This window comes from Leptosomus discolor, chromosome 6, assembly GCF_034619465.1.
Source record: "Leptosomus discolor isolate bLepDis1 chromosome 6, bLepDis1.hap2, whole genome shotgun sequence".
NCBI classification, from domain to species: Eukaryota; Metazoa; Chordata; class Aves; order Leptosomiformes; family Leptosomidae; genus Leptosomus; species Leptosomus discolor.
Window position 1 is genome coordinate 18,745,135 of NC_141396.1, and position 288,358 is coordinate 19,033,492.

The 288,358-nt window shown below is 38.7% G+C and overlaps 4 protein-coding genes across 5 annotated transcripts; 2 read left to right on the forward strand and 2 right to left on the reverse strand.

Annotated features, from left to right (window-relative positions):
* Positions 1 to 17,854: 17,854 nt before the first annotated feature.
* On the forward strand, positions 17,855 to 23,458 carry SLC35G1 (solute carrier family 35 member G1). The gene is made up of 3 exons (XM_086467218.1): positions 17,855 to 18,062; positions 21,997 to 22,177; positions 22,699 to 23,458. The coding sequence occupies exons 1-3, from the start codon at positions 17,855 to 17,857 to the stop codon at positions 23,456 to 23,458; spliced, it is 1,149 nt and encodes a 382-aa protein (XP_086323344.1).
* Positions 23,459 to 74,018: 50,560 nt separating this feature from the next.
* Positions 74,019 to 208,349, forward strand: PLCE1 (phospholipase C epsilon 1). Of its 2 annotated transcripts, XM_086466398.1 has the most exons (32): positions 74,019 to 75,248; positions 119,767 to 120,055; positions 150,536 to 150,852; positions 165,885 to 166,030; positions 167,831 to 168,089; positions 168,781 to 168,989; positions 171,539 to 171,580; positions 173,266 to 173,932; positions 174,430 to 174,612; positions 175,480 to 175,597; positions 175,976 to 176,135; positions 181,543 to 181,665; positions 181,751 to 181,887; positions 183,797 to 184,035; positions 185,066 to 185,127; positions 185,252 to 185,417; positions 187,248 to 187,355; positions 187,796 to 187,912; positions 187,995 to 188,153; positions 189,149 to 189,272; positions 192,861 to 192,985; positions 193,700 to 193,817; positions 198,071 to 198,202; positions 199,353 to 199,643; positions 200,432 to 200,595; positions 201,497 to 201,758; positions 202,679 to 202,797; positions 203,974 to 204,102; positions 204,844 to 205,053; positions 206,851 to 207,012; positions 207,172 to 207,390; positions 208,170 to 208,349. In XM_086466398.1, exons 1-32 carry the CDS (start codon positions 74,061 to 74,063, stop codon positions 208,347 to 208,349), a joined length of 6,924 nt encoding a protein of 2,307 aa, XP_086322524.1. In that variant the 5' UTR covers positions 74,019 to 74,060. The 2 variants fall into 2 exon arrangements, with proteins under 2 accessions (XP_086322524.1, XP_009953148.1); XM_009954846.1 differs by lacking the exon at positions 171,539 to 171,580 and having other exon boundaries at positions 74,061 to 75,248.
* A 6,243-nt stretch (positions 208,350 to 214,592) lies between these two features.
* NOC3L (NOC3 like DNA replication regulator) lies at positions 214,593 to 231,979 on the reverse strand. The gene is made up of 21 exons (XM_086466629.1): positions 231,971 to 231,979; positions 229,986 to 230,193; positions 229,457 to 229,580; positions 227,263 to 227,420; positions 227,095 to 227,151; positions 225,939 to 226,069; positions 225,122 to 225,283; positions 224,245 to 224,338; positions 223,859 to 224,034; positions 223,516 to 223,644; positions 222,912 to 223,043; positions 222,495 to 222,575; positions 221,815 to 221,915; positions 221,278 to 221,350; positions 221,137 to 221,200; positions 220,978 to 221,049; positions 219,824 to 220,005; positions 219,459 to 219,587; positions 218,732 to 218,829; positions 216,834 to 216,918; positions 214,593 to 215,081 (listed from the first exon to the last, which is right to left on the reverse strand). Exons 1-21 carry the CDS (start codon positions 231,977 to 231,979, stop codon positions 214,950 to 214,952), a joined length of 2,397 nt encoding a protein of 798 aa, XP_086322755.1. The 3' UTR covers positions 214,593 to 214,949.
* Positions 231,980 to 232,512: 533 nt separating this feature from the next.
* TBC1D12 (TBC1 domain family member 12) lies at positions 232,513 to 278,281 on the reverse strand. Its single transcript, XM_086466516.1, has 14 exons — positions 277,446 to 278,281; positions 261,773 to 261,896; positions 254,567 to 254,623; positions 247,436 to 247,551; positions 245,377 to 245,459; positions 243,680 to 243,797; positions 243,226 to 243,332; positions 242,500 to 242,580; positions 239,625 to 239,719; positions 238,812 to 238,883; positions 236,737 to 236,865; positions 236,308 to 236,417; positions 234,296 to 234,554; positions 232,513 to 234,070 (listed from the first exon to the last, which is right to left on the reverse strand). The coding sequence occupies exons 1-14, from the start codon at positions 278,264 to 278,266 to the stop codon at positions 234,002 to 234,004; spliced, it is 2,241 nt and encodes a 746-aa protein (XP_086322642.1). The 5' UTR covers positions 278,267 to 278,281; the 3' UTR covers positions 232,513 to 234,001.
* Positions 278,282 to 288,358: the final 10,077 nt, after the last annotated feature.

Genomic DNA, 288,358 nt, shown 5'->3' on the forward strand with positions numbered 1-288,358 from the left:
ACATATAGTGTATATTTTAAGAAGCCAGTCCTAAACAGGATGCTTCTGTAATAGAGTTTTTTATATTAAATGTTATTTGAAAAGAAAAAAATCCCATGTGAACAATACTACTGTAGTAAGTTAATTTTTCTGATGCCTTTTTTTTCCATAGCTGCCTATGCTCTGATCAGTATTTGGCTTAATAACTGCCTATTCTGTAAGTATTTACAGTGTGACTAAAAATATTTTAAACCCTGTTTCACAGTTGAAACCTCCAATTTTTTTCTTTATAAATACATTTCCAAAAATCATCTTGGTAAGTCATCACTTGCTTGACATGTTTCCTTTACAAATTTTTACCTTTTTTATGAGCATGACTTCAAACCCCAGATGAACCCAGATAATCTTTCTTATTATTTCCCAATGTTGGCTGCACATCTGTGATTGCCAGTTCAGTTTGTCCATCTCTTCTTCAACCCATCTTGCATGGCAAAGGAATGAAATTTAAAGTCATGAACCAATCTCCAATCTCCCAGCAAATCCTGAAGTGTTTTCTACTTCATCTTATCTTTTGTTTCAGCCTTTTACTTAAGGTCCTATTGAATTATGTGCACTGATTTTGATCTGATTTCTCCCATTATACTTGCCTACATGCATTCTCTATCAAATTATAGAGATAATGGCTATGTATCCTTCTCATTATGAACATATTATGGAGATCTGGCTGAGTTTAAGTGGAGTTGGATAACCTTGCTAATCTGCTACCAACATTTATTTACAAACACTATACCCCAATATATTGCCTCACAATTGTACCTTGATAAGGTTATGTTTCATGGAATTATATTTCAGAGACAGCCAGCTACATGACCTATGCCATAGCAGTGCTATGATTGTTTTCCTGAGTTAACTTATTTTGAAATAATATAACAGACTTCTGGGAATTCACTGTTACTCCTGGGTTTGAAGGAAGAGTTTAAAAGCCTGCAAGGGTGTCAGTCACTAGAATTTTACGTTTGCAATACCTGTAAAACTAGCCATGGTACAATGGAGGGTGGTAAGGGATTAATCTGCTGAAGCATGCAACTGTATTTACAGTTTGGTTGTTTCAGGATATTTTACCTGTAGTCATACACTAATGATTTGGGAAGTTCTTAATGCCTATGTCATTTTTGGAAGGTCAACTAATCACTATAAAATGCTGAATCTAAATCTGTTCTCTTTTGAAAATCCCTTTCTCTAGTCAGTTTGTATCAGGTAGAGATTCACAGGGACCACAGCCGGTTTCTTATTGTGCAAGTATAGTATTTCATTGCACATAAGGAATCGGGGTATTTTTAGAACAGAACTCACAATCCTTAACATAGAAGAGCATAAAGGCTCATTATGTGGCTCCCTATGCTGTTTCTTCCTAATTTCAGAGACCAGGCATTTTGACAACTCCTCTGAGCATAAGGCCATATTCTGTCATGGTTCTTTGCTCAGTATTTTTTCTGGTAACAGTGGAAGTCCCAGACAAAAACTAAAATAGAACCTTTTATCATATATACATTGATGCTTTTTTTTAAAAACGTTGTTTAAAAATATCCATTTCTTTCAGCAAGGTCTATGTTACTTGTGGCTGACTGGTTGTCTTCTGCGGTTGTAATGGACTTTCTAAACTCCCTAGTTGTTTTGTTTATGACTGACAGAGTATGTAAAGTACTAATAGTATTACAGAAGACAGTATTGAAGGTTATTAATGGATACTGCTGATCCTTGATGCTGCTTAGTTATGTTAATGTCTAAGACAGAAAAAGCTGTTAATGGAATTGTATTGTATTCCTACAACTACTTCCTTATATTTTTAATGTAGCACAAATATAAAAGAATATACATTACTCTGGAAGGGATATATGAAATACATTCAGAATACCTGATACTATACCAAGTGTAACTTTTTTCTTTGTCTGTTGTAATGTCTAGGACTTGCAGATTTTTTGTTTCTAATTATTTTCCATTGAAAAAATATTCCAATATGCACTCTTCCTACTAAGAAGAAAACTCAGTAGGTAAAAATCTTGCTTTATAAGGTCACAAAACAAACAGAAATAGAAACAAATTGTATTACTGGTTTGGAGTTGCATTTTAATTATAACTTCTCTTAATTATCTTATTTTTATTTTTTAACTTTATTTGAAGGGGTGATAACAGCCATTGAAAGTACAGTTGAGGATGGGCAACAATTATTAGCGTAGTTAATAATATGTGTGATATGCTTTGATATGTTTTAGTGGGAAGCTAAATGTCTAACAAACAGCTGTATTTATGTATATGAGCATTACAATATATTGTGTTAGTATTCAATAGAAAATAAAGAATATTTAAGCCATAGAAGTAACAAACAGTCCTCAGACTGTTGATGAACACTATTGATAATAGCACCAAGAGAAAGCAGAGAAGTCAGCATGCCCAAAATGTTACAACGAGGGATAGAATATAAGCCCACAGCAAGGCTCAAGAATCCGTGAGTCTTCCCTTTCAAGGAAATTTTTTCCTTACCATGAAACACACAATGTTTTCCTCCTCAGCGGGGACCCCTGAAAAACCAGATGATCTCCCAGTTCTTGCAAAATATTATCGGGAGGCTTACAGACTTAATGCACTACATCAATGATCTCAATTTGTGGCAATTTTTTCCTTTCGACATCTGTTACATCAGTCTCAACAGTGGTGACACAAACAGAGCGGTAAGCAAGCTACTGCCCACCAAAAGGGCCAGGGCCCAGCCACGGCAGGACAGAAGTTAAGCCAGGTTCAGCAGATGGAAAATGCAAACTGAAACACTGAATTCACTCAGCTGCTAATGCCTCCTCCAATGCCTAGCAGGTTTTCTCTGATTTGTTAATATGTGCTGCAAACACTTGCAGCTACCTTTCATATGCCTTCTCCTCTCATACTTGCTCATCTGGAGACCTGAGCATGGTAGTAAAGCTGTGCTTTGGACTCCTATTGATTAGAATGGCTAAACATGTTTTTGTGGTCAGGAACTAACCGATAAATGTTGAGGTCTTGGGGAGTTTGATTCCTCAAGATTGAGCTGCGGTACACTGCCTGACTTACTGCTAATGGCAACTTTTCTGCATTACTGATGACTCTGAATTCTAATGGCTGGTGTTACAGGCATGTCTCTGTTTATAGTTCACTTAAACAAAGTGCTCAGAGGCCAACCTAACCCTATTCCTATTCAGGATTTTTCCTGAAATGAACTATAGCTACAAAGACCTCCAGTGTGCTATACAGAAGTGGTGTTGTATTTGTGCTTTGAGACTTTGAATTTCTCCAATTAGTTATGCTAGTGTAATACTTCTGTCTTCAAATTTGTTACAGTAGAAAGCAATTTGCCCCCAAATATGCATATTTATATTCATATAATTTTTTATTTATTCTCCAAATAAACTGAAGTGGATGATGGCAATAATTATGTTACTGTTCCAAATCTCCCTTTCATCAAATCAATTTATGAATTCTCAAAAGTTGTTTTCAACTCAGCCTTACTTTATACTTCATACTGAATTATCTCAATTGAAAAAGGACTTTCTGACCCATTCTCACTTCCTGTTCAAAGGCCAAGATAGCAACAGCAGTATGTTAGCAAGTTGTCAACCTGCCCAGATGGTGAATATCCAAGAATGCTGAAAGAGCTTCAGAATAAACAGGCTGATCTGCTAAGAATACACAGTTCTTCATTAAAAACCATTTATGTGCAAAAGAACTGGAAGTAACAGATATTGTGTCTATTTTTATAAAAAGTTCATGGGATAATCAGCAGAGTTTCAGTCCGGTAAGATCTACATTTACATCTGGTCAAATATCTGAAATGATAATCAGATATGGAACTGTAAAATTTCAGGAGAAAGTAGGTAACTAAACAAGCAAGACAGGCTGACTAGTGAAGTTCAGGGTCCAGAAATGCAAAGTATTATACATACGAAAGAGATGCTCACAAGGTTTAAATTTAGCAGTAAAGAAAGGCAACTGGACGTTGCTATGAACAACTCAGCAAGACACTGATCTCAATATACAGCTACAAGAAAAAGCAAATACTGTTACAACATGTGCAGGATGGTAGGGAGAATACAACAGTACTTGTTCTGGCAAATCGGTGCTGTTGCCTTAGCTGAGATACCGCATGCAGTACTAATGTAGCCATTGCAAAAAAACCACACTGAAGAATGATTAAGGACTCAGAAATGTGGAAAAACTCATTGAATGTGTGGAACAAGATGACACATGACTTCAGCAAACCGCAAGCCATAAACCAAATTACTTTTCCCCCCAAATTAAACTGTGGCATTCCTTGCAATAGGCAGCTGCTGAGGGCAAGAACATGGCATTCAGAAAACAGTCAAACATGGACAAATTACGTAAAAATCGTATTTCTCTTTTTGAGTACATAAAATAATTTCTGTTAGGTAAGAGGAGGTTCTTTGGAGTTCTGTCAGAAGCATCTGGCTGTAGCCATTTTGGACAAGAGGACAGCCAAGCATCTGGATAATGCATGTGCTCCAGCGTGGCATTTCCCATATTCAGTTCTGGAGACACATTGCTCAGAAATGAGCTCAACTTTGTTGCTGAGATTTACAAAATAAAGTATAAGATGTACATACTTATTAACTGAATTAACTGTTCAGAAGTATTTATAATACTGAGAACACAAACACTGAAAAAATCTGGAAGATACTGGCAATATATATTTCCAGAATGTCAACAATTAGAAATTTTTTGCAAACTACTTGCAAGTGCTTGAAAATGTAGTTGCACAACTTTGGCTAGCTTCAGCTGTCTAAGTCCTGACAGACATAGACTCCCTTGCGAAAAACAGAACTCAGTGTTTTTACAAGCTTACTGTTAAGAATTGAACTTTAGAGCTGTAGAAATACTAGTTGCAAAGTACCTTACGATTAACCAGGTAATAGTATTGTCCTGTGAGGGAGTAATTTCTAAAACACAAGAATAGATCAACAATTTTTGGAAAAAAACAACCAAACAAACAAAGAAATAGACAACCCCAAATTTCACAATTTCTAAATAACTCTGAAATTTGAAAACCCTATCCTGCTCCCTTTTGTCTTCCATACACAATAACATAATGATACTGCCCATTTAGGAAAAACACCATAAATATGTTGCTCCAGAGCACAAAACAAAGGAAGAAAAAGGACAAAGCTGGAACAGAAACAATAGTTTGTGGTCAGGAAATCTGTTTGGTTTTGGAAAGTTTAATTGCACCTGTGAATGTCTAAATATTCTGATATATAGAACATTACTGAAAAGAGATCCTTTTAATGTTTACATTTGAAGGATTATCTGCCTGGAGTATAAATTGCAAATACCAATAAAAATCCACTGCTTTTAAATAATCCATATGCACTGGCATTATTCCAGTCTTAACCCCTATCTCTAACTTTTTGTTAGCGTTAGATAACAATAACTCCTTCAAACTAAACTCTCTTCAAGGCTGAGGCCAAGAAAAAAAAAAAACAGGTACAGCAGCCACTACAAAAGCTTTGCCTTTCTATACAGGGTTCTGGAGTACATCAAACTGCAACAGCAGTACAATAATCATATTGTATTAGTTCAAATCAAATAGGAAATGAATGTTTGTTCCAGAATTACAACTCATTTCAGAATTTCTATGAAGTTATTTTAAGGCAGTGACACTATCAAAGGATCTAGGAATAAGAAAAAAGAAAGCTAATTTCAACTGCTTCTCAAAACATCCTGCTACTGGGGTGGTTGTGACTGTTGCCTAAAAGTATGCATAAACGTAACTAGGTGAAATTGCAAAGTAATCAGTCAATTCAATGACAGGAACTGTAAAGTGTACCTGGCAAGACTATTGCAAATGAACTATACCACGGTGGTATCACTGCATATAACCAGAGCTCTCAAGCCAGTAAATTGCGAAGTTCTGTTTCCCTGTCTGAGAGTACTTTGTAGCCCTCCCTTGTGCCCGCACAAGGAACAGTCAGCCCAGAAGCTGCCCTTGGAAGAAGAGAACAAGCTCCATGTGTGCCTCAACAGTGATAATTTCCTTGAAGTACAGCCACAGACCGGAGGCACTCCTCCCAGAGACAACGACAACTCAGCAGGGTCTTGAGGACACCAGCTCTTGCATTTCGGAACATTTCCAGTTTTGCTGGTATTTCAGAGAGTGTAATCAGCTTGCATGTGTCAAACCCAAGCTCACTTAGCATCCACTTGCTGGGGAGCCAGGAACAGATTGCAGAGATCAGCACACTCTGCAAAAGCTTGGTCAGCCCATTCCTGAGGGGCTGCCACACTGGCACTGTTAGCAGGATCTGAGTTAGCTGAGGTTACAGGGACATAAAAATAACCATTCAGAGTTAGACCAGGGTTCATGTGCTCCAACGTCCTGCCTACTTGGCCAGAAGCAATGCTTATAAAAGAAAAGAGTATGGGAAATACAGCATGATGATTTCCCAGGATACCCTCTCAGGCTCCAGCAAGGAAGGAAAGAAACCATGCTTCCTGCCTTACGGAAGGATTCTTGTGGACAGCCTAGAACCCATACATTCTCCATGCATAGCAGCAGCAGGGTTTGGTTTTTTTTTTCTGTAATGAGGAATGCTGTTCTGCATTGCAACTCCTGGAGCTAACGAGGGAGCACTGACTTAAAAAATAATGAAAACAAAAAAGACCCCACCTATACCTATGACTTTGACAAATGGAAAGGGTTTTAAAACCTGCATTGCAAGGTTTTCCTCCCATAACAACAGTTAGGGTTGCGTTTCAGATCATTCTGCTTTGAACATACTAGTACAAGCAAATTGAGAGGAGCAGACATTGCACTAGCACATCAGAACAAGACGAGAGGTGCACAGGCTCAATCATGTTAGTGTTTTATATAAATCAGATGTTTATATAAATACAGAACATAAATATGTTTTATATAAATAATATATCATTAATATATAAAAATATATATATATGACAGAGTCCCAGTAATCTAGTACTAATCCATCACCTGTGCCAAGGTTATGTACATTGTACGTAATTTTTGTTCTGGGGAAAAGTAGAAGCCAAAGAAGAATCTCCTCCAAGCAAGGCATGTAATCAAATGCTTCATAATTCATAGGAGTTGCAAGTAAGGAAGTTTCCCCCTTCCTGCCCTGCAGAGCAGCCCCAGGCAGAGAGCTTACAGAATAGGAAAGGTACTGTGACAGTGCCAAGAAATGCAGCTGATTGAAATAGTTCCCTCCCCTTCCACGAAGATAAACTATACATTCAGTCATTCCAATTGCAGTAAAAAATCAGTTAAGGTGACAGTGAAAAAATATAATTGAACAAATTATCTTCTTTCAACAGCCACAAATTCCATTATAGAACAGAGCAAAACAAGCAAAAATGATCAGTGACAACTGTGAGCAATTCTCACTTTCCTCCACTCCTCCTTGGGAGCTCTAATGCTCAATGGCACTCAAGCTGTATGACTATCTGATTTTCATACTGTACTGCCTGCCAGAAGAGAAATCTCTGGAAAATCACCACGACCTCTAAAGTGACATGTTTTTCCCTTTCTCTTTCTCTTCTCTTCTCTCTACAGTGCTGACTGCTATGAAGAAGGAAGAAACACTTTCCCTTGTCTACTACTAATTCTCTGAGTAATTTAGAAAGAGCATGTATTTCACGATTATATTACTTCTATTCAAATATGTTGCAGAATGGTAACTGACACCTGCTGCCTACTCCTGTTTTCTCTAGCTACAGTTCAAAGAATATCTGCCCTTCCCTCTTCCAAGACCTTTGGCTTTGGTAGCTGCACTGAACACGTTTATATAGTAATCTCTGTGATACATAAGTGGCAATTTGCGCTAAATAACAGGACAAGTTCCTAGGTGATCTCCGAGAACTCCCCCCAGGAAAAGTTAGGGAAAAAACCAAGTCAAGTTATCAAAATTGCCAAACACGATTTTTTGAAAGATCCAGAAATTGGGAAATAAATTTAACTGAAAAAAATATTGGGGGCTGAAATGCTGAAACATCAAATTTAGATGTCTTCAAAACAAAGCATTTTATTTTGGAAATATCTGAATTAAAGCAGCTACCAGAAAGAGATGCTTACCAGGAGAAGCACCTACCCAGGGCAATGCATACATAAAGTCTAGCATGCTCATTTCTCCTCTTCTATACATAAAATGCCATCAATGTTTGCGGGGGTTTGGGTTTTTTTCTGGATTCCTTGTTCATTTCCTCTTATTTCATTTTTGTTCACTGTGCATTTCTGTATGCACTGGATTATCTTACTCTTAATGAGCAAAGAGTTATTCAAAGGTGAACAGAGCTTTAGTTAGTTTTATAGCTAATCTCATAACAATCTGCATTCCTAGCAGTAGTACTGACACATCAGATTAGAAAGCACAGTAAGGGAAAGGGAACGTGCCAAGGCTGCAAGCTCTTCACTGTTTAAATGGTCCCAATAAACAACTGGAAAAGCAGTTATGAGAGTTACTGTGTTACAGTGAATCTGTGTTCCTCTAGTATTAAAAAAAAAATCACTTTCCTGGAAAATTTTGACATATACTAAGGACTCAGATAGCCTCAATCAACCAAATGAAACAATATGCCTGAATAAAACACCACCCACACTTCTTTTGCCAGAAAGATTTTTCCAAATTCAGACTTTCACATTGGTTGCTTTGCCAAGTTTATATTCAAAATATACATTCTCCTGAAGAAGTAGAAGTAATAGCCTTGACAATGTATGTTTTATCAAGCACTGCTAGTTTGAAACGTAGGAATTCTGTTCATTACCTTCACTGTGTCACAGTATAAACTAAGTCCATACACATACATGCATATGCACCTGAGATATACCCGAGACAGAGGCACATGGGGTGTATAACATGTATTTACCATTAAAAACTCTGTTCATTGAGATTAACTCAGTAAGTTTTCCCTTTTTAGCATGGTATACTTGTACATGATAACAACAATCTGTAAAACTTCATTGCAGTAAGACAGCAACTGCTGCTGTATCCTCTGAGTACTCGGGCAAATACCTGAGTGCCACCTGCCACCGGGCTTTACAAAACTCACAGTGGTTTGGCCTGTGGCAAATACATTTATGATCTAGCAAACCGGTACTACCATTCATTTTCTTGTCTACCAGTGAGCTACTGAAGTTCACTCTTGGTTTGCTTAGATGTTTATGTTCTTCAGTGGACACAAAATAATGAGAGAAAGAAAGAAGAAGAATCAGACAGCTTTTCTATTATGAGATTTAAAAAGATTTTTTGTCCAGGATGTATCAGAATAACAGCCTTTTCCACATGCTTAAGGAGAACCAAAAAATGACATAATATTTTTAATTTAAGGATCACTGTCTAGATATGCATAAATTCTTCTTCAGAAGCTTACATGAAATACAAGAAAGAAAGCACTAAACTTACAGTGTTCAGTGTACATGGAAAATTGTTTTTCATTTATCCTCCCATGAATACTAGCTACAGAGACTTGATTGCTTAGCAAGTAGTGTGTTAGGCCATCTGAGGGTAGAAGCAATGCTGCATGACCTTTATGTGACCAAAATCAGTTAAGCAGCATACCTTTAATACAGGATTGAAAGCATACTAACAAGTATAGAAGCAGAATTTGAATAATGTCCTGCTTATCCATTATTTTTCAGTTCTTCAGAAGTAAAAAATAAGCTTTCATTCTGGAAACCACAGAAGCTTTTTGTTGCCTATACTCCTTACTTCTACCTGAATGTGCTTGTCTCAATACTTTCAGTCTCCTGAATAGCAACTGCTAATAGTGCAATCTGAAAAACACAGTTAAAGAGCCCCAGGATGTCTCCATTATATTGACCATAATTGCAGGATTCCATTTTATTAGAGTGTTCCAGCCTATCTCTTATGATTATAGTACTATTCAGTACTGTTTATGCTTAGCCTGCGTCCAGGGCTAAACTGTAACAGTTGCTCTATCACCAGACAACCCCTTACCAGCCAGGGAGGGAAATCAGGAAAAGGAGAGGACACTCGTGGGTTGAAGTGAAAACAGATTTAATGAAATAGCACTAATACCAACAAAGGTATACAAAGTTATACTCAGCCAAATGAATATGCAGTGGCCACAATTGACAGGACAACTGTCGTCAGGGGAGAAGCCAGAGGAGGATCTGGAGGAACCCCAGCAGGAACCCCATAGGAGCTCGCCTTCCTCGATATTTGGCAACAGACGGAGTTCGGCTTTCTAGAAAGGGGAAAAGGATTCTAGCATATGAATTGGCTGGGCTCATAGAGAAGGCTTTAAACTAGGTTTGAAGGGGGACGGGGACAAAACAAGGCCCAGCGGTGATGAACCTAGGGGTGGCATGCAATGTTGGGGGTGAAATCAATAGCTCAGCTCAAGTGCCTCTACACCAATGCACACAGCATGGGCAACAAACAGGAGCACATTGTGCAGCAGGATAGCTATGACTTGGTCACCATCACAGAAACATGGTGGGCTGACTCATGACCGGAATGCTGCAATGGATGGCTATAAGCTTTTCAGAAGAGATAGGCAAGGTAGGAGAGATGGTGGGGTGGCTTTGTATGTTAGGGAGTGTTTCAATTGTGTAGAGATTAATGATTGTGAGGCCAAGGCCAAGTGTTTATGGGTAAGGATGAGGGGGAAGGCCAATGAGGCAGATATCCTGCTGGGAGTCTGTTATAGACCACCTAACCAGGAGGAAGAGGCAGATGAGGCATTCTACAAGCGGCTGGCAGAAGTCTCACAATCATTAGCCCTTGTCCTCGTGGGGGACTTCAACCTACCAGATGTCTCCTGGAAATACAACACAGCAGAGTGGAAACAGTCCAGGAGGTTCCTGGAGTGTTTGGAAGATAATTTCCTGACCCAGCTGGTAAGGGAGCCTGCCAGGGGAGGTGCTTTGCTTGACCTGCTGTTTACAAACAGAGGATGACTGGTGGGAAATGTGGTGGTTGGAGGCCGTCTTGGGCTTAGCGACCATGAAATGACAGAGTTCTCTATTCTTGGTCAAGTTAGGAGGAGAGTCCGCCAAACCACAACCACGGACTTCTGGAGGACTGACTTTGGGCTGTTCAGGACACTAGTCAAGAGAGTCCCTTGGGAGACAGTCCTGAAGGACAAGGGGGTCCAGGAAGGCTGGACATTCTTCAAGAAGGAAGTCCTAAAGGTGCAGGAGCAGGCTGTCCCTGTGTGCCGAAAGATGAACAGGCGGGGAAGACAACCAGCCTCGTTGAACAGGGAGCTATTGCTAGAACTTAGGGAAAAAAGGAGAGTTTACCACTCTTGGAAGAAAGGGCAGGTGACTCAAGAAGAGTATAGGGAGCTTGCTAGGTCATGCAGAGGGAAAATTAGAGAGGCAAAAGCCCAAATCAGGCTGGCCACTGTTGTGAAAGACAACAGAAAATGTTTCTACAAAGACATTAACAACAAAAAGAGATCTGAGGAGAATCTCCATCCTCTATTGGATGTGGAGGGGAACATTGTCACTAAGGATGAGGGAAAGGATGAGGTACTTAATGCCTTCTTTGCCTCAGTCTTTAATAGGCAGACAAGCAAAACGCAAGGTAATCAGCCCCCTGAGATAGAAGCTGGGGACTGAGAGCAGAATAAACGCCCCATAATCCAGGAGGAAGCAGTTAATGACCTGCTTTGCCACCTGGAGTTCCAGAAGTCTATGGGGCCAGATGGGATCCACCCGAGAGTACTGAGGGAGCTGGCGGAGGAGCTGGCCAAACCACTCTCCATCACTTATCAGAAGTCCTGGTCAACAGGAGAGGTCCCAGCTGACTGGAGGCTTGCCAATGTGATGCCCATCTACAAGAAGGGCCAGAAGGAGGATCCGGGGAACTACAGGCCCGTCAGCCTGACCTCGGTACTGGGGAAGGTTACAGAGCAGTTCATCTTGAGGGCGCTCACATGGCATGTGCAGGACAACCAGGGACTCAGGCCCAGCCAGCATGGGTTCATGAAGGGCAGCTCCTGCTTAACCAACCTGATCTCTTTCTATGACCAGGTGACCTGCCTAGTCAATGAGGGGAAAGCTGTGGATGTCATCTACCTGGACTTTAGTAAAGTCTTTGACACTGTCTCCCACAGCATTCTCCTAAGAAAGCTGGTGGTTCATGGCCTAGACAGGCGCACTCTAAGCTGGGTTAAAAACTGGCTGGATGGCCAAGCACAGGGAGTTGTGGTGAATGGAGTTAAATCCAGCTGGCAGCTGATCACAAGCGGTGTCCCTCAGGGCTCAGTATTGGGACCAGTCTTGTTTAACATCGTTATCAATGATCTGGATGAGTAGATTGAGCGCTCCCTCTGTAAGTTTGCAGATGACACTAAATTGGGTGAGAGTGCTGATCTGCTCAAGGGTAAGGAGGCTCTGCAGAGGGATTTGGACAGGCTGGATCAAAGGGCTGAGGCTAATTGTATGAGGTTCAACAAAGCCAAGTGCTGGGTCCTGCACTTGGGTCACAACAACTGCACGCAGCGCTACAGGCTTGGGGATGAGTGGCTGGAAAGCTGCCCGGCAGAAAAGGACCTGGGGGTACCTGTCAACAGCCGGCTGAACATGAGCCAGCAGTGTGCCCAGGTGGCCCAGAAGGCCAACAGTATCCTGGCCTGTATCAGCAATAGTGTGGCCAGCAGGAGTAGGGAAGTTATCGTGCCCCTGTACTCAGCACTGGTGAAGCCGCACCTCGAATACTGTGTGCAGTTTTGGGCCCCTCACTAAAAGAAAGACATTGAGGTGCTGGAGAAGGTCCAGAGGAGGGCAACGAGGCTGCTGAAGGGTCTGGAGAACAGGTCTGGTGAGGAGTGGCTGAAGGAACTGGTATTGTTTAGCCTGGAGAAGAGGAGGCTGAGGGGAGGCCTTATTACTCTCTACAACTACCTGAAAGGAGGTTGTAGTGAGGTGGGTGTCGGTCTCTTCTCCCAAGTAACAAGTGATAGGACAAGAGGAAATGGCCTCAACTTGTGCCAGGGGAGGTTTAGATTGGACATCAGGAAAAATTTCTTCACTGAAAGAGTGGTCAAACATTGGAACAGGCTGCCCAGGGAAGTGATGGAGTCACCATCCCTGGAGGCATTCAAAATGTGTTGATGTGGCACTTATAGATATGGTTTAGTGGGCATGGTGGTATATTAGGTCAATGGTTGGACTTAATGATCTTAGAGGTCTCTCCCAACCTAATGATTTGATTTGATTTGATTCGATTCGATTCTAATAAACATACTCTTTGACACAAGATTAAATGTTTTTACGAAGTTGTATATATTCATATGGCAGCAATTTGTGGCAAAAAGATGGCAAAACTGAGTATCATTCACCATCCACCTTAACAGGGAAGCAAAGCAATATGGGTCTCTTCTAGCACATGAGATGGTCATAAAAACCACTAAGACACGCACTGGAATTTTGATGGAGAAGCAACAGCTCATACAGACCATGTCTTCCCCGGGCTGCAAGACTACAAGCGCTCATTCATTTTTTTTTTTTTTTTTTTTTTTTTTTACTGAATGTGATTGAACACTGAAGCACATTGCCCAGGGAGGTGGTGCAGTAGTCTCAATCCTTGGAGATATTCAAAACCCCAAGGGACACAGTCCTGAACTCTAGCTGACCCTGCTTTGAGCAGGGGGTTTGAACTAACAACCTTTCAAGGCACCAGATGTGCCCATCAACCTCAGCTATTCTACGAATCCCAAACAACTCTGGGTTGACCAGAAGTTTCAATGAATGACCGGGACAATGAAACTCCTTGATGCTGCAATAATCATCTGCTTTATGGCATTCAGGTGCAGAGGTAAATGGTTATTACACTGCACTTAAGAGTTGGATCCATTTCAGAAGCTGATATAGCAATTCTTATGTACTTTTTGCTAAACCTTTTCAGAAGGAACAAACGCAAGTTTATTACTTACTGTGTCACGTCCTTTGCACTAGCCTATATTAGTTTTAATGAATTTATTGTTAGACTATTGAATTTGTTAAATCACAAATTAAGACCTTAACAGTGGTTTTACAGAATTAGCATTTTTACAGAATAAAACCCATCAATACAGATTGCTGTTGTGATTTAAATCTTCTACTATTTTTATAGCTTAAGCAGTACACAACTGTGCTGGCACAGCTATGTTAAGATCAAACTGGGGTGGATGTCACCAGGGTGTTCCACGTGCCGTACCCAGGAATCCAGCCTGCCCTCTCTTCTGCTGGTGCTCTGCAAAGCCCTTAGTGCTGCTCTTAGGCGAGGAAGGGCTAGTTCAGTTCCAGGGCTCCTAGGTTTAGTTCTCACTAAACCTCCAAGAGGCAGCAGTGTTTCAAAAAGCTTATTAGGATATCTCAGTGGTGAATATAAGAAATGTGATAATGGATGAAGTTCTTATAATCTCATAGAAAACTCCCACGGTTCTCCACAAAACTCATGTAATTGCTTTGTCATTTGTGCCTGTTAAGAGTTTCTGAAAAGCCACTCAGGAGTCAGACAGCACTTGCAGGCAGGGAAATGGAAACCGAACACCAAAGGATCCCTCACCAGGCACACAGACCCAGGGCAGTGACTCATTACAGTACTTTACTAAGTACCTGTCAGTCTGTATCTCAACCTGTAACCTGTGATGAAGCAATGGCTTGTTCCTGGCGTTTACAGTGACTGCCTAAATTCTGGATGAGGATGAGAATATTCCTCATTTGAAAAGAGCAACCCAAGAGAACTCTATGTGGAGAGTGGTGACTACACTGGAGAAGGTGGATCCCTCTCTGTGCTTACGATACTATGGAAACCGGATAAATGCCATTTTAGCTGGTGCTGCAGTTCAATTTCCAATAGTCAAGTTGCTCAAGTTCACTAAAGCTTTTTCTTACGCACTTTGCACTCAGTGAAGATACTATAGGAGGTCCTTACTGCTCTACTGTTGGTTGAAAGCTGGCAACATGCTGGAGAAAGGAACAGCTAGTTCTGAGCACAGTGTTACACAGACAAGGCTTAATCTGTACTTGAAAGCGCTGCATAAAACATTGACCTGTCACATTTATGCAGCTACTTAATTTTTCCAATCTAGGGCAGTGTGACTGTAAATTACATTTGCCTACCAGTTAGTTTGGGCAGCTGCAACTGCTCTGTCATTTTGGAAGTGCTCTCCTTACTCAGAGAAGACGGTTGTACTTTACAAGCAGAACTTGGAAGCTGTCAAGCTGAGACAAGCCTGGCAGTTGGACCAGGAGCAAACAGAACACTTTATGTATCTTGGCATAAACAAACACTGCCCTTAGATGTTCCCTTTCAAAGCCAGACATGGGGGGGCGCAGAGGGGGTTGTTGCAGAGTCTCTTTGAAACTCTCTACAGCACAGTATTTGCCCTCGTGGCACTTAAAAAAACCCACTTTGGGTCTCATAGTCGCAGTATTATAAAATAAATACATAATCTTCATATTTTAACAAAGTATACAAATGAATAGCCAGAAGTCATAAAAAGTCACAAAATTTTGTTCTGTGTCTGTACTATGGATTAAATGTTTTGGCTCTGGTTTTCTTCACCAAAGACTCAAGTTAGCCACCTGCTTCTGCTGTTGGTGTCGACAGAGGTAACACCCAGTGACTGCGAAGACGGGCCGTTTCGTGGGGGCGTGCGTGCTGCAAGCCCGCTTCACCCTCGCTGGCCAGGGGACGCGCTGGGTCTGCCTCTAGAGACCTGCGGGATTGCCGCCCCAGGACGGCTGTGAGAGGCAGGATCTTGTCTTCCACCAAACTTATCTGGGGAAGCACAGCTCTGTGTTTGCGATTCACAAAACAGTGACCTGTAAAAGCTGCTTTGGAGTACAGAGAGGCATAAGTTTCTCGGGAAAGCAGTGGGCTGCCAGGCTTATTTGCACCTCCCTCTCTAAATTAAACCAGACTCTGAGGGGTAGGGAAGTGCACCAGGAATATGTAACTTCTTAATTAAGCATGTCTGTCTGGGGAATTTTGCTGGCCTGATTCTCCCCTTTGTGGGACATGCAGCTGCCATTGCATCTCCACAGAGGAAAGATTTAGTAAAGCTTTCAATATAGACTTTGTAGATGCTGATAGGAACTCTAATAAAAGTAGTTTATATCTACTGCAGCAGCTATTTACTTATTTTCTTGGTTTATAGCAAGCAGTTTAGATAACATAAATATTTAGAAATAATTAATCCTGATTTCAACACAAACTTTTAAATTTATTTTCTCTTTTTTAATAATTCATATAAAACATCTAATTTTTAGTTCAGAATAATTTGTGAAATAATTCTGGTCGTATTAATCAAATGCTAGCTCCGAGATAATGAAATACTTATGGCCTCTGGTGGGTTAGCATGGACTATAAAATGTGCTAAATCAGGGACAAGGAAAGCTTGAAATAGCTTTTATGAGGTAGCTTGAGGGAAAGCTTGAAATAGTTTGTGTGAAATAACTTGTATTTAGCATTTAGTTAAATGCTAAAACTATAGATTACATTTCTCCTTGTTAAGAATAAAGAAATAAACACTGATTAATTTATGTGGCTACAAGATTAGTGTGAGTATAAATCTCTTCTCTGAATAGAAATTCCTCCCTGTTTTAATTATTGATAACAGCTCAACTTGTTCAAAAGGGAAGAATTTCAGCATTTGAAATTTATTCTCCTTCTTTTTCTCCACACTCTTTGATCGTTAAGGCAAAGGGGCTACTCTGTATCTCTTTGCACCAGCCCCCCCTTTCTGATTCCCCTGCCCAAAGACACAGGCAGCATTGTTTTTTTTTTAAGGAAAACATACCACGAGAAGGTGGTTAAATGATTTTTGTACCCTACTAACAATCCTGTAAGGCTTTTCATATGCACACAGAATGACTAAGTCCCCCAGCTGGTTCCCATCTTCATTTTGACCTCTGTGAATGCAGCTGGTGGAGGCAGCAGCTCTTCCACAGAGAGATGATACTGCTGCTGCTGCTGCTGCTGCTGCTCACTGACAGGGCAATTAAATGTTAGTGGGCCCACTGAAGTAAAGCCGAGCTATTTAAATCGGTGCGGAGATGGGACCAATAGGATTTCAAACTGTGACACCCAGAACACGCAGAAGCTGTAATAAAAGCTCAGTTATCTCGGCGCAGATCCTGCTCGCGAGCAGGCCGGTGGGCCGATACCGTGAGGTTCCCAGTCCCGTGCACAGTGACAGTTATATACTTTTATTTCAGGCGCTCAGATGACGCAACAACGCTCCTAAAATAATTACGCATCACCGTTTTCCACAGTTTTACTTCCTTGCAGGCACACCCCCTCACAACGCCGCCCAGAAGCAACCGCGGCCTGGGCCTCCCTGCGCCCGCACCCCCGGCGGCACCGCCGCGCCTGGCGGCCACGCGGCGGGGCCCAGCCCCGCTCCGCCCGCCGCGGCTCCGCGCCTCGGTCTGGCGAGAGGAGCTCCCCCTCCCGAGGCACCGTCGCCTCGCTCCTCCCCGCCGAGCCCCGGCGCGGCCCAGGCCCCTCGCCCGGGCAGAGCTCTCCGCCGCCCGCGCCGCGTCCCTCTCGGGGTGCCACGGCGGGCTGAGGGAACGCCGGGGAGGGACCGGCAGGGCGCTGCCTCCTGCCCCGGCAGGGGTGCTCGGCTCCCCCCGGGGCTTTCAGGCAGGTAGCTGCCGGGGCAGGGGGGCTGGCAACCCGGCTGGCCGGGCGGGTGGTTGAGCCACGACCTGGCATTGCCCCCCCGCCGCGGGTGTACGGCGCTGCGGGGCGGGCGGGGGGAGCCGGGCGGCGCTGGGCGGTGGCACCGCATGCGCAGGACGCCAGGTGCCTGCCGGCCGGCAGGGAGCCGGTAGCATCGCGGGCAGTCCGGCGTCCTCATGGTGCTGTGTCAGGGCAGCGAGGCCGCTGCTGTTCCGGCAGCGGGCGCGAACGAGCCGGAGGTGCCGCTGAGCCGGGAGGACGGTGCGGGTACGGGGCAGCCTTGCCTGTGCCCGGCGCCCGGCATGGAGGCGCCGGGCTCCGAAGAGCGCCGCGTTTGTGGCTGCTGCTCGGGCTTGTCCTGGCCGCGCTGCTGCAAGGCACCCGGTGAGGAGGGGGAGTCTAGCAAGCGGGGCAGGGGGGGCAGCGCCCTCCCGGCTGGGCTGCCCGCTCCCGGGGTGACATTGCCGGCGGGGCGGAGGAAGAGGAAGCGGCCCCGAGGGCACCGGGGATCGGGGCGCGGGGCGGGCTGGGGCGGCCGCAGGAAGCGCCCGGCACCTGCGCCGGCCCCGCGGGCTGCAGCCCGCCACCTCCGAGCCGTCCTGGCCGTGGCGACTCCGCACCTGCTGCCTGGCGGGGACACCGGCCCACCCGCGAGCCCCTTCGGCCTCGCTCTCTTCCCTCTCCTCCTCACCGGACGAGCCGGTCCCTGGCGAAGAAATGGAGTGGAGCGGCAGGCACCACCTCCGCCGCGGTGCTTGCCCGTCCGCTCGTACGCCGGGCTGGGCTCGGGCCGGGCCCCCGGTGCCCGGTGCTGCCTCCTACCCCGGGAGCGGGCAGAGCGCTCGGGGTCGCTCCGACCGCGCGCCCCCATCACCCAGGGTCGGGCTGCGGCTCGGCCGCTTCTGTGAGAGCTTCGGTAGCGATTATCCCTCGGGAAAACAGCGCTTCGTGGTGTTAAAGTTCTGAAGGAAGGCTTGGCAGGTTTGGGTAAATCGAGGTGCCTTCTGGCAGCGTGGACTTCTGCCACTGTAAATACGTTGAGAAGGAGCGCGAGTGCTGTTCAACAAGTCCATACAACTTGCAGCTATGGCTTCCTTGGTAATTCCTGTCCTGCTTTAGTATGAGTGTACTCTTTATTTTGTCTTAATCCCTGCTTCACTTCTCGGTCATTTTGACTCGTTAAAGCCACAAACTTACTGCAAAATACCCAACGTTTTGTAAGTTTAATGTGGCTTCCTTTTAAAACATAAATGCCACCTTAAAATGATCTTTGAAGTCGTTACTTGAAGTACTTTAGCATGTGTAATTTTTAAACAACTTCACTGAAAATGTGTATTTCATTGAATATGGACTATAATTTACTTTCCAGCAGAAGATGGATAAAATGGCAATCTTTGTTAGCTAGTGAACTGTGGAGAGGCCAGAAGAGACAGTGTACTTCAGCAGTGAAAGTCACATTAGTATCTCTTCTGAGGCAAAGCTTGGGGGGAAAATCAATGTTTGAAATCCTGAGAAACTTGCATTTATTCACCAAAAAAATTATTATTTTTTTTTAGTAGCGTGTCTAGCAAAATGTTAACTTTTGAATCATGCCTAGATCTTGTCTGCATGACCATAATTAGTTCATACGCAGGCTGTTGTGCTCCTGGTGCTTTCCTGAAGTCTGTGAGAAAGCTGTTCTGCTTCTTATGGTGTGAAGAATGGATCACCCTCTTCTGGCTTTCCTGGAGGTCTGGGAGAATCATCTTCTCACTGACCACCTTCCCCACAGCCAGTACTCTTCTGCCTCTGCTACTATGCTCAAGGTGCATGTATGTGAGAAGTGTGATTTTCTTCACTGTATGCATTTTGCAAGTATAAAAACTGTTTGCAAGAAGGCATGACATTAAAACACAAACAGAAAGGATTTACACAGAAAATGAGTGCAGCAGGAGGCATTTGACTAAGCCTTAAAATGGGAGTGGAAGATTATTTGAAAGCCTTACATGTGGGATGGCCAAGAAATAAAATTGGAAAACCAAATCTTAAATCTGTAGCCAGTCAGAAAAGAGGACTTGGATATTACTTGAAACTTATTTTCAGGCTGCTACACTTTTTTAAAAAAGCATGAGTGGTGTTGGGGTAGTGTTTGGAGGCTTAATATTTTGTGGGGTGGGAATGTTATCTTAACCTAACTTCTCCTTACACTGTATTTTGAAATAAGTACTCTATAGAACTGCAAGTCTTGGTTTTGGTGGAAGAAATTAAACCATTTTATTTTTAAAAGGAAATAAAACACTTTCTCATTGCACTGAGTACATGCTTTGGCAAGAGATGTTGATGGTTTAAATTCTAGTATTACTAGATACAGTTTCTGATAGGCTTGGTGCATTGGGTGGCTTACAAAAATGAATTCCTTCTGGTTTTCCTTTGTTCCTTCAAATCCAAAGCTTAGTTCTGGGTGTAGGATCCTTTCAGCTTACTTTGCTTTAGTCTGAATCGTTTTCCATTTCAACACTTCCATTATTTAGATTGGCTTAATTCTGTAGAAACGAGGCAAGCTATCATGCCTGAAATAGAAGTTAATAGTTCTGTTTGTGCTGTGTTCATCCGTAAGCCAGCCTGGGTTTGGATTTCCCATTTCAGTAATAGGCCAGTCTGATTCCTCTTGCTTTAAAATTAGAGACGTTGTTGATTTTGTAGTTCTTTTGCGTGACTATGTGGATTAGGACATTACGTAATTCATGAACATTTTTTAAATCCACTGTTTCATAGTCTGTAGATGTCCTGGTCCAGTGTTAATTGGCGGTAGTGTTTGTAGTCACTTTATGTAAGTGGCTGTTGCTAAATAGAAATATTTATGGTAGAAACTGTCATTCGTTTTCAGCTGTAGTGTGATTGGATTCCCTGAAAACCAAGCCTTCTACCTACTTTAAATTCTGGTTGCAGTTGTAAAGCCTGGTTCTCTAGAACAGTTGAACCAGAACCAATGCTATACGCAGTGTATAGCAGTCTCAGCTCTTAGGTTGTAAGATTCAGTTTCTCAGCCTTGACTGCTGATATCAAGGAGGATTAAAATGGTTTGTGACAAGTTTTGTTAATTTAAAAAAAACCCCACACACCCTAACCAAAACCAGAAACCCCTCAAAACCATATTTAGTTGCTAAGCAACTCACAGCAGTGCCCTGCTGATTGTGTTTTAGAGGATCTGTAAGGCTCAGGGCTCCCAAACAAACGTGAGATGAGGCACCCTTTTATCAAAACACTGCCTTCGGGACATGGAGTTCTTGCTCTTATCTTCAGAGGGTGTTGTAGAAGAAAAGGCAACTCCTGGTGTATTATGCAGACAAAGAAAAGAGATAGTGAAGTAACATCCCACTCAGATTTTTAAATGGGTTCTCTTTTTCCATGGTGTTCATCTGTAGGTTCAGTGGAAAGACTGTTCTTCTTATGCGGCAAAGCAACAAAAAAAAAAAGTCTGGTTTCTTTGGAAACAGTGTTGAGGTCAGCAGCTGTTCACCTTCTCTGGTTTTGGTTTGTTTTTTTTTTTTTTGAGGATGGAGAACATGAGTGGAGTAGAAGGTGATAAATAAGAATAAATGAAAGCAAAACTAAGGTCTTCATGGAATTGTGATAGATATCAGTACTTTAAGCAGGCCTATGATGTTTTAAAATTAGTCACATATTTTTTAAGCAGAAGAAATTTATTTGAAGTTTATTTGAAAAAATATTTGGGTTCTTAACAGCAACGTAAAAATGTTAGATAAAACTTCTGCAGGTCTAGTAAAAATTAACGTGGTTTAGCTACAAAATAAATGAGGTATAATGAAAGTGAGGTTTTGCACATAATTTTCACGTGTGTGTATTTGTGAGAAAGGAAATTAAATTGTTGCTTATGAACTTTAATGAACTTAATCAATAATCAGATGATTCCCAAGGTAATAAGTTTCAGTGTTTCAGAATCTAGCCATGGACCATTTTGCAGTCAGTGGTATTTATTGGTCCTTGGGCAGCAGTCAGAATCGCCCAAATAGTCTGATGCCTCTGAGAAGAAAAGCCTACTAACTCATGTAGATCTGTGAGAAGTTTTGTATCCAAGGTGTTGGAGTCCATATCTTATCTCCTGTTTTAAGAAAAAAAAGGAGACCCGTGGTGGTCAGTGAAACATATTTTCAAAGTAGGTCTGGTAAGTACATGTAATATTTGCATTTGCTTCTTTTGCTTCCTGTCCTCTACCACAAGAATAGCTGCAAATGTGTGGAGCTCTGCCATATGTAGAGCTGCCTGACCTGAGAAATCTTCTAGTATATCATTATTAACTGGAATTTGTCTGTTGCAGGGAGAAAGAAGAAAGCTGCGTGCCCAGGACTTGGTCTGTTTTATACTGTACTGTCTGCCTTCCTTTTCTCAGTGGCCTCTTTATTTCTTAAAAAAATAGAAGATGTACATTCAGTGGAAGTGAGTGCTTTTCGATGTGTTTTCCAAATGGCATTCGTTCTTCCTGGTTTAATATACTACAAGTAAGTGTAGCAAATGTTTAAATTTAAAGTTATTTCTTAAAAATAGATCTAGAATTATCACTCACTTAAAACAATACTGCAATCTGATTTAATTCAGACTTCAGTTACATAACTGCATTGTTTTGGATTGATTGATAGTTTCTTAAAACAATTCAGAAAACTGAAAATCTTTGACTCCCTGAATTGTAGAGGATTCTACAGAGATTATATCAAATGCATAGATCTTCCACAAAGTGATGTTCTTAAAAAATAGAAGGTAATTTGTAGATGCTCTGGGTTATTTTGCAAGCAAAAAATTAATAGCTAGAAGAAGAGGTTCTGGACTCTGAATGTGATTAGGGGTGGTGATGGGAATAAATTGGTCTGTGATCATACAGTTAAAAATATTTTGATAACTGAGATAAATCCCTCATCTAGAAAGGTGTGTACAATCTAGAAGGGTGTGTACATTTAAATGTGATTCAATGTTGCTTATGAAATAAGCAAGCCAGTGACATTAACATGACATTTCTGTTTTTCAGAACGGGGTTTTTGGGACCAAAAGGTAAAAGAATTTTTCTTTTCTTCCGAGGATTCCTTGGCTCTAGTGCAATGATTCTTCTCTACTACGCTTTCCAAGTCATGCCCCTAGCTGATGCCACTGTTATAACTTTTAGCAGTCCTGTTTTTACATCGTTGTTGGCATGGATCTTTCTGAAAGAGAAATACAGTATTTGGGATCTTCTGTTTACCCTCTTTGCAATCACTGGAGTGGTTCTTATTGCCAGACCACCGTTTCTGTTTGGGTCAAACGTTACGGGGATTGAAGGAAGTTACACGGATCACCTTAAAGGAACTATAGCAGCAATTACAAGCACAGTATCTGGAGCTTCGACTTTTGTTATACTGAGGAAGGTGGGAAAATCTGTGCATTATTTTTTGTCAATTTGGTATTATGCAGTCATTGGTTTAATTGGATGTGTTATAGCATTGTTTGTTATGAATGAATGGCGTTTACCATATTGTGGGAAAGATAGGGTTCTTCTAATATTAATAGGCTTGTTAGGGTTAGGGGGTCAGATATTTCTCACAAAAGCATTACAGATTGAGAAAGCTGGACCTGTAGCCATAATGAAAACAATGGATGTGGTGTTTGCTTTTATTTTGCAAATTCTTTTTCTCAATCATCTACCAACTTGGTGGACTGTAGGTGGCGCCCTTTGTGTGGTAGCTAGTAGTTCTGGAACTGCCATTCGTAAGTGGCGACAAAGCTTGAAAAAAGCTAAACAAAATGAAATCTAAGACACTAATTCGCTACAGAAACAAGCAATCTTGAAATATATATACAATATTTATTTTTATTTATTTTAAATATCTCATTTACCAAATTGTAGTACCAAATTATGTCCAATAAAAGAACTTGATTTTTTCTAAAAAACAAAATTGAAGGTGTTTTAACAACTGATTAGGTATGTGCTTTTCTTTCTCATATTTAGGCATGCAAATATGAGAAGTAGGAAGATATTTAAAAGTTGCTTGCTTCCTATCAAAACTGGACAATAGGCTTTTTGGCTTTTATTTTCCTAGAATTCCTGATTCTCCACTTCTTAGACCCTTTCTCTGTTCTTCTGAACAGTGGAAATCAGTCTCCCAGGTTTATTTAATACTATTCTGTGCTTGATTACCCGAAGGATTGCAGTACAAAAGTTAGAAGGGAATGAAGAGTTACAATCCTATAAACATTCAACTTTTATAGGACAAATAAAACTTGCACATTTACAAGCTTTCTAATTTTTTTTTTCCACAAAACAGATGCCAAATGGGGATTTATTTTTAATTTGGATTCTAAAAGAACAAAGGCTATTTCATCCTTCAAAGTAATGTCAAGAGAAAATTAACTTGTGAAAATTATCTATCAGCGTTGCTTTCTTTTAAAAAGAATTTTAAATGTTTGCACTTGCTTTACAAACATAATGAAACAACCTAATCTGTTTTTTTTACTGTGATTTTTCCCAATAAACATGTCTCTAATTGCCACAGTCTTGGTGATGAGAGACAACAGTTAATTGTATACCACTTGTAAATTAGCCATTTCTTGTGGTATGGAATGTTATGCTGTAGCTGCACTTTTCTTTATCCTATGCAAAAGATTATATTTTTTAGGTATTTAATATAGGTTATTTTGAATGCTGCTTATGACCCTTTTATTCAGATTCTTTTATACAAAAGTCCTTTATGAGACCAAGTTTAAGTCGTCTTGGCCTTCATGAAGTTAGGAGGATTTACCATAAAGCATTTGCCTATTTCCTAAGAATTTACAAGAGTGCAGAGTAATTAGTTTCACAGGAAATGCAGGTTGGCCAAGGTCAACAGAATCTACAGAACAAGTTTGAGGAGAGCTTGGTGGGAGGGTGGAGCAATGCGTATACATCTCATGACTTGGAGGCATCTGCATTACATCAGGCAGTGCTAGTGGGCAGCTTCAGCCCCGTTTTTCCAGCTGGCCTTTTTAAATCTTAGTCACTTCTCTTACACATCTAATTGCTTTTTTTTTGGCTTTATCTTAATAGCAACAAATACTAAGAAAAAAGGCTTGTGCTATGTTTCAGGAGGAATATATGTTTAGTATTAGGTAGGGAGATTTTCCTAAACGGAGTCTTAACGTACTTTTGGATCTTGTCTCAGTAGCGCTTAAAGAAAATTTTAACTTGGTTCTTTATTTGGTCCTTTGTATCATGAGGTGGTTTTCAGTTATTTACTCACACTAGTATTTTTCTAAAGGAGAATGCTGTGTTCCATAGACTTGATACATTTTTTTTCAAAATCACTGAAGGTGGCAGATGTTTTCTTATTTTGACTTACAGATGTTTAGTCACATACCTTTTCTTTTGCCACTAAGCATTGCATGCTGGCAGGTCAGATCTAGGGACTTGAGTCCCAAAGGACTGGAATGTTTATAGTGCTTTGGGATGCATCTGGATGTGAGGAACCATCTTTGTGCAAGAACCTGTATGTAAAGCAGCACCCTGAATCCATATACATTTATGGACATGAGCAGATTCCACTGGAGTAACAGAATCAGTTCCTGCTTATAGCTGCTCATTCTTTGCTTCTCCTGAAGGCTGAAGTTCAGCTGCCGCTGACAGGGTCAGGAGTAGTATGAAACTGCTTTCACATCTCTTTAAAGCCTAATGTAATGATAAAATTCCAGTTTGGCACCCATTTCACTTAATACTTGAAATTGTAAACTGGGATTGTTGCTTCTGTGGCTCAGCCATCACCACATTGAGCAACAGCTTTCAGGGGAGGGAAGGAAAACAGACTGCATTTTTTACTGCTTCACTTCGTGTTTAATATGCACGTATTTGAATTGACGCTTACAAGGTGTGGTTCCAAAACAGTTCATATTGATGAAAAGTTGGGTTGTCAGCTAGTTCTGCTCCCTCATGTCATCTCAATGCTCATGCTTATGTGGTTGTGTGGTGAGCTGGCCCTGGGAGCTGATCCAGCTACATAACTGTATAGTAAGGTTGTTGGAGAGGGCAAAACCAGAGTAGCCTGAACTTGATGACAGTGTGAAAACATTAGGAAGGGGAATTAGATAATAGTTTAAATTGCAGTGTATGGATGCTGCTTTGTCAGCACTGAATAAAAATAATGTGGAAGCTTATACTGAAAAATCTTTAGGTCATATAGTTGCGATGAATCTTGTTTACACTTGGTAGAGAAGAACAGACTACTGAAGAAAGGACTCTTTTCTTGCCCTTAACACATAAGTAAGTGTAAAAAATAAGCTGACCTGAAATCAACTATGTGATATATTGATTGGTAGTTTTTCTCTGAAGATCTTGCAGAAACTCTTTTGATGTGTTTCCATACCTGTAGTGCCCAAAAACCACAGATTTTTTTTTTTCCTCCAAATCTATAGGCGTTCCTTATGGTTCCATCTGCTTATTTCCTTTTGCTGTTCTTAAAGCTTCCTAAATATTTAAGTTCTTAAAATAATATTCTAAACAAGATCCTATGTTGGAGAACATTGTATTTTTTGGAACATTATTTTGATTTTGTTCCATCTTCTAGAGAATTGTTTAACTGGTGTGAGAATGAAGGACTTGACTAGGGCTTCTCTAGTCATAAATCATGACAACCTAGCTTCTGTAACTAGCTGTTCTAGATTATTTGGGGAATGGAAGACATTTAAGCTTTCAGTTTTTTCAACCACCTCAATTTTTTAGTTTTTCTTCCTCTCAAATGTGGGTTGAAAACCTCAGTTTTAGTTGGAAGCCTCAAAGAGAGTGAAATTATGCAAAAGTATGGATACCCTAAAATGTTGTCTTTTTTTTTAATTGAAAACATTTCTTAAAATTCCTGTTAAGAGGGTCAAACTTTTTTTCTTCCAGAGCTTAACAGTTTGAGAATCTGAAATGAAACTGGCTGAGCCTTGATTTTTTCAGATTCTTATTTTTCTTCTTCTTTCTTTTTTGGGATATTTACTTTCAAAATAATTTTTAGTGTTTTAATATAGCAAGTTTCTCAGGGTCAAATGTTATTTTTCTGAGCTTTGAGTCAGAAATATATTATTAATGTTCATCACCTGTAGTGTGCTGTTGTGATCTTTACAGTATTTTTAAGTTCGATAAATGTTGTTTTCTAATAAGAAGTCCTTCCTTTGAAATCTGGTGGAATATTGTTTCATTGCAATTGCTATGTTATAAAGTTAAGTTTCACTTGAATTTCATCATATTAATTCAATGTACCGATTTCAGTGGATCCTGAATAGAAAGCATAATAATTAATTATTGGTTGTTTTGCCCATAAACACAGGGTAAAAAGATTCAGTTGTTACTGATGCGTCACAAGCATGTTTCTTATGTTCTTTACTATGCAAAACACTGTAATCATCTGTTGTCTTCAGTGGGACTTTGTAGCCTTAAAGCCTTATGTACCCAGCTCTTCTACGAAAGCCAATGCCTGAAAAAGCTGTGAACTGTCACTGTGCAGGAGCCAATTTCTTTCAGGTTAAATTGTTTGTCAAAGCATGCTCTGAAAGCTCGCTAAATACATCTACACTAAGAATTTGACAAGCTCATTGTGTAGACAAGGGCAGTCTACATAATTAAAATGGATTTCCTGCATTTGCCTAACACCAGGCGTTAAGTAACCTCAGTGTAACAGTGTTGGTAAAGTAACCAGTTCAGTGTGTCATTTTTCTTCTGAAACCTGAAACTAGACTCTTTCTCAGTTTGAAAAACTGTGCTAAGATGGCTCTTCCTGTAATTGATAATGACAAGATGAATAGTGCTACCCTTGATCATCATTTAGTAGAAAATGCTTCCCCACCCACAGTGTTTTCTCTTCCTTGACCTCAAGAGCTGCCTGTTGGAAGAAAGTTAATTTCTAGAGAGGCAGCCTCTTTAAAAGTTAATTCCTTGATAACTAGCAGTAGTTAACCAGGAAAAGTCTGTTTTCCAGTTCTCTAGCCATGGTGACCACGGTAGGCTCATCTCTGGCATCAGTCCCATAAGGTAGTAGAAGCATGATCTCTGTTCCTGCATGGATTCAGGGTTGGCAGTCCTGACAGCAGGTGTGCAGCACTGACTTCAGCAGGACATTGCAGTTACTAGCAGAATGTTTTTGTGGTCATAACTGCCTGTCCATCCAAAGAAAAGTTGTGGCTTTATGTTCCTGCAGATGCAGGTAACTTCAGGGTGGAACATACACAGACTTCTATGGTGATGACACTTCTGTATATCAGAACGAGTAATTTCCTATATTATGTGAGTTATTGTTTGACAAAATGGGGTTAAAAATACCCTCAGGATTTTTACTATGTCCTATATATTGTTAAATATATGTTGAATTATATGTTTTATAGAAGTTAACTGGCTTTGTTATGTAGTAGTATATTTTTATAGACAATTCTTCTATATTGAAATGTTAAGAATATTTTCATAAGAGATTTATATTCATCATTGCTAATAAAATGAACCTGAAGAATTGATGTCTGGTTTTGCATTGATTAGTAGAACATTTGAATGTAGTGACTGTAAAAGTTTCATAAAAGAGTTGTTAATCAAACAGTCCGTGTTAAAGATGAACATATGCCTCAAATTCTGCTACTGTTAGTGTGCTGTGTCACTTTTTGTGCCTTGCAACAAGCTAGAGATGAAAAGAAGCTCCATCAGCTTCCATACAGCAGTTTCTTAAGTGGAAACACTGGCATTGACAGGTCAGTAAGTTAAATTTTCCTGTGTCCGAGTGGCAGTTTGTTTTTGTGGTTTATTTTGTTTGTTTGTTTTATGTACATCATGATTTGAATTCAAGTCTTGTCCCTTCTGTCACAGGTGATGCTTAATTTATTCCAGTGCTTCCCATTATCTATTATTTCAGTAATTAAATTAACTTTTCATGAAAGAGGAAAAAGCAGGGAAAAAAATCCTGTGCTTCCTCCTGCAGTGCTGTCTGGTTTTGTAAAAGCAGAAGATTACAGAACTGGGCAAAGGTATTAGCCTACTTGAGAGCTTTGTGCATGTAATGAATCTTTATTTCTGGGTGTGACTTAGCATTATAGAGGGAAAACTATAGATGAGGGAGGATGAGTTACATAGTGGGGAGTCACTAGCAGTGTTAGCCTGTCTATCCAGCACCCTCTTCTTCTTCACCTTATATGCTCAAAAATTAACTCATTGTAGGATGACTTGACACCACCTGTTTCTCAGGCGCTAAAGTACAGGAAAAGCGAAGGCCTTCAAAGAGAGCTTACTGTGCTAGGCATAGGCAGGAGAAGACTAATTGTGAAAGAATTTCTCTTGGCAGTTCTGTAGGTTCTTTGGAACAACTGTAAAAATATAGAAATTTAAGCTTTAAGGGAAGGGGAAAAAGAGCTTTTTGCATAGACGACATTAAAATCTTCCTTATTTACAAATGGATAGTGAAATAACACACAAAGAGATGAGGGCTATTACTAGATACTAAGACTCTTGAAAAAAAAAATCTAGAATTATGTCTACCCACTCAAAAAAAAGAAAAGGGGGGGATGAAAGGATTTCAAATGAAAAAGCATTCCCATTATCACTTGAAAAACAAACTTCACTGAAGTTGAAAAATACTTATGAGCAGTGCAAGTTATCCCCTTATTGAATTGACAACGAGTTCTTACAATCCTGAGCACGGAAAGCAGTGCATGAGATACGATATGCAGATGAACCTTCCTGATAGGTTTCATTTGATTCTTTTGATTCTTCAATTAACTTTGTCTTGAGCTTTATTTTCTGATGCTACTGAATGAAGTTCCTACATTATCCTGTCGATTAGCAGTAAATTCTGTAAAGGATAATGAACTACTTTGTCATCTGAGTTTATGTGCTGGGCAAATGGAAAATGAGAGGTTTGAGTTCTTTTCCTGCTGGTATTAATTGATTCTAGGGTCTGTGTGAAAGAGGTGGAAAGAAAACTCATGTTTTCTGGTCAGCAAGTATGAAGTTCAGTTTTCACTCTGTATTGTAACTGGTCTGTCAGTAGGTGGGGCTATTATTCTTAATTTATTCTTTAATGCATAAGAGTAAACTAAACCCTGTCAAAAATGCAAATCCACAGTTTTAGACAATAGAAGTTTCAATACAGTGTGATGTACACAATGTAAATATCTAAATAGGAATCCAAGTGCTATTGAAGCACTTAAATGACTATGCTGCTGAGCAGACCCCTGAGTAATCTCTTAAACTCTTTTCTCTGATGTTTCAAACTGCATCCTGCAACCGCTCTCAGAGCAAAACATTCTAGAGGGTACAGGAGGACTTTGGCAACACTCTCTGAAACTCTGGGGAGCGAGGGGAGAGTGGGCCTGCCACCTTCATATGAATCATGTAGTGGGTCTGCGTGGCAAGGTTTTGGTAGTGAGGGGCGCGGTTATAGGGAGGGCTTCTGAGAGAAGCTGCTAGAAGTTTCCCCTGTGTCTGATAGAGCCAATGCCAGCTGGCTTTAAGACGGACCCGTTGCTACCAATCAGCGGCGGTGGTAGCGCCTCTGTGATAACATGTTTAAGAAAGGGAAAAGTTGTTGCGCAGCAGTAATTGCAGTGAGAGAGAGGAGTGAGAATGTGTGAGAGAAACATCCTGCAGACACCAAGGTCAGTGCAGAAGGAGGGGGAGGAGATGCTCCAGGCGCCAGAGCAGCGATTCCCCTGGGGCCTGTGGTGAAGACCATGGTGAGGCAGGCTGTCCCCCTGCAGCCCATGGGTGGTGGAGCAGATGACTGCCTACACCCCGTGGAGGACCCCCACGCCGGAGTAGGTGGATACCTGAAGGAAGCTGTGACCCCGTGGGAAGCCTGCACCGGAGCAGGCTCCTGGCAGGACCTGTGGCCTGTGGAGAGAGAGAAGCCCACGCTGGAGCAGGTTTGCTGCCAGTGACCCCATGGGAGGGGGCCCATGCTGGAGGAGTCGGTTCCTGAAGGACTGCACACCATGAAGGAGACCCACGTTGGAGCAGTTCGTGAAGAACTGAACCTGTGGGAAGACTCACGCTGGAGAAGTCATAGAGGACTTTCTCCCGTGAGGGGGACCCCACATTGGAGCAGGGGAAATGTGTGAGGAGTCCTCCCCCTGAGGAGGAGGGAGCAGCAGAAACAACAGTGTGTTGAACTGATCGCAACCCCTGTTCTCTGTCCCTCTGTGCCACTCGGGGGAGAAGGGAGAGAAATCGGGAATAAAGTTAAGCCTGGGAAAGAAGGGAGGGGTGGGGGGAAGGTGTTTTAAGTTTTGGGTTTATTTCTCATTACTCCTTTCAGAGTTGATTGCTAATAAATTACATTTTTTTCCTGAAGTCAAGTCTGTTTTGCCCATGACAGTAAATGCTGAGTGATCTCCCTGTCTTTATCTTGACCCATGAGCCTGTTGTTATATTTTTCTCTCCCCTGTTCAGCTGAGGAGGGGGAGTGATAGAGCAGCTTTGGTGGGCACCTGGCATCCAGCCAGAGTCAAACCACCATAGTCGGTGAGTGGGGAGAGGATGTTGTAATTAGACATCTCATCAGTAATGTTGTTACTGGCTAAGATATGGTCTGTATATCTAGCATGTCCTAAGCATTCTTTTTTTTAAAAAAAAAAAAGTGGGGAGGGAGATGTCAAGAACGTTCTTGCTATTAAATTCTTTGGTATAATTTGTGATGAGTTAGGATGAATTTAGGCTACTAGTTCTAATTGTGCACAGAAATAGAGCACATAGGCTGTCTGAGCAGTTGATCAGCAGGATGTAACCATTGCCCCCTGTTTTTCTTCTGCTTGGGGGGGTTTACAAAAATATTTTCTGTTCCGCTCTGATTTTTATTTTGGGGCTGGGGTGAGACCCCTACATAGTTCTTGAGCAGGTTCTTGGTGCAGGTGCTGAGACAGGGAGGCCCTATACATTTTCTAGCACCTCATCTCCAGTGTCCTACTGCCATGTTTCCAATGCTAGGGTTTCCCAGTAACTGTTGCTCTGGTCACCACAGTGTAGGAGTATGGACAGGACCAGGTGGGCTGGAAGAGCCTCTTCAGTCAGACCAGCCAATTGAATGGGGTAGTCATGAAAGCTTTTGAGCATAGGCACACCACACTTGAAGCCTGGTAGAGTTGGGAATGTTGTTCCAACTTCAACTTAGTTTAAGGGAGGGATATACTAGAAAGTGAGGAGATGACATACTTAACTGCTACAGCAAGCTAGAAAAATTACTTGTCAACTCATTTTCCTTTGGAAGCTTGGCTGGAGGATTTTTGCTAGTGTTGGCTGGCACTGGTAGGTGTTCTTCTATTTAATAGGAAGGACTGGACAGCTTTTGGGAAGCTCAGCAGTGCTAAAGGAGAGAAAAACCTTTTTAATATTACTTGGAAAGGCTATGTGGCAAATCCATTTTATTTCACATAAACTGCACTGTGAATCAGATATTAATATTTACTTCTAATTTCCCATTTGTAATTTATTTCTTAAAACAAATATTCCTTTATGTTACCGTAAATACTGTTCAGTCACTATTGAGTTTTGGTCAGGAAGTGAAGGAAAAAGCTGTATGCTTTTAAAAAGTAATCCTGATTGTGTAATTTTTTCCACTTTACCAGGAATATTTCATGCTAACCAATGCCTTGTAATAGATGTGTGTTCAATTTCTTCATTAGACTCCACCTTTTCTATAATAAGGCCCTATGTTCTACTATTTGTGGTACTGTATGTAGGAAGTCCGTATGAAAACACTTAGCTGACGTTCTTTACTTTTGCCATACGGCAAAACATTTTCTTCATTATTAAAAATGGAGAGCGATAAAGAAACACTACAATCTGAAATCTCCTATGGGAGGACTACAAATAGCAAGGTAGCCTTTTCTACTCCAGAAGCCTGGATTGCTCATGTGATTCATCTCACTGTTCTGCTTTACTTGCCAGAAGCAAGTAGTTGTATTTCCCTTGCAGCTGGTTAGTTCTTAATCTGTAATAAAGGTGGCTAATTTCAATTTGTGATGTTATCAGCACAGTTAAGCTATGTTGTGTTTTCAGGGAAGGTGTGAAATATTTGTATTTTTTTTCAGATATACAAACCGTGAAATTTACAGATTAACCGTATTTCCTGCATCCAGAACTTGTAAATTTTAATGTAAATGTCTATCATAAGTCATCTTGACTCAGCTTTAGAGAACAACCTCCTGTATCTCTTGGGGCGGGAGGTGGGGCGGGAAAGGAAAAGTGTTGGGGAAAATCTTTGTTCTCTCACTTGCAAGTACTCTTGTAGCTGTAGCAAAACTGTCCCGATGAACCATGTCTGTGTGATTTGGTACAGATTTAAGGAAGAGAAGGAACAGTTTGTTCTCTGCTGATTATATAAGAATACCCTTGACAGTGTGTTGCTTGCTTCAGATTACAACTCATATCCCAGGGTTAGCATGGAAGAAATTACAAAAGCTAGTGTTAACCCAAGTTTTATTTCTTTAGTATGCCTTTATGAAACCTGGAAACCTTGGTTATGAGGTAGTGGATGCTACTTTACATTAGTCTGTAGTTCCCTAGATGTCAGAGTTTCGATCAACAAATTTTTGTACTGTTTTTCTCAAGAGGAATATACTTGCCAATTGTTCCAGCTCTTTAAAATTTCTAGAGGACTCTTTGGTCTTTCCAAGTTTTGTGATGTCCACAGATATTTTGTAGCATGTTTTTCTAATTTGCCTTTTGTCTCCTTTTATTGTGATACTTAGAGCTTCATTTAAGGACTGAAAACATTTATTTGCATTCTTTACTGACCGATTTTTGTGAGAAGACAGTTTTCCTGTTTCATGAGCACACTTATAAATATGTTCCAGGTAGGTAATTGAAAAAATGTTATTGACATGTCATTTCTCCCATTGAAATGTTTTTAGTACATTAGGAACTTATAGACAGAAACATGAAGGGTTATGCCGCACTTTTTAAAATTACAGCCTAGTTCTTTTTCTCTTAAGGTTAATAGATATTTTTAGGCCCCTAATTTTTGTATAAATCATACCATGCTTACGTACAATTTGCTGTAACGAACAGCAGCTGCCTTTGGTTTCTCAGTTGTGCTTAGGCTGTCATCTGTCAGATGTGGAAGTGAGGGTGGCTACTATGCTTGTAGAGTATTTGGTGTGCAGTGACAGCACACAAAAAAGGGAATACAGCACTACAGATTGGTTAGGACAATGCAAAACTCTCCTTATGCTGCATATACATCCATCTTACGTTCTCTGTCCCTTCAAAGGCTCCCATCGGTGGACCATTCACTGGAAAGCCAATGACATTTACAACACACTAGCAACTTAGAAACATGAAATCAGGAGGAGATACCAACACTGTACTATCTTCAGAAATCCTAGAAATTTATGTTTTGGACAAATGGTTTATCAAGTTCTTCCCATACCAGCCCTTTTCACAAGCAATTTGGTTCTTTAGCCTTACTGTCATAACCTGAATGGTAACTTTTCTACATGTGATCTTAGGTCATTAGTTTAGTATCTGGTGGTGCTTGTGTTTAGTTCTATTATTTACTTTTCTTAATTTCTTAACCTCTCAATTTTATTTTTACAACTTTTGTGATAGTTTCAGTTGTACTTATATCGGTATGTTACCACACTGAGTAATTTTTGGCTAGGTTGTTCAGGATTTTCAATATTATATGCCTTATAACCACACGTATTTATTTTCTTAGCCTTAGCATATGAATCCAAGTTGTAATTAGTGCCACAGTGTTAAAGTGTACCAGCATGTTTATAAAACACAGCATATGGATATTTTGATGAAAGGAAACTGGGAGATGCTGCTTTTATAAACCTGAAAGCTGCAGAGCAGATGTGGAAGGAATTACTGCAAAGAATCTCAACTGGCATAAAAACAGAAGCTGAAGTTTATTTTGTTTTTATTATAAAGGAAAGAGCACTTCACTAAGGTTCTGTTGTATTTCAAATTACCCAAAATTGAGTTGTTCAGGACTAGCTGTGAAACTGTGTGCACTGATGTGACACTTAATGGAACAAGGCAAATTTTTTTTGCTTTAAGTATTTAGTACTTGAACTTTACTTGTTGATTGTAAGTATGTATTTTTAGAATTTACAGTAAATTTAATAATGTTCCTTTTGGGGGGAGAAGGCTGTAAGAGATATTGTAAAGTTCATGTCCTTTTTTAAAATTAATGAGCAAAGAGCAGAACAGTGATTACCCTTTCTGCAGTCTGATTGTCTGGCTTCTTTCATGGAAAGTCCTGGTCATATATACTCATTTCTGAATAACTATTAAGATTAACCACAAGTATTCCCATACTTTCACATTTTCAACACCTAATCAGCCAGGCTGACTTTGTAGAAAACCATAGATTGTTATTTACTTACCTTTATAGATTTCAGTAAAGCGTTGAAGTGCCTACCAGGCTAAAATATGGGTGCTATTACAGTGCTAAAAGATTTTTCTCACTTTATTTTCCTTTTCAATTAGTTTCTTAGTGTAATGCTACATTGTAATTGCAGGAATTGCTATTCAGTGTGAAATACTATTCATGATCTTTCAGAATAATTTGGTCAGATAGTGGACTTTTTTTTCATAAACCTGTTTAGAGCAATATGCTCATTATTTTTCATTCTGTTATTAGCACTTCTAAAAAGAAAGATGATGAGGCAAACCCACATGCATCTTTTATGTCTCTAAGCATCAAAGAAATTACATTGAATTTATATATCAATCAAATGCTGCTCGTATAACTATAAGTTGCTATGACAAACAGCACATACACAAGCACAGTGACAGCAAAAGCCAATATATTAAAAGAAAGAACTACAAAGGAATTTAATCTAAAAAGTGGTTTGCTTTTAAATGTAAAATTAGAGAATGTAGTCTTCCATCATTGATGGAAAAGATGGATCCTTCAACACATTAACTGTCAGATGATTATTCTTGAGTTTTGGTTTTTGTTATATAGTTTTTGTTATATAGTATCAAATGTAAAAATGGTGGGCAAAGCAAGACTTCTTGTTATATGTGCAGAATTTGTGTGCACTAGCAACTACTAATCAAAGTTAGCAAAAAAAAAAATCGGTTACACATTGGAATATCTGAATAGTCCAGTTGTATGTTTTCTTTATAAAATTGATTTAATTTTATTTTTGCCAGATTCAATAAACTAACAGTTTAAATACATGTTGGAATCTAATTCAGTTCAATAGCTCTTAATGAGAAAAATATCACTGAAGAACTTGAAAAAAACACACGGGGGGCCAGGCTCTTTTAAACACTGTGTTGTATAACCAAAACCGCCTTGGTTTCCTGAACATTGTCTGAATTATGCTTTCTATTTGGAAACCGTCCATCTGCGATAGAAATGAGGGATCCCAAAATGCAAGAGCGATAAGGATGAAATTGCCTCTGTGTTACACGACATTAGAGTGAGGCTTCTAGCCTAAGTTAACTCCTCGTAAGATGTAGTTCACAAATTGCCCAACGAGGACTGAAGATTGATCTAGCCCTATGAATGGCACTCTCAATTCTCCTTTAAATTTAATCACCACCTACTCACCTTGTCAATGTACTTCCTTTTCCCTGTCTAAACAGTGTTTTGTTAACAATCATACAAATCTCTGTGTATTACCTCTTTTTCTAGTATATTAGTTCCCAAATCAGTTATTAAAATTCTGTGTGCTGATTTTTGAGTTCCCTTATTTTCAAACACACCCATTTCCCAAAAGCAAATGCATTTTTAGGAATCTTTCAGCCAATTAGTCTCAGTATTAGTAGTATTAGTAGCAGAGCAAAGTGCGTTACAGGTAAGGTCATTCCTCAAAATTTGTAAGATGTCTTCTTGCAAGCACTTGCATAAGGTAGGAAAATACAATAATACGAAAAAAGCACGAGGAAGACATTCAGAGTATGTGAGTTCTGAAATATATTTTTACTAGATTGAATAGCAAAAGGTCCTAGTTATTTTTATTTAAACTCTACCCTAATTCGTAAGAACGGTATAAAAGCTTTTATAACTCCTTTATCTTTAGACTTTGTCACATAAAATTTAATGTCTCAGCGTTACACTGTAAAAAAACACTACCTGAATGTCTGCTTCCAGGATGAGGCAAATTTTCAGTCAAGTTGTGTATGCCAACATAATACAGAACTTTCATCTGTTCTGCAGCCTTTATATGTTAGCAATTCCAGCAACTTGAATTTTTGTTGGAAAGCTGAAAGTAACTTAGATATGCTCGGGTTTTTTTACAAGGTTTGTAAGGTCCATTCTCAAGTAGTCTTGAAATAGTCAGGTAATACCCAGGTTTGTACTTTGAAACAGATGCCAGTTTCTGTAAAATGTACTTTTATTGTGATATTACTAATTTCAAGAAGGTTCTGTATTATACACATGGAAAAATCTCGTATTTTGATGCTAAGACTGCACAGCACTAGGAAGTAGGATTTGCTTATTTCAAGCATTAAAATTTTAATAACAGATTGATCTTAGTCTTGAGCTGATAATCTACAGGCATATCCTTTAAGAATATCTAGAGAAGCAGCAAAAACCTAAATGGCTGTGGACATTAAGCTTTGTGTATATGTGCAATAAATAGACAACAAATAAAATGTCTTTATTTGGCTATAGCAAGAAGACATGTTTTCTGTGGCACAAAAGACAAATTATACTAATATCAAATAGCAGAATTAAGTTCTAAAAGAAAAGCAGTCTATTGGAAAAAGGCAACAAAAGTCTTGGCAACTTTATGCAATTCCCTCCTCATATCCTCTGTGGTTTTAATAATTAAATCTCACGATGTGTGTGTGTATTGAATATCTGTGCAAAGGAATAATTTTTGCCAAACTTCACTGGAAAACACTACAAAATTTTGAGTTAAACTTTTTATGTAGAGAGTACTTTGAATCATCCAACGTGAAATGAACTATCTTAACATTAAGAAGATCAAAAATACTAACATACTTTGTAACTACATGTTTTCTAATACTATTGCCCACTGTGTTGGTGCCCAAATTTTTCAGCTGTTAAAAGAAAAATTAACAAATGTTTGAAATATCTTATGGCTTTAGCAGTTCTGGTCAGTTATCTAAACAAATTCTTGTGTTGGTTCTTGTATTTGGTCAAACGTATACTACAGCAGGTTGCCAGTAAAGGAACTGAATGTTAAATTGACCCTGTAGACTGGCTGTTGTTTAGACATGGACATTAAGGACAATACAGGTTTTATAATTTATTACATGAATAACTCATTGTCCTGTCTGTTTGTCTAAAGTGATGACAAAGCACAGGCAAGTCAGCTCATTTGTTCGTTTGTGAAGGAAGTGAATTCCCGAGTACAATAATAATTTGGTATTCAAACTAAAGGCAGAATTATGAGGCGACAGAAGAACAGTCTTTTGGTAAAGCATCCTTAGAAATGTCCATCAGGAGAAACAAGCCTAGAAATAAAAGTACTGTTCAACAGGATTAATCAGGTGCACCTGAACAGTTAATGGGATTATACAAAGATAGATCTATCTAATGAGCTTAGATAAATTGGGTGTTATTGGTTAGATGCTCAGGATAATATTCCATCCTGGTTGGACCATGTAATTTCATTCAAGAAACAACACATCATTATAAATGTATTAAAGACTTTACTGTGCATCTGAGGAACTTTAAATCTGAGATTATACAAGGAAAGTAGTAAAGCAGGCTTTGCAATACACTTTCATTATGGCTGTATAATTTGATTTGGAATGTCAGTGTTTACTACTTGCCACTTTAATATTGCTAATATTTATGTACTATTCTTGACCCCCAAATTCTCATAGATTAATCCATTAATAGATATATATTTTCTATCTCCTGTTTTTAGGGAGAATTAATAAAAATTATGGTGTAATATTCAATTTTATTCAATTTATTAACTTTATTCAATTACTAGTACTAATACTTTGCCTTCCATTACCTGAACTGTAATATGAAGTAAACAAAGAGTTATTCTTCCAGTGTTTTGAAGACCTGTATTCTAATATAGTCTCTAACTTTTAAAAAACTGTCATGAAATAATGATGTAGCAAAAGTCAATACTAAAAATATAACTAAGTTAGATGATGGGAATACAGTTGAGGCATAAAAGGCTTCCTTTAATTTGATCTGTATCAGGAGTTACTCCACTGAAATATGAAATTTGTCAGACTAAAACTTGTATGCCAAAAAAGCAATAATGCAATTATTCCATATTTATAATTAATTATCCTTATCAGAAATGTTCTATCTTAGAGATATTTGAAAATACTGTATGGGGGTTTTTAAAATTTACTCCAAAACCTTTTGTATCTCTTCCAAAGACTAATTGGAAGGTGACCTTATGAATGAAATTTATTTAATTATTTGGAAGTTGAGCAGCTGATGTCAATTCCAAAACTCTAAATTTAAGTGTTTCAGTTTATTAGTCTTTTTAGACAGTTACTTATTTTATCTAGTTTCTTTTTTTTATTCCTAATTGAAATGTCAGAAAAGAGCCTTTGAGTGTGCTCATCAGGCTTTCAGAATTGCCTCTGTGACCGCTGGTGTTTATAACAGTCAGATGGACAAAACAGACTTCACGTCATGTAAAGTGACAGTAAATCTTTAATATAGTTACAAAGCCCCTGGAATGTTCACAGAATAGCAGGCTTGATGAGAAACCTCTAGTCCAGAGTTAATAATTTAAAAACAATTTCTGAAATTCAAGTAGTTTATCTTCTGTAAGTTCATTATTTTGATTCAGTATAGAGATTGAGTTGGTTTTGATTATCTAGCAATTCAATGAAACAGTCTCAAAATCAGGCTTTTACTAAAATAATAGTTGTCTTAACTAAAACTGCCTTTTCAGAAAAACTCTTCTCATAGGGCAGAATCACCTTATGATTGAAATAAAATTGTGCTTTTATATATATTGAGCTGCCCTGACAGAGCAGTCACTACCCCGTGTCCATGGGCTGTACTCATGCAGAATGATAATTGGTCTAATGGAAGGGAGGACTTCATGGCGGATGAGGCCTCTGCGTTTCTGCACAAGAAAAATTGCTATCTGTTAGTGAATCAATGAAAATTTTGCTGTACTGAAACCAGAGTGCAGTTAAGAAAACACTCTCAGTCCTTATTTTCATGTGTTTCTAATTTTCTTTTAGAATTTCTGTTTGCATGTGCGCAAGCGTGCATGCTTTTCTTTAGCCCTAGCTGAAGGGTGAATTTTGGAGCAAAGCCCAAGGAAAAGCCTTTTGGCTATTTTTTTAAAATTAAAAGCATATTTTAAGTGTTTTATATAATTTGTTAAGTAAATTGTTTGAAAATACTGCTATAGAATACAAGATTAAAGACAAAATATTCCTTTATACATTATACTGCAGGGCTTAGGCAAGTGATGTATAGTTCAGACTGAGCTCAGAAAAAAAGCCAGGTACTCTGGAGTACTGATCCTACAGCTGTAGCTGCTTTTTCTTCCTGACGTTGGGAAAATCGCCCAAGTAAACTCACATTGCTTTAGCTTCCCCATCTGTATCATGTGAATAATACTTACCATCTTGCAGGAATGTGTGGAATTTAATATTTATGCATCGCTTTGAAGTTCATCTCCAAATCAGTTTTGTAACCCAAACTCCAAATTATATGGTCAGTAGAAGACTGTTAGCTGGTAAGTGCTGAAAGACACATCAATATTTTCTGAAAGTCCTATAAGTACTGTATGTAGGATCCTAGATTAGTGAAACTATACATCTGAATCTCCACTTTGAGCTTATATGTTCACTTTGTGTTGCTAGTGAATCTAGCAATATGGTAAATTTGAGCTGGATGTATGTCTTTCTGTGCCGTCAAGCCTGACGGAGTAGGGTACAGTGTGATAACAGTTAATTCTCATGAAAACACCGTGGACACTGATGTACGATGAGACAGAAAATTGAAGCATTCTCAAAGCACTTTCTGCTTGGCTGAGCCATTAAAAAGAAACAGTGACCCACAAGTCAAGTCCAGTGCAGCAAAAAGTAGTTTCTTCATCTGTACAGCGCGGAGGTCATCAAGCAGCTCAAAATTCACTTCTGCAAAACTTGGGCATGGGAGTGCCCTGCGGAGGAAGTTTGAGTCCTGGATGCTGATGAGTGACTGCAGACTTCTCCCACCTCAGGAACAAGTTAGTTTTGAAAGGAGGTCAGTGACTTTTGTTGAGGGGAGTTACTTCTGTTGTGCGCACAACCAGAAAGAGAGGTCCAAACCCGATACTCTCGCAGTAGCAGAGGGAAGCAGGTAACTGTTCTAACAGTCAGCTTTCCGTCGTGTCACCAAGGAAATGAGGTTCTTCCCAAATAAATCTGCTTGCAGCATTTCAGGGGGTCATGCACTGCTGTTGGATTGGAAAAAAGATGGCCTGTCTCAACCATAATTGTGATGCAATTTCATCTTTGATCTGCGTATAACTTCTGACTTGTTTTTAAAGGAGGAAATCACATTAAAAATATTAAGTAGCAACTTACTTTGTTAGATATATCTAGGCACATTATTCCTTTATATTTAAATTCTTCTCAGTCTGCAATGCTTTTCAGGGGTGCAATTTCTGAACTACCAGTTGCATAAACACATTTTAGGAAGAGAGCAGCTACATCAGCAGTCCTGCAACTTTGTAATCTTGGTCATTTCTTCTTTCCTACAGTATTCAGAGAAGTGAACGTCATCCCGGAGGAAACGAGCATCTAGTTATTTTGTAGAGAGCACCTGGCACCATTCTATCTGACATAACTTTTATATTGTTATAAATTTTTTTTGTATCATCCCTCATCGTAATGTTTGAAAATCTTACTGTTCTTAAATAATCTTCCAGTGTCCTGGTGAAACATGCAAGTCTTCAATTTACAGGTGAGGACCTGGATCTCAGGAAGAGATTCTTAATGCAAAAAATTGCTTGAGCATGCTATTGATCCCTGGTATGCTAAGCTATCCCATTGACATGTGCCTGCAGTTAGACAGATGCCTTGGTCTTTTGTTGAGTCAACGATATGGTGATTTCTCCAAATTTTCCATTCTGTAAAATGTATCACTTTCTTTTCAGTACAGGATACCTTTTATTGTTGGAATAACTGAAAAATATAATAAGCTGAAAAAAATAAATTGCAAACATGTTGTGAAGGAAAATTTATATATATTTTCCACTGGAATAATGTGATAATAACTTTCCTGCACTCCTTAAAACACTGGAAAAGCAGAGAGAAACTGGAAAAAGCTTCCATGGAAAGGTTCTTGTTGCCTGTGTGTTTAGAGCACCATTGTAGCACTAAAACCCTATTGCATGATTTGTTATGAAGTAGTTACTATGCCTCTGACACTAACAAAATGTGAAGTACACTAAAGTATTATTAACTGCATGCATTTTGGGTCAATATGCAGTATATGAATATATGGAAGTACTGAAAAATGTACAGATCAGACAGAACATGAATTGGAAAAGAAAAGCTTGACTACTCAAATTTTACCTTTTTGCAAAATATGGTGTTATGGCATTTTTTGGGGTACTATATGCAGTGAATGAAGTCTGGACCACGCTGGAGGCAAAGGGAATATTATATTTTCTGTAGGACCTGGATTTTATCCAATATGTACTGTTTTTCAGTACAGAATGATCAATCTTATGAGTTAATTAACTGAATTAGTTCAGACTGGCTATGTCTCATGTCTCCTAAGCAATAAATGATTTTGAGGTTATGCTGCTAAAAAGATCAAGGTGCTTTACCACAGTGGATGTATTTTCTCTCACTATTATAATCAAAACCTGTAAGAACCACTAAGAGTCAGAGTAGGTAATAAATGAAAAGTCAGGAAGTAGTAAGTGAATAAATATAAAATACATAACACTATATCTGACCTAATTTGTTTAACACCCACCCCCCCCCCAAAAAAAAAAAACCACCACCAAATATAAAGTTTTTGAAAATACGTAAGTTTTGTAGACTTTCGGTGTGAACTTCATTGACTTTTTTGGTACGTCGAATTGCTAATAGATTTTCTCCGCTGTGACTGCTAGCTTCAGGGCATCGATACTAGTGTATCGTCCTCGCAAGACAATTACCGCGATGAGGTGCGGAGCGTTCCCTGAGGTGACAGAGCAGTGTGGTGATAGATCTCGCTTTCAAGCGCTCGGATTTATTCCTCCCTTACACAACAGTACGATGAGCTCCTGACGTCGGAAGAGAATGAAGCAAATGAACCGTAAGTTTTACAGCCCTGCCCTGGGACACAACCCCCCGACACCCGAGCTGTGAGAATCGGTGCCCCCCCCCCCCCCCCCGCCCCCCGCATGTCCTAAATGAAACCGTGTTACCCACGGCCAGCTGCCGCCTGTCTCAGAAAGGAGAATGCTTCCTTCACGGCGAAAGTTTGCGAGGCTGGTTTTCTGCCCGCTGCGCTCCGCACGGAAAGTATCGCACGCAAAGATGCACAGCCCAGCTCGCCGCCGCCGCGTTCTCCCGTAGCGCCTCGGGAAACGGTGCCGTGCTCGTGCTCCCCCCCCGCCCGGCTTCCGCGGCCCCCGCTCTCCCCCCAGGGCCGGTGATGGCTGCCCGCGCCGCGCCTCTCCCGCCGTTCCCGGGCCCGGCCGCTGTGCCCACGGACGCCGCCGCCGCGGACGGGCGCGGAGCGGGGCGCGGGGGGCGCGCGCCGACATTCCGATGCGGTGAGGCAGCCGCGGCCCGGCCCGCGCTCGAAGGGGGGGAGGGGACACGGCGCCGTTACTCGGCGGGGCTGGGGCGCTCGGGCGGCGCCGCCCGTTTGCGGGAGGTAGGAGGAAGATGTTCCGCGGGTAACGCCAGCTGGCGGCTGCCCAGGGCCGAGGGCCGAGCGACCCGCGGCGGGGCGGGACCCGCGGCGCTTCGGGTCCCTCTGCGGGCGCCGCCTGGCCTTTCCTGAGCAGCCCCAGGCACGCTGGGGCGGGGGGAAGCGTTGGATTCGTGCCGCTCAGGGGCGCTGCTGCTGGCGGGGTCACCCGGCCAACTTGTGGGACGTGGAGTAGCTCAGGCGCCGCCCGGAGCTGCGAAGCCGCCTGCCCCGCCGCCGTGCCTGCGCCGGCGCGGAGCTGCCCGCGGCGGGCTCCCCCGCAGCCCGCCTGTCTCGTGCGCGGGGCGTGATCCGAGCGACCTGGCCCGGGGGCGGCCGCCCGGCGGGAGGATCCCGCTCCCCGCCGCCGAGGAGGGGCGGTCCCGGGGGAACCCGCCCCGGCTGCCCCGCGCCCTCGCTCCGCGGCTGAGTCAGCCGGCGGCGCTGCCCCGCGGCACCTCCCTCCCTCCCTCCCTCCCTCCTCCGGCCCGGGGGGGCGGTGCAAGGCCGCAGCCCCCGCCCCCGGCCCGCCGGGGTGGGAGCCTCGGTCGCTCTCGCTCTGCTGCCCCGGGCAGCGGTGGCCGCGGAGCGTTGGCGAGGCGGGGGCGGCCCCCTCCCGCAGACCGCTCCGCCGCCGCTGGAATCACCGGCCGGCCCGAGGAGGAGGAAGAAGAGGCCGGGGGGACGCTGAAAGGTGCGTCCCCTGCTCACCCCCGCCCGCTTTTACGGGCTCCTTCCCCGGCTCCCGAGGGAGGCTGATGCTTCCCCCAGGCGCTCCCTAGGGCAGGGCCCCGGTCCTCCGCGGCCCCGGCACCCCCGGCGGGGGGCGCGGAGGGAGGGCTGCCTGCTCTGGCCGTGCCCGCGGGCGGGGGGGCTTCGCTTTCGGCCATGTTCCGCAGCGCCGGGCCGCCTGCGGCAGGACCCCCTGCTGCCTGCGCCCTCCCCGTCTGACCTTCGGCTTTAGGGCTCCCTCTCTTCCTCCGGGAAGGTTCAAGGAGATCACAAATGCAGAAGCGAACTGAGAGGGTTGCCCTTATCCCACATGCTATAATTTGTTATAAATTTATCCCTCACTTTCCCTATTCTCTTTTTTCACCCCTTGTGGTTGGACAAACTTGTAATTTTTTTACCTTAAAACCTGGCTGATTGTAATCCGACAAGAGCGGTGTGGCTCATGGGAGATGTGGTGTTGGAAGGAGCCGCTGGCTGTGAGCGTTAGGGGTGATGTCTCTCTCTGCCCCCTCGGTGGGTCCCAGCAGCCCCTCATGCGGGCTCTGAGCACTCTTTGTGGGCGCTACGGGCCCTGGCGCCCAGGCTCGAAGGGCGAATGCATTCCTTCCAGCTCCAGACTTCTCTTTGGGCCGTTCGGTGAAGTGCGGTTGAGCTACAAAGACTCTGTCTGCAAACACTTACAGAAGTAGTTTCACTGAAGTGTTTGTAGGATCAGGACCGAAGCGATTGGGTGCGGTGCTTATCACTTCGGCTGTACACCCTTGGATGCCACCAGCACAAGTGATGCAGAGAAGAGCCTGTACAGGTGGCTGCGAGAAAGGCTTCTGGTAAAGGAAGTGCAAGAGCTGGGCAGGGTGGTAGAGAAAGGCATAAAGGATCAGCTGTACTTCAAGGAGCAGTCAAACATTTCATGTTTCGTAGTAAGAAAGTTGTGTGAGGTGCCGAATTTGGGTTGCTGCTGTATTTATATGACAAAAGTTTGTTAAATATTTCAGTGGTGTACGTTTTATATGTTTGTCTATTTGAAAGGGGGTCAGAATGAAAAAGCAATTACTGCAAACCATTTACCATTATGTAATTTAAGAAGTCAGGTGTTTCCAACTACAGGTAATCATCTTTGATCTGTGGTATCTCATCCTGTGAAAAGTCAATGGCAAACAAGTGGTGTTTGTGATCGTTACAAAAACAAAATGAAAAACACCTAAACAAATCTGGGAGCAATGAAACAGATGAGGTGAAACCAGAAACAGACGCGGTATTTTGTGTATCGGGAAATCGGGAACTGCTTCACAGAGAAATGCCCAAGTCATAAAGAGCATGTCCAGGCTGTGTGTAAATGTGCAAAGGATTACTAAAGCCCTTCTTAGTCATCTAAACAGAATTTATTCGTGTTCTGCCATTTTAAGGTATTAATCTAGTATACTGTAATGAGTTCATTCCTATTTTCACACATGGTAAGAAGTTTGTTATTAAGACTTTGAGACTGCAGACCAGACAGTGCAGTTCCTGTCCTCTCAATTCACGTTAATGTGGTGCATCTTAACCAATGAAAGTGTGGTGTTCAAGCCACAGTTCCAACAATGTAATAAGGAAAAAAAAAAACCCAACCCCAAAGTGAAACTTTAAATTCAAGAAACATAAAAGCCCTACTGCAGAATAAAAAAATTCCTGAAAACTGGAAATCGTTGAACAAGTTCATGAAAGACATTATAGGATAATTTAGGTTTGGGAGGTTTGTAAAATGAGAGAGAGATACTCTCTATATTTAGGTTATCCAAAAGAATGTTGTGAAACAATTTGAGCACTATTTTTTAAGTACTCATGAGGGTATTTCTTGTATCAAATACAAGATTTGTTGTTTAAAAGAAATATGAATATTAAGATCCAGTGACTAGAACCTGCACTGAAATCTAGCATAGAAGGAAGGCATGTATTGAAAAGTGACAGTTGTAACTGTGAAGGACTGTAAATTTGTAATGGTTGGAAACATTTAGCTCAAGTTAGCAGCTCTTCTTTCTTGAAGAGCAGCTGTAATTTAGCAGTAGTTCTTGGATTTGAAATAAGAATTAGTTAAAGGAAGACTTGAGTTATAAAGGAGGCAAAAATCAATATAATGATTATTTCATTAGAAGTCCATGGTTTGCATAGGGATTTTTCATTAAACATTAAAATTACATTTTTTATAGTGATCGGTTTCATTTACCTGCATATTTATGAAAGCATTCTTTAAGATTTTCTTCTTTTAAAACACTAAAGACTGCACTTTGGAATAAGGGTTGTCACTTTGTTTTCTGTTTGTACAGCACCGACGAAAAAATGGATATTGGCTCATGACTATGAGCTCTAAACTTTGTAAATGACAATGATAGTGTTATTAGCAATAATTCACATCATTTTGGTTTACATACTTTCTGAAAATACCAGTAACTGAAACATTGGAACTAATCATGCAGCTCCAGCTTGGACAGACTTACTGTCAGGCCTGTTCACAATGCAGCCATTGATGGTTTCATTTGAGTAATGGCTGTCATTTGATTATGCAGACGGCAGGTTAATGGCTGTCTGTACCTTTAGTATGCAGTCTGATTAATTTTAAATAATACTTTCCATCATGGCTCTGTTTTAGAAAGCTGTTAGCATGCTAACCTGAAATCTGTGGTTTTCCTTAGGTTAATTCTGTCCCTTCTTGAGCCTTCTTAATCTCATTTAGAAGAGAGTTGTTGCACGTGTACTTGAGGGCCTACATGACTGAGTACATACTATATGAGAGCAGTCCAGCTTACTCTGCATACTGATTTATTTGTCTTGGCAAACCTATACGTATATCTGCTTGTGGGTGGGGTTTCCATAGTCATGGTTCTGCCAGATATTGGTCATATTTCACTCTCTAATTTTTTTTTTTTTTTTAGCAAAACGTCCGTCTGCTGAAATGAGACTCATGTTTAAGAGCTGAGGATAAAGTGGTGAAGTGGTGAAATTTTTCTTTGCATTTCCTGTATTCTAAGCTCTCCAATCTTTTTCTTCTGTTTTTGAGGCACAGAATTTTGATCTTACTTGAAACAATGGAGTTAGTTTGTAAATATGTCACTCTGAGATCGAAGTCTGGTCCTTTCATATACTCTGTTACACTGACATCTCTGTGCAAGACTTGATTAAGGTCACTGATTTTAAACTAGGCCATCCACGATACTCTTTTCTTGACTGCCCAGTCATTCATAAATAATCCAACATGTTCAAACAAAAGCTAGATGTGCCATCAGTTACCGAAAACTGGTAAACTGCAGGAGCTAGAAGGAATGAGCTCAGCTGTCCACCAGAATTATCCTTCTTTCAGAACCAGCTACATTTCTTCAATTTATCAAGTGTCAATGATGGTGCGGCAGGTAATACCAGCTCTGTCAATGATTTAAGGTAGCAGGGACACACACCTTGTGTGACATGTGACACTGAATATGTGACGTGCCCCAGGGAGCTGCCTTCTGCATTCCTTACATCTGAAACTCTTCATACTCCAGCATAACTTTCCAGTATGGAGGGAGTACAGGCTTGAGTCTTGTACAAGGAAGTGTATTCTGCAGGCCAGTATATCTACTGTGGTATTTTACTAACAGTAGTCTGAGGCATATCATAATAGTTTAAATAGGCTGTCAGCTCTGGGGTACTTTTTACTTTACATTCCTTTCAGTAAGTAATATTTACTGATTTGTTATGACATTTTCAGTGGAGCTGCCTCATTAAAAAAAATAAATATATTACTGTGGTTTTCAATTGTTGAACATTTCATAAGTAATTAAAAAATTCAAATACTCAGATCTTTTCAGTATTCCTTATGCTACTCATTTGAATGTTTTAAATGTGACACAAAAAGTGGAAACATGGAGTGCAAAGTTGAAGCTACCATTTGAAAACATTTATTTTGGGGGTAATGGTTTTATTCTATTAGTATGCACAAGTGCTGCATAACTTGCATCTAATAATAGTGTGTTTTCTTAAACAGATGACTCTCCAGTTGCATTGACCTTGCCTTGTGTAGTAGGACCTTGCTGTCTGCTGTTTCAGACAATGCTCTGATGTGAGACCTGTCCTCCCACAGTATTTTTCTCTGTCTGTGCTACAGCATACTGCAAGAATGCTGCTGCAGTGATCTCTGGTATTTGAGGTTTTTGTTACACTGCATCTTCTTTCTACCATTTTCATAATGCATTCCTTTACTCCATGTACAAAACTCTGTTGCTTGGATTAGGTTCGTTTCTTTCTGTAGCAGCAGAAATATCTTTCAGCAGTATTAGGGGAAACCCAACTTGGTTTCACTTTGGAATTTAGTAAGATAAAAAGGGGCCATGTAGCAGAGTAGCTATTGCTTTGTGTACTACCAACAGTTCACATTAAAGAGTAACCTATAGAATTCCTCTTGAGGAACTTCTTGACGTGAATGCCTCCTTTAGGGTTGCTATGATTGTTTTGGAGTACAGCTATGTACCAAATGGCAAGGGAAGAAGAAAACCCAGTGTTTTAATATCTAGGCTGAATTGTTTTCTGAAGACAGTATTCTGCTTCTGGTCTAATTTTAGGTAATTTTCATACTCTGACATTTTTCAAAGATGTGTTTTCAACCAGTTGTTATTGTTCAGTTCGGACAAGTATGTTAAAATGTGTTTATAATCAGATGTTTCATTGGTGAGCAGAGATTTCTAACAATTGGTTAGTATTTTTCTAACTTTTACTAAAAAGTAAAAGTTAGAAAAATACTTTTGGTGTTTTACTTTCAATGTCTTTCAAATATATCAGATGTTACATGAGCATATGCATTATTTCTGCTGAAGGCTGTGGGAAAGTAATTAATTGCAGGTATTTCTTGTGAAAGCTTCAAGTTTCTGCTCACTCTCTGCACCTGTTTTAGTTCAACAGGCTATGGGAAGCAGTAAAGGTAGAGGAATATCTATCCAAGGCTGCAGCCCCCTAGATTTCTGACTGCAGGAGAGGCTGACAAATAGGCTGCCTCCCTTTTTGGTTCTGTAATTCACATTTGCTCTTTAGCCACACTGTGGGCTGCTTTTCTGTAACATTTTGTATGGCAAAGGTCTCAAGGAGTACTAGGTAGATAATGCTTATTGAAGTCTTTTGTATTGTGGTTTCTGCATTATTGCAGTACTTCTGCATTTTTTTAGATGAAAAATATTTCTTAATGTGGCTCCTTCAGAGCCCTTGAAAGTTTTCTGTGTAGCTGTTACTTTTGTGCATAGTTTCTTGTTTGCATTTTTCCCCCAAAGGACAAAGTGGACATACAAAAAGGGGAGAATCTTGCATAATTACCTTTGCTTTGTTGTGATTGCACCTTTTTTGTTTGTTTTTGCTTTACTTAGTAGTGAGTTTATGGAAGAGACAATAAAAACAAGCAATTGGACAGCTGCTTGTGTTGGAAATGTTTTAATCTTAATAACCACTCAAAATATTGCTGTTGTTGCTGATTTGAATATACATCTGCTCTTATTCTGTGCTTTAGTTCAGCAAAGCATAAACAAGAAATTCCATTTCGGTGGTGGTGTTCACGCAGTAGATAATAAGTTTCTCTGTATTTTACTTCCTTATAACAATGAGTGGTTTCATATATGCCATTAATTAAAACCTCTGTGGGAATCCCATTTAAAGGCATTTTCAGTATCATTAGCCTGGATAATTTAAATACCTAAGTCCAATTATGGGGCTTTTTTCTTTATTTATTTTGGTTTTGTAGGACAAATTTAGAAAGTAGCTATCACTGTTTCATCATCTGTCTCTGTATAACAATTCCAACAAGTTATACCATCCAAATTAAATATACTGTTCCTTTGAATAGTCTTGATATGTCTGCCAATATGTAATAGGTACACGTAATGGTTCAGGTCTGTGTGTTTGGCCTTGTTTTGCTTGTTTTCAAAATGACCTTTTCTTTTGTAGGATACGGCTGTTGGAGGGTGGTAATTATTGCTCAGTGCTCCCTGCCCACCAGTAATTCATCCAGTTTCAAATTTTGCCCTTGCTCTGGATGTTTTCCAGTTTCCGTTCCTTCTCTGTAGTGTCGAGTCTCGTGTCCTGTTACCCAGAATTAGGCTGTAAGAGGGAGTGGTCGATACTCGGGAAGGGTGATACCATTTCATTCTTCTGTGTCTTTAGTGCTTCTGGTTTGACATACCCACAGTAGGGTATTAGCAGTTGTTGCCTGATACTGTTGTATGTGGAGTTACAGATTGCTTTCCACAAGAGAAAATGGAACAGTTGCGTTCTTTCAGTTCCCTGCAGTGCATGGAAGCAAGGAATATCTATTTTCAGAGTGTTTTCCTATCAGAGATACTTGTCTCTGTGAGAATACAGGTGTATTCCTGCAGACTGGACACCTGCAGAAGCTACGTATCAGCTGAAAGGGTCAGATCAAATAAAAGGTTGACTGTGTGTTTACACCCATCAACATCTACTCATCCAAGTATATTGCTTAACAACACTGTTCCCCTTTTCCCCACAAGACCTTTCGGTGAGCTGGCATCTAGCAGAACAGTTCAGTCATGCATTCTCCCCTCAGTGTTACATGAAGTCTGCAGTGTTTCTGAAAAAGGGGAATTATTATGATTTGCTGAAAAAAGTGCACAATTTTTCCTAAGCATTAAAACTGTACTCCTGACTCATCTAAAAGCAGTTCTTTGCTTTCTGTATCTATGAAAACAAAGGCTCTTCTGAGTATACCATGTCATAGAAACCTATATACCTTTCCACATTTTGGGTATATATTTGGGTATATATGTAGTATGCCTCTGTGACAGATAAAATTGTGGAATAGTTAACAAAGATGTTACCGTGCAACTAATTTAAGTAGAGGTTTAAAAATGCCAGCTGCATGTGTAGTGTTACCTCGTATTTGAAAAGTTGAGAGGTTTCCTAGCTTTGGAAAAGTCATGATGTTGACTTTATATAATTCTTCTCTTTGAAGGAACAGTAAACTTTGAATCTGGAGGGTATCTGTCAGGGCATTTCTGGATAGATTCTTCTTGCCTCTGTTGAAAATGACATTAGCTTAGCCTGAATCCATGTAACATGGGATGCTGCTGTTTTCATTGCATTACTTATTCCATGTTGGCAGAAATACGTGTGTAAAACCACAGGTTTTGCTATCCAGTTGCCTTTTGGTCCCCTATTAAAGCAGATTTCAGGGAGTGTATTATAAGATTCCGCTGCATGGTTGAACTGACTTGCAGTATGAAACAGAAATGTTTATTGATTTTTATTTTTTTTTTTTTTGATGTGTAAAATTGAAGGAGAAGGTTGAGTTGTGTTGTTTTTTTTGTTTGTTTGTTTTTTTTACCAAAGCCAAACTAGTCTTCTTGGTACTTAACCAGAAAACATTTGTGGATGAAGATCTAGAATTTAAACTTGTTTGGGAATACGGTAGAATTCCAAAATACGCTATTCAGTTGTTTCCATTCTCATCTAGCTTTCCTGAAATAAAAGGAAAGTTAAGTATATACATAGTACCCTGGTATCAGAATGTTGTGCTCTTTAAAAATCTAGCTTTAGTGGCCAATTTTGCTGTAGAGAAAGAGTATAATGTTAACACTGTTCTTTCTTGTGTTAAGCAGATATTGTCAGCTACCAATCTGGTTGCACAGATTACATTTATTTATTTATATATAGTTATGGAAATGTTTTTGATTTACTATAAAGAAAGAGTAGTCTTTAAAAATGGTAGTTTAGGGGTGTGAGTAAGAGGAGTTTATGAATCTCAAATTATTAAATGCATTTTTTTTTAGTGGTCAGCTGGAATTTTTCTTGTTACAAAAATGGTGAGTTATGGCAAATGTTTTATTTTTAACTGAATTTCTTTGTCACTTAATCATGAACATTTTTTGGAAGAATGTTTTGCTTGTGATTATGGTTCGTGCAGCAAATTCTGTAACTGTCTTAAAACTTATTTCTGTGTAATGGGAGATACAATGACTTGAGAAGATCAGGGAAAACAGGAAGTCTTTATTAAATTTTTGTAGATTCAAGAATAGGAATTTATTGGAAATCAGCAGTACTTTGGGATGTAAATGATCCTTTCTACTTTTCCAAGATAAGGAAATACTGACATTTTAGGTATCTTTGGTAGAATCAGAAAAAAAATGGGTAATTTGTGATAATAGTAAATGGGTAATATCTACAACTGAAATATTTTTTCACAGATTTTTATAGTCACTAAAATCAAATCCATTCTGGGGGCATGCCAACAAACTGATTTTATTACGAAAACTGTGCTGTCAGCACCAACTGTTCAGTGCATCAGGTTCCAAATCCTCATTATCCATCCTCTTCTTTGATTGGTTTGGCCTAAAAGTAATAAACGTGGAACCTTTCTTTTTGTCTTAAAACTCCTAAGCCTTTATTGTTCCCATTTTCCTCTTGTTTTTATAGCTAAATGGTGTGTGTTTAAAGCTGAGATTATGTGTAATTATATAATGGTAAGACAAGGGTCTTCTAGAAAAACAGTGCCTTTTCTGAGTACATGACTGTAAGAATTAGCAATACTGTGAAGTCTGTTTAAAAATGAATTCTCTATACTATTTGAAGTGTGATTCTAGATTTGAAAGCCAGGTTCAGTAGTGGTTTGTAGAAATAAACAGTTCCCTAGACAGCAGGCTATAAAACAAGTCAGTGTTAAAATATGCAGTAACATCTTTCAAATGTCTGTATAGTATTAGACTACTATGCCTGCCTGAATTCTCTCTCAAGATTCAGATCATAACATCTGTTTGCAGTTTTGTTCCCTGATAGGTATAGGAATGGTAGAGATGAGTAGAAAGTAAAGGGTTTTCTGGAGGTCTTTACGTCCAGCCCTCCAGAAGAGGCAAGTTTGCAAATGTCATTGCCAAAAGCCTGCCTCCATGTTCATATCATCGCCTCATTTTGTTCCATATACTCTTTATTCTGTTATGCAAGTTGATCATGAAAATGTTTACCAGTCAGTTGTCCAGTTGGCTAGGTACATAAATTGAGGCTAAGATTTCCGTGGACACAAGATAATGTACCACAGTTATAGTGGTACAGTGTAGTATTATCGTGTATAAGAGCTTCTGTGCACCCCTGAACTTCATCTGTGCCTTATAGAAAGCTGCGTGGAGTTGACTTACAAATTAGTGGGAGAGCTGTTAAAGTATTTGAGGAAGGTGTGTGTGCAGGTTTAAAGCAAGGCAAGGCTGTTTGATATGACAGTATTGGAGCTATGTTGGCCAATAAAGTAGCTAATCTGTACATGAGTTGCTGTTCTAAACTCATGTGCCTTCTCCTGACTTCACGCAGTGCTCTGATTATTTTTCTTTTGCTTTACAATGCCATTCTCAGCCTTTTAGCAGCTTTTCTCTGTTCCCTTGAGCTCTGAGGACACCATTGAGAAGAGCAGAAAGCCCCAAACAAAAAAAACCCCAAACCCTTCACTTGCTGTTCTTGCTTAAATTTACACTTACCAAAACTCTCCTAAACGTTTCAGGTGCATTTGACTTGGTGAAATCAATGGATAATTTAAAAACAAAACAAACCAATAGTCTCTCTCTCTTGGTTTTCCTGCCTTACCCATGTTGCTTACAGTAAACTATTCTGTTAGCAACCATATGCATCCCAATAAAGGTTTTAAAGTTTGAATTGAGACAGAGACTGTCTCAGCTCTTGGCCAGCAAATGCAAAGGAAGTTGGCCATGTTCCCTCTAGTTGCCAGAAAAGCATGAAAGCTGAGGCCTTTCCTCTGTCAAAGAAAAAGGGAAGCTCTGATCTTTCTGCATACAGATTTTTGCAACTATTGAGTTTCTGACCTTTTCTTGGGAGGACTTGTCTGTCTGTTCCTTGCTAGATGTGGCCCAAAGCCCCCAGGAAAAGACCACCTCTAGTCTACAGTGAATTTGTATAGATCAACCTGGGCTTTTTCCTCTGATTATCAGTTTAACTGTGCTTTTTTTTCCTCTCTAGTTACAGTCTTTAAATATCAACAGAAAAAAAGCCACCTCTACAGGAAAATGGGTTTTATGCATGTGGCTCGTTTTTGTTATTCATTCTACTAAATCTAAAGGCCTGCTTGCTTCATTTTTTTTTTTTTTAATATTTGATGTACATATGAGTGTATAATTAAAAGAGCATAGATGTTTTTGTCATCTAGTATTGTACTATTTATTGTGGTTTTGGGTGTAGGCACTTCCAATACCTGTTGCTCTCCCAAACAGGGCTTTAAAACTTGTATTATTCAGGTAATTGTCAGTCCATACCTCTTGCACATTCTTCTTACCATAACTATACCCAAGACTATACCGAGGTTGCTATGTAATTTTTTCTGGTGGGTGAATCATGAAAATCAAGCAAGTGTTTTGGTTTTTATGGTTATTATAGGTGACAATTATGCACACCTGAATTATGTACAACTGTTACACAGTTATATAAATAATGTACACCTGACTGTTGGCTTTTTCTCTATAGTTATGGTGTATTTTCTATAGTGGGTATAGTCTTTATTTTTCAGAGAGGTCACATGTAAAATAAGAAGTGATGAAATGCATATGTTGTATTTTCAAAAATATGTTGAAACGTTATAGTAATATTAGTGTTATTACTTCCGTAGCTGTTTCTGCTTTTATAACAGCATTAGAATGCTTAAATAAAAAGAGTCAGCATTAATGAGCAGTTATTAAAGCCAGAAACCTATACAGAATCCATGAAGACCTTAGTGTGAGGAGTGCACTGTCTGTTTCTAATTTAACCTGTTCTCAGATTACTCTCAGGAACTGTTTGAAGTTCATCAAGCACTTTGAGAGGTCTACAGTAGATTTTAGTTTTGAAGATAGAGCTTGCCTTTCCTAAACTAAATTTTATTCTGCTGATTTTCTTAAAGGTAGTAAAAAGGGAAATCAGTATTCAATAAATAATTTTTGATAGCTTTGGAAGTCAATAGAAAGATTTCTTGAATATATAGGGGGGCTGACTGTGACACAGTCCTTGCTAAATTATCAGGAGCAGGTCTAAGGAAGCACTTAACAGTTCGCAAGAAAAGTTCATAATAAAATAAGAGGACTACTGATTTTAAAAACCAAACAAACCAACAAAAAAGCCTCGGAACTTAAGGGATGACAATTGATTTGGAAAGGGAGGAAATGAAAAAGATCTGCAGGAGGAGGAGGTAACTGTTTTGAGGCGTGGCAGTAGCATGCCTAAGAAGACAGTTGAACAATATTTAATTTGGAATCTCAAAGAACAGGTTAATCTGCTTTCATTTGCATATGCTGGTTTTATATGTTGTTTCTTCATAGGTCTAGATTTATTATTTAATCTACTGTTATCCATGAACTTTATTCTAGATGTATAGGTACTTTTTTTTTTTTCTCCTTGCCTCATTTCTAACACATGACCTGCTTCTTTCTTGTTGGCTTCCTAAGGACCAGAAACTGACATAAGGGAAAGCAATACCATCCACATTAGAAACTGTTATTACTTAAAGAACTCCGTATAATATGCAAGATATTAGTTGGGAAAATGGAGAGCTTCAGACTGCCTGTTGCACCTTGTGAGGTACAGGTGATGATACCCTCACAAGTATTCAAAAACACTTTCTCTACATGTCTTCAGTGAATTTGACCAGTTGTGGTAGGCCACTGGTACGCATCAAACTGTCTTGAAACACTTTTTTGGTTTTACACTGTTTTGAAACATTACATAGGTTTTTGTTGTATGCAGAGCACTGTTGCTAGCATCAGCTGTTGTTTTGTTCAAAACTATGAAGATTGCACAGATCATTAGTTTTCATTGCTGCTTTGTCTGCCCTCAGGGATCTTTTCTCATGCTAGTTATTACGTGATAATGTGCTCAGTTGCCTGCTAAGGTCATCATTGAACGATCAGTCCTGCAGGTGAGCCTCCTGCATCTACAGGTTTTTCCCCTCAGTGAGATGAAGTCAGCATTGTTATCTTGCCCAAGAGAAGCTTGATTGTAAGACCTTGGGCTGCTCCTTATCTTCCAGTTTGCTGCTTCGGTACCAGCTTGATAGTGTTTCATTCAGTGTTTCAGAGTAACCTCCTTGTCCCAACTCTTGGCCTTGCTAGTGACATGCAAGAGCCTATATTCATTGTGCTGTTCAAGTGCTATTCGATCATTAAATTTCCTCTACTTCTTTCTATCATTTGTGGTGAGAAAATGATTGTGGCTGATGATGAGGCCAACGATCTCTCTCATGGGGGAGCCGCAGGGAAGGACAATGGGAGGATGAGCCAGGGGTTGAGGCTCTGCCAAAGCCAACTCATCCCAAGACCAGCACCAGCGGGTGAGTCAGGTCCGATGTCAATCTGACGAGCCTGGTTAAAAGGTCAGGAGCAGTGGAGGACAGGGCCTGGGCCCAGAGCTGCCAACAACTTAGCTCAGCCGGGCCTGGGGGGGACAGTCCTGAGCTGAAATGGCTCCTGAGCACCTTGGTGGGGGTCACAGGTGGGGCCGATTATGGCATTTAAGGACTGGGTGTCCTCAGGGCCCTGATGCTCCCTCTGGCAGACATCTGCAATCATCCCGTCCTAACGTTGCATATCATTGTGCTAGTTGCAGCATTGATTTGTCGTTATCATGCCCAAGTACGTTAAAACAGAGTAGTTTCATCTTCTTTAACTGTTACAGCAGAAATAACCTTGAGCGTTTCAGCATGTATTCGCTGGTTCGTTATCTTTTACAGTCCTTTTGTGGTTGGGTTCTTTGGCTTGTTTAAGTGTGGCACTGACTGTTTCTTCTCTAGTGCTTTCCCTTCTCCTCTGCTCCATCTTAGGGTATACATCAGGCATATGTATATGCCTCCTCCCTTCTAGGACCTTTTTGAGCTAAATATAAGGATATTAAGTAATGTGATAGCAGCAGGAATGCACAATCAAATGGATGTAAACTAGTCTTTTTGCTTGACTGAGAAAGTGTAGCCTGTATAAGTAACGCTCATTTTTACATATATTATTACTGAGGCATATGAATATCGAAACATACGTGTATCTAGAATGAAAAAAACCCCCAGCATTCACTAGTAGCATTTTCAGATTTTAATGAAGCAGTGTTATTTGGATACTAGCAGAGTTCTGGCACATATTGCCACTTATGTTAAAATAAAAAAGGGTGTTCCAGAGAAGGAAATAGCCTTTTCCAAATCATGACCGCATTTTTTAGCCTGGTTTCTTGTGGAAATAACTTTGCAAAGTTACACTGTGTCTGTATGTCTTTTCTTCCAACTTTAAACTTGGCCTGTAGCAATCAGGTTTATTACAAAAGTGCAGATCTTGAAGATGCTAAAGACTCAGCAAATTTCAAGCAAATGTTACTCAGGTACAGAAGAGAAGTTCTGTAAATCATTCTGGCTGTGGAGAAGTTGCTGTTGAGAATTCACACATTAGCAAAGGGTCTGTGTAGGAGAAAGTCCTTAGTAGTACTCCAGCTGTAAGGAAAAGTTGCAGCTGAACTGGTATCTCCTTAGACATCGCGATTATTCAGAATTCATTACTTCTAGAAGTAACTAAGGTATAACCATGATAACTTGGTTATCATGTGTGCTGTTTTTCGCTGTACCTTTAGCTACTGAATACTCTACATGGATGTTAAATATCCTTTGAAATGCTTGTCCGTTAATTTTACCAACAACTTCACTGTGTTAAAATTGCATTCCATCTATTCAGCTGAAAGTGCAAGAGCTTTTAAGAAATGTGACAAACTGAACAAGTGGTTGTTTGTGTTAGATAAGTATAGAATTAGCTTTTGCCACACATTCTTATCCCAGTTGACTATATCATGAAGACTGGACTAGACTAAAAATCTGGCATAAAGTCCCATCTTATCAAGGAAGCGGATTTTCATGTTTATAATTCCAAATTCTTACTATTCTTGAACAAAGGGCCTTGACTGTACTACCTGAGAGTGAGTTATTTTGTGACGGCTGCCCTCAAGTTGAACACTTGCTGAAGGTTTTATCCCAAAAGAAGGGGTGAAGTCCAAATGCACAGTTATAAGCTGCAGGTTCTAAACAGGAACCTTGCAAGTAGTCAGAAATGCTTAATGGAGTACTTTGATAGAGGCTCTGAAAGATAACCAAGAAAAGCAAATAAATCTGCATTTGCTCAGCAAGGATATAAGCATTCATTGCACTCATTTTAAAGGTCCTCAAATAAAGGATTGCCTGAATGTCTCATAATCATATATGGAGACATGCTATGTTGATCATCAGGCATGTTTCTCCTTCAAATACATTAAGTTGTTAAAGAAATGCAAGTGGAGCTTAAGGAACATGGAAGCTGCTGTGAACATACAGTTTTCTCTGTGTCTGGTTCCATTTACCTTAGAAGACATAACAGTATATTATAAAAGAAACCTCCTAGTTTTGATCCTGGGTGTATTTCTTATGTTAATGTAGTAAATATCTTGCAACATGCAAAAAAATAATTTGCAGTTGTGTGGTGACTTGCTGCATGCACATTTAATTCTGGGAAGAGCCAGCATATTAGAGATTACTTCATGGCTTGAATGAGTCAGGGTGTCAGATGTCAGGGTGGACTTTCTCCCAGAGAATGATGTGGTTGATAAAGCCGTCGTGGCAAAAAAATGAATGCAGTGTTGATTTGCTGAGCAAATATTGTTCACTATATTTGAGTAGTGCTGTTATCAATGTCACAGTGCTTAATGTTTTAGCTTAGTGCTAGGAATGTTAGAACAGTGGTAGTATATAGAAATTGTTTCATGTATTTTCAGGGATGTTTGATCAATAGTCTTCTGAAAATGACATCTTTCTCAAGCAGATAATTAATTACCCTCTAAGCAAAAAACACTTTTTTTTTTTCCTCCTGCATTCTCTATTAGGCATGATAATAATATGCAGATGAAATAGCAGATGTTCAAAAGAAAGTGAAAATAATAAGAAACTATATATTATGATTCCAGAGTGAATTGTATGAATAGATCAGGAATGGTACACAAAGAAAATTCATTTTGAGAAAGTGCAAGAGTGAAGCAGAAATTTAATAATGTTAGTCTTCTTTTCTTTGCTTTTCTAGAACTAGAGTGTAAATGCATAGATTCGCAAATGACTGAACTCTTGTTCACATGCACATTAGCTTTTCATTTTTATTTGAAACATATAGCAGGGTTTCAGACTTACTTTTGTTGCAGTTATGACAGCTGAGCAATAATATATGTTATTACTCAAGTAATGTTTTTAATAGGACTACTGTGGCTTAGCATAATGTGAATAGAAGTGTTAGCTTGGGTTTACAGAAGATAAACTGTAGTGATATATGCACTGCTAACATACCATCAGACATTTTAGCAGTCAGAAGTATTTTTATTACAGGTTTGTTCTGTTCTTACCAGTATGGCTAGAATTACAGCTAATGCAGGACAGTGAGAGAGAAGGAAATGAGAGAAAACTTGGGTACTCACACAAGAACAGTGCTGTGAGGAAGAATGAACAAGATGAGGAACCTGAGGTGTTCTTGTTTATTGTGTGACCTGGTTCAGAGTGATTTTAAAACTTTGGCAGAGTGACAGTTTTTTATGGCAAGGTGCAATTGCGGTTTATTGAAATATGTTTGTGTGCCACTTTTAAGTCCCTTAAAGGCATGATTTCACATTGGGCAAAAATGCTAGATGAGCTCAAAGGGGAAGGCTACCTACCAGAGGTGCTTTGTTGTTAACTGGAACTACATAAGAAAGAGGATTGCCAGGGCTGGAGATTCCTGCTGGGGGACCCAGGGATTTCTGCCTTGACATGCTAACCTCTCTAGTATTACTTTAGGAAAAGGGAGGATGAGAGGTAGTGGAGTTAGGATATTTGGGGAATGGTTCTTTACCTCGAGGCTGAACTGTCACAAGCCACTGAGCTAAGGCTTGTAGATCCTCCAGATCAGTACTTGTTATTGTAGTTTCCAGGTAAGTAAACCTAATTCTGTAGAAGCTGATGTGCTGGTTTGTATCACTGCTGAAGCTTGGTTCTTAGTGCAAGGAGAGAAACCTTTCCAGGAGACATAGGTGGTTCTCCAGGCAGAGCATAGAGTGTCGTTGGCATGCTGTTATGTCTGAATGCTGCCACTAATCTGAAAGGATCAACCTCCTGTAGGTCTGGGCTGGTGGCTGGCTGACCAAAGCATTAACTTCTGAAGGCTTGAAGCAACTGACTTAGACACAAGGTAGCGTCTCTGAAAGCGTCTTTCACAGGTGTAGCAGGGAGAGAATGGTGTGCTAGTGTGAATCTGGTTGGATTTTTTTTTTTTTTGCAAGTGAAGGCCTGAGTCAATTTCCTACTTATTTTCCCTTCACATTCAGGAACTCATCTGGCTTTCAAATAATATATTTTTTACTTCTCATGTACTGAGTTTATTTGTGATAATGATTTTTTGAAGAGTGAGTTTGATAGAAACTAGAATGGAGGGAGTAAGTATACCATGTTTACAGATGACATTAGTATGTAGTCCCAGCTTACTGTTGACTTTTTAGAGGCATAAGCAGTTCATGTGGCAGATTTTGAGTGTAATAACCAAGTTCTATGATGGGGTTACAGCATTGGTGGATAAGGGAAGAGCAACCACCATCATCTACTTGGACTTACACAAAGCATTCAATGCTGTCCCACATGACATCTTTGTCTCTAAGTTGGAGAGACTTGGATTTGACAGGTGGACCACTCAGTGGCTGGATGGTTGCACTCAAAGAGTTGTGGTCAACGGCTCAATGTCCAAGTAGACACCGGTGAAGAGTGGTGAGCCTCAGGGGTTAGTATTGGGACCAGCGCTGTTTAACACCTTTGTTGGTGACGTGGACAGTGGGACTGAGCGCACCCTCAGCAAGTTTGCTTATGACACCAAGCTGTGTGGTGCGGTCGACACACTGGAGGGAAGGGAGGCCATCCAGAGGGACCTTGACAGGCTGGAGAGGTGGGCTCATGTGAACGTCATGAAGTTCAACAAGACCAAGTACAGTACAAGGTCCCACACCTTGGTTGGGGCAATCCCAAGCACAGATACAGGCTGGGCAATGAGTGGATCAAGAGCAGCCCTGCAGAGAAGGACTTGAGGGTGCTGGTGGATGAAATCTGAACATGAGCCAGCAATGTGTGCTTGCAGCCCAGAAAGCCAATCACATCCTGGCTGTATCAAAAGAAGCATGGCCAGCAGGTCGAGGGAGGTGATTCTCCCTCTCTGCTCTGCTGAGACCCCACCTGGAATGCTGCGTCCAGCTCTGGGGTCCCCAGCACGAGAAAGACGTGGAGCTGCTTGAGCGGGTCCAGAGGAGGGTCACAAAGATGATTGGGGGCTGGAGCACCTCTCCTGTGAGGACAGCTGAAAGAGTTGGCGTTGTTCAGTGTGGGGAAGAGAAGGCTCCAGGGACATCTTCTACTGTCCTTCCAGTACTTAAAGGGGGCCTACAGGAAAGATGGGGAGGGAATCCAAGTTTGCTGATAATATGAAACTGGGAGGAGAGGCTGATCCACCAGAAGGCTGTGCTGCCATTCAGCAATACCTGGACAGGCTAGAGATTAGGGCGGGGATGAACCTAATGAAGTTCAACAAGGGCAAGCGTGTGGAGTGTAGGGTCCTGCACCTAGGGAGGAATAACCTCATGTACCAGTACAGGCTGGGGGTCGACTTGCTGGAGAACAGCTCTGCGGAGAAGGACCTGGGAGTTCTGGTAGACAACAAGTTGACCATGAGCCAGTGATGTGCCTTTGTGGTCAAGAAGGCCAATGATGTCTGGGGTGCATTAAGAAGAGTGTGGCCAGCAGGTCAAGGGAGGTTATCCTTCCCCTCCACTCTGCCCTGGTGATGCCACATCTGGAGTACTGTGTCCAGTTCTGGGCTCCCCAGTTCAATAGAGACAGGAAACTACTGGAGGAGTCAGTGTAGGGCTGCAAAGATAAGGAGGGTACTGGAGCATCTCTCTTGCGAGGAAAGGCTGAGAGACCTGGGTCTGTTTAGCTTGGAGAAGAGAAGGTGGAGAGGGGATCTTATCAATGCATATAAATGGCTCAAGGGCAGGTGTCAAGAGGAAGGGGCCAGGCTCTTTCTGGTGGTGCCCAGTGACAGGACAAGGGGCAACGGGCACGAGCTGGAACACAGGAAGTTCTGCTTGAGCATGAGGAGGAACTTCTTTACTCTGAGGGTGGCAGAGCACTGGAACAGGCTGCCTAGGGAGGTTGTCTCCTTCTCTGGAGATACTCCAAACCTTCCTGGACTTGATCCTGAGCAACCTGCTCTAGATGAACCTGCTTTAGCAGGGGGTTTGTACTAGATGATCTCCAGAGGTCACTTCCAACCTCTACTATTCTGTGATTTTGTGACTTTATCAGGGAGGGTAGTGATAGGGTGCGGGGTAACGGTTTCAAACTGAAAGAGGGTAGATTTAGATTAGATATTAGGAAGAAATTCTTTACTGTGAGGGTGGTAAGACACTGGAACAAGTCGACCAGAGAAGCTGTGGCTGCCCCCTCCCTGGAAGTGTTCAAGGCCAGGTTGGATGGGGCTTTGAGCAACCTGATCTAGTGGAAGGTGTCCCTGCCCATGGCAGGGGGTTGGAACTAGATGATCTTTAAGGTCCCTTCCAACCCAAATCATTCTGTGAGTCTCAAAGTAGTAATGTTTGTATATAAGCATTCCATTTTGTATTAAAGTTTTGAGCCCACAGAAGTTATTGGCAAATGACAGGAAATACATACAATTATTTCCCCCATATTTATTTGTATTTTGATGAAAACAATGATTTTCATTCATATTTTAACAGAAACTCCATTTGCAATATTTTAAAAATAATTAGTAATTGAGATTTATTGTTCAGAAAACCCCTCTGCTTCTGCTGCTTCTCTTCTGTTTGCGGGGCTTTGCTTAGAGTCCTGATTAGTAGAAGATCCTGCTGTTATTTTTCAACACGTCTAACACTGAGTAGCCTTGGGGTAGGAACTTACTGTGCTTTATTGACTGAGGAGAAATGGCGTAAATTAACTAAGGAGGAACCATGTGAATGAAGATGTGTAGAACTTGAGAACTTGTTAAAGGATAAAATGAAGATATGAACCATGGCATTGAGTCCAGGGGAACCACAAAATCTTAAAAAGGTGTGCAAAGCCTTGAAATGGGATGGTGGCTAAATTATTTCCCAGTTTGAAGCTGATTTTCAAAGGGTCTGAATAATTGATTGTTGGTACTCAAATACACACAGAACATGTGGGCAATGCAGTGAATATGGTACTTGCTGTTCGCTGTAGATCTGTGCAAAGTCCTCGGTGGGCCCAAGTGAGGCAGTTCTGGTCTTGTGACAAGAGTGATGTACTACTAGGCTCACTTAATCACCATATTAAATACTGAGGTAACTAGCCAGATAGTTGCTCAGGGTTGAAAGAGACAAACCTGTTACTTGCCCTCGTCTTTTCATGTTGTGTCCAGTGCATATGTTCTTTCCTAGTGTCTTGGTTTGAAAGACAGGTGTCTGCTGAGGAAGGCAGGAGCCTCCCTTGAAATGGAAAGTGCAACCCCCTTCCCTCCAAATTACTATAATTTTGAAATTAAGGGGCCTTCAGGCAAAGATATGGGGAACAGGAATATCAGTTCTTTACTAACATATATATATATAAACACAAGACAGGAAAAAAACCCAACCCACTGGTTTACACTGACAGAGTCAGAAATACAACCTGACACCCTGTTAGGGTGGCAGTAGCAGTCCGATAAGATGCTGGCTGCAGTCCTCCTGAAGCGATGGATGTAGTTCTGTTGAAGCAGCGATCTTGTAAAAGGGCCTGGTCTTCCTCCGAAGGTCCAGTGGTAGGTAGGTAGCTCTTGTCCTCTGGAACTCCAGTGGGGGAAAAAAAACCTCCTCTGGGAATCCAGTGGAAGAAGGCTGCTAGGGTGTTTGAAATTTCAGTTTTTATTTAGCATGGACTGCTTGGCTCCTTCCCCCCGGGCGGAGCATCTCACAATGGGATGGGGAGTCGTGAGGCAGTTCCTTGATGGGCCATTAACAGGAGATAGCCCAGGAGCGAGTTACCGATGGGTCAGGCGATAAGGCATCGTTGTGCCCATTAACAGAAGATAGTCCAGAGGGGGGAGGCAGGGAGCACCGCCCCACCTGGTCTCAACAGCTCCTGAAGATGGTAATAGAATACTTTTTTTCTCTTTTGGCACATTTTACACTGTAACCTAGGACACATAGCAGTTCAGTTTGGGGCTAAACTGAAGTTAGAATGAAATCAGAAAAAGGTAGTTTGTACAGAAGCTGGAAAGAGGTATTGGGGTTTCTGGTGTTTACACATTGAAGAAGACACGCATTTCCTTAGGCTGGTGAGCATGCAAAGAAGGAGGGCAGTGAGGATCCTCTAATTGGTGTAGGGCTCAGCTATGGAGAACTGATGGCAGACCTCCACAACGTGGAGCTGATGAAGGACAAATCGCCATCTGCATAGTGCAAGTTGTTGCTAGTCATTGCCAGGTGACGAGGTTAACATATTTGCTGCCCAGTTAAACCCTTGCATCTTGCTTTTTATCTCTGCATGTCTGAGACAGGTTTCAGCTGTTAGTCAGTTGCTTGATCTCACCTTTGACTTCAAGGTCAAAAGTTTTCAGCAGACTATATGGATGGAAAAAAATACATTTTTAATACAGTGACCTTTAATCCTGATGGATATAGTGAATGTAAGATATTGAGGATTGTGTACGGGGGTTGACCAAAGCTTTTGTGAACAAGTCTTGCAAGTTGACTAAATGAAAACGTGTTTGTGGAACTGCAGGAAGGTGGTCCTGCTCAGCTGATACTGCTTAAGCTGCTAAAGAAGTCAGTGCTCTCATCTTGGATTCCTTTCTGCCTTTTTTATCTTTTTTTTTTTTTTTTTTTACAAGACACTTTAATTTTATCATAACAATTCTCACTGTTGATCAAGACTTTGTTTATTTTGCTTTACTGAATGGCATTTCCTGGTTTTATTTGTTTGTGGAGGTGTTTACAGTCTGTTTCACTTCTTCTGACAGAAATTCCTTACACTTTAATTTTTAAAGTTTTGCCTGGATTATGATTTGTCTTTCCTGTTACATTTTCAGATTAGTTTCCTGTAGTGAAAATGCAATGTTGTAAGAAAGTTAGAATTACACTTTTCCTTTTGAGGACCTGTCGTTTTTGTTTAGATAAACAGGTACCCTTAAATCTGTGCTACAGTTGAACTAGAGGAATTTTGATGATTAAAAATTGAAAGAGTGTGGTTAAGCTGTATAATTCTTTGTATTGGCTTTAAACAGATTTATCTCTAATTTGATGATGATCTGATAAGGGGCATAGAAAGAACTGATTCATTTAGTAACTATAGTTACTAACTCTGATGAATAAAATTCTGGAGAATTGAGTTGATGGTCCTGGTTTTCAAGATCACGGTGGTACATATTTGCTCTATATAATATCTTTTATTAATTGTAATTTATTTTGTGTTCCATTATAGTTTATCGAATCTTTCCAAGAGATTCTACTTAGCAGTGTCAAGTTTGTCGAATTCTGTGCTTTGAAGATTTTTATTTTAAATTCTGCTGCACTACTGTTTCCTGTGAATGTGAGACTCGGTGCTCCAGAATGTTTTTCACCCATTTGACTGTTTTCACAGTTCTTCAAAAAGTTAAGGAAATTATTCCAGAAGTACTGTGTTCAAAGATGGAGAAGGATAATCCTGCCTTTAATAGTTAAAGTTGTCATGCATCTCCGAGAGAAGGGCTCGTTTATCTGAGCGTTGGTGTTGAAATTACAGCTTTCAGATAAGGCCATTTAGCATGAAATTCAAGTAACCACTGAACAGACAATTTATTTAAAACACATATTGCAGATCAGACCTAGAAGGAAATAAAGAACTGACACTGACAGTAAGATAAATTCAGTCTTTGGTTCTCTCAGTGTGTCTCCTCATACCAAAAAGGAGTTTCTGTAAAGAAATGAAGAATGGATCTGGTATCTGGCAGTAGCTTCAGATTCTGCCTGATGCAGTGATGAACCGTGAGGCAATTTAGAGGGTTCACTATCTGGCAGCCATTTGCACAGTTTGAGACATCTAATACTTGATCATGTTTAAGTATTCTAGAAATTAAAAAAAGACTCTGCAGGATATATAAATACTGTAGTTTTTCGAGATTTTTTTTGTTGTTGAAACACAGACACTGGTGGTAAATCTGAGATTCCGCATGATGCTCTGTGCCAAATAAAATGTTGTTCTAACTTGCTTCCAACTGTTCAATAGGGTTTGTGCACATCTTGAGTGGTTCTTAAAAGCCTGACTATTTCTTCCTTACTGTTTGCCTATGGTTCCATGGGCAGAAGAAAGGTTTAGAAAGCTGATGTCAACACACTGGTGCCTTGTTCTTGTACTGGTATCTTCTGTTTGTTTCTGAGATAAGGCACTGTAATGAAAAATTAAGTATGTGTGGTACAGGGTAAAATAAGAGGAGTAAATAAATGTGCATTTCTTATTCTCTTCAAGGAATTGGTCTGGAACAAACTGTAGCTTATTTCCTAAAAAAAAAAAAAAAGCTTATTAATTTTTAAATTTTTTATTGTAAATGGATAGTTGTCTTTTACAAACAACCTTCCTCATGAATCAGTTGTTTCCTTTAAGAGACTGAAGTGAGATTATATTGTTTAATCACAGTTGTTGGGGTCATCACAGAATCACAGAATGGTACGGGTTGGAAGGGTCCTCTGGAGATCATCTGGTCCAACTCCCCTGCCAAAGCACGTTAGCCTAGAGCAGGTTGCACAGGAATGTGTCCAGATGGGTTTTGAATATCCATAGAGAAGGAGACTCCACAACCACCCTGGGCAGCCTGTTCCAGTGCTCTCTCACCCTTAAAGTAAAGAAGTTTTTCCTCATGTTCAGGTGGAACTTCCTGTGCTCCAGTTCGTGCCTGTTGTCCTTTATCCTGTCACTGGGCACCACTGAAAAGAGCCTGGCCCCATCCTCTTGACACCCGCCCTTTAGATATTTGTAAGTGTTGATAAGGTCCCCTCTCCAGTCTTCTCTTCTCCAGGCTAAAGAGCCTCAAGTCTCTCAGCCTTTCCTTCTAGGGGAGATGCTTCAGCCCCCTATTCATCTTAGTAGCCCTCTGCTGAACTCTCTCCAGTAACTCCCTGTCCTTCTTGAACTTGGGGGCCCAGAACTGGACACCGTACTCCAGGTGTGGCCTTCCCAGGGCAGAGTAGAGTGGGAGGATGACCTCCCTTCACCTCCTGGCCACACTCTTCTTAATGCAACCCAGGATACCGTTGGCCTTCTTGGCCACAAGGGCACAATGCTGGCTGATGGTCATCCCCTTATGCACCAAAACTCCCTGGTCCCTTTCTGCAGAGCTACTCTCCCAACAGGTCGACCCCCAACTTGTACTGGTGTGTGGGGTTATTCCTCCCCAGGTGCAGGACCCTACACTTGTCCCTGTTAAACTTCATCTGGTTCCTCTCTGCCCAGCTCTCCAGCCTGTCCAGACCTTGCTGAATGGCAGCACAGCCTTCCACTGTATCTGCCACTCCTCCCAGTTTGGTATCATCAGCAAATTTGCTGAGGATACGCTCTGTCCCTTCATCTAGGTCACTGATGAATCTAATGAATAAGACAGGCCCTAGTACTGACCTCTGGGGAACACCACTAGTCACAAGCCTCCAGACGGAATCAGCATCCTTGATCACAGCCCTCTGAGCTCTGTCCTTCAGCCAGTTCTCAACCCATCTCACTGTCCACTCATCTAACCCACACTTCTTAAGCTTACCTATGAGGATATGATGGGAAACAATGTCACTTAGGTCAAGGTAGACCACATCCGGTGCCCGCCCCTTATCCATCCATCCAGTCATTTTATCATAGAAGGTTATCGGATTGGTCAGGCATGGAATCCCCTTAGTGAATCCATGCTGACTACTCCTGTTAGTCTTCTTTTCCTGCATGTGCTTGGAGATAACAGCCGGAAGGAGCTGTTCCATCACTTTCCCAGGAATGGAGGGGAGGCTGACTGGCCAGTAGTTTCCTGGGTCCTCCTTCTTGCCCTTCTTGAAGATTGGGGTTACACTGACTATCCTCCAGTCCTTGGGCACCTCTCCTGTCCTCCATGACCTTTCAAAGACAATGGAGAGCGGCTTTGCAATGGCATCCACCAGCTCCCTCAACACTCGTGGGTGCATCCCATCAGAGCCCATGGATCTGTGGGTGTCTAGTTTACCTAAAAGATCCCTAACCCAATGCTTCTCGACCAAGGGGTAGTCCTCCTATCTTCTGACTTCTTCCCCTACTGCCAGAGGCAGGGATTCCTGAGGGCCAGCTTTAGTAGTAAAGACTGAGGCAAAGGCGGCATTCAACCTTCTCCACCTTCTCCATATTCTCCATCACCAGGGTACCTGCCTCATTCAGCAATGGGCCCACAGTTTCCCAAGTCTTTCTTTTACTACCAATGTATTTGAAGAAGCCCTTCTTGTTGTTTTTGACATCTTTGGCTAGATTTAATTCCAAGTGGGCCTTAGCTTTCCTCATTGCATCCCTGCATTCTCTGCCAGTGTTTCTATATTCCTTTCAAATGACTATCCCCTTTTTCCACCTGTTGTAAATTTCTTTCTTCACTTTGAGTTTTTCCAGAAGCTAATGAGGGAGATGATCAATAGATTTGTATCCACTTACCCTGCTAAATTATTTCTCTAGTTTACTATTTCGTAAGAATCTCTTACTCATTGATTGCTTATGCCTTAGATGCTGTGTAAATATTTATTAATTTGAATTAATTAATTAATAAACCCCCCAACAACCAAATATGTGTGCTGAAATGTCTTTTGTTTAGGATAGCTAGTTGTCATGTATATGTAACATGTAGAATGAAAGTTGGAGAAATAGCTATAGGTGTCCCAGTGCAGCCAGGGAAGAAGGGAGGATTGTCAGGCCACTTCCATTTGCCCTTTAGCTGTCTTGATTTGCTTTCTCTGCCAGTCCAATAGCAGTTTGCCCGTGGAAACCACCAGTATTTGTTTTGTAATGTCATGTATCTGTTTGACTGTTGCCCTCATTCTCTGTACCTGTAATCTTGGCCCCTACCAGGCATTCACTGAGTTCCCTGTGAAGCTCCCACAGAACCCTACATACTGAATTGTATTTGGTATTTCTGGCAGCATGCAACTTCTTTAAATAATCCCCATCTTTACCATGAAACCCATCCCTTGCTTGCCCCTCATACAGTTGCTGTTTCTTCCCAGAGTCCAACCAGCATCCTCAAATATTTATCTAATCATCTTTTCCTTGACAGCCTAGAGTTGAAAGGCTTTCTAACTTACCTTAGACTAAATAGTGTAAGTCTTAACATAGTTTTTTTTTCTCTGAAGTAGAATTCCTGCTGACTTCAAAAGGAAATTAGCTTGAGTAATGAATTATAGGCTAAACTGATAATAAATTAATACAGTTTTATAGTCTTTGATTATGTTGGATGTTTTAACCTTGACTGTTTTAGACTTTAAATATTTTTATGAATACTTACTAAAACCAGCTTGCACTTTAAGTCTTAAAGTGTATGCAGCAATGTAAAAAAAGAAAACCAAACAAGTAGACAAATTAGTTTTGTGTCATGTGATTTCAGACTTAATAGATTTTTTGAATGTTTGTGCTGAAAGGTTGCCAGATTGTTTATTTTCATTATTCATTTGTCTTTGTTGGCTGACCTCTGCATCCAGGATGATTCACTAATGCTGGATCTGGTTTCTTACATTTTTACTTTCCTTTACTGATAGAAGGAGCACATTACATTTCTGACATAACTTAAGCCTTGTAAAATGAACTAATGTAGTTATTAATGGATTTCATCAGCTAATCTAGTGGCTTTAGAAAATGTCAGCATGTCTTCAATACAGTACAGGCTTAGCTGTCTACTTTATGTGCTTTTATATTCAGATTTAACTGTGAGACAGTGTGTTTTGATTTAAATGTGCAACAAGAAGAACATGATTTTGAATAATTTCAGCATTGTTTTTGTATAAAAATGCATGTATATGTTTGTATGAGGATTTTATTTGAGGATCTAGTTTTTGACCACCCATATGCATAAAGGCAAATAAGTAAAGCCACAGGGAGTGATAATTCTGCAGTTTTACATTAAGTTACAAAATACTGTTTTATTGGTTGAGCTTGTGAGTTTTACTCTTGATAGCATTTATAACACTGTGTTAACGCACTTCATAACATGTCTGATGAATTCCAACAGTTTAAGGAATTTGCAGGGCACAGTGAATTGAAATCTTTTGATTAAAGTGGAAGGCAGAGACTGAGAAGAGTGTAACACATGAAACCCTTGTCATCTGTTCAGCAGAGCCACAGCTTCAGATATTTTTGCAGTTGTCCATAGATCAGAGGCTCTATCATCATGGTTTTTACTTGCTATTACTCATACACTAGGTAGCTTTTCTCTTAGTCTGTTGTGTTCAGGATGCATTTAGACATCGTAGCAAACATGATCTAAACTGAAGCTACTACTGAGATGTGTGGTCCCTACCAGGCATTCCTAATATTTCCTTTTTGTGGAATATAGTGATCATATGGCTACAAGGTGAGTCAGTTCATTTGGATGAAAATGGTAGTTTCCTGAAAAATCAGCCATCTGAATCAACTTAACTCTGTGGACTCGTGATCTCTAGATGCATGAGATAGGGGAAATGGGGACCAAAGGTCAAGAGTGAGGGGAGGAGCAAGTCTGCCAGCTTTGGTGGCATCTACCTGCTAGATTGACATAGCTGAAACATCGAAGCACACTTGCAGATTGCAGAAATGTGTAAACCAACTTGCACAGCATTTTCCTCCCTTCTCCATGCTGCTTATTTTCTCCCTTGTACTGTTATAGCACACGTGTTAGTACAATCATAAGTGAACTGGATTGGGAAAATGATCTAGCTGTGAAGAAACTTGAGCAAAAAATTCTTGAGATAAATCAGTTCCCTATCACGTTGCAATGGTCATGAGAGGATAGGAACAGCTGAACATAGACAGGGAGCTTCTTAAGCAGACATTATTCTTGAGGAGATGGATTTCAAACATAGTCACAGATGGATAAAGAAGAGAGATGGTAGAAACAAAGGGGCAGGCATGTAGCCTCAGGAATTAAGGAGAGAGGTGACCAACAAAACCACCGTTGGGGAATATTTGAGATAAAGTTTCTAGAGAAAAGATCTGAGAGAAACAGTTTGGGGAGGACATGTGCAGAGACACTTTGCGTAAGAGAGAGGCTGGAGAACAATATTGAGGGAAGGAGGACTATGGAAGACCAGTGTGGTCTTTGTGAGTGAGCTTTGTTGACAGTCTGTGATATAAATGGACCTCTGGTTTTAGCAGGTTTCTGTTGACAGAAGCAAATCAACGATACGATTTTTTTTTTTAAGTTTCTCCATAAAGAACGATGTGAAAAATTTCAAATTAACATGCATAGTCAATTTCGTGACGTCAGATTCATTGTGTGATGTTGAAGTTGCATAATGATGATGTGCTGCCGCTGTATTTTATAGGGTGCTCTGTGAACTGTGTTGGTAACATGACCCCAGTTGAAGTCCTGTCCTTGCCACACTGTCCAACTACTGCTGTTTCCTTCTATGCAACTTTTCTATGAGCTGTAGCTTTTATTTTCCTTTCTGGTGCTAAATCTCTCTCTTGTACAGAATCTGAGTTTCCCATCTTGACTCTCCTCTGACTGCTCTGGCATGCACATGCATTTTGTAGTGCATGGAGAATGTAAAACTTGTGGCTCTTTGTTCTGTCTCTGTCACTTTCCTTTACAACCCTCCCTGATCTTTCTCCTGTTGTTAGACCAATACAATTGAAATCTTGATTGAAATATTCAGTTATGGTAGGATTTGTTTTTTTTTTTCCCCATGTGTTTATGGTAGTTACTGTCTCAAGAAAGAATGCTGTTCACTGGCTAGCAAACTTCTAAGCCATGGGTTTGTAGTAAAATGTAACTCTTAAATTTGTGTTTCTGTTTTGATGAGCCTTTCCTTCTGCCCTCTGGAAAAATCATACATGTCATAGTTACACTTTTGCTTTTCACTGTTTGAGAAAATAGCATATCAAGTATCCTATTAACTAAAGAGTGTGTTGTAGCTTTTGGTTTGTGCAAACTACTTTTGCCTGAAGATTAGTATCAGTAAAAATGAAAGGCAACACTCTAAGATGGTTTAAAATAAAATTGTTGATCATAGTTACTGGAGTATCAAAATAGATTTTACACTTCAAATTACTTTCATTATTAAGCTTTCTTGATTTTATCCCTCCCATCATTCTTAGTTGTTTTATCAGCTGCAGATGGATTAATTATTATGCTTAGCTAAGCTGAACTACATGAACTTAACTGAAGAAAATTGTCCCATCTGCTTATGTAGACAGTGCCTGGGTCAACATTTGATTGATCAGTTCAGTAATGATGTTGTTGTACCTAGCCAGTGATTTGCCTTAGTTTTGTGATATGTTTGGCTACTGAAGTTTCAAAGTAATATTTTTTTGCTTGTTTCTATTGAATTTAGACTGTTTTAGTAAACTTAGGCCTTAATACAACTTACTGCATTTTCTACGTTTTTAATAATATGCTTAATGTTTTTAAACATTCTGTGATAAATTGAAATATAAGTGTATGTGTGTTTAATTTTAATTCACTGTGATTTATCTGGGTGTGTCTCTTATTTTTCTGTTTCCTTTGTTGAACTATCTGTAACCTCTTATTTTCTGATACCAAGATTTACTTCTATCATGCTGTTTGCAGGAAAGAAGCTGAGAATTGATAGCAACATTGAAGGGCAGGTTAACTTTTTAGCTTAAGGCATATAAGTAAAGGGATCAAAAGGATTATTGATAATATTTCAGTCTATGCTACTCTGCTTTTGTGCTTTTTCAGTCATAAACTTCTGGCAAAAATACTGTATTTTCTTCATGATTTCATGGCAACAATATAAAGTTTAATGAAAACAAAAAACACATAACACCAAAACAATTGTAGTTGTGAATAGAGTTCAGTTCTGAACAGGAAAAGAATTAGTTTTAAAAGACAGTGTAGGTTTAGAAATTATTTTGTTCCTCAAAATGTTTTGACTTGTCCTGTCTATGACTCAGAAAAATTATAGAAAAGACATTTCCTTTCTTCTCTTTGTATATTGCTTGTATGTTCAATTTCAGTGTTACAGCTTCAGGAATATGAGTTTTCTGCAGTCGTGTAGCTTTCCACAGTGAAGACAGCTGTTTAAAAATGCAAAACATGACTGTGATTTTCCCAAATTGTAAAGCGAGACTTTAAGACAGATTTAAGTGTGTATTTTGGAAATCTCTAGGTCTCATAATTAACTGCTGTTGGTTTATGTTCCTTCTCTTTACATTAAAAAAAAAAAAAATCTTTCTATTGTAGTTGTGATGGTGGACTTTGTGGCATGGATTCTGTTCAACATACATGTTTTTTTTCTTTTCTTTACAGAAAACCAACTTTTTGGATGCCTACAGGGAGATGTGTCTTTGACATGGATTATGTGTTTGATTACCTTCCACAACCTGAGGCAACAGTTTGTGTGCTACATATGATAAAGAGTTAATTGTGGGAAGAGACAATCTGAATGGCTACGTCACAATAAGAAGCTGGTTTAAAAATGTTTGTATTTCGTGCCAGTAATCCAAGGCTGGGAAAGCCTAGTAGCCCAACAGTCGAAAAAATTACTTTTTGTTAAAACCCAGTTCAAAAATAACAACAGTCAATGTATATTTTACCATGTGTTCCCTGATTATTTAGCACTGAATTTTTTTATTACACTGAAATCGTGATGGTAGACAATGCCCCCCCCTATCCCCAACACACATCCAGCAGCTAAAGACACTGTCAGGATGACCTCTGAGGAGATGACAGCGTCTGTTCTCGTTTCTGTGGTACAGGGTAAAGTGATACCTGCTCAGTCAGCTGGAGATGAAAATACTGAAAATACTTTGGACACCAGTGTTATAAAAAGACATACTGTCAGTCCAGGAAGGCAAACCACACACGCTTTCTCATACTTACACAGACTTGAAGAAGAAAGTCTTCAGGGCTCAGTGCCCAAAATATTCTCTCTGGCAAAAGAACAACTGAATAATGACAATAGTAATGAAAACTTCTGGGAGAGGAACAGCTCCATCCCTGATTCAGTGGAATTTCTTAACATTAACTGTAACATTGTACAGAAAAGCTACAAGAGCAATAACCTGTGCAGCCAGTTATATAAAACTTGTGATCCTTTAGCAGGGGGAGAGGCATGCCTGGAAACTGGAATTCCTGTTTCACTGGAAAGAGCCATGCTTGCTGAACTTCAGTTGGAAATGAATGGACCTTCATTAAGAAGCCAGACAGCAGTAAATAAGAATGACAGCAATGATACTGATAAAGTGGCCTTTTTTCACTTTCATTGTGCTAGTGGAAGGAGTATATCGAAGAGTTTGTGCAGATTACACAATGGCTTCATTTTGGGTGACTGTTTGCAGCCAGTAAATGCTGGCGATGGTAACGCTATTGGTTCCCCAGCCTGTGCTTGCAGCTTAATGGAGTTGACAAATAATTGTGAGAATGAAAATGGGCAGCAGTTGTATGAAGACGCTTTAAGGGATAAGTATTTATGTCTGGAAAGAGCACCACAAAAGGTTAAAGTGGCATGCTCAGGTCATAACTTCTGTGGAAGTAACTTTACTGGAAGAATGCCCTCAAAGGCCTTTCTGAGCCATTTTGAAGACTGGAATGATAACTGTGAAGAAGAGGTGGGAGAGGATTTTTTTAGAAACAAAAAGGAACGTTCTACTTTATTAATAAGACGTTTCTGTAAAAATGATAAAGAGGTTAAAAAATCAGTTTATACTGGAACGAGAGCAATTGTTAGGACTTTACCTTCAGGGCACATAGGAACCATTGCTTGGAATTATGTTGAGCAAAGGAGAAACAACAGTGGCTTGAAACTTTCTAGGATTACAACAGAACAGCTAACTGTAATTCAGTCCTTAATAAAACGGGAATTTAATTCCTTTCTTGAGAAGTCTTTATGGTATGAGGTAAGCTTTTCATAGTGTTGTGTTTTTTTTTTTTTTTCTTCCGTAAAAGTTTTGGTAACATGACCTTTTCATTTAAAAAAAAAAAAGCCTTTGAGTAACACTTGGTAACACCGAGTAGGGTATTTCACTTAACTATGTTGAACCTTATGTTGAACACTGCCTTTTAGAAGAATGTATTCTAATCCTTTAAACCAAAAAATTCAGTTTGGTTTACAATAGACATGGAGTAAAATGTATAATTTTATATCTGTATAAAATTTATACATACGTATGTGTATACATATATATCTATATAAAATGTACATAGGTTTACATACTTGTACATGGATGTATGTATAAATTTATATCTTGACGTATATTATTTATATATAAGAATGTAATATACCTATATACAGATACAAAAACGTACACATTTTATACTTATATTTTAAATAGAAAATTTATATAATATGCATTTATATTTATACTATATATGTAGAATATATATATTAATATATATTATAGATATACATAGTTGACTATATATCGCATATATGTGTATATGAACATTTTATGGATATATGCATGATACAATAATTCCATGGGATAAATTGTATAAAATGAGAAGTGGCAGCATTAGATCACAGTGAAAAATTCTGTGCTCTAAAAAAGAAAGCATGGCATTTTCCCTGAGTTATAGATATTTATAATACTTCTACATTTGCAAATAATTTTTTTAAAAAATAAATAGTTGACTAATGTGTATTAATATTCTGCTATTGCCCTGATTTGTATTCTCTTAAATTAGATAATACAAAATAATCTAAGTTCAGAAAGAAATCATGAATGCATAAATTATTATTGTAGAAATGACATAACACGTCCGTAATAAATTATTTTTAGCAGTAGAAGATTTTCTGTGATGGTATAAATTAAGTAGTTGTCGGTGGAATCTATAAAAGATTTTGACCACTGATTCTCAAGGATTTATCTTAAGTGTGACTACTGAGAAAGGAAGGCCAGCAGGATGACCACAGCAAGAGAAACGTTCAAGAAGAGTAAGAGGTTTACTGAGCTTAGCAAAAAAAAAGGTGGTGTGATTTTTCTCTGTTAAAATGTGTGAATAAGCTCTAGGGAGGGGAGGATAAACAAGGTAAAGGAGAGTGTGGTCAGATGAGCTGTGCTTGTAACTGGTCCTAAATAAATGTAGGTTGAAAACTGGAAGAAATTTCTAGCAGCTAGTGCTTAGACTGTGCAAAGCTTTCAGTAGGACTGAAATGGAGGAAAACTTACTTGTATAGAATCATCGAACCATTTAGGTTGGAAAAGACCTTTAAGATGATCAACTCCAATGGTAAAGCTGATGAACTGGATTATATGAAGTTTTGTCAGTGATAACAGAAGAGTGGACTTAGTGGCTCAGGGGCTCCATGACAATGGTGCCCTCTAGTAATATCCTCACATCCTTCTAGAAACAAGTATTTTTTCATTTAAGTAGCTGATCGAAGAGGTCTATGAACATGAGTGTGTCAGGTTTTTGTACTAGGTTGCAAAGCTTTGTGGTGCTGTTCATTGTTACGATATTCACTGTCTTAATCAGTGGAAGTACAGACTTGCTGACACAGCACATGCGCTGCATGGTATATGGTCACACTCCTGTGAAGGAATGAATAGGAGCTGTGTATTTACCTAACATGATATCTGCTCAGTACAAAATTACAGTACACAAAGTACACAATTAAAAGCTTATAATCATTATAAGGGTTTTTTTTGGGAGAGAAGGGAGCATGTTTTCTAGCTGAAGTCTAGTGTAATTTTCATTTATGTGGGCATGAAAAGGGAAGGATATGTTTAGGTTTCTTCGTGGGCATTTCCAATTTGACTTGAGTTCCTTAGCTTTTAACATGCATGCCTCTTTTTACCACTTTCTACCACTGCTGTGTAATACTGAATGTATAGTGTTTTGGGGTGTGAGGGCTTTAATTTGAAGATATTTTTTAATTTGTTTGTAGTACATACAGGAACCCAGAAATAAATGTAGTACTCACTAAATAATTATTTAAATAGGAAAAGTTCTGTCTACAAACGAACAAAAGATTAACAGGCATAGTAAAACACTGCATAATTACAATGCACAGAATGTTTTCTCATGATCAGAAAAAGCTTAAAACTGCACGATTCTAAGTCTTTCGTCTTCCAAATGGTGACTACAAATATTTTTCTTCTTATCAACCTCTGTATTTAATCTCTTTATGTATAATATGCATCAAGCATTCTTAGCATTATTTTTGTTATTTTAGTGTCAAATATTATTTCTACAATAATATTTCTGTGTGTTTATGGCTTATTTTTAGCATTATACATGTTTTTTACACAAATGTAGAAGTTAACTCAGTGATGTGACAAATATATGGACCTGTTGAACATATGCACTGGGTTAAAATAATTTAATAAATTATGAACATTTGTAGGAAGCTTTCATGCTAATAATCAAAGGAAGAAGGAGAAAGTAGTAAATGAATGTGGTAATTTGTTCTTTCTTTCCCCTTATCTCACCCTCTGAGCATGCATTCTGTTTGGAACAGCTAACTGAACAGTAGTTCTGTTCTTCAAGGGGAAAAAAAAAGTTGGAGAAATTAAGTTTTCGTAGCAGTACTGGTGTAACGTGGAACAATAGAGACCTTTATGTTTTAAGTAGGAAAATGTGGGTCTCATTTGTGCATATCCCTTACATAAAAATTCTAGCACTAATAAAGGAAAGGCACTGAACTGTTGTCTTGCTGAATAATTTTTTTTCTTTTTTTCTTTCACTACACAGGAAAGTGGGACTGAGGCTTTTCATTATACAGAAAATACATGAAATGATATATTTTTTTAATGTAGCATATGATTACTATTGATATTTTATATGCAGATTTAGACTTCTGTGCTCTTGATTTAATCTATGGGTTGTATGAAGAGAGGAGATTATTAGGTTGAATGTTTTTTCTAATTTTGCATGTAGCTTTTTGCAGCTATATACAGTGCAGTACTTACCCTTATCCGATGGACGTGTGTAACACGGCTGCTGTATCTGTTTGTGAGAAATTTGCTTGTCTGTGTTGGAACAGTGCAAACCACTCACTTTAGTACATATTAAAGATGTCGTAAATGCAAAGAATTTCCTATAGAAACAAATAATGAGAGTACAAGCTTTGGTGTTGGCTTTGCTTGGCCTGGCACAATGTGTCCACTACTTGGGTTCAGCTCATCTGTGTTGTATTAGCGATCTGACTAATTGCAAAAGTCAGAGTTTCTGGAATCATTGAACCATCCTGGGTTAGGGCTCTAGAATCACAGAATGGTAGGAGTTGGAAGGGTCTTCTGGAGATCATCTAGTCCAACCCCCCTGCTAAAACTCGACCCGCAAGCCACGCTCTTCTTAATGCACCCTAGGCAGCGGGTACAAACTGGAACACAGAAAGTTCCACCTGAACATGAGGAAAAAGTTCTTTACTCTTGAGGGTGACAGAGCACTGGAACAGGCTGCCCAGAGAGGTTGTGGAGTCTGCTGCTCTGGAGATATTGAAAACCCGCCTGGACACGATCATGTGCGACCTGCTGTAGGTGAAGCTGCTTTAGCAGGGGGGTTGGACTAGATGATCTCCAGAGGTCCCTTCCAACCCCTCCCATTCTGTGATCTGTGTCTGAGAGATGTTAGGTTCATAATGCTGAAGTATGCTGCTTTTTTTCCTGGTATGATAGTGTTTCTGCAGTGGTGGCTATGTAATATGACAAAAGTAGCCAGGTGCACCGTTGACTAAGATATTAAATTTGATCAGCTCACTGGACTGCTGCGGTATGATTCTCTCAAACCAGGTAAGTGACCTCAGGATCTCCACATGACAGCTGCAACAACATAGTTGCAGTGCATAATAGCTGAATTCTTTAGTTAAGCTTTTTTTGTAGGCGTCAGTACCATCTTTGCTGTGTCATTACATTCCTGATGCCAGTAATTTGAGCTTTAAGAAGGAAGAATTCTGCTGGCTTGCTTAACTCTGCTCAGATAGAAGTTAGCACACTAGTATATCTTCAGATCTTCATAGCTGCTAAAGCGTTACTGAAATTCCAAATACTAATAAGGCAACAATTAAAAAAATCTTAATTACCCCCCATCTGTTTCCAGGTAGAATAATGATTTTGTTATAGATTTATCTTGTAGGAGTGTTTCATAGTTAAGATAATGATTTGGTATAGTAGTTCAGCATTTGTTAGCATCAGGTATTTTTCCCCGTAGTGTCCGTACTGTTTTTATGATTCATGTGTCAAATGAATTTAATGCAAGGATTTTTGATTATGCATGGCTAGTGTAAGTAGTCTTATATTAAGATTTCTGTATTTCCGTAAAGTTGAGCTATAGTCAGTTGGTGGCATCTTGTAACAAAGAATTAAGGAGAGATAAAAAGATTTGGAGATAAAAAATTTTTACTATCCTGTTTTATTAAGGTGATATCTAAAATAGTCATCTTGGATAATATTTTTACAGAAACAGAGCCAGGCAAAGCTAGTTTTCTGCTTAATAGATAGTATTTGTCTGAATCTTTTTTTGGTTTAGAATTGATTATTGATTCTGAATACATTCAGAATTAAAATGAATATCTTGTAAATAATATAAATGTTAATTTTCATTCTGAATCTGTAGAGAGCTTGATTTCTTCCTCCTGCAGCCCCTCCCCACCAGAGGTGTATCAGCAGCTCTAGTCAGTGTATCTCTATGCTGCGTGCTTTTTTGACACTTCTGAAAATATAGACAAATTATTTCACTGTCAGTCATGAAAATAATGTCTGCTTTGACTGTTTCGATAAACAGTTGCATTAACTAAATACAGGAGCACTTTAGATCAAATACTAACATATTTTGTGAACAAAGGAAGGGTTAGTAGTGCTGTATGTTCAGAAGAACATTTTTTGGTTGCTTTTCTTGGGTGTCAGGTTACTTGTAAGCTTTTACTGCTGATATTTTGCCAGAATGTATAGCCCTCTTTTTTTATCTGGTAGTATCTTGAAAGATACACTTTTCTAGTGTGTTCAAAACATAATATATAATAGAGAGGCTTATGTTGATTCTTAAGAAGTGAAACAAAAACTTGAAAACATCTGACTTACCCTCTGTGCTAATGATAATAATAAGCAATAGAGTCCTTGTGTGTGATCTGTGCTTCACTCAGATGACTGGTCTGATTTAGTAGAACAGACACAAAGCTTGTAGGAGTGGCCACATGAAATCACCTGGTGATAGGAGTCTTATTAGTGAAGTTACCGTGCCAAACTCTGTAAGATTCATAACCGATGAAGCAGCCTAAAAAGTTAAATTCTTGCAGGCTTTCACTTCTTGGTTCTTTTAAATTGTTTCTGTAGGAATTTCAGATCTAGATTTGCTGTGATACCATCTTTTTGTTAGGATTATGTGGTTTTCCCACAAGTTTTTCCTTCTTGCTATGTATTTAAAAAGATGGAATTCTTTAAATGGACTTTTAATCTCTCTTCCCTCCCAGTTTTGCATGCATACCTAAAATGTAACACTGCTCTTTATGCTAAAGTTTATGCTATATTTGCACTTTTATTAAAAAAAAAAACAAACCAACAACAGTTTGTGATTCTGTATTGTGGATTACAGACAGATTTGGGGATTGAGATTTTTTGTTTTTCCATTTTGAAATAAAATTTCTACTCTAACATGCTGAAAGGAATTCATGGGAAAAAAAAGTTATAAAGCAAATAATCTGCAAGTGGTTGGGGTTCTCCGCCACTCAAATTATTATTATTTTTTTTTTATGTGACTGTGCATGAGTATTTTGCCTGTTACTAATGTTAAAGTGCTTTTAGACATGAAGGTTTACGTTCATTTGCTAAAGGAGTTAGTAGGTATGGATGAGCTGGTTTTTGTTCTACCTGGGCCCTGTTTCTTGTGTTTTTTTTTTTTTTTTTACATGAGAGTTGCAGTCTTTTGTTTAAAGAAAATAGTTAATGAGCAAAATTGACTATTTGGAAAATAATCAGGGAAGCAAAAGAGAAGCCAAATAGGCATGAAATTATGTTTTCCCTTCAATAAGTGCTGTGAAAATAAATCAAACTTTGTTAAATGAAGCTCTATACTTATATTTGCTTTGGGTTGAGTTACTCCAATTTTAAAGGCTAGCTTTAAAACCAGAAGATTTACCCTCTGTCTGTAGAAGTAGTCAGTTTTATTACCATAATGTGTGATAGAGTTAGAGATAAATTTCTTAATAGTTTGTATTATTTTGCAGTTTCCTTATAGCTTTAACAATTTGGGGCCAAATTAAGAACAATAAGTTGTAGCTGTGAGCACACTTAGGTGTTTAGAGCCAATAGTGTGGGAGTCTTGGCAAGAGCAGTATATTATGCCTTCAGTTTTTCCACATTTTCTGACTTTCCTTCTAGTGACTGTTCATTAACTGTAAAGAAACATGAAGATCTGTTTTAGAAAAATCTCCCTGCAGCACATTAAGGAGTTCATTTTAGAGTGTTAGAGTTGGACATTCTTCTAAATTCTTTCTCAGCTGAAACTAAGTTATCTCCATTACCTGTATGAACTGTTGAAAAGTTTGGGTTGTTTACTCTAGTATGAGTGAATAAAAATATAAAGATCACTCTGGTTGTGAGTAGTTAAAATCTGAATTTATGAGATTTCATATACCTTTTTAATTTATCTTGCTTTTCTACAGTCTTTCAGGATCTTTTAAAAAGATGTTTTTCTGAAATGGAATAAGCTTGGCTTGACAATGGTTGGTAGGCATATATCTTATTGGTATGAAATTTCAAGAAGGACTTACAGGAAGAGGCTCTACTGTAAAGTTATACTTGCCACAATATCTGAGGCATCCTGCATGAGATACGAGGCTATTTGGTTTCTCTGTTTGTGTAAAGTGATCTGGTATAATACAGTTATGAGCCTCTGGCCACAAAGAATACAGACTGGTGACAGTTTAAAAAAAGGAGTAACCATTGAACATAATACAGCTGTTAGGTACTGTCGAAGTATGTGTGAGCTGGAGTATCAAGGGATAGGAGAACTCTCAGGGTGCTCCCACACCAACCAAAGCTAATTACATCAGTGCAGCAGTTGGAACCAGCGTGACTCAGGGCAGTGTGACAGCATACAGCTTTCATCAGGAATGTCAGAAGTGGGGCAGCGCTGGAAACACAAACATTCAGCCCTGGCATTTGTAACCACTTATTTTTTTTTTTTTTTCATTCTCCTAATAATTTCACTAGAAAATGATGTAGTTAGGAGCTGTTCTTTACCTGAAAAGCACACGTATCAGATAGTGCTCATATTGTCCTGCAAATTGTGTGAAAGTATCCATTTTTTTAATCCATTTTGAACTGTAACCAAATACAATAATTTTTGAACTGAGATTGAGGTCTCGCTTTTGAGATGCACTCAGCAATCCTCTAGCTGAGTATGAAAGAGAAAAATGCTTTGGATTGGCCTATGATCATTCTCACTTGCAGATAATACTCTTGTCTTCCCATTTGTATGAAGTTCGGAAGAGTCTTTTAATCTCTGGAATTATAACACTTATTGTAAAAATTTAAGATTTCCTTAGTATAGCAAATAGTCCAAGATCGATACTTATAGATAAATTTGCTGTCATACTGTGGAAACATGCAACAGTGATGAAAAAGTTTGGTTTTATCTTGAAATCAGCACATGCAGTTGTTGCAGGACCCTGAATAATCTTACTCACTCTGGTGAAAATAGATTTTCCCTTTTTTTCTCCCCCCCTCTCCTGCTTTTCCGGTAACTGTAATGCCTGTTGACTGTTGCCACCGATTGGACTTTGAATCTACAGTAAAATAATGTGGTCTTCTTTTAAGAGTATTAAAAATTGCTCTAACATACTCTTCATGATTATTTTTATTTTATTCTCCTGACACCGTAAAAATGGTTTTCAAGAAATCACAACAGATACAGACCTTCATTAGTAAAGTGTGGGCAAAACAAAGGATGTATTATTAGCTGCTCGAGTTTCATGTTACAGCAGTCTTAGTTCTTAAAATGTTTAGGAATTCCCTTCAAGTATTAGAGAATGGGTGAAATCCTGGTCATATTGTAATCTATTTAAAATCTGCTGTTGCGATAATGTTACTTGGAGGGAGAAAAAGAAGCATATGCAAAATGGAGCTATTGGCTTCATGGGAACTATAATTTTACGTCAAACATTTTGGTAGACAGACATATGCCAAATGTATATTAAGCAGTTTTAAAACTATAGTTTTAAACTAAAAAATATTGTCTATATAAATATGTATAATGCATTGTAAAGTAGTTCAGGTGGGATCGTTAACTTGATATAGAAAACTTCCTTCAGTACCCTTCAGTTGCATATGATGTTATTTACTGTTCATGTTACCACACCGCTTTGAAGCCTGACTTCTGGACTTGAGTCAGTTGTCCTAGCTGTTTTTTTCAAACAAGTATGATCTCATCTGTTCTATAGGCTTAGAGGCAGTTAGTTGTTAGTGAGCTTACTCAGATTTTGGAGAAGATAAACTTCTCCCAAACACTGTCCATATGCTGTGGCTAAATTTTCTTTTATCTCAGCAGGCTTAGTAGCCTTGTGCTGCACTGTGGTCTGCTGAAGAGACATATACGAAGTTTCCAGTGGAGGAAAAAAAACAACCCAAAAACGTTTTCCCACCAGTTTCAATTGTTAATATTTGGTAATTTTAGAGTTATATGCAGAAGAGCAAATAAGAGACAACATTATTTTTTAAAATATGCGTAGCCAATCAACACTGAAATACTTCTAGGCTAAATAAAGGTCTGAATGATAATTCTGAGTAGTTTATCTTTCAGCAAAAACTTAAGAATGTATTTGAGCTGTGGAGAATTGTTCTAAATGTGATTATGAGTTGGAAAAAGAAGTCAAGAAAAAGACCCCTGAGAGAAAACTCTCATCAGTCTTCTCTGTTTTAAGTTAGGAATTTGTCTGGAGTAACTTTGCAGACTTAGAGCATCATGCTACAGAATTGAGACTGTTACAGTTCTGACACTGTGCATATGTAAGATGTTTTATGTCATATAAGCATATTAACAGTTGTCATGGGAACCACAACGTTGGGCTTCCTGTCTGTTGTTCACAGTCTTCGGATTGCACTAGGTGGCTCCTGTGTGTAAATGTAAATGTATATATTTTAAAGGGAAAATATCCTATTTCATGAACGTTCAGAATATTGCCCTTTTATGAAATTAACTTGTATTCTGGCTCACCTACATGTTCTTTTGACACTTACCCTGCTTAAAATACAGTCAGGAAGAGCAACAGGAGTGCAAAATCTTGTTCCGTGAACGTTTCCTTATCGTCTACTTTTTAGCTATCAGCATAGAAGAGGCTTTGGTCTATTAACACTAAGTCACTCAAGAAGTTGAGGCTGTAGAAAAGATAGGTAGAGGTTATCAACAAGCATGAAATATAGCACATATTTAAGAGGAATGTATTAATTGGAGATGGACTTCGATAATAATTTGAATGCTTCTTTTGAGCAATGAAGTTCTTTAGGCTTTCATCTTTAGCAGGCATTTGTGAATCACTGCACACTTAGTTTAGCTTGCACAATGTTTCTTTGCCATTGGTTTGGAAAAACTGCAAATCCAGCCTTTGTAAATGATGATTGGTTTTGAGTCTTTTTTTTTTTTTTTAGTTTTGAACACATTTCTCGTCAGACTTTAGCTTTGACCAGCTGTTTCCTGTTTTTCCTCCCAGTGGTTCAGCTGCTGAGATAAATGCATCAATGGTTTGTTTCAGAATTAAAATTACCTTTATAAAATGATGGAACAGTAGGACAAATAAGTTGGACACCGTTACAAGTAAAGTTGTGGTGAAATTCAGAAGCTGAAGTATTGTTTGCTGTACCTAGATCTTTCATAGATTACAAAGTTTTTGCTACACAGGGAGCTCATTTGATACAGGAAAATTAATCCAGCATTGGAAACACCAGGGTGAAGCTTTGTGTGGGGAATTCGGGTGTGTGTGATGGAATTTTTCAAGCAGTTCCAAGTTTTTGTATTTATATGAGAATATTTTGATATATCTGATCTGTGATCTACATAATGACCTGACCATTACATCATATTTGTCCTGTTCAACCTCCCCCTGGTTTCTGGGATGATTTGGGTAGAGGATGCATTCGTTTTTGTAATCATACCAACTATTTTGGAATTTTAGAACTGAGTTTGTATATGTATTTTTGCAGAATAAAGCAGGGCAAGTTTACCAGGGAAGACAGGGAAGAGTTGGTATATTACCTCTATATTAGGACTGGCTTGTGCAGTACACCTAGTTTCTTTTTATTTATGGTGAACTTACTCCACATCCACACAGATAGCAGCTGTCTTTTGTCCTGGCTTCAGACATCTTTCTTCAGGACCTTTTAAATGAGTTATTTACTAACCTAAAAGGTGTTTATATCGATAGTAATGAAAATACTGCCCTCTCTCTTCAGAACTGAGGTAATCACTGTGTTTTTTCACCTTAGTGTAGCAGCCTGTTCTGTGACATCCAGCATCACCTGTCCCTTGCTCTGCTTTAGTCCTTGCTGTGACATGAGTGGTCCAATCATATTTAGACTACACTCTCTGGCATGATAGAAAAGCACACAATCATCAACAGTTGATAGCATGTCAGCTTCCATGGCCAGTGATCCTCACTGGATTGAGGGCTTTAAATATTCCTTACCTGTTGGGTCGCTGAGTTTCTTATGACTAAGTAGCAGAGGAAGAGCTGGGGCTTTCTTTGTCCATGATGAAGGTCCCAGCTCCAGAACCTTAGAACGTGAATTTTCTCCCCTGGACAAGGTGCTATATCCAACTAATTTTTGTCTTTACCCATTTGTAGGCCTTATCACATACCATTTTTAGGGCCCTGCCGACTTCTACAAATGCCAGCCTTAATAGTGTTTACCTCAGGGTATGGTCCAGCTGTTGCCATTTGAAAAAGACTCACCCCTGCATCTTGCACTGTCTTGATCTCTCTATGGTTTTTCCAGGCTCCTCCTCCCCAAATTCCTTTTGGTGGATGATTCCAAGATCTGCTTTCTCTTTCTAGGCTTCTTGTCCTTGAAAGTCTCCATGGGGTTTCTCATTAAATTCTGTGAGGGGAAGGGGGGAGCAGTGTCTGTCCCCCTCCCCCACCCTTGAAAACTGTAGTTTTTTGTAACTCCTAACTAGTTTTGCTCTTTTTACTTCAAGCCTACCAGTAGCTGTCTGTTCTCACTCTAGTGCTGTTATTCAACTTGCCTTCAGCTTGCTTATTATTTCCTAGACTGGTGGTCTTTACGGGAGCCTCCTTTATCCTTCAGTCTTCTATATAGAGAAAAGACTTCCCAATGTATTTCCCTTTAGTTCTATACTACTAGCTACTATTTTTCATAGTATTCACAATCTACTCTTTAGCCAAGTCTAATAGTTAAGGCTGAAGTTCCTTCTTCATGCTATTGTGTGGTCTTAATGGACACTCCTGCTTCTGTTAGCCTTACATCCAGCTTTATTGAGCTCATACAAAATTGCATGGGGCATCTGTACCATTTATAGCTCTTGTATTTTGGTTTTAGCTTTTTTTTGGTCCTCTTCCTTTCCATGTTCTTTTTGAGGATTTTTTTTTTCCAGTGAAGGTTAGTAAACAGCATTTAAACTTCACATTGGATGATTGATATGCACATGGTTGTAGTATTACAGTTCTAGACTGAAATTTGCTTTCCAAAAGAGGTGGTATTTTTGACTGAAGTTAAATGTCCATTTTATCAAACTATTATAGAGAATAGTACATTTGTAGCTCTTTTCCTATTGTACTCATCAGGAAAAAAGCAGTATTTGCTAATTAGTATTTATATTAGGCATTAATGATCAAATTCCTCTAATCCTTGCTTAATTTAAATTTTGCCAGTCTTCAAAGAAGCACAAAGAAAACAACAGCCAAGATGAAAGCAGATTCACAGGATGTACCCGTGTGGTTGTGACTCAGTGGAACCAAGAGAACAAAAAATGAAAAAACCTTTTTCATTAAGTAAAAGAAATGGTAATTGATTTAACAGTACTGGGCAGAATTTGCTAACGAGATATGAAAGGTAGTTAACTGAAAGAACTAATGAAAAGGAGCCAGTGTTCTATGCAAAACTTGGAAGGAAAATAAAAGAGCGAGTTGACAAAGAGTCCTTTGAGTTTGGGGACTTTAAAAACGTAGACAGCAAAAACCAACAACAAAATCTTATTTCCAAACCTAACCAGAACTAAAGGTTTTGCTGTTTTTCTGTGGAACATGTGTAAACCAGTGCTAGTACTATCATGATGGTTATGTACAAAGGTTGCATTTTCAAGTAGAAATATAAAGAAAATTAATAGAATTTGGAGAGAGGCTGTTAGTCATCATTTGATTTCTAAACCGTTATGAACTGAGGCACTCTGGCAAGCCTTAGTGTGACAAGCCTCAGTAGTTGGGCTGTTTTGCTAGCTTCTTGGGGTTTTAATTAGATTATGTTTTATAGTTTTGGGTTTTTTTCCCAGGAATATTTTCTGCTATGGAAAGTATCTGATGAAAATAATATGCTTTTTAAAAATGGTTATTAGTTAAAAAAATTCAAATCTGCAAGTAGAGTTACTGAGTCTCAGGTTTGATAAAAATTTTCAAATTCTTATCTGGACACCAAATGAAATTATAATGAAATAGGAAGAAACAATTTTGAAAACGTTACAAAGTTTCTTGGAAGACTTAAGGTGAGGCATATCAGAAAATTTGACACGGCTATTGATATCTCGAGTCTTGCTGCTTTCCAGGGACTTAGACTTCCACCTCTTTTCCAGGGTGGAGGTGCAGAGCTCCCAAATTTACATTGCTTGTATATTACCATTATCATGGTAGCAGCAGTCCTTACATGCACATGTGCAAGAAGAGTTGTTTGTTTTTTTAGGTGACATTTGGGTGTCATTAATATTATGTGCACCAGAGCTTGGAAAGCCATGACTGAGTCTGTGATTTGTCTGGATCAAATTTTGTAGTTTTTGACTGAGATGAGATTATTTGCTTCAAGTTCTGTTGATAAATACTATGTTGGCCCATATCTAAAATGATCTAGACCATAAGTGGGTTTTGGTTTTTGGAGAACAGAAGAAAAGTTTACATTAAATGTAATTCTTAAAAAGAAATTAAAATGAAAGCCACTAGGAGCATTGTATCATCATCCCATAGTCCAATTTATGCCTGTGCCCCAACCATGTCTATATTCTCCTGTTTCATTGCCTCCCTGTCCTCTGTCCTACAACCTGCAGTGTAGATAAATTTCAATTTCAGATTTTAGACTGCTTTCTTCTTCTCTGTGGTCCTCTTGTCAGGCATGCTGATTTCTTTCTACACTGTGAGTGGCTTGAGGGCATTGAAGTCCAGGGTCCAACCCCCCTAGAACAATGGTTTGCTGAAACCTTGCTAGCTGGGGCAGAGTTACTGCAGGGGTGCACACACCCTCCATATCAACCATTTTATGTCCATATTTAAAGGGGGGAAAAGGAAACTATTCCTCCTATTAGCATACCTGAGCTGCTCATCTCTTAGGCTTGTCTTGAATCACATCCTAGAGCTTCTGTCTGTGCTGTTTTGCCTGTGTCAGCTCCAGCTGCTTGGGAGGGTATCCCACAGCTATACCAGGGATCTGGAGCAGCTGCAGCTGCTAGGTGAGCAGGGGCTGAGTGGCACAGAATGCCTGCAGGGTAGTAAAATGACTTCAAGTTTTCCAGATATGTATTTTTGAATAAATCTTTGCCATGTTGTTAAGCCAAAATGTTAAGACATTAAAGTCTGTAGGACCCCTTAAGACTAGGAAACAACTTCTTAATGAATTGTCAGGGTTACCATTGTGGGAAAATTACTTTGGGGTGTATTTGTCTAGAATAGATTAATCATTATTGTGTAACATTGAAAACCATGTTATTTTTTCTTCTAGTTATTTGCCTCATTATGATTTTTTTTTTTCCCCAAAAAAGAAAGGTCCATAAAATTAATTAAGCACTGACAAGTTCTTAACTGGAAATTTGAAACCACACTGTTTTTTGTAAGATGGCAGGGTGCTGTTGCCACTGAACATTCTGCAGTTGTAATTTTTGTACTTTTCTAATTTTTAACTTATATATTGTATAAGCAAAGCAAGGACTATAAGCAAGATGCTGATACAACTTTTTCTCCAGCACAAAACATCTTACTGAAGAACATTACTTGATTTTGTCTTTCATCTGGTATTCTGTAGTTAGAGAATCTCCTTATTAGTATATCTATTAACACATGTGGTCCAGCTGTTGATCCTCCACATTTATTAACACAAGACCTAGGTAAGAATGAAGGGCATGAAAGAAGTTCTATTTTATGTTTCCTGCCTGAGTCAGGTTTGATTGTAGGACTTGTATCACATGGCTCTAGGTCCATGAGACTTTGTAGATCCCTGGTTAAAAGGCTGACCTAATTGCCAATTGTTGCAAGTTGCTACTGTTCAATCAGCTGTTGACATGATGTGTAACATGGTGCCTTTGTCGTAGCCGAATGCCATGGACTGCAAATGATCTGATTGACATCAGTCAAAGCATGGAGGTTTGAACTATTTTTTGTCAGAACTGATTCCCCAAAACAGGAGGGAGATGATGTGAGAATGCTTTGTTTATACAGTAATTCTCATTATACTTTTTTTGAAGGTAGAATTCAGACTTTAGTACTATTCAAAAAAATTTATAGCCAAAATTTTTAAATACAGGCATTTAAATTAGACACAAAAATTCATGATTAGTCTACTGGATAAAACTCGTGGTTTTAGTGATGCCGAGTGCCTTGTATTTCTCATAATCAGACCGGCAACATTTGCAAGTCTTAGGCATTTACAGGTTTGTTTTTAGGAGTCCAGTTTGAAAATTTGGGCCTATATTCCACCTAAACACTCTCTGGAAGTGTCAGTAAGGTATCTTTCTGTTTGACTACAATATCTGCATAACTGTCCTCTTAGTTTCCACTTTGACCTGGTTTGCATACGTATGTACATGCACACACACATACATGTATGTATTCAGATCACAAGTAACTGTGAATATCTGATATGATACTCATAATGATAAAATCTTTGTCTTGCTGCAGTCCTTTTGACAATGCAACTTCATTAGAGAACCTGGACAAACTATAGTGGTAGAAGAATCCTTATATTTATGCTGGCCCAAATCTCTGGAAGGATAGTTTTATGGGTAGAACTGTATTGGCATCTCCCTGTTAGGAGAGAAAAGGCTAAGGTTTCAAAACAGCTCATAGATGAGTATGTGTATTGTAAGTGTGGAAATTCATTCATTTTTCTCTATCTTGATTCCAGAACATATCTGTTCATTTGTTGAAACTGTAAATTCTAAACTATTATTGAAATTTGTACATTAGAAAAAAAAGAAACAGGAAAAGTCTGATCTTCACGCCTGTCACTGAAGATTGACTATAGTTGAAGCAAAATGTGAGGCATATGCCATCTGGTGGATAGAATTATTCATACGGTTTTATTGGTAGTTTGATATATTTAACAAGCGGCTTCTATTAACATTTTAAATCCATTCCTGGTCTATGCTGCATGATCACTTTTAATTGGCATTGGAGAATATTTCTTTAGTCAGAAGTAAAGAGAAAAAAAATGGAATTCCATGCTTGGCTTTGGTGTACGATTAGTGAATTGGATGCTTGGAAGAAAAACCCTAAAACCCAGATGGGAAAGTAACCATTTTCAAAACCCCAAAGCCCAAATGGAAAAACAACATTTCCCCCCACTTAAAATATTAATTCTAAAGGTTTAAAATGTCTGCCAATTAGTCAAAGATCTTCTCTGATACACCCTTCTCAAGCCCCTGCCGTACTGCAAATTGTGGTCTGTTTGACATGGTCTTTGAGAAAGACTGGGTGTTGCTCTATGTCTGCACCAATGTGGTAGGTGTGACTGGAGTACCCTTTCAGAGCTTGTAGGCTCACATTGTACAGCAGCTTTCAGGTTCCTTTGCCTGCAGGTCAGAGTTGCTTTTTACCAGCTCTTTGGGGCACAGTTTCATCAAGTACCATTTTGTACAGAAAGCCATGCTTTTAAACATGTTAGACTGCTAGTGGAGGTGAATGTAGACATGACAGGTATTTTGAAAACGTGGATTAGGCAGAAACAGTAAAGAGTGTGGCCAGTATTAAATATTTTTCTTTTCACACAATGGTGCATGGGTGCATGACTTCAGGGTATACATTTCAGGGTAGTTTACAGAGCAGACATAGTGTGGGATAACAAGTGGAGCAGTCAGTGTATATTGATAGAGAATTTCTGTTATGTTAGTAGTTAGTTTTTATACTTTGTTCCTTTAGTGGACATGAAGGAATCTAACATCCTGTTATCCAGTGGAAGACTGATATTGCAGCTCCCTCACTTTTACTTTAGACTGATCAAACCTAATATATTAAATTTATTTTTTCTAAACTTATTCTTAGCATACTAGAAAAGAATTGGAAAACTACTTCATGTCTTTCATGCTGTGATTTACTACAGATCAGATCAAAAGAAAGCAAGTTTGTGCTTACAGTCTGAAAAGGAATGAATTACTCAAATACATTGTAATCAATGCATGTGTGAAATGGAATTGTCATCACCATGTTATGTCATTGTTCCGTTGGCTAATGTAATGGCAAGGAGAGAGCTGAAATACAACACAATGGAAAAAACAGGTAATGCTATTGCTTCCACATGCTCCTGATTTCACAGAGCTAGTTCAGGTGTCTGCACTGTGCTGCACCACATTCCCAGCTCTGAAGGTTTACTAGTTCAGTGATGGTGCACAAACAAGATGGAGATTTAATTGCAATGGAAACATTCATGGTTTGTTTTGTTACTGGAAGTAACTGTCTACTTTAGAAGTATTTAAAAAGATTCTTCTTGACAGTAAATTTACTTTCGGTAGACTCAACAGACTTATTATATGTGACTCCAAACTTCATGGCTCTGTTATTGTTTTTGTAACTAATTTATTTCTCAACATTCAAAGATAAATAACATTTAAAAATCTAGAAGAATATGTGTTCACATAATTTGCGGAACTTACAGTTGAAGTGTTTTTTGCACTGCAATATAAAAGAGCTTCTTTCTGAACTGAGCTGCTTTGACACTTTTCTGTGTCGAATATTTCATGAAGGAACAACTTCATGTGGAAGCTCACCCCCCTTTTAACTGTTTCTCTGGTTGGAAAGCACATTTCAGTAGAGTGTTGCTAAAATGGCTACAGGTTTATACTTCTTCACATGGTCCCATGTTCTTTCAGAAGCATACGTATGCTACATTCAGAGTAAATTAATCTGATTTGCGCTATGAATCTTACTATGTCTAAAATGTTTTATGTGATTATTTACCCTCAAAAATCCCTCAGCACGTCAAAAGGTTCAGCAAACACTGATGGCTAAAGTTGCTTTGAAGATCCCTTCCTGTCATTTTTTAGAGCATTTTTCCATATGCTGCTGTTGTCTTCCCATGAAATGCCTCCTACCATATTATATTCAAAAAAAGTAGTTTTCCCAATCTGATTGGATGATGGTCAGCCAAAGGAGAAATATAAGTGAATTCTGGCCCAAAACAGTCCAAGAGATTAAAAAAAAAAAAAAAAAGGAGGGATATATACATTTTCCTAATGTTTGTGGGGTAGGGAAGTGGGGAAGTGTTTTTCATGGTATTTAACAGGTATTCAAGGATTCCTTCAGTCCATTTGTGGTGAAGCTCTCTTCCACTTTCATTGAAAAGCTGGGCAGAAATTTTTGTGTTTTCATTTCCAACTTAAGGGTGCAGTTAGGGAAGCAGGTCTTTTTCCACCCTACAGGACCAGAAGAGTTAGGTTTTTTTCACAGGCTTTCTAATGTCATGTGGGTCAATTAGTTTAGATCCCACTTTTTATTTAGAAGAATAAGGTCTGTGATGTATATGTCAAACCTTACTTTTCTGAGATTTTTCCCCCCCTTTACAGCTTGGGAATCCTCACAAAATGATTTAAAGTTGAGGTTTGGTGTTTTGCTGACTTTCTTCTACAAACCAGACAAAATAATCTTTCCCTGAGGTGAATTTGCCCATCATGGAGCCAGCCTTCTTGGCTTTTTGTGCTTATATGGCTTGAACAGAGATGATATTTTCTCTTGGATTGTCTTATGTCATGACAGTTATGTTTATATGACTATAAACAAAAAGAAGGTTTATTTGAAGCAAATTATAGGAATATAAAAGTTTTATTCAATTTGCTTGGTTTTGTTGCTTAAAACGTCCTCTGTGTTCATATATGCGTTTGAAAAACATTTAAAAATCTGTATTTATGAAACTGTTGCCCTTGGTAAAATGACGAAAAGGAACATTTTTTTCATGTAAAGATCAGTGCAAACACTAAGTAAGATAGATTGTATAAAATAAAAAATTAAAACTACATTAATTTTTTTTTCAATCTTTACTGCTATGCATTTCAAACAAGTTTAGGCTTTAAAGTTGAAATGTTTACAAAAAGTTAGTCAAGCCTCAATACAGCCTGTGAATTTCAAAAAACGTTGGAATTTCTCTCCTTAAAGTCTTCACTAGCAGATTCCTAAATGTTGGATATCGGATTCCTTGTTGGAAAAACACGGTTCCCCATTTTACTTTCTACTTATTGAATAAGATTGTGGGCAAAGCTTTTTTGCTTGTCCGTACCGTTGTCATGGCTATAGAAAACAATTTTCCTACCAGTAGGTGGAATCAGATGAAAATCTTAGCTACACACTGTGTATAGTAGTTATGTTTTCTGATCTGCCCAAGTCATCTGAGTAGCTCCAGTTTTGAAGTTTGCAAATAATCGCAGCTTTCTAAAACCATGTAACTCAGAAGAATACAAATTTGGTTGATGGAAAGTTAGCATTTATATATAAGAATAGTATGGCTTTGATAGTGGTTCCCTAAGTGCACTTTTGGAGAGTACTTCTGGATAGGTTAAAAATGTTTTATTGTTGTATGATGTTTAACACTGTCAGACTGTGAAGCTTTCTCCTGGATGTATTCTTATAGTCATGTTCTGCTGGTTTTGCATTGTCTGAGTGAAAGAAAATCCTGTTATTTGTAAATATCCATAGCTATCCAGTAGGCAGGTTCTTCTAGGCAACTTGTTTTTCATAGAAACTTAGAATTGAAATCTTCAAACTACAAATACTGCCCTATATGATGCAAAAAATAAGGTGCCATAAACTTAGAAACACGTGAGCTTTGTAGTTGCTATTTTAGAAAATAATTCTGATCGTCTTTCTAAGTTTTTAGAATTAGATTTGTTTTCAGACCTCTTATAAAGAAAGTTGGCACTCTAATTTCTTTTCTTTATATGTCTCAGAAGCATTCATAAGAAAAAAAAGGAAAAGGGAATGGAAGTTTCACAGTTACATTGTGTGTATAAAGTTTTGGCAATGTTGATTCTTTGTTAATTTTATGTATATTAAGGTAACAGAATTATTGTATATTTGTATCTCCTTTGAAAAATCTGAGTTTGTGCACAAAACTCAGTCTAAGACTGAGTGATTCATACACCAATTTATCTTTAAACTCAAGGAAAGAGGTGTGTAATCCTTTGGGAAGATCAGGGAGTAGACAAAGGTTTGTCAAGCCTTGAAATTGTGGCAGTTGAAGGAGAGTTGTTCAGTGAAGAGGGAGGTACTGGAAGTTAGAAGTTACAGATTTTCCTTTGGACTCTTCCTCTGAATAGTTCTTATTTCATAGATGTTACTCTCCACCTCTGCTGTGTTTGTAAAACTGTAGTAGTAGTATGTACTGATTTTGGAATATAGTTTTGCCTCCTTGGGGGCGTTTTGGAAAGTAAGAGAAAAATTCACCTACTCAGTACTAGTAAAACTTGTCAACATTTTCTTTCCTAATTTCTAAAGTTTATTGAAATCTTTAGTGACGGACATTTCTGGCAAGGCTTTAATGCAGACTTTCCAGTTGGTCTTTGTCAGGTATAAAAAGTGCAAGCTAGGCTTCAGTCTGTTTTTCTGAATTCCTCTAAAATGGTCTCCTTAATTTTTGTCTGTCTTCCTTCTTACCAGTAATTTTCTGAGCTGGAGAATTCCCATTTATGTTCTTGGAGGAAATAATTTTTCATGGGAATGTTTTTCTCCTTTCACTGAGGAGAAGCTTTCCAGGGATGGTTTGGATCAAATCATATAGAATATTTATGATGAAAAGCATAAGTTACTGGAGCTCAAAACATAGCTCACACTTTCTCAGTGAAAGGACTGGAGTACTTAACGTATTGCAAATGCATGTCTTGGTACAGACACGAGTTCCAAAATGTCTAAGAAGCTAAAGCCCTTTGGGACAAACCTATACAGACAAATTTCATGAAAGGCATGTGGAAGAACTTGTAACACCAGAGTTCTGCATCTGGGTTTTTCTGCTTTGGGACAGACTTGGCAAGGAGACCAAAGAGGATATGTCAGATGTTGTCTTCATTTTCTTACACCCCTGCCCCCATCCTCCACACTGCGTCCTCTGCCCCCCCCCCCCCCCCCCCCGCCCTGCTCCGCTGTATAATGTAGGTTTCCTTGCAGATACGTGCTCTCTCCAGTTCCATTTATATGGAGAAGCAGAAAGCTAATGAGATACATATTTAATAATTTGTAAGAAATATGAAGTTTGCTTCCATGCTATAGCACAATTGTTCTGCTCTTTGCAGTGTCAAGGAAGGTCACTGTGAAATTAGAGCTATTTTAGAATTGACAGGCTCTTAATTAAGAGGTCATATAGTCAGTCTTCTGCAGAGATGGTTTGTTCTCTTTGGAAGGAGAACAAAGATGAGTAATAGTGCACCTTCACCTTTTTGTCAAGAAAATCCTGCAGCTGGGGAGAATGTCATCTTCTGCTAAAGTAGGTTGCACCATTTATGCCTCATGTGCTGGCATACTAAACTCTAAACTGTCATCCTTCAGGCATTTTGCAATGGTTTGTTTACCTAAAATTCCTTGACACTATTGAGAAAAGTTAGCTTTTTCTTCCTTGGACTGGAAGAACAAGAAGTAACAAAAAAGCTGTTGATGTGGGTTGGAGGGAGCAATGTTGTTCATCTGTTGGATTCCAAAGATGAGTGGAATCTCTTGTAAATCTTCTCATGCTATTATGTCCGTATGTTGTAGCACTGAAAAATACATGAAAAGTGTATTTGCCAGGAAAAGCATTTGGTTTTCTTGCTAACCTTGTGCTAAGACGAAGAGAGCAAAGATGTCTTACTGGTGTCCGACTCCTGACTGATTTAGGCATGTGAACACTTACCTCTTGTCCTGCATGCAATACTTGGACTTCCTGATGAGATTTTATAAACAGCTGAGGCCTGAAAACTTAAATGAGTGGAGACTTGTCAGCCTCCTTCTCCCAGTCTTTGTTTTTTTTGTGTAGGGAGGCGCTTTAGGATGCTGTGAATTTAGTTAATTTAACAAGGCTGTTTGTGTAGAAAAGAATATGTTCAGGACCATGGGGACATGACGATCTTAAATTCAACTGATAGAGAGCATTACCAAACTATACATGGAATTTCAATAGTGTTTTGTTCTTCTGCACAAACCTTAAGTCCCCACAGAGGAAAGGGAATTTCATTGTTTATCTGCCAGAAGTACACTTAAATTGTATTTGAACAAATCTGTCAGATTTTTGTTTTGCTGGGACTGCCAAGAACAGATTGGCTGTCTTGAAATATTTCTTTGCATAGTGGATCATGCTGCATGTTAAAGAAGCTTAAAAGAGTAAAGCAGTTTCTGTACTAGATGGTATCAGGGTTCACACTATTTGGATAATGACATGGTCGTAGGCATTTAGAGTGAAGTTTTTATTATGGACTCCAGGAGTTAGGAATTTTCAGTTCAAATTATATCTTTCATTCAGGTGCTTTATTCTAAATTTTCAGATAACAGTTTTGCAGCAATTGTAGAGTTGTAGCTATGAAAGAATGTGAACCTTAGCAGCATATAATATATAGGTAAAGCTACAGATTCTAGAGCTGCTTAGCTAAATCCGTTGCATATTTTGAAGCCATTTTTTTACTTTAGTCATGTTTCTTATCAGTTACCTTTTTCAGAACCATTTTGCTAACAAATCATTAACGTGTTCTTTAAAATGTCCATAGACTTGAAAATGTCAATACATTATGAACTAAATGCCCATAGATGTTTGGCAACAAACTTCAACTTTATCTTTGAATAAATTCTCTTGTTTTGTTAAGAAAAGTAATTAAAAATACTTATCCAAACTTTGTTACATTCCCTAGTTTTATTAATTCAGAATGATTGTTGTTCCCCTACTTTACAATGGAAACAGAAGCTGCTGCTGGGACTGGGAAGATTATAGTAAAGATGGGCATCTCTTCATTAATACCTCACATGTAAAAGTGGGACTACCCATTATGAAGTGGCTTCAATGGAGTGAAGGAACAGGTTTGTCATGTAAGATGTCCATTTTCTAAGTATTAGTAGGTAGAATATCTGTAGACATTTCTCTGTTTCCAGAAAAATATTTGGCAGGCCAGCTGAGGAAGAATAGCTTGGTTTTGTACCTTGTAGTTGCAAGACATGTATAATGATAGTGGATTTCTTTGAGGAGCTAATCTGTGCTGCAAATCTCAGCGTGGTTAGAAGTGTATCCAACATGTTTTCTGTGGGAGAGGTACCTTTAAATATTTATATGATATGTCTCTATCAAAGATTCCCGATTTTGACAGATGCTCTTCAGTAGAGCCAATCATAGAATGGTTTGTGTTGGAAGGGACCTTAAAGGTCATTTAGTTCCAACCTCCCTGCCATGAGCAGGGACGCCTTCCACTAGACCAGGTTGCTCAAAGCCCCATCCAACCTGGCCTTGAACACTGCCAGGGAGGGGGCAGCTTCTCTGGGCAACCTGTTCCAGAGCCTCACCACCCTCACAGTGAAGAACTTCTTCCTGATATCTACTCTAAATCTACCCTCTTTCAGTATGAAACGGTTACCCTCACCTTATCACTACACTCCCTGATCAAGAGTCCCTCCCCACCTTTCCTGTAGGTCCCCTTTAAGTACTGAAAGACTGCCAGAAGGTCACCCCAGAGCCTCTTCCAGGCTGAACAGCCCCAACTCTCTCAGCCTGTCCTCATAGGAAGGTGCTCCAGCGTTCTGATCTTCGTGATCCTCCTCTAGACCCGTTTGAGCAGGTCCATGTCTTTCTTGTGCTGGGGACTGCAGAGCTGGATGCGGCATAGCAGGTGGGGTCTCACCAGAGCAGAACAGAGGCAGAGAATCACCTCCCTTAACCTGCTGGCCACACTTCTTTTGATGCAGCCCAGGATATGGCTTTTTGGGCTGCAAGTGCACACTGTTGGCTCATGTTCATCCTATCATCCACCAGCATGCCCAAGTCCTTCTCCTCAGGACTGCTCTCAATTCACTCATCGTCCAGCCTGTGTCTGTGCTTGGGATTGCCCCAACCCAGATGCAGGACCTTGCACTTGGCCTTATTGAACTTCGTGAGATTAGCTAGAAATCAGAAAGCAGTTGCTAGAAAACAGAAGGTAGACAGTATGTACCTACTACATTGTCGTTCTACATAGAAACACACTTATAACTGAGCATAAAGAAGGCAAAGAAGTGACTGCAGCTATTTCTCTCGCTGATTACCCACACAGACTCTCTTTACTGTTGCCCTTTTGCTCAAATGTCATTGATTGATCCTTATTTCCAAGCAATGTAATGAAATTGGTGTCTGTGGAAGAGGTGTTTACCCTGTCTTTTCATGGTTGGAAATTCCGTGTAAAGACTTCTGTCAGTATCGATACCATGAAAAGGAATTGTATTCTAGGCATAAATCCTTACAGGAAAAGAGAGCCAAATTTTAGAATATCCTGTAGTCATGCAGAAGTACATTTTCTCTGACAATAACAGGTAAGAAATTTCTTCTGGCTTCCAGCACTTGAGGAAATAAACCACAAATAGGTACTAGGGAATTTTGGGTACCAAAGCAGGTGTTAAGTCAAGGCAATACCAGCGAATCAGTAATTAGAGGTAGGCAAATTATTTTTTATGAAGAACAGTTCTCCACAGGTAGTTGTGTGTATTTAATTATTTTTTACTGACAGTGAAGTTTCTGTAGAAAAATAGATAAGATGTATGCCAGAAGCGGTTATTCAATAAAAACGTGCATGTGATACTGTTTTTACTTCAGTTCTGGAACAGTGAGAGAACTGTATTGTAATGCCAGAGCCTACAGTACTTAAAATGGCTGTAATGTACTTATTTTTGGAGCATTTAATAACAAGGTTTTGTGAATTTTTGTAAATTTTTTTTGTAGAACTCCGCTATTTCCTGCTATTTTTACATTGCTTACTGTATGTCTTTATATTTAATAATGACAGTCCTGATAAATACTATTAGTACAATAACATTAAAACATTTGTTACAGTTTCTTTTTTTCAGCAATCATTGTATGTTTTCTGTAGACAGGACAAGTCATGAATGGTGGTCTCTGCCATATACCCTTTTTCTGTATTTGTTGCTGTCTGTTAATTATTGTAAGAGGACACTGAAGGAAGCTATCAGGTTTTACTGGTAGTTGGATGTTTTGCATGTTGTTTACTTTCCCTCTAGCATGCAACTGTAGGATATCTTTTCATAGGTTTTTTTCTGTGTTAGTTTTTTCCATAACTGTAAGGGAAGGTGTTTTAAAGACAGTAAGGGGTGAGTCATGTTATTTGAAATATGTTTTCAGAAGATAGGGAACTGTCATGTTTACTGCACAGTTTCTGCTACTCAGTGGCTTTCCTGCTTTTACCTTTATCACATGTTTTGTTCTGGGTTTTTGTGGTGTTTTTTTTTTTTTTCTTCCGTGACTCATTATTCTCACCTATCGTTGCTTTTCAATCAGTGTTTGTCCACAGATGAAGTTATTCAAGAGCAGTCTTTGAGGGTAAACTAAATAGTAACAAGGCCTTCTTCTGAGATAAAGTTACCCAGGTTACCAGATATGGATTTATTCAAGTTTATTTGAGGTGTGACCCCCTTTAACGAGTCTTCCTGGGGAGTGTAAGGCGATGAAGCCACGAAATACTCAGTGTGCTGTAGTAATTCCGTGTGGGCTCCTTCATCTGTGCTTTAATCTGAAAGAAAATGGATTTGTAAGGCTGCTTATTTCAGTTTCTGCACTAGGAAAAAATCTCTTTCATCTACTTTGTGTTCCTCTGCGTATCTCTTAAACTAGCATATAGTCACCCTTAGAATTTTTAGTTTTGCAAAAATTACTTGTGAAACAGGCCATTCCTTTCTAAATTGTGCCCCCTTGTGAAGAAATATGGTGGCTCAATAGAAAAGGACATCTGCAGCATTACAGCAGAGCAGTGTGCAGCAACCTCAGCAGTATGCTTGGGAATTGTTTCAAGAGGACAGTAATTAGAAATAATCTTCTTGTGTTTATATAATCTGGCTCAATTTTTTTTCCTATGAATCTGCATAATTTCTGGAATAATACAATTGTATTAGTAGCTTAGACATGAGAAATCTAATGTGGGAAGAATTATTTTACTTCCAATGAGTTTATATCATGACTTTCTGTATTTATAAATACATTTTAGAAAATAGTTAGTTGCTAACATTGTAAAATATTTTTTCTGTAAGTTCATACAATACCAGGAGTCTAAAGCAGTGCTTCCAGATAAATTTAGCATTGCATCATTTGATTTGCAGTAATGTAAACACAAACTCCAGTATATTGGTAAAATTAAGTAATAGTTCATATTTTGTTGTCTGTGTGTCTGTGGTAAAACAAAAATGCTTATGGAGTTTTACAATGATCAGATTTCCACTGACTGTTGGAAAAGTAGACTTGTAGGAGCTGCAGAGGTGAGGCAGCACTATGTGAAATGCAGCAACGGGATTAGGTTTTGGCAATGTACTACTTTTCTCTCCAGGCTCTTAGGCAGTCTCTGTAGACGAGAACAGGCTGTCGTCTTGTATTGCTGAAAGCTAGCTTGCAGTTTCTGCTTGTGTCTGCTTGTTTCAATTTCTATATAATTTTGTCAATTTTCCTACCAGTTGATATGATATGGATATGGTGAAACACAAGGGGAAAAGGTATGGTTCATGTAATATAAAATATAACAAAGTTTTTCTTACTGCAGGAATAGCAGGAAGGCTTTCCTTCTTCAGAAAGAAGAATGTAGTGCTGCAGAAAAATATATTCTTGGTATATTAAACAGGGTATTTCTTACTGAAACATGCTGTTCTTCAGTCGGTGTTTACCCTGCAGATGTAGACAATTAGTAATTTCTAAAAGTCTGTGTTGTTTCGTTTTTATTGAAATTTGACATACTGCATGTGAATGTTTATTAGCTTGCTGTGTTTGATTGTAATGCCACTTACAGAATTTTAGTACTTAAAGTTATGAAACTTGGATGAACTTCTGTCTATTTGTTTGCTTAGTATTGGGTTCTAACTCTGTAAATAAGGTAATATGATTACAGGCTTTTCTTTTTCTTATTTAGTTGTTTTGATAAAATACTTAGACACAGTTAATGAAGTTGGCATTAAACCCCAATGAATACCTTACTGTTACTGTAAATTGATGAGGAAATATTGCATGTACAGCAAGGATTTATAGAAAATGCTTGCTATTTTTCAATACAGTATACTGAAATCATAAAGTGGATATATAAGATCTGATTTTTTGGATATTCAGTAAGAGTATAAGTGAAAGCAAATTGTGTACCTATCACTTCACCCAGTGTAATCAACAGAAAAATGTTCAGTAGAAATACAATGAGGATGACATTTGTTTGTTATGTATGTTTTTGTAAATACTAAAAATAATGTTTTATCTTACTCTCCCATCATATGCATGTGAAACTAAAATCACAGGCAGCTCACTACACACTAGTGATGATAGTGAGAGAATTGTTTCCTTTTCTCAAATAAATGTTGTACACTTAAATAGTTGAAAAAACTTGAAAATTGTGTAATGTTCATGTGTATTGGACTAGTCTTCCAGTAAAGCACTCTTTCAGGAATTTAAACTATGAACAGTGCTTTTGACTTGGCCCTAGCAATTTATTGTGTAGGTTGGTAATGAGGAATCCAAGCACCTACTTGTAAAAATAACATAGTAATGTTCTTTTTTTTTTTTTGTACGGAGGGTCTGATGATTAGTAAGACTACGTTGTGATGGTTATACTTAATGAACAAAAACTCTGCCTCTCTGTGACAACTTTTTTTGTTTTCACTTATGTAGCAGCAGGAGTTTTACCTCTCTGATGCTTTTGTAGTTTAGTGTTGTAGCTTTTCTATGTTAAAAGCAACTAGGCTGGGAACATTGTGACAAAGCTTTGAGGTCTTCAGTAAAGGGCCCAAATGTCTGCTTTTTTCTTTGTGCTGCTATGTAGCGATAAAACAAAAGGTAACTGAAGGTTGATACCTTATGAATAGTGTTGAAAGTCACGTATACTGTGATAAGTCTGGTCGCATTAGGCTGTGGGACTTATTTTCCAAGGAGTTGAATAAATGCATAGGAAGATAAGTCACGTTTTGTGTACACAGTGTTAAAAAGGTGAGCTGTGGGATATACAGATATAACATATTATTAAATGACCATATTGATAAGTAGCACATGTGTGAATGTGGGCTTTTGCTGATGTGTTACTAAGTTCAGAGGAGTAATGGCCCATGAAGAAAGTAAATACACAGGTAGCCAGTCAGGAGGTAAAAAAAGAATGACTAGACTAAAATGTTAAATTACAGTGACGTGTTTGTCAAGTACACATTGAGGGTGTAGAGTTATCAAAGCCATCTTAACTTAGTTTATGGAATAGTATTTGTTGCCATCATTCCTCCTTCTTACTTCTTTATTAATTTTGAGAGAGGCCGTGACTCTTAAGAAATGTCATTTCTGTATCACTTATTTTGATAATATTAAACTAGTGCCCAAACTTTCCATCTTAAATTTTGATAAGCAACTAAACTACTGTCATGGCTTTGTTTTCTGTTTTCATATCATCTTTGATAGATAAATCTTCATAGGCAGGTTTCATTGTAGAAGACTGTATTAATACGGTTTGTAGAGTAACTTTTTGAATATAAGGACTAAATTTTGAAATAGATTTTAGAAGTACATATCTCAGATGGAAATTACTTTTTTTCACCACAGCATTGACCTTTTCTATGCTGGTATTATAACAGATTTATATATTCTATGTAGATTTGGGGTTTGATGAGACCTGTGTTATTAAAAGCATATGAAAACTTCACTTTCCATGGGAATAGATTGTCCTTGATATGCTACTGAGAAAATAAGGGTCTGGAAATTATTTCTGCTTGTTTATTCTGTACTACAGTAAAGATCCATTAGATCTAGATAACCTTTATAAAGTACCTTTTTCTCATTTTTTTATTCCTGATGCTGCCTCAAGTTCTTATCATAGCTCTATTTGATAAAAAAAGGCTTTCTGCTTATTCTCAGAATGATGCTACTGAGACAAAAATGTCCTCTAAGGATCTTAACAGTGTACTTGTCATGTTTAGAATATTTGAGACTTCAGTAAAATGTTATGCTGCTACTAGAGTTTCATGGAAACATCCAGTGCTTTCAAGGTTTTTCTATCCTTCTATGATAATTATTTAAAAGGAGAGAGCAAACAACTGTTTTTGCTTGGGAGTTAACTGAAACATTTACTACAAATTTTCCTCCCTTAAGTACATGAATGCTTTATTATGTACGTGAAAACTTGGTGCAGTTAATTCAAAACAAAGCTGTACTCAGCTGTCTCAAAGCTATTGAAGGGTGCTATTTCTCACTAAGATGAAGCTTTTGAAAAAGTTTAAAAAATCCTAAATTTGTCGTGTGTAATTGTAGATAAATGAGTCAAATGAGTCAAAGTTTTTTCAAAACTGAAATTATGGTATGAAAGGAATATATATTCCTTATAATAGGAATCCAAGTTTTATCCTTCATTTTGAGAGGTTAAGCATATACATAGGTCACTTATGCTTGTAATTCAGTGTAATATAATTGCAATTTATAAAAATGATTGTACTGAGCAGAGTGGCTATGAAATTTGGTAAGGAAGCTGTTGTATATACAAAGTGTAGTTGAAGCTAAGGCTAAAGCAAAATAAATCTCATGGATGACTAAACTGTAGTCCCTGGGTCTGTAACAATCCCCAGAGAATGAGGAAAGTTAATTTTAAATATTTCTGTTCTTCTGGTCTTAAGCCAGATGCCTTAAATTCTGAAAATCAAGCCTCAAGTGACATTCCACTCCAGTGGGAAAAGAAGGGAGGACATATATTCTGGTCTTGCAGAATCATAGTTACCTCATTAACAATTAAAAAAGTGTAATTTAAATACTGAAATAATACTGTCATTCCCATTCCCTTGTTTGGTCACTCTCTCTTTCTCACTTACTCTTATTCTGTCTCTCTTAAAACAAGCATATTTACTTTAAAAAACATCTTTGAACTGTGATAAAGGAATTAGAACTTTTGAAAACTGCAGAACATTAGATTGTCTATTTTGTGCATTTCAGGCTAGTAAAACTGAACTGGAAATATAATTAATGCATCATTGTCCCATGTTTAGATCTTGAAATTGGCTTCCAAAACTCCATTTGGAGACAGCAAAATAAACTCATCAATTCTAACAGAATCATGGTGTTATGATCATTTAATCTTTTTAGCAGATTTGGATGAAACTCAAACTCTTCCAGTAACAATTACTTCGGTAAATACAGGTTTATTCTAGTATACAGTTGTCTTAATACGTATGGCTATTAATTTGTATTAGGTATCCATCATCAAAGTTGTGTCATGAAATAAAAATATGGTGTGAAAATTGAACGTACTGCATTCTGAAGGACAGTTGTTTAGTTTAAGGCAGCATTTGAACACACCAGCTGGAAACAAGGAAAAGAGGAAATTATTTTTTTAAGTCACTGCGTTGTATATTACCTGTTCACGCTGTTGTCTTATCTTAAACTTTCCTAAACTTTAGATACTTTCTATAGATACAGCATGGTCTTCCTCAGCAGCTCAATGACTAGGGGAGATGAATAGTGTTGAAGGTACTACATTACTGATTCAGGATACCAACAGCAGTAGAATTGGTTCATTGTACCATGCTGGATTATTGTGTTTGCTTAGTTTTAGCCAAAAATTTTCTTCTAAAAATTTTCAGGACAGCCTTTATTTTTTTCATTAGGATTGTTATTAATTGTGACCAGTGATGGATGAAGACTCACTTTTTATCAGTAAATTAAGATTAAATGTGTAATTTAAAAATGCTCAATATTCAATCAATATTCTGTTGTTACTTTGGGCAAGGAATGGTCCCTTTTCTATTTCTAGGTAATTAAAGAAAAAAACTTAAAGTGGAAAATGCCTCTTTATAGAACAAAGTTGTTTTGTTTCATGAAATCATGTTCTGTAGCCTGACCTAAAAGTCTACTAAACAATTCAGTCATGAAAACTCTGAGAATTTCCTGGCCCCTAAGTACTATCCAGAATAATCTTATAATTATTCATGTGACCCTATGAACCCAACAGCTGAAGTACAAGCAAACAAGTAGCATGGATTCAGTGTCTACAAAATTAGAAAATGCGAACTAGATTTCCTGCGCTAAGGAAAATGCTCCAAGTTGCTCCTATTAGCTATATGCCGCGGGTAGGATGCATAAATTTTACAGATGTAGTAATATGCCTACTGATCTTTTAAAACAGTATCAGTTACAATTGGTTATAAATGAAAATATTTAGAGATACAGCAAGGTTCTGCTGCACTTTACAATTTTGTAATACTTAGATTTCTGACTGTCGAGCTAAACTGTAGACTGTTTCTGATAATTTGGAAAGAGCCGCCTTTCAATATAAATCCCCAGGGTATAGTACAATAAAATCCCAATACAAGTCATTCTTTGAGACAAATAATAGTAGTGATTGTATAAATACAAAGACAGATTTATTACATGTTCTTTGAGCTTTGACACTTTTACTCTGAGCTTGAGACCTTCATAAGCAATTCTAAGCAGTTCCTTTAGTTGCAGGATGCAACATTGCACTATGTGAAATCTGAATTAGCCAGTGCTGTGAGCTTTAACCTCTGTCATTGATTATCTTTTGACTTTTAATATTAGAGACACAGGAATGGAATGGACTGTATGCTTTCTGAATCAGTTATGTAAGTATACGTATTAAAATAATATTTTAAAGAACAGGTAAAGCCGGAGTTTTGCAGAAGTAGCTGTAGCTAACTGGCAAATAGATAAAATTGTAGAAAGAGGATGACAAGCCAGACATTTAAGGTTTGGTGAGACATGGTCTTCCACAGCCATAATTTTTAGGTTTTCTTTTGAATCTTTGTTTTTCAGATGGACTTGTGGACAGGAGATCTCTTAAGTTTTTTTCTATGCTATGGGTTACCCCTCAAACTTAGTAGGTCAGAAATATGCGACTAAGCTTATCTTTCAAAGCTGTTTAGATAATCAGTGGGGATGCAGTTATTTTTAAATGTATGAGTTCTGTGGAAGCCTTTCCTCAAATGGGAAGATTATGGTTGTTAGTAAGGTACAAAACCATACAGGTTTCTGCCTGTATCTGATGTGTGTGGGAGGTTTATGTTTCTTTGTTTCTTAGGGAAAATCTAGACTTGCTGTTGCTCCACGTGTAGAATAGTACTTGGAAAAAATAGCCACGTGGGAAGGGGGCTGTTGGGTTCCTCTGCATTGAATGCTCAGCATTCACCTGTCTTGAATGCACCCATCACACCATCAGTGTTTTGGAAATGAAAAAGATGAACATGATGCCTTGTTTTAAACCTGTAATGACCTAATTAATTCATTTATGGCTACCTCTGAAGAAAGTAAGCCTTTAAGGTTGTATTAAATAGAGTTTTCGGTGTTTTCTGTTAGTATTTTTTGCTTGCATTTGGAAAGCTGAGAGATTCATTTTAATAGTAGCATCCCATTACAGTTTGATGTCCCAAAGATGTACAATGAAAGGTGGAATATGCAATGAAAATGTTAAGTTGAGATTATTCAATCATAGCACATTTAATATTCTAACATCTAAGCGGTTTGACTGTGAATTATTTCAGTCTGCTTTCTGACGTGGAATTTTAATCCTAGTTACTATTAATTTTACTATTTTAATCCTAATTACTAATTCTAAATCTATTTTCAATAGCTACAGTAAAACTTTTATTCTGTATTGAAAAGTCAACCTGCTAGACTTGTTTTAAATACTTTCTGTGGCACACCTAAGTTTTATGTGAATCATCAGTAAGAGATATCAAAAGTCATTATTGAAATATATTTTTTTTAAAAAAGTAATATGATTTTTAGAACAAAAGTATGTGGTGCGTATGCTTCTGTGTTAAAAAACTCCAGTAGACAATTTTGAAAGCTGATAACTCAAGAAACTCCGATCCACACAATCAGGTGTTCAAAGACGTGACCCACATCAGCCTAGTAAAACTGTCATCATTTCAGTAAATAAAGATGTGCATTAGCTTTGTAGTTGTGTTTACAACAGGTAATTACTTTTAGAATAAAGTTGAAATAACAGATGTTTGAATAGAGTATATTTAATCTATTTAGTTACTAAGACAGGATATTGTTTGTAAGTGAATTTGATAAAATTTTGGAGGAAGTAAATAAGCACTCATTTAGAAAATAAAAAGAGAGTACTAGCTGCATGAAGAATTGACAAGAGTAGAAAGTTAACAGAAATTTAGCTCAGAATACCAAGTTGAGAAGTGCTAGAAAAATATAAAAAATATGATTTAAACTGAAGAAGTTAGCAGAGAATTTAGTAATCAAATAATTAATAACTGTTAAGAAAAATATTTTTTCACATATACTTTTGTGCCAACAGAAAAATATAAATAGCTGTCCTGGCTGACCAGAAAGTGGTATTTTTGGCCTTTTCTGGGTAAGATTACAGAAGTCTCTCTCACTGGCAAGGACGTTGTTTCACATTGTTGAAAAGTGATGTGAAGAACTCCTATGTTGTATTTGGTGTCATCCTTTCATTTTCCCCTTAATCAATTGAAATTTCAAGTACTTGTGAACTTACTTTCAAGTTTCAATTAATTGATGTCTTTTGTCTCTGTTTTATATCTAATGATGATGATTCTTAGTAGTTATTTGGATATAAAGTGTATTAGCTGCCATGAGAAGTAACAAGCATTAATTTACTTCTCCACTGGACTGACAATTCTTAAAGAGCAGAACTTTCTGGGGGTGGAGATGCTGTGGTGAATCTGTGCACCATTTATATCCGACTGCTTTATCTGTCTTCCAAATCCGTGAAGTCCATATTTCCTTTGCTAATGGCTTTTAAAATAATTAGTACTGTTACCTTACAGAAATGGAAAATTAGTAAGTAATAGCAACCAAGTTTTATGAAAAGTGAAAATAACTATTTGTTGGAAATTTGGGCCTGCTGTTACAATCCATGGTCATAAGTAAAGCCAACTCCCAAATGTATTTGTTTTCTTAAAACTGTATCATCATTTGCTTATGATCACGAATGAAAAGATTTCCCAACTGAAGACATTGGTCATGTGTCAGAACTGAATGGGGATGGCTGATACTATTTCTGAAGAATGTTGAGTTATGTTTAAGGATTACCTCTGCAAGACAGTTTGATCCTCATTAAATTCACTTTCTGCTCCTTGAAATGATCTCATCCTTAACAGGATGCAATTCATAAGAAATATTGGCTGGTGAGGTAATGCACATTCTGTAATTGCAGTTGAAGCTGGAGAAATTTCACAGAACATCAGTTAATGAATATTAATATTTGGGCACATCTGTACTTGTTCACTCTTTTGGCAGCCTTCCAGCTGCCATCAATACTGCTCCCTGTGTTACCAGGGTGAACTCATGTGTTTTCCTGTGTGTTTCGTTCTGTGCCATGTTGCCCAGTTACAACTTACTGTGTAAAATTTGATACACAGCAAAAGTTGCGGTTGAGTAAGTGAGCGTTATTGCTCTGTAGCGTGGTGCTCTGTCTTGTGCTGTCCTGGCGCTGTAAAGATCCACTCGTTCCTGATCATTGAAGAGAGAGCGAAAGTTTGAAAAGCCTTTGAGAACAGACGTGGCAACAAGGACATTGGCAAGACAAGGGCTCGAAGGGTGACCAAAGGAGATGCTGTGGTGAATCTGTGCCCCATTTATATCCAACTGCAGGTTAGGTCACTGCAGCGTTTTATCTAGATTATTAGAAACTGAAGCTCATTTACAGAAAAGCAAAGGAAAACATCTAGGCCTCCCACAGTGACTGTAATACTAGACGTTACTAGAAAAGCCATGAGTGAATTAGAGTTTGTCATGAGTATGCTGGAACAAGCATTGACTCTCACGATAGAGAGGTGCCTGAAGACCATTATTCCTTTCCTGTGATGTGTTCTTTCCTTCAGATGTGTAAGAGGACTGGACAGACTCTGTTCCACACACCTCATCTGCCAGCCATACACACGCTGCCATGGGGAGGGCAACTTCCTTTTGACTCAGTAGATTCATTCCTGTTGTAAGGAGAAAGTGATGTTATATGCTAGACTGTATCTTGGCATTGTGCTCCGTGCCCCCTGCCCCCCAGCCCCCCCCGCCCCAGTTTCTGGGCAGTGAGGACATAACATACAGTGTTTGCTTTTACTCACTGCCTGCAATTGCAAATTATGCAAGCAGAGATCTTTTTTTAAAATCACAGTCTTGTTAAATGCATTGAAAAATTGTGCACAATGCAAAACCCCCACACCTTACTTAATTTTATTTGTTTTTCCTTTCTTTTGTCTTTTGCCTACTCCTGCTGGCTGCATACAAAGCATTCTCAATGCAGTGACTCGTAAGTTCTTTCTACCTCAGCTCTCTACTCAGAAATCTTCCCCTTTGTCTTTCCTGAGGCTTCCGTGCTGGTCTGCTGCTGCAGTAAACAAACCTTTCAATTTCTTGTGTTCTTAAAGTAGTTCCTGGTTTTCTTCTTCATAGTGTCCCAGACAAAAGACGAGCAACACCTGTGAACCACACTGCCCTGAACATGCATCAACAACCCTACAGTAAATACTGCATTTGTCCAGTACTGGCCAAAATTGTAGCAGTATTGATTACTGTGTGTATGTATTTTGAGCAACGTTTTCTCCCTGTCCCCCCCAAGACAATACTTACAGTATTTCTAGTATGTTACGAGGTACACTTCAGATTGTACCACGTCTTTGTATTCTCTTATTTTCTAGGCATTTGTTCAGATACGAAACAGCATTTCAGCAGTCTAGGGGTATTTTAAGGAATTTTTCCATTACAAAAATTAGCATCTCAGCAGTCAAGGTATTCTGTTTAAGCACCCATACATAGGGAAAGATATGAGCAAATTAAGAACACTTAACCCCTGATGTTCTGAACAGTCTTTGCACAGTTGCATATATTTCACTGCAAATCTGTGTTTATAACTCCAACTTTCTTGCTGATGAGTTGCTACTGCAGCTCTGAGATTACCTGCATACAGATCTCCCATGGCTATTCTTTGTCACCCTGACATGCTGTAGCGGATGGTGACGGTGTCACACTATGCCAGAACAGTTCTTTACTGCTGTTTCTTGAACACAAATGCAATCCTGCACCAAATGGCTGTGTTTCAGCAAAAGTTCCTTCAGGTGATGACAGTTCTTTTTCTCCTGTTGGTGAAGCTGCAGACAGGCTAGATGGCAAGTGGCATTGTTGAAGCTGCTGTCAGTTCAGCTTTGCAGGGCAGTCGGCTTGCGGAGTTAGCTGAAGGGTAACATTCAAATACATCTCCAAAACTGTTGAGTATGAAGAAGGGCATCATGATATGTAACCTTTTATTTTATTGGGGTTTTTTGTTTTAAGATCTGGGATGGTTGTTAATACTGTAAGAATGTTGCCTGTTGGCCAAAAAAGATGGATCATGAGATACTGGAAGAGGATTCGTGGGAATTTTTGAGTTTGACCCCAACTTGCAAAACCACAGTTGCTTCCAGATAGCTGTTTCCTTATTTGCCACAGTGCACCTAGGGAGAAACTCTGCAATAGAATGTCATACAAAACCAAGAAATCAGAGAAGCTTGGGGTAGGTAGTGATTCTTATGCAAATTTGAGTGGCAGAACAATTTACTAAAGCTTGTGGATGACTATTTGTCATCATCCATTTAATCTTGAATAGTAAGTTAGGAATGGAATTTAATTGACCACAGATTTCATCCCTTGCCCTGCTTGTCCTGTAAAATACCAGAACTTAGTAAAGCATGTAGCCAAAAATTTGATCAGCTGTTCTGGGGTGTGTTTATTTGGTCACAGGCTGCTGAGCACCACCAAGATGATAATGTTCTAACAGTCTAAATGTCTAGCTTTTGTCCTCTAAACACTGAAAAATACTTACAAAAGCATTCGAATTAGTTCAGTTTCTCAAAAAGGTTTCTGAAGGCCTCATCTATTTGATTGCTAACGTGAACAAGACATGTCAGTATGCAGAACTAAGAAATAGTCTGGACAGAGCAGACCTTTCTGCTGTTCACAGCATCATCTCTGTCAAACACAGTAACATCCTTTAGCATTGAACAGCCTGCATAACTGTTTGAGATACAGGGCTGTGGCATGTTTTCTTGAGAATCTTAAGTACGTGACAGAAAGACAGACAGGTATATACACTATTCTAGCCATAACGGAAAATGCATTCAGTGTTTAATATATTTCAGTTCTCATCATTGATATGTCATCAGAAATTTTTACAACAGATTCATGTTTTAGAAACTTGATGATTTAAAGATTTCCTTCTTCCTGAAAATCAGAAAAGTATACATACTAAACTTGTGTCACGCTATATTCTTTTTCTTCTGTGAAAGTCATGTAGGGTTGGTCAATCTTTGATCTTTTTGAGTGCAGAATATTTGCAGTGATATACATTTGAACATAATACTCAGTCACCTCCAGTCTCTCCTGCTGTTACTTTCTTTAATTTTTTTAATGTAATTTTGTAGCTGGAACCCTTGGAATCCATACTTAATGCATAATACATGGAGCTTTGTCCTGAAACAGATTACCTATCCTGAAACAGATTACCTATCCTGAAACAGATGGAGTAAAATTGTCAAAAAAATATGGAAAATGTATCAATTTATTTTTAAAAAAGAAAGTGTTTGACACTCTCCTGTACAACATCCTTGTCTCTAAATTGGAGAAACATTAATTTGACAGGTGGACCACTCTGTGGATAAGGAATTGGGTGGATGGTTGCACTCAGAGTCATGGTCATCAGCTCGATGTCAGAGTGGAGACCAGTGAAAAGTGGCATTCCTCAGGGGTTGGTATTGGGACCAGTGTTATTTAACACCTTTGTTGGTGACATGGACAGTGGGACTGAGTGCACCCTCAGCAAGTTTGCTGACAACACCAAGCTGTGTAGTGCAGTCGACACACTGGAGAAAAGGGATGCCATCCAGAGGGATCTTGATAGGCTGGAGAGGTGGGCCCATGTGAACATCATGAAGTTCAACAAGGCCAAGTGCAAGGTCCTGCACCTTGGATTGGGGCAATCCCAAGCACAGATACAGGCTGGGCAATGAGTGGATTTAGAGCAGCCCTGCGGAGAAGGACTTGAGGGTGCTGGTGGATGAAAAACTGAACATGAGCCAGCAATGTCTGCTGGCAGCACAGAAAGCCAGTCGCATCCTGGGCTGCATCAAAAGAAGTGTGGCGAGCAGGTTGAGGGAGGTGATTCTTCCCCTATACTCCACTTCGGTGAGACCCCACCTGTAGTACTGTGTTCAGCTCTGGGGCCGCCAGCATAAAAAGGACATGGACCTGTTGGATTGAGTCCAGAGGAGGGCCACAAAGAAGATCAGAGGGTTGGAGCACCTGCCCTGTGAGGACAGGCTGAGAGAATTGGGGTTGTTCAGTGTGGAGAAGAGAAGGCTCCAGGGAGACCTTCTAGTGTCCTTCCAGTACTTAAAGGAGGCCTACAGGAAAGGTGGGGAGAGACTCTTGATCAGGGAGCATAGTGAAAGGACAGGGGATAACGGCTTCAAACTGAAAGGGGGTAGCTTTAGATGAGAGATTATGAAGAAGCTCTTCACTGTGAGAGTGCTGAGGCACTGGAACAGGTAGCCCAGAGAAGCTGTGGCTGCCCCCTCCCTGACAGTGTTCAAGGACAGGTTGGATGGGGCTTTGAGCAACCTGGTCTAGTGGAAGGTGTCCCTGCCCATGGCAGGGGGGTTGGAACTAGATGATCTTTAAGGTCCCTTCCAACCAAAAGCATTCTATGATATCTTTGCAATTTTGCCAAAGATTTGACTTTTTGCGGGAGAAGTTTGAATCGTAATGAATACATACAGATGCATACAGATGTTTATTAACGTGCTGTTCCATGCCTGTCTTTCATCTACATTTTCTTGCAGTTTAAGTAAAATGTTTCAAAATTTTAATTGGTGACTTTAGCAGTAGTGATAGAAAATACGATACAACCATTTTTGCTGTAGATTTTAAAGTTTTCTTTTATTAAAAGGCATTTTTTCCTTGACATTGCAAACATCTGTCTGTACAGACTCTGATTTTTTGCTGTTGTCTTAAACAAATTTTGTAGTGAATTTCTCTGCAGACATGCCTGAGCTTTTGAGAGCACAGAGAGGAAGTTGACAAAGGAAGCAGACTTAACTAGATTCTGTAGTGCTCTAAGCAATAAGCACGCACAAGCAAGTAAGCCTTCTCAGAAATGGAATCTCTGGCAAACACAGTGCTGAGAAATGGGTAGTTTGTTTGGAGCTAGCTGCAGTGCCTTTCCGGAGCTGGCCTTCAGAGCACTGTCCAAGTGTCTGTGTACCTGTAATGTTTACTCAGACTAGATAAATGTAAATGAAGTGTGGAGAACTGACTGTAGAAAATAGTGTGATTCGTCTCTATTTTTGCACAGCAGGAATTATTTTTTAAAATATGATGTAGATTAAAAACAAAGTAATTATTCTGTGCCGGTTTAGAAATCTGTATGAGTTCACATGACCTGACTTTAAATCCCAGATCAGTGGCAGACCTTTTTTCATAGATTGGTCTGATTTTCAGTATTTCTGCAGATGCCAGTTGACACTTGTTTGTTCCAACATCTTTGAAAATCAAGTGGTTAGCAACTTAGCATTGTTCAGCGAGTAACTGACTAGTTCTCTCACAGTGAACTGGATCAAGGGATAAATGTTAAAAATAATTATGTCCAAAATGGCTTTTGCATTTGTTCCTTGGGCTGTGGCCTGACTCTTGTTTAAACAGAACAGTGTTGGGTGGTATTTTGGGATTAATTAGATGAACAACTTTTCAAGTAAGAATGTCAGAAATGTAATTTATTAATAGAAATTTCATTAGGAAATTTATTTATTTCCACTTTTTAAATAATAGCTTTTTTTTTCAAAAGGTCATAATAGTGAGGAGTAATAGAATGTTCTTCCATTTTTGTTTAAACCCTTCCTGCCCTGACCCCACAACATCCTTAGAAGCAACTGGCCAGTGGCAAGTGCTGGCTCTAGGTAGGCAACATCTTCACAAAAAAGCATTTCTTAATCTGTTCTGCATTTGTAATTGAGCAGTGATTGTGAAATATCCTGGTCTAATCAGTGTGTGTATGGTGATAACCTGAAATAGATAAATCTGAGAAAACCCAAGATCCCTCAGAAAATGATGTGACTATCAGCATCACCTCCTTTTTTAGTTTTATTAAATGCTCCAAAGTGTGAAGCTTGAGTGCCATTTTGAAAGACATAAAACTGAAATATTGACTAACCGTGCATTAATGCCTGATTCTTTTGTTCTGAGCAAATTCTCTTCTGCTAAGTGTGTTTCCTCTTTCAACCCCCTTCCCTTCCACCCAAGCTTACTTTACATATTCCTTTTTTTTCTGCTCAGAGTGCTATTTTTATAGCAGACCGCTGTCATTCTGGTTTACAGGCATTTAAAATTGCTTTGAAAGCCTACGACAAATGAAGGCTTTGTGTTGCAGGAATGCTGCATGGGGGCTTTCGGTGGCCCTCTGTAGTAGAAATGCTCTGTAGGTAGACAAACAGCCAGGAAATCCGACTGGCATTTATAGCGCCAACCGAGCATATGCGTATATATGTATATATGTACATACCTTCTATATTTCAATGTTCCATTTTGATCATTCAAGATATATTGATGGAGGTTTTTAGAAAGAGTTTGGACAGATGCTGGTCAAAAACAATGCAGTGAATTATTAAAGCCCTATTAGGGCCTATTTTGTGTTATTTTTGTAGCATAGTAGCAATAAGCATAATTTTTTGTGGCTGTTCTTTGTGGTGAACCTTTTGGATATACATATTCTTTATTATTATAATAAAGTTAGAGAAATTAAGCATGCTTCCTAGTAACAGGAATCTTTGGTCTGTTCTTAATTCCAGTTTCTGGGTTTCATATGCACCAAGCAGCTGTTCGATGTTTGGCAAAATGAAAACATTGTCCCAGGTTCTAAGCTAAATACCTGAGGCAGAAAAAATATGAGAAGAGAAACAAATAAAAGATTACAGTTAACAGGAAGAGATATTTGGAAGTTTAAGTAAGAAATCAGAACAATTATTTTTATGAACTGCTCTGACAAATATTTCCAGTACTAGAGCACCCATGAACTCCAGCTTCATTTTGGGGAATAGCTGTTGTAAAGTGTAGGGCTAGGAATGGCTATAATTTTAAAATTTCTGCCACTTCATGTAGTAATCTTACAGCAATGTGTGTGGAGAAAAGGACATAATTTGCAATTGTAGTGATGATTAAACAGAAGAAAAGATTATAAGAGAAAAATGTGGAATAATTTCAAGGCCAGCATGAGTTACTTGTTCTTATGGTTATTTTTAAAGAATATCTTAACATAATATGTCTGTTGTCACTGTAATAAAGTTTTATTGCCTGAAGGTTATCAATAAGTTAACTTGCAGATACCATTTTAAGTTACTAGAAGCAAAACTGAGCTTTTTTTAAAGTAAAGTTTTGATGATTTATTGCGTATGTTATTAAAAGCTGAAAAATCTATTTTGTTTCAATTTATTTTCCAAATATGGACTTCGTTATAAAACTACAAGGATGGAATTCTGCCTGAATTTAATCTTTACTTTAAAGCTAATTGGAGGACATGTTTTTCTTCTGTAGTATCCTGGAAGATTTTATGTTGCAAGTAATTTTTATTTTCTTTTTACTTGCCATTAAAATCTCTTTAAGAAAGGGAAGAAAGTAAAAGGCTATGAAAGCCATAGTATAGTTTCATTGGAATACTGGTGTATTAGTATATGGAGTTACCTGTTTAAGCTTATTTCTTATTTTAGAAGCATCATGAAAAAAAAATAAAATAAAAAGTATTAGAATGTATGCTTTTATTGTCTAAAGTAAATCTTGAGATACTGTAATTGCATATAAATTTTGCCATTTACATGTGTGCTCATTACAGTGGTATAGATAAGAAAGTTCACCCTAAACTTTCTAGGCATCAGCACTTCACTTAAAAAGAAATTTAAGCTATGTTTAATACTACAATGTTTTTGTATCCAAATACTGTCCTCAGTTTCTTGTGAATTACTGCTCGATATGTAGTATGTGAGATACTGAAGTATCAGACTGCAGATGGCTTTGAAATCTTTAATTTGATATGGAAGGCAAAAGAGAATCAGGAGCAATGCACCCTTGTGAATCGCTGTTTTTTGACAGATAGCTGTCAGTTTAGTGCTGCATTTTACTCTTTTTGGTTGACATTCATTTTTAATTACAGTAATTGTTCTTTGGTAGTGATACAGATCAATATAACTATATCTGCCAGGATGAACTGTAAGCCCTGGCTTGGAAGTCACTTTTTTGTCCCCCAGGTAAGATTAAGTTTCCCCAATTGTCTGGTCAATCTCACTGAAAGGTGATTTTTCCCTATCGGTTACCTGAGGGATATGTTCCTATTCTGATTGTTTCAGTTCCTTTCAGTGGCTGATATGTATACACATTGTAAGTCTATGTTTTTTCATAACCTCATCTCTGTGCAGCAGAAGTAGATCCTTCAGAGCTTTAATACATCAAAACAAACAGTATTTGAAAATGTTATATGAAGGGCAGTCTTTGGAGACAGCTAGGGCCCTGAAGTCTACTTTATACAAAAAGAGATTAACACCATTATTCTGTTTTGCTCTCCAGCAAAACTCTGTCGCCTATTTCTGTCAGCAAATGATTTCTTTGCTTTGGCAGCTGAAAGAAATTTTAGTTGTGTAGGCAACAGAATGTGTCTTTATAAGTTGCAGAACCCAATTTTAAAAATGTTTTGGAAGGTAGCTGCAGTTTTGAGAAATTAAATTATTTTCATTAACTAAACATTTTTTTAAACAAGCTAAAAAGACTAATTATGTCTGCTATGTGTGACATGCTCATAATCCATGCATGAGGCAGGTTCACTCTTTTACAGTACACCTTTTGGAAAGGTGTGTCATAGGCACATCTCCATGTTCCTTGCAGACACTTACCTGATTAAAACGTCTCTACATACCCTATCCACATAACGCACACTCCGAGAGTGCATTTTTTCTGAATAAAGGTGGAGATGAGCAGAGAGTCTTAAGTCCATATGAATGTTGTATACCAAAGGAAAGAAGACAAAGAGGCTCAGGTAAAGGCTTAATATTTCTAGAAGCCTCAGACCAAATAAATTTTGTTAAATTTGCATGGAGGGGGAAAAAAAAAGATAAATACCACAGTGTTTCACTATGTAATGAATCACAGAAGCCATATTTCTAATGGAATTGAGTTATAAAAGTCATAGTCAACATGTGAAAGATTTTTTTTTAAAATTTTATGTTGATAAATGTCAGTGCTCTTTTTCAAATCATTGAATTAAATTACTAGTTAATGAATTATTATGTTTTAAAAAACATTTTACTGTTTTCCCCAAGAAATTGTTTATACAAAAATTAAATCTAGGATAAGAAATGTGTACTTTAATAAATATTTCATTACATTTGATTTTCTGGTTTATGGCAAAAAAGACGTAAAAAATTTGTCACATTTTGAATTTAGTAGCTGAATCAAAGCTTCTACTAATCTCAATTTCTTTACCTAGATGAAAGAATTACATCATCATTCACAACTTCTGTTTGTAGAGGGTCAGATACCTTGTGGGAGCTGGGCATTTGAACCTTCCTCAATGACGTGGCAGGGTAAATGCAGGTCTTAGGGCAGAAGTGGACATGTGTGCAGATCACTGTGCTGGGAGCCGCTTCCCTCCTTGCTTACACGGCTGGGTGTGTGTGTGTCCTGTGGTGAGGGTGCTGGTGCCTCTGACATGTGGCATGCACAGACTGTGCAAACAGTTTCTTATCATTTGACTGAGCACATGTGTGCTTGCACTGTAGGACTGGATGCAATTTCAGCCATGTTGGTGGACAACTGTATTTTGTTTATATGTGGGGAAAGATGGCAACAAGAAACAAGCCATTAATCATGAAAAACCATTTTGTGATCATTAAGCTATCAGCTTATTTCTTGTGCACATCTAAAGACTGATGGGGAACAGTACCATGAAAATTATCTCAGCACCTGTCCTGGTAACAGTTATAATGACCTTTCCCTATGTTAATTTTTAGTATGGTAGTTTACACTTTATGATTACAAAGCACAGATCATTGAAACAAATTATTAATGTTAATCAGTAAGTCAGCATGCAAGAATGCAAAGAATCAAGTCTCTCCTTGTATACTAAATGAAAAGATTTCTTCCAGATTCTTGCTTTGATCGTTAGACTCTTTTACATAAGCAAACATTACTTAGTTGCTAAGCCACAGACTGAAGTTCATTAGTGTGTTAGCACAAATATTGGAAAAAGAGTACTAAACCAATATTAGATAGAGGACCTGTGCGTAGGCTGGAAGTAATGCAATGAACGTGACACCAGACCATTTTGAAAGATTGCTCACAGTGATTAAAACCATTTCTGTTTGCAAGAACCCTCCCCACTCAGCAAGAAAAAGTGCAAACCCTGAGTAGACCTGTTTTTCTGCTATTGATATCTGTAAGACTTTACTCAAAGTGCAATAGATTTAATAGTCTTATAAATAATTTTATGTATATTCTTTATTTTAAATATTGACCCTGTGTATTAATGTTTCGGGGTTTTTTGTCTAATGGTGATTCTTAAAATTGGTTTTCATTAGAAAGCTTTTAACCATAGATTGAAAGCTAGAAAACCATCTTATTTAAATAATGGGAACTCAACTCAAAATCTTCACAAATCAGCTTTGAATTCACAGATATTTCAGGTGAATGCAGTGCATAAATGCAGTGTTTTAACACAGTGCCTTTTTTCAGAGGCTGTTGAACTTTACAAGAAGTCATGCTAGTTTGGAATTTTTTGATGTTCGGTTCATTATTCTTCTTTTAAGATGACTGTGATTATCTTGAGCAATTGACCTAACAGTTCATGCTTCTACATTCTCCACAGATCTTCAATACAGTGAGAGAAGAAGAAGGAGCAGAAGATATTTTTGAATATTTTCCTCATCTTCTGAGAAAGCTCCCAGCGTTTGATACAGACTGTATATGCAAAGGTGGTAGTTTTTGTGTAAAACCATGTGTAACAGATGCTTATTGTCAATATCGTGCCACTTTACAGAGGACTGCACTCTCTAACTATATAACTGGTGCTTTACTAGAAGCAACTACATCATTAGGAGCAAGAAGTGGTCTTTTGAATATCTTTGGAGGATCAACTGGAAGAACAATGCTTAAAGGTAATGAAAATTTTAATTTTTTGAACCCTGTCCATTTTAAGTACAGGTGTATTGCAAAATATTTAATAGTGTATAATGTTCTGTAGTTTATATACTTATATATGAAGTTAACATAAAAAAAAGGTTTTAATATTTTCAAAGATTTTCCTTTACAATCATTGTGTCATAATGACTGACTATGTTAGTTTGGTAAAGTAAAAATGCATGAAAAACTGTAAAGGTTCTTACTACAAAACAGACACTTTTTCAGGTTTGTTTTTTTTTTTCTTTTTAGAAATGTTCCTGTCTGCATCCAAAGTTAATGCCTAAGCCATTGTTGTTACAGTGTTCCTTTGTATAGTATTTCTCATTTACCAAGCACTCCTGCTTGTGGGCTGACTTGGTTCAGGACTCAAGCAAGGAGTATATACTCTACTCTGTTATTATTGTTGTCATTATACAACTAGCTGTCAGTGTAGCACTGTGTGGTAAGTACGTACAATTCATTACTGATTTTTTGTTGTTCTCCTGGATCCATCACCTTTCTAGTATTGGGTAGGTATTGTCTATGTGGAAATGCCTGTTGGAGGATGGATGTTACATACTAACTTTCCATGCTGATCACCTTGTGCGGTAAGAGTATCGTTATGTGATTTAGTTTGATCAGTTTTGGAAGTTAAACAGGACAAAGGTGTTCTTGGTACAAATCTGTTGCATTAAAACAGGATTTTGTACAGAATAGTAACTGAAAGGTTACTAAAAAACTGAAATAGTAAATGAAAAAATCCATTTTTAATTAATGCCTAGAATATTTCCTAAGGTACTCCAGCATTTGGGGATTTAATGTCACCTGATATACTGTATACTGTAACAGAAGGATGCAGTATCTCAGTTGTAGAACTGAAGCATGTGGCTATTACGGCTTGCCCAAAATTTTACAGGAATATGACAAAATCAGTACAGAATTCTCAGTGCAGTTCCTTAGCTAGTGCAGATACTGACTTCATCTTTACAGACAAATAATGTTATAGTTTGTGCTTAGATCAGATTGTCTTATTTTTATCCCAAAGAGTGGCCCTTTCTAGTTTTAGTGAGTCTCTCTTTAGGTGAATCAAATGACAGAGAGGCACTAAGATGGTATAAGAACACCAGGTACAGATGTCAAACTAACATCTGAGTGCATTTCAGTAGTATGTTGAGCAACATTACTAAGCTCATTGTCTGTGAGAGACAGAGATACATACAGTACAGTGTCCTATTTTGTGGGGTTTTTTATTATTATTTTTATTTTGTTTGGTTTTTATGTGTTCTGGGGACACCAGTGCTTTAGAAGAATAAACACATACATCCCTGCAACAGCTCTGAAAAGCAAGGTTAAAAGAACCGAGTTGTGTACTTCATGGTACAGTGTGGTGGACCTTCTTCCTACAGAGGGGGAGAAGAGAGCACAGGGTTTTGATGCCCTGGACCTGATCAAGACTCTAAGGATGCTGTGTCTCCTGAGTACAAATGTCAGCTTCCCATGGGGCATGTTGCTGCAGTGCCCAAAAAACCCAGCTGGTGATTGTCACCGTAGAGCCGCAAGCTCCAACTGAGTTCTGAGACTGGAAGCAGCAGCAGTAATTAGCTCAGGCTCTCTGACATGCTAATATGGCTGTATCTTTTTATAGAGCCTGAACTAGTGACTGCACATGTGTGCTCTGTGTACCAGCAGACTTTGCACTAGTTTGAGGATCTCTGTGTTGCCCATATTACATGGTGTATGCTTCTGTTGTTGGATTCTGAGCCCAAGGATGTGAGACCTTAAAGAAAAGACCAAGAACTTGAACTTGATTTGCAATTCCACAGACAACCTATGTAGATAATAGAGATTTGATTTACTGTAGTGGTCTAGATATGTAGTGATCTCTGTTGAGGAAGAGATGTGCTGCAGATTTAGGCTATTGAAGTTTTCTGGATATGGAAGATTCATGTTCAGGTATATCTCGGTGATTTAATGTATTTGAGAAATGACAAAGGTATCAGTAACAGAGTCCTCTCTAGGAACATTTACAGAGTGTTACTTGGTGATATTATTAACTGTGACATTAGCATTAGCAAGGAACTCAACAGTGTTTTGAATTCAGAGCTGCTGTTAATCATTTGTGGGTGTGTACCTTTTAAGAAAGAAAGCTGTCCTGTCGATGCAGACTGATAAAAAGGTTATTTTCAGCTTTCCAACATCCTCTCTTACTGCTGAATTTAACTTCAACCCTAAACTAATCTCACCTAAACCTGACAACTTTTAATTGACATCGATAACAACATCTCTTGTCAAATGCAATGGAGGATTTATCACAAGATACAGCATGTCATCAGAACACTTCACTTAGTTGTCTAGAGGTGTTGAAAAAGGAACATGTTGATCCTGTTGTGGTTTAACCTTGGTAGGCAGCTGAGTGCCGTGCTGCTGCTCACTTATTCCTCCCAGTGGGTTGGGGGAGAAAATCAGAAGGGTAGAAGTGCAAAAATTCATGGACTGAGATGAATACAGTTTAATAGATAAAGAAAAAGCTGTGTGCCCAAGCAAAGCAGAATAAAGAATTCATTCACTACTTCCCATCAGCAGGCAGATATTTAGCCATTTCCAGAAAAGCAGGTCTCCATCACACGTAACGGTTGCTTGGGAAGACAAATGCCATAACTCTGAATGTGCACCCTTTCTCCTTTTTTCTCCCAGCTTTTATTGCTGAGCACGATGTCATATGGTATGGGATATCCCTTTGGTCAGTTGGGGTCAGCTGTCCTGTCTGTGTCCTCTCCCAGTTTCTGTGCAGCCCCAGCCTATTTGCTGGCAGGGCAGCATGAGAAACAGTAAAGGACTGATGCTGTGTAAGCACTGTCTAGCAATAACTAAAACATCCCTGTGTTATTAACACTCCTTTGGTCACAAATCCAAAACATAACCTCATACTAGCTACTATGAAGAAGATTAGCTCTGACCCGGCCAAAACCAGTACAATAGTAAAGGTGATACATTTCCATCAGCACTGGTGGTTTGCAGCGGTCCGGAAACAGTTCAAATTGTGCATTTCATCTGGGCCCTACCAGCCTTTCTCAGACAAGACAGCAGTGTGTCTAAGTTCAGAGTGTCATCTGTTGCAGAGACACCAGGGAGATAATAAATGTTAGTGTTGACAGTCAGAGGTTTTGAGTGCCCGTGTAGTAATTTCAGGTCTGTGCACTGCACTGAATTAGTATCATCAGCAGGAAATTAGCATTACTCTTTTATGTTGGGTTTGTTCACGTTGCTCAGCATGTTGAAGAATGGAGGGAAGACCCCTTCTCTGATTTTGTTTTTACTGTTGTGGTCAAGAATAGCAAATGTTTCTTGTTACGGTGTTTCACACGCTGTGACAGGACAGATTTTCAAGTGTTGGCTTGCTTCTATAAAAATTTCAAGTATAGGTTCTCAGGTCTTTGTATTTATTTATTTTTCATCTTTTGTATTAGAACATGTCTTACAGTTCTTCCTTTAAAATTGTACTTGAAAAAGGATTTGCAGTGTAGGAAAACGTCATAGTACAATTGAAGATCCAAGCATAAAGGTCCTGATGGAAGTGCAGGAGAGCACTGATGTGGTATTTGTTTCTTTCAGAAAGAAAGAAGTTATAGACGTCTCATTTGTGCAGGATAGTGCAGTGTAGAGACACTTGACCTGTTGCTGATTCGTTCAGACCCGAACTGGAGTATTCTCATGATGCAGCAAAATCCCCTATAGTGGTCAGTTTGAAAATCATGTGGGCAGGCCCAGTTAATAATGCTTCAAAATATGACCCTTTCTGGTGATGGCACTAGCTGAGGTGATGGTAGTTTGAGTATCATTGCACCGTTCTTCGCTATACAGAGGAGGCATGCCCAAAGGCAGCAATTATGTTGACTACTTGAAACAAATAAAAGGAACCACTCCCAAATGAAAATGTGAACACCAGTAGCACTGACAGAGGTAGAACTAGAGTGCATTATAAAGAAAGAAATAAAAAAAATTGTATTTTAAACTATCTTCGAAAGTAATTTGAAATGTTATATAAGCATAAATAATTGTTGAACTATCTGGTTACTGTTCTGCCACTCAGAAATTTGAACTCAAACTTCCTTTGTGTCCTATAAATGTTGTAATACCTAAAAACATCATAAATAAAATCTGAAAGAAGTGGTGAATTATTATGAAATAATTATAGTAAAATGGTTTTGTGGTGGATGCACTTCAACATATCTTTACCTTGTAAAGATGTGCTACGTGAAAGTGCTGTGTTGCATGTTACTACTTAGTGTCAGATATTGACACATATTCTTGCATATTAGAGCGAAAGTTTACACATCTGAGGCTCTGAACTGATGGTAAGGGGCAATGCCAGCATCAGCTTTAATGACCGCTCTCCTCTTTCTGGGTTCTTGTTCCTAGAAACTGATTTCACTTCAAAAAATCATTTAAAAGAGGGGAACGATAAGGGGCAAACTCACCGTGGCCTAGTATTGCCAATGAGTGCTTCATTTTGTCAAATCATATCCTGAGTTCATCCTGTGATTCTGTCATTCTGTGAGTTAGAGATGTCTATATTGCCTTAGATATTTGTGCATGTATTATGCATTATATGAGTTAATAGGACTTCATCAAAATGTTTACCTATAACATAGGCAAAATATAATAGTGTTTAAAACATGCTGTGGTTAATACTTTAGTTTTAAATGCCTGTATATGTTGTCATGTATTTTATTCAAACATATAATTACATTTCTGCATGCATTATGCAAATATATTCTTAAGTGTAAGAGGAGTCTATTTTTATTTGATTGAAAAATATGGATTATCTGGGTAATTCTAGTTTTAGTTTGTAAAATGTGTGGGAGCAGGAGGGTTGTATATGTGTCTTACTCTAAAATTTCCAGTGACAAATGATTTGAAGAAAAAAGTCTTTTAATAATGTATATGAAACAAGATTTAGTTTAAATGGATTATCTTGCAAGTAAACATAAAATTGTAGGCTTCAGTTTACTGGCTTTTAAAATGCCTCTTTTTTTTTCCTTAAATAAGTATAGTTCTTTCTGTCCCAAATTAGAAAACAGCTTGGTCAAATCTTTTTTTCAAGATTGGGGAATATTGTCTACAGACCATGTTCTTTTTGGAGTTCTTTTCTTGACCTGTCTCAGAAACATGACATGCTGGAGGAAGTAGAAACTAACAAATGTGTGACTATACTGAAAGGAAAAGTTGATCAATCCACCTATGCAATTCTTTCAGTGAGGATGATAGCCCTCTTGAGAAAAAGTTTCCATCTGAACCTGAAAGGTAGGGGGTTTATTCTACTGGTAAAAATAATTGTCATAAACAAGTTAGCTAATCTTGAGTTGTTGTTATGGTGTTCATTTGTAGGCTCAACGTAGTCATGTCATTAAATGCATGACTGTAAACTGTAGAATATCACTTCTACAGGCCAGCAGGTATAGAGCCTGGTTGCTTCCCCCCGTCTTTCAGCTTTGTGGGAACTGCATTTTTAGTGCACTTTTTTTTTTTTCCACTTTATGGTTTCTGAATTGCTCTAAGGTGCAGCCCAGGTACCGATTGTGTTGCAGTATATCCAGCCTTGTGCCAAAGACGTGTAACATGATAGCAGGGTCCCTGTCGAGCTGTATATCTTCCACCAGGTAAAACCGCTCCTCAGCTCTGCTACAAGTTAAGCTTCAGTACAGATATGAAACCGTGGACACAATTTAGGTGGTTGTCAGCTCTAAAGTAATTATTACTGTACTTGGAATGATTTTCAAGACAGTTCTTAAAAGCTTCAAAAGTAGAAGTGAATTTGTTTATTAAAACCAGTCTGTATCAGCCAGTTTTGAAAAAATCTCAAGGTCTGTTGGATTTATGTTTGGAGGACCTCTTCTGGACCAGACAACATTCCACTACTTTTCTTTCAAAATGTTTGCAATTCCTGGAGATGTTCAGCACTCTTTTGCACAATCTGTTTAAAGAGGAGCCCATTACTTCAATGGGGAGTGTCCTTCATGATTTAAAAGGAAGATTTCTTAAAACCTTTATATGCTCATAGTTAGAGATTTTATATAATATCTGCTCCAGAAATAGGGATCCTGCAAACAGAGAGTCCCTAATGCTCAGAAAGCCTCCTGCTTTTATGTCTCCCTACCACTAAGCACGTTGCAAGTTCTTCATGTCAGTCCTTCAGGGGTTATTTAGTGACCTGAGCAATGAACCTTACAGTCACAAGTAGTCTAACTCCAGGAAATACTGTTCTAAGGTTTTGTTCGGTAGCTAAGAACTCTAAGTGCTCTGAGTCCCCAGGGCTAGGATGGTCTTGAGGGCAGATCAGCTGCCAGTGTTGTTAGTTCCAGAGAAGGCTTCCAAACATACCAGACCTCCAAAGCCAGAATTCCCAGTCATGTGGATCTGGGACTGAGTCTCTAAAAACTCATGTAGGGCCTGCCCTGTAGGAGACTCGTCTGGAGCAGGGAGCCTGCAAACACTGCTCTCAGATGGCTCTCAGAGCTGTCAGGCTCCCAGCTGAGGAGCAGCAACTTCAGTCCAGTAGCACAGGGACAGTCTGAGGGTGGACTCCCGGGAACCACAGATGCCTGGAGTTCCCACAGCTGGTCAGTGACATTCACATCCTTGTCAGCATCTTTGTTACTACAGAGAACATAATTTTCATGTATGAACACTGAAGACATTTCAGCTGCACTGTTTTAGCACCTCTGTATGTAACTCAGATTTTCTGGTTAGTAAGTTTTGAGAACGTCTTTCAATGAGATTTGGATTGAAACCAGATTTCTTCCTGTAGAAGGGAAATCCTGCTTCTCAGCCTGTTCTATGTATTACAAATTGATTGTTACAGAAGTTTGCTCATAGTTATGAACAGGCCAGAACTTTCACTGGAATCATATTTGAAGACTTAGTCATTGTCACCGTTCATGTGGTACTGACATTTTTATGCAGAAAGTTAAAAAAAATTTGGGGTCTTTTTTATTCTTAAAAAAGGAACTGAAGTATGTGAAAATGTTTGTGATTTGTATTTGATACCTGTATCCAGAGTCGTTGTTGGAAAGAAACCACTACCACCCTTACAAGGATAACTTCTGTAGCTTTGTAATCTAAGAAAAATGAAAGAGAAGTAAAAGGAGGTGTCTGAGGATGGAGCAAACTGCAAACATTTTTGTATCAGTATCCCTTTCAGTTCAGTGTCTTTCAGAGCTGTTAAAGTCTGATGATTAAGGGGGTGGACTATCTCCCTTATGATGAAAGGCTGAGGCAGCTGGGTCTCTTTAGCTTGGAGAAGAGGAATCTGAGGGGTGACCTCATTAATGTTTATAATTACGTAAAGGGTGAGTGTCAGGAGGATGGAGCTGGGCCCTTCTCAGTGATGTCCAATGATAGGACAAGGGGCAACGGGTGCAAGCTGGAGCATAGGAGGTTCCACATTAACATAAGGAAAAACTTTTTCACTGCGAGGGTGACAGAGCACTGGAACAGGCTGCCCAGAGAGGTTGTGGAGTCTCCTTCTCTGGAGACATTCAAAACCCGCCTGGACGCGTTCCTGTGTGACCTACTCTAGGTGGTCCTGCTCTGGCAGGGGGATGGGACTAGATGATCTTTTGAGGTCCCTCCCAACCCCTCACATTCTGTGATTCTGTGATGCCACTTTAAGTGATATAAATCAGACTGCATCCTTGATCACTGTTGTTCATCTTCCACATTTTCCAGAGAAAGCTCATTCAGAACTTGTTGAATAGAAAACAGCAAATTTTGACCAAGAACAGAAGGAAACTGATTTGTCATGATCATGGAGGCAGGCTTCATCTGCTACTTCATTCATCCCTCAGTATTCAGAGATTACCCTTTTTCTGTAATCAGACTTTGCCATTAGTAAAGATTGGGCAGCAAACAGGACCCAAGTCTCTGGCTTTTCCCACTGCTGTTTCTTGTAGCCCTTGCACAAGGCTTATTGTTAACAGTATTGGGGAGATTGCAGAATCCTTGAAGCTGGGGCAGTTGTCTAATAGCTATGTCAAGAGTCATGGGCAATAGCAAGCTTTATATACACAGATTTAGGAAGGCCAGCATGATTTAGCTGGTCTGCGTGTGTTTGGGCCCAAGGGTTAAGACCATCTAGAGTGAAGGATAAAGCCAAAGGAGCTGAGATTAAGACCTGAAAAGACAAAACGTGTCTCTGGCTGAGAATCTAAGCTAAGCAGATGGGTCAGGCAGCTGTAGGAAAGGAAATCAAATCCAGGAGATATATCAGACAATAAGTAGATGATGTGGCCTGAGGCAAGGGTATGAGTCAGGAAACCAAGGATTTCATGCTACTCTGTTGGCTCCAGTGCAGGTCATCCAGTGAGGGGCAGAATTAAGACATGTCAGGAAGCACAGATCAAGGCTGAGATGGCAGAAAGGAGCAGAAAGATTTGGGAGGACATCTATAGCCAAGGGACACCTGGGACTGTCTGGAGCTGGCTAGCATGGTTGTCTCCTTAAACTGACAGAAGGGAAAGACCACTGCAGTCAGTCTCCTGGACCTGTCACCATCTGGTCAGGCCTGGCTGCAGCCAGGTTGGTCACAGCAAGGGCAGCAGGAAAAGGACTTAAGCAGGTTCCTTGCCAACATTAATTTAACAAAAACTTTGTTTAATCCAACATGTTTAGTATATTGTAGGCACAAAGAATTAAACTCTGCCAGCGTTGCTTGTCTCATCTTTAAAGTCCTCTTTCTGGGTTCAGTTAGGTGTATTACTGCAAGATGAAAAGATACATAATTGATCCAGACAGTAGACTGAAGTGAACTAGTGTTAAGTAATCCAAGTAAAAAAATTATAAATATTTTCATCTGTAAAATTGCTTCTTTGGACAGAACAGGTATGATACTCATGGTACAGGAAGGTACGCATTTGTGTGGATCTGGATATCCTAAGCTAGAGCTAAGCAGTTAAGAAACAGTACTGAGTTTCGGATAGTTTTGTATAGATTTTAGTTCCAATAATATTATGTGGCAGTTTGGTACACTGATGATCCTTTAACTTGTGTAGCTGAGTCTCTGCTTACAGCAATATTTTTGTTGGTACTCTATAGCTGTTGTTTCCGCCAGCAGAAAGAATGATTTAAATTCATAGAATGAGTCTGACTGTGCTCTTAGAGCTTTGTTGTGAGGAAGGAAGTGAAGGACATACCAGTGTCTGTGGATGAATGCTGAGAGCGCAGAAGTTTGTGCAAAGTGACATTAGTTTTAAAGTCAAACTTCTTAATTTTTTATGAAAAGTAATTAGTCTTCAGAAAAAATGAAATGGGGTTCTAAGTGCAGATAGTTAATCGCCAAACTGCGTATTATTGTTTATTATTTTAAAGGTCTGAACATTTGTTTGAATGGGCCTTGTAAAAGTAGTGTCCATGGGAACTTTCAAAGTGTGGAAGAACTTTTTTGGTATGTTTGTGTTAGCATGTCAGTCATAAGCAAAAAACCTCAAGGACCTCAAGTCTCAAGATGACTCAAGAGTAATCTCTAAAGATTCCCTTGAAGTTTTGTTTCTAGGAAACAGAGGAAAAATCAACTTTTGTAACATAATGCTGTTTTATTTATATCAGACATCTTTTTTTAAAAAAAATTCTGAGATATACTGTACACTTTTCTTTGTAGAATCAAGAATGTTCTGGTTTTTTTCTTTAGGTTTTTGATATTTGCTTTTATAATTAGTGGAAAATTATTTAGTATTGACCCTATAATGATGAGAGATGTTTAATTTGATGGTTTATTTTGTATTTTTGTCGGAAGAGAGCATTAATAACGTTGATATTTATAAATAAAAAATAATTTTAACATTCTATACTGTGTCCCCATGGGGTCTTTGTATTATCATATTTAGCACGAATTCTTCAGAAAACTGAGCATACTAGTTTTCAGCTGGAATTTGGAAACAACACTAAATTGTCATTCTTCCAATTAAGAAAGAATATACTGGTGTTGTCAGTGAAAAAATAATGGTGTGTTGGCCGGGTTCCTTGATCGTTCCTCCAGTAGAGGTTTTTCAGAGAAGACGTATATTCATGTATAAACAAAGTGACTCTGAGTGTACTGCTCGCTTTCCAGTTCTGCACAGATCGCTTTCTCAGGCTTCCTGGGGAAATGGAGAACAGTTTCTTGTGGCAGTGCATTGTTTTTCAGCCTTGTGTACTCTAGCAAATTTCATAACTAAGGTTTCACTGATGTAGTCCTGCTGCTTGTAAAAGTGATGTAAACTGTGTGTAGATAAGGCTAAGGTTAGAATGAAGAAAAGAAGTGATAAAAATGCCAGAGCCTGATATTAACGGCTTCTGGGATCAAGGCAGAGTTTTGGTGTCTACTTAGTTTATGAACATAGATGCAGTCTGAAAGGCTATGCTGTCTTTTTAAGTTCTTATATTTGTAATTTCTTTATGGTTGATCACACTTCTGGAAGCCTCAGGGAGGTTTTATTCTTTGCCTTGCAAAGAAACTTTTTTGGATTGTTGCCTAAGTCATAGCCCTTTGTCCTGTTAAAGGTGATGCTATTGCCTTTTATTAGAGACTCTAGTGCAGAGTGTGTAATAGCTGTAAAGGTAGGGCATTTGCTAATAAAGAAACCCGTGTCATGGTTTTTGTAATGCTTCAGCTGAAGTTTCCTAAAACAAAACTAACTCCATTTATTACTTTTGGCCTGTTTAAACAACACTGATATAAATATAAATTGTACAAAAGCTTGGGTGTAGGCTAACTTATTTCTTAATATATTTAAAGACAAAAATCCAGCAGAATTTAAATCTCTCTTGTTTATAACTCTGCTGTCAAAATCAAATGCTTTTAGTCTTAGCAGGATGTATGCTCATCCTTAACTTCTAAACTTCCTTCCATTCGAATCCCAGTATTTCATGTTTTATCTGGGGAGGTGGGTAACCTGACCTTTCAGACCAGCCAAATGCATGTCTTCTTCATGGCTTACACGAGGCATGTCAGTTATGTATTTTGCCACAGTTTGTAGCTTTAAACTGAGCAGCTGTTGCCTGACTGTTAGTTTGGACAAGTGCAGCGACCAGACTTTTTGTGGTAATGGAAGTACCTGCTCTTCTGGCATTTTAAAAGGAATCTGAGATTCAATGGAAGACACGTTTGCTGGTAAGATTTGCATTTCTATGGCCCATAGTACACAGTTCTGATTATATATAGATAGTTAAGATAAAGTGATCATTTTACTTCTAGAGTTAGAAGTAGATTGGGTGGGGGAGTTCAGATCTAATGTTGGATCTATAATGTCTGCATTCAATAACAGTGCTTTAAGGACACTTCAAACTGTTGCTAGTGGAAAATGAAGTAAGAATTTAATATAAACAATATGAAATATAAAGTCCTCTCAGTCTTAAATGTGTATTTTGTATTTCAACCTGTTCAAAATGGAATGTAATATAAATATTTTAAGTAATTTAGATATACTTTGTATTTATTTGGTTCACATTGCAACTATTTTGATATCAAATTATGTTGTGGGGCATTCCTTTGTTTCTTATTCTGCAAAAACAAGTGACTTACAATAATTTGCTGGACAAAATATGAATGTCAGATATAATAAAAGCTTTTAAAAGTACTAGAACCAGGTAATTGTTTTTTCCCTAAAGTTTATAAATTACTCAAATGCTACAATTTAGTGACGTATTTTTGAATGTAAATCCACTGCTGCTTTTTTGTTTTAGGCAGCTGTTGTTCTTGGTTTGTCGGTATACAAGTTTATAACTTGTAAGCAGTTTGTGTTTTGTGGATGCTTAAGGCAGATAATTTTTTTTTTCCGCTTTCTGAATGACAGGAGTGCATAGCAGCATGTAAAAGCAACATTTTGCTACTAATTAGTCATAAAGATACACCTATATTTACTACTTTTTTTTTTTTAAAAAAAAACCTGGCATGTGCAAGTTGAATAAATGTTCATATTATTTTATTCTGTGAAGGGACTGTCTTTTATGTGCAAACCCTCCCATTTCCCTAATCTGACTGTTAGCTATGACAAACATTCACCATTCAAAGAGATAGTATCCCATCGCAATAGAAAGATTGTATTGGTTGTCAACAACTTTATTTCACCTCAGTGATTTAGACAGCACAGGAAAAAAAAAAGAAAATAATGGTGGTTTTAATCCCTTTATCCAGTCAGTGATAACCAATCTGAGATACCTAGTATAACTACAAGAAACGGAGGGAAAATTATTTTAGTTAATTTCAGAAGTGTTAAAATTATAAATTCAGATCAGAGCCTGCCTTTGATAGACTGTTTTGTGATGGTTTTGGCTTTAATTTGACATAGAATGAAGCAAGGATTTTCTAGAAAATAAGCTGATATGAGAATTTTTGTTATTGCATAATTTGTTTAGTTTTTCTTTAAGGGGTGGCTTCATATAGACATAGTTTTCTAATGTTTAAGTATTTGCTTTGGAAAAAGTTGTTATGTATAAAATGCATTGCTACACATTTTAAGAATTCTGAAATATGTAAATTATCAGTGAGATTTATCAAGTGCAAACTGAAAATATTTTGCCTACAAATACCAAAACAACAATAAAAGAACTAGAAATATAATTTGATGCTAAAAAGTACCTTTAATTCCTTCTTGCAATTGACTTTTAAGGGCTTTGCAAAACTGTACAGTAATCAAATATTTTTGTCCTTCATTTCCTGTGGACTTGGTACAACAGAGTTCATGCACATTTTCAGCTTTCTTTATAAAGTGTCCAGTTCTTCTAGAAAGGGGATAGATCTGATGCTGTTGCATTAGGTCCCCTCTTTTCCCACACCCCCACCCACCCCCCATCTTAGTTTATCTTTCCTCTGATACTTTCGAGTAAAGCACAGATACATAGCTTTTAACTTAACCAGATTGTCCCAGGCAGAAGTGGTGTCTTCTGAAGGCATTTTTGTTGGGGGGGGGTGGGTGTGTGTGTGTGAGGGGGGCCGAGGGAAGAGATCTCAGTCTGGAAAAACTATAGTTTTGAATGCCTTTTACTGTTAGATTTGGAGAAGTTTTGATCTGAAGTTGTTCGCCTGTATTTGCTTGTTCAGAATTAAGTTGCAAAGCTCTGCAAGGAAATGGAGCAGATTTCTTTAACATGGATGTTTTCTTATAAAAGTGGAGTGGTTCTTGAAGTATCATAAATACGTATGACCTTTTCTAAAAATTCTTATAAGATTTTTTTCAAATAAATTGCTGCTTTTCTGAGTTTCTAGAAGTTTCGAATTGGAAATCAGAAGAATTCAGATTGGAAACATTGTTAGTCTTTGCGACCGGATCCTGACAATACCCATACCTAAAGCCATTTAACTACACAGTTGGGTTTTTTTTCTACTACACTTTGTTTTGTAGAATGTTTGTATGTAATACTACCATTTCCTACTACCTCCAGCTATGGAACTGCAGCCACTGGAACCATATTGAGACTTCTGCAAATCTCAGAAGGGCATAATGCGCCAGACATCCAAGTTTATTTTCATGTACCTAACCATCCTGAGCTGCACAAGGTCGTACTAGAATTTGTAGGTTAAAGACTTGATCTTTTTAGAGATCTTTAAAACATCATTTTTATCGGTGAATAAATGAAACAAAAATAATGTTAGCAAAGACCACAAAAAACCATTATGGTATTAAAAATTCAAGCTAAAAAACCAGTACAATAACTAATTTGGACTTAAAAGGATAAAAAAATGGTTAATGTGGTCAGAAAAGAGTGCTTTTGCCATATTTGCTGAGAAGAGCTACATCATAGTAATTAGTTCTGGTTTTGTGCCAGTAATAGGCACTTTCTTGACTGAGAAAATGTAATTAATGTTTTATGAACTTATTTGTGGTGTTAGATATTAAAGCACCATGTAATACTTTTGTTGTTATTTAAGTTTAATAGTGTGTTCGATTTGAGAGAGAAAACGAACCTGAAAAGCAGAATTTTCTTCTAGGTTTCAAATCTTCATAATATGCTGTTCTGTAACTGCCCTGAAGTAGAAAGGATCAAATTAAATCGTATAGTTCTTGTTTATCTCATATGTAAAGTATTTGTGAATGTAAAACCTCTGAAAAGCTGTCAATAAACCATTCAAATATGTGCATGGAACACAAAAGAGAAAGAGCTGCTGGCTTCAGGTACTGGTTGTCTTCAGGATGGTAGTATGATTTTGCATACAAGTGTAGTGTTTGGGAGGAAGAAAGTTCAGGAATTATCTATAACCATATATAGAATGAATTGCTTTAAAATTAAAGACAAAAGGGAAAAACTAAAATATATTTAAAATTACTGTATGCAGAGATACAGCTAGAACTCTCCTATAACTAGGATTCCTATTTGCTCCTAAAACCAAAATATACTAGACTTTTTTTTTTTTTTGTGCAAAAGAAACAGCCAAACCCTCTAAAAAGCAAAACTTCTTTGGAACATCAAGAGGAAAAAATGGTCTTGTTTTGTCTATGTGGAATTATAAGATTTAAAAAGAACAAATATAGCTTCAGAATGAAAAGTTGATACTTTTATTTTGAGAATATCAGTTTTGCAAAAACTATCAGCTGATTGGCCAAAACATTTGGATAAATTCAATATAATTCATAAACATTTCAGTCACACAAATATGAAATAATTTTATCTAAAATTTTATACAGTCATTTGGTGTTCAGCATGCTCACTTTTTCAAAAATATGTTCTTTTAAAAATTACTTAGTTTTGTGTATAAAATACTTTATCTTTAAAAAAGCTTAATTGCTTTCTCCACATTTTCCGTAAGCCATTTAAAAAGCATGAAAATGATAGTTTTACATTTACATTTTGACTTACAGCAGGCTCTTGCAGACCACGTTCCTGCATGTTTGATCTCTCTCTCATATGATTGAAAGTTAAAGAACTGCAAGCATGTTGGGTGTCACAAACAAAACCCCAGTATTTGCACAGTTTGGAAAATCACTTCTTTTTTAAAAAAAAAGGAAGCAAAATTGCTCTTGTTCCATTACTTTTGGCCACCACAATGAATGGAAGTTACAGCCACCTATTTGATGGTAGAATAAGGTTAGTATTATTTTATTTCTCAGTAATAGCTAGAGTAACAAAATTGATGGAGCCCTTAACAGTTTTCTGGTTCTGCTGGGCAGAACATTATATCACATTATATGTCAGCGTGGGAGGACTGGTGAGAAACAGCCTGCAAAAAGCACTTGTGGTTACAGTGCATCACAAGCTGTCTGTTGGTTAAGTGTGCCATGTTGGGGTAATATGTTTGCTGTTTTACTGGGAGGCAAAAATAAGTCGTATGTAAAAGCTGTGCAGTAGTCCTCAGTGTCATCACTGCTGACTGTCTAGCTTCGACCACTTTCTCTGGAGAAAAGTTCAGGAGATACATTATAACCTTCAGACAAATAACAATTACTATAAGGAGTAAGTAAGCAGATGTCCTTTGTGTCTGCTGGGAATGGGACAAAAAATGAATCTGAAAAGCAAACACCTCACCATAGGTACTGTGATAGAAGGGTGATGTGACAGAGGAAGGGTCCAGTCAAATTGAAGGACTTCTTTTAAATGTACTTGAAGAAATTGGACAAAGGCAGTGTTGGCTGGCATAACTAGCAGGACAGAAGGTAGTGAGAGGAGATGCATGTGATTGAATACAGAGGGACTAATTTCAGAAAGATCTTACAGAAAAGCGAAAGCTTGAAAGGCAAAAAAAAAAGTTTAGTGATTGCATGGATGATGGCATATCAAATTTTAAGACAGGAGGGCAATAAGAGCATGTTGTTCGGGGAAGAAAGACAGCTCATAGAATTGCAAAGCCTAATGTCAATGGAGACCTCTAGCTGTAGTCTGACATCCTTTTAAGATGACATTTACTTAAACCCAGTTGCCTCTGTTTTTTAAGCTCAGTAGTTGAAAGGCAGCTGTGCTACTGTGCAGCCTTTGGAGGATGCCTTAGAACTATCATCCACGTGCAGTGTTTTCCAGTGGTCAGTGATGCTCACAGTCAAAGGGGGGGTGATTTACTTCTAGTGTTGACTGCCTGTCATCAAGGACCAACTGTTTGTTCTTGCTATGCCTTTTTTCTGCTGGATTAAAATCTTTGAAAACTGATGTAAGCATCTCCAACAAGGGCAATACGTATCTACTACAGTCCAGTCACCTCTCAGTTCTCATTTCATTGAATTAAAGTTGTGCATTTCTGATCTAAATCTCTTCCTCCTCTATTGAAGCCTGGAATTACTTTATAGCTCTCTTCTGCAAGCTCTGTGGTTTGTCTGTGTCTTTGAAAACATTGAAAAGGTATTATTATATAACACTGAAAAGGTATGCATTATTGGTGTCATCAGTGATTTATGTAGGAGGACTTGTTTCTGCCACCTCCCCCTCCTAAAAACTCATAGAAAACATTTGTGTTTAGTGTCCCTCCTTACTTTTTCAGAGGCATTGCCTTTAGGAAAGCAGAACTCCATTCCATACACAGGATCTGCATTTCTTGTGTCTAGAATACTTCCTATTTCCAGTAGATCTAAAATGTGTGCTCTAACGGGACTACTTTTTGCTTCACTATTAAAGTGATACTTAATGGTTTGCAAGGTAAAATGCTAAACTGCCATGTAACAATCCTGGAATCATTTTGGTTGGAAGGGACCGTGCCAGTCATTTAGTCCAACTCTGCTCGAAGCAAGACTGACGTTTTATTTTCCTAGTTGTTTTCTTTTCGTGCTATGTGAACAATATTACTGATGAAGTTGTCCCTAATTGCATTTTAAACCTTAAGTGCAGTACAGGTAGCAGTGGCACCAAAAGGAAAAGAAAGAGAGAGAACTGATAATTTTTGCTATGTACTTTTAGAGAAGGAATTAGTTGCATTTAAAGTCTTGAAATTAAGGGAGGTATCTTAAAATCTGAGGAAGTCATTTCAGAAGATACTAATTTTGAGTTTGGTTTTGGGTAACAAAATAATTAATTTTGAAAGTTTTCATGTTAGAAAAGGACTGCAAATGCTTTTTGTAGTATAATCTGCTAAAACTAAGACAAAGACACAATTCATTAAAAAGTCTTGTGACTGTTTAGAAGAGCTTTTATGCAGTAAGTGTATTAATCCTGTGAAAACCAAATGGAATAAATACTTTCATTTTTACAAGAAAATAACTAGTTACAACAGAATAATACATATAGCTGTGCTTTGCTTGAGCACAGTCCTGTATAGTTATATCTTTGTTAATTTAGCATACAGTAATTCAGAAATTATGTGAACTAAACAAAAACAATTATAGAAAAGAACTGCTTATAGCAGGATGTAGTTTAGCAGAACTATAGCAGTTCACCAGTAAGTCTGTAAAAACACCTTGCAGGGATAAATAAATATTTAAAGCATTTATATTTGAGGTAGGAAGAAGTAAATGATACTGAGACAGGTTGTAGATGTTGAAATCTCTATTATTAAGTTAAGTTTGATTTAATAGTTCATGTAGTCTATTGTTTTACTTCTTTCAGCTCCCAGACGTGTGCCTGCCCTGTTCTCTGCTATATTCCACTAATCCCTCTATGACTTGAACTCCTAAGTCATTGAACAGGTTTCAGTTCTAAGGCTAAATCACGCAGGCTCCTCCACTCTGTAATTTATATACATCGGAGCGAAAGAAACAAATTCTTTTCAGCTTTGACTTCTCAGCAGTACTTGTTATTGTGCTGAGTGCTTTTCATTAAGTTAATAGTATTTTTGCTGCCTCAGGATGATTGATTCTTTCTTGGACTCTTCACAGTTTTATTAAGCATACCAGTGTTTCCATTGAGATAGATGCATGCTTTAGAACAGCTTTTCAAGGCATCAGTGAATTTCAGCAGGCAACTTACTAGTTTCTTTTGTGTCTGTTAGTGTGGTTAAATCATGGCTATTGGAATAAACGAAATTGAGAGAGCTAATAGAAACAGAATGGAAATTTCATAAGCCAAATAGGCTATTAAGAACTGGTAAAAAAAATGACAGTGTCTAGATCATATTAAGAAAATGTTGTTAATATTATTTTTAAAATGAGGAAGTAACAAATTGAGAGATTAAGACATTTGCTATAGTTTGTCAGGAAATCTGTCACATTCTTTGAGACCAGGCCCATGCCATTTACTATAAGGCTCCACTGGTCAACAAATAATTCAGCTTGAAATATGTTTTTGCTGATTCTCCTAACAAATTTGAAGGTAAATTTTTACATACTGATGTATAGCTCTAAAAATAATCTAACCAAAGAAATTACATTTGCTGGACCTGAATGTTAAGTAATCAAAGAAGCAGTATCCAAAAGAGTTAATTGGTGGTTCATGTTCTGCTCTCCGTTATGAGTGCTTTATAGAAGTTGAATGCATGTACTTAAGTTCATTTGGAGCAGCTGAGAATTTTATGCATAATTTGTTGATTGCTATAATCTATAGAAATTTGAGGATTTCCTGAAATTGAAATTTTATAAAGTCATATACAGTTGTATATTTACTCTGTCAATAAGTTCTTTGCATTCTGGTACATTTTTAAATATTCTGGTTTGTTCATACAGCTGTGTTTTTCACTTAGTGAGGTTTTTCATATGTGAATTCATGAAGATTTACCTGCACATGGCCAGTGCATGTTTGCTGACTTTTTTCCTGATAGTATAGCAGAGAAAGCCATTTTACAAGCTCATCAAGAAATATCCCCCTCTCTTTTTGTCCAGTTTCAGTGAATACTCTTTTAGTTTGTCTTAAAATACTTGTATGCCATTTCTTTAATAGGTGCTAAATGGTTGTGATTTAAGAGTAGTATCTTTGCCCTTCACACTGTTGTGAAACCCATCAATTTATTTCCAGTTCATCAGTCTCCATTTTTGGCATCTTTTTTAAATATACGTGTCCTTGGTTCATTCATTTATTCTTGTATGAGAAAGTCTTTTCATATTTTCCTCTACATAGTGAATTTTGAACTTGGAGGTAGAATTACTGCACTGTAACAACTATTTATAGCAGTATAGAATTCACTATTCTTACTAACTCTTTGCTAAATATCTTCCTAAATTCTGGTACTTTCTGTAACAACCCTTTGAAAGGCCATATTGTTCTTGGTAGGTTCTTCATGCTGTACACTACTGACATGAAAAATATAAAAATATTATCACAATAGTTTTGTGATGTTCCAGTACAGTTTTTTTGACTGATGCCTTAGTATATCATGCTACCTTCTCTGTTGTGTCTTAGGGCTTTTCTTTGTGTATGCTAAATTTACATTTTGTTTAAATACAGATATATTTCCTGGATTTTATTTTTGTTTGAAATCTAAAAATCTTGGATATCAAATTAAATTTAGCTGATACAGTAATTCTCCAATTGACAAAATGTTCTTATCATCAGGGAACGTTCAGAGCACGCAGTAGTGTAAGTAACAGAACCCTCACCAAATCTAAGTGGCAGAGGTGTAGATTGGAGAGTTTCCACTACAGTTATGGGGATAGGAAGTTGAATTTGTATTATTCACAGTGTAATATAAAAAAAGTGAACAAGGTTCGTTAGCAGATCGCACAAAGATATTTTGAACACAAGTGCATGATCAACAGTATTTGCTGTTGGTGGTTCTATTCGGTCCTCCTTCTGTGAAATAATTATGTAGAGGACAGACTTCAGACAAACTGTTATGATTGGATTCTGTTTAGGTAACTTCTGAAAGCAGGCCAGAATGATGAAACCTCTGAATTGATCAAACATTTTTCAAGTATATAACGTTCCTTTAAAATTCTTTCACTGCTAAGCTTCAGGGTTCAAATCAGGAACATTTAATCAATTAATTGTTGTTTTTACTGGATGTGACTTGAATTAATTTTGTTCCAATAATCAGTAAGAATAATAACCAAAATACCTTATGCAGCAGATTTGTCTCCTTTGGTTTATGCGGAAAATCTGGTAGCATCTTTTGTGCACCAGATTGTCTTTTATATGACGATTCAAAAGGTAAGATTCTTTAGTCATAAAGACTGTGCACTTATCAGATCTTACTTAATTCTCATGTTATTCAATAAAATTGATTTCTCAGATTGGCATCCAGTCTTTGTTTTGTACCACTAACATCAATGGCAGTTTCAGTATTTGCTTCCCTTGGTATGACACTGAAACCATGGTGAAGATTCTTACCATTTTTACCTTAAAGGGCTTTATTTAATGATTGTTTTCCAAAGTGAAACAATTTTCATTGAAACAGTTCTTCAATTTAGGCATTCCTATTCTCTGCAGGGTATTTGGACAACTGCATAAGACAGGAACAGACATTCCTCTCCTCCCCCATCCTTGAAGGGTGTCTTGTCACATGTAATCTGGCCTTCAGGGTGAGACCAAAGTAAGGAAGATGAAGTTTCTTACAAAATGTCAGGTTCTTAAAGCCAAAAATGCAATTTGGATTTGTGTTTGTGGTGATTGTTAAAAGTTGTGCAGCCGAGAAGCAAACTGCAGCAGATCATTAACTAAGTGCAGGGATTGCTAATGTGGCAGACTAGTGTCCTCAGGCTAGAAAGGAATGCTGCAAGGCTGAGTCTCTGAAACATTGAAAATGTCCGTTGGAGTTTTGCAGTTATTTACATGATGAAGGATATATTCTACAGCTTGTATAGTCTTTCAGATTTAAAAAGTACCTAACAAAAAAGGAAAATATGAAAAAATTAAGCTCATGAGCCTCTACTTTCTTGTGTTCCTAGTTTTATTTCCATGTTATTTTTAACATCCTTGTTTTCCATAGGTATATGTGTATTCTCAAATTACAGTTTTGTTTAACTTTTCTCCTTTTCTCACTGATTCATAACAGAGTTGTTTCATTCTTAAAACTGAAAAATTACTTAATTTCTACTTTATGTAATTGGGAAAAAGAAAAATAAATTTAATTTTGGTACATCTTGATCAAAATACTCAAATATTGAAACCTGATCTGAGAGTCTTGCTCTCTGTTTCTCTACTGGATATTTCTCCATGCAAAGTTATATGTGTTTTTATTTAATTTTGTTCTGTCAGTGCACAGAAACTCCTGCTTTGATTTTGGACATTCTTTGTGTAAATTTTTGTGGGTGAGGTTAAAGCTTGGGTTCTGCTTTAACTCAGGCAGTAACTTGTTCATTTTGCAGTGACAATTGTACAGTTCTTTTCTAAAACACTCTTTTCTTCCAAAGTCAACTCATAAATCTTCCCTTTTGACCATTTCTTTCTTATGTTCTGGAATTTATCTGGTAATTTATATATACATTTGTTTAGCATTTGAACTTAACGTTCCATGTGCTATGCTGTATTTATATCCAGTATTTTAAGAGGTCTTGAATACAGATGCTGCATAAAGAATCCTCCTGCTGGTGTGTTGCTTAAGTCAAGATTCTGGTAAGACTACCACTGTGACAGCCTTTAGGAGAAGGTTTTGTGAAATGTCTGTGAAAGTCGGATATTTCTGAAAACATCTCCAGGAGATTGGCAGAGGAAGGGATTCAGTAGATGGGATTTCATTGTAGGAAAAAAATGAAAAACCTTAAAACAGTTCAACAGCAAGTGTGGCGGTGCCATATTAATCTCTTCACAGCCTTTCCACGTATCTGTTACACTATGATATAAAGGTGTAGATTTACGAGTCAGGTGTTATTTCCCTTAATTCCTTCACCCAGCCTTCATGATGATAGTTGTCTCTGAAGCAATAAAATCTTGTCTGCTCTTGCACAGAGCAGGCTGCAGCATGCCACAGCAAGACAGATGACATGTTGATATCAACAGCTTTGGAGATCTGATTTTCAACCAGCCAATCGGACACTCACTGTCTATCTACCAAATTTATAATTCAACCATCTAGCAGGTGTTCTGAAATCAGGATATAGTTTCATGTACTATAGCAATAGGTGAGGGTCCCTTAAAATAGCAGGGCCCAAGTGGCCCATTGCCAAACATGTAGACTGGAAGTAATAAGGCTGCTTTCTGACTAAACATGTAGATGGTGGATCTCTTCAGACTTTTGGCAATACACGCTGCTGATTCATCTCTCCTTAATATCTATGAATGTATCCATGTTCAGCCAAACCTTGCATAACGCTAGGTGCCCTTTTTAGCTGAGGTATCCATTTGCTATGGTGGTAGCCTCAGGGTCATTTGTTAGGGCACTGCCTTCAAAGCCTATTATTTCAGGTGCAGAAGAAAAGTTTGCAGTCTGGGGTTAACCCACAATATCACACTGATTCTTAGGCAGATATTCTGGAGGCATTGCTAGTCATCTTCTGTCTACATGAGAATGCAGTCCCAGCTTTTTGCTACTTATCCTGAAACGGAAAGGAATTGGGAAATCGGCATCAAATGGATAAATTTTATTCTGAGACCTGCTACTGTTTTTACAGAGTCAGAATTACTGTTACAATGCTACTATCTGTATCTTTTTTTCCAGTGAGTATACAGTCAGAAGCAAAATCAACAGGTCCATTTGTTACGGACAGGTCTATGATTGTTTCTGTCAGCTGTAGCCAGTACCAGCCAAACTGCATACAGAGCAGGAAACGGTTGGTTAAATGTGTTGACAGTATATGGTAATTCAGAGACAAGCAGCCAAGTTCTTCTTTTGTACACTGCAAAGTATTTCCGTGAATGACTCAGGCTAGTGGAGTGGTAAAAGCCCTGGGATACACTGCCAGAAATCTGAGCAGCAGTGTAGATGTAATTACACAGGGCAGTGTGTAGCTGTACACTGGGGATGATGAGAGGCAGGCATGGCAGTCTCAGGTGTGGTGAAATCATGGTGATACTTTAAATTCCTTCCATATATTATGTGAGTGCTCATATATATAGTTTACAACCAGGATCCTCTGAATTCAACCAGAGAGCTTAAATGGGTTTTCAAGTTCATTCTTATGGGTAGGAACTTCTGAAAAAAAGTAAGGATTGCTATGTAATTGTTAATTTAAAGTTAATATATTAATAAATACTTCATGTTGATCTTATTTAACTCAGCTTTAAAATCTGAATGAATGTTTCTCTGCGCATAGGTTTTGCCCTGTGAGAGTGTTTTTCCACAACTTTTGTGGTAAAAAACCTCCAATAATTCTTTCCTGTGCCTGTACATCTCAACTGTCCTGATGAGTATGTAGTTTGTTTAGTCAACTTAAGTATTTTTCAAGTCAGATACAGGCAGGTTATATCTCTAACTTTACAGTACTTTACAGTTTTTCTGGGATTTCATTTTACTGATGCTGTAACTGCAAAAGATTAAAAAAAGAGTGCACAATTCAGAGTCTGGTTTTCAAAACGGAACCCTTTGCCATTTCCTAAAACATGAATTAATTTTAGGAGTAAGTGGATGTTTTAAGCACTCTGTATCTTTCTGTTTGCTGAATTCCACTATGCCAGTCAGGTCATGAGTCAGAATTTTGTGGTATGTAATTGTAATTTAATTCAATTATGCCTCAACATGATTGCTGCCTTTTTAAAAAATCCTCTCCAGAGGTTTCGTAACTCTATTCAACAATAGAATCTCAGCCTTGATAGAAATATCTACATATTATAGTTTCATAGGGATTTATTTCCAGCAAAATTCTGTTCTACAGGTGACTTCTGCCTTTTTCTTTTTTCCTTTGTACTGTAGAAACTATTGTTCTTTTCACCTGGCCCATTGTGATGACTTGCTGCTCCACCAGAGATCACCTTCTCCAATGTCTTGCTATTACCATGATCAAATTAAACTCAAAGCAGGTATTATCAAACTAGGTGTGAAGTTTGCTGTTTCTATTCTAAACTGAAAAAAGATCTTGTGCCCCCAGAGTGTCTGTCCTATTACTTGGTCTAGTATAAGTCCAGATTATTTTCCATACAGACCCCAGCTAAATTAATCTTTTTTTCTTGAAGTCGTCATCTGGGAATCTTCTTTTGCTCAGAGTATTATTTTCTGCTTACTGATGCTCAAGTCATACTGAACTCCAGTTTTATTTAGTGAAAGTACCCTGTAGCTCCAGAACTTGCCTGCTAAAAGTTTGCCATGCATGCTGATACGCAGTTTTAAGAGTTAGCTTATGTTGCTAGATTTAGGGATATGGAGAGAGAGCATGTGTGTCTTCTGATTCTTTGATTACTTGACTCATAAATAAATTTGAAGAAGAAATGGAGTCTATTAATTTCAGTGGTTTCTACAGTGAAATTAAACTTGAACTTGATCCTGTTCTGTGGCACGCTTCCCACCAAGTTTAATATTAGGCCCTTTCATACTGGAGTGAGTTGTTTGCAGTCAAAACTGATAACAGGGAATTCATGTTCGTTAAAATAGAGACAGAGATGTTTTTAATTATACAGAGGAGGAACAGGAAATTAACAAAAGCTTGTTTGTTTAGTTATTATGCTACTGAGATGTGTCGCATCCAAGGGACAGCAAAGCAATGCTATCCCAGTTATGCTGATATCTGTCTGAAGCTGGTGTTCAATTAAACTGTCATATGTTATATACATAAGTGTCTTCTGTTTGGGGGAGGTTTTTTTATTGCATTTTTCCTCTTTCTTGAACAGAACACGTCTGTATTATATATATTGACAGTTGTTCACCTGTGGCTCTTTTTGGGTTTTTTCCATTGTCTGCTTTTATTTTCTTGCTGTAAACATAAACTATGTGTTCTATTAAAGCACACAAGCAGTTTAGATGATGTCTGCAGCATGGCTTGTTAAAAAAGCTTCTATTATAATCCTTTTATAGTATTATCTTTAAATACCATCTGAGAAAAATTATCGTCGAAGATTTTTGTGTAATTTAAGTCACAGTAGTATAATTTAATGGAAGCAACGTCTGTTATCAAAAATGCAGCTGAGTTGTAAGATGTTCTAATAGGTTGAATAATTACTTTTATTCTTACAGCTGTTGAAATCTGTTTTCTGCTTTAGAATACGAAGTTTGTCCTAATCACAGGATCTTCCCCCAGTAGCCTTCTAGAGAGTGAGCACTTTTTTAGCGATTGTAATTTTGACTTTACTGCTTTCAAACTGCTGGTTTTTGAATGTAGAGAGAGCATACTTTTTTTTTCCTAAAAGTGTAGAAAGAACAGCAACCTAGAAACAAAACTAAGATGCAAGTCCGGTTATCTCATTTGTCAATTCATCAAGCTTTGTTGATCAGTTTTCATCTTTTTGGCAGATTTACTCTTCAAGATTGTGCTTGTTTTAAAAATGCAGTGGCTTTTCCTTGTGTGTATTCCCATATGCATAGCATGTTCCTGCAAGTGTCAAATGTTAAGAGCTGTTGTGTTTGAGCTGGGATGAAAGTCATTCCGTACCCCTGTCCTTACCTGGTCACAGTTTGCATAGAAAGTGATGTGATTTTATTGAAGTACAAATTGCATGGCTTGCAAGTGTAATTTTACGCAGGATTAGCACTTTTGACATTGGTATGATTACAGTTGGGGCTGTATTTATTTTCCTTCTGTCTTTGTATGCATTCCACTTCCTTTGCTCAAACCCAATCCTGAATTTCTTCTTAGAGAAAATTGATGGCAGAAGCCCAACATTTATATCATATTGTGTATTAATAAATTATCTGTGTGCATGATGAAATAAAATTTAATAAATTAGCACCTTTTAATTTTAGCTTTACAAGAAATATACAGATAATTTTGCTTTTGTTGTAAGGACGTACCACATGTCACAACTACTGTATTTAGTAGAACATACAAATGTGGAAAAATTCTATGAATTATTACAGCTAATTAGCACTAGCTTTCAAGCAGTATTTTTCATGGTTTTATTTATAAAATTTTCTTTTCATTTTTCTTTGATGTGAACTCTCTGATTTTTATATTTAAAAAATACTGACTCAACCTCTTGCTAATAGAGCAAACACAAACATAATACAGTTTAACAGAGAAAAACAGTTTTTCAAGACTGTCCTGAAACTTATTGTAAACACACACAAAAATGGACACACAGTTTTTATATACTTACATACTTGAAATTTAGTTTTTCAGTATAGCTTTTATAAAGCCTATACATATACAAGATGTATGAAAATTCTAAGTTTTATAGTAATAAAGGCTGAGTGAATTTGAAGTTAATCTGTTGATAGAAGTTATCTGTTGATACTAAACCTTGTAGGAAGTTTTTTAAAAAAATAAAAATTGGTAGTCCTTGACACAGGTGTGTTTTAGAGTTTATGACAAGCCTAGGCTGATTAATATCCTGAAGCAGGCATTCTGTATTTTTCTCTCATTCTTAAAGAGTTTATTCTTTTGTTAGAGAAGATGAGACCTTTTTGTTCCTATGTATATCAGGAATGATTAAGTCAACCCATGAGCCTTTTTTAAAGCTAGGCAGAGGTTATCTTGTTTTGATTAATAAAAGCAGTGCTTGCTGTTTAAATCATTGTCTGCTTCAGCTGTTTATCAGAAGGCTAAGCAAAGGTATCAGTTCCAGCTTTGGACAATTTGCAAATGAATAGGCAGGGTCCTCATTTTCTTCTACTAGTTTTAGCAGTAATTGATGTGGTAGAGCACAGAGTAATACCATTTACTGCAGCATCAGCTGATTTTAGTGAGGATTGTATCCTGCCTTAACTCTATCAAAATCTACTGTGATTTTGGCCTGAAAGCAGTCCCAGTCTGCAAGTTAATCTAAGGACCTGCTCTTTCTTTGAAGTACAGAAAGATATGATCTATTTCCTGTAGAACATACCCTGACAACACAAAGCTAGAGGACTTGTAGATGAGACTGGTTAGGGAGTTTTGTAGCAGAAACAGAAGTGCAGAACAGTTCCTGGCATGAAAAATGATAAAAGTCGTAGGCACGAAAAAGAGACAAAAAAGTAGTCCAGAATAAAGACTGGTATAGTACAGGCAAATAAAAAGAGAGAAAGAAAAAGTAGTAAACTTTTATGCAGTGTAAATCATGGAGGGTGGTGACGCTGAGAATGAGGACCCTGGATTTTCTGTGATAAAACACAGAAGACTGAAATGAGGAAAGATAAAAAATCAGAATCTGGAGAGGTGAAATACGTCAACAACCAAGATTTGCAAAGATGTGAATTACGGATGAAAGAAATATTTATGGGTGTAGAAATAGTCAACAGAAATAAGTTACATTTCCACTTCTTCAGTATTTATATTCATACTTTAGCCATGAGCTGAGAGCCTTTATAATTCTATTTGTCCTGTATGCCTCTCCTTGGACATCAGCTGCACTCTTGCTGCAGCAGCTTGTTCTATGGTCTCTTACATTAAAGACACAGCACCTGTCTAATTCTTCCAGTTTGATGGAGAATTGAGAAATGCTAGTTTGGAATTCAGTGTTTTGAATCAGGAAGAGTTTTACTTATTTTCTATCTTTTTCCAAATCCAGCAATACCAATGGCTAATCTTGTTTAGCCTGTGACTTGAATCATCTTAGCTTAGCTTTTGCAAAAACAGTCTTTTCAACAGCTTTATTCTTCTGTTAGAATGAAGCTGGCTTGTAAAGCCTTTGTTATGGAAGGTGATGGTTTCATTAAAGGTAGTTTCATTAAAGGCTTTCAGAATCCCTGCATTAGCCTTCTGCTGGACTTGATCAATGGGCAATCAGTCTACTGAAATAAAATTCAAATAAGATATTCTATTAGTTTCTGGCAGTCTGGAGGTAACTGTGGAGCCACCTTCTTTTTCTTCAGTGTGTTGAGCCTTGTTGTTAGATGTGAGAGGCTATACTAAATGGAGCCTGAAGAGTGATGATACTTAGGCAAGGCAGTGTGTGATAGGATCATGAACAGTGCTCTAGCCTGTTGCAAATGTCAGTGTCAACCTTTGCTAGTTTTTGAGGTCTTTGAGCAAAGCTGGAGTTCTGAGACAATGTGGAATGTAGATCTATTGAAAGTGTGAATGTGGTTTGTTTTTTTTTAGCTGATACTGTAATGAAGAAGGTGAATCAATAATTCCACCAATTTAGAGTGCAATTCTAAATCTTGTCAGCAAGCAGTGCATCAGGGAATAGCTCATCTTCACTTGTGTGTTCTCTCTGTTTCACCAGTCAGTACTTGACAGGGCACTCCTTAGAGTTACGCCTTACTTTCCTACTATATTGATAGATAGAAGGTTTTTATAACTGTAGTTACCAAATAATGTTGAATTTGCGTGCTGTGGCATTGCATTCTCCATGCTGCTTGCTGTCTTGTCTCCTGTGTAGTGCGATCATCTGCAGCTGAGCCGTGCTCCAAGCTGCCTGGCCCAGCTCTCCTTTCCTGACCTCCGTGTCCTCTCCAGAGCTGACAGCTACAGCTGGTTAGTAATTGGGTTGTGTTAGTTGCCCTCTGGGAACACATCTTCTGGCTCAGTTTCGTCTGAAAAGGATCCACTTTGTGTGTTCCAAGACTGCAAACTAAAGCACAGTAAGTGAGGATGTTTGGGAGTTTTGCTTCAAAAGTGCATTTGTGATCTAAAATAAATTGACAACGTAGACTCAACCTGTATACCCTCAGTTTCAGCAGTGAGGCACAGGAGTGTCTAGTACAGGCTGTACTTTCTCTGCCTTCTACTGGCTGGCAGGGTGCCTTGTATTTCCCAGGAAAGTCCTTGAGTGAGAAGAGATGTCATGCATGGGGGGTCAGTGAGGCACTGTGACTTCTAGGGAGCAAATGGGAGTTAGCGGAGGTTTGTGACATGCCTTCCATATCCTCTTTCTGACATAAAGCTGGTTGTGACAGTTTGGTCCGTATATGCAAAGCACTATGCAAATATACAATCCAATAATATAAAATTAACATTATATTTTGCATTGTTTTTATTTTGGCATAAACTTATGTTCTGTTGCAAAGTCAAGAACTGTGCAAGTGAGCTTTAAGAGCTTTTTCTTACCAAACATTTCAGAATTGTTCTGCCCAGATTGAAGCAGAAAACAGAATTGGAGTCTTATGTAGAATCAAAGCAAACAAGACTGAAAGGAAGTCTGGCATCTCGCTTGCTGCCTAAAACAGGATCGACATGTCAACATGGTGTTCTTAATTGTCCTTTTATTTCCCCCCAATCTTTCTTGCAGGAGTTTCAGTGACAGAGATTTCTTGGTATGTGCAGATATTGCATAGCACTACTTCACTATCCTTGAGGTTATACCTGTTCCTCCCTATGTAACCAGGATATTGCTTGTTGCAAATTAAGTCTGTCACTTTTTTGCTTGCCAGTCTAGTTACAGAAAAAAAATACTGTTCAACTCTTTCAGAAGCCTTTTATGTATTTGAAAATTTCTCAAAAAGTTCTGTTAGCCCAAAGGCTTTATTTAGGGCTGCTACAATCTATCTTCTGGCTTTTAGTAGAATATATCAAGAAAAGGCAATTTTCTGGTTTTTTAACTTGCCACTGATTGATAACAGAGTTTGCATAAAATTAATGTAACAAGGTAAACCTTGTGTAGCATATTTTATGTTTATTATATGAGAATGAATTGTAATCGGTCATTATGAACTTGGGTTTTTTTTAGAGAGCAGAAATTGTATTTGCTCCCTCTGTGAAATGAGAGTTTATTGATATAAAAAAAGTGAAGTAAAAGATAGATATGGAGTGTGCCTCCATTATGTGTGCAAAAAAATCTCTAATGATATTTTGTGAAGCAATGCAAATAAACAAACTCCTTTTCCTGGGAAGGAAGAAGAGTACAGAATATATTACTATGGCTGTTTATATATTTAAGTAATTCTTGAAAAATTACTGTTCGGAGAACCCATTCTAAACTTATCTAGTCAGAAGACTCAGACTCACTGGTTTGGAATCATTGTGTTGATGTTTCAGGCTTCCCACACAGTCTTATAAAGCTTGGCTTCTTCCTTCTTAGGAAAAGTTTTTGTTTGTTTTTTTTTTTTTCAAGGGGCATCACTGTTAAGATATTATAAAACTACCATGAATATTTTGTAATAGTGGATAAAACATGCATACTCCCAAATACATGCATTTTCCCAGAGGAATGAAAATTTTTTTGTAACCTCGGACATTTAGTTTCACAATGCAGTGAGCTCAGATAAATTGTATCTTCTAGCAAGAGGAATATGAAGAAAAATGCTGACCCACGTGGGTTTTACGTGATCATTATACATTATTTCTTGTGGCAGTAGGGTCTCGATGCCCCAGTGAAGGCCTCAAACCCCTCTATACTGCGGACTCTAATATGGAGGCAAAACAGAGCCACATCCTGCCCAGATGATCTTTTTATTTGAAGTTTTGACAAGACTGCAGGTGACTGAAGCAGGCGTTTGGATGTCAGGAAGCAGGCATGTTTTGGCAGGTAGCTTCACAATCTCAGGATCCTCAGTTACCAGCTATCTAGCTAATACCAGATATAGAGATATGCAAAAAGACTCCAACTAAAAGGAGTATTAGGTTGTAATATAAAGTAGTTAGGATATAGTCTACTGCTGAATAAATGAACTAACAGTTTAACAGAACAAGAACAACAAGTTGTCTTGCTTTTGCACAGCCCAGTCCATGAGTTAAAGGTGAAACCTAATAAATTTTTTATTTGTTTTGTTTTAGAACGTCAAGCGTGCACATCAATGGCTGGCTCCAGCGTCCTTCCCTCCAACGTGGCTGGTATCAGCAAGGAGCTGATCGAACTGCAGCACCTCATCCAGTTCCCGGAGGAGGTTGCCAGCATTCTGACTGAGCAGGAGCAGGAGCTCTACCGGAAAGTCTTACCCATTGACTACCTCTGCTTTTTAACCAGGGATTTGGGTAATGTGGAATGTCAAAGCAAGCTGCCATCTATTAAAGCTTCCATATCTGCTACTATTCTTTCTTCCCCCAGTAGTGAACATAATGCTATAGAAGATCTTGTGACAAGGTTTAATGAGGTAAGACAAAACTTTTAAATTACTTTTCACAAGGGTTATTACCTGATTTGTGGGTTAGTTATTTCCTTTATCTCTCAGAGCTCAATTTAGCTGTAATGACAAATTTTTAAAACCTGAGTTAAGATGACCAGGGGATTTAGCTAAATAACTTCCACTGAATTTAATAGGAGCTATGTGACCGATTTGCTCGGTGAGTTTGGAAAACTGCAACCTAAGTTTTTCTTGCACATTGTAAAGTAAACAGAAAGAAAAAAAATAGACTTATATTTCTTTGTATTTATACTGACAATATGGGATATACTTTCAGTCAGTTTATTTTGTTCAGGAGCTGGGGTTTTATTTATTTGTTTTTTTTTTTTTGTAGACTAAGCATGATCTTAGGAGTCAGCACAGAAGTATTATAAACTAGAAGTTTCTGTATTCTGTATAATATAACTGCACTAATCTGCACTGTTTGTTTATTTGTTTAATCACTGTGTGGGTCTTGAATGTTGTTATACACAGAAGTGTCGTATTTGGTATGAAACATTTCCATAAGCCAAATTGTGAGTTCTTTACTAAGGTTTTACTTTATTATTAATAAGATGGTCATCTGATGAGTTTAATAGAAAATTGATCAAGGATTGAGAAAACTGTAAAAACAATCCACCCCAAAAACCCAACCCAAAGCAAAACAAAAAACCCTGCTAAATAAAACCTCAGATTTTAGCTCCAGAAAAATGGAACAATTTCTTTCTTCCCTTTTTTGAGTGAACCATACACAGTGTTAGTAGTTTCTAGACTCATAGAAGTGGAATAAAATGAAGATAGTCTTGACTCACACTCCTTTAGTTTCTATCCCCTGCATTCTTATGCTTTAACAAGAGATGAAAGTGGTGCAGGTATCAAAAAGACAGCACAAAATTAAGTAGATAGATCAGAATATCTACTAACCCACAGTGAAGTTGCTACTTCCTGGGCAAATAAGAATCAGGGACTGAATATTTAGCATGTTTTGAAGTGTTCCTGTGTATTGCATGTTATTGAGATTTAGGAACTAAAATAATGTAAATATGTTTGCTTCTCTCACCTAATTCTATTAGGGGAACATAAATAAAACTACATAAATACAAGTTGCAACTACAATATTCAGTCTTTAGACAGAGCCTAAAAATTGTTTAAATTAGCTCTAGTTACTGTATTGAGGAAAACACTGTGGCTGGTGCCTAGTTGGAGAGGAATCTAGCTGCTGACCCAGCCAGGGCCCTCCTTCCTCTGGTGTTTCTTTTACGATGGTCACCATAGTGAGGGCAGTGGGGAAAAAGGTGAAGTGGTCAAGCTCCAGTATGACCTGGTGAGGCACAATGCCAGAGCATTTGTTAGGTCATTTTGCAGTTAGCTGTACAAATTAGATTGATCATCATATGTTCTGATGCTGGACGGTCACGGGATTGAAGAGCAAGTAGGTGGTGAGAAAGTCTTATCAGAAATTACTGAGACTATTTCATATCGATGAGAATTTTAACGTTTTGGTAAAAATAGGCAACATTAACTTTTAGTGTTAGAGGTTTGTGACTGTGCAATCTTGGTAGGCTAGCATTATTTCTTTGGTAATGCTCCAGGATGATTTTTCATATAATTTGATTTAATTCCTGATTATCTGGTGCATAGATTATATAATATTTAATGCAATGGATTATTTTAAATATAATCTGGAATAACTTTGTTTTAAACATAGGTGTTACCTGTTTTAATAGAGTTATTGTACAGTATTTACTGCTTGTAATAAATTACTGGTTTGCTATCTGCTTTATTTTATGGTGGAATATATCAGTTGCCATAGCCAATCACAAGCGTGAACTTTCAAAATGTCTTTGTTTATAAATGGCAAGAAAATTCTTGTGCAGAGAGTCATGCTTTTGTTGGCAAAAGTCAGTGAGCACTTGCTGATTTTTTTGGCATTGCTTATAGAAATACTGAAGTGTATTTATAATGTGGGAGCCAGAATGACTTTTAGGATGACAGACTTCTAATAAATAATGGGAAAAAAAATAATCTCATGCCATTGTTCTGTTCAATGAGCACTTATTGTGTATAGAGGATTTTCCATAAAGCAATATGATTATTAGTAGTATTTCTGGCACTTACAACATATTAATGAGGAACACTTTATAACTCTTGTTTAAATTTACCGTCAATAATTGCTGATTTGTGAAATAAAGGAACTTCTCCATTTAATAGACAAAATACTGATGTTTTCGTGGAAGCTTAGATTGAATGAGGGCTGCAGGGGTATTATAAAGTAATAAGCCCAATGAAGATTAAAATACTTTCAAACTATTAAAATATCTTTTAAAAAGAGAGTTTAAGTGAAATGTAGGGAAAAAATTTGTTCTTATTGAGGTAATTTTTGCTAGTATTATTTACTGTTTAAATTCCAGCAACTCCCAGAACCCTCCATTTATTATCAAAGTTGCAAACTCCCATTGACTGCAGAGTGCAAGATTGAGCAATAGATGCTGGGAAACATCACATGGTTCACTTACACTTTAAATAGGTTTGCCGTTACAAAACTGTTGTTTTCTAGATGCGAATGATTTAAATATTGTTACTGGTGAGATACATAGAGTATGGATATCTTCTAATCATTTGCTTAAACCTTTCTATTTACTGTTTGTTAGTGTTGCTTAATATGGATTACAGTATTTGGACCTCAATGGGGTCTAAAAGGTGTAGGAAAGACTTACATAGGAGAAAGCCCCCACAGTGAGTGGTCAGCCTTAAGTGTTTGGTCAGGAGGACTTTGTGTTGAAGTGGGGTGTATGAGCTCGTGTTCCTTGCCGAAGGCTGAATAGGCTTTTGGCCAGCTAGACATTAGCCAGTATCTTAGTTACCGAGTGCCAATGCAAAAAATAAATAGTGATAGGTGGTATAAATTTAAGTTGTGAGCCTTGCCTGATTTTTTTTTTTTTTTTTTTTTTTTAATTTAAATAGGAGTTCTACTCCTGCTTTAAAGGCAAGATAACCAACTTATATATTTAGGGGAGCTCCTTTTTTAGTGGCTTTGTGGCCAGGTTTCCACAGCCTGCTTGCACCTTGCCTGAAGAGCTACACGATTTGTTTTTAACCTGGAACAATCTGAACATAGCAGTCATAATGCCAGTGTCTGCTCGGGGTGTCAGTGGACTGAGTCCTCTATATTATGGAAGAGGTGCAATTCGTTTACCTCTGGGAGCTGTGATAACTGCTCACCTTGCCCTCTTTTGCATGGCTTTAGTGAGTGCTTTGACCTTAAATTCAGGTGTACTGCAAGGAACTCTACTGCAGATGGAGATACCTTTAGTTGTCACAGATACTGGATGAAAATTATAACTGAGTGGCTTTTGTTTCTGATATATGAAGTTTTTCAAAAAATAAACAATGAAGATTGGAGAAATAGATTACCTTTATTAATATTCACAAAAGATGGAAATTATAGCACTGTAGATCCTCTTCATGTATGCATTTTTTCGCTGTCAAGAATGATAGCAAAAAAAATTGTAGAAGTGTAAATAGTGTAGAGACATGAAAGATGGATAACATGGATTAAAGCTACTGTCAAGCACTCCATGAATAATAGCACAAACATGCAATTGGCAAATCCTGCACTGCTGAGGCTCAGAAACAGAAACTGCCTTTGCTTAAGAGAGTGTGATTATGGCTTAGACCTGACATACAGTTACTAGAGATGATTCAGGCATTATGTAGCTCCCTGTGTCTTTTCTTGTTGCAGGTTTCCAAGTATCAGTTTATTACCTACTGTGTTAATCAAGGTGGCTGCAATGACAAGGAACTTGAACACCCAATGACTTGTTTCAAAAATATATTGTGAGAAATGTCAGTCATGAATGAACTGCTTGAATCCCACAAAATGGGGTGGAATATGTTCTCGGGTTGTATTCGTTTGCATTTTAAAAGTTTTGGGTCATTCCGCCTCTCAAGGCTGTACAGAAATTCACAGGGAAACAAAATATTCACAGGAAAATAAGAATCTTATAATCTGTTAATGTTGCAGTTTGTCTGCAGGATTTACTCTCTCTGATGGAGTTTTCAAACAGATAGAAGTTCATATGATGTATAGCCCTGTCACTAGTAATTTGTAACATTTACATATATAGACATGTTTTTCTGGTTTTTCTTCCCTGGAGATGTATAGAACGATGATAGTCATGGTGGAGATTGCCACTGAAGTTTAAGTAACTTCTATAGTGCTGCTATAGAAAGCCTGGTCACAGCTGTTTAAGAAATAGTTCATAAAACTAAAGTTAAATTAAAAAATAATCAAAGAATTGGAGCACTTTTCAACATGTGGAGTAGATGCAGTAGACTTGAAAAAGGGAAAGTTAAAAATGGTGGATAACCGCAGAAGGATGAGAGGTGCAGGCGAAAGGTATTACTGAATCACTATGGTGATATACTACACTGCAGAAAGAATCCAGATACTATGTAATAATTATCAGGTCTTTAATGTGGAGGAGAACAGAACTGAGAGAAATTATACCATGCTCCTAATGGATTTGAAATACACGTATTTCAGCATTAATGAAAATAAATAGCTAGATTGGTCTGCTTAAGAAGAAATGCATCTGACTTGTTCTGCAATTAGCAAGGTGCTAATTCCTGTGTAAAGAACAGATCCAATCAATCACTTTGTTGGGGGTGATATAATAGTGTGGCATCAAACACTGAAATCCAAACCAGGAATTTTGTTGGATTTAGAAAAAAGGAGAGAAAGTTATATTATGTTCACCTGCATCTACAGTTCTTCTGGGCAGTGCTTAGGCATCTAAATGGGGCTGAACTTGGAACTTGGTTTTTCAGAAATGCTCTTTTACAATACTATGCTTGAAACGCAGCTTTTTTTGGTTGTTCCTTAATCCTGAAGTTTAGATCAGATTTAACAAACATGCAAAGTCCAAGGAGAGGTTAAACTTTTTCCTTTTAGTAATTTAACTGCTATGCTTTTAGACTCCAGATATGTTCCTAAATGTTTGTTGATCCAGTGGTTATCCTGATTTTCTAGGATGGCAGTTGGTGATCTTAGCTGTCATAAAATTTCTGTGTTTTGGCCTCTTGTCTCTGTACTGTATAGAAAACATTACAAAATTCTTTGCAATATTTCAGAAGACGTTTAAAGGAGAAACTGAAAATGTGGAAAGTAATTTTGTTTTTTACTTAATGTGTTGTAGGAAAATTGGACAGTAGAATGAATGGATCCTGTTGTTTTTTCTCTCACTTTCTTCTTGCAACAGCCTGAGGTTTCAAATGATCTCAGGGAAAAGGAATGACATTTCAGTTCCTTTAAAATATTTGACCTGAAATTCTGTTTGTCTTGTACCTCTTCTTCCTGTGGGTTGTTTGTTTCCTTACCTGTTTAGTATCTGTAGTTCTGTTGCTTCTTTATAAATGTTTTGAAGAAAACATTGATTCAGATACTCTGAACGCATTTCGTTCAAATTTTCAACAGCAGGTGACTAAATGAGATTTTTATGAAATAAGTTTGGTAGAATAATCTAAGTTTGTTCCCATTCTGGTTTTGTTGCCAGAAGACAGTAAGGAAAGCCTTCTCTAAAACAATGGACTTTTCCTGTATTTTTAGAAATTGTAGAGCTCCAAACTTGGAAGTCTTGCAGTGTAGGAATTAACATCTCTAAATCTTTTTCAGGTAGCGAAGAATCTTTGTGTATATTTTAAGGTTGTATAGTATCCCTATATAAATAAGGGGATTTTTATTACTAAGCCAGATATATTTGAGAAAACACTGTGGGTCTGTTACATGTGCCAGTTTATAGCATGTAACTTTGATGCAATAATTAATTCAGATTTACAGGAGTGGAAGAAGCAAATCCACCTGTAGATATTTCACATATTCTTAAATGCTTTAGCTTTTTAGCACTAGAAGAATTTAAAGCTATATTGTAGCCTATGCCATATATACAGAGATAATTAGAAGGTATTTTGCTATTTGGTTATTTATCATAAAGATTTTGGGCTACACGCATTCAGTATCATGAACCATAAATAAAGCCCATAGTCTTTAAAAGTTTGATTAAAGCTGCTGCTATATGATAATGGAGACTGGGGCACAACATGTACTCATCAGTGAGACACAGCTGATATTTCATTTACTTCTAATAATATCAAATTGATCATACAGTCTTGTCAGAGCAAGAAAGTGGATCAAGCTAAAGACAGATATTCTTTCATGTTACCAAATGTAATTAAAAGCTGATTCTGAATTAGTGGCTAGTGTGGGAGGAGGGGAGTGAAATGTAGTAACATCTAGCTTTGCAAAACTGTTGGCTTTTGGATTCTCTTAAGACTGTACACATAATGATAGTTGTAATACATTCTTCTGCTCTGATAGAGCACTGACTACCAGAAGTTTAGCTTTCATCGATGTGTAGTTGTGGGAGGAAACTGTTCTGCAGAGTTAGCAGAGCCCTGGTAGCTGGGAAGAGATTAGGAAAATGGTACCTAAGTGTGTTTTAGGACCCTGAGAACTGTAACAACATACTTCTTTCCATTTCTCCTTGTTGCCTACTGTGCCTTTCTCTTCTTCATTTAATTCTTTTCTCTGATGCCTGTATGGTGTTATGAGTTCACTCTGCTTCTTTACCTTGCATGCTATGTGGCCCTTACTCGGTATCATACCTTTATGGTATGCTGCAATCTTCCTTGGCACCTGTTTATTTTACCCTCCCAGACTCTTGCACATTTATGATTTTTACTCCCAGACACTTTTCTGCTTCTTGCCAGCAAAGCAACCACAGAAACACAAGTTCAACGTACATATTGTAAACATTTATGTTTGCGTAAACATTTTAAATAATTTCAAGCATTCCTTTATATAAACATGAAAAGTGTCTCTTGTAACTTGATCTTTCTGGCCACAGCTTCAAGTAACAGAAAAGTAATAAAAACTTAAAACAAAATGAAGCATTTAATTTTCCATGCTGAGACGTGCATATAAAACAATTGTGATGTCTTAGATTGAAAGTTGCACCAGATTGAAGGATCGTCAAACAGCTGTCTGAACATAGTCCAACTATGGAGCTGAAAATGCAAAAGAAGAAGTTCAATACATAAGATGATTTTTTTTTTTTTTTTTTTTAAGATTGATTTGTGAAAAAATAAGCTAAGACGATAATAACATTTTCACTGTTCCAGTATAGTACTGCTACTGGGGTGGATTCATCATTCACTAAGTCATTCTTCTATTCAGTGAAGTTAATTAAAAATACAGCTATTTAGGACACCAATTGTTGATAGTTTTATTTTAATGGTTTAAATTGGTCAGTTTTCTTCATTGTTCAATCAAAACAGAAATTTAAACCGTCACTAGCAAAACAGAGGCGTATCGTTATACTGAAATAATGGAATGTAAATAAATATTGCGCTCTGTCTCTTAGTTCAGCATTTTTTTGTAATGCCTAAATGGGTTTGCATGATACTTTTTAAAAGATTGTGTTTGTACAAATATCAAACTGTTTCCAGTCCTTGTTTGGAATAGTGTTTAATCAGATTTAAATTGGTAAATGTTTTTTGTAATAGATTATATAATTTCACCAAGCATGTAAAGTGAACCATCTGTTCATAAGTTATGCAATTTTAAAAACGCATCTGAAAATTATGTTGCATGTTATACGAAAAAGCCCCAAAATTTTAATAATGAAACTTCAGTGAAACCCAGGTAAAATAAACCAGTTCTGTGTTATATACTGTGATCCTTATATTCATCAGTATGCACTGATGGGTTTGTGCAGAGTTAGCAACGCAAAGGAACTCATTGTAGCCAGCTATTAGTCCTACTGCTGCATATGGCTAGTGTTTTAAAAATACTCATAAATATGAATCTGCTTCTTGTAGTTTTATAAGAATAATATCCCTCAACAACACCTTTATTTTGTGGAAAGACTTTGTAAAGTGAAAAGTGGATTTAATTTTTTTTTTAAAGAGGGAGAAATCAGAGTACACTGATATACTAAGAATTCTGCTTTTAAACAAAGTAATGTATGTTTTTCCCTTTTGCCATAAATATGGCATGGTATCTCATGAGGGTTATTTTTTTACATGTTTTTTTTATGTTGTTCAGATTTTACTTACGTTTCTTGATTTTATCAAACCTATATAATTATATATATTATATATATATATATATAAATAATTAAAGCTAGAATGGCTTGGTTAAATGGGTTACAGGTTGTCATGCTTATCCTTTGGATGCCTGAAAAAACTTCTTGTTTTGCATTCAGATACTTCTCATACACACACTGTATTTCATCAGTATTGAAATTGCTTGCTTTCTTGCTCCAGTATCGGGAGTAGTTAAATCAGCTACAGTTTATTATAGAAAGTTGTCCATGGTTAATTTTGATATGTTAGATGTTAGAGAAGTGTACTGTAATCTTACTTCGTGGTAAGCCAAAAAGATTTTATTTTACTTGCTAGCAGTGGTAAGTGTTAAGCTTCAGGTAGGCAGTTGTGTTTGCTAATTTCACCTCTGAAAGCTGCATCTCTCAAGTATTATGAAGTTCCTAAAAAATGCAATATAAAAATAGAAGACATCATTTCTTCCACGTAGCATCACCCACTGAAGTATGTAGCTCGGGAATTGCTGTAAAAGCCTTATAAACTTAAGAGCTGGGGACATGAGTTTAAAGCAGTAAAAATGACAAAACACTGGGCTTCACAGGTGGAGATTCTTCATAGTTTACTCCCTCAATACCGCCTTTTCATTTACATACTGATAAAAGATAAGCAATAAATTAGTTCTCATAAAAAAGTAATCACAAGAATATATTCTCTAGCAGTTATATAAAGGATAGTAAATAATTATATATATATTAATTATTATAATCCTGAGTATTAGAAGACTAACAGAAAATGAGTAAAGTAAATCCATGGCAAATTTAGGGATACAGTTAATAATGCAACATGCATTAAGTGCTGTTCCATTCAGTGTACCAGGTAGAGCAGGATTCCTGTAGAGTAAATAGTAAACAGTCCTGTAGTTTACACTTGTAATGACTTTAAGGTCATGTGCCTAGCAACATCATGGATGTCTCTTTTATGTCCTTCATATTTTATTAGTAAAAGCAGCTGAGCATCAGTAGTAAGCTATATCCTGCCCCTGAAAAATTGGGAGATTTTTTCCTGCATATAGACATGGCTTTAAATCAGTGGTAGTTCAGTATTAGGTAATAAAAAACATAGGCTTGTATTTTTTTTAATATATAGATTTCTCATATTTAAAAGTTTAGGGTGGGTTTGCTTATTTTTTATTAATAAAATGCTGTAAGTTTTAAAAAATATATTCCTACTATTAATTCTGACAGTTGAAATATAGGAACTTTTCTGTGCTAATTGCCTTTTAAAAAAAATGCAGATGAAAAGGGATGTGAAAATGAGAACAACAATCTGTGGAGCCTTCTGGGAATGTGATGTCCTGAAAAAGGAAGGTTTGTCTATCCTAAGTAAGGGTCTATTATTGCTATGGTCATGAAAAATTCCAAGTTGAAACATCAAATGAGGCTCAGTCATTGACTTGAAAATATTCACAGTATGTTTGAAGATTAACGCTAAGTTACAATATGCCTTTCCCAAATGCATTGGCAATACCTAATTTGAATTTATTTGAAAACTTTGATCAAAAAAATATAAGCCTCAAAACCTTTTAAAAAAGTTTATTGAAAATAATAAATTTTAGTGTGGTTAGAATAGTAAGAGGTGATATAAAAAGATCATTTCAAAAAACCCAAAACTGTCCAGATCTTTTTGTACTACTGTGCTTGAGATCGTTGCTCAGCTACAGTTTCCACTGCCCAGACATCTGATGCAGATCCTATGTGCTCAGACTCTGATCTGAAGGAGGCTCCTATACCTCTGCAAATTTCCAGATAAGGCTACCTTACAATATATTTGAAATTAATTTGGCACAATGTTGTCAGTGCTTCTCTGGATTAGGGCACCAGAAAATATTTCAGTCTTAACTTAGTATCTATTTGATTTGATGTTGCTTGTTTGCTACTTAATATTAGTATGCAGTAATCCTGAAGGACACTCATTTTTATGCATCTGAATGAAAAGACAAATGTTTTGATAACAACAAATGTTTTAATGGATCATGTTTTAACTTGTGACTTTCCTTGTGTCTTGTAATCATGTGAATTACAGTAATGAAGCCAGGATACTTTTTCTCACACTTTTCACTCATCAGCAGTGCGGCGGTAGTCTAATTATAGGGTTGCTGTGATGATTTCTGTTCTGAAGGAAGTTTAAAATGAGTTACATAAACAGAACTATGCAAGTTCAGTGTGAAAAAAAGTAAACTGAGGAAATGATGATCAATATGTTGATATGTAGATTGTGATCTGAAGTTAAAGTGATATCTAACACAAAAACTTGGTCCAAAAAGCATCGATGCTGATTCTGAGGAATGTATTTTGATCTTCTTGGCAAGCCTACTGCTGCGCGCTCTTTTTGCTGGGGCATGCTGTCTGTGGTCCCGGAGCTAGCTGGTTCAGGCATCGCCTGAGCTGCGAAGCCCTCATGCTGCTGTAGTCATAGCCTGGTAACTAGGCAGCTGGCTACCTGATGGTACTTCATCCTGGGGTTAGGTGCTCCTCAGGTGTGATGCAGCTGGGGAGGTAGCTCTGCAAGCCAACCAAGAATGAACTGCTGGAAGAGGAGGTGTCGTTCTGTATCCAAGTGGCTGAAGTGTCTGGAAGTCAGAGCCTGCCAGGATGGAGCTTCCCTTTGCTCTCTTCCCTCTGCTAGAAAGCCCCATTTGGAGGTAGAGATCACATCTGGTTTAGGTGACAGAGAAACTGTGCCACTCCAAAACACTGTCTGTGCTACTTGCTTGCTGAAGTGGAAGAAACAGGGTTTTGAATTCAACTTCCAGGTGAATTCCATAGTCACCAAGAAATAAGTACATATACAGAGTTGTTCTCTGCTTTTCATGTGAGGTGCATCTGGCTCAGGTGTACACAGACAGCATCTGAGGTATCCCACTTCTGAACTTACAATTGAATGAAGATCTTGAAAAGTTTGTTATTTCTTGAATACTATCACTGCAGAGGAAGCTTATGCATCCCAGGCAACAAAAATGTAGTATATGCATTATCAGGTATTTTGGGGATCCAGTGGCAGCTATACAGTCATTTGAGAATGTCAGTGATTCCTGTGGAGGCATACCTTTGAGGATATCCTTTGGACTCACTTATTTATCAATAAATCACAAAATTCAAGTGTATGTTTACTGAGTATTGTTTATGAATGTATGTTTTAATTAATATACTTAAGTTTCCTCTAAGCTGTCATACCTGATTTTTCCTGAAGACCGCAGTCCTTTCAACATATCTGCATTTCCGTGTTGTTTGTACATCATTCATTTTAGCTGTGGACATTATCAGTAATCATCTCAAATTAATGCCGTACCCAAGCTGTTCCAGCATGCATTTATTGAAGAGCTTTAGAATGTTGTTCATCATGATAAAATTCTTGGGTCCATCAGTTCAATCTACCTTGGCAGAATAAAATCTTCAGGGAGTTCAGAGCTGGGGAGTTACCACAGTCAGCTGAGGTTCAGCTTTGATTTTCTGCTCCTTTAAAGCCTGTTAATTCAACCAGATCTCCCACCTTCAAAACTATAAGAAAAATCCGCCATGGCATTTTAAGTGGATAACTGATAGTTCTGCTTATTAATTCTGTTTGTTTCCTAGCTGGGCTCCAGGACCACATTTAATTTTAAGGAAATGCCCCCACAGCTCTGTTATCTGACTGAATTCTCTTCCCTTTCCAGCTGTCTTCACTAAAAAACTAGTAGAAAAGCTGTTACAGATGTAGGGCACAGCACTCAGCTAAAAACCTCACTGAATGAAAGGAGATGACCTTTGTTCACAGCTCCTTTCCTCTGCTCCCTCCTTTCAGACAGTGCTGTTGCATTTTAATCATCTCTGGTTTACTCTGACTGATGAAACCTTCCAGGAAATCAGTTTTGGGGTACCAGGCTATTATGCTTTTTGAGAAGCCCTTAATGTCCCTTTCTGGGGACTGTATGATACCATCAGATTAATCAACTAATAGTCTCTGAATAATTTATAGAAAAACTTTATGGAGACCTGATGTTATTCAGAACTACCAGAAAGGTCAATTTATACTCCTGGCTACTATCTGTATGTGATTGAAGTATCCCAGCTTGCCTCTCTCACTTTTCATGATGTCTAGGAAAAAGGAAATCACCAAAGTTTCTAAAGCAGGCATGTTCATTATTTTTCAGGATGCTTGGTTCTGTCCCCTGATTCTGCCCAATCCATTATATCTGCCTTTGCCCATTCTGTTTTAAAAATTAGAGATTCAGACACTTTAATTTTTCTTCTTGTTTAGTGAAAGATTTTTTTAAATGTTTTCTACTCTTCCTCTAAGTGTATTCTTGTTCTGCAAGAAGAGTGAGCATAAGCTTCATGGGAGACTGCTGCCTTCTACACCCTTATTCTGCTTTTCCGTATACGTATGTCATCTCGAGGCTGTAAAGGCTTGTTCACGCTGACTTTTATCATTTTTTGTTTGCTTTTACAGAATGTTTGTAAGAGTTCATCATATCTGTTTATAGCAGTCCTAAACTTTCTATTAAATCAAATTGCAACTGTCCTAGTTTCAAGGTTCCTTCTTGTTGGGGAGTCGGAATTCAATTGCCTTTTTAGACCTTCTTTATCAATTTTGTTACGGTTTTCTCCTGACCATTACGTCTTTACTACCTTTGATTAAAACAGATCTGTTTAAAATTATATTATTCTTTAAAATGTTTAAAAACATATTAATCAAACTGTCTTTACCACACTTGGTATTTCATTTCAGACAAATACTATATTCTTTTTTTGCGAGATTGCATGTTTAGCATTTGCAATCCCTAAAGAGTCATTTCTGGAAAATGGGACTAATATCCAAAAATAATATGTAGTTTTATTCCAGCATACACAAACAAGTCTATGCCAACCTTGAATCATAGGTTTAACTGTTTTGTTTCACAATTTCTGATTTTTATTTTAATGCATTTATTTTATTTTTATTCTAGCTTTGTCCTTGTTTGACCCTGTGTCATGCTGTGCTCTGGGTTTGTTTTTTTTTTAATTTTTTCCATACCTTCATGCTTTTCAGGTATGCACTTCTTTGTTGATTCAGTTTTTATATTTTAGGAATAACCAACTGAGCACTTCAAATAAAATTTCAGCTAAATTCAAATTCTCCTTGAGAGCTGGTGCAGCCATTAGATATATCTTGTATAGGGCAGCCAATATTAATAGATGGTTGGTTTTTGGGTTTTTTTTTTTTTTGTATTGTGGCCTCTACAGGGACAGTGCATTAAGGCTGTGCTTGGGAAGGCTTCTTGAGCATGTTTACATGTATGACATTGGACTCTGGTACTTGTTCTGCCTTTGTTGAAAACTCTGTACCTGTTATCTGCTCCTAATCTTTTCTATTGTTACATGGTAGTTATAAAAAAGTACAGTAATTGCTGAAACAGTGGTTAACCTGTTTTCTTTCGATTAGCACTAGACTTGAAATGGGTTTCTTCCAGCTCTTGCCTTCCATACCTAAGTTGTTCGATGAGGGCTAGGGCAGGTGGATAACAGGTTCGTTATCCCCTGATCTTCACATCCCATTAGAGTATCCCCATCCCTGTGGTATGCACTCCTGAGTATGTCCTCACCTCATTTCTTCAGGAATTCAGTCTTAAAAATGTCATTTTTCTGTATAGACGTCCATTGCATATATTGTAGCTATGGCTTGTCTTCTCATCTGCACATTTCTTATTTATTTTTCTTGATTGATTTGGGTATCAGAAAGATTAAATAGTAACTTAGATTTTTCATATTCTTTGATTGTTCTCCCTCAGGAGTGAGAGGCTCAGAACAATGTGTCTATATAGACTTGCATAAATGGAAGCCCTATATATTTTCAGTGGTGGTTTTTTTTTTCCTGTTAGTACTAATACATTTACAATTTATTTCACATGCTTGGTTTTTTAAATAAAAGTTTATGCCCCCTGAGGGGTGAACTAACATTTTCTAATTTTTATAAGCCTCTCCTCACACTGGTATTGTCTGTAAACACTTGAGTCCTTCAGGACCAAAGAATTGAACTCAGTGTCAGTAAACAAATCATGTTTATTGCTTTCTAAGGGTTTACACAATGACAAAAAGCAAGCCTCCAGGGAATAATATTGTAAAAAGGAACAGTTGATTTAAATTAGGTTTCCATGTGAAATATAGCTATTTTTTATGGATGTTGTGGGAACATAAAATGGAAAGAAAATCTGCACATTGATAAAATGAAGGTCTGATTTTTATTTGTTTAAATACAAATAGAATCATGTACTAAGTTAATTTCTGATTCTGGCATTAATTAATCGCCAAACAGAAGTTGGTAGTATGGTCCTACTTAGGAAGGTGGGAGGGTTTTGTTTAGTTCGTTTGTGATCTTGCAAATAGATAATGTGAGAATTATTTTAAATGTTCACTGCATATAGGAATCAGCAAATTTGTACATTAAGAAAAGCTACAATTGTAGTTGTGAAATTAAGCAAAAATAAAAATTCCAATTTATCAACTTTCACCGTCCATGTTGTAAGAACAAGGGTTATTCAGTGTCAGGCTGAGATTTGTAAGCTAAGTTAATGAAACTTACACTGCAGATCTCTCTGGCAGCTTTAGAAATCAATGCTGTCTTAAGTGTCCTGAATGCATATTCAGAATATCTTATATTAAGATACAGTAGTTTTTAATTTAATATGAGTATTTCTAGAATAGTTAATGATTTAACTGTTGTAACATGAGTATGTCTGTGTGTAAGGTGTGTTTGCAATGCATATGTGATTTAGCCATGAGTGTACGAGTAGAATTTTGACTGATGGAAGGAAGCAAAAAAACCTGATGCTATCCATCAAGTATGCATGAATGCTTCAAGTGACATTACTTTGATTGACTGTACTGTCCATTTTATTTTACAAGGTGAGCTCATGGGTTACCTGGCTGATCCTGACTGCTGGTTCTATGGAGGAGAAACGAGAAGTCTTCTCATATTTAGTACATGTGGCAAAATGCTGCTGGAATATGGGCAACTACAATGCTGTAATGGAATTTCTGGCAGGGCTAAGGTACTGGCAACTCTTTTTTTAAATGGCTTTTCAGTGATAGATTACACTGCAGCTTCTGTTAAGCAGATGTCTCTGGAGAACGATGGACTAAACAGAAATCCATGGCTAAATCACAACATCTCACCCTGTGACTTTCTAGTAATCCCTTTTGGAAGAATGAAGTATGCTAAAAGCTGGGTCTTTTTCAAAATGCTCTGGAGACACTATCGGTTTTCCTGGTACATGCTAAGTATGTTACATTAGAAAACCTATGTTTTTTAAAATGTGAAAAGAAGATGGGAAAGCAGTTGCAGTTTATCTAATTAACTGAAACTAGTATAACTTGGAGTTGGATTTTCTAGAACACAAGTGAAACATAATCGTGATAATGTCCTAGAGGGGTCAGTCTTAAATTTTAGAAAAAACCCCCAACAAAGTAAAACAACCAAAAACCAAACGAACAGCTAAACCTCTTTTTTTAACCCCTCCAATTCACTTACACTGACTGATGTTGGGATCTCATGCTGTCGTGGTCTTACATAGCCAAACCTGCAGTATCTCCAGGAGAAAGGCAGAGTATGGGGTTAAAGACAGTTTGTTGCTAGCTTTCCTACAGAACTGCAGGTTCACACAGGCCAGTGAGCGGGAAAGCAGTGCCTTTGCATGAGCAGTTCAGAGGGCAGCAAATTGGACTGAACAGGGAAGAGTTAAGATCAGATTTCCTATCTCTTAGCTTTGACCCTCCTTTTATATAGTCTTTGTGTAACAAAGCTTTAAAGTGTTTGTGCTGTCGCTCTTTGTGGTTTAGTAAGGATTCTTGTTGAGCCATTTATTTACGTTTTTGGTGTATAAAACATGTTTGAAAAACTCATAGGCATAGGGAGTCTTTTTGAGCAGAATGCATCCACGGTCTCCAAACCATGTAGGTTGTGAGGGAAAATGCAAAGCCAGTTAAGGGCTTAACTTTGTCTCTAATGCGTCTACACAGCACAAGGGAGAGAGAGGAGAGGAGAAGGCTAGTGCTGATTCGCAGTGTTTCCAGGGCAGGGACAGAAAGTGGGGTTAAGGGTGTTCTACTGTTAGTGTTTCTGCAGACCTCTTGGTTTGTCTGAGCCCAGGGGTGGGTAGAAAGGCCATATCATTGCATAGACGTAGAGCTCAGAAGTTGAGAGAACTCCAGGTGGCACTTGCAGTCCTCAGGGAGCATCAGGAGCTATTTCTGTTTGAAATCAAATATTCTTTTCATCTACAGCACTGCCTTGATGCCTAAGAGAATATGATTCTGACTAACTTGTTTTCAGGAAAATAAACAATTTACTTTGTGAGTGAAATGTGGGAAAAAAAAAAAAAACAATGTAAATGATTTTAAATAACTTTAATTAAAAAACCCAAATTTTTGCTAATTTTATGGATTGTTCATAATGCAACTAAAGGAATTTGTAGTAAACCGTCTGGTTTATCTTTGTGCCATTTCCTTACTCTTTTCTTATTTCTTCCCAGACCCTTAGAAATTTAAGGCAATGACACAATGAAACTCTTAGAAAGCCTGCTTGCATGTCTTATGCAGCTGGACTTTTATTAAAATGTCAAATGTTATTCCATTAGGATCAGACTGCTTGTTTCTCATTTTTGGTTTTGTTCTTTAATAATTCAAAGGGGGGAAAATGGTCCACTAACCAGAATATTCATAATCATGACCTTGATTTCATTCATTCAGTAATGATGATAATTTCCTCTATTACATATATGCTGTGGATGTTGAACTTGAATGTAAACTTCTTTTAATTTTTTTTAATAAAAAATTTTTTCTTTTTGCAATAGGTCAAGAAAAGTTTTAAAAATGTGGCAATTTATGGACCAGTCTGATATTGAAACCATGAGAAGTCTGAAAGATGCTATGGCACAACATGAGTCATCATCTGAATACAGGAAAGTGGTCAACCGGGCACTCAATATTCCAGGCTGTAAAGTTGTTCCTTTCTGTGGTGTATTTTTAAAAGAGCTTTGTGAAGTTTTGGATGGAGCATCAAGCCTCATCGGACTCTGTCCACGCTATAACTCCCAGGATGAAACATTAGAGGTAAATGAGATTGGTATTCTAAGAGGTTATGTTCATAGCCATCCAGTGCTTTGTTTTATATTATTTTATAGTATTTATTATTTTATACAAAGACATCATCAAATTAAAGTTTTCTAAACCAGACAGTTACCAGACTGATCAGTTACATGGACCTCAATTTAATTCCCTTAGTTACTGTAGCAATTTAGATTTGGTTGTTTTTACCTAGTTCAGTATTGCAGTACTGAGAAATTAATGTCAATACCAAAGGATCATGTTTATTCTTTGGATAAAGTAAGTATGTAAATCCTTAAAGATGTAACTATTTTCTGTTAAGTACTCTGACCTTCCACTTAACTCGCTGGGAATTGGAAGGTTTTCAGTTCCTTAAAAGTTGAATTCAGAAGTTATGTGAGAAAAGAAACAATTCCAATGAGTTTTATCATTTTGATTTTAAAAGAAAAATGCCCCTGTTACATGAAAACATTAAGAGTGAGGCTTTTAAAAAGTTTTCAGGAGTTATTGTCATTTATGTTATTTGATTTATGCAGTGATTTGGTCCATTTAGGATTGGAAGAAGGTAAAAAATCCCATTAGAAGTTAATTGGAAATATATGCTAAATATTCTTAATTGTTGTAAAAATCTTTCCAGTGAGAAGTAGATGACACAATATTCTATTTATTACTATACTAATCTTTTAGGTATCTTTAGTTTGTTTCAGATTACAGTGGACAAGATAACTTCATGCAACGAGTAGGCCAAGATGGTTTAAATAATCCAGAAAAAGAATCAACAGCAAACAGTATCTTTCAAACTATTCGGAGCTGCAATCGCAGTTTGGAATCTGAAGAGGGTGAAGATAATTGTAGTGAAGGGAGCGATTCAAGAAAAAACTCTTTAAAGGACAAAACCCGGTACCAGTAAGTCTCATTTTATTTTCGATTGTTCCCTGTATATTTCATGGTTTTAGTCTTTGATTTCCGTTTACCAAGGCTCACTTTTAGTAATAAGGGCGACTTTAACATCTTCCCTTGTATTTATCATTTTCTAGTTCAGAACTTTTCTCCCCCTGCAGTTACACTAAGTATCAGATACTCAAATGCTTGGAAACTCTCTGTATAGTTATATTTTTCCCTCATGATGTTATTACTTCCTTTCACGAGAAGGGTTAATCCTTTTTGTCTTACACATAGAGCTTTAAAAATCCACAGTTACGATTACAATTTTGATCTGTGGTGACAGGAATAGCACCAGGACATATCTGTTATCAGAGCTCAGAACATTATATTCTGCATGCTTGGGCAGCGTTCTGCCTCCTTCAAAATAAAGGTTATTTATTATCCTTCAAAAGACCTCTTCTTTTAAGGACATGTACATTTGAGACCTTTAAGTTATGTCCAGAAAACACTTGTAAGTCAGTACACATTTTGAATTCTCAGGTTGCTGTAGTCCTGCTGCTTTACATAGAAGTTTGCTTAATTGTCCCCCATGTAAAAAAAAAAGCCCACTGTTTGGTAATCTCAGATTTTCACTTCAAAGACTGTTATATTCTGTACTGTTCACCAGCAAGAAATACGGTAAATGTAAAGTTTTAAGACATCACTCGATCTTCTAGAACATTGCTTTGCAGTGCAGTTGCAGCCCATATAGACATAGGTGGGTCACCTTTAAACTAAATAACCGTGTTAGAATAACTTCAAATTAAGTAACAGAACCATACTGTTCAGAGGTGAAGCACTGTAAAATTACATGAGGGCTTACATAAAAGAGCTTGCTTAGGTCACTGCTTGATTTATTTTATTGATAATGTGTATCAGAAATATCCATATGCTCAGAAGTATCCAACATATTTCAGCTGCTTACACATAAAATCTAATAAGTGACTGCCTGAGAAGGAACTACCATCTTCCTGTTTTAAATGCATTTATTTCATTAACATGAAATTCTAAATTCCATTTCAAATAAATAATCATTATTTCCTGAAAGAATGGTTTCTAATAGAATTATTCACATCTGGCTTTAGTGGCTTCTGGGAAGTAGAGCAGTAGATTAAACCAAGAAAGTCAGGCCCACTTTTCTGTCCATTTATGTTGTTTCTTGACTTACTTCAGTTCAAATACTTTCTTTCAGGAATTATTTTTATTAATTAATATGCTTTAAAATCAGCTTGCAACTCACAGTTCAAATGGAGAATGAGCTAGGGAAATCAACATTTCACTTGGCTGAGCAAAGTAGAATTTAAATATAAAATAACAGTATGGAGAAAATTAATTTCTTTTTGTTATGTGTTTATGAAATCAGTTCTTGATAAATTAGTTATTTATGCTTTATATTTAAATATAATCTAATAATTTCTACTCTAATTAAAGTAGGAGTTAAATGGGAGGTGGGGGAAGCTAATATGACACTGAAATGAAAATTTAAATGAACAGAACTACAGACAGGTGATTAAAGTTATGTTTACTGATTCAGGCTACTCAGTTACGAGTATCTGTAGTTCTGGTGCAGTAAGTACTGATTGTAATAGTATGATGACTTGTAGAAAAAGTACTTCTGAAGGTATTAATTTAGCTCAAGTGCCTCATAGACTTTGGAAATTCCTTATTCACCTGCCATCTCTTTCCTGGGCATTCAGAGAGCTGGGTGAGGCACAGGAGCAAATTGCTGCGGAGGCAGTTGTCCCTGTTGTATGGTGGCTGCCACGTGTGGTATATTTTAATGCTATGAACAACTAAAGTGTTCTGAGGAAGAAACTTAGGTCTCTTTCTTGTGAGACTGAAGTCATATTTGCATACGGTATTATAAAATCCAAATTATATAATAATTATGTATTGCCTGATAACTGTAGAATTGTGGTCATAAAGGCAGAAGAATACACTGTATAACATGCTTTCCATTACTTTAAAATTGCAAGGAAGTTGTTCGATTAGTTTGCCTTTTACTTTGGTTTTGGATTAGTGTTGTGCAACATGAACCCACCAATGCTGACAGGTTAGTTTGATTTGAAGAAAGTGAAAGGCATATAATAGAATCAGTGGGTAGTGGGTGTAATTCCCTAGTTGTGTTAGCAAGTAAACTCTATCAGTCATTGACCTGTCTAATTACCCTGAATTTTTGTACATGCCAGATAAATATCAAACTTTAATCTTTATTACAACTCTGTCTTGACAGTTCTTAAATAAATAAAGGTAGGTAGGAAAAGACAAAAAGTTTCAAGTTTGAAATGCAGTTTTTATTAGGTCATTTGATTAACAATTCTATATAAGATACTCTATACTTTGATGCATTGCTTTATTAGCCCGATCTCATCTTCACTTTTAAACTTTCCTGATTACAGTAAATACCTTTTAAAATAATAGGGGAAAACCAAGTTTTTTCCTTTTCATATCCCATGCAGTTTTTCCTCTCTAAAACAGCAATCTGTTTTAATGTTTCCTTTATCCTTTCTTTTCATTTCCTTGCATCTCAGTGAAGCACATGTAAAGAAAGCTTCTGATTCCAACCAAGTTCTGTAAGTGTGTTCTCAATAACTGGTAGCTGTGTTGCTTTTGGCAGCTGATGTCAGAGGTTATGTTTCTGTATATGATTACATGTGTGTGCTTGACTCACCTGCTTCTTGTACATTTTAATCTGCAGCATGCCAGTTCTATCAAATAAGGCATAAACAAAGCTCTGCCATTTCTGTCTCCCCTATTCCTGACTCCTCCAGCCGTGCCCAGCTAGTCTCAGAATACGTTTTCTAGAATTTTTGCGGAGGCTTACTTGATTGTTTTGAGGGCATGGGAGAGAAAGAGTTGCTTTAGTTGTTTGTTTAATTTTAAAATCTTAATCTTGTATAACACAGATAAATATTTTACTGTACGTGTGTCTGGTAAGACTCTGGTAAGACAGTTTATACCAGCTCAGTTATAATGCATGACCTTTATTTTTAGGAAAATTTCTTAGGGAAATAGAGCTACAGTTAAGGCTGATACAATTATTCTGCCTTTGTCAGTCCCCTCAGCACAAGCGATAAATCCTCAGCCTGTTGGCCACTTTCTGCTAAATTTGGCAGGGAGGTAGAGAACTCACTGATTAATAAATTCATAGAAGAATCATTAGAATTGATGTATGAAATAAGGGAAAAAATTAAATTAATTAGTGCCCTGGGTAGAGAAGAGTTGGAGGAAGAGCTAATGGTTGTCTGTGCTGTTTAGCTTAGGGAGAATAGTATATGTGGCTTGTTCCAAGTCATGACATGAATTGTCTTTGCTCGGCTGGTAGGACATGGGCAGGAGCTGAGAGTACTGGGGTGATATGAAGGGGAAACACTGAGGGTATTAGGACAAGATACCTTGAAGAATATGCAGAGGAATCTGGTTTGGATTTTGTTGGTTGGATATCCTTAGGAAAATCTGCTTCATTAGTTCTGCTGTACATGGAACTGTTTTATGTTCATTAAAGCAGTATCAAAGTATTGAACGTTTGTGGATTCATACATGTTAAAAGCTTCTGCAGGGAAAAAATTTTAGTTAAACTACCTCATTTATTAGTTCAGTATTGTTGCTCTGTATCTGCTGTTTCTAATTATGGTAAAATATTTCAAAAATTTCGGTTGCTGCATACAAGTTTAATGTTAATATTTTGCTTAAGTAAAATTAAACTTTCTAATGGAAAGTATCTGATAAAATTCTTGCTGCATTCTTATGAGGAAGGTATGTATTTTAACCACTTTCCAAGTGTTAATCAGAGAATTATATAATGTGAAAGGTCTGCACATTAAATCAGTAATAGAATCAATAGTAGAACAGAGATTAGAAGTCCTGTCTTCAATCCACTAGATCCTGCTAACAGTTTCCACATATGGTACTTGATATTTCAGCTGAAGCACTCTTATGCTGTGGATTTAGAAACTGGAATCACTTGGCTTTAAGATCCAAATGGTCTTGTAAATGTAGTGTTTGGAAAGTTCTAAGAAAATATAATTGTATTGTTATAGGAGTTATAATTAATTGTAGCAGCATCTATTAATTCATTCAAAATTGCAGCAACATAAATTGTAATACTGTAAAAACTACAGATGTTCCTGTAAGTCCAAATTATATAGTGATGATAGTATTCTCTTTATTTAAACTATAGCAGAAAAATTATTCAATCGTGACATAAATCAGTACATGTATCCCTAAATATAAGTCTCTCATCTTTGTTCATGTACAGATTTATAATTGGAGATCTCTCAGATTCTGAAAGTGATATATTTGAGCAGCTGAAGGAGTGGGACACAACTTCAACAGAAGAGCAACAAAAAGCTTTCTGCCATGGGATAGAACTCATTCCCTGGTACGTGTTATCTATCAGGGCTGATGTCCATCAGTTCATGCAACAAGGGGCAACCGTCATTCATTACGACCAGGAGACCCATCTCTCAGCACGTTGCTTTCTTCAACTTCAGCCTGACAATAGTACTTTGACTTGGACAAAACCCACAACGGTTTGCCCTGCAAATGCTAGGGCAAAACTGAGTGTGCTGGGTAATACTGCTGAGCTTGGTAAATACCAGTTTCTTAGTAATACTGGGCTGGTGGAAGGTTTTTTGGACTTGTTTTCAGCCAAGGCTGTATATATGGGACACTCTGGCATTGATATGCACACTGTGTGTGTTCAAAATAAACTTTGCAATATGTCCCTTGAAGAAAATGGTATAACACTACTTTATGGACTTCAGACTACTGATAATAAGTTGCTGCACTTTGTTGCCCCAAAATATACTGCCAGAATGCTGTATGATGGATTGCTGGAATTGACTAAAGCTGTAAGAAAAATGAGGAGATTCCCTGATCAAAGACTACAGTGGCTACGGAAACAGTATGTTGGCCTTTACCAGGTAAAAGATGCTGTGATTTTGTGTAAGAAAAGTTCAAAGATGTCAACAACTTAAATGTGATGCAATTTGTTTCTGTTGTAAGTGAAGATTAAAGATGAGCACCAAATCTCCAACTTCATAACATAGCTTAAGTCACCGAGATCTGATTGCCCACATAATGTTCTGTCAAACCTTGCATATTTTCAATACACCAAAGTTAAATCTTTTTTTATTATGAATCTCTTTGTATGTTTGGAGTTTTGGAATCAGTATTTTATTAAAGAAAAAGCCATGACTGTACTTGAAAAGGGTGCTGACATACTGAGTGATGAGACTTAGGGCCAAAAAACCCCACAAAATAGCCAACAAAATAGCCCTTTGGTATTCATGCAGTAATTAAAAATCGCCTCCTTTTGATGTTTTGTCTTTCATGGGTTCCTTAGAGATGTCTGTATTATTGCTTAAGAACATGTCTGTTCTTATTCTCTTTGTTTTGTTAACTCTGTGAATTTTCATAGGAGGATGGAAGGTTTGAAGGCCCAGCCTTGGCTCAGGCTGTTGAACTGTTTGGAGGCAGACGATGGAGTGCAAGAAACACAAGCACAGGAACTCTCACCAAAAGCACCGAGAAACCTAGTGTACAGAGGAACAACACTCTGGGAATAAGCACAACTAAGAAAAAGAAGAAAGTACTCATGAGGGTAGAATATTTTATTATTCATGTATTTTGTGGCTTTTCTGGCTGATTTGTTTCCTTCCTACTGTTATTGTGTAGCTAACTGTACTCTGAACCAGAGGAAAGAAGTTAGATGATAATTTTAAAGCTTTATTGCAGTTTCAGGTTTGGGGCTTAGTGTTTTCCAGTAGTTTGAGTTTCTTTTCTCATGCTTGAAGCATTCTCAGGACATGTGGGCACTGGGGCTAGCAGAAGGGGACAGAATCTTGTTGAGACCTTTAGGTGCTACCTCAGTATAAAGGTAAAATATTGGTAACAATAAAAATATTAACGTGCAATGTGTTGTTTGGAGGCTGGTGTCAGTTTCTTTGCTCCTTTTTGTTTTCATGTTCCCAAAAGATCACCACAGTTATTCTGCCTCAGGTTAGCACGCAGTTTTAGCTTACATGGGTGACAGGAACACTGGACTTCATCTGGCAGTCTCCTCTCTTTTCCTGGATTCAATCACTTTCAGCAGTAGCCAGGAGAGAGGAAAACGCAGGAACTAGCAGCTCTGTGCTATCCTCGTGTTCTAGTGGGCAGGTAGGGGAGATCCTCAGATGACAAGATCCATCCTCTTTAGGGCTCCTGTGCACCAGCAGAGTAGTGTAAAAGCATTTTAGGGAGGGAGGCGCGATCACTGTTGTCTTCTAAGTACTGTCAAACACTGAGGTAACGGTCCCGCGCTTCACTATGTATCCTGTTTGTCTCTTTTCTACTGGTGTTGGCCATACAGGAGTCTGTTTCATATGGAATAGCTGATTTGTCTCATGGTTTTGTTGCAGATTGCACTGATAAAGAATGGGAATAGTAGTGGTTTCAGGATATTTATTATGGTGCTCATTATTTCTAGGGTGAAAGTGGAGAGGCCACTGATGATGAAATGGCAACTCGGAAGGCAAAAAGCTGTAAGGAGTATCGTAATAGAAGTGGTTCGGATCCTCAAGATATTGATGAACAGGAGGAACCAGGTAGATACATTGCATCAGACTTAAAAGTCTCTCAGGGTTTTGCTCAAAATCTTTTTATACAGATATTTTTTATAGTGTTAAAAATACATTTATGATATAAATTTACTTTTGCAGTTGAAACAAAATGCTATAAACTTTCAAATTAATTTCTGTAGTTGTTCATGGTTCTTCTTACCTTGAACTTCAGTAGTACTTCCGTTCAGATGAAATGGGTATATGTGCTGTTCAGAATGTATCTTTTTGACTGTCTTGGGACAAATGTGGAATCCCTTCAGTGTCTTAACTACGTATTAATGAATTATGATATAGGTCTCTTGGTTGAAAGTATTTTTATCGGGCCAGATGTAATTGTGCTGCAAACTTTTGTTTTCTCCATAGATCAAAATATTATTATTAATGCTTCTCCATCTAACAACCTGCCATCAAGAAGAGCTCACTCTCTGACAGCATCTGGATCTCCTAATTTAGGAGCTGCAACATCTTCACCAGCAAGACCAGTCTCCTCTCCTGTAATGTCTTCAAGCAAGAGTCAGTCTAGGTAAGGACAAAATCAATGCTTTGATTTAAAAAGAAATAAAGTTTCTTGATGCCCATCAAATGTGGTTTTCCTGCCAAACTGATGAAATCTGACAAAAGCAATGCCAGAAATGTCATTAGCCTTTTGATAGACAACTGAAACACGTTGTAGGACAACATAGGACATTGAAGCTGAAATACCATGAATATAAGGATGGCTTTGTAGCAAGTCCCTGAGCAGCATGCTTCAGTTTATTTATGTTACAGAAGCAGATTGGAATGCTGTTCCAAAACTACACAAATATGGAGTTTAACTCTTTCTCCAGATCTTCTCCAAAATATAGTTATAGATTTCTTCTGTATAATGAAAGTCAACAGAAATGTTATAGATGTGTGAACTGAAGTTCTGAGGTTTCTCAGCACAAATCAGTTCTACCTGGAGGAGTATTAACTTTTGGTGACCTGATTCCTGGTGATGATTGCAGTGCTCTGTCAGGGAACTGGAAGAACAGATTTGAAATCTTTCTCTTACGGGCCTCTCCTCCTTTTTGTGTCACTTAGGCAGTGCAAAAGGTCATGGTGTGTGTGTGCAGAGACATTGCGCTATTGTATTAATTCTGTAAACAGTAATGGTGGTGGTGGTAGTAGTTGTAGTAATAACAACATAACAGCGCTAATATGTCAGGGCTGTGGATGGTACTTTGTGACATACAAGAAGACAGTCACAGCAGAGGCCTTCCAGTGCCTTTTAACAGAATGAATACTGAGGTATGGCTATGAGTATGTATCTTGGGGATTCCAGGAGAGCAATGGTAAACAATGGAAGGGATTACCGCTGCTAGTAGGACATTATTTGTGAAGAGACATGTCTTGTGTAATAGTTTATGTTGCGTATTTCTTAGGGGATTTTTTTTGACACTTAAAAAGGTTGGGTTTGGCAATAGGTGTGAGTAGTAGGTCCACCTGTGGACATCTCTGGTTGGCTGCTTCTCGTTTTAACACTGCTTTCTGGACTCTTTCTTTACTTTCTGTTCTTCAGTGTCATTCACAGCCATGGGATGAACATGCCAGACTAGGATTTCTCTCTGTAAAACTTTTATCTTCTTTTTTTTTTAAGGATTGGAACAGCTTTCTTTTACATTAAACTGAAGAAATACTGCTTAACTACTTCTGGAAACTGCTTCTCTGTTTTGTAAATCTGCTTTTTGCTTTTATGCCAAAATAATTGTTGTTCTCTAAATGAGATTAAAAGGCTCAACAGAGAGCTTGCATTCCTGGGGGAAGGACAGCTAATGTTCCTTTAAATCCTCTCAGTCCTGGGTTTCTGTACAGATGCTTGTGCAGCTTAGCACTGTGGGCCTCCCTGAGTTAGGACAGGTTTTCCCTGGCAAAGTTATCTGCAAACTCCACAGCATCGGTTGGTAGAGCTCTCCCCAGCTTGATACGACCCTCCTTGCTAGAATTTGCTCAAGATACATCTGTATGGCTGTTTCATCTGTCCTGAGGAAATCTTTCTCAGAGCAGAATTACATGTTTTGTCCATTACCTTGAACTAGTTTTCATGAGCTGTTAGGAGACTTGGAGCACTGGAGAGAGTTTTGTTCTTGGTATTCACCCTTTGGACCCTTGATAGGTCTGAATTGTGCTTGCCAGTTTTCATATGTGTGGACACCTCACACGTGCTAAAACAAATCTGTAGTGCTTCAACTGTGATCAGTAAGTCTAAGCTATCAAATAGCTGGCACTCTGCTTTGCTGCGAAGTCCTGTGATCATCCACCCTATATGTGTATTAATTCACTCCTGGGATCCCTTTTAGAGTAAGCCAGCTCATTGTCTCCAAGATGGAATTTAGGTGCAGTTCTGGGAATATTTGCTCCAGAGATACTTCTGTAGTTAGATAGTATGGATGGAGAGCTTAGTCAGTCTCAAACCATCTACAACACACTGTCGTGTAGGACATGCTCTGAGCAAAGATTGTACCTTCAGGCAATCCACCCCCAGTCGTGGCATGTCCTATTGCTTTGTGTTACATTAAGTAAATGGCAGTCTGTCAGGCAATAACGTGCCACAGCTTATTTCAGCCACTTCAGCTAGAACATACGCCAAAAATGAAAATCATGTCTTAGAGATAGGCAAGCACCAGGCAGGACCAAACCAGACCTGAGGCAGTTGCTGGGCAGTGCAGAGCAATGTGAACTTGAGCCTTTCAGCCCTGCTCAGGAGAAGTGGCCGGATGGATGCCTTTAGCAGTATAGATATAACTGACGGAGGAGCAGAGTGGGGCAGTGCTCCGCAAGCTGTGGTACGTATAGACTGTGAGCGGCACAATGTTCTTCCTGGAAGCTACTGCCCTTAACAGCAGTGTTACACAAGCGAAGTAAATTTGGGAACCCACACAGGCTGGACACAAACATCTTTTGTTTCTTTTTGCTCTGTTTTTGTTGTTAATTCTTCAGTCTCATAAAAATCAAATTACATACTTAGTTATATCCAACCAGTTTTGTCAGTAGCATCATAAATTAAGATAAAATGAATTATCCATTTTCCAAAGTAACAGAAAGCTGGAATGACCTAGGTAATGAAATAACCTAGGAAATACAGGATCCACTGGGAGTGCTTGTACATATTTGCATGTCTCTGCACAGATTAGAGCCCACAGAGTTTATTAATTCAGATTAGCGTCTGGATTTACACTGAAACACTGACAAGGCTTCATAGTTGGAGGCAGTGTTGGATGTGAGCTGGTTCTGTACATTAGGCGAGTGTGTGATCCCTCAAAGAACCTAGAGCGTAGGAGAGCGGGGAGCAGAGGAGCCCACCAGGCTGCACAGAAGCCTTTGCAGCGCAGACAGCTGAGCTGGTAACAAATGATTGTTAGCTGCAGTGTAGCAGCTAGGAAGAGAAGAGCAAGAGAGATTTGTAGTCCTTTTTCTCTTTTTCTTGCCATATAATATGTGCATTAAGTTTATCTGACCAGTAAATTAGATCGTCTCCACCAGGTGAGAAGCACTAAATAAAATAAAATTTCTTAAAGTAAAAAAAAAAAAAGTGAAATATAATTATAGTAATTTGAAAAGAGGAGGACCTGGCTGTCTTTGTTGTACACTTTAAATAATAGTAATTCTTATAGGTAGAGAATGAAAAGTGGTATTTTTACGTCTGGAACTCACCACCTTGATATTCCTGACCTTCTTACAAATAATTTATGTTGAGAATAAATCCTTGTACAATCCAGATGTCCAGATAATTTCCAAACACAGGTAGCCTGCAGGTGTCTTCTGTCATTCTTTCAAAGCAGATGTGCATCCAGCAAATTCCCAAGTTCTTTGAAAAATCTAGTGCTGCCTGTAAGATGGAGAAAACAGGGGGAAGGGTGGTAATGCCACTGGGAAACAGATAACAGGATATGGAAAATTGGAGATGGGGGCTTTTTTACGAGGAGGGAGTAAGCTGCCTCTCTCATTAGCTGTATTCAGGTATAATCCAAACTGCTGCTAACTACAGTTTTAGTTGGTGGTGGTAGTGGGGTTTTCTTGGAGTTTTTGTTTTGGTTTGGGGGTTTTGTGGGTTTTTTTGTGTTTTGGTTTTTTGTTGTTGTTGTTGTTTTGGGGGTTTTTTAACAACTTGTACGTATGAGCCATGGAATGCTTGTGGAAGATGCTCTTTAATGATGAGATCCAGTGAAACGCTGAGCATTGTCATCTGCTGCTGGTCTTCCATTCAGTACTGTACAGTTCCAGTCTGTTTTCTGGAGTCGAGAGACTTTCCTCATCATGGTTTATTTTTCTTGTCTGATAAAAATGTTAGGAATGATTTTAGCCAAAAAGTTATATGCAGTATGTCAGTACTTGCCATAGCGATGTCAAACAAATCTAACATTACCAACTAAAGTAGATGGTATTTTTTTAATACTTTTAAATCACATTCTGTTTTCAGTTGCATGCATCCATCCCAGGCCAGGAGGAGTTGAAGAATCTGGTCTAGGATATTTATGTGAAAAGTCGCCTGCTTGCAGCAGGTGACTGCAGATGTCTTTGGGAACACTGGACAACAAACTGGTCCTGTTTTTCCATCACAGCTGGTGGAACTATTTGTACTGAATCTCATGGTGGAATTCATAGATTAATGGATTTGTAGATTTTTAACATTACAGAGCAGTAGAGTCAGACACATGGTCACCTAGCCTTATATTTTGAAACAAATGCTGTAACTTCTGGAGTTAGTTATGGTTTAAACTAGACACTTTTTGTATTTATGCTGGCTGCTTAGATCCCTCCCTTTTCAGGATGCTGGTGCTGGTGGGTCCCATTCCTGGTGTGTGTGTCCATTGTTGTTTAGGCCCAGGAAGGGGTTCAAGAGCTGAGCCCATCATAGCGAATTAGTACATGAAATTCACTAAATTGTTCATACTGCTCAAGGGATTGTTCAAACTGAGCCCTGACAACACTTACTGGTGTCAGTCCTGTAGTAGCCTAAAGATTTGGTGTGTGGCTTTTGAAAGTGTACTGGTTCTGCTTCAAAAACTTTGTTCAGCTGCACAACTTAGGTTAACAATTGGAGTTATAAAAAAAAAATGGCTGTGCTTGGTGTTACTCAAGTCAACTAAAGTCATTAGCACCAAACAGCTAGTTGTTTATGAGATCATTTTCTGCCTTTGCTCTCAAGAAATTCCAGTCTGCTTTACTTCCTTCAGCCCACAAAGCTGAAAGGAAGAAATCATTAGAACCTCATTTCTAGAAGGAAATGGCCTCCAGAGGCTAGAAGAAGAAGAGGACTGTAGCTTGACCTGTCTTTGAGGTATCTGATGGTAATCCCAACTGTCCTTGGGAAGTATCCGGGAAACCCATGGGCTGAGAAAAAATGAGGGTTGAGTGCCAGGAAGGGGGAAGGGTTATGCTTCTTAAAATCTGCACCTTTAATGCTCCTAGATATGAGAGACCTCAGGTGCATAAGGAAAATATTTGTTTTTCTTTGCATATCCAGTCAGAATATTATTATTTTATTTTGACAGTGCAGAGCTTTAAACAATTCTACATCCATTTTATTTTTCCCTTATTAAATCTTCAAAAAACCTCATAAATGGCCTGCACTACAAAAATACTGGCATTGTTTTCTTTAAAGGGAAAAAGAGAATGCTTTCAGTTGTGCCATTTGCATTAGGCCCTTTTGCACATGGAAGAGTTTTAAATAGCATGCATAGACATTGATTCTGGCAAAGTCTGCAGTTGTCTTGAGGGAAAAGAGTAGCTGCTATAAAACAAGAAGGTACAAACTGCCGTTATGCGTCTTGTAAGATACTGCTTCTTCCAGATATTGGTAGTAAATGCACTAAGGAGAGCACAAATAAAGTATTAATGCAGTAAGGTGTAATATTTCGATAAGTAGAAATGTAACGTAACCAAACTACAGCAGTCTCCTTCTGATTTAGCACATGGAGCAGCAGTAGCTGGCATGGCCGCGTTAAAGGAGGAATGAAGGGGTTTCAGAACTTCATGGTGTCTGATAGTAACATGACTTTTGTGGAATTTGTAGAGCTCTTCAAATCTTTCAGGTAAAATATATTTTTGTTTGGTACTGATCTCATTCATCCAAGTTTATAAAAGAGCAAAAATTGAACTTTTCAACTCTTTTCACAGTGTCCGTAGCCGCAAGGATCTGAAAGACCTTTTCGATGTCTATGCTGTGCCTTGCAATCGATCCGGTTTAGAGCCTGCTCCACTTTACACTAATTTGAAGATTGATGAAAACAGTAGTGGATTCCAGCCTGATTTAGGTTTGTTAAAGAGAAAAATACAACTGTTAGACTGCTGAACAGCTTCAGTTATTGGCCTCAAGAAAAAGTGTTTTATTCTCATAAAGAACTATCAGTTAGAAGTTTAAGTAGAGGATTGTTCCCGTACGTCTGCTAATACCTAGTTAGCAGGATGTAAGACAGGTTATTTGTTCAGAAATGAAGGGAAGGAAAAGTCGTCCTGCTTTACCATAGCCAGATATATTTGTAACCGGTATAGTGTAATCGGTATAGTAGAGGCATAAAACTTGTTGCTGAGTGGCTGGGCTCAACACAGGGATCTGCATCTGGTTGCAGGAGCTCTGGAAGAGCTAAAACACTGAGCAAACGTAGGGAGGAGAAATGAGGAGGGTGTGCCCTGTGTCTCGTTTGGCTGTGTTTTTTCCTATCTGGTTTCCTAGTAGACCTCCTTTATGTGGGACAAGGGGGAAGGAAACCTCTGTCCCCATTTACATTCCTCAGTTTCCATAATCTAAGTCTGGAGCTTTGTCCATAGAATCATAGAATGGTTTGTGCTGGAAGGGACCTTAAAGACCATCTAGTTCCAACCCCCCTGCCATGGGAGGGGCCGCCTTCCACCAGACCAGGTTGCTCAAAGCCCCATCCAACCTGTCCTTGAACACTGCCAGGTAGGGGGCAGCCAGAGCTTCTCTGGGCTACCTGTTCCAGTGTCTCACCACCCTCACAGTGAAGAATTTCTTCCTTATATCTACTCTAAATCTACCCCCTTTCAGTCTGAAACCCTTGCCCCTCATCCTGTCACAACAATCCCTGGTAAAGAGTCCCTCCCCACCTTTCCTGTAGGCCCTCTTTAAGTACTGGAAGGCTGCAATGAATTTCCCCAGAGCCTTCTCTTCCCCAGGCTGAGCAACCCCAACTCTCTCAGCCTGTCCTCAGAGGGGAGGTGCTTCAGCCCCCTGATCATCTTCACGGCCCTCCTCTGGACCCACTCAAGCAGCTCCATGTCTTTCTTGTGCTGGGGACCCCAGAGCTGGATGCAGCATTCCACGTGGGGTCTCACCAGAGCAGAGTAGTGGGGGGAGAATCACCTCCCTTGACCTCCTGGCCACAATTCTCTTGATGCAGCCCAGGACATGGTTGCATTTCTGGGCTGCAAGTGCACGTTGCCAGGTCATGTGGAGCTTCCCATCAACCAGCACCCCCAAATTACTCCCCACAGGGCTGCTCTCGATCCACTCAGCAGCCTTTACCTGTGCTTGGGATTGCCCCAACCCAAGGTGCAGGACCTTGCACTTGGCCTTGTTGAACTTCATGATGTTCACATGGGCCCACCTCTCCAGCCTGTCAAGGTCCCTCTGGATGGCATCCCTTTTCTCCAGTGTGTCGACCACACCACACAGCTTGGTGTCGTCAGCAAATTTGCTGAGGGTGCACTCAGTCCCACTGTCCTTGTCACTGACAAAAGTGTTGAATAGCACCGGTCCCAATACCAACTCTTGAGGAACGCCACTTGAAAAGAAAGAAAAGTCTTTCTGCCAAGCAGTCTGTGAGGAGGGTACAGTACAATTGGCACATGAGACTGGAAGAAGATAAACAGTGATCGCATAGTGAAGGAAAGGCTTCAAGGCTGTACGTGGTGGTGAGAGGAAGCAGGAGGGTCCTTGTGACAGTGTGTGAGAGGGTGTGAATCCATGCTAATGGTTCTAGGATTTTGTTTATAGTAGTTGAACACTTACAGTCCACTCTCACTGTTTTCATACATGCTTTGTATTCTTTCTTCTACTAGTGAATAGAAGGAAGATGGTTTTGTTCTGATTTACTATGTCAATGCTAAAATATTCAAATATTCGTGTGTATTATCTGTTACATTATATTCTATACAGTATATGTAATATAGCTTATGTTTATATTTCCTTTTTTTTCTTTTAAGATTTGTTGACTAGGAATGTTTCAGACCTTGGTTTGTTCATTAAAAGCAGGCAGCAACTATCAGACAACCAGAGGCAAATATCTGATGCTATTGCTGCTGCCAGTATCGTAACCAATGGTACTGGAGTTGAAAGCACATCTCTGGGAATATTTGGAGTGGGAATCCAGCAGCTAAATGACTTCCTAGTGAATTGTCAAGGAGAACACTGCACCTATGATGAAATCCTCAGTATTATCCAGGTCTGTAATACAAACAACTTGCAGTTCCTTTTACTTGAACTTGTTACTTCTGTTTTCCCCACTAGCATTGTTCACCTTTTAGTCAGAATAGTATATCTGTGTGGATACCTCCTTTCACATGGATGTTGCTACTACAGTTTACTTGGATTTAAAATGTAATACTATCTTTATCTGGGCTATAAAATTGTGCAGATACCCATAAATACGTCCATAAAAAGAAAAAAAAATCATGCAGATAAAATGTTTTATTGGCTATGTGTGCTTATCTGGAAAGTGATGTCACCATTTGGGAAAAGTATTCATGACAGTACATTGTTTTCTCCTAGACTGGGACCACCTTTGATAGATCTTAATCCTAATTTGGAATTTTAAAAAAACCACTATTTCCGCATATTTTTATTTTATTATAAAATATTTTCCAGAGGAAACACAGACATTTTATTCCCTTTTGTACAATGGCTGAAGTCATTAGAAAGTATGCAGAAAATTTTTGATCCTCCAAACATGTGTTTGGAGTATACTCCAAAATTAAGCCCCCACTTAGCAGTTAACAAAGGCTAAAATGTATATATTTCAACTATCAACATGTAATATAAAATTGCAAAGTTTAAAAGACAGAAATTCTGAAGAAACATCAAGTTAGCATACCACAAGTCTGTTTAATTCAAGACAGTGGTGTGGTGTGTTAAAGCACAATAGATAGGAGAAGGATGCCTGATTATAGATCCTTTTTAATTTCAGCTTAGGTGCCGATTCTGTTTTGAACAGGAGGTTGGATTAGATGACCTTCCAACATCTTTTCCTACCTGAATGGTTCTATGATTTACAATTATGAGTTTAGTATGCTTGTTTAGTGATTTGTAAAACAATCATGAGCATACTGCAGGCACCGAATTACTTGATCCACAAAAAGACTGGTTTTACATACTAACTGGTTAGTTCGATGAGCAGTCTACACTATGAAAATACGAAAAAGGCATATTTCTAAGAATTGTTATTACATATCTCTTAAATGTCTTCCTCTTTATAGAAATTTGAACCCAGTGTGAATATGTGCCAGCAGGGGCTGCTATCTTTTGAAGGATTTGCAAGGTAATTATTTATGTGTTAATTTTTATATTTTGATATAAAGATGACACCAGTGTATTGATGTTTGTATGACAGTCACAAAATACTCAGCACAGCATAAACTTTCCTCACGTCTTCTCACCTCTAGATTTTTAATGGATAAAGACAACTTTGCCTCCAAAAATGATGAGTCACAAGAGAATGCTGACGACTTGCACTTTCCACTGTCATATTACTACATAGAATCTTCACACAATACTTACCTTACTGGCCATCAGCTTAAAGGGGAATCCTCGGTAGAGCTCTACAGCCAGGTATGCAGGATTTGATTGTTGTGTAGTTTTCAACATGAACTTGTTTGTTTAACTGGCAAGTCGCAGAAACATGACCTTTTTGCTTTGAAAATCTGAATGTCCTAAACCCCTGCTTGCAAAACGTTGGAAAACATGATGTGTGGGAAAGCTGCCTGTAAGCACAGTTGTGCTCAAATGCCTTTTCTAAGGCAAAAAAAAGGGTTTAGTTTGAGATTCATAGCATTTAGACACCAGTCGGTCTGACCCAACCTAACTAAAATTAGACTTTCCCACAGGAAAGACTGATCTAATGTTTTAGTTCATTCAGATGTCAAAAACGCTACTCACATACTGTACGTTGCACTGCAAAGACAAATTTCAAATGGAACTATAACTTCTAAAAACATTACTTCTAGGAATATTCTACGGTTTTTTAGACTTTATGCCTGGTTGGTAATGAACAGGGAAAGAACAATTTCTCCCTAGGGCTTTTGGTTCTGTGTTTGTTTGTGAGTGTGTGTATATATATGTATATATCTGTGTGTCTGTGTATTTACTAAATGCTAGAGAAAGAATCAAACTTCCTGTGTGTAGTGTTTTCATTACTCTAAATGTAATGACTCACCATTGAGAAAGGGTCATCTGGCATCCCATGTGCTGCTTTGCCTGGAGTTCTAAGACAGAGAGGTGAGGCTGTGTTAGGAAAGCTCAGATAACATGATTGCATTGAATAATGCAATTGCAAAGGAGGTTCCTGTAGTAGCACTGCACAGAGTGATGTGAGTATTGTGTTGGTAATAGATGGGAAGTGAAATAGAGATCAGCTGGCTCCAAAATTTTCATGATGCAGAAAAGCTTCTTCCTGTCCCTCAAGTAGTTGTCCCCAGAAGAGAAGGGGCACTTTGTTCTGGCTCAGTGTCTGGCGCTCTCAGAAGTGGTGGTGTGCCAGCTACAGACACAACTGCCTAAAATCTAATTATTCAGGTTTTGAATAGGAGAAATAATTTTTTCTTTGTTCATGAATGTTTTTGCTGAAAATGCTTTTGATTGTTGAGATCTTTGTTTTCAATAAAATATTTAACTGTAGTACAGGTAACTCTTTCAGTGATAGGCATGCTCAATGTTGATAGCAATAATAAGCTGGTCTGCCAACAGATGAATTAGCTTATCTTTCCCTCCATCCTTCCTCTTTGCTCCCTTCAGTGGTTTTCTAGCAAGTAGGGCTTTCTAAAATAAATAAATTAATAAATAAAAAAATGGATGGATGGATAGATGGCTGTAAATTAGCTTAATATCATTAAATAAGATGGCCTGGCACATTTCCAATCTAGCTATCCTCATGGAAGTTCTTCATAAGACATTATTTTCAGACCTTCTTCTATTTAAAAAACTAACAACAACAAAAAGAACCAGCAAACAAACTGCAGGTGCCATGCCCATAAGCTCTCATGGTAGCACCCTGGAATAAATTGCGATGTTGCTTTATAACTGCTTTTGCACATAGAAATATGGAATTGTTTCTCTCCCTGAGAACATTAAGCTATACATTAAGAACCACTTTCTGCCAACAGATTCCATGTGTCCTGTAAGAAACCTTGAATGCCAAAGCTTTATGGTACTTCTCCTAAGAACATAACTGCGTTCTTAATTTTCCCACTCTTTCTCAACCTAGAGAATGTAGTTAGCTGGGGACTGTAGCTTCTGTGGGGTATGTTTACTTCACAGAGATTGCTCTTTCCAGCACTTTTGCTGGATCACTGGGCTTTCATTTAGCTCTGCAATGTCTATCTCCTGTTTTCATGGCATGCCACTGTGGCTTGTGCGTGCTTACGCTGTTCAATTTCATTGTAGGTTCTTTTACAAGGCTGCAGAAGTGTAGAATTAGACTGCTGGGATGGTGATGATGGAATGCCCATCATTTATCATGGGCACACTCTTACTACTAAGATCTCTTTTAAGGTATGTTGGTAATTGCACATAGAAAGAAAAAAATGAGAATAAAATCAGTAACTTTTTCTCTAATGAAGGAAAAAATTCACCTACTAGAAAAGTACAAATCCTAATGGGCTAAATCCTAATAGAGTATGAACTATGGACTGCATCAGACATGAATTCCTCAATTGTAAACATTATACTTTTCAGATTAGTTTTTGTAGCGTATGTACTGTAATTTTCTGTCTTTTTATTGTTAACATAACTAACATAAGTAGCTGTTACCAGTTCTGTTGTAACAAGATGCTAGGTTGATCTGTAGGAGCTTGTTCTGAAAGCAAATTGTGAATTCTTTCTTCTTAGAGGGGAAAACAGATGCCTGCCTTTCCCCTTTTTCAACTAACGGAAAGTTAACTGAATGCTGCAAAATAATCACATGTTCTTTCAATGACCTTTCTTTCTCACAGGAGGTAGTCGAAGCTATTGATCGCAATGCATTTATCACCTCCGACATGCCAATTATCATATCAATAGAAAACCACTGTTCATTGCCTCAGCAACGCAAGATGGCTGAAATTTTCAAGGTAGGCCCTAAATTTTGGTAAATTATTCTAAGCACATACCTTGGGATTTTTCATAATATATGACATGTTCTCAATATTTCAGAATGTATTTGGAGATAAGCTGGTAACGAAGTTTTTATTTGAGAGTGACTTTTCTGATGATCCTATGCTTCCTTCACCTGGCCAACTGAAAAGGAAAATCCTGCTTAAAAACAAGAAGCTGAAAGCCCATCAAACACCAGTGGATATATTGAAACAAAAGGTAAAGTCCTTCGTTAATAGCAAGCAGTGAGACCTAACTTTTGTTAGAAATAATTCATTTGTGTTTGAAGCTTTTGCCATTCCAGTATGGTACAGCAGAATAATCTAATGCATATTCGTACTTGGAAGACTCACAGTGCATTGCAACACTTTCAAATAAGTAGACAAGACAGAAAGTATAGATACAGCATAACAAAATTTTACTGTATTTTAGTTTTATAATACTTCATATTATGATGTATACCACGTGCCCTATGTGATAAATGTAAATGGAGTTTCACTCTGAGGCTATAACATTTGCTATTCATGTTTGTTGAGAAATAGTGATATGCATGGAGGATGTGTGTATATGTACAGTATGTAGTAATTTTTAGTGGAATTCTGCTTTGTTTCTTTTTTCTTATTCAAACAAGGCAAATACTGTCTCTCTTACTCCCTTTTCGGCGGCGACTGCTATTCAAGTAATGCTTGTACCTATATGAGAATTTTTTTTGTTTCTAAAAATTACGGCTGCATTTCTGGTAGCCTTGATTTAACAATGGCTATGGTTAGTCAGCAATTAGGTTGAATCCTTGAAAACTAATTGCTTTTACCCAAAATGTAACCACAATTGAATTAAAATGGAATTCGTGTATCAGGGTAAGTAAATCACACTGATCATACCAGTGTATCTTTTTTAAAAATTTTAAATTGTTTCCACAACAGCATGCCTCAGACTGGAAAAAGGGAGTCTTGCTCTGAATAATGTGCAAAGTGGATGTCTTCCCATAATTAATTAGGCTTCATATCTTACTGGGTGTTTTTCTATCAATAGAAGTTTTCTTTATGTTCAAACCCTTAAAATGGTATTTTAGTTCAGTCTTAACAATCTTACTTATTTCTAATTATATATGTATTCAGTGCTTTCATATAAATAAACTACGATGTAAACAGTGATGAAAACTCTTCTGCTTTTTAAAAACACCAATAATGTAATAAGTCATTCTGTTGCCATAGGCTCACCAGCTGGCACATATGCAAGCACAGGCTAGCAATGGTGCTAGCAACCCCACACCTACCAATGAAGAGGAAGAAGATGAAGAGGATGAATACGACTATGACTATGAATCTCTCTCTGATGGTAACAATGTTTATTTATTTCAGTGCTGTTTTTAGAACTGTAGCAACAAAGCATGTAAATATGCTAGTTCAGGAATGATGTATAGGTAAGTTGATCTTACCTTGTGAGAGGAAGATGTACTAAATGTCTTTGATGGCACTTTGGTGCAGTAGTCTATAATACTGTAAAAATAATTTGACTGTGTAGAGGACTTGAGTGTGATTTTAACTCCAACCAGTAGATGTTTTAACTGTGCAGTGTATACTAAATTGTAGCATTTATATTATTTATATTATGCAAAAATGGTTGTGTTCATAGTGTACTCTATCTACATTCACCTGTATTGACTTTCAAAGGAGTTTAGACACCTGAAAGCTCAAGGTTCACAACAGGCTTAGCCCTTGCATCTGCATGACTGCCATTAAATTGACGTAAGATGCAGATTCTCCAAAGTCCTCCTTGGTTACTGTCTAATCCTAGATACCCCTGAAGTACCTATTTTAGTTACACTTTCAGCATCAGCTGTTCAATCCATGCGTAAAGGCACAGAAGCCACTGAGTCCCTGGCTTGTTCAATAAAGATGACTTTATTAAAGCTTTAGCTGCTCAGTGAAAAAATGTCAAGGCATGCCTTACTGACTTGCCTTGTAAGTTCATGTGCTATCGATGCTTCAGCTATCCTAGCCTTCAGGAACTGGCAGTTTACCATAAATCCACCTTTTGGAGCAGTTTATAGATTGGATATAATGATTGGCATGCCAGAGGTCATAAAATATACTGCAGTTACTTCCACTACTTCCTTAGTTCTTCAATCAGACACGTTCGATTCAACTACAGATGAAGGACAGAGTGGGCCACACTGAGACAGCTGAGCTGAAATCATGCATCTTTTTTTGCTTCTCTTGCTGCAGGGCTGGTAGATTCTGGCAGAGCAAACAGCTGGAGTCAGAAACATTTAATCCTCTCAAGTTTTGTCAAAGGACATTTGTCAAAACCCCCATGCGTGGATTGAACAAGCTGGGGTGCATCTAAACGGGTTACTTGTTATTTTTAATTGGTGATTTTCAGAGAATATATCAAAGGAGATCACAGTGCCAAATGAAAGCAGTGATGGTACAAGTGTTACTGAGTTTTTGGGTAGTTAAATGCTGCACCATTGTTAAACTCCATGAATGGGTCACAGAACTGACCAAGGGGACAAAAAAGTTACAGGTGGGTTCTAGTGTAGATAAACATAAGGTAATAAATACATTTAGGGGAAAAAACTTAAACCTTGCTTGTATGGTTCTAAGCTCAACAATGGCAGTATCAGTTTGGGAGATCATGCAAATATTGAAAGTTCTCTGACATCCTCAGTTTGGTGTGCAGTGACAGCCAAAAGATGGGGATCATCAGGAACGGTACTGAAAACAAAACATCTTTTTGCTTCTATATAAAACCTTCATGTGCCACATCTTGAGTTCTGTGTCCAGTTCTTGCCTCCAGATCTTGAGAAGCATATGGTGGCGTTAAGGAAGTTAGAGAGAAGGGCAACCAAAAAAGTGAAGGGAGTGCGGCAGTGGCCTTGGATGAGTCTGAAAAGCCTGGAATTATCTAACTGGTAGAGAAGAGGACTGAGGGGTGAATTTGAAGCAAGTTTACTAAATAGTGAGGTGGTGCATAAGGGGAGTACAGAACTGTTAGTCATTGAATCTAGGAGGTCCTGAGTAAAGCAAGTGGAAGATCAGACTAAAATAGGTAAAATAAATTCTTTGTGCAGCTGGTAGTAAACTTCTGGAATTTGCTGCCACGGGAAATTGCAGAAGCAAAAGGTATTGGCAGGTTGAAAAAAAAGGATTGGACAAATTAATTGACAGGTTTATAAGCAAATGTTGTAGGTAGAAACATGCAGTCCAGCATCCCTAATATTCAGTGGTTGTGGATGTTGGGGTCACACTAGGGAAGTAGACCATGACTGGTGGCTGGATGCACTCTTTAAACAGCATCTCCCATTGCCACTCTCAGAAAGAGAATGCTGAGCTAGGTGGACCATTCGTCTAACGCAGTTGGGCATGTTCTTCTAGGCGAATGGTAAAGTACTTCACTCATTGAGCCTTTAAGTCTAATGGGTACCTGTTTAAGTTCTAGGTACCATGTTCAGAGATGTAAGGCTCAAGCATGCCCTGCAGCCCAGGACTTCTTCCCAGTTGGTCTCTTATTTACATTACTTGCTTCTGTGTACCATGATCAACAAAAAGCCAAAAAATTAATGAATGCAGTTCAGACCTCACACTGCTTGTGGCATAGCAGTATTATTTGTGCTAATATGAAAATTTATGAGTTTGGTGCCAGTGCTGCCTTCAGTTGCGTTTTGCTAGAAATTTGGCCTAACTCGCTGCTTGAGAATACTCCTTGTGTGAGTCAGGGTGGAGATAGTGTAGATGTAATTTGCTGTGAAAAACTTAGATCTTTGTTACCAGACTCACCAGGAAAGTATTGCAAACTAACTGCAGTAAGGGATATTTGGGCAATGTTCTAGTTAAGAGAAGGTTTGAGAAATCTGAAGCTAGCAAGAAACGTTCACACCTTCCGATATATAAAGGAATTTAGTACAATCATTATTCTTTGGGATCTTTAATTATGTTAATATTTTGGCAAAACTAATCTAAATAATGGTCTGTAAACTTCCTAAAAGTTTTTCAGTTTTATTTCCTTTACTGATACATTAGGTTTGCATAAGGCTGTTTTACAACTGACAATTTTCGTTTCTCTGGCTGTAAATCTTATTTTCCTTTACTCTTATTTCCTCTCTGACTCCATTTCCCTGTAGCTGATGTCCTTAATGCTTCTCCTGCTCCTAACAGCCAGGAAGGTAAAGGCCACTTGGTTGAGCATTTTAACTGCATGAAATCAGCACTGCATCTCCAGCCTGTTGAATGTGACAGTGTGAATATGTGGTTTCTACTTCATATTGAAAATGCAACCAGATATTTTTATATGGCATTGTTAACTGGTCAGAAACTGTTAGAAGGCTGCATGTGTGACACTGGTTGTGCATAAAAAGAGTATGGTCAAAGCATCAGGAATATCAGGAATGAAATTAAACCATTCCTTTTGTGACAGTTACAATATTTTGGTCCAGAAAGACCAAATCAGTAGGTGTATTATTCTCTGATAATTATGCAGCTTTGAAAAGGAATTCTATAGATGTAAAAAATATTTGTTCATGGTGAATGTAAGGAGAGGAAAGCCAGAACTTGCTGTGCAAAGACGCGTACATGTTTGATGTGGTTAACTGTGTTTGGTCTTGAGCAATTCTGTGTTGTTCAGGAGTATCAGTTGTTTTCAGATGGCAAGCTTCATTCATTAAATGGTTTTGTTTAAGCATCTTCTGAGCACAAAAGGATGGGCTTTAAAAGAAGTGCAACATATTAACCAAGGCCGAGCATTAAGTTTTTAAAGTAGAAAGTTACTACTAAAAGAGAATGCTTTGACCAGTAAATGCGTTATTTTGGCTTTTGGTTATTCAGATAGGATTCACAGCATTGTCCACAAATATTGTTAATTCAAATTAAATTTTCAGTTGAAATTGTCTGGCTTTATGTTTATTAAAATCTCGTTCATTTTTAGATAACATTCTTGAAGACCGACCTGAGAATAAATTATCAAGTGATAAACTGCAGTTTGAATATAACGAAGAGGCTGCCAAACGAATAAAGAAGGCTGATTGTGCTACTTACAGTAATAAAGGAAAGGTAGTTCTGCTTTTTCCCCTTTCTCAGCCACACTTTGATAGACAACCAGCTTCAAAAGGTTTTGAGCACTTTAGGTACCTGAGACATCAGATGGCAAATGCGCTTTAATGAAGACAAATAGTAGAAAGCATGGAAATACACCAGAGAAAATAGATGAAATAGAGCAAATGCTCAACATAGTGTTCAAGAAAAGTCCTCAGGGGTTATTGTATGTACAGGCTGTTGGCTGAAAATTTTAACTGTCGTTGCTTTCAGTGAACGACTTCATTGAAGCTAGATCTAGAAGTTTATTTAGATATCTATTTTCTATTAACAGCGATGAAACTGAAGATTTAATCTGAATCTTCTGCATCTTTGTGTACCTAAATAACTTTAAAATACTGCATTATGATATCAGATAGCCACATTACCTTCTTTAAATCATCTGACAACTGAACCAGTGCACTGCTATTTAATAAATTGTATTTTCTCCAGAAGACAGATTTTTTTTTTTTTGTCTAATGTTTGTAAAACTGACTCTGAGGCCTTTGCACACTAACACAGTATCAGTAACAGGTATTGATGCATAAACCCGCTCATGGAGATGTGTTAGGTGAAGACAGCAAACCATATTGGAAGAAAGAGAGAAAGGATTTTAAGGACAGATGTAAGATATGCAAGAATATTTCACATTCAGTAATTTCATTATTATATGTTCTTGGAATTGTTACTTAGGTTTATGACATGGAGCTGGGTGAAGAATTCTATCTTCCGCAAAATAAGAAGGAAAGCAGACAGATAGCCCCAGAGCTATCAGACCTTGTCATTTACTGTCAAGCTGTGAAGTTCCCCGGTAAGTACACTGCCCTGTTTTTTTGCTTTAAGCTTTCTAATGCTTTGAGACATTACGTTTATGTTTTAAATTAGTTAGTACAAGCATTTTGAAATTGAAGTAGTTGAGTAGCTTTTTCCTTGGTGATTTGGTAGTCTACATAATAATAGCTCCTGGCTGAGAAGTAGTATTCATAAATTATGTGAAGACATGTTGTTTGTCATATTAAAATGTTTACAAAAGTGAAATTTACCAGTCTTCACAACTTAGACACTGTTTCATTGCCAAGGGACAGACACAGAAAGCTTTACTTTAAGAGCTCCGAGTTTCCATGTAAGGACATACTGAATTAGGAAGGAAAATATTCTGAAAACCTTGCGGGAAGAGCTTGTCACATTTCTTTAAGTGACCTTAGTTTAGTGCCTTTCACCTCTGCCTACAGCTGCATCTCCTGTTCTATCCTAAGTGGATGGGAGGGGAGCCATTTGGGGGGGCAAAGCAGCTTTTTCATGGGGTGGGTGAGGACAGCTGTTTACACGCTCAGACACAGTCTTTGTGGAAGTGGATAAGGAAATAGGAGGGTGGTCTTTTGCACGGTAGGAAGAATAATGTTTGCAGAGGAAAAGGAGAGGGAGTAACTGAAGAGGCAATCACTGATAGTTACTTATTCAGTACTGAAACATGAGGTTGAGTATGTTTTGGCTCAAACTGTGTACAAAAATACTTTTAAATTGAGAATATATTGTTTATTGATGTGTTTAACGTTTTGAATGAAAAATCTGCTTTTTTAATGGGATGGTTCTCTGTGGAAAAGTTCTCAATTCTGCCAAATCGTGATCTTATACAAATAGAACTATAATCAGATTAGAGAAGCTAACCGAACATAAAATACTGTCAAATAGGCAAGATAAACATGCTGAAAAATGGAGACACATTCTTTTATAATCTTCTATAACTTTAAGAATTGTAGGTGTCACTTGTAAAAGTAACAACTTCTAAAAATGCTTATCTGGTACTTTTAAAATGAAATCTGCAATGAGATATCTTTGAAATAAAATATTTTCTTTTAAAGAATTATATTCAAGATTAAACAGACATAGTTTAAGTGGTTCCAAGCATTTTGACACACAGAGAAGTTCTGATGTTCTATGAAAACTTTAAAATATTTTTGGTTTTTAATGTAAGTTCAGTTATAAAAGAAATACCTTTCCTTATTGGATTTCTTCCTCTTCCTTTGAAGGGGAAATGAATAGAACAATTAAGAAAGTAAGTTACTTTCACAGATGAACACATGAAGCTGTAGAAATTAGTTTTCCAACAAACTTTGTTGCCTTTGAGACAAATACTGCCTTTTCTGCAAAATACGTAGACTTCCGTGGCCGCCATGCATTGGTTCCTCTGCTCAGATGGAGGGCACAGACCTGATGCACTGCCATGCACCAATATATCATCCATTAATAATGAGAACAAGGCTGGTAGATCCATGTAGCTCTATTGACCAGGTTCCTGACCAACTCAGAAAATGCAAGAGTTTCGGAAGTAGGGAGGGCACAATTCATGTCAGTGGCTGATCAATGGTGTAAATATTTTATTTCTCCCATCTTCATATATTTCTAGTCTGTGTTTACAGTTACCTGTGTTCCTGAATGTTAATCACTGTTTTGTGACTATAAAAAGGACAAGGACCATTATGTTCACTTATTCTAGCCTACTGAGTAACAGAGACTTCCCTATGTGCTCCCTGGTCAAAACAGAATTTGTCATGTGGAGAAAATAACACCTCTTGTTTATAAAGTCTCTGGTAGCAAGGAACCCACCACAACTCTTGTTGTTTCAGTGGATTTTGATCCTTACAGTCCTTGCTTAACTTCAGTTTCAGTGTGTTGAATATCATCATGCCATTATCTAAGAGAGTGAAGGTCTGTTCGTTTGGGTCACCCAAGATGAGAGCAGTGAAGCAAACTTGAGCACAGTACTGCTGTAACCCACTGGCACATGGCTCGTTGCCTCGGTGTTGAGGGTCCTTACACAATGAGTAGAGAAAGTTGAGTACCTGAAAACACGATCTGCGCAATCAAGTGCAGAGAGCAGGGAGTCACCTGAGCTAACCAGCCTGAAATTCAGTCATTACCTCCATTGTATCAGGCTAGCTGTCCCTATGGTATCACTTTTCAAAAAATTAAAGTGAACATTAACAAGGGCACCCTGCATACGAAAGTACCGCAAATGCTTTTTCAGGGTCTGCAAACCTGCAGACAAACTGTCAGTCTGAAACGCGTGGTGAGAGGGTGACAAAATACAGTTTAACCTGTTATTTTAGCATGGTTAGAATAAGAAGGACAGGCAAGTTTGCCATCCTCTGGATTAAAAAGCTAAAAGCAGTAAAGCAGTGTGGTTGTGTCTAACATGAGAGACAGGCACTAAATTATGTAACTTGGAAGATTAACATAGGGGTTGTAGGGAAATATAAAACATTTACTCTGTCATTATGGTAGTCTGATAGGATCTATGTGCAGTGTGGTGGGATCTAAACTGGTCCTGCTTTGACCAGAGAGTTGGACCAGATAACTTCCAGATGCTTGCCAACTTCCATTATTTTACGAATTTATGGTTCTATGAATAGGTGATGCTACATGTTGGAGTCAAGTTTAAATTGGAGTGAAAAATGGAGCTTGTCTCTGGGAGGAGGTGTGTCACATGCAAAACACGGCCATGGGAAAGACTGAAAGAAAACTCCCAGCTGCAGCTTACCCTGTGGCCATCAGGTTGGGTTCAGTTAACCCTGGTGTTTTGCATTGCACTCTGGTGATTTATGAGGTTAGTCTGTTTCCTCAGTGACTGTCTCCACAACAGGATTCTGAAACCTGGATCTTGCTTGCCAAATCCATTTGATCCATTGAAAACTGGGATTAAATAGTGCTGGAAGCACACAGTGCATAACTCCTCATTCTTCTAGTCAGTTCGTATTCCTTGATCTCAGCTTCTACCATCTTCTGTGGTTTATGTGTATGCTTTGGCCCAAAGAGATGGTACGTCTCCAATGCTGAAAACATTTATGTATATCCTAAATTTTACTAACCCAAGCAGTTCCGTTGAAACTATCAGCATAATTTTACTAAGTACATGTAGACATGCCATAAAGATGGAGAGCTGAAAATTTACAGCTGTGGACAGACTTCATTAGGAGAGAGTCCAATGTATCCTCTTTGTGATTTATATTTGTAGTTGAAATATTAGTATTAAGTACAGAACTTAGGCAGGTGCGAATTAATGTGAGTTCATGAGGGTCATTTTATGAGTCACAGTTAAGCAAATAACTAGGTACTTGCTTTGTTCTATTTTGTATCACAAGTACATCTTGGGTCTCTGAGAGCATCCCACACATCACTGCTGTGGGTGTCAGAATAACCATCATGCGTTTTGACTGACTTTAATTTTGGTCTGCTGTGTGCTCTCTCCAAGTCAACAGAAAGAAACTGACCTTAAGGGGGATTAAGTCTGTTGACTTCACTGGGATTTAGGTCATGATTTTAGTGATTATTTTGCTAGAATGCATATGTTTGAATAATAGCTATACTAGAGCTTTCCAGCTCCACTTCTAGTACATATTGGCCATTAAATGCTTAATGGATTTTGCACACCTACTGTATTTCCCATCATTGAAATATAAATTCTAAACAGAAGAAGAAAACTCTGAAAACATCTTAAGTTTAAACTGTTTAACAAACAGAATTTGGGCTGTTTCCTTTACATTATATCTTTAAATCATATTCTTGCATTTATTTAATTATGTAGGTATCCTATCCCAGATGAATTCCATTATATTCACTATCGTACAGATTTATTCCTTCTGTAGAAAGGATTTTTTTTTTTTAAATTGTTCTAAGGATGAATACATTGGGACTATTACTGAAGATTTTTTTAATTAGGACTATTTGGTAATTTGAGACAGAGCCACTACCTTCCTCAAGCCAAAAAGTAAAATAGAGAAAAGTTACATCACAGAGAGATAACTGTGTATTGTATTGCTTCGTATAAGTTTTTAAATCCATTGTATATATAAACATACGCAATATATACATATATAAAGCCATGTATGTATGTATGTATGTAAAGATGTTAAAATTAAATGATGGAGAAAATACACTACTTGCCCTGTGTACTACATATCAGGAGTATTCATGCCTTCAAAAAATAATGTAAAATACGATGGAAAATGTCATGCCCTCTTGGTCATGTTTTTTGGCTCATTTATTTTACATTTATGGGAACAGGCTTGTCAACTCTAAACCCATCTGGCTCTAGCAGAGGAAAAGAAAGAAAAAGCAGGAAGTCCATTTTTGGCAACAATCCTGGCAGGCTGAGCCCTGGGGAGTCAGCTACTCTTGCCAAAGCATCTGGAAAAGGTAAAGTTAGCATCTTCTTTCACCAGTCATGTGGAATGACTCTGTAATCCAACACGTGTACCAGACCAAGCTGTTAAAGATCAAATACTTTACAATGTGTAAGATGTTGAACTCTGGAATGTTTTTTTGTTAGTGCAGCAGCTATTACAGTAACACTATTATAACTGTAGTGTTGAGTGTGGAATGTTAAAATAGGATTACTTGGTTGGGAATATGAAGACCCTAATTCATAAACGATTCAAAACTAACATAGATTTTAAGTGACGTATCTTAAAGTTTGTAGTTTAAAAGGTATGAATGAATGTTTTCAAAGGACAAATTGAAGGCAGAACTGTTGGGCTGGATCCAGAAAAGGAATTTTAGTGCCTGAAGTAGGACTTAGTTGCCTAACATTCAGCCAAGTCCAAACGTGTAATTGTGCAAACTCCTGTGTTCAGTCTTGGAGGTATTTAGACTCCACAGGTGATTCAGTTTGTGAACCTGGAAACTGTGCTTCTGCATATGAACAGATGTAGAGTAGTACAAAGAAAGTACAGAAAAGGTCCTGGAGCAGGGATGAGCCATAAACAGAGAGTTACAGAGTTGTAGCCTTTCTTGTACTCATTTTCTGGCTCAAGGAATGTTGCATTTCTTTCAGCCCAAGGGCCCAGCTGCAGCAGACTGGTTAGATTCCCTTCTAGAGGCAAGTGCCCTAAAAATGAAAAAGTCTAGGGCCTAATTCTAAAGGACAGAAGTATTTTGCTGGCTTTGTCCCCTAACTCTTACAGCCTCTGTAGACTGCCTGTTTGGAGACTTAGCAGATGTGTTTCAATCTCGCCTCACTTCCTCATGTAAAATTATATGTATAAATAAGAAGAATGGAATTTTATTCCTTTATTTTATTGAGGCAGATGCCAATTAAGTATTTATTTATGAAAATGGTTGTTAGCACATCTAATCACGGTATCATTTCAATATTTAAACATTATGTTTCCTCTCATGGATTGTTCTTACTGTATAAGAAGGAATGTGATACACTGAGTAGTGTCATTTTCCAGGATCACTTTTTTCTATGATAACCAAAGTATGCACTCATACTTCACTAGAAAACGGTGGATTTTGGGAGTCTCTGGATCTGCAGCTGTAACTCGGGGTACTGTTTGTTTTCCAGGTCCTTTTGATGCGATGCGGCAGACCTGGGAAGATCCTTGCTCTCCTTACAACTCTCCAGCTTCTCTCAGTGCTATCATAAGGACACCCAAGTGCTACCATATCTCCTCCCTGAATGAGAACGCTGCCAAGCGGCTGTGCAGGCGGTACTCTCAGAAGCTGATCCAGCACACCACCTGTCAGCTCCTGAGGACCTACCCTGCTGCCACACGCATTGACTCCTCAAATCCCAATCCACTGATCTTCTGGCTCCATGGCGTACAGCTCGTGGCTCTTAACTACCAAACAGATGGTATGGGTACACGAACACACATTTTAATACATTTTAAAGGTGAAATAAGTCCTTAAACTGTGAATTGTATTTGACATTTGCTTTTACCTGCTCTCGTGAGGTGATGTACCTGTCTGTGCGCCCCAGCACAAGCAGGTTCATACCATGACAATCTTGTCCTTGAGAGTAGCAATCCCAGAGTTCAGGAGCTTTATGCCAATGCAGCAGATCTCCTGACAGCAGAGAAGTCCCTGGACAGCAACACCTTCCACTTTTATTTTATGGCTGGTTGGTTTTTTCCCCCCGTTCAAGAAGCTGTTATCCCTTTCTGATGATATGAAGTATAAAAAGGTACTAACTATTTTTTACTTAGAAGTGCTGCCTTGGACACTGGTTTAATGTTGATCAAAACATTTTTGGGCCATTTTCTATCCTATCTTGTGTTTCTTCACCTTTTCAATGGGGGATCCATTAGGTTATCTACAAAGCTACACAGTCAATGCCTTTTAATTCTGCAGTTCAGGGCGAATACCTAGAAAATTCTCAGAGAACAGGTGTAGGCAAGCCCTACAGTTGGATAAAGATAACGGAAAGGGATAGAAAAGAATGAACTGTTCTTACAGTTCTGTGTAATCAAGTATTGGATAGATTGGAAACATAAATTACAGCTATCTCTGAAAACCAAGAATTAATGGATAATGCACAACTAAAAAAAAAAAAAAAATGCTTAAAACATGTCTTTGCCTTCACTGTTAGTTTTTCCATTGTACCATTGCTCTTTGTCAGTTTTGGCTGCCTTACTTTCACAGATCTTCCTCTGCAACTGAATGCAGCCATGTTTGAGGCTAATGGTGGCTGTGGATATGTTTTGAAACCTCCTGTTCTGTGGGATAAAAGTTGTTCAATGTACCAGCAGTTTTGTCCATTAGAAAGAGATTTTGATAATAAGGAGCCAGCTATATATTCTTTAACAGTAAGTACATTAAAAAGTAATTTCGTACAGGCAAACAGATAAAAGTAGACAACTAACTACAGTCTTTAACCAGCATTACAGTCATGCTTCTGTAATAAAATATTGAACCTTTAATTGTTGCTTGTACTTTTGAAGGTCAGCATGACTAACAGAAATTGGAGGGGGAAGGAACAAATATTTGTCTGTATTTTATTTTATTGGCTCATTTGTATCTGTAGTTATTTCACTGTTTCCTTCATAATATTTGTCAAAACGCAGTTCTGAAAGCGTTTTCCCTGGGACTACACAACTATGTAAAATTATACATGTGCCCGGATGTTTCACATGTTTGTGAACACTTGAGAAGAAGCCATTATGAAAAGCTGTACTGAATCTTAAGAAAAATAGTTTTTAAAAGTTATATAGTAAGATATATAGTTAATAGATTTATGGCCAAAAAAAAATGTCTGTTCCAGGAAAGTGAGATTCATAAGAATCAAAATTCTCCCAGCTGTGGTAATTGCACACCTAATTCTTGTGTTGTGTATGCCAAAGCAAGCCAGAGGTCAGTGCCATCACCCGAGAGTAATGGAGAAGGAAATGTGATCCTTTTTAAGTACATTACTGGTACATTCTTTCTGGATTAATTTTCAGATGCTTTGGATGGTTACACTTATGATGTATAGTGTATTTTTTTCAGAGGAAAGATACTGTAGCAACAGGATGGGGGGGTGGGGTGTTTGAAGCAGCTCTGCTTCTGAAATTACTGCCCTGGCAATTACAAAAGTAGGGGAGTGTTGTAATTAAATCAGCATGTTAACAAACTGTGCTTAGGAGTGTGCTAAACAATATTTAGCTCAGAATTGTGACAGTAAAAAAATTACTCCGCTAATTGTTTTCTCTATGTTCTCCTCGGCTTCAGATTGTGTCTGGACAGAACGTCTGCCCTAGCAATAGCACGGGCAGTCCGTGCATTGAAATCGATGTGCTGGGGATGCCTCTGGATAGCTGCCACTTCCGGACGAAGCCCATTCATCGCAACACTCTCAACCCCATGTGGAATGAACAGTTCCTTTTCCGGGTTCACTTCGAAGATTTAGTCTTTCTTCGGTTCGCAGTTGTTGAAAATAACAGCTCAGCTGTAACAGCTCAGAGAATTGTTCCCCTAAAAGCTCTAAAAAGAGGTATGGTGTAGTTCGTACTTACACCCTATGCCAAAATGATCCAGCAGATTCCTGGACTGAATCCTGCCGGAGGGGTATTTTTAATCAGCTGGTTGCATTTTTCTAGAGGAGACAGGGACCAAGTATCAGACAATGTACTTTGCCCTGGCAGTACGATACTGATGTAATAGGCTCCCTGGAAGCTGGAGGCTGCCCCAGTGACTTGTAAAACATGAGATCCTGTGCTATTGCAGACTGGGACATCTTGTATGCAGTTGCTCCGATCCTGAGCTGTGGTTGTGAGGTTGTGTTCATCGTGAAACTTGCTGCTCCCTTAGGAAGCGTGAAGTGCTTTCACTCCCTGCCTTTTCCTTTGCCCAAGAGCCTGCTGTGACTGGTGATCGCTGGGCAGAGGGGAATTGCACTTCTTGCAGCCATGGCTGGAGGAGAGGTGAAGGAAGGGTGAAAAAAGGTGAGAGGGAGAGATGAGGAAGCATCATTAATTTTGTGACACTGGGGAGAGTGAGTTTCATTATTGCCAACAGCTCATCAGCAGAATGGTAAAAACAGTTTCACGTTTGCTTCGTGCTGCTGTAATACCACACAACAGTCTTCGCGTATGAGGAGATCTGGCCATAGACATGCATTTTCCCAGTGAGAATCTGTCCTTGTTTCATTTATATTCTAATAGGTAGCTATTTCATATATTAATATATTGAATATTATGGCAAAACAAAGGTAGGCAGATATGTGAGCCACTCAACAGTTCATAGCATTTGGGTTACACTTGTACAGACAGAGTGTTAATGCAGTGTTACTACAGTGCTTTACATCCTATAGATGTGGCAAATTGTAGCTATAAATATAGCAACTTTGAGTTTTCCATTTATGAGACTTGTGCCCTAGGATGTGGTACTTACAGAAGAGTTTTTTCTCTTTAGGCTATAGACATGTCCAGCTCCATAACCTGCACAATGAAGCACTGGAGATTTCTAGTTTGTTCATAAACAGTCGGAGAATGGAAGAAAGTCCCTCTGGAAACACTGTGCCTGCATCTATGGTAATTTAATTATGTTTTTGTGAATGCTGGGTGTTCTTGTCTTAATGACTGCTACAGTCTGTAGACTTCCAGAACCAGACTGTTCAAAGATGTTAGCCCCTAAACCTGCACATCTTTCAGAAGTACCTCGATGCCCAATTCTTTTGGGCTTTGGTGGAAGTAAGGTTATCCCACCTGACTGAAACTGTGGGAAGGTAAATCTTTTCAAAGTCTGGCTTCTGGTGTATTTAGGTATAGCACAAGAGCTCCTGTGCTGGAGAAGGAGTGTGGTTGAGCAGTAAGGTTCAGAGCTGCCTCACAGATTCCTTTATGCATGAATCATAAGCAATAAGCAATGCATTTGGGACAAAAAAAAGAAAGATGCAAATTACCAACAACTTTGGGATAATAAGAATAAAATTGAATTCTGTTACAGGAAAAGATGGAATCTGGATTTCCATAAATACATACATATTTATATATTTTTGTGTGTGTACATCTATATGTTTATATGTACAAATATGTATGCATACACATACAGATGTGTATATAATATATATAAAATACGTTATGTATGTATGCATGTATGGGTGTGATGCATTTTTTTTTAAATAGGCCTTAATGTTAGGTTACCTGGGTTACTTGTGTTTTAGTAACTTTAAGCATGTATATTATCATTTTGCTGATTCCTGAAGTGTTAGATAAAACCTCCTGAGCTACTGTGTGTGCAGCAGATGTGTTGCAGATGTTATCCTCCTGTGAATACATGCAGAACAGCTATCTTGGTGCATTACTAGGGCAGAAAGGAAGAACATAAATGTTTTGGAGGATAAAACGAAGCTATAGATTTTCATCCAGTGATTTGTATGCTGAATCCAAATAGTCTGATCTCAGCTAGAATGGATAATGAGTGATGGAGGTCTACCCTTTGTCCAGTGTCAGTTTATATCTCACTGGGAAACTTCCTTTTTCTTCTTTCTCTTGAGCTTCAAAGTAGGGTGGAGTGGGGTCTTTTGGGGGGGTTGGTTTGTTGTTGTCTTTTTTTAATGTCTTGATCTGTAGTGCAAGAGCCATGTATTAACTGGATGGCTTTGCTCTGTCAAGGTCCTTACGATTTGTGTGTACAGTTTCTTTAAAGCAACCTAAAAATAACATGTCTAAAAACATTCAGTAACCTGTTGAATGTTGTCTGAACAGTTGTTTAGCATGGGGGAAAGGAAAGCTGCTGTGACTTACAAAGTGACAATTCATGGAATTCCAGGCCCGGAGCCTTTCACTGTTTTTAACATAAGTGGGGGGACCACGGCTGCACAGCTTCTCCATCAGGTAAGCGCCCTCTGAATTGCAGATTCTAATTGCAAGAATCCACACCAACATCATTCTGGGCATTTGTCGCCCTGCATTTCTCACGTGCAGAGTCAGAGCAGTTCATTCATCATAGCAAGGAGGTGCTTTAGAAATGCATTACTGCGGAATTAATTACATTGCAAACACAGAATATCATCAGTGAAATTTTCCCAGTCTTCAGAGAATAATCTTAGTACATATTCCCTATTAGTATTTTAATATTTTGGCATATGCAGATGAGAAAAACAATCTTTCTGACCAGTGGAGGCAGTGGGCTGTCCTTCGAACAAGGGCAAACATTTCTGCGCAATTCTTTGAACTTGAGCACCATAGGAATACAGAGTAAAAGTTAGAGGGCTAAGTTCATGAGTAGAAAAACCAGTTAACTCAACAGGGATTGTTATTCTAGCGGTGGGAAAAGACTGTACTGTCCTGGGATTATGAATAAATTGTCTGGCCAGCCAAACAGAACAGAAATAAGCTTAAATAGTACTGCCTTGTCTGGAATAGTTGAACTGCTTGGCTAGGCTAAAGAGAACAGTACATTACCCTGGAGTAAAATATCTGAATAATAAATAGCACATCAGAAATCTTGCCTGCACTATCAGAGTAGTTATTGATTCTTAAAGCTTCCTTATTCATTCTCATTTATAACTACTAATTATGCAGTGTTTATATTTAGCATTCTAATTGCTGTGTGTTTATTGTGGTCTGTCTTAGCTCTTGGCTACCACAAAACGCACCGAGTCATGTGCTGCAGACTATTTTCTGATGGAAGAGAAAAGCTTTATAACTAAAGAAAAGAGTGAATGCAGAAAACCACCATTCCAGAGAGTGATCGGTCCTGAAGAAGGGCTAGTGCAGCTTTTGAACAGTTGGTTCCCAGAAGAAGGATATGTTGGAAGGATTATCTTTAAAACCCGAGAGGAAGTAAGTCTGTTTTAAATAAATTGTTATTTACAAAAGTAGCTAAAAATAGCTACTTAGGACCGGGAAACAAAAGGGTGCAGTATTTGTTTCACTGCTTGGTGAGTAATGTCAATGCTGTGTACATGGTTTAAAAACAAATGTAGCTTCTGAGTGAGCACATCTAGACTTTATACACCTGTGTGACACTAACTTGCCTTCCCTCTGCTGTAGTGTGGGCTATGTGGTGTTTAATCACGATCGCTTAGTCCACAGTTCAATGCCACTAGCTTACTGTTCTGACCGATAGTTCTAATTTAATGGAAATCTAGATTTTGACGTGATACGAAATTAATATAAAGAAAGATAGATAATAGTTAATACCAAAGAATCATAGATAACAGAACTCTAGATTACAGTTACCAATCAGTTTAGATGTCAGCATCTTACTCTCTGTTCAGAAAAATAAGGATTTTAATATTAAAATGTCTAGAAACTTCAAAGGATTATTAAATTAACAATAACCTGAAATAATGAAATAGGTGATTTATTTTAATTTAAAGGAGGAAGATGGAGTGATTACTTCAGTTTAAACTATGAGCAAAACATCCAGAGCTTGAAAATATGCTAGTGCCCAGGGTTGTGGGAGAAATAAAAAAAGCAGAAGGGCACTTAATGATCTCATTTTTGGAGGCACTTCCTTGGGTCAGTTCAGCATATAATAATGCTTGCTTTGTCTGGAAATAAATATATGTACACATATGTTTATATACACAGATTTTATGTACACAAATGACAGAGATTGTCTGGGATTCTTTAAAATGAAAAAAAAACCTGATTAACTGATTATTCTGATACAACTTTTGGTAAAGCTGTAATTTGACGAACTGCTGTTACATTACACAAATCCATATTCTGTTTTCCTCTATTTCTAATGTTTGGAGCAAAAATTACTAGGTAGAAATTTGTTTGTGGAAACAGTAGTCTTCTTAATTCAGTTGTGTAAGGTGTAAGTGTATGCAACCAGAAACGTGTCGCTGCCAGACCCCATTCTTTCAGACAACATGGGTTAAAATCTGTCCTAGTGTATATGAAAGTTACTCTGTAGTTCTGTCCTGGGATGCTAGTTACCTCAAAGCATTATCTGGTTTTGAGCCTTTCTGCAGATAGCAGCCTCAGATCTTGGAGCTAGAAACGAAGCTGTAAATTCGCATGGAAAAACAAGGAGTGGGTCCACTTGTAGGATGTGGTACGCAGCCCATGTTTACGGCTTACGAATTCAAGCTGTGTTACAGGGGGTTGGAGAGAAATGCATCACCTGAGAGAAGGTGCAGGGAGGAATTCTGTCCAAAATCTGCAGTAGTCATAGAGCCTGAAAAAGGACAGAGAAGCATCCTTCCTTTTGCGCCACAGGAAAATACTTGCTCAGACCTCTTGCACTCTAAATTCTTTGGGCGTTAGTGCAGGGACAAGGAGAGAAAAGAACCTTTCCACCATCTCCCATCCTAATGCCGCCATTACGTGGCAAAACATAATTTTGCATACATAAGGAAATAAAGGATTTAAGTGATCAACTTTGCATAATGTGGTACTATGCATGTCTCCCTTCCTTGCCTATGAAAGGTATTTCAGACACCAAGTTTAGAAACAGAGGTATTCATTATTAGCAATAGTGGCTTGTCAAAACTCTTCCATTTAAGACTTGCATTTAATGAAATGGAGCTGGAGCAACAGGACAGTCTCCAATTTTCATAACAAAATCATTTTGTGACCAGCAGCTATTAGTTAGTAAATTAATTCGTCTCTCCTTTTTTTCTATAGAATTTAAACGAGAGGAACATCTTTCAAGAAGCAAAGGAAGATGCAGCCATCAGCTCTGAGGATGACAGTTTCTTTGTTCAGGTACACGATGTCTCCCCAGAGCAACCACGCACCGTCATCAAAGCTCCCCGCTTTAGCACAGCTCAGGACGTCATACAGCAGGTAAGCACCACATTTCCATTTAGTAGGTCTGCAGCACGTAGGGCGGAGGTTGGTTTCACACAAGATCAGGTGGGGTTTGTTCTCAGCACTCTCTGAGGAATTGGTTTAGCACCTGAATCTGAGAGAATGCCTTCTCTTTTTTTTTCTGCTTTTAAACAGACTCTCTGCAAAGCCAAATACTCCTACAGCATTTTGAGCAATCCAAATCCGAGTGATTATGTGCTCTTGGAAGAGGTGACAAAAGAGCCAGCAAACAAAAAGTCCTCGACATCTAAACCGTCTCAGAGGATTCTCTCTGATCAAGAGTGTGTGTTTCAGGCCCAAAGCAAGTGGAAGGGAGCAGGAAAATTTATCCTTAAACTCAAAGAACAGGTTCAGGTAAAAGATTAAATACTTTGCAGCAGGTTTTATAGATGGTGTATGATCACCTTAATGGGAACCTACTTGCAATGGGAGACATGCATGACTGGCAAGAGGGTAAGTGGGGAGAAGAGACTACAGCAAAAAGCAGATTCATCTTTTCTCCACACCTCCCTTAATTTTTTATTTGCAAAACTGCATCAGTTACATCCAACAACACGACTCTCTCACAGCCTGCAAGTCCCGTGACAACCCTTCTGTTGCTACTAGCTTTCTGGTTTCCAAAATCTCCTGGCTGTGCATGCCATGCTCCACATCATAGTAAAGCTGGACTATTCAAATGGGCAGGACTTAAAAACTACTGGAATAAAGTCCCCTTTATTCCTGCCCAGTCAAAACCTTGTTCTGTTGCTTTATCTCAGGCTTTGGAAAATGGCAGGACTGAAGTGCAGGCGGCTGGGAGAAGGAGCTGCGTTCTCCCTTCAGCAGCTGCCACCCATCCACAGCAGTTGTTGCTTTAAAGAAAATGTGTCATAAGCAGAGACTTTTCTACAATTTTATACCAAATTTGCTAAACATATATTTGACAATGCATAATTTTCAGTTGATTTATTCAGAACAATCAGAAGAATGTGGTGGCTACGAAAGCACAGCCACACTGAATTTCAAAAGGGAGGCCTGCTTAGAAATACGTAAGGTGCTTTCATATTAATTCTGTATTTCACAGCTGACAAACAGCCTGTTAAACCACTTCTGTGATCTGATTTTTTAAGTTGTTTTTTTTTTTTTTTTTACAGGCAGCACGAGACGACAAAAGAAAAGGCATTTCCTTTACCAGCGAACTCAAGAAGTTAACCAAGTCAAGTAAGCAGTATCGGGGATTCATATCGCCACCTCTGCAGGTCTTGCCAGACAGTCCACAGAGCAAGGATGAGAGGTCTGTGTGCAGTTTGACTTTTAGTGACATTATGGAATAATCACCACCACTGCCTGCAGTTCGGTCTACTCAGGTATGAGATACTGATTGTAACTCAGAGCAATCATTTAATACGTGATTTACAGAGTATTTTTTTCAAAGTGGTGTGGTTGGTTAAACCACAATGAGGTACAAGGGACTGACAGAAAGATCCACAAAAGCCTTCTACATCGGTGTGCTTGGGCCCAACGAGATCAGTAAGGTCTCCCATTAGGAGACACTACTAAGGAACCCTCCGCTGTTTGCACCATTCTGACTCGCTGTAGCAAATGCCGTAACAACTGAATCAGAATGGTGTGAACACGGGGGTGTCACCCACTTTCTGTGTCCATTTAGAAAACAAACCCAAAATGTTGCATCCTGGTGGATTTTATCGTATGCATTTTAATCAACTAACTGCTCTTAATTAGCAATGTCCTGTCACTCTCTTGCTGTGGGCCAAAGTAAATAGAAGTATCCTGTACAGCTTTTGCTACTTTCTATTACATGCATATAATAAAATCACCAGGATCAAGCATCTCCTTTTTCAGCTGAAACAAGTTCATAGTGTTAATTTCTCTCTGTGGAAATTTTGCCAGAAATGTTTAAACATTTTTACTGTCCTTTCTGTATCTCTTCAATTTCTTCCATCTTGCTTGACTTAAAACAAGAAATGAAATACACTGTGTAAGGCCATCCCATTTATATGATGAGAGTACATGTAACATGTCCACCGACGTACACTGAACAGGGGTTGGCGCAGTGCTACGACAGCACTGAGGTGCAATCTGAGAAGTTACAGCTCATTCTAAGCGAAGAAGGAATCTTTCCAGTGTTGATAATTTCATCTCACATATGGCCAGTTGAAGATTACATTTTTCTTTCCACAAACACCTAATTACTAAAGCATTATTTGACATGCACTGTCATAGTACTGCTAAATCATTAAATTAACAGACTTCAAATAACATTTTCATTTGCAAAATATTTCAAATACAAAGGGACAAATTTGATACCTTATTTCTAGGCTACTATAAAAACCCAAAATCATCAGAACAGTCCAAATCCAAGAAAAGCAAAATAAATTATGGAAAGATCCCAGTCATATTCCTCCTTCTTCTGCATCTGTTCTTTCTCGTTTTTTTGAAAATGGGAATTCACATCCCTGAATCCTTCTGCAGTGCCTTTGAAGGAACCTGCTCCGGACTGAACGGGTCAGCAATTGGGTGCCCTGTGCTACAGATGCTTAATCCAGGCGATGCTACTGGATTAACATCCAGAATCTGGGAATCCTAAGTGGGATGTTGTGGATTGGAAAGATGCCTGTCAGCTTTTGGAAGAGTATCCTCTTCCCCTATCTTCACATCTGCAGATCCTCGATAGGCAGATGAAGAAGTTGCCTTGGACTGTATCTTGTACACAAACATGTGTCGTTGCCTCCCCTTTTTAAACAAAAGATAATTTTAGCTACTTGCCTCTATGGAAACCGAAGGCAGAGAACCAGAGTGTTCTTTTATGTGTATTATATTAAAATAATGCACTTTTACCTGAAGATTCCTGTTAAACACTGTGTTAAGTGATTGTAAAGAGACTTAAATATACTGTAACTTCCTTTGCATAGCTGTTTAACTTTGGTGAATATACACAAAACGCTCAAATTATTTATGGTTTATCTACTTTAACAAAATAATGTACGATAGCTAAATATACCTAACTGGTAGTGATACTTTGACAAGGAACAACATTTTCTTCTTATAAATTCTAGTTTTACAGGCTTGTGTTTAAAGAAAGAATATTTATTATCATGTTCCAAAGTACACGCCATTGTATAATATATTTATCATATACTACTTTTTAGAAAATGCAGAATTTTTACCTCTCTCTGGATTTAGAGGAAAAAATGTCTGAACTTTTCTGGTTGTTTCTTTTCAGCACAAGATGTTTAATACCCAAAACTGACCAAACCGAAAACAATGCATTGATAAATGTAATTAACATTTCAAAATAAGTTTTCCATACAGTCAGGAAGTGTCTTTTTACTTGTCTGTTAAACCCCGAGAGTATAAACAACTCTTACAGTAGAACTCTCGACGTTTTTGTTTACATAGAGACACTGTTGTAAAGTTTTATGTTTGCTGAATTCATCTTTTGATATTTAAGTCAGCTGTGGTTGTCTCCCCCCCCCAGACTTATTAAAAGCGCTCAGTTAGTTAAGACAACCCATACCAACTTACAGGGGCACAAATGAAACAACTGCTGAAATCAGTTGCCCCTTTCATTTCCCACAAAGAGTGTACCTGGGGTGGATAAATGGCTCTGCACAGGTTTTGTTTCCCTAGAGCAATCCCTAAACAAAGCATTTCAGTTACCCCGTGGGACTAAATCAAGGAATCCATTAATAGAGGGAGTGGTTCATGCGCTTACTTACTCCACATCAACTTTAGCACTCGAGCACAAGATGCTGCTGCACCTAAGAAAGAAGCTGTATCAGGCACAGGATAAGACAGTGTCACTAAACAGAGGTTTACTGTTGATAGTGCAGGGGCAAAAGGGAAAGAAGTTACAGGCAGTAGTCCTGTGACAACCACCACCTGCCCCCCAGTAATTAGAAAATGAAACAGAAGAGAGCAAAAAGTCATTAACTGATGTATAAACAAGCAGACAGAACCTGCGTTCTGTCACCAGAAGCTATGAAGTCTTTCACTGTACACTACAGACAATTCCTATAAAGTAGCCATTACCAAAGCAAAAAAGTGCCCTCTTGAGGTTATTTCCAGCTTTCAGGAAGAATAACCACAGACACACAAAGAAGTTAAATTTCCCCGTGGCATATTCTCCTGGAGACCATGCACTTCCTCTTCCTCCTGCTTGTCTTCAGTAGTGATGTAGCAAAACAGCATTTTGCAATTCGGCAATTAAAAAACCTAGCTCAGCCTCTTCTCTCGCATGTTACGAACTCTGGCCAGCCCCTGCAAGAAGGAGGTATGCTCCCTCCCTCCCTCCCCTGAGACTGAGTAAAATGTTAGAAGTGACAACTCACCCATAGCTTTCTATGCATAGTTTGCTTTGGAGTACTTAGGAATCACTAGGAAATACTTACAGCAACCTACTGCACAATTCAGCTAAGGCAACTTTTTTTTAACCGTTATTTTCATTCTCTCTGCTATTTTAACACAGTAGCAGTTTCACATAGCTAAGAAGTTTTTCTTTTGGTGTTTTTATGGCATTTTAGAAACAATACTTACTTTCCTACAGAGTTTGTCCTTACCTGTTTGGTTTTTATTTGTTTTGTTTTATTCAGCAGCACTGAAAATAAAATTCTTAACATCACCTGTAGTATCATAGTAGTCTGGAAGACAGGCTTGCTAGTTCAGTAGATTCAACATAGAAAGTTCTTACAACCCATGTCATCATCCACTAATGGTCTTCCGTCACACAGATTTAAAAAGAAAAAAACCTTTGGGAAATCAAGGGACAACAGTAGCCCTGTCACCTTGTGTAACACGGGTCTAACGCTAGCCTGAAGTCCACTGAACTAGTTTTGTACTATTTGTGCTAATACAATAATTTTCCAGCTGTGGGAACAGTTTTTTTAATGTAAATAAGTATCTTCCTCATCAAAGTCTAAAGCTGCTTTTGCTGCTGTTTATCACAGTGAAAGAGAACAGTAAACTATTTGGCTTTCTACTAAAACCCCCCAACAGGCATGTAGACAAATGGAATTGTGTGAGGCTAATTACACTGTTCCAGATCTTCATTAATGTACATACATCACTTAGTTACAACTTTAGGTATTGGTAAAGATCAGAATAAGATTTTGTTGGTGAAACGTGGTACTTTTTGGGGTGAAGTCAGAAAGGAATACAGGGTCCTCCCCTCTGTGTTGGTTCCAAGTATCCTAACAATGAAAATACACACCACCACTTGAAGCATTAAACAGGGAGGGTTGTTAACTTTTCTGAAAGCCCCATTAAACGCATTTTATGTGCTGAGTTATTATTCTAACAGGAAGTTATTCTGCTTAACCACAGATGTTATTTCTGCAGGAATACCTGCCCGCACATTCCTGTGACGACTGTAAAAAAATAACTGTCCCTTTCTGTGCTTTTGGCTGGGCATGGACATTAATTAGAAAAATACATTCATTTTTACATTACAAAGTGTTTACAGGAAGCAGCTTCCAGGATAAAGTCTGAAAGAAAGGAATGTAAATAATCAACACCTTCCAGAAACTTGCAGTCTCTGAGTGGTAACAGGCCTCATGCTGAACAGTTTATGGGTGGAAACCTCGAGCTCTGTTGCCTATTGGCAAAAATACAGAAGTATTTTATTCTGTATTATTTTAAAACTTTTCTACCAATTTCTTATGTTTTCCTTGCATAGCACGTGCTGCTTGCAGTGGTGTGACTCTATGGGACTAAAGTTGGGCAGCCACGGATCCTGGCCACGCTGCAGCAACAGGTCACTTCCTGCTGCCTGACGGTTTCCTGTTTCTGTCTTACTGATCCCAAGTTTAGCAGTTAGAAGAATAAAAAAAACACTAAGTCAGTTTTAATTTTCAAAACCTAGTCACACACATGATTTTTATTGCTAAAATATTACTAGATGAAGTATCTCTGTAGCTATCTTTAGAAAGCTGTCTGCTTCTAGAAATCATGTGCTTTCAAGAATTAAAGACTTTAACAGGGAAATATCTAAGTATTTCAAGAACACATTCTCTTACATCCATAGATTGTCTTTAAAAATAAGAACTTGCTGGTAGCTGTACATTTCAGTGAAAGGTTGAGTCTGCAGCTCCTGAAACTGAACTGTCTGTTCTGCTCTAGCTCTCAGAATGCTTCAATTAATTAACATTTGGGTTTTAATCACTGGCTGTCACTGTTCCACTATAAAACTCAGTTTACTTTTAGGGTAGCCCACTAAATGTAACAATGGTGGCATTTTTTTTGCCTATCTCTGATAAATATTTTGTAATTTCAGTAGCGATAGACATTTGGCAGAGTTATCAAGATAAACACAGAAATAAATAATTTCACTCCAATACATATATAGGATATTTCAGAATGACTTAGTTGTACAGGTGTCTTCCTCTGCTTCCTAGAGCATGTCCAAGTATTCTGACAATGCAACACCACTATGTGCCAGTCTTTATATTGTTTGGAAACTATAGAAAATGAACAATTTTAAAAGTGACTTTTCCACCTGGACTATTTTCTCTCTGCCGACTTGAAGAATAAACTTGTATTTGTATATGTTGTAAAAAAAAAAAAATAAATGGTTAAAGATGTTGACTCTGGTTTTGCCTTCCTGAACTGACAAAGTACTGGCAAATGGCTCCCTCTGAATTTAAATCACATCCATATTTGCAAACACTTAACAAAAGAAGTACTCAAAGGTATGGGAATGGCAACCTAAACAGACAGAAACACATGTATTACCATCAGTATTGTGTAGGCAGTTTTGTCATCTACATAGTAAAATATTTATTCTCTAATCCATTAATAGATGTCTATACCAACAATGTTTGTGAATTTATCTTTAACTACTTTAAATTTGATGACCTAGTCTATATATTACTTCTAAAACTAAGAACCATAAATCCAGATAGAGGACTAAATACCCTAGAGAAAAAGAAATATTTTCTGATTATTGTTAGGAGGTTAAGTGATCTGAACAAAAGCTTTGCAAAACTTCCAGCATGTATCATTATCACTTCATAGACTAAACACTACAAAATATATTAGCTGCCAGCGAGGGACAGTTCACCACACTCCCCTGTAGAATGGAATTCACATAAAGCCCAGGCTCACTCTTAAGTTATTTCATATATTTCACTGTTTGCAGAGCCAACATGCAGCGGAAGATGGATTCTCAAACAACCACACAATAACTAATATTTGGAGAATGGGGAGAAATTTTTTTTTTTTTTACCTTGGAAGTAAAAGACTTAAATTCTTACCTTGAATTTGTCCAGTATTCTTAACAGCGATGGTTTGTTGGAGACTGTGTAGTAGAGCATTCCATCATAATGATGATGGTTCAGGACTGGAATTCAGTAATCTCAATTCACCAATACCAAGATTCATCAGAGGGGAAAAAAAAAATGACCCAGTGCAAAATCATTTCAAGATGAGATAAATGGTTAAGAGTCATCAGCAGAAAAACAGGAGAAAGCGCAATAATACTTATTCCAAATCTCGACGTATCTTAAACATCAAAGAAGCCAATATTATGTTCAAGTTTCCAAAATATTTATTAATTTATGAGCACAACCCAGTGATTTCTCAGAAACACATGTCTGGATTCTGTTATAAAAAATAGAAAATATACGAACAAAAATACTATAATGCATGGTTGCAAACAATTTTAAAGTGACGTGGGTTTGTATCTTGTTCAATTGCTGACGTGACTGCTCCGTGCAGTGCCCAAGCCCTGAGAACACGGGCTCAGTGGTTAAGTGGAGAGGCCTTGTAACTCTGTATGAAAAACTGCCATTACCTTTTTGTTGTGTGTTTCTGTATTCAACCAAAAGCCTACTTGAATTCCTTTAATGATGAGTGGAAATTTCTTTCAGCCAATCTCCATATTTAAGAAGCCAACTGAACAGGATTGATAGAGAAATTTATGACAAGTATGATTCCTTCAAGTGTTTAGCAAAATCCAAGGGTTTGTGAACAGCAGTCTCACAAGTGTGTTGCTGAAGCTGTTTGTTTAGCTCTTCATCTATAAATGAATCCATTTGAAAGAACGTATCCTGAAAATTACAAAATATCAGCTGCATTACTAAACAAGGCCAGTATGTGGTTTCCATGCAAAGCTTAAATTAGCAGTCCTGTTTCTCTCCCATGCTCCCCCGCCTGCTAGACCAGGCCTATGGAACTGGCAGCTCACATATAGCTGGCCTGCCAGCGAGGTTCACTTGGCTAGCAACAAACAACATGTCAGGCAGCCCTCTGTAAGCTCATGGTTTTAATGAGGACTTTTTTGGGTTTGTTGTAAACTGGGCTTAAGAATACTACCTGCTACACTTAGCACAGCTTCCAGCTCGGAGAGCGCTTACACGCTGCTTCCTCTTCAGCCCACCTTACAAATATGAAGCCAGCCACTCTGATCAAAAGGCCAGTGAGAGCAGCAATGCTCCAGAGGCTGTGGGTCAGAAAGGAACGCCATGACCCTGCCTCAAGAGATCCCTTCTGCCTGCAGCCAGATCTGGAGCCCTCCACCCTTCCTGGTGCGCCGATGAGGAAGGTCATGCAAATGGTTTACACCTCTTAAAGTCTTAACACTCACAAAGTTGAGTACTTCGTGCACTCAAGGACGAACGAGATCCCTCTTTAGTGGTGCACAGGGAAAGAAAACTCCAGTTCAGAGCTGCTGTCAACAGGGGGGAGGTGCTGACAGACAATGGCACCATGGCACACAGAGAAAAGTATGCAGGACAGACAGGGTAGAACTTAGACACTGCCAAATTTGTTACATGAGCCAAACAGCCAGAGCACAGGCAAAACCCCAATATAATTTTCCGAGTTATGTCCATTATAACCACCGATGGACAGGTCATTCTCTCTGTTACCTTCCTCTGCCTTTGTTTCTGCTACCTTAAAGAGCTTGTGCATTTCCTTATTCAAGCACTACACAAACTCTGTCCTTTCTGCTGTTTCCAGCCTTGTTCTGTCAGAGCTGCTAATCTAACACCCCTAGCAGGACAGACACGTCAAGAAGTCACTGTAAAAGGACAGAATAAGTAAGTACAAATACATTTTCAGAAGCTGCTTCTCTAAAATAGGAAAAAAAATTGTGCTCTCAAGGCTGTAACTGACATTACTGAGTTACAACCTGGAGGCACTAACAAGGTTAATAGGCTATAATGTTTTCATGAGGAAGACAGAAAATCAATTATCACTTTTTAAAGGACGCACCACTCACTGGATATTTAATGGATGTTGGTATCTAGAACACATCCAGTGCTGAGGATCTAAAAAGTGTTCACCCGTTTCTCCTCTTTATACATTACCCCTTGGTTCCCTTCAAATTTAAACTTTAAAGCTGTAACTGACAATAATGAGGATCAGTATCCTTCTACCTGCTGTATCAAAGGCTCTGGAAACCCAGCTGTCCTGCCAGCTATCCACACTGGGGAAGGAGAGCTGCCTTTTTATTACTGCTTTTTGAACAAACAATAGTTCATCATTACAGAAAAGGGACAAGAAATCTGCACTGAACCTCTGCCAAGTGCAAAAAAGAAGTTAAATAACAGCCACCACATTCATCTTGCTACATTAACTGATGCTATGGGAGGTGGAACTATTCATACAGCTTTTCTTCCTTCTTTAAAGTCAATGCTATCTTATGCCAGTTAAAAAAACAACTTGACACAGAAAAGTACAGAAACCAGAAAGCCAAACTAGATGTGCTAGTGTCTGAGCACTGCATAGTCAGCCAGCAGATACAGGTAATATTGGTACATCACATGGTTATAAAAGGACAGCGAGAGCTAAGATGGTACCTTTCTTCTGGGTGTTACTGATGCAACAGGAGGATTAAAGGTCATTCCTCTCATACTGTACGCCTCAAAAAGTTCTGTAGCAGGCCTATGGCAAAAACCACAGGGTAGGAAAAATGGCATTCAGTACCTTTTCAAATAACATATCACCAAACCAAGAGCAGCTTCTCCCACACACACCCCCTTCGTACCCTCCACCATGCTTTAAGAGAGGTCCTCAGAGTAATGAGCATCACCTGGAAAAGATGATAAGCCAACAGCTGGGAAACAATGCAAGTAAAAGCAAGCAAAAGGCATCTAAACACTCAGCTGGGGACAGAAGGAATGGAAGACAAGAAAACTGTTCTGTTGGCTTGCCAGAGCTCCAAGCAGTCACTGCTTGCCCTGTACATATTTGAAAAAGTAAAAAATAAAAGTGGATAAATGTTATCTAACTGATACAATCCACTAGAATTTCCAACAGTTCCTTACCAAAGAGTTCTACGAAAACAAAGCAGCCATGGGAGAACGGGGAAGACCATCACAGGGGAAAAGAACTGGTTAAAAGACCGGAAACAGAGGACAGGAGTCCATGATCAGTTTGTGCAATGGCAGGAAGAAACTATGGATTTCCACAAGGTCTGTGCCAGGACCCGCGCTTTTCAACACACTCAAAGCTGAGCTGGAGACTACCAAGTTCTTTGGGGAAGTAAGAACAAGCTGCCTGTGAAGAACTGCAGATAGACTTCTGGTATGAGCTGGTCAGAACAATGGCAAATGAAATTTAGTGGGGGGACAAAAAAAGCACAGAGAAAAGCAATCTCAGCTTCACGTTAAAACAATAGGCTCTGAGCTGACTAGTCTCGGAATTGAAAAGAAACAGAGAACAGACTAAAAAATAGTTATGTTAGTGTATAAATCCACACATCAGCCACATCTCAAATACTGCATCTGAATCTCCAATTTCCTCATCTTGAAATACTTGAATCGGCAAAAAGTTCAGAAACAGGCAACAAAAACTTAAAAGCATGGAACAGCTCCTGTCTGGGCCAGATCCCTTCAGCCAGAAGAGATGGTAGACGGAGGGACAATATGGTAGAGGTCTACCAAGTGATATGAGGCACAGAAACAGTGTAACAGAGCAGACTGTTCACTTCACCTCCCAGAGCAAGAACCAGGGACTGTTAAATGGTGCATGCTGGCACCAGCTTCAAAACAGAAGGCGGCAGGTCTTAACGCAAGGAGCTGTGGACTCACAGAACCCTTACCAAACAGTGCTGCATTCGCAAAATGTGTGCTTCGGTTCAAGGGACACGGAACAGCTTTGAAAAGAACGCCATGAAGAGGTAATAAACAGAAAACGGTATCAGGTTTAAGAAATCCAGCAGGCTGAAACCAGTCGGAGGCTAGGACACTGCTCAGAGCATGTGTCATATGCTTGCCCTGTTTTTACTCTTCCCGAGGCACCTGCTTCCAGCCACTGCCAAAGACAGGATCCTGTCTGAACAGGATCCTTAGTCTGAACCAGGATGGCTGTTTTAACATACTACGCACCTTACGCTGCAACTGTTTTCCAGTTTACACTGGGCAGCCACAGTTGAGTGATTCTGATCCATATTCAGATCAGGGCTGCTACTAAGGAAATGCAGACATTTTGCTCCCGTGGGAAGAAAGCATGCTGCACTTGGAGATTTTTACGCTTGTCACAGCCTGGCAACAAGACTCAAAAGGAAAAAAACCAGGAAAAAAAAAAAAAGGCAAGCAGCCAACATTCCATACTGGCAGAAGAACAAAGAAAGTAGTTTGAAGAACAGAATCTTTTAATTTTATGGACAATTATTTTTAGGGATTCCTTTAATAAAGTATGAGCAAGAGCTTCTTTTCAGGGCACTATTTGTAAAAGCAGAACTCTGCTAACTCACCTTTGACTCAAATCAAGTGAAAGAGCTCCTGAGCCTTCAGTTGGAGCTCCAACAATAAGGTGAGCTGCAAATTTCTGCACTGTTGGATGATAGTGTCTCTGAAAGAAAGAAGGCAGGCAGTTGACTGAGGGATAAGGGATAATGTATTTATCTATGGATTCTTGCATGTATTTCCATTTCAAGAAGATGGAAAGTTCTGCCTTTGTTTTAGATAGAGAAACTGAGCACCCCTAGATCAGTCAGTTCTGGGATTAAGTGAATGAGAACGGTCATTTATTCACTAGTATGACATGCTGTGAGCATAACCCTCCACTGTTAGTCTAACTCTTACTCCCAGAGGGGAGAAGGGGCAGAGGAAGCCCTGCACAAGCCCCAAACTCTAAATCCTAGCTGGAATGACAGATCAAGGTGTCAGTTGCCTCCCGAGAAGGGCTGGATTGCAAGGGAACTTAGCCGACCGGAAAAGCCTCCAAAGAAGTCTTATGAGGCAACCTGCAGTGAGATCCCATGTGGTGCTGTCACAGGGGATGTGTAACATCCCCTTTTGAGCTCATTTCTTCCCTATACCACTCTGCTGCTCTTTCTCTTTGTATGGAATAGGCTCATGTGGGCCAGATTTGCTTGATAAGCCTGAAGACCTCTTTCTCTGTTTGTTCAAAGCATATAAACATTTAGCAGCTATTTACTGCTGACCTTTACTTCCCAAATCACTCAGCTACTCACTAACCTGCAGTAAATGCAGCTCCCACAGAGCTGTGTTCTGAGCATTGCAATGCTCTGGTTCATCTAGTTCTGGGAGATAAACTCCACTGCCTTGAGATTCGTTGTCCAGTAAGAGGTCCATCTTTGGGAACGTCTACAACATAAAAAAAAAAGGACTGAGTTGCTTATATTACACATCCAATTATAACATGCTAAAGTTTAGTTCAGGATTCATTCCACGTTATTCAGTCTCAGTGGCATTTAAGGATACTCTGTTTTCATCACTCTTGCTTAAGATGCTTCAAAATATTTTGCATAAAGTCAATTTGTCACAAAAAAAATCAATAACCTTTAACCAGCAAGCTAAAAACTCTAACAAGTAAAACTTACATGCATTAATACCCTGTTTGATGCCAAGATCCCAACACTGGAGTTTGGAAGTACATGAAGAGCAAGTGTGGAAAGTCGCTTTAGGAAAGCAAGAGCTCGTTGCTGGGAAACTTGCTTTCTCCGCTTGGCAAACATGACATCCAGGCACTGGAGCACAATCCCGATATCCTCATTGGTACCACCTCAAAAGCAGAATTTGATACAAAGAGTAAATCACCATTTTGAGGAACATACAGCTAAATGCTCTGCTACTGTACACTGGAACCTGAGAAACAGCATGAAAGCTAAGAAGTTCAAACACAGCACTAACGCAATACAGACATAAGCATCCACCCTTTTTTGGCAAAAATAGTCCAGCTCTGAACAGAAAAAAATGTATCATTTCTAAGAAAATATTTGTTCCATCAAAAATGTCTAAACATTAGAAGCTGTTAGTGTTTTAACCCTAACTGCATTCATTATATCATCTTTTATAAACTGTTTAACAGTGCAAAGATTTAGTCTTTCACCCATCCAGAACTGCAGAATGTTTTTCTCAATCTTTCCTCCTTAGTGAACACACTTTTAAGTTAATTAAAATTGTTAATTTCAAACTTTATAAATATCTTTTTTTATAAACTATTCAGCGTCTCAGAAAATTAGAACATAAATTAGAAAATTTACATTAGAAAATTAGAACGTCAGAATTACAAAAATCAGAAATTTAAACCAGAAGATTCTAGAAAACAGAATTTAAATTGAAATTATTTTTTACATTATATTAGAAAAATTAAGAGAATCTGCTTTATTAGCGAAAGAATTAGAGCAAAAATAGATAATTTTTAAATTGCCACTGAAAGAAACAATTATAAGTCCAGAAGCTTAAACTGAGGACAGGATAGCTGCTTACCCAAGCTCACATACTCAGCATTCCCTAACGAAATGGCATGATTAGTACCTGTTACCATGTCGCACAATAATACCTCTAGTATTTGTACTGCAGTAGTGCAACGTGCAACTTGAGAAAAAAGCAGATTAAAATGGACAGTAATCTTTTCAGAACTCAGATATCTTAAAACATCTGTGGTTGATTAACACTGTATTAAGGCTATGATACTAAAGAAGCAGAATAAACATTATCTAGGTAAACACTGACAATAAGGATCTGGAGTTACCTGCATGTAGGCTGAAGAGTGTCTTGTAAAGATGTGTGTAGAATTTCATTGGATCAATGTTGAGAACATCCCCTATTAACATAATCCCAAATAAATACATTTACTCCATTAATTTATCAGACAATATTAAACAAAAGTTTGTTTTTAAAGATCTCTTACCTTGACCAGAGAGTATATGAAACGCACTGAGAATGCAATGAAGACTCTCACGATAGCTTAAACCCTAAGAATACAAAACTGATTAAGTACCCAAAAGAACATAATTTTAAGAAAGCTGTAATAAAATTAAGCTCAACTTACCCTAGATGCAATAAGAGAATGAAGGACAATCAACAGGTCATCAAAAAATTCCACGTTTATGAGATGAGCAAACCTTGAATCAAAGAGATTTTTATATTTAAGCTATAGACATTATCTGCAAACTCAGTTCAAAGTATTTTGAATAGCGAAAAGCCACACATTAAAAGCAGGGAGGGCTAAACCAAATGCTGAACATCTATGATTTTCACATAGATGGATGATTCAGCCCCCAACTGCTAATCTCTCTGTCACTAGAGACATGCTCCTCTTCTTCAGGAAGTAAACAGACAAAACAATGGAATCACATCACACCCTGCTGGGTTTGCATCACATCAACTCTATCGTGGGAGATTTCACATCCCATTGAAATGTTTTTAGAAGTAGGTGAAAACTTCAGCAGAGAAACAAAAGCATTTCAACAAATTTGTCACCAACTGTCTTCTCTCACTGCTTATAAATCTCTTTCAAAGTCAAAAATCCCGTCAGTGCTTTCTGTCTTTTTTAACACACACAAAAGAAGGTGGACTCAGTTCTTACTTTGCAAGACCTTCTAGCACGGCTGGCAAAAGTGGAGACTTCTGAGCTTTCTTCAGGATTCTAAAGTAAGTTACAAATACAACATTCAAGGTCTCTGTGTGCTGAAGGAAAGAAAACAAAATAAAATACTTAAGAATGGAAAACAGACATTTTTACTTCACTCAACTGAAAATGCTTCTCTCTGTCCAAGTCTGCAATCAGGCCTTCCAAACCAGTGCTGGCACTGCCATCTCTGCTCTTCTTATGCTGAGAAGCTCAGGTCCTGCTCTCCTGGCCTCTACTCTGTCTCCTCACACCTAGCAAAAAGCCTCTCTTCCCCTCAGTCCACAAGAGCCACACTCCTCCTTTGCCTAAGGCCACTCTGAGAGGCTGGTAACAGCCATTACACAGTGTCATATGGAACAGGGCACCTGGAGAACAAATGTGGATGGATTCAAATCCCTTTTTGTACAGAGAACAGAAGGACATAGGAATGGCTAAGTTGGCTTTCCGGGGTAAACTGAGAGGGCTTGGTTTACTAAACCCTAGACCTCCAGCGCAGGCAAAATGGTTGTAAGCTGCCAACATTACCCAGAGGTGTGGAATGCTGACAGGTTGGGATGGAGGGAAGACGACTGGTTGCAAAAGGGTTAGAAGCTGCTACTTTGCAAAAACAGGAAAACAATCTCTAAATGACTTACCAGCTTCAGTTTTTTTTCTTTACTTTCTGACGCTTCTGCTTCCAAGAGTTCACGTTCCAGTTTCTCTTCTGCTTTCTTCCACTGAAAACATACAGTTGATTTTAAGACAACAGATTAAACGTTTCCAACCAGTCTGATACCCAGGTTCCAAAGATACCCAGAGAACAAATCTTCTGCAGCTTAGATACATTCCTTCCTATCAGAAACAACCAATCAAAGGCATTATCAACATCAGAAAGAGAAAAAATGTTAGGAAGATAATTAAATTCCCTGTAGAACCTCATAAATGTTCAAGTACAACACAAACACTAATCACTGATGCTGAAGGTTAACAATGGCAACAGAAGTGCAGTCACTGCTAGAATGAATTGCTACATAAAGTCACTGAAGGAGAGCGTGAAAAAGCACGCATCATACCTTTCTTTGCATTCTTGAAAGATTTTTTCTTTTCTCTTTGTAAGTCATGAACTTTTTCTTTGGTGCAATGTCTTCTGAATCTTTTTGTAATTCTACTTCCTTAATTCTTAAGTGAAGAAATACTTTTAGCACCTATTGTAAAATAAAATAAATACAATGAAAGGTGCTCCACAACAGAGGAATGGAGGGTAAGAAATCCTGAACTCCATTCCAGCTAGTGGGCTTTGCTGGTCAAAGGTTCTTCTGTTTACTCCCCTCCTGTTCCTTCATTCCCGTATCTCTCATCTCTGCTCCCAGTTCCTTTTCCCAGCACTGTCCGTTTCTATCCACTCTTCCATTTGCCTCTCTCACTTCCAAGTCTCCCTGCCTGAATTAAATAACCCATGTCTCTTGTCGGGATCTGATCCCCTCCTCCCAGTTCCCTTCCCTTGCCCCATATCTCTCTTTCTAACCCTCTGGGCTCAGCCCACTCCTAAGCTGCCTGTGTTCTGACAGAGTGAGGAAATTCTGCTTGTCTGTAGCCAGCATCTGCACTAACTTTAACTTTCAGATTTTTTTTAAACCATTGACAGAAGAAACTTGTGTAGTACAGAAAGACTCTTACCTCAGGTCTGACATCGTAATTTCTACCCCTCACAAGGCCAGAAATGACCTTAACTACACCAAGTGAAGCGTAGCCCAACTTGTCTTGTTTAAAGAGCTTCTTAACTGCCTCAAAACACAATTCAGAAATCTGAAAAGTGAATTCAAACAAATTCTTCTGTAAAGCCAAGTCCACAACAGCTAACTGATAATACTGATGGTATTTACTAATTAGAAAGTGGACACAGCTTGTAAAATAGCAAAAAGATACGGTCACAAGATCTGCATATTGTGGAGTAAAGCTCAGAAATAGATTATTTTTCATGCAAAACAAGAACTCTTTCACTAATCAGAAAATCACTTACCATTTTTGAGGCATCATTCATGAGTGGAACAATGAGAACAATAATGTTATTGTGGAAGTTAAAGTGGGGTAGGGCCACAAGCAGCTCACACAGACACTTCACTGCTATCTCTGCTAGACCTTTATACGCTTTTAATGAGATGACATTGCTTTTCTTCAACTTCCTTTGTTTCCAATCTGCACAAAATATTATTTTTAGTGATTACTGTACAGAACATAGGGAAGCTTCTAAATATTTACACTTCTAGTTATTACAGGCATTCTCCTGCATACTTCATGCAAGTACTATTTCAAAGACAGCAGGCAGCATTCAATCAGAGGAGGCAAACTGTGATGCTGCAAACGATTTTGCATTTACCACAAAAAAATGGGAAGTGTTGACTGTACCTTTAATTGTTTGTTCCAGATTTTCCAGGTAAAATTTATACTGGCTCACAAGGCCTTCTTCAAATTCTCTCAGTTTCTGAGTTTCTTTTTTAACCTGTAAACATAATACAAATGAAATTTTATTTGGAGAGCTAAATCCTGAAATTAACCAATGGTGAAAAAAAAAGTTTTAAAACAAGTATCACATATGTAAGTAGTTTTTTCAGACAGACATCCCTAGAAATGTATTAAAAAGAAAACATGTCTACATATTTCGATACACGTTCTTGGAGGCTCAGAGGGCCTTTTCCAACTAGGCCTATTTCATTTATAGACACTGAAGAAACATTCTCAATTAGATGTTATTTTAAAGCCATGACTCTAAACTGCACCACCTATATTCAAGAAACCTTCTAAAGAATTGGTTACACACAAGCTCCAGAAAACAAGTTACTGTGCACTTGTTCAGCAAATTATTGAACACATTTCAAAGAAATCTGTGCCAGTTAGGTGACAATGTTGCATAATTTGCTTTCTTTCTAGTTCCCTTCAGTGTGACATAAAACACCATCTTATTCCAAGGTTTATGATGACAGTCACCCAGGTTTGGTACACTACTTTCATATACTACTTTTTCCCTCCATGACCACCAGTATGTCACCTATTTATTCAAGGAAGTATGTAAGAATTAAAGGTTCAAAACAAAGACCTCTGCCCCTGAAACTGTCACAGTTGCAGAATCTCCACAAGTAGTTGTGTATTTGTCACTCTTTGCTCAAAACTATAAATTCATATCAAAGAAATCAGTATTACTATTTCACATAACTTAAAAAAACCCTGAACTACTCACAATACTCTATAAAGAAATTTGGTATTTCACTGCTATTTGGTATTTCACCTTGGTAGCCTTTTCTGCTTCAGTCAGAGGCCGAATTTTGTAAGAAGGCACAATATCTTTGAATATCTCCATCAAAGAAACCATGACCAGCTTCCGAACAATCACGGCCACATTAGGATCCTGTTCCATCAGCATGGCACGCAGCTCCTTCAGCTTTTTAATCTGATTCAGAAAAGAAGCAGACAAAGTCAGCTGAAGATCACCCACAAACCAATGTACAACCACAATGTACATTTCAGCAAGTTTGCCACAAGAAACACGCCTCATTTTTAAATACTAGAAAGAGAAAGTCATTAACTCAGCAGTTACTCAGACTCTACTTAGCACTGCATTAAGAGCCAAGAAATGCTAGATATCCCCAGAAAATTTTTATCTTGGAATGTTCAAACTATCCTGCTATTACAAACTTGCACAGCAGAATTATAGAAAATTAGTAGCCTGAAACATTGAGACCTATCAGACATAACCCTGAAATCAGAGCTTAAGGGTCATGCTTAAAGGAACAAGGCAGTTTGGACAGGAAATACCACAGACAGTATTATTCCTAAACCCACAAGTACTCAGAGGGACAAATTGCTCCCGAACAGAGCAAACACAGTCACCTGGATCTTCACCTGATTCAAATCCTTTGTACCAACCTATGGCAGCAGTTTCACTGTTTGCCACCCTCTGAGAAGTGATACAACACTGACCTTTCTCCTTGTTCTACCCATGTATTTTTCTGCTTTTTCTATTGCTTGGTCACTTCAGATCTTTATTTATTGACTTACTGCACAAGCAGGCACACGTACATGTATGTTAAGTAAATGCCACCTACATTGTTGTCTGGCTCAGAGAGAATGGCAGATGCTAAGGCAGCTATGTGCATCTTCCTTTCCTGCAGCTTTTGTCTCCTTTGAGCAGCCATTTCCTCAGGAGTGAGAACAGGCAGGGGTTCTTCGTTGAAGTCTAGCACAAGGGGTGAGAGTTAGCAAAGGGGCAGCAGGGAAGCCGCTTAACAAATACCATGTTGCAAACTCCGGTTCTAGATACTGCATTTTAGATAGGTACAGCTAGAACCCCACGCACCAGTAACACACACAGTTCCGCAGTAAAAGAACGACCTTGCTAGTGCTTATATTAACCCTGAGGTTAATTTTTGCTCCACTCCAAAATCTTATGCTTGCAAAAAGAAATGGATCAAATGTTTTTGAATCTGCAAATGGTATTCCCTAAGTACAGGGGGAACATATAAACTCAATATACAACCCCAACTGTGCCAAGAAACTGCACTGCTCTGCAATTTGCAGCAAATTATTCACCATTCACTTTTTCTTTTAAAAATGCTATTTCTGTTTCCTGAGTATTATTTTGCTACAGGTATGTCCTTCCACAACTTCAGATTATATTTAGAGAAGAATGACCCAGAAGTGGCAGAGTTACAACTGCAACTGTTACTTGAATATGACTCTTAACTGGATAGTGAACTGCAAATCAGAATCTGAATCTCCTGGTATTCTGATGTTTTAAGTAAAAAATTTCAAAGACAAAGACACTCAAAAGCCTACACAAGTCTGTGTCCTGAACTGCATTTCAAATGATCTCAGAGTAATCAAACCAGAACCACAGCATATATTCTTTAACTAAGACCAAGAGTTCCCTTCTCACTAGCAAAGATAACACAACTGATATAAGGAACTTCATGAAAACATCAGTTCCAGGTTAAAATCAAAATAGTTTTAAAGACAGATTCTGAAGCCAGCTGTTCCTCAGGTCCTGGGATCCTAACAGATAAGAAAGCAAGCTCTGAAACACTGTTCTGCTTTGGGGACAACATGGTAATGAACATATTCAAAACCACACTAAACAAAATACACTTAAATTACAAACTTCCCTAGGGAACAGCAAAGTACTCTTCAGATATGTCAGTGATTTGGAAAAAAAAAACAAAACCAAACCAAACCAACAAAAAAGCAAACACAATGTTTTACTACCCTCTGCTTCCTCCATTTCTTCTGTATCCTCTTCTTCATCCTGTGCCACAGTGAGAACTGTAAAAATAGAGCATCTGGTGTCAAGCACGTAATAAACACTGTGGAATTTTAAAAGAATAAATTATATACATCTTGGCTACTATACCCATTCTAGAACCTGTGTATTACCTGGCTTTTCCATAGTTTGGGGGATAATGCCACCCTTGTCTTTGATGGGGAGCAGATGGATGAGTTCTTTTTCTGGCTCAGTCTGCATGTGTCTTGGCACCTTCTCATATTTGTCAATCACATTTTCATGTTTTCGTTTTTTCACATGAACAGGTTCACTGAAAAATACATGGCAAGCTAAATGAATTAGCCATCTAATTAGACAAGAACCATGCATGACAGTGTACTAGCTGGATTAACTGTCCGCACTTAGAAAAATAAATAATGGCTGATCTTACTAAGTGGAATGTTTGAGCGTGTTCACCATTGACAGCAACAATCACCACCCAATCAAATGCTAATGCTCCAGACATCTGGAAGCCCTCGTACTAGCTGATGGGTTTTGAGACGGCACTTCTCCCATTCACGGCACTTCTCCCATTCACGTAGCAGCTGTAAGGGACTCAGGGACCCTTCAAAGTAAGGCAACAGTGAACACACCAGATGAAGGTTGTAAAGGCAAACATCCTTCAGAAACGTGATCTCAGCCCTAAAATATTGGAAAAAAGTAAGTAAAATACAAGATCTCAGCACAGCCTGTCTCTCACCTAGGCCAGAGTGCTGTTTCACCTGCCTCCCTCCACACTGTGCTCTGCCTGTGCATGAGCCCCTCGAAGGGCTGAGGCTCACTAAAAACTTAACCCTGAGCAGTCCTGACATGAAGGACTCCACCAGCGAGCAAGCAGGACTAGGACCCTCTCAGTGGACAAACAGGCCAGTGTCTGCCTTAAGATGCCCCCCCAGCCTCGCTCCCCCCTAGGGTGCCTTGACCTCCCAGGCAATGCTTAACCAGGATGTGATAATGAGTGGGTCAGTGCACATTTTCACTGTTGTAAGAACATAAGTATTTAGTCTGTGCTAATACGAACACGTAATTTATAAGTGAGGTAATATCTGACAAGTTCTTAAGAATGATTAGTCGATCAGAGTAAAGCATATTAAAAGACAAATTCACCAGTTTAAGAGAACACGATGAAAGAAGCTAAAGGCTAGTAACAGTAAAACAGGTAAAATAGCAACTACTTCCACTGTGTTTTTCTACTATTCTAAAAATGCCTTGTCGTAATTAATGCAAGACCTATAGAACTGCCTCTTGCAAAAGTCACTAAATAAAGCCACACAATAAATTTTCAGTTTTTCAAGACTTTAAACTTATGTGACACCCAGTTAGTCTGGGGGGGAGGTTTAAAGTAAAATTCTTTTAATTCAAGAACTTGCAATGTGGCTACAAGAGACCATACAGTAGAGTACAGCACAAGTGCAACTCTGGAAATAAAAAGCCATTTACTACTTTCCTTAGAAACTAGATTAAATTACCAATTAGTAAATATAATCAGCATTAACAAATTAATTTGTACTGGAACTAGCAAAAGAAAAAAAAAAAGCTAGAAGAAATGCTCTCTCTTCCTGAAAACAATGAAAAATGCTTTTTGTTTATTTCAACATTTAGTCCGAAACAACTGCTCCAGAACTAAAGAAAACTGAAGTTTACAGGGAAAATTAAAACAACCTTACAGCAACTAGGCATACAGTCTTTTCACATTCATCAAAATGCAAGTTAAGATTTTCGAACAATCATGTAACCAGACTACTCTGTAGAAGTGTGTTTGTAAAGACTTAACAATTCTAGATCAAGGAGCACTACCCTTCTATGCCTTCATTGTGAAGTCTGCCTAAAACCTTGCTCCAGAAAACTGGGAACGAATTTTTTGCATCAGTGTTTTGGTGTTGCATGAGTTTACAGACATCGCTTCCAGAACCTTTTTTTTTTTTTAACAGCAATTTGCAATGCAATATGGAAAGTATAGCAGCCGAAAGCCCAGGGAACGTCCTTAACACTCTATACAGAAAAAAAGACTTTGTATACAGATTAAAGCATTTCTTTCAGTTTGAGGATTGCTGCTCATCTTACAGCCAGGGGCCTCATGGGAAGGAACACTGTGCAGAAACAGTCCAGAGCAGGCGAGTGTACTGATACACCTCAATACATTAACACTGAATGTACTGACAGACTAAAGAACCACTACACTGGCACCACAAAGAAACACCAGACTGAAAGTGACCTCCTCATCCATGTATTATATTACATACTAATTACATATTAAGCAAACAAAGAAGAATTAGTACAAAAAGTAGACATCACAGCAACACTCACTTAGAAGAAAGATCTCTGGTTAAAAAGGATGCTTTTTGAGCCAAATCCTCCATCAATTTTAAGTCATCTTCATCCATCATGTCCAGTGGGAGAGCATCTTCTTCCTCCTCTTCCCGTTTTTCAGCTATTTTAGAAGATGATGTATACAGATTAAGATCCTGTACATACATTCAAACTTGAAAACCTAACCCTGCCTACACCTGTGAGACCATTTTACACCTTAGTTCACCTGGAGCTCATCAACCTTCATGCATACGTGTTATCCCAGAAAATACCCCTTTATTGTGACATCCAGTCAGAGAAAACGCCTTTCTACCACCCCCAACTGTCAGATCTTGCTGCCAGAACAGCTACGTTCTATATTTTTCTTAGCTCTCCCTTTCCTTCCTTCAAATAAAACCAGCACACATTTATACATGGAAAAGTAAATGTTGTTTTCTTGATACATAATTTTGTAACATTAGGCAGCAGGACATTTAGTAACCCTCACACCTTTTTGCTTACAAAAATAACTAGAGCAAACACTTACCAAATTGTTTTTTCTGGCATTCTTCCAATGGAAAAGGTTTTCTAGAGATAGCATCTCTGACAGCCTCCCTTAGCTTCTTTTGTTCTTTTCGGTACTTCTTAGCAGCACTCTGTTGCTTGTACTGTTTATTCTTTAATTTGTTGTCAAGTTTTATTTTACTAGTTCTCAGTAACTTGCGAAAGCTTGGAACTCGTTTTTTGTTTTTTCTCTAGGAAACAAATAGAAAACTAAAAGTAACTGACATGTTCATAACCTTTGTGAAATTTATTTCATTGTTTCAGATCTCATTAAGTTCATATTTCTATCAGGGCTGAACAACCTGTTTTTTCCAAACAGTATGATCCAAATTGACCCAACTGCGTTACATTTTTGAGAAGACAGACCTGCAAAGAATGTTTTACAGAAACATTCTTCGACAACTTTTTTTATTAAACCTTATGTCCACCACTTTTAGACACATGAACACTCAAAGGATGGTAAATAAGGCACAGTTCTTTGCCCTGTGCGCTCCCAAGCACTCTGTCTCCTCTCTTCAGGATGCCAACACACCATAAGGTACAAGGTACCTAAGGGTACCGTAAAGTACCGGTAGGAGGCCACAGCCTCAGGCAGATGCCCTCCTGCAGCACACTTCCCCACCTAAGCTTTGGCTCTCTCCTTCCCCATCACCGGTACCTCCATGGACAAGACAAGGCTGCCCGCTGCAAGGCTCAGAACAGGATGAGGCAGAAGCTGTACGTGTTACAGGTGCCAAAGCTCGGGGAGCCACAGCGGTCACGAGAAAGAAGGCTGAGGGAAAGCCCAGAGGTGCAGATCAATACAGGCACCCTGTGCCAAAACCGCTAAACACTCCCGAGAGTGTTCAGGACGGAAACAGGCACAGCACAGCTTACCTACTGAGGGGCATGGGAAGGCAAGGGCTGGGCAGAGAAAACAGGCCATCATATTAGCATCTTGGTAGGGGGAGACATGTCCCTTTCATAAGGTGATGAGTGGCTGGACCAGCGTTGGGCTCCTTGAACCCAGAATTTTTGTCAGTTCACCTTTAGCTTCCCTTTTTAATTCTGACTATTAGAAAAGGGCTGAAGAGACAGAAGCAACACTGCTGCTTGTCCCTATGCCACTCACGCAACGCCAGGCTAGAACAGCTACAGGCAGCAGTGCCTTGCCCAGAAATCAGCCCGGACTCTGTAGTTCCTGCTAACACCCCTCACATCCCGACATGCGCGAGCAAGACCCGCTGCAGGTGGCCCCACTCTCCGTCAACGCTCTAAAGCCACACTCCTCACTGTAACGAACGACAGCGATTCATATCTTCTTCCGTGCCTTCCTTTTGGCAAAATCACCTTTGAGGGGTAAGAGACAAACCCGCATTTTGCCAGGAACCCACTGCTGAAAGGGTGGGCCACGGCCCTAGGCACGCCACGTTTTCAGAGAACCATAAAACCCTTAAGGTCGGAACAGACCTCTCAGGTCATCAAGCCCAGCCGCCAACCCAACACCACCGTGCCCACTGAACCATGTCCCAAAGTACCACATCTACACGGTTTTTGAACACGCCCAGGGACGGTGACTCCACCACTTCCCTGGGCAGCCCGTTCCAATACGGGACCACTCCTCAGTACAGAAATTTTTCCTCATGTCCAACCCAAACCTCCCTGGCCGCAGCTTGAGGCCCTTCCTTCTCGTCCTATCGCCTGCTACTTGGGAGAAACACCCGCCCCCCGACGCTCGGAGTGTTGTGGTTTCCTACAGCCCGCGGGCCGGGCGGGTTTGCCCGGAGGGCGGCGGAGCCAGCACAGGCAAGCAGCCCCACCTCACGAGAAGACCGCGGCGGAGGCCCCGGGGCAGCCCCCCCCCCGCACCGCCGGACAGGCCGCGCCGCGCGGCTGTCGCCACCTCAGCCCCGCCCGGCGCCCCGCGGCAGCACGCGGGCCAGCGGGAGGCCGCGCCACCGCTCCCCCGGCCCGCCCGCCGCGTCCTACCGGCTTCATGGCGGCGGCCCCGAGCGCGTGCCGTGCCGGCGACGGGCAGCGGAAACGGGAGGTGGGGGCGGAGCCGAGCCTAGCCCTCCCCCGCCCCGCGCGGCCGCAGACACAGCGGCCCCTGGCGGCGGAGGCCGCGGCGGGGCTGAGGGAGAGAGGTCCGCCGGCAAAACCCAGTCCCGCGGTTGCTCCAACGCTCCACCCTCCGCCCCGCACCAAAACATTCCCTCCGGGAGCGGAGCCTCCGCCTCCGAGCCCGCCCCTCAGCCTCGCAAAGCCGAGTCGAAGTGCGCGCGGCGCTGCCCCGTCCCCGCTGCCCCGGGAGGCCGCGGCGCAGGTGAGGGGCCGGGCTGGCGAGGCACGGTCGTGCCCGGCTTTGCAGGGAGGTGTAGAGGAAAGAACCACAGCACACATCTGCTATAAGTTTTATTTACACAGGAATTGTTACTAGTGGTCTTAAAGGAAGGCTTGATCCTTCTATTTACAGTTATATACAGATTTATAGTTGAAAAGTAAGAAAACTGTACAAGATAACACAAAAATATAAGACAAATTGGATCCAATTAAAGTAGTGAATACATAAGTTAAGAAAAATCTGACATTTACATTTCAAATTGTAACGTTATGAGTAGCATATATGTCATTTTTAAACCAGATAGCAATGTAAGTTACACCACACTAAATCTTTACCCCAATCATGTAGACTCTGCTTTTAAAACATCGGACAACTGGAAGCCTCCTGCACTTAAAACTACATAACGGTAATTTTGACTTGATTTCCACAGAGGGACCAGTTACAAAAACCCACATGTAAGGAATTTATTTACATTAAATATTAGCAAAAATGGACCAAGAAAGTGCAAGTGTTCCCCACCTGCAGTGCTATCCATTTTAAATTTCCATCCCCTACAATCACAGGTTGTTGTATAGCATCTTCAAGAATAGGAAATGTTTGAAGTATCTGCCGTGACACACACAATGACCTTATGTTGCACAGTTAAAAGATGTTAAAGAATTAAGTATCACTAAACCAGATGCTTTTCGGATTTCAGTATTGCACACTAATAAAATATAGTTTCAAAACCAATTATTCCCAAGTGTTAAAAGTGGCTGCTCCTTTAAGCACACAAAGTCTGCAGCTGCTTTGTCAGTTTCTAGTGTTCACCATTACACACGAGTATTTCTTAGTTAGAAATGGCTCGACAAAATAAAACTTCTGGTGGCAAAACCCTTTCACAGAATACCCTCTCCATTTTTAATAAGCTGCACAACCAATACACCAAAACAAATGCTTAACACCGCTCGCTTTGAAAGCTGTACGCTCTGAAAATAGTAGCCCCAATCTCACCACTGTTTAAATTCAGACGATCTTTGCTCTACCAGGTTTGGGCACAATACTTCCACAGTTCCTGAGTTAATAACATTTGCCCAGACTGAAGAATGAAGCTGCAACTTAAAAAAAAAAAAAACAACAACCCAACACAAGTAAATAAGACAATACCCCTTCCCAAATTTTAACCATCTTGCACATAAACATACCAAACAACCTTATTTGGTCCTCAATACTTTCAAATGGTTAATTTTGGAGGTAATATTTGTACCAAAGCATTTGGTTTGGATAGCAGTTTTGGGGCCTTAATGTAGCATTTCCCTCATTCCCCCCAAAAAGTGCCTTTATGGTATTTGTAAAAAAAGTTATGCCTCAAAATTTTTTCTTTTAAAGTACCAACACAAGTTATTACAAATGTTTATTGCATTGAGCTGATTCTTTTGAAGTATTAAATATGAACTCCCCCGCTTCTCAGTTTCATAGGTTTTAGTATTCTGTGTGAAAACAAATCTTCCCACGACAAAAGCTAATACTGGCAAAAGGGTGAAGATTTCATCAGTTCATTACTCCACTGAGAGCTGTGTAATTTTTCCACCTCTTTTTCACATTTTCTATAGTGCTTTTCCACATAGAAGTGACGTGAAAATTCCTTTGTCATCAAGTGTTTTCCACATTTTCAATTGACCTCAACATCACGATGATTAGCTCTTCAGTGCTGGGCTATGGTTCTTGTCCCCTTCTTTGTTGTCCTTCATCAGTGAGGCAAACACCTGGAAAAGTAGATTATTTAATGAATATTAAAAAAGACAGTCTTTTAAAAAAGATCAATATTAACCACCACAGTATGAGCATGGAGAATAATTTCTAGAATGAGACTAGAAAGGAAGTGCCCATCGCTCAGAAGTCAGATATGCAGCATCAAGTAGTCAAGACGAGTGCCCCATATACTCATGCACTGACATGTCTGTTTTGTTATATATATCCAAAAAACTCACCTGTGCCCACTTTTTGTTACTATTCTGCATCTGAATAGCTGCAATACAACTAAAAAGCTTTTCTGATGTAATGTCTTCTGGAAGTTTTGTTAGAAACTGTGCTATATGAATAAAGTCCATCTGTAGGAGAATATCTTCATATAACCGAAGGATTCCTAATCCTGTCCTAAATAAAAATTCTTCTCCATCTCTACAGAAAACATCCCAGACACGACAGGCCAGATCAAGTGGCAATGACTTGCTGTAGAGTGTAAAAATCCTACAATTGAGGGGAAAAAAAGGAAGAGTTATAATTTTAACCTATTTCAGAAAGATGAAAATACAATCTCCTTTGAGTGAGCAGATGACAAGTTATTTCAGATATTCTTATTTCTTCCATATTTCAAAGATCCACAAGTCTCCAGTTTTTGGAATCATAACTCCTACTCTGAAACCCAACTCTTTTCACGCTACAGAATATCCTCCATTTGAAAGTCACCACCTTTAGGAAGCTCTGGCTAGAGAAGTTACAAACAAGCTTCTTAACACTCAAGTAAGGTATACTACACAAATAAGAACTTAAGCAACAAGGGTAGTAACTGTATCACTTAACCCTTCCCATTATTTAAGCCACACAGTTTAAGAGCTCTGTTCATCCTTTGTTTTCTAAACTAAATCTAAAGCCACAAATCATCTCAATAGAAGGCTACATCCCATTAATGTACTAATGAGAATTCAATAACTACATTTCCATGACACATTTTGAATTTCTATTGACGTTAAAAATTGCCAAAATCTAGAGACAGTCAGTGTTCTATTCCTACTGAGCAAAGTCCAATTGCATTTCTTATTGCAAAGTTTATCTTTAAAAAGCATTCATTATACATGGGCAGAGAGTTCAGTCTGCTTTATGTACCATATTATAGAACCCCTCGCATAAATTTGTAGTGGTTCCTTTGATACAAAGCAGAGAGTTCTCTGTTTCACCATTATTCCTACTGGAAAGTGGTCCAGGAACTTCAGAACACTTCTTACCACAGACCACCATAACCTCTTCTACTCTCCCTTTATAAGAGGAGCTTTCTCTATCCCAAGGCCATCTCTGGAACATGTGCAGGAACAACCACCTTATTTCTCACAGGTAACTGAAGCAGAATATTCTAGTACAGCAGCACTATTTCCACAACATATATTCCTCTCTCGATTTGCCTGAACTCTCAGGACTGCAGCACACTCCTGACTCAATGCTGCTATTGTATAACCTGCTCCTGCTGAGACTTACTGCTTACTGATAAGCTGCATCTTATAGCTGAAGTTCAGATGACGGTACATTTTTATATTATTTAACTCTACCCAATTCAGTTTATTAGGAACTTCTAACTCATATAATAATCCTATATGAAGCACATCCTTATCCACAGACATGCACTTAGGAATAGACATTCTGTATTTGGCAGCACTACACACACTTCAAGGATGCCTGCATTACTGCCTTCCATTACAGGCACATAAGGTAGTTTGGTACTCTCTGCTTTAGAACATTCATTACTTCAAAATGTTCACTGTTTCCAAGTTTATTCCTTCCCAAACCAGGACCTAAATTCCATCCTCGTTCTGCTTTAAAGTCTGTATTCATACTTTCTTCAGCTGATTATGCTCATTTAATCAAGTCACTCACAATCAGTCATAAGACAACTAAGGTGTAGTAGCCTCCTCTCCCCTACTTATGTTACACACAGCTGATTCTTACCTGCAGCAATAAGAAAATGAGACACACAGGACTCCTGTGTGTCTCATTTTCTATCTGAATAGATGTAACTCCTAATCCCAGTTCATAAAGTTTGAATCCTGCCAGAGGAACTGCAGTTGCACAAAAACAGTTCACCACAATTTCACAAGACCTAGAAAGCTGAGGTACAGAAACACCTACTGAACGCTTTTTTATGCTTATTTCTGTTGCTGAAAAACCTATAGCAAAATGGAAAGTGTTCCAACAGTTCTAAGGTTAGGTTCACCATGTTCTCTGAACTCACCAGTCTATCAAATATATGTCTGGAGTGAGACTGTATGATTTGAAATGAAGAAACAATTTGGGGAGATTTTCTTCAAAGAATACTTCAAAGGCTGCAAAGTATTTCAGCATCTGTAGAGACAGTAAAGTACCCCATAAGCAGTCATCAAAGGAATGTCTAGTTGTAAAACAACACAAACTCCACCAGGAATTGAGGATGTCAACACAGCACAACATGACTTCCTAGGATAAGTACAACAAGTAAGTGTTTCCAGAGGAAAAATCAAAACAATAGAACATGTTTTATGGATTAGTACCTGGTATTCTCAATTTTGTAACCACAGGTTGAAGTTCTCCATGTTCAATTGGACAAAAGGAAGTCATCTATAAATCAACTACGCTTCAAGTCAAAAGAATGTTATAGTTTAAAACCAGAAAACTCTGTGCATACCATGCTGTGATCCACGCGGAAAAAGGCCAGCTGGCATGGCTTGTTTAGAAGGTTAGCAAAGGCAATGAAAGCATCTGCCTCTTCCAGATTGAGAATGAGCACAGCAGCAATAAAGGACATCCCTTGTACCTTCAGGTGGGAAAAGCATCGGGCAAATATAGGTCAGTAGGTTCAGTACATCTTATATCTTTGGAAATGCAAATATTTACAGTCTGCAATATATCAAATACCATTGTATAACATTTCCAGATGAACAGAAACAACATGGATAAATTATTTTTATGCATGCAGTCAATTTTATTTCAGCAAGAAATAGAGTATTTCTTCAGATGTCAGTTTTAGATGCTTGATGGAAATTCTGGGAGGTCTCATGATCATGAGTCCTCAGGACTTGGAATGCAAGAAAGTTAAAACCACACAGGCTAGATGCAGAGCTCATAAGAGACAAAACTTGGCCTTAAATTCATTGTTAAGTTATGGGAAGAGCAGACGTGGAGGAAAAACCTCACATATGGGACAGTTTAGACCCAGACAGATATGTTGGAATTGAGACAAAATTCTGTTTCAGAACAGTCAATATATATCTTCCCACTTGCCAAACAGTATTTGTTCACGTACATAAAATAGCTTTTAAGTGGTTAGCTACAATGCAAGTTTACATTTTTCTGTGATTACTCTCTCAAAAACACTTTAGCCTGCAATAAAAGTGAAAAGCATTATTCTTGTAGTTGTTAACTGATAATCTGAATACTCATTATACTAAAATAATTTTACCAGTTTCAACACAGTAATGATCATTCTGCCATTTCTATGTATTTATGCTGCTTGTGCCTCATTAAAAAATGCACTCAGTATTTTAACCAACTAGGGAAGAGTATCGATATGCATGAAAAAACAGTCCAGCAGCTTCCCATTTTTGTGGGATGATATGTGTGGAAATAAGGTTACATTAAATTTACCGCCATATTAACATTAAAAAAATCTATGATCAGAAATATTCAGGCTAGCTGTGTTCCTAACGAACAAATAAAGACCTATCCATGAAAAATTACTTATTTGCCTTTTAAAACTCCACCCTGGGAACAAGCAGTCTCAGAACGTGCAGAGTTTATAATCTCACTTAAAGACTATGGGAGGGTCTCCAAAAATGAGGTCACAGATGACAGAATTCAGGGCTAAAAATATTTGAACATGAAAAACCAACTAGATACTGACACAGAGTCTCTAAATCAGCATGTCTGATTTAGAGAGGAAAATACACCCTGTGCTAAATAATGCTTTGTTGCATGGATCAGACTTAAAACTAAGTTCTTTCTAGCCCAGATGTGTTTAGAGCTTGTGAAAGGTGTTCCTAGCTACCCCCAGGAACAAAGAAAGAAAAAGAAGAAAAAAAGCGTTTGTTTGTTATTTAACTGCTTCTGTAAGCTGACACCATTCATAGAGGTGTTGGGTTTAGTTGGGGTTTTTGACAGGTTTTTTATGGGTTTTGGAGTTTGGGTGTTTCTGTTTGAGGTTTCTTTGGGGGTTTTGGGGTTTTTTGGTTGGTTTTTGGGTTGGTTTGTTTGGGTGTTTTGAACACTAATGTTTGCTGTAAACAATCTTATCTTCAAGAACTAGGATGGAGCAATTAATCTTTGACAACAAGACACCAATAAGGAGTTTCTGGATTTTAAGATGTGTGGTAGTGAAGCAGAGTGTTACTATGGAAATGGCAGCAGTGGGAGCAACACTAGACAGAGGAGGCTACGAGCTCACTGGAAGTCCGTTAGCGGTTTTGGTTTTTTCTGTAGATACCCTGGGTCTGTGAGAACTATAATGCCTCGTGAACACATCTGTTTAAAATTTTCCATGCAAGCCAGATAGTATACTCATCCCTGACATTCAGTACATTTTCAGCTATTTAATTATTTCTAAGAATTACCATCATTGTAACTGCTATGAAATTAGTAAGTGCCAAAGTTGAATTATTTTTTTCCAGCGTTAAAGTTTAGATGACCCACTTATTTAATTTGCTCTAATACATGACACCCTAAGCTTATTTACCGCGTTATAAACATTTTACAGCAAATACTTACATATCCTACATCTGGTCTGTAACATGTATATGCTCCTAAAACACTGTGGAGGAGATCATGATAAGGACCACCCTAATACAAGGGGAGGGAGGAGGGGGAAAAGAAAAAGTTATTTTTCAAAATCACTTTACAACTATGCAAAGGTAACAAGCCAGTATTTTAAGATGCAAGTGAGCCGGTGAATTACTACTTTGTTCACATCTAGAATAATACCAGTTTTGACTCTAAGCATTACCATGTATGCTTATGAGACATCAAAAGAAAAGTAACAGACCAATAATCCTATGAACTAACTCAGTGGAAATAAGTATATAATGGAAAATGAGGCTATCTGGTACACATTCAAGATATCTTTCCTTTTCAGAGACTGGATGTTTTAATTCTTAGTAACACAAGTTACTGTATTACAATAGTGCATGCTTTTATATACATGTGTCTGCATATAGTACATCTATATAAAAACCATAAAGCCTGAAAATGTGTACTAAAACACATCAAGATTCCTGTAGAAGCAGTGAGAATATTCTTACTTTTGCATGTAATTCCATAAACATTAATAGGAACCACATGCAATTTTTCCAGGAGAAAGACCCTTATAGTCCATCATTAAGTGTCCCTACTTTCTTCTCATTAAAAAAATCCAAAAAAAAAATTACTATTTGCTGTAGTATGTAGAAAATAACTAATTTTACTTTGGTGTTTCATACAAACAGCTTCTAAAAAACTATTCTGCATTTAGCCAGCCAGGTTGCTTTTCTTGTTTAACTATTCAGAAGTTTAAAGTCGTAATAACTAAAGTTACAGAAATCTCACCTTCTGGAAAATATACAGGGATGGAAATGTGCGCGATATATCCAACTTAATTAGCTCCAGACTGGCCTCACGATCAGCAACAGATGCTCCTGCATCTGCAAGCAAAACCAACACATTACATAGAGAAATTCTACAGACTTCAGAATAAAACTGCCACAGGCACATAAAGATTTTACGATCTAAGGAAAAAAAATGTTACCTAGTTCTTATTCTTGGAGTGCACTTCTACAGTGCACTCTTCTACCTTGAAAGCTAAAAAAACCTGTCCACCTGGTATATGCCATTAACTCCAAAACATGAGGGAAACGGTCTGTAATTACTACCTGTCTACTCATTCAAGTCATACACCTTTACACCATTCAGGCTTAAAACAAACAGGTTACCTTTTAGTTCTGTATAACATTATCCAGGCCCAGACTAGCCCTGCATTCACTAGAATTTAAACTATGCAGAGCCCAGTCCTCAAACCTGTTTTCTTTCTTGTATTCTACTGTGACGTCAGTTACTGAGTCCGTCCAAGAGCACAGAGTGAGAGCACTACTCTTGATCTAAAAGTGATCCAGTGGGATCTCAGTTTTCAAATTTTTCATTCTTAATCAGCTCATTTGGTGGCTCATTTCAACCAGCAGCATTGAAATATACTATGTATACTAGAGGAAAAAAAGATGAATTATATCAGTATGACAAGAAGCCAGCACCTCTTCACCTGCAAGGTCGAGCTTATTACTTTCAAAGTCATGTATTTCTCATGTCCCACTTTTATGGAAGGTAACTTCACTGAAGTTTCCAGAACTGACCATACAGTTATCTGCAGAAGTTACATTACTTCTGAGCTTCTCGTTAGCTCAATTTGACTCAGATTTTTTGCATCCTTAAGACTGGTGTTCTTCAAATGGCAGGAAAGAAGGCAGCATTCACTCAAGAACCTCCAGAAGAAATTCAGCTGGCCCTTGAGTTATCCCTGTCCTACCCCCTACATAAGGACATGATGCAAATACTAGTAACAGCGATGAGATAAAATACACGTGGCACTTGGGGGAAAGGCTCTTTCAGAGGGCTTAAACCAGCCAAGAGCCATCTGGGAAGCAGAAGATGACAGAAGTTGATGAATAGGCTAAAAAGAACCTGCTCTGCTGAAGCCTGGAAAGCAGCATTTCCTTCCAGTCCTCCTAAAACTATGATAGTTGCATTCAGTAGTGAGTGGAACTGCTGCAGGCTGTGTTAGAGAAATTTGGGAGAAAGAAGGCAATTATTATTACAAAGAGGGAACATAATCTAAAATAAAAAAGTTCAAGAACTGCTGCTTAATCCCTCCCTTCTCTTTCAAAAGGAACAGACATTATATTGGATAATTTGGGATCATTTCATTTGGGACTGTATCCATTCAGAGTGATTCCCAAGGAAGATGAGAATCTACAATATAGAGCACAAGAAACTCTGGGTTTATACAAGAAATTCATTTATGTGAATTCCAAAAGAGGAATTGCTGGGGGTCTTTTGAACAGATCTGACAGACAACACATCTTTTAACAAATGTCTTGCCTTCAAGACACAAAAAGATACTTTTCCTTCTTTACTCATTATCTGCCAAAATAAAGTGATAAAGAGATTTGAACAAGAAAACCCTCAGAACTACTCAAATATGTTAAAGGCAGCTAAAATAATTGGTCTTCCAGACTTTGCTACCAAAGATTAGTATTAAGCACAGTTGGCTTCCTTTTCAACCAGAGATGAAAATCCTATTGCTCTAAGCTTTCCCTTATTACTATATTGCCCAGACCATCTGACACAATCAAAACGGACCCTTCCCCCTGTCATTCTCATCCAGAACTAATACCCTTCCAAAATAAACAAACGACCTAAGCTTTCCCCTGCACTCAGCCCACACCCCCATAAGAAAAAATAGATCACCACCCCACAAACTAAGGAGCACTACAAATGCGTTTTCCAAGGATAAACATATTTACAGTCACGTACACATAGAATTTTTTATAAAGTTTGTCTCAAGGCAAGCTTCAGATGAATCACAGAGGTAGCCTAAGGAAGGCTGAATAATTCAAGTCAAAGTAGCCAGTTGGTCAGGACTGGCTACGGCAAGCGCAAAAAAGAGAGACCAACTCAAAACAATAGTTATTTCATAGCAACTGGTACTGACAGTATCACATAAGACAGTATTTAAAAAAATGTAACTGTTAACAGCACAAGGAGTTAATGTTGACAACAAGGATATATCCACTATTAAAAACATCATCGGTGCTATTTTTAACAGAAAGAATACCCACAGGAGACAGCAATATGTCAGTGACAAAACTCCATTATACATACAAGTGTGTTAACATCCTCACTTAATAGATTTGGGAGGAAAGGCCATCTGGGCAGCCAAGGAAACCCAAGTGGGATCTGAAATGTGTAACAGTACACATTCTTCACTCTCAGTTCCACAATCAGGAAAATAGAGAATGTTTTTTTTTCTTTCCCAAAATTGTGGGACAGATACCAACATAAGAACCATCTAAGCAGACCTAAGCAATAGCACATACTGTAATTTAGCTTCCCATTTCTCCTTTTTGCATTTCACGTAAAGTTTTCATGAGAGCTTAGTCCTTAGTCTGAATTTCGGTAATTCAGAGGAAAACCACATTCATTTGAAAGTGAACTACCACATGCAACATTTTAATGCATCTTTTATTGATACAGTAAATGTTATTAAGCCCTTCAATCACTGACTTGTTATAAGAAAGCAAACATTTAAGTAGGGAAAGACTCAAAGCACTTTTAACAAGTATTCCTAATGCTGCAATTGCAGCTGAACTTGGGACGCATCCTGGCTTTGTAAAAGCGAAGAGGAAGCTGTCCAGCATTCAGGAGATCTCACCTTCTATGTCATTCTCAGAACTCGTCTCACTGAAGCTTTTCCATCGTTCCTTAGCTCTCGACAAGAAGATTTCATAAAGTTCTGCAAGAAAGCAAACCAAAACCCAACAACAAAGGAAGTAAGAAAAAAACCCATCCAAAACAAAAGCACACTAGTATTCTTGGCTTTAGGTTTTGTTACTTGGTTTCATCTTAACAACTGGGGGCGGGAGGAGAATCGATTAGAAGGTTACCACTAACCACTGGAGTACCACTACACACAGTTCCAGTGTACACTGTATTATACTTTCTTCTGTGGTGATCATGCAAATTACAAGAGGGAAAACATGTCTTAATTCAGATTTTTATTTTTGTGAATAGGTTGGAACACTTTCAGTTCATTAAAATCATTAGTTACAAAATAAAGCAATTCCCCTTTCCACCCCCTTCAGAAAGCAAAGCTACTTAAATTTCTCAATTTAAAACATAGAAATTATTTTTGAGGGGGGCACCACCTTAGCTCTTGTAATACTAAAATGATTTTTGTAAGCAGGTTTTGAACATTGTTTCCATAACTTACCGGCCATGTTTAATTGTAAAACACACCTGTTCCTAAGGTTGAAAAATACAGTTCTTCAAAAAGCAAATACACCCTGATTTTCTTTTTTTTTTTTAAACAAAAGTTTAAATTTTTCTTTGAAAATAACCAACTTAATTTTGCATTAAAATGTGATCTGTTAAGACATACCAGGAGTGATATTTAATTCATTTCCCACAGCTAGACTCCAAACCTTCCCACGTACACTTGGGGGTAATCCCTGCCACCACAGCTCTCGAACTCTTCGGGTAGCACGCCTAAGATAGGGAAGCAGGAGAAAGAATAAAAAAAGAAGGAAAAAAGGCACATATTGCACATCTCATTTTCTAAAATCATTGAGCAACTTACAAAGCAAAATAGCATACTATTTCCCAAATGAATACTCAAGGATCTCTGCTTATGCTAAAGCCCCATTAAAACCCCCAAACATTAAGCTCCCAGAAAGCAAGTTTCATGTTGCTCTGTAATAACCTCTCACTATACTGTGGCAACAAAAACTGACTTATTGACAAAACAGAAAGGAAAATAAGATATGTGGGTCCTCTGTTTCAAGGGGAGAAACAAGCCAGCCTTGCCTCATTTACACAACAGAACTTTGACTTACATGCCTTCCCAGTTAGGTAGTATTTCATTGACCCAGATCACCATAGCACTAGCGATATTCTCTTCTTGCTTGAAACGCTCTCTCATTATTTTTTTCCTTTTATGTGCTTCTTTAATTTCTGTTAGGCATAATGATTCTGTATTAGTGTATATAAATTATTGGGTAATAATTGAGCTATTATCTAGTTATTTAGATGTATGAAAGATCAAGGGTAAATTACAGTTGCATATGAGCTAGCTGGTACTATTTCTGTGGATCGTAGGTGTATTTTTCAGGAAATTTTTTAATTTAAGCTGTCTGCAAGTTATTCAAATACACAGTGATTTAGACAAGCAAAAATTTGGCTAAAAAAGTCATAGCACTCTTTTCTGCAGTACACAGAATGACTAAAAAGCAAGCTGGTTTTCCTGTAAGGAATTTCACACCATGTTCTACCCAAACCTTACTTATTACTTAGACTAATCAGCAATAATTATAGATAAAATTATTATTCAAAAGGGCATTTCTACATCAAATTTTAAATTTTACTGAAACTTCCACCTAGAAGAATTATGTATTTGCTTTTGTGGAAAGAGGACCTAAAGAGCTGAGACAAAGCCAAAAGAGAAGAGTATTCTGCCTTCTGTTTGAAAAGAATTGTTTGTAGATTCCTCTTACTAAAAAAGCTAAAAGAAGTGCTATCTTGACATCACTAAGAACCACTATGAAATTGCAAGACATTTTTTTATTTAGGCATGCATTAGACCCATCAATAGAGTAAACACGGCATCCCTGGTAAAGTGATATGGCTGACCAGCCTTCATTCAGTTTTTACTGAAGCTTTGTGTGTGAAGCAATGGTTAATTTAATGAATACTAGGGCACACATGCTAAAACACCACACATGACTGACCCTCCACAGATGCAGTTAGAGAACACTGAGCACAGATCACACCTTACAGATGCACACCACAAGAGAAGAGTAAATGATCTGTTAAATGCCTTGGTTGTCTTATTACGCCTTTCAGAGTAAGCTGCCACAGGTCTATAGAGGCTCAATCAGCTAAGAAGCCTTTATCTCTGAAAACAGCCCAAGTAAAACATGCAGCACAGATTCTTAAAATAGCTTATTCCCTGAATACTAGGCACGAGACTAGTCCTTTCAACAACTATTCATAGACTGACACAGTACCAGATGCTACAGATATGTTTAATTTAAAAAACCAGATCTAGTGGGAGTAGGTCTAGAGGAAGCTTCACACAGGTACAGCTGGTTGAAAAAAAGCCCCAAAGTTTTCATCTGTCTCCACACTGGAATTGATCTCAAATTCCTAAAAAAAGATCTCTTTAAGCAGTCACCTTTATTATACTTTGACTTTCAGTGGCAACTGCAGCAATACAGCTTGAAAAAGAGTCCAAGCACCCAGAAAGTTCCTAGCTGATCACATCACACAAGTAGTTTAAAACAAAAAACCCATCAGGATTCTACTTAAAAATTAAAGAAAAGGTTAAACTGACTTCTGAACCCAGTTACATTCACTGTGGTGGAATAAAAAAACCCAATTTGATAATTAAGTTCTGTTTTAAACTGTGTGTACATATGCACCAGAGAATAACCTAGATATTAAACAAGGTTGTTCTTTACTGTACCTACTAGCCAGAAATTATTTTTGCTGAACAGTTAAAAAGAATTGTAGTGATTATTGGCAGTTAACGTACCTCGTTTTTTTGCCTCTGCCACCATCTCATCATATTCTTGTCGGTGACGTAAAGCCTCCTCCACTGACTTGGCAGGAAGATTTCTGAAAACAAGTTGTTCCTGAATTCAATACACACAAATGACATTCTGAACCACTTCAAAACAGGTTTTAATTTGGCTTCTCTCTAAGGTGAGCTTTGAGGTTGTCACACTACCAGTGTTCCAGTAACAGCAGTAGGACTACCAGATGTTTACTGCTTCCATTTAGCTCCAAAGCAGGGTTACTATATTTGCTGAACATCTTGCATGAAGTGACAAAAGGGAAATACTGATATTCTATATAGCTATTTATTCCAATGCATTTCTGCACATACATATTTTAATCATTAAATATACCTGCATATCGATACTCCATTAGTTCATATGAAATCTACGATGACACATTTTCAATAAAAGGTAAAGGTTTTCATTAATTTAGAATTTAAAAATCCCACAAGAGAAGACAGGTTTACCAAAGGAAGAAAGAACAGACCCCCATTTATCTCAGAGCTAAAGCTAAGGAAGCTTGCTGCAGAACTACAAGTTCACCAGCTTAAAATGCACTCAGTTTTTGGCTGCATAGTGAACCCCTAATTGCCAAACACATACTTCCTTTTGACCAAGCAGACTCATTCCAAAACAAATCAGAACAAAATGTTTGGTCTCAGTCTCTTACCCAATATCTACTCTACTTTGGTTCAAAATAAGCAGAAGACAGTTTTGTCATCTTAATGTGCAAAAGAAGAAAAAAAAGTTTTCCATCTCCTCTTATACAAGCAGAAAAGATCGCTTTTATTAATATTTCCAATGAAAGTGAGAGCAGAATGTATTTTCAAGGATGAGACTGTGGCAACACATTACTCACTTGGGATGGCATTCCAATTTGAAACAAGCGGAAGCGTCATTCGTAAAAACATACTCATGTTAGTTTGAATTGTGACATTCTGATAGTACAGAAAAGCATCAGGAAACCACTTACTGCATATCTTGCTCTCCACCATACAGTAAAAGAAATAATGCATTTACAAAACAGTAATCAGAGCAATCCGTACCTCCATTCAGGATTTTTCAGTCTTAGCACTGAATGAGCTTATAGACCACTAGAGAGACTATTGGAAGAAACACTGTATGTTCTAATTTTCATTTCCTGATTGGAACTGATTAAAGCAAACATTTAACAGTGCCATCACAAGCTTTCTGAAGGTGCAATTTGAAAGCTTTGCTCCATTTGCTTTCATCCAGTGTATGTTCCTAGTCAGCAGGTCTTCCTCTTTCCTTCAAGTTGCTCAAGACTGTATAGGTGAAAATACCGACCAATTTATTACCCATTTTTCATTACTATTCTTATTTGTACTTAATGCAGTTTTTGTTGCATCTCCATCTGCTGTTTCGTTGCCTTCAGCTGTAGTTTTAAGGAGCCACAAAACATAACTTAAACAGGGGCTAGGAACAGTTTCAGTGAACACTATCACCTTGGTACCAACAAAGCATTTAACTATAGTTTCCAGATACAAAATAAGCATTCAGCATTTGTGGCAGGAAGGTATTTCTTGCGTTTCAAAGGCAATTCTTCCCAGTCCCGCTGTTACCTACCTAATACTTTTTTTCTTTTTTAAAAAACTCTTCAGGTAAGCCAAGTCCAGGTTTGCTGAAGTGACAACTGCCACTATACAGTCTTCCCGACTGGTCTAGGAAATTAAGTTTCCAGAATGGGGGAAGGAGAAAGAAGTGCACACTGAGATGGCAGTGAAGAAATCCATAAAAGCCTTCAGGAATTTTCCTGATTAATGATGCCCACAACTTTGTCACAGGCAGCTGTGATATACAGTAGATAACAGACTGGAGGCCCCATTACAGTGAGAAACAATTCCTCATATAGACTATAATATACTTAAAGGTTCTTCTGGAGGTATTTGTTAGGCTACTATCTGGGATGGAATAATCCAATGATACTTTCATGTAAGGCTTGTGAAGTTTAGTTCATCAGAAGCATATCTAACAAATTCAGTCATCATCAGTTCACAGCAGAATCATACTTACGCTGGTCGATCCTCCAGAATCAAAGCAGTAGTTGAAAGTGGTTCAAATTCAATGTTTTTACGTCTTGCTGATGGGGGTGGAGGTTTATACATTCTTCCTGTCCGTGCTTCATATTCCTAAACATTATTGATAAAAATTAAATTTCAACTTTCAGCCTCACTTCTAATTAGTAAGCATAATATTACTTAACACTTATTAAATAATGTTAAAATATATAATATTAAATAATTTAAGACAGCAAGGAGCAAACATTACAAGTTGAAATTTTTTATAGCAAGACAGTGTAGCTTTCCATGACTGCTAAGTAAAGCTAAATGAGAAAGCAGTTTCTTGTATCAACTTAATCTTTGAACTATTCTAGTTCAGTATTACTAGTGAGCATCCAAGGATCAGTTAGAAAATCTGTATAATCTTCCCAAACTAATTAGTCTCATGTATATTTAAGTAATATGTGAAGTTGACAAAAAAAAAACCTGCCATCAACAAAAAAACCCCACTAACCAAGAATGTGGGTGTCTTCCCACTTCTTTCCTTTGGATTCTAGCCACCTTTAAGATTCGGTACTCCTCACATTTCTGAAGCCTTCAGCGAGGCCACCAAACACATTATCCAGAACTACCTACACTATACTCAGTGACAATATAACAATATTTATCATTACAAGTCTGTTTCACATAATGTCTCTTTCAGAAGTTAAAACATGCAATCTACTTAGAGATAAATATTTAACAGCTTTAATACATATACAGAAGATTCTGAGGAAGAATCCCATTCCTTGTTCCAAGAGCAACTCAACAAAACAGAAATATGAGACAGCCTTTAGGAAAAAGGCTAGACAGGGCCACATGAAAACCTCAAATCTCACATTCCCTCTTTTTCAGCCTTGGTAAATAAAAGTTTACTGCCAAGTTCCTGGGAAACTCATTCATATGATCGAGCAAATCTTAAAAGGTTATCAGTGAGAAGATTTTTTTAACTTATTGCCAAACCAAGTTAGCTTGTGGGTTCACACTCTCCTTAGGCATGAAGGCTAAATACTAGTTTTTCTGCAAGCCTTCCACATGCTGGAATTACAACGTAGAACATTAAGAGCTGAAAAATCATCTTTTTAAGATAACTAATTCAAGATACTTTAATAATGTACTTTCACCGATCGCACAGCTCTATTCTCAAGCACAGCCAAGTGAGCTCTAACTTGTACAAGCTTTTTTCTTTTAATCTAAAACCAGTTTGTTCTCAAACATCTGTTGCTTTAACAATTGTGTAAGTAAATTCAGTCTCAGATTAAAAAAAGTATCTTATGCTTAAGTCACCAAAAGTAAAAAAATTGATCAATTACTAATTAGGTCATACATCTTTCCAATCAAACATAAATCTTCTCTAGAAAGTGCTTCCAAATGACTCTCACACCTAATATGCAGCTTTTTGTACACATTAGTTCTCCCAGGGAGAAACAGAGGGCTTTACACAGTCAGTGTTCATTGACAGCATTATAGAAACAGAGCTGACAACTTTAAAGCAATTATATAGCTTAAAGTGCAGTAAAGTTGAAATCCATAAAGTTAAATGGGAAAAGACCTCTTACAAACACAACAATGCAGCCTCAGATTTCCAGAGAAGGCACAAAGTGTTTGCCTAACACTAAGGTGGCTTAAAGCTTTCTGCCCCCAGCCTCCTCCCCTTACCCATTTTAATGATCTCTAAAAAACTTGCTGTTCTTTCTTCCATATTAGGCATAATACATTAAATGATCCAAACAGTATAACCTCAAAGATGTCATGTTAATCTCATCTCAAGAGAAAGTTATCACAGAATCTGTGAAGCTGGAAGGTACCATCTAGTCCAGCCTCCCTGTTCAAAGCAAGATCAATTACAGCAGGTTGCACTGGGCCTTGTTCAGCCAGATTCTTTTAATATCACCAAGGATGGAGATTCCACTCTTGCTAGGCAGAGGCTACAGCACCCAGTATTCCTAAGTGGTTTCCCACCCAAGTACTAACCAGCCCCCAAGCTGTTAGATTCAGAGGTCAGGTGTGTTCACAGTGGTAAGGCCACAAGCATTATATGACACTATACTTTTCAGACCCTGAGGAAGTTATCTGGACTTCTTGCCCTTTTCTTTTTTTAGTGGTGGGAGTCAGAACAATAGTTTAACTGATGAGAAAAGGTGATTGAACCTCCACAAAACAAGTCAAAGAATGATTTTTAAACATTCTCAGTGTCTTTTGAAGTGTTTTCCACGTCACACCTGGCCAAAGTCTTCAGCTACCCTTCCAGCTATCCACCATTTAACCACTGTATCATATTCTGCCCATGGCAACGTACCACATAACTCATTTTGTTAGTGCCCTGGAAAGACAGGCACAAATCTATAGCAACCAGCCTACTATTTCAACTAGAGGAGAAGCTCTATTGCTTTTCTGTCTTCAAAAAAAAAAAAAAAAAAGCCTAAATGTGCACCTTGTAAAGAAAAAGAGCAAGCAACTGTTTGCTATCACCCTTTACACATACATTCAAACTAAAAACCTAATTCTTTGTAAACACAAGGACTTAAAAGTTCTAGTTACTAGCCAACTGTTCTTAAATACAACTCAGTTCTAAATATTTCTAAGTTTCTGGCCAGGAACAGTGGTTATACAAATCTCCTAGAACATATTCCTCTCCTGAAGGGTAATTTCCAAGACAACTTTTGACTGAAAATAATATGCATCCAACACGATTTGGCACATTCAAACAAGCATCTTGAAAACTGGACATACAAGATTGGTAGAGTTCTGTTGTAATTCACACAAGCACAACAAAAATCAGAAAACCGACATTCACTGTATGAACAAATCTACACGTTCTTAAGCCTAAAATTATTTAATTCCATGTAAAACCAGAGACATTATAGACATTCCTACCATGCTTTATACCTCAGGATACTCCAGCACATTCTTAAACTAGGAACGTGTCCTATGATGGCATCCAGAGGTCAGCATCCAGGCTGCAGTACCATAGCAATGCCATCCCCCATATTCTTGGTAGAAATTCCAATTTACTTTCATGTTTTCCAGTACTTCGTAACAGAAGCCACAAAATCAAGTTTATTTAGTGGTCAGAGATGAGGAAGCTCAAAGAGTACCAGCCTTTTCAACATTCATAGAATCATAGAATGATTTGGGTTGGAAGGGACCTTAAAGATCATCTAGTTCCAACCCCCCTGCCATGGGCAGGGACACCTTCCACTAGACCAGGTTGCTCAAAGCCCCATCCAACCTGGCCTTGAACACTGCCAGGGAGGGGGCAGCCACAGCTTCTCTGGGCGACCTGTTCCAGTGTCTCACCACCCTCACAGTGAAGAGCTTCTTCCTAATACCTAACCTAAATCTCCCCTTTCAGTTTGAAACCATTACTCCTTGTCCTATCACTACACTCCCTGATACAGAACCACCCCCCCACCCCCCTTTCCTGTAGGCCTCCTTTAAGTACTGAAGGTCGCTATAAGGTCTCCCCAGAGCCTTCTCTTTGCCAGGCTGAACAATCCCAACTCTCTCAGCCCATCCTCATACCTAATTTGTATGCAAGCTAAATCAAAAAAGCACTGCAAGATGGACATAAGAAATGAAGACACTGTCACCTTTTTATTACAAGCAACACAGCTGAATAGTGCTAGTGCTTCTGGCTAAGAACTGACATACTATTTCCAAAGCAACAAAGGAAAAAAAAAAAAAAAAAACACCACCCAAAAACCTTCAGCAGGGATTTCCACAAAAGGCAGAACTCACTCAACTGTGTTTCTGGAAATAATTACACTTTATGAACAGTTGGTTTTTGCAAGAAAAGAACACATGAACAGAGGGTAAACTGTAAGCATTAATAGAAAGAATCAAAGCAGAGACCAAAATAGCTTGAGACTCAAACTGTCATAGCTGCACACTCCCCAAGATGAAACATACTCCAAAGTATCAGAACTTCCCAACAGAAGATGCTTCTTCCTCAAGAAGCCTGTGATCTAGGAAACTTACTTGAAGATTAGATCCCAGAACCATCAGACATGCACAGAACTCACTAGTTTGTGCAACTAAAATACCCTTTTTTTTTTCTGGAATATTTTGTATTACTAGATGTTAAAATCCAATAGCCTTAACCATGCATTTGATGCAGAGTCTAAAATTCTTGGCACAGGATAGAAAGCTTGAGCTGACATAGAATTCCACTTCAAAAGATTTGAGCTAATAGTCTTCCATAACAAGGTAAAAATACAAATTAAAGTCAAACGACTTGTCAAATGCTTAACACGTAGGGCATACGCCAGGGAATGGAACAGCTGACAGTTAGGATTCAAGACTATGACCTGTTTATGTAAAAAAACCCACCAAAAAATGATGTTTTGGAAGTGTCACATGTATGGTTTCAGCAGCTTAGGGAATGTTAAAAAATTCTTTATTGCAGTGTATCTGGTATATATTGAAAGTTACTGGACATTTCACAATCCCAAAAAAAAGAAAAACAAATCTCAGCTTTGATAGAAAGAATAGTTATCTCATTAAGGCTGTAATGGCATCCTCTCATTGACTGCCAATAATTAACCTGTTAACAGGCTTAACGTATGTTTTTCCTGAAAAACACTGTGACAATATATTTAAGAGCACTCTGATACGTAGAGGAACTTATATTTCTGGTATTTATTCCTACAGAAATACAAATAAGCCTATTAACCTACAGACAAGTAACAGGTAAATGGGGCTGGGAAAAACACTCTTCTGCTTATAAACTGCCTTTGTGTTTAAGAAGATAAAGATATCCCAAATTGTACCTTCTTAAAAAAAGAAAAAAAAAGCCCAAACCAAAAACATTCCCTCATGTTTTAAACAAAAGAAAAATAATAAACCTGCAGAGGTCTTTATTGCCTGTATCTTTTTGCTATCTACACGGAAAATATACAAATCTGAAGTTTATTTCATCCTTCCTTAGAAGAACCGTATAGGACAGCTAGACCACTCAGAGCTACTTTAGATATCTATAACCACTACTGGATTGCACTGGGTAACAGATGCGTAATTGCCCATAGCTGCTTCTTCCAGCATGGAAGCAAACTGCCTTACAGAAAGGAAAGTCAGCTGCATCGCAGCATTCCAAAAGCATTAGTTGACCTTAAGTAGGGTATGCTTGTGGGCTTGAAGTATTTAACTAAACGTGCACATAATGATTTGATTTTAGAAGACAAACTTGCATCTACAGTGCCCAAACTATAGGAGATTTAATGGAATAAATATTGACCATGAAATTTAACATGCGCCTTGCTGGGATAAGTTTTGATATATCTAGAGTCCAATAACAAAAGCTGAACTCCTGGAAATGAGTGAGAAAAGCCTAGTTTACAAGGATTGTGAAAGTCCTCACAAGTCCTGAAAGTGCTAATTATACAGATTAAGCACCACAGATCCAATTATGTTTTAGGTATGCTGGTGGAGAAAGTGACCTGGTAGGCAATACTGAATTAACTTTCACTATCTTAAGGATTGCCTCTATTTAAAGTAGATGTCAATGCATACTAATACTCCAAGTAAACAAAGCATGCACCCTGTGTATGACAGTTTAACATGCTTTACTCCCCCAAAATTCTAAGCCTGATACCGAAACAGATTTTATTCAATCATGGCTTCTGTTGAGGAGGCAGTCGGGATTGCCATATATTTTGCAAGTGTTTTTTAACCCCTCTCCTCTCTACACACGTGTGCGTCGGTGGACCAGATGGGCCTCTAAAAACATCTATGTGATTATTTTCACAATGTTCTACAGCTAACTAGAAATATCATCAGTAAGATTATTTCCCTTCATTTTACACAGGGTTGAATCATCCAAGAATGCAAGCATTAATAAAATCACTTAGGAGGACACCCATCTACATCACCTTAATAAAACTAATTAAAAAAATTATGTAAGAAGAATTTCAGCTAATGCATAAGGATTCCCTCCTACGTCATCATGTGTGTGTGCCCTAGGTTAAATGTTAAAATTGCTGAGCTAGCACTGGTTACAAGGTGATTATTAACAAAGGAGTGCTTATAGCAAGAGTACAGGTCACTGAAAAATTCCGTGAGTCATAAACTAGACATTTTCCCAGAACTAAGAATGCCAGATGCTATTCAGACAGACAGAGCAGTACATTCTTTCCTAACTTGCAGGCCATATAGGAAGAACCTATATTGAAGGAGGGAAAAATACTGATCTTCATAGTACAAGAGAACAACCAGACACTGAAGAGTTTCTAGGTCAACCTTCTAAAGTAATGCCATCCATCTTCAATTGTTCATTTACTTTATTTTTTCCTCAATTGGATATGTAACAAGTTGCATCATTTCATCTTCCGTTGTTTATAAAAGAATATGAAGCCATGGGCTTTGGGCCCAATAAAGAAGAGCTGAGGGCAGCTAGACCATATAAGATGAACCATAGGTATCACATCAGCTAGCAGTTACATCACTGCTCTATTTCACAAAGCCATAGCAACAGATCCACAGAACTAAAAAGCCAACTTGTACTATTCCTGTTCAACATAGAGTGTGGCATTACATTAAAAGTTTTCAAAGCAACATGCATGTGCATTGGGCCAAATTCAGAAGGATACCAGTCACAGCAAATAGAAGACATAGAACAGGAGTTTCAATAGCTACACTTTCGTAGCTTTCCAATTTCATATTGGAAACAGCAAGTAAAAGCGTCTGGAGTTCTGAAGTGCCACTGTTAATAGCTTGTGTGACGTAGTGACAGGGGGAAAAAGATTCTAGGATATCAATTTTCAAAGCTAATACAAGGTGTTCAGAAATATTACAAATTAAGCCTTTTAACAACCTTTACATTAAGCAAGAAGGCACAGCAAATATAGAAAGTAAATTACTGTCAAGCTCTGGCATGACCTATTTCCTGCTATTCAATAACATGCAACAAACAATAATACTGTATCACTTTAAGTTGTTAGATTCATGTGTTTATTTTACTAATGGTATCTAATGATCGATGGTTAGTGCCATAAAATATTCATGCTACTGTGAAAATGTGATGTTTGTTCTATTTTAATGGTGCTACATAGTCCCATGCATGGCATTGAATACAACTAAAAAAATATATATATATTAAATTTCATACCCCTGTGTTTATTAGACTGAGAGCAGATACTGACGCAAGACTGCCAGAACTGTCATCCTAATGAGAAAAACAGAAGCAAAGCCTTAGTGAATAAATGAAGGAAAAGACCATTACAATATAGCAACATGCATGCCAAAATTCAAATTCACACGTAGAGTATTTATACTCTATGTTTGAAGAAATATAGATGTGGCTGTTCCTCATTCTTCTCCAGCCCTCAAAATATACAAAAAAACATACAAAGACTTTCCACTTGTGCAAGACGTGTATAGACATCTATTGGGCTATTTTTCCTGTTTTAATTGAAGTTTTATATTTTCTACAATCAGCACCTTTGCCCGATGGGAGAGTTTTTTCCATGGCATTCCTCAGACATGTGACAAAAGGTGTTACCTGATACACCGTCTCTCCCTAGTCCACATCAACCATAAAAAGTTACACTTAAACACTAGCCTTGGAAGATATGCTGTTAAAAAAGAAAGAACAAAAAACATTTTCTATAGGCTGACACAACAAAACAGAAACTCTTCACTCCACAAATTAATCTTGAAGACTTTGCTTTCATTCAGCTCATCTTAGATTGCATCTCACACCCAACTAGATTCACCTATAAGCTAGTTAACTTTAAAGCTTAAAATGAATACTCAAGAATAGTACTTGCACTGTGGAGAAAAGGAAAAGAAACAGAACTGGACTTTAATAATAATTGGCAAGAAACAAAATACTAGGGTTACTTTCAAACAGAACCTTCACATTCAGTGTGTGGGTTTTTCTGTTTAACATGAGACGGTGGAAAATGTCATTAAATAGCAAAGAGACTTAGAGTGGGCCTTTAAGTTGCCCACCGTCCCCCTGCCATGTTATAGCTAGTATTTCTAAATTGAGAGCTCAAAAATGGACTACACCTCAGCCACACTGGTGAGCTGATGAGAACTAAGACACATTTGTAAGGCTTTGAGAAACAGTCACTTAAGTTAAAAATAAGATTCTAAGCAGCAATTTGAAACCCCTCATACCGCATTGCATCAAGGCAATCAGACAAATGCATGCCCAACTACAGGAGACCCTGCACAGCCACAGCTCTGCAGGTTTCCATTCAAAAGCCAAAGCTGGTTTTCCAATGGAAAAGCCAAGCTTAAAGACCCAGGGTGGGTGGACAGGGATGGACACAGTCATTGCTTTTAAGCATTGGATTACAGCACCTGGAAGAAGGAAAATAATTTTTTTATCATGCCTTCAACATTATTTCTGAACATACCTGCAGCACTCTTGTACCATGCATATCACAGTCTAATAAAAAGCATTTTGCCATACTATCTTCTCCTTTTCAGTACTGAAGTATCATGCCAGACTGAAAACAATAAGGCTTATATTTAAAGAAAACAAAACAACAACCCAACCCAAAAAAAACCACCATAAAAACCCAACCCAAACCACACTTTAAATAAAAAGTCCATGAAAAACAGCATCTTTACCACCTGAATCTTTTTGCTACATCCTATTCTTTTGGAATTTGATACGGCCTGCCTAGATATGATTTTGCTACCACAGCACCTCAAGTGCACCAGCATAAGTCTGCTTAACCTGCAAAAGCTCACTTAAGAGAACAAAAACCAATTATTTTTACCTGTGTCATCCTTTGCTGAAGAAATTCAAAGGCCAAATTCCCATTAAAAGGGGGATCCAGAAGACCAAAAAAAAAAAATCTAGTGTTCCACCAAATCAAAGTAGAAGTTCTATCATTTTTATTACCTAAAGATTGCTTCTGTATTCTTTCTTTCCCCAAAACCCTGCAACTTCCAAGGACCAAAATGAAAATACATACAATGCTCAAGCTTTGTTTTTCAAGCTTTAGGAAGAAAAAGTCTGCTTCAATACTCTTTGCTGTTTTTTTTTTTAAAAAAAAAAATCTTTGAGGTCAACTACAATCAGAGGAGTCAACACCTCTGTGGTATTTTCAAAACATTAATCCCATGCTTACTGTAGATTACTCCCCTGAAGATGCACTTGTGCCACCAACATAGCACTGACACCACAGAAAGTTCTCCTTGACAAGTTTTCCTTGTCACAGCAGCTGGGTAAGCCCTGGAACTAGAAGCTGAACTATATTTTATGTCCTTTATGCAAACAAAACGTGGCATTTGTCTCACTGAGGTCCTACCAGTTCCATTACGATTTTACTGATAAGATAATCATTGCAAAAGTCTAAAATGCTGGGAAATGGCTTTGTTTTACCTCTAGCATAGCATTTTACTGACTACATGTGTGATTCTGGAAAGGCGAGGGACATTTCTTGAGTATCTGATCACCACAGCGCCTACAAAGAAAACCATCATAGCCTTCTCACTGCTGCTGGTACACAAACTGTTATTCAGGTGTTACATGTTCCTTGCAAGACCAAATACACCCATTTGTTGTCTGTCCTGGTTTCAAGGTAGTTTGTTACCAATGTATTTCTACCTGTATCTGCTAAATAGGCAGAAGCCTCGCCTTTCTCTTCTCTTCAGTAGTGCAAGACAAGCAAACATGATCTGTCCAGATAACTATCTGCTTAAGAGCCACTCCTATGAAAAAGCATTTAGCACTGTATTTACCTACTTCTTTCAGATATTCAAATCCCCAGACTTGTGGGCAAACTTGCTATATACACTTTTAAGTATTAGGAGCTTCATGCATTGTTAAAACTGAAACAACGAAGATTGGGAGGAAGAGTTAATATTGCAAGTTAGGTCTGAGTTGTATGAAAACCGATCTATCAAAATGCATCTGTTCCCCTGAAGAGAAACTTCCAACAACTCCTGTCCCTGGGAGACCATGGGAGTTCTGATGATTCAGTGAAGGCAATTTGTTGGATTTCAGACTAGAGATAACTACATCAGAAAAATATGCAAGTGAAGACACTGGTTTTTAGCCCTCAAGTACAGTGTTTTACTACTTTTTTTTTTTAAAAAAGATTTCAGAGCCACCCAAAAAATAATATTCTCAGAGGTTAGTTATAGGACTGTGACCCAGTCAGAGTTAGTATTTAACAGACTGTCTAAAATGAATACCTTCGATTTTATACACAAGGTGACAGCTTTTGGAAAAGATGGCTTTACTTCACTCCTGAATAAGCAATCATTTCTAAATCACTGAAGCTTTTCATGGTGTGTCAGATTTAAATAGAAAAGAAAACTTTTTCACCCTCTTATTTAAGGCTGTCAATGACAGTACTTTGTTAAAACTGCTGATAAAGTGAATTTGGTATATGTTTTACTTTATCTTGTGATGTGTATTTCCATATTTTGGGTTTACTTTAACTCAGGCATATTATGAAAAAGCCACCAAGCTGCTTTAAACAAATCAGTAAAAAGTATTCAAGACTGCTTTAATAAAAAGCAAGAGCTAAACTTAATGACTTGATATTCGGAATAATTTTGATCATAGATTAAAAGCTCTTTTCTTTAACCATAAGCAACAAAAATGAAACTGAGCTTGCATTTTTAAACAGAACTTGCACTTCAGTTGATACACACATAAATGTTACACATCGGCTCACAAGTCAGTTTCTGCTTTAAATGCATCTGTATTAAAATATTTCAGCAGTTTAATTCAAAGCAGATTTCTGTACAGATTGAAAGGAATTTACCAGACTGATCATTAATGACCACATACTTACACCAGCCAGTTTTATTAGCTGCAGTTCATGAAAAAAGGCACACTTCCTAAAGCCATCAAATGCATTTGACATTTGCAATCCTAAGGAGTTGCTATTTTCCCTTTTTTAAAAACAGTGAAGGAAGGAAGCCCAGAGGAGGGAGATGTCCAGCAAAAGAGTTGGCCTCAATCACATCCTGCTTGGGAAGCTCTAAATCCCAGGGGAGTCGAGCGTGCCAGCAGCTGCAAGCGGGGAGATGCAGCTGCCAAGAACTTTCAACCTCTGACCCAGTTCGAGCTAGAGCATCTCGCCCAAAGCATGCTGATGGCAGCACAGCTGCAGGAGACTCTGACATCTCCCCAGCCAGGCAAACCCAGCAGGCTGCTTTTCGACAAAAATATTTATCATCTTCTACATGTGCTAAGAAACTTGCAAAGAAATTGGTTTTTTTACAGTAATATTCGTTAGACAGTCTCTAAAAGCAGAGCTGGCTGGCATCGTTGTCTGAAAAATGCCTGAAACAGTATCCCAAATTAAGTTTCCAGATTTTCTTGGAAGTTATTCAAGATATTAGAATCACTACCTGACTTCACTGTAGAGGCATACATAGCAACGTCTAGTTGATAGACAATCACTGAGAGCCACGAGTATTCAATTAAATGTAATTATCAATTTACTACATCATCCTTACAAAAACAAGGATAACAAAGCAGGCTTCCATCAGCCAGGATGGAAACAGGGCATGTGAGCTCTACGACCCTTTTGACTATAAATCTACAATGATGCAATTTTTTTTCTTGTTTTACTAACAGGAAAGTCCTTTAAGCTTTGCAATATTGCCATAAAGCTTTGATATAAGTATTAGCCTTACCCAAAAGACTTCCTCCTCCTATTAATTACAAAGTTTTTCCTGTCATGAGTTAATTTTCCCTGCAAAAGGGCTTCTTAAAATCTCATTTTTCATCTAAAGGATGCTGACTCATTACTGAGTTTCCTTAACCAAGGGTTTATTTGCACCCTTCCAAAGCTGGCCACTGGCACCAATGAAGTCACAGAACTTTGCGTTCAACCATGGAGAATGCCGTAGCTGTTCAGGAACAGCAAGACTTGTTGCTAATAATAAACTCCCTCACAGGCAGCTTGCCTAAAGCTTAAGCCCATTGTACCTGCATACTCTTATCAATTTACCAGAGCTGGCAAACAGTAAGCAGCCATTGTTCTGACCACAGAGGGATAAAAAAATTGGGGAAAAAAATGCAGGTTTTGTATTTCAGATCACACTTAATGCCTTTTTAGAAAGTCAATGTAGAAGTTTGCAGAGACACTCCATGTAGGATAGGAAGCATTCTGCTAAGTTCACAGAATTCCTTGAGAACAGAGCATATTAAGCTTTAATCACATTTCTACTAACTTTTTAAAGGCCTCATAACTACATTCTTGCCTATATTCTTTTCACTCATCTCCTGTAATAGTGAGAAATTTAGTCTAGGGACTTCAGTTAGCCATTCAAAAGTGAAGATACTGTATCTTCAATAACCCAGTGTCCCTATATTCATCCTAAGCCACTGCCAGCTTAGCAAATTTGAACATTTTTGAGAAAAGAAACCATTGGCTTTTCTTCAAAGGCATATGCACAAGGAGCTATACTGTAAATTTTAAAAACGCATGCAAAACATTTGACATACATTAAATATGCAGACATTAGGGTCACCTCTCAATTTAAGAATTAATTTTTCCCAGGTATTGTACATCTAACTCTGTGCAGAGTATACTATCAATCTGGATCCCCTTTTGATAACTGTGTATCTTAGTTCATGATGCTTTATCTAAAGACCACGCATGCTTTAGCTAAATCAGAAGCTAAAAATATTAGCTATTACTGACACTTTACTCAAGATTATATAAATCCAATAGTGACCCTAATCTGGCAACCATTATAACACAAACAAGACGACTAGCAGCTAGGATTAACTCAATCATGTTATTGGTTTAATATGTTTGCTTTTCTGCCACTTTAGAGGAGTTAAAAAAATGGGAACGCTATAGTTTAAAAGAAAAACAGTCACTAAGGGACAACAGGATAGGAAAACAAGACCATTTCTGCAGATTATGACTTGGTCTCCAGAATAATCATCTTGATTACTAGAAAACAGGAAGCAGATGATTGGGAGCACTGTGCGTGTTCTCCATTTCTCAGGATGGAGGAGACATCTGGATTTTTACCACAGTATTTTCATAGCACAAGGCCAAGAGCATTTGTCTGCAAGTAACTAAGAAAGAACACTTGCCCTCACCCACCCAAAAAGAAAACCATTTAAATATTTGTACTTGAAAATGTTGGAAAAGCATCCAGTTTACTTCAGAGTAAATAGCACTTGCTGCAATCTTAATTTTCCTATATTTCATTGTGTGACCAGTCCCATTACAAGTCCTTCAAAAAGAACCTCTCGTTTTTCACTTTAGTTGCTCCCCAAAGGCCCTCTTCACCACGAAGCTCCTTCTAGAAGATGGCTGAACACTGCTTCATTCACAGCCATTTGCACCTGCCAAACACATCAGCTTAGATGGAATTTAAGAAGGAAGACAAAGAGAAAGCAGCTCTCAAGAGATTCAAGTTACTGTTCTCACCAACACAAAGGACATTCCCATTTCTTATGTCAACAAATCTTTCAACTTCAGAATTGCATGTTAACATGAAGTTAATAATACATTACCAATTGCTCATCTTTACTTATTATTTTATCAAATTAAAGACAGACTCCGCAGGAACAAATATATGGATGTACAACTTGGTATTAGGGGAAGGAAATCAGAATTACCTTTCTGTAGTACCACAGTACCTCCAAAACAAGTTCAACTTACAATACTATTTTGAAACAAAAGGACTTTTAATCTAGCCCAAGGTTTAAGTGCAACAAGGTTACATGTTTCAAAATTCTAAGCAATTTGTCACAAGTCACCCAGATAGTAAGTCTTCCAGGCAAGAAGGACTATGGAAAGAAGAGTTAGATTAAAAATAAAAGAACAACCACAAACACACTCAAAACCCCCAGTTTTTGTAACAGTAGAATATCAAAGAATGCTTTAAGAGGATAAATTTTACTAGATTAATATCTAGTTTGAAGAAAAACTGAATATACAAGTATGACTGTGGCTTTATTGCACGAAATAGGTAAAAGTAACTCAGAACTGAAGTTCATAAAGGAAGCCTGGAGTATTTCACAATCACTTAACCATTAAAAAAAATTGTAGCATGTCACGTTCAATCAGGCAAAATTTTACAGGAAATTAATACAAGTTCTGATGTTTTGACCTAAACAGCTTAAACACTTTTTCAATACATATCACGTTTTTAAAAGCACTGAGATGTACCAAAGAATGTACAAGACAATCAGAAAACTCACACTCCTCCTCAGTAACTACTGTTCTTCAGACAAATCCCCAAAAGAGTCTTTCCAGAGCACTCTATGGTTGCATAGTAACAGCGGGAAGTTAACAGCAGAGAACTGCAACACCTACGCATTCCTTTTTAGAAGTTTTGTACCTATAGTTGTGTGATGTTTACTCACCTGTTGAATAATTTTGGAATCTTTTGGAAGGTTTTCCCTAGGTGGGACTTTTCCAAACAACTTCCAACCGGGAGCACTTTGGATAGCAGGTTTGAGTTCCTTTGTCCTTTTAGTGAAAAAGTTTCTGAAAAGAGAGGAGGGTTTTCTTTTTGTTTATTATAAGCATATAAACAAACAGTATTTGTAGCCACTTAATATTTCTTTAAATAAAGTTCACCACTGGAGAGATTTACTGCTCAGCAAATGCATAGTGCGCTTGCTACCTTAGCTTTCCCTTCTACTTTAAAGTAATTAACTTGAACTGGAGCAGCTTTCATTACAGGTGCTTTGATACTAATATATTGGTACTTAATGCTCAGTTTTACCTCCGAATCTTAAGCTACTATATGCAATATAAGAGCTTTTTTAGTAATAGTGGACACTTTCTTAAACATAAGTTAGCAGGATCCAACAGCTCCCAGACTTTTTTGTCTGGGGTTTGTTTTAGTGTATCTGATGGAGCTATTTGGAGATTGAAAAGAGAACAGCTGGAAATCACTGTATAAGTTATAGATGTAAAAAAGAAATGGTGAACTATTACTTCTAACATTTTCTGCAATTTTCACACTTTCAACTTTTCGTAACATGGACTAGAAAACCAGGGAACTTGCACACAGCTTCAGTTTAGCAGACGACCTTTGCCACTGCCCAAAGCAATTACACTCAAACAGGCAGATGACTGCATTACTTCTTAGAAAGCCAACCATCACCACATCATATTAGCAACCATTTGTCTAGATACATCGCTGTACTACTTGACTCCACTCAGAAGCTCCCACAGAGCATGATATGTATAAGCGCTTTGAAAATGAAAGAAGTGCATTTATTTTGAATATTGGAAAGTTACTTTCCAGAAACTCATCAAAACCAGAGAGGGATTAGAAGTTAAGTAGTCTGTAAGGTTACTTCTCAGGATATTTACAATTTGACCTCTGAGCGAACATAATATGGAGCACTTTCATTGGAAGATTTTTTGTGCAGTGCTAACTAGCTAACGTTGTACTTTCACACCCTTCCTCTGGAAAGAGATCCCCAGATTTATTCTTCACTTACAGGGTTTGCTGATTTTTAAATATGTTTCCCTCTCAAACTGAAGGCATTCATGTTTGTGCACAGAAGACAGTCTCTTGGCTTAGCCCAGATAAAAGTAGCATGCTTGAACAACTGCAGTCTGTCCAAAAAGTGCACAGTTGCTTTAAATTCCAGTGCTGTCAGGGTCTCTGAACATGCAGCATAGTTTGACAACTAGAACAGTTAGTAAGACATAGTATAACTTTCAAATACAAACTACCTTTTCAGTTCCCAGTTCCCAGAATGTTTTTTGCTATTCGGGAAACAAGCAAATGCCTGTCACAAAAATCCCTTCTGTGCAAGTCTGTGTGAATGGACTCTACAGATCTTGTTTGTAGCTGAAGATCCAGCCACCAGAAAATAACAAGCTGGAGAGCTGATGCTGATAAAGTGTGAAAGTCTCCCAAGAACCAGTAAGCTCAAGACTAACGGTCCTGTGGAATCCAGGACAACCAAGAAACTCAGAACACCAAGACTCTGCTCACCCTGTCTGAGGCCACTAGCACACACTATCATCAACACAACAGCTTGCTAAAAAAGAAAAAAAAAAAAGAAAAAAAAAAAGGAAAAAACTGCATTCAAGAAAGCAGCAGCTGCTATAGGCAGTCAGGGAATATGGGATTACATACATACTTGATGAAAGAGAAAGCCTCAAGAGAATTTTTTTTTTGAACACCCACCTAGAAGCTGTTGGTGCACCAGTACACTCCCTCAACTCTTGTGGAAGTCTCCCAGCTGTTGTTCCAACCCAATAACTGAATAAGCCTGTTTGGGAATAGTTGCTTGCACTGTATGAATAGTTACTTGCCATTAATGGAATCAACCTGTTGCTATTAATAATGGCTTAATTAATACAAGGTGTTCTAGTAAGCATTGGTTGTGATCTATGCATCCTGCAACTCTGTCCCCATCAGGGAAACTTGTAATATGTTAGTCCATCCCTGTGGAAGCAAAGTAAGCACCCAGAACACCAAACTAGCAGTTTCTGACACATGACCTGGAAGGAAAGGGTGATGAAAAAGCCAAGCCATGGTGCCAACATCTTTAAAAGACATTGTCCTCAGTCAATCCCAGGACTGCATACCAGTAGTGAAATTAACAAGTCCATCCATAAACCAAAAAAGATGCAAAAAGTACGCTTAGGTAAATAACAAAGACTTATTTCCCTACTACAGGACACCTTTCACAGTGCATTACATTGTCTTCAGGAGGGAAGGAGGAGTATTCAGACAATCATTAAGAAAACAAGGCAAAGTACTCTACAGACCAACATGTCACTAATACATTATTATTAATACTAATACACTACAGCCTTGCCTTTAAATCCGCAACTACTGCAGCAGCTGTATTCGAACTTAATTGGAGGAGATTTTTTTCCCCAAAAAGCAGCTATGCAGGAAGATACATTCTTGAAATACAAAATAGTTCATGCGTCCTGACTTCACGGATAGCAAATGACCAGCCACCAGCCTCTGCACATACTACAGAAGACCACCAGGACTACCTAACAGTTCAGCTCCATTGCTTGTGGAAGCTGAAAAGATGTACGCCTTAACACTGATGGCAATCTGTCACTGTATCAAAGTTGTTTGATGATTAACCAGGAAGCTGGCAGATTCAAAAAGGAAAAATGTGTAAACACACAGAAGGTTTTAATTAATATTTCTGTACAAAAGATTTAAGCATGCTCACGGCTCTTACAAGATTTGATTTTTTTTTAACAAATATAACATTAAAACAAAACTTACAGAACATACTCCCCACCATAATGAATCCTGAAGTGTTTTTTTAATATTCTTTGGTGTATTGAATTAAGTAAAGCCTTGTTTTGCTTTTTATGAATGCACAAGTGAAAATATACAATTTTACTTTTATTGAGTAAATATTCATTGAAGTCTATTTGTGAAGGCAAAAACCACGTTAGAATAAACCTCACATAAAAGTTCTAATCCAAGAGAAATTAAAGGGAGGTTTACAAATGAGCTCTGCTGAAGATGGAAGGACACTTTTAGTACATTGTTTTGGCAGCTAACAGTATCACATCTGATGTGTTGTTGACAACAGTAAAGCCTTACAAAAGCCCTGTTAAGGAACAGCATCTGTGAATGCTTATAAGTTGCATTCACTGAACTGCAGGAACTGTACTAGATTTGATATATTAGTTGCTGCTTAGAATATTCATGAGTTGCACTGATCCCAGGAAGTGTCATCTGTTGAGATGGACTGAAAAGTCAAAAGCATTTTGGTACAGAATCTCAAAATCCATTTGAAAAACTTCAAAATTCCTTAAAAAGAAGCCGACACTTTACAACTGAATAACGCTTTCTGCTGAAAGGACCTGCGGGGTAGAAGTATTAAATTAGTTCATTAAATTAAGCTTTAGTTTACAAAAGCGCAGTGAAAAAGTTGCAATTTTTTTTTCTTGTTAGTTTCATAAAACCACACTGGAATGCGTATCAACATTCTCAAAAGACACTCAAAAACATTTCAGTAGGTGCACTGAAGAGATTGAAAAGTAACTGAAGCACCACAGAATAAGAAGCCACTTCTGGTACAAAGACATCTATTCCTAACATTGTTTGGATAACACTATAGAAAACCCTATGGGCTCTCATGATCACACAACAGCTGTAGTAATAGCTACAAGTGGTAGTTTTCTTCCTTATTTAACATTGCTTCAACTATTCCTGCTTGTGCCCACAGCGTCCTGTGCAAGAGTTTCACCATACTGATGGTACAGTAATTCAAAGATGTTAACCATTAATGTGATGTTCTAGTAATGCAATTGCTTGTTTCCGCTGTGCTTCTGCATTTCAAATAACTTCTTTGCTGTTGTTTAAGATAATTCTAACCGCATTTAGACTTTACCAATTTAAGTATCATAAGGGGATAGGTGGAACTTGATATTTTAATGGGAATTTTTTTTTTTATTATTATTACTTTGGGGTTTTGGCTTTCCCCATCACCACCACAAAACCAGAACACAAAACATTTTTCCCCTTTTCCAGCTATCTATATGCCAGCCCAAGAGGATGATAGATTTCCAAGTTTTAGACAAAGTTACCGGAAAATAGAGACAATTACTTCAAGCTTGATCTTAGATTTCATCCAACACCAGAACAGAAGCTGGGCTACCATGTTTGCACAACAGCCACTCAAAGAAAGTTGAAGTGCCTTGAACAGCAGCAACCATGAACATCAGTAGGTAGGAAGGCACCAGACTAGATACAACTCCAGCACCCTGCTTCACCTCTCCACAAGACCAAGTAGTCTTGTGATAGTCTTCTGTTTGACCAAAACAGTCAAACCTAAACCTAGTTTCAAGTTAGATGTCATTTTGCTACAGTTCTTTCAACAAAAATCACACATACTGACCTCTCTCTACAACTCCATTGTGCGTCAGTAACAACAGGCTATGAGTATTTCACTATGTTGTCCATCCCAAAAAGCCTGAAGCTGCTTTCCTTCCCACTCCAAATGCACATCCTTGGGTTTCCAGTCTTAACTTTGGGCCTCAAAGGAGCCTGCCAGATGAATAATCTCCAGTGATTCAGAGCTCTGATGTTGTTAAGATATAGTACCGCTTACTGGAAGTAATTTACATTATTTACTTCCCACTTTTCCCTAAAACTCACATTTGAGTCCAGCATTCTTAACAATAATACTTGGAAACAGCATTCACAAGCCTGTACCTGCCCTTAGTCCTCTAGCTTTAAAACAAGATATAGACCCTGACTCATGTCTCCACTGCCTCCATGATACCGTAACCTGTAGCCTTTAAACCCATACATTCAACACCATTTGAAATGCCAGCCCCAGCTTTCAATGCTACACAACTAAAGGAATGCATTTTTACTGGTATAGCATTAAAATTAATCATTTTTACTCAAAACCATTCTTTCAGAACAGTCTGCACAAATTCTGAAGTCCCCTGCAAGCCTGCAATTTCATATTCTTCCACAACTATAACTGAGTACATACAACCAATTATGACATTCACACTGGCATGTTTTTATCATGTGTAAAAACTCAAAAGCTGCTTAAGAACACAACAGAATTTTTCTTCATACTCAAGTCTTGTCCACTTTGTTATGGTCTTATGTGCAACAACTCGGAAATAACAGCAGAAAAACACTGCTTGATTATAGCCAGTTATCTCTCCTCCGCTTTAAACAAGATTTTTCAATAATTTACATACAGAAACAAATGTAAGTCAACTCTAAGCATAAATAATGAATCATTAAAAGGAAATAAAACCTTTTTAGTTAGCCACTTGAAGCTTGCAGAGGATTCTACTTCTACATTTTAAATTGTTTATATACAATACACCAGTTGTAGGAATTGATAAAGTGTCCAAAAAGTTACAATGTACATTCAGAGTGCACACAGTAATTATCTCTTAGACCATAGATAGGGCATCCCCATTATTTTAGATTTTAATTATATAACATTGTCCAGGAACTATTTGCTCAATTTCAAGAGCTCAGAAGTGTTTTCTCACATTATTAGTTATGGCTGCAAAAGTGACATGAACATAAAAACATTAAGAGTAAATACCTCCCACTTTACAAATATACTTCTCAACTCATCCTCTACTCTCACATTTCAACCTTAATTTGTAAGTTATCATGCAACTTTTTAGGTTTAGTTTAAAATTCTTAATATGGAGATTTGGAGCAAAACACTAATAAATTTACATTTTTAGTACACATTCTACATTTTTAGTTTCAATAACTTAGAATAACCTGAGCCCATTTTGATTCCATACATGTATACAGCTGTTCTGAGCGCAAGTGTCCAAGCTCTTCCCTATACTGGGGGAGAGGTGCCCCAACTGATTTTACAGTTCACACCTTCCACCACCTTGCTACAAGGAGAAGCTTTACACCAGCTTCTCTTTAAGTTGTTACCCCCAAACACAGATCTATTACAGGATGTTTCTAGTTTCAGCACCTTTTAAGGAGTACAAAGATCACTTCTTTCTCTCCAGATCAAGACAACCAAAGGAGTATCCCAAACCACCATCTCCAAAGGAACTTCAGTGTTTCCATCTGTAATACTCCAAGACTACAGTCTTAAGTGCTATTACAAGCAAGTTTTTGGTTTCCTTCCTCTCCCCCCCCAAAAATACAATAAGGAAACCAAAACATGCTAACCAGGAGAACAGGCATCTTCAGCAAAACCAAGCTTCCAGCATTCTTCTTTTTTTAAATTAAATTATGACATTTCCATTGATATTACTGGTCAACTAAAGCCTCAGCTACAATTCAGTATACCTGAAATCTAATGAACTGTCATGGAGTAAGCTGCTAAGGACTACAGGGCAGGGCAGAAGGAGAGCCACAAAGATTAACAGAACTACTGATTGAGAAGCTTTACAAACTCTGCTGGCAAAACAGTTTTACTGCAGGTACACAAAGACTTGGGAAGTTTTAAGAGTTGAAAGCATTTAGCAATATTACAGAACACTGTACAGCACACTGGTAAACAGTGTTTTAAGGGTCTACATTATATTCTTAACAAAGAGCTGTTGCACAGGTCAGTCTTACAAACAGGCTCAAGCATTCAAAAACGTATGTAAACAAGCAGACACATATGCAAGGTAACAGACATGGTTAATGCTCAGGTACAAAAAGAGTAAAGGAAGATAATCAGCGCGGTCTCACCTTTACTTTTCAGAGCAAACTAGCAAAACAGAGCTCTATGCCAAAGTATTCCATCATCTTCATATTTTATCAGGCAGTTCAGCAGCTGTTTTTACACTACACCAAACTCCATGATCAATATTCTGTAATAACAACCGTGTCACTTCCCCACCGAACCTAAACCAAAATCCTAGATCAAGCTGCAAGAAGTGAAGAGTTTCTACCAGTTGACTACAGGTACTCTGCTATTTCTTGCATGGCCAGGAATATCTACTCCAGCAGAGCAATAGCTGGTTAACCAGCAACATACTCTAAGTAAAACAGTGCTAGAGGAATAAGACCCCTTCCTCCCCCCAACGCACATAATGGCCAAGCTGTTTCAGCTCCAGTAAGGGGAAGCCCTGTTTCCTCTTCTTTGCACCAGTAATGTCCTACACTCCCTTTTCTGCATCAATTCCAAGACTCTCCATACTTCACAGGTCAATTCAACTCACTAATCCCACAGGAAACCATCCACATTTTTTCACTCCCCAGCTTAACAAGCTACAGCAGCTCACAGAGGATCAAATAAATACTAGCAGCAGGGAAGAGACATTCCCTTTATTTCCTGACAAAAGCAAATTCTTCAATCAGCTCACCAAGATATCTCATGAAAGTACAACCTAATGAAGCAAACTACCTAAAACTGTTCTAGCAGTGAGTCACTTTCAGCCAAGGCAAAAGACACCAGCTTTATTAGGTTGACTATACCTGTAGTCCAAATGTTCCTACATATGACATATTTTCAACACAAAGGTGAGAAAGACTTCCAATCTTTGGCACCGCCTACAAGTCTGTGAACTGTAAGCTCAAACACAGGGTAGAGTTTTATTTTGAAGACCGTCCCAAGAGTTGACAATGCTTACTACTCCAACCAGCCTGATTAAGCCTCAGTTAATATTCTTCCCTTCTGGTCCCAGTCAGAGTGCCTGTCGACTACGCAATTGTGTCATGTAGTACTACAAAGTACTACTGTACTACTTCTGTAGCCTCTCAGTGTATCAGGTTTCTGCTGTGGTTAGCAATTCACAATATATTTTATGTCACTGCTTCAGTGACAAATTGCAAAAATACTACAAAACGCAAGAATCCATTTTTGATCTTAGACAGCTGATATTAATATGTAAAAGCCTAATTCCTTTCAGTTTTGCCTGACTGTTTTTTACAAAGCAAGAAGAAAATCCCCAGTCTACTACTCAGCTGCCTACAGAATTTGAGGAACAGCAAGCACCTTGCAAAACACTTAAAACTTACAAAAACAGAAATCCAGAATCATAGAATCATTTAGGCTAAGATCATCAAGTCCAACCATTACCCTAACACTGCCAAGTCCACCATTAAACCATGGCCCTAAGCACCACATCTACATGTCTTTTAAATACCTCCAGGGATGCTGACTCCACCATTTCCCTGGGCAGCCTGTTCCAATGTTTGACAATTGTTTTGGTGAATAATTTTTTCCTAATATTCAATTTAAACCTCCTCTGGCACAACTTGAGGACATTTCCTCTCATCCTATCACTTGTTACCTGGGAAAAGAGACTGACAAACACCTTGCTACAATCTTCTTTCAGGTAGTTGTACAGAGTGATAAGGTCTCCCCTCAGCCTCCTTTTCTCCAGATTAAACAACCCCAGTTCCCTCAGCCGCCCAAAGCAGAGATACTCTGTGCTCTGGAATATCCACTGCTTCCCATTTCACAGCTAACAACCACCCAAATACCCTTGGTAGTTCACGGTTTGTTTGGTTTTTTAAAGCATTCTGGCATCCAGCATACAAACAGCTTCATAACTGCCCAGCAGCAACACAGAAAAGATCCTACTTTAACGGATGCATTAGGCAACTGAAGCAGTACAGACAGAACTGAGCTTTGCAGGGCCTGAGACCTGGCCAGGGCCAAGTTTTGCCTGCTACAGAAAGCAGAGGACCCGGCATCAACAGCTCTGCTGTTCTTGGAGCATGAGTAAGATATGTGAAGTACACCTTCTCCCATAGCATCTTCCTCAGCACATCAAACCAGACCTCAGCAACAGAGGTAGTAGCAGCAAGCCTGAGTGCTAGCCTGGGTTTCTGCAGCTCCAGAGTCAGAAGGGCCACAGATGTTTTGTTGCTCTCTAACTTGAGTGTCTTTTCTCCTTTACTTCTAGACAATCACTTAGTTTGCCTGTTCCTATAGCTGGCCTTCAGGAAGTTTTAGATCAACAGAATGGCCGTAGGCAAGAGGAGCCAACAAGGCAGCTTTTATTATACTAGATGATCAAATGAGACTTACCCAAGAGCACGTTAAATAAAAGTTCCAAATATAACAATGGAAATTGAACACAATTTCTTCTTAATAAAGTAGAACCTTGGAGAACAATGGAGAAAAACTGAAAAGAGCTTCCTCCTGTAGGCTACAAGTATTATTTTCAGTCAGGAGGTAAGAAAGCAGGAAAAGGAATTTACAACATGAGTCAGAGTGAAGAATAAACTCATCTATGACCATCAAAACTAGTTTCTACTAATTGAAGTCATAGGTTCACTCAGACAACATCCATCCACCCCTCACACTGCTACCCCAATGCCAAATCAGAAGAAATATGCTCTGCAGGTGATTTGCACAGCTGACTGGTTTCTGCTAATACAGAGACAAATTAGCAGTCTCTCTTTTGCAGGCTCTCCTTATGCTCAGCCTTCATTCAAAAACCTGTAGGATTTTAATATTAGAGTCCTCTCAATCTCAGAGAGGTTTGACTGAACCTGGCTAACAGGCTGCAATATGAGAGAGATCAGGCAGTGACTGCCTAAGCTTTACTTCCTTGGAAAGCAGTAATAAAAAGGCTGAGGAGCACAGCCCAGTTGAGGCTGAGAAGCTTAAAGCATTGCCTACCACCCAGTCCAACAAACCTAGTCTCTTCCCAGCTGAACACCAAACAAGACCAGAAAGGGATAAAAAAGGACAGGCTTTATATCATAAACACCTCAACAGTTCCCAGAAACTGGAAAGAGGAATAACAATTTTTGCATCCACACGAATGAAACATGACTAAAACCCTTAATCTCCTTTTTTATTCTTAAACAATCAAGACAAAACAGCCTAACGAATAACTGAAGAGCCAGGAGAGAAAAGCATAAAACGATCATTTTCTTAGAGGCCAGCTGTGATTAAAGTGGCCTCCTTTGGTTGTTGTTCTCCATGTAAAACATTCTCTTTTTAGTCATAGCCTATTGAGAAGAGAGGTCCCATTCACTTCGTCTCACTACTCTCAATATATTGAGTCTGCCAGAAATTCTGTGACACAAAATAAGCAGAAGAGACCAAGGAATGAAAAATGCCTTTTGCAAAGTGAAGGGAGGGAGAAGATACTTTCAGGTTACGTTTTAACGCCTCTGTAAATCACTGCTTAGCAAAACAAGCTACAACTCTAACAAATTGTTGCATGCTAAACAGCAATTTCAGCTGTTTGGCTTGGAAAAAACCCCACACACAACCCCCCCCAAAAATGACAGCATTAGTTTAAGGCGAACTTCATGAAAAAATGACAACATGAGTGCACAGCATCTTACTACTTACAGTGAAACATCCATTGCCAATGTTTTTCAGAAACACAAAACTCTTTAAAACCTATACATCGTGAGGTCTGGGAGTGAGACTCTCTCAAACAGGCACTTTCAACTCATTGAGGACTTGCTTATTTTTGTGAATTGCTTAGAACTGGTTCACTCAAAACCAAGGCTGCTGTCATTTAGATTTAATTTGCTACAGTGGGATCCACACTTGTGAGAGAAACTTTAGGTGCACAGAGATACTTCCTTGACCTTTTTATGAAGTAAAGTTTTATACAATTTGAGTACAATTTTCTGTGTACAGTTATTAAAAAAGTTGGAAGCCAAATTCTTCAAAGTTTGCTACAGTTTGTTTTACTTTGGAGATTATGTTTACTTATGTTGTCATTACATTTGTTATTCACATAACTGAGAGCCAGAAACTGGCCAACATGTCAACACAACTTCATAAAATAATTCATTCTTAGCAAACAGTGAATGAAGAATCTACAGAGAAGCTTCTCACTTTGATAACATGAATGCTTTTACCTATTTATATCAAGTTAATTATGTCTCTAACTCAGGAAAAAAAAAATACTGTTTGAAGTTACTCACAGATTTGGGTCCAGGTGCTTCTGCCTACTTTCTCCAGTCAGCTTTAATTCAAATCAATTATAAGCATCCACTTGTTCACTTAAATTACAAGATTGCTTAGAGAAAGCAAAAAACTAGACCAAACAGACAGGTGAAGGGTGCCCTCACAATTTCTGGGGGGAAGCTTTGTTGTATTCCCTTAGCTCTTCTCTCAAATTATCTTTCCAACATACTGTCAGTGTATTTCCTTGATCTGTTAGAAGCACTCTGTGCCTTTTTTTTTTTTTTTTGTAATCTGGACAGGGTAAAAACCAACCCCAAAACAAAAAACAAACCCACAAGTCTTCCTGGATGACAGCAAGAACTGACCAAGATATAGGCACAGGCAACACAGGAATATAAATTAAGCATTGTCAAGTGCCCCCATCAATCTCTTTCTTTGATCTTTACACAAACAGAAGGTTTAGAAGATCTGTCGCATCTAGGACTGCTCATGCCCGACTTGACTCCCATTTTTGACCAAAGAACCCACAAAACAGATTTCTTCCCCACAGATGCACAGTACATCCCCTGGAGTTTCATGCTGCTTTATGAAACAGAAGAGCTCTATATACAAAGGGAAACATTGATTCTGGTGTTAAACACTTACAAGATGCAACTGTACATTAGGTATATGCCCATATAGCACAAAAAGCTGCGAGTGCTACTTAGTAGTACATTGAAATACAAAGTACACATCCAGAGACATTACTATGCACACAAGTAACAACACTCAGGGAGGTGAAACTCTTCACAACCCTCCACAGTCTCTGTCAAGGACATTTGTAGGAGCAAGAAGATTAGCAGCTTTCGAAGACCTACCTACTTACCGAACCACAGAACTGTGTTTACAAAGAGAGAGAAAAAGATGTGGGCTTCCAAGATTTCTCAGTTCTTTGTTCCTACAAATACTGACTCCCTTCGACTTTCCATGATCTGCCTGAGCGAAGATTTTTCAAAACTTCTGGGCAATAAGCACAACCATTCTGGGTGAGAAAGGAGGAGAAGACTAAATACAGTTTTTCTAAGCATATGTGTGCCAACCACCATACATGCTTACAACCCCTTACACCTATTGCTCACAGCACTTCCTAAAGACCTAAGAGAAGCGGCAATTACGGATTAAGCTCTTTGCAATTTATCAGGAAAACTTGTTAGATGAATTCTGAAAAACAAGTATTTGGGAAAATGGTGCTTTACTACAACAAAGTAAGTATCACTGCTGTTGTCAACAGTAAGCTTTGCATCCAGGAATGAGAAACTTTGGCAACTACCAGGTACCTAAATTTATCTAGCAAATACACAATTTAGAAAGGAACAAGATCTACAGCTGAGAAAACTGAGAAGATGCCTGGAACATACATGTAGAAATACAAAGTATAATTAATCTTTAAAAGAGGTCCAGAAACACTATGGCTTTAGGTCAGCCCTGGACTACTCACTGCTGCTTGCCCTTTTTGGTTTACTGCTCTGCTCTGTATGTGCTGCTTTGGAGGATGAAGTACACTACAATCAAGGTAATCATCATGGCTTTAATTCAACTGTCCATGCAACATTCCTGCTCACTGAGCCATTCTGTACTCAATGGCAATCCACTAGGGCTACCCAAAAGTGATCTAATAATCCAAGAACAGAGCACTGCGCTTATCAGCTGCTACGCAAGACCACAAACCATAAGGACAGTGACTATATGTGACTGGGCTACGCAATCATATGCAGGAGTACGAAGCAGTGACAGGTGACTTTCAAGAAGCCACTTAATGCTCTGACCATAACAGCAGCACAGTGGAGACAAGTGACCAGTCATGCAATTTTCCTTGCCACAGCACTCTGCTCCACATACCTCCAATTTACTTGAGGCATCCCACTTCACATGCTGAGAGAAACAAAGAGGTAGAACAAAAAGACAGCAAAACCAATTATTTTTTGGTTAAAAGTTGTTATCATTAATTTGACAAGTTTAATAATTTGGCACAATACAACTTAAGATCCCAAGGCCAAATATTACACCTAATACTTACCTGAAAAAAAAGCTTTAACCATTGATGTACATTTTCCCATGATCTTACATTAATTACTACTGACAGTCTCAAGGGCACAGCCACTTTTCCTGCCACAGAGCTTGGGTAAGATGCTGCTGTTGACAGCTGCTCCCTTTTTCCCCTACCTCACTTATTTCGTTTCTCCTCCAGTTCAGGGAAATGAAGACAGACAATTAACATGGATGATTTCAAAGCACGGTGAAGCAGACCAGTCTGGTAACTGAAGAGCTCAGAACAAGCAGCTGGAAACAGCAGCCTCCTAACCCAGATCTGCCATGACCAAACAGTTTGTCTGACCGGGCAATTACAACAATGGAGCTTTCACATCGAAGGCAGTAGGACTTCCCCCTCGCCTTGTCCCATTTTTTAAGTAACAGCAAGAAATGTCCACCTTTTAGGTGAATTTCCATACAATTATGACTATTCAAAAAAGCAATGGGAGCTACCAAATTTTAGACAGTTTCTAAACTAGACAGAGAGCATTACAGGTGCAAAACATCCTATATAAGATGCCCTGGGCTGCTGAACTACCTGTGTTTAGCACATCCAGTACCTTCCCGTACACTGTTGGAGCAAGTACACATTCTGACCAAACACAAACGAGTTGGTCTATCTGAAGTACTCGCTAAGAGAGAGCATGGCCACTCGGTACAACTTAAGCTTCAGAGAGCAACACCATTTATAACTCCACACTCATTCAAAAATATAAGCAACCATCTGCTGAGAAGCTTCACAAGAAGGTATAGGTGCTACCAACATTCAATCACAGGACAATTTTTATACAATTTGAATCCTCATTACTGACAGCCAAGGTATTTATCTTGCTAAGAACTAGAGAAAAATCCACTTACAATGGCAACTGTCAGTTTTGAATGAATCTGAGCATTTTATTAAAAAAAGTGAGAAGTTCAAGCTTTTAAAGTATCAGAAATAGTTGGGAAGACAAGAACTAACTACTCAAAAAAATTACTGGAGTTTTATTACCACTTTTCTAAGCAATGGAGACTACAAACTAGTATTACTGTATCTAGAGACAAATCTATCACAGAAGAGAAGTTAGGGGTTATTCAAAAAAAAAAAAAACAAAACAGTCAAAGTGCTTTCTATTAGCAGATCTCATTTTGGCTGCTCAGTTGAAATCAGCTGTAACTAAGGCACTTCTACGGACATACAGGCAGAGCTGAAGGCAAAGGCTTTGAGGCCAATACTGCTCACCAGGCCAAACGCACAAGAGGCACAGCCAGCTAGGCCAGTCAGGGGCTATGAAATTGGCTCTCTGGCAAATCCTTTTTTTCTACTGAGGTGTCAGCACTACAGCTTTTGCCAGGATAGAGCCAACCAAATTTTTCCATGTATTACCCAAGCCTTCACTGAAAATAGCAAACATCAGTGTGTATTGACAATAGCTTCTACTGCACACCAAGTTCAGTCTTTCCTATGAGGAAAATTCTCCAGAATTTCATTAAGCTATCACTCTGGGGGAAAAGGAACAAGCACCAATGTTACTGGTCAAAGTGATCAAGTAGTGAAGGAAAGGGAAGGTAATATACTGCAGTCCACGTACCACGGGGAAGGCTGTACCACAGGAGGGAGGAACACCAATAGGAAATGGTGGGAACAGAGGGACATCTCTCAACCCATCCTTAAAAGAAAGTGGAAGTATCAAACTCACCCTGCAACTGCCACTGTCCTTATCCTCAGTCAGGAATCCATCTCCCTTTCCTGAGGGTTGGCAGAAGGAGCCTATTTCTCAGTTTGGGATCCTGCCTTGAAATCAAACCTCTCCTATATCAATTCTTCACTTAAGAGATTTAATCTTATTCTGTCTTCTCAAAACACTTAGAGACCCACAGTGCTATCAGAATGACTGTCACAAAATAACCCCAGGGTTTTGGAGAATAAGAACTGTTAGAAATTTGGAAAGTAAACCCTCCTCTTTAAACCTAAGTAACATAGAGTATGCTGTAAACTATTACAGTCAAGATGCATCTCCTGAGTAGCATGTTAAACAGTGAGTGATTAGAGTCCCCAGGTAACGAAGCTGGATGTCCTAAAGTTTTTGGGTTTGTGCTAGAAGCTTAAGCCAAAACAATCTGAGCACACAGTCTAGTCCTTGGAGCTTTTCACGCCACACTTAGGAATAAATAAGTGAACTGTATCCTCACTGTCAACAGGTAGCAAAAGCTTTACAAGCCTTCACAACTTTCATGATTCTCAGAACCACCCGAAAGCAGCTTCCAATACCAACGATCTTCACCTTATTCCCCAGGCAGTTTAATCAGTACCACTGCGTTCACTCAGACAGCAAAACGCTCTGGCACAGGAAGCAAATCCCAGCGTGAAGCCCGTGTAGTTTGTAGCAGCAAGAGTATCTTTATCATATCACCCTCACGTCCAGCACAAAGCCCCTTTCTTGCTGTAGCAGTATTTACTTGGCGGCAAGTGATCCCGTCGGGGCCGGCATCGCTCATGTGACCAGCAGCAAGACACGGCTGACCCCAGACACGGCCCTTCAGGCAACCCCACCGCCCCCCGGGAACTGGCCCGGCAGACCTTAACCCCGGCTCCAGCGCACCCAGCCGGCCCGCGCCCCGAGGGCAGCCCCCCTCCCCGTCCCCCGGCTCAAGGCCGGGCGCTGCCGAGGGGCGCCGGTACCGGCCCCGCCGCCTGCTCCTTTACCTGGTGAAGAACTCGGCAAAGCTGCTGCCAGCGCCGGCGATGCCCGCCCGCCGGGCCCTCTCCGCCGGCTCCTGCGGCGGCGCCGGGGCCGCGGCCGCTGTCCCTCCGTGGGGTAGGTGCTCCGGGGCGCTGCGGCGGCGGCTCACCTCGTAGGTGTTGCGGGAGTTCAGGGTCACGTCCGTGAAGCCGAGGGGCGCCGGGGGCTGGGCAGCGGGCTCCGCCCGGCCCCGGGAGGTCCGCACGCCGGAGGCGGCCTGCGCCCGGCTGCCGGCGTCGTCCCCCGAGCCGAGGGGCGGCGGGGGGCTGGCGACGGCGGACCCCCCGCGCCGCTCCGCCTCGCTCCGCAGCCGGCAGCTCCTCAGCGGCTCTTCCAAGGCGGTTCCCGCGGGGACGCCGCCGCCCCCGGGGCCGGGCGGGCAGGGGAGGAAGCCCCCATTCTGCAGTTTCGCTTCCTCCTCTCCCGGCCCTGGCTCATCCCGTCCTGCCCGAGGCGGCGACGGCGGCTCCTGCGGCGGCGGCAGCAGCAGGAAGCCGACATCCCCGTTGGTCATCCTCCCGTGGGGGCCCACGGCGTAGGCGGCCCCGTTGGCGGGCTTCTCCGGGCAGCGCTTCCCACCCGCCGCCGCGGCGGGGCCGAGCGCCGCCAGGTACCGCTGCAGCAGCCGCTCCTGCCCCGGCCCGCCGCTTCTCCGGCTCAAGCCCCGGCTCCCATCCCGCTCCCCGTCCTCCTCCTCCTCCGCCTCCTCCGCCGCCGCCTCCTGCCGGCCCGCGGGAAGCACGGCTGCGCTGCCCGGAGCTCCGGCATCGTCCGGCCCCACCATTTGCCGCCGCGGAGCCCCGGGGATGACAGCGGCGCAGCGGGGCGGGGGGCACGGCCCCCCCGGCGCGGCGGGGGCCGAGGGGGGCAGGGCGCGCGCGTTCCTCCGCACCGGCGGCGCCGCGAGCGCTGGCTGCCGGCGCCGCTCACCGCGTCGGACAGCGGCCTCGGCGGGGGGGGCGGGGGGCCCGGCTCACGCAGGCGCGCGGCGCCGGCGGCAGCCCTTCCCCCCGGAAAGTCACCATAGAGAGGCCGGGCAGGAAGAGCGCGCCCGCCCTCCCGGCGCGACCACATCCGGGATCATAGAGATGCCAACGAGACAGGATCTTCCCTGCCAGAGCGGTGCCTCGGAGGCCGCTCTCCGCCCCGCTACCGTATTCCAGCTAAAGGCCCGCTGCGCGCAGCGGCTACCGCATACCGCCGGCGTGCCGCGCCCGCCGCCAGGGAAAAGCCCCGCCCGGTGGCGGCACTCTCCTCCCTGCCCCGGCGCCGAGCCGGCACCCGCAGCCTGCCCGCTCCTGCCGGGACTACCCCAGCCCGCAGGACCCCCCGCGCCCACGGACCGCCCCAGCGCCCCGCACGGCGCGCAGGGGCCGCGGCGGCTCAGGCGGGGCGCGGGGCAACAGGTCCCGCGGCCGCGCCTCGGCTTGGGGAGGAAGGGGAGAGGCGGCCGTGGCGGGGAGCGGGAAAGAGCCCTCGGGCCGGCGGGGGCAGGGGCAGGGCACGGCCGCTCCCGCCGCCAGCCCGACCAGTGCGAGCGGGGCAGGCAGGGCAGCGCCCGGCCCTGCCTGTGGCTCTTTTTGGAGGAGATAGGACGTGCTTGAGCTTTTAGGGGGAACGAGAGAGGGAGAAGAGAGATACGAGCTGGGCACCTTGAAATGGTGGGGTGAATCCTCTCCAGAGCAGGAATGGGATCTCAAAACTCCTCAGGTTAACACTGGGGAGGTGGATGGAGGACATGCAAGAAAGCAGGCCCCAGCACCTGTGCACCCTACCACAGCTTTCCAGGGAAAAAAGCAGGTTATGACAGTCCCCTCTGCCTAGCGGGGAAGCAAGGCCCAAAGTCACAGGCAAAAGAAAAGGCAGAGGGGCTTCAGGTCCCCAGAGAAGCAGTAACAATATTGGCCCCACATAAGGTCTCATAGGCTACCAGTCATCCTAGACAAGCACCAAAGGTAACACTTCAACCCAACAGATTCCTTTTGTGTTCCTACAGTAAATACTCACAGCTGGTGACAAGGAAATCCTTGGCCAGAGAAGTTCTCCATCTGGTAGCCCCACCTTCAAAGGTCCTGCAGTGGATTAGAGGTCCTAGCTTTTAAAGGCAGGCAAGTGGGGCATACCCAGAGAGAGGCCTCGCCAACCGCATAGAAGTGGGGAAAGAACAGCCATCCTCATTTAATGTTGTGTTGTTGTTTTTTTTTTTTCTTTTAAATTATGGACATTTTAGAAAGGTTTAAAGTGGCAATCTTCACCTAAATAAAAAGTTGGTGCATTTTATTGTGTTGACTTCTCGTTAGGACTTTGCAGTATAAAGCCTTCTGGGTTTTGCTTTAGTAAAGATATAAAAAAAAACATTGTGGGTTTTTTTTTCCCCTTTCTTGTCTCGTCTCATAGCTGTACATCTGACGTCAAGCATGCAACACTGGGTGTTGCACATGTAACAAGCAAGTCTGATCTCGCCCCTTTTGACTTGAGTAGCTGGCAAATACTTGGGATCTCAGAGGTTGGAGAAGAAACAAATCTGATTTTGTTTTGTTTTGCCTAGCCTACCTTGATGGCAAGCATGCAGCCTCCTCTAGCTACAGCTGCGCCAGATAAAGGATCACTGGCCTCAGCTGCTTGCAAAAATGCCCAGTATATGTTGCCAGGATTACCTGTCTTTTGGATACAGCAGCTGAACTTGTGGGAGCACTTTGTGGGCTACTTTGGTCAAAACAAACCATTAGCAAAGATGAACTAATGAAGGTTTTTCATTACCTAAAGCTTTTTAGTTAAGCTTTTTGCTGTAACTAAAATGGTAGGTTTTCTGTTCTACACTGTCATCCAATCGTCTCATACACATGGGGTCTGATCACCATGCCTGCTGTGTGAACAGACATCCTGGGTGCTATAGAGGCTCTCTGTGCCTTTACTAGTGAGGATTTTAGGTTTAGGGAAACACCCAGAAATCCATAGAGTGTTTGTGCTCATTTTCAAAGTATTCACTGTTTGCCTAGGATGCTTTATGGCAGGGTCACTCTGGAATAGACTCCTATGATTTAATTAATGCAGAACCTGCAAAACAGTACCAGATGTTAAACAAGCTAAGCAAAATGAAGACTGGCACTGAGATTGTAACCCAGGGTTGCCTTATGATGAACTTACTTCAGTCAAGGCAGCTGAGATAGTTGGTGATTATGCCAGGGATTCCAAAGGATAGCAGGTTGTTTTGCACAAAATAAAACCACTTGCTTCACTGCATTTGCATTGATTTCCACCTCTAGGACTTGCTAAACAGGCAGATTAGTCTTACATATATTTAAAAAAAAAAAAAAACACAACAGATTTCCAAACAGTATTTTGGATTTTAAGTCAGCCCTGTAGGATGGAGTTTAGAGCCGAATGAGGATTTTGATGCTCTTTATTGTATTTTCCAGAAATGCTCAGTCCTGAGGAATACCTAAAAAAGGAATAAACTAAAGAATTAAAGATATGATTAGCTGGGATATGTATCATACAGTTCGCACATAGCTGATAATGGAACAACTTTGAGCCAACTATCTAAAAGTCAAGGCAAGAATTCACAGAAAAGTGCACACTCCCTGGGCAACTAGTTTCGTGTTAGAAGATCATTCTGATTTGGATAAGCAAGGATGAGCAGCTAATCTGGAGTCTGTAGAGGGTTGTCAGCAATCCACAAGGAAGAAGTGGGGGCTAGACAGCAGATAGGTGGTTCTAAAATCCAGGAATTTTAAGTGCAGGGTTTCTGAAAGGCCTGGGAGTGAAGGAACACATTTTGAGCCCTGTGAGAGTGCAGTGCCTTGTTACAATTATTGTAGCAGGTCTGTGAAATCATCTGGTTCAGAAAATCAAAATCCCACATCATTTCACTGATTCATTTTAGGGCAAGGCCCCCCAAACAATTGAATCATCACAAGTGAAAGACAGTTAAACTGTGGCTGGAGGTCGGGAATGACTGGCCAGAGTGGGAACCTCTTATCTACACTTTGACATTGAAGAAATTACAACACGGGATTCTCTCCTAACGACACCATATAGTAACTGAGCTGTTGCCTGACCTTGTTAAAAAATTACATTATTTATGCCATAGTTCTGATCTGATAGCGAGATCCTTAGTATCCAATGTTTTCGACATACTCATTTGAGAAATAGCATAATAGGGAAAAGAAAATAGCTGCTTAGTTGAATATTGTGGATAACTTATTATGCAGTGATTTTTGTATTGTCCTCAAACTGATTAAGGCAATTTGCATGTAAGAAGATCCTTTGTGCTCCTGGCTCTCTAAGGTGACCGTTACAAAGGAGGTAACTTTACCAAATAAGGTTCTGTGAAGATAGAGTGAGTTACGTTAAGGAAGCGTGAAGCCAAGTTCTTTTTCTTCTGCTAAAAACTTTTCTGCAGTAACAAAACCTCTAGCTGAATTTATAAAATATCTCAGCTATGGATAAGATACTCTAGGCATTTTGGATGCCAGAAAGAAGAGAGCAGTATCTTTTCTACCTTAGAAGGCTGTCAGCTCTGAGTGCTATGCCAGTTTTGGGTTGGTAGCAAGAGAGTACATACGAAACAGGAGCTGTGAGAGGAATCTGGCTAGTTTGTTCTATTAGTCACTGAAAAAGAAAAGAAGAAATCTTCACTGGATTCATTATTTTCTATTACTAGCAGCACACACAACTTTCAGCTAAACAGGTCCTCACTGAGACAGAGTACAAGTAAATAACACATGTAGACTTTGTTCCAAAGAGTTTTCAATTAAAATACCATGTAAGGAACAAGTCAGGCTTTTCAATACTCCTTAGCTGCCCCTTGTTCAAGAGATTTGTAGTGTGTTACAGTGGCCCAGACTTGATGCCTGAGAGAGGCAGCCTTCTTGGTTGTTAAATGCACCAGCAATGGAGAACTAGACCTGTCTGCATCCTTGGGTGCTTTTGACAACTGACCTTTCAATATCGTTGCTCATTAGGAATAGCCCCTGTCTATAACTGCACCCTTTCAAAGGTCTGAACACTTAGGAAATGTCACACATCTCTCATATAATTAGCACAATTCTAGGTCATTAGTTTCAGCTCTGGTTTCCATTTTGATCTGTGTTTGCCCCATTATAGATTTTAGGATACAGACCATTTTTACTCCCAAAGTTTAAAGCATAAGGAATATCCTGCAGTAATGTAAGCCAGGCAATTGTTTTCAAGGACGCTGTGAACACAGGCAAAGGATCTAATCTTGCAAAGATTTTTGACAGGGTATACTGTGAGCAGTGCTAAAAACACATGGCTGTGAACTCTGCATACTTTGGTATGTGGTCCTTGCAGAACTAGACTCACACAATGCTCCTGGCAATACAGCGAGAATTATAAGGCATTCATTCAGGAACAAGAACCTGTTGCTGAAATGCAGAATGTAGTGATCTGATTTCATACATCTTTGCACCCCACTAATAAGAGTTTGTACTTTTAATACAAAAACTTCTGGACAAGATCTCATCACAGAGCATAACTAACAATTAATTAAGATGTTTGGCCGACTCCTGCACACTGCAAGCTTCTCCTTGGCACAATCCCAGTTGTGCTGCAATCCTAGAATTAAATGACACTGCTCGTGGATGATGCTGTATACCTGCATTAAGATAATTTAGCCTGTGTTGCTTTGCATGCATATGTTTATGCTTGTTGTGGTTCAAACAGTGGCAAAACATCCCTGAGCACTGCAGTGGGGTAAACTATATTTGCCACTGCTCTGCTAGGGGCTAGAAGGCTTTCCAGGTTATTGACAGTCACTGGAAGACTCTCTTTCTATGTAACCTCCATGTTGCTCACTGCCACACTGGTCTATGTAGATGGCGTACCTATGTAGAGACTTCTGTTACCCTCTGAATATCACCATCAAGATACTGAAAAGCTAAAGACAGCTAACATATCCTAATAGTCCTGTTTTAAATGTCACTAAACATATAGAGACAGAGAGTTACCTAGAAATCACCAGGTTAAGATGGGAACAGGGTTAAGATAGAAACAAACAGAAATATTTATTACCACATCCAAACCAGCAATGTAATTACACTGGTTCTTAACAGAACAGAGGTGAGAAATTAAAAAAAAAAAAAAAAAAAAAAAAAATCTGCTTCTACTATGATCCAAAATGCTTTTACTTTCCTCTTTCTATCCAGCTAATCAATTAGACACTTACTGATCCACAGGCTCTGCCCACCTGCCTGCCAGGAACCTCAGGCTGTGTTCACAGAGACTGCAAGTTTTCTCTTTTTTTGTTCAAATCCACCCTTTGAGCTACACCAAAGGAATAGGTGCAAGCTGGCAGAGAGCAGACACAAATGTAGCAGAAGAAAAGGAACAGATGAGGGTAAACAGGCAACACAGAATCTCGCATTCCTCAGCCTGAGATCCTCACTCACTCAGGCAGTAATGCTGTGTTGCTGGTGGAGGTGTATTTTTGTGATGAAATGAAAGGGGAGTCACTGTAATGAAGCGGAGATCTGAGCCCTTTTCTCCTTTCCCTGACAGTATTTTGGCTAGTTACTCTCCACCTAATGCTTTTGGGTTTGTTTGGGTTTTTTGAGGCCAAACAACTCATCCACTAATTAGACTCATTTTGAGTCATTTATTCAGCCTCAGCCCTTTCCTGTTTTCAGGCAGGGTATCGGCATGGTCCTTAGCCTACAGCTGTAAATATTTTTGTGAGAGCTCATTCAACTGCGTGGACTCTACTTTGCGCTTTTCCTATGAACATTTATTGTCATATGCAATGAGAGTATTTTAGAAGTTTTTTGTTTACTTTTTAAAGATAATATGTAGTTGATAAAGATTTGTTAGTCCTCCCCCATGGTGATTACAACCTTATCACAAATTCCTGTGTCAGTCTTGTGGAATTCTGTCCACTAAATTTAGTGGCAAGAGAAGCCCACTAAGAAAAACAGATGAAACTTGAAAAAGTCTTTCCTCCTGAATTCGGTGAGCACTGAACTGGGCTTAGGACTACTTGCAGATGAAATATTTTAATTTAATTTTATTATAAATATTTTTGTAAGATATGATCAGCATAGAAGCTTTCAAACCTTTCACAGAAAGTTGAAGAAGTTGTCACAGGGTGTATAACAGCAAATGAACAATTTTTCAGTGACTATGTAGGTGTGAACAGACCTTACTCTGTCCCAGCATTCACCCTGGTCATGCATTTACCTTCTTAATCCTGCCTGCTGTTATGCCATCTCAGTTGTTTGTGTGGCAATACAGTGAATCAGACTGAGAAAGTGAAATGGATGAAAAATAACTTAATTTTTTTGCCGTGTTACTTTACAGTCCTAGCAGTTCTGTTCATTTCACAGCACATGAAGCTGGGTGATGCAGACACATGAATAAATAGCTGGAAGCAAGAGTTGCCTACCTCAAAGTGCTGCTTGTGAATGCTGAACCATGTCTTAAATAGCAGTAAACAAGAGTTTATCCTTAAAAGAACAGGTCTCCCTTATCTTGGGCAAACAGAATAACAGGGAGTGGTTGGAAAGGGTAAGGTTCAATTTACTGCTCTGTGTTTAAGCTGCACTAAACTGGCAGACAGTCCCTTAGGAAATGCTACAGCTAAGCACAGCTAGTATGGCTGGGGCTAATCACTGGCAGTTCAAAATGGGAGAAGCTTTTTAAGTGCATTATTTATTAAGGCCATTTGTTAAATATATTTACTAAGAAATGTTTGTCTATTTATGAAACCAACATGCAACATTTGGCACCATGGATGGATAGGAATGAGGAATGAGGAAAAAAAAAACCCGTAAGGCATATATTTACTATGCAGAAATACCACCTTCTAGTTATGCAGTGTTGCATCCTACACATATCCTGAGCTATTTTCCAGACAGCACTGAAAGCTTGTGTTGCCGAGTTATTCTCTACCATTTTTTATGCCATGCTCAGCACTGCGGTGTCCCTGTCCAGCACTGCATTAAGTAATAGCTTGTCCTGGTTTCACTGGGATAGAATTGTAGAATCAATTTTCTATTGAGGAAAGCTGCATTTTTGAGAAGACTGCAGCACCCGATTTGGTGAGAAGCAAGTTGATAAGACACTTTGGTTTAGTTTGTGGCCAGCCATGGTATGCAGGTCTCCACAGTGATCAAGATCTTCAGCAGCTTCTAGTTAGCCTGGTGCTAAAGCTAGGAGAAGCGAAAGCCAGGGCAGCTGACCCAAGCTGGCCAACAGAAGTATTCCATACCATAAACACCATGCTCACTATACATGCATTGGAAAGTTTGCTGGGGATGGTCTCTTTTCCTTGGTGCTTGCCATCCCTGGAGGGTGTCACCCGTCATTCTGCTCCTGAGGCCTGCTCTCCCGTTCGTTGGGACCGTCACGCTTTCGCTGGAGCTGTGGTGCTCACGGTGCTCGACATCTAGCATCCACTGCTGGCAGCATGCAGCTCACCCCCACTACACGGGCTGAGTATAACTTTGTGTATTTTATATTAGTATTAGCATTGGTATTGGTATTGGTATTGGTATTAGTATTAGCATTAGCATTAGGGGGGTTTATTATTATTTTATTAAACCTGTTTCCATTTCAACCCACAGGTCTCCTTTCCTTTTCCCAGTTCCCCTTCTTGAGGGTGTGTGTATGTCATTGGGTGCTGGAACAGCCGACTAAACGAAGACATGGCTAGAATGGCAGCCATTAGATAATGGGTATCTCTGAGTTGTGGGACAGTGGAACACTTCTCATTTCTCAGTTCCAGGAGTATAACTCATTTTATCCTGACTCAATGTTAAGAGCTAATCATACATCATGCTTCCACTTCTCTGTGCAATGGTTTCCATAGATGGAAAGCCAAGGAAAGACTGAAAGGGACCTAGTCTAAATGGTTGGGGTGTCTCATGGGAATTACCTATCATATTTGTTACGTTCTACCACAGGGAAAGAAGTACATACCACAGACAAGGACTTTTGTTTCTTTATTTTGTATTTGAACATAAATGTCCTCAGCTTTTGCTAGAGAAGAAACATGGAGCACTAGGTGGCAAGGTGTGTGAGATGCTGGAACTTCTGGGGCAAAAATTGCAATCAAGCGATTACTGCAGGATGGATTTTTTTTCTGACTGGGGACAGTTCCCAAGTAGTTATTAACCATGATCTTTATTGTGAACATTTTATGTGGCCTTTACTAGCATGAAGTCTGGGAAAGACTTGAAGAACAAGAACTTGGATCTGAATCAATTTCCAAAGTAACCACTGTAGGCTTTATCTGTTCTGCCCGTGTGTCTCTAAATGTCCTCAACAATCAATGCCCAGTTACTTTAAATGCTGTATTCCCACCATGAGCTTGCAGTAAGTGGGTAATTTAGGCTTGCCATTGCTTGCCAGTAAGCGCTAATAACCTAGCACAGATCACAGAAAGTTTGTGCTGTCAAATGAGTGTTTGAGAGGAATCCAAAGATTGTTCTAAAATACATGTTGGATAGATTGTAGAGATGTGGGATCTTCAAAGAAAGAAGAGTGAATATAGGGTTGTGAAGGCTTCAAAAAGCTTTTTTCTGCCTCCTGGCATCACTTCTGCCTCATTTACATTCTGTGTACCAAATTGTTATTCCTCAAACACAGGATATCCAAGCACCAAGCCTTACTGGTGGCAGTAGCATGGTCACCTCTTCAGGACAAAACCAATTGCACATCATCCCTGCGTTGTCTGACCATGTAGTCCAACCAGTTCCGACCCGTGGCTGCATGCAGACTTTTAACAAGATGAGAGATTGAAATGGTCCTGTATTTGTTCAATACAAATGAAACACTAAAATTTAGTGGCTATCATTTATCACATCTGCTGGGTGCTAGAAAGCTTTCCAGCTAGCTGACAGGCTCTGTGTCACTAAATCTCTAAAATAAACAAACACAAAACAAAACAAAAAGCAATGCTGTGGCTGTCTGAAATTCTTTAAAGTCAAACCATTTTGAGTAGAGAGTAAATTGCACTTCTGAATCCTGAGTGCTGGGCACTGTCCTGTATAGACAGAAAATCCATTTGCCATCTACCCTTTGAAAATATCACACATCTTCTTTAAAAAATCTATTTACACATTATGGGGACACGGGCCAAAAAGTGAGGAAAACTCACATTGATTTTCTGAATAATTAAAATTTGCGTATTCTGAAGCAAACCAAAGAGATACATTCCCAACTTAGCAGATAACTTTTTGTTGGAAGTGGAGCACAAATTATTAATTTCTGTAGGAATCTGCATATGATTTGGCAATAGTTCTGCCACATCAGTTAGTAAGAGCAGATTTCAAAAATTTTTCATTCTGCCAAGTGCTGTGTGTGCCCTCTATTGGAAACATGATGGATTGCATTTTTTAATCTTAATTTTAAAGCTTGTTTTATAAGTGCAATGACAGTCAATGAAGTACTTGTATCCTAAAGTATATGGAGGTAGCATTTTGAAATAGTTAACACTTTATTATAGACTGTTTTTCACATTATTATTATCTTGATTACTTTAATCTAGATTAAACATTGATTAAAATAACATAGGTACTGAATACGATAGCAATGTAATGTATTTTGCGTTTCTGTTTAAAAAGCAAAATCAAAAAGCTCTGTACTGTGCCCTGCCTCTCTGGAAAAAGGCAGCCACTGTCATAAAATATCTGAGCAGCTGGACACGTTGCTTTGTTCAGTAAATGCTGGCTTTTGTGCTGTGCAACTCAAAACCAGCTTATGTGCAAGAGGGCAAAGATTGCATTAAAATCATCTTTCTGCTCCTAAATTATGGGCTGTGACAGGAGCCAGCTCAACCCCACCATTACTGCAGTCAGCTTGGGTGCTGCTTTGCCTTACAGGGGTATTCAATGGCTGCCAGTGAACGGTGCTCGAG

Excerpts from the sequence above, each read along its gene's own strand:
- NOC3L (XM_086466629.1), bottom strand. Across the intron at positions 229,581-229,985 it reads ATGCCAGAAAAAACAATTTG|CTGAAAAACGGGAAGAGGAG; the intron begins GTAAGTGTTTGC and ends CTTCTAAAATAG. Across the intron at positions 223,044-223,515 it reads ATTACGATGTCAGACCTGAG|GTGCTAAAAGTATTTCTTCA; the intron begins GTAAGAGTCTTT and ends ATTTTACAATAG.
- SLC35G1 (XM_086467218.1), top strand. The coding sequence starts at position 17,855 with ATGGTGCTGTGTCAGGGCAGCGAGGCCGCTGCTGTTCCGGCAGCGGGC. Across the intron at positions 18,063-21,996 it reads GCGCTGCTGCAAGGCACCCG|GGAGAAAGAAGAAAGCTGCG; the intron begins GTGAGGAGGGGG and ends TGTCTGTTGCAG. Across the intron at positions 22,178-22,698 it reads CCTGGTTTAATATACTACAA|AACGGGGTTTTTGGGACCAA; the intron begins GTAAGTGTAGCA and ends TCTGTTTTTCAG.
- TBC1D12 (XM_086466516.1), bottom strand. The coding sequence starts at position 278,266 with ATGGTGGGGCCGGACGATGCCGGAGCTCCGGGCAGCGCAGCCGTGCTT. Across the intron at positions 239,720-242,499 it reads TTCTGAGAATGACATAGAAG|ATGCAGGAGCATCTGTTGCT; the intron begins GTGAGATCTCCT and ends TTTTGCTTGCAG. Across the intron at positions 236,866-238,811 it reads ACAGACCAGATGTAGGATAT|GTACAAGGGATGTCCTTTAT; the intron begins GTAAGTATTTGC and ends TCCCACCTGAAG.
- PLCE1 (XM_086466398.1), top strand. The coding sequence starts at position 74,061 with ATGACCTCTGAGGAGATGACAGCGTCTGTTCTCGTTTCTGTGGTACAG. Across the intron at positions 175,598-175,975 it reads TGATGAACAGGAGGAACCAG|ATCAAAATATTATTATTAAT; the intron begins GTAGATACATTG and ends TTTTCTCCATAG. Across the intron at positions 198,203-199,352 it reads TGCCAAAGCATCTGGAAAAG|GTCCTTTTGATGCGATGCGG; the intron begins GTAAAGTTAGCA and ends TTTGTTTTCCAG.